Below are 266,462 nucleotides of genomic sequence, written 5' to 3'. Positions count from 1 at the left end.
ACTGTAAGAGGTAGCATTTGCTGAGATAGGGAAGATGCAGTAATTCAACTCCCTCCCTATTATCTCTTCTTTTTAATTCCCTGACATTTTACATGGGTGACAGTCCATTAGCTTTACAGAGGACTTTTCCAGACAGTTACTGAATTTACATCCACAGTTCGTTTTTGTAGCAGTCCCCTTTTTTAACAAAAAAAAGTTGGAGATGTAAGTTGAAAATGATTATTTTGGGTTCTGATCATCATTGTAACAAAGGCAGGAGGGTCACAGTAATGCAAATGCTGAGGCTAGAAGGGACAGAAGGCTGTGAAGCTGCACTCAGAGGGGCAGTGAGCAAATGATAGGACAGAGCAGTTGTTATCTTGTAACTCCAGTGAAGTCTTGGAACTTTTTTGCAACATTGCATATATACCCTGGGAGTTAAGCTCTTGGCATTAACATCTTTAATAACCTCTTACCCCAGATATTTTTAATCAACCTGTTCAGATGCATTTTGACACCTCTCTGCAGCAGGTGGGACTTGAACCCAGGCTTTCTGGCCCAGAGGTAGGGGCACTCCCACTTGTGCCACAAGAGTCCTAAGCACGGAAACACCTGATCAGTCACCTCTTCAGTGATTGATGTTCATATATGGTTTGTTCAGACATGTTATGACACACCACTGGAGAATGTGGGATTTGAACCCAGACCTTCTGGTCTAGAGGTAGGAATGCTACAGTGACGGAGGCCATGCCTGATGCCTCCCGATAAGGAGAGGTTCACCTTTCTCCTTCCAATCCCTGGATGTGAAACTTCACCTCAGCAACAAAGGGCTTGGCAGGAGACTTCTAGATCTCACAGCTATTTCTCTTCTGCTAAGCATTGCCTGATGTCTGCAGTTGGTGTGCACCTTCCCAGCTTTCAGCAGGAACACCTTATTTCCCAAACTTGTAAGCAGATATAGAGCAGATATGAATAGTGCTGGTTGTACACCTCGGACCAGGTGAACAGTCTCTGTGACACGGCACAATTACAGCAGCGTATCAAGGTGAGGAGCAGCATTCTGTTCAGTGAAATCACCTCAGTGGCATTTTACCATCTCTCCTGCCAGTTGTTACTTTGTCCCCTTGGATATTGTCAATTTAGGTACATTTCATTTTGTCATGGTCCAAGATCCTCTGGGAACTGGATTCAAGCTGCTTCTCATTTCAGGTTGAATCTGAACATTGACTCAAAATCAAACCTTAAACCTCAAATACATGGCTGCGTCCTTCCCCACCCAGTCTAAGTGCTGGACTAAACGTGTTAAATGCTGCTGAACAAACCATTAGAATTGTTACTGTTGCGAAGTTGGTGTGTGTAAAGTTGTAAGAATTGTAAACTGGGGGAAAGCATTGCACGGTCCCTTTAAAAGACAGTGTTTTCTTTTCCCCAGTGCTTTTGAGTTAAAATGTGTATCTGAACAGCAGATTAAAGTGCAGGTGTACAGAGAGCTCTTAAAAAGACAAGTCTTTTTACATTTAGCCAATCAATTTAAATCAAGCCCTCAGAATATTAAAAACCAATTAAATTTAAATCTGATGGTTTTGACTACCTCAAACCAATCTAAATGTAAAGAAATTAGTAGGTCATCAAGGTATAAAAGATGAGGGCATTTGGAAAATTGGATAGAGCCAACTACCATCCGCTGAGAGATAACAGCTCTCATGGTCATCTATGTATTAGGGAAAGAAGCATCTCAATAATAATGGTACCAATGATGAAGAAACAATGGAAAGAAAGGCACTCCTGATAGAAGAATTGGAGGAGGCGTTCCTGGAGGAGGACTCGACAGATGGAAGAAGACACAGAAAGTTCTAGAAGAAGTAACTTGGTTGTACTAAATTCTATTTTTTTTAATATATATTTGGGACTTGTATTTCATTGGAACAGCATACCATTAAAATCTTGTATTCAGAAATAGGTAGTAGTTAGAAGATTTATTCAATTTGTTATTAACATAGAACATAGAACAATACAGCACAGAACAGGCCCTTCGGCCCTCGATGTTGCACCGACCAAAGAAAAGTTTGCTGGTTTGCCTTCACTCTGATTTCACTGTCAGCTCTTGGGATTGAGCCATCCCATTAACTGGCTCGTGACCAGTCAGCACATTCTTGATTATTCAGCATCCACGTCAGGCCACCTGTCACAGCAACACTGGCTCCAGCTCCCAGTACAAACAGCAGAGCTCCACCACAATTCACAAAATTATTACTGCAAATGTCTTGCTTAAAAAAATCACCACATAAATTCTATGAAATAGTTAGTTTAGTTAATTTGTTCACAGTTAGATAAATAAATTGTTACTTGTTGATTTTAAAGTGAGTGTCACAGATTTATTTTATTTAACCACAAGACGTTGCTGAGGAGCAGTTTACACCATTTTTCACATTCCTTTTAACAGATTATAATACAAGCTGCTCCTTTTTGAGTAATTCAGCTTTAATTCTCAGAGGGAAGTCAACCACTGTTTTATAACATTACAATATTTATGTCAGGCAAGAGATTAAAGTTATGATGGTAGTACCTTCAAAAGTAACAATTCCAATCTGCCCTCATTTTACATATCTATTCCATTGATACCGAATCTCAGGCATCAGGAAATCAAACTCATAACTGCAGATAAAACCACAATAGGTAGAAACCATCAATTTGAAAAGATTTTAAAAGCTTTGAGTGTAATGGATACAGATTGTCCCATTAAATCAGCTCTAAAATGTGAAGGTCTGCATCATATTGACTGGTGACTAACCAGTATTAAACTGCATCTTTTGATGTACTTCATCACAGATCGTTTGTTCTGCTTCAACTGTAGTCCATGGTCTGAGTTAAATATCATTTGATTACAGTCATGATTCACACACATAAAATGCAATTTGCTGCCCCAGCAACTTGATTTCATCAGTAATTAAACTTAGTATTTCACGCAGATCAAGAATTGGCAAAACATAACCCCAGAAATATGGAAAAATACACTGGAAAGAGGAAACACGCATGACATTGATGGACACGAACTTTTCACTTGTTTTCTACTTGTCACATCATTCATCTTTTAGGCAGCATGAACAAGCCTTCCTGACTTTTGTACGCACACAGCATTAGGTCAATATCCTACTTTAGCAGCTACTGTGGTGTTTTTATCCTGGCCATATTTGAAGAGTCGCATCAAACCAGATGGTGGCTGGTGGAGGGCTGACAATTTCATGCTGCGGGAGAATTCCACTCAGTGGTCTTGCAGAATACCCTTGAACAGCTCTGGGTTTTGAAGGTCTGGCATTACAGTGCAGCTCCTGGGGCACGAGTGGCAGCACTCTGGGCAGCTTGGCTTTGTGGAATAGCTGAGGTGGGAATGTGACCACATCCAACCTGAGAGAAGGCAGCAGGGGCTTGCAGCACTCAGTAACCAGGAGTTTGAGGGAAGAGGTGTAGAGGAGGAAGCACAAGGACAGCTATTTTCTAGTAATTTTGGTTATCGCAATACAAGGTGTACATTGGATACGCAACACAGAACCAGGACAAAAAAGTGAAAGAACTGTGAAAGCTGGAAATCAGCTGCGTCACGGCACCAGCCAACTGGGTTTGACTCTCGCCTTGGGTGACTGTCTGTGTGGAGTTTGTACATTCTCCCCGTGTCTGCGTGGATTTCCTCCAGTGCTCCAGTTTCTTCCCACAATCCAAAGGTGCGCAGGTTAGGTGAATTGGCCATGTTAAATTGTCCATACCGTACAGGGGAGTGTAGGTGAGGTGCATTAGTCAGGGGTAAATGTAGAGTAATAGGGTAAGGGAATGGGTCTGGGTGGGATAATCTTTGGAGGATCGGTGTGGACTTGTTGAGCTGAAGGATTTGTTTCCACATTGTAGGGATTCTATGATTCTATGAAAACCAGAAATTGCTGGAAAAACTCAGCAGGTTTGGCAATCAAAGGAGAGGAATCAGAGTTAACATTTTGGATCCAGTGACCTTACTTCAGAACAGATAGTAGCTAAGAAAAGGTTGATATTAACCAGAACATTCAGCTCAACCTCGTACTCTTCTGGTGACTCCTCCCACTTTTTCCTCATCAAAATCTACTCTTTTCTCCCTCATTGCATTTCAGGGACCAGACATCAATATTATGCACATTCTCACCACTATCTGGCTAAAGCTTCTTTTGAATTTCCAATTGGATTACTTGCTGAATGTTTTTTACTGATGTCCTCTAGATTTACCCACCACCATAAGGGGAGAAGTTCTTTCTGGGCCCATTCCATTAAGTTACTCATGTTTTGATAACATTCACCCTTCAGGCTTCTGAGGGACTAAAACCTGATAAATACCATAACCTAATAATCTACATCCCAGCAGGGGGTGGCTATGAAAATTACCAGGAGGAGGGAAGGGGGTTGGGTGGCTGTGAAAATAGTGTAGATTCTGGAACAGTCCCGGCAGACTGGAGGATCACAAATTATCCTAAATATTTAAAAAGGGAAGGAGGGAGTAAACTGGGAATTATGGATAGTTAACCTCACATCAGTAGCAGAGAAAATGCTGGAGTCTATTACTAAGGTTGTGAAAACTGGATACTTAGAAAATATCAACATAAAATCAATATGAATGATTGTCAAACATAATTCCCATACTGGAGTCTTTATCAAAATGTAACTAGTAGACTAGATGAAAGAAAACCAATGAATGTGATGTATTTAGATTCTATTATGAGATTATAAGAAGCTTACTGTACAACAACAAAGCAAATGGGGTCGGTAGTAATATTTTGGCATGAATTGAGAATTAGTTAGCGGACAGGATGCAGAGACTAGGGGTAAATGGATCATTTTTGGAGTGGAAGGTAAATGTGGAACTGCATGGATCAGAACCTGGGCCACAGCTATTCACAAAATGTATACAAAGAACAAAGAACATTACAGCACAGGAACAGGCCCTTCAGCCCTCCAAGTCTGTGCTGATCCAGATCCTCTATCTAAACCTGTCACCTATTTTCTAAGGATCTGTATCCCCCTGCTCCCTGTCCATTCATGTATCGGTCTAGATACATCTTAAGTGACTCTATCCTGCCCATCTCTACCACTTCTGCTGGCAATGCATTCCAGGCACCCACCACCTTCTATGTAAAGAACTTTCCAAGCATATCACCCTTAAACCTTTCCCCTCTCACCTTGAACTTGTGACCCCTAGTAATTGAGTTCCCCACTCTGGGAAAAAGCTTCTAGCTATCCACCCTGTTGAAACCACTCATGATTTTGTAGACCTCAACCAGGTCCCCCCTCAACCTCTGTCTTTCTAATGAAAACAGTCCTAATCATAGAACATAGAGCAATACAGTGCAGAACAGGCCCTTCAGCCCTCGATGTTGTGCTGACCTGTGAACTATTCTGAGCTCGTCCCCCTACATTATCACATCATCATCCATGTGCTTATCTAAGGATTGTTTAAATCTCTCTAAAGTGGCTGAGTTGACTACATTAGCAGGGAGGGTATTCCACGCCCTTACCACTCTCTGCATAAAGAACCTGCCTCTGACATCTGTCTACAATCTATCACCCCTCAATTTGTAGTTATGCCCCCTTGTACACGCTGATGTCATCATCCTAGGAAAAAGACTTTCACTGTCTATCCTATCTAATCCTCTGATCATCTTCTATGTCTCTAATAAATCCCCTCTTAGCCTTCTTCTTGCCAATGAGAACAGGTTCAAGCCTCTCAGCCTTTCCTCATAAGACCTTCCCTCCAGACCAGGCAACATCCTGGTAAATCTCCTCAATCTACTCTTCATAGCTTTTGGTAATATGGTGGCCAGAACTGTGCACAGTATTCCAAGTGTGGCCGAATCAAAGTCCTATACAACTGTAACATGACCTGCCAACTCTTGTACTCAATATTCCATCCGATGAAGGAAAGCATGCCGTATGCCTTCTTGACCACTCTATCGACCTATGTTGCCACCTTCAGGGTATAATGAACCTGAACACCCAGATCTCTCTGTATATCAATTTTCCCCAGGGCTTTTCCATTTACTGTATTGTTTGCTCTAGCATTGGACCTTCCAAAATGCATCACCTTGCATTTGCCCCAATTGAACTCCTTCTGCCATTTCTCCACCCAACTCTCCAATTTATCTATATTCTGCTGTATTCTCTGACAGTCCCCTTCACTATCTGCTACTCCACCAGTTTTAGTGTCACCTATCACCTATACCTTCCTCCAGATCATTTATGTATATCACAAACAACAGCTCAAGTGTTGCCTCATTGCTCAAGTCCTCCATAGTGCCCTCCTTCAGCACAGCTGTGATATCCTCTCTGACCTGTAATGCAACTTCTCCACCGCTTTTACCCCCCTCTCTTTCCCACCTGAAACATCGATATCCTGGGATATTTAGTTGCCAATCATGCCCTTCCCCCAACCAAGTCTCAGTAATAGCAATAACATTATTCTCCCAGGTACTAATCCAAGCCCTAAGTTTATCTGCCCTACCTACCACACTTCTCACATTGAAACGAATGCACTTCAGACCACCTGTCCCTTTGCGTTCATCATCTTTTTCCTGTCTACTCTTCCCCTTAGTCACGCTGACTTCATTAGTTCCTTACAGGCATTAGTTATTACCTCCTAACTGTCCACTACCCTCCTCATTTGGTTCCCATTCCCTTGCCACATTAGTTTAAACCCTCCCCAACAGAGTTAGCAAAAGTGCCTCCAATGACATTGGTTGCAGTCCTGCCCAGGTGTAGACCATCCAATTTGTAATAGTCCTACCTCCACCAGAATCGGTCCCAATGTCCCAAAAATCTGAACCCCTCCCTGCTGCACCAGTTCTCAAGCCATGCGTTCATCCTGCCTATTCTTTCATTTCTACTCTGACTAGCAAGTGGCACTGGTAGCAACCCTGAGATCACTACCTCTGAGGTCCTACTTTTTAACTTGGCTCCTAACTCCCTAAATTCTGCTTGTAGGACCTCATCCTGTTTATTACCCACATCATTGGTGCCTGTATGCACTATGACAGCTGGCTGTTCACTCTCCCCCTTCAGAATGTCCTGCAGCCAATCTGAGACATCCCTGACTCGTGCACCTGGGAGACAACATACCATTCAGGAGTCTTGTTTTCGACCACAGAACAGCCTACCTACTTCCCTTACAATTGAATCCCTTATGACTATAGCCCTTCCACTCTTTTTCCCGTGTTTCTGTACAGCCATGAACTTGGCTACAGCTGCCTTCCCCTGGTGAGCCATCTTCCCCCAACAGTATCCAAAACAGTATACCTGTTTTGGAGGGAGATGACTGCAGGGGACACCTGCACTGCCTTCCTGCTCTTCCTCTGCCTTTTGGTCACCCAGTCCCTTTCTCCCTCAGCAATCCTAATCTGCGGTGTGACCAAATCACTAAATGTGCTATCCACGACCTCTTCAGCATCGTGGATGCTCCAAAGTGTGTCCATCTGCAGCTCCAGAGCCGTCATGCGGTCTAACAAGAGCTGCAGCTGGACACACTTTCTGCACGTGAGGGAGTCAGGGACATCAGCCCCGTCCCTGAGCTCCCACATTGAGCAAGAGGAGCATATCAATGATTTGGATGACTATCCCTAATCTGGCTAACTTATAACTTTAAAGCCCCTAACTGATCCTTCATGCCTCATCTTCACATAAGCCTTCCTCTTCCTTTGACAAGAGCTTCAATGTCTTTAGTAAACTATGGCTCCCTCTCTCAACAACTACCTCCCTGCCTGATAGACATATACTTATCAAGGACCTGCATATCTGTTCCTTGAATGAGCTCCACATTTCAAGTGTGTCCATCCTCTGCAGTTTCCTTCCCCATCCTATGCATTCTTAATCATACCTAATCGCATCATAACTGCCTTTCCCCCAGTTATACCTCTTTCCCTGTGATATATACCTATCCCTGCCCATTGCTATTGTAAACATAACCAAATTATGGTCACTATCGTCAAAGTGCTCAACTACCTCCAGATCTAACACTTGGTTCATTCCCTAGTACCAAATCCAATATGGCATCACCACTTGTTGACCTGTCTACATACTGTCAGGAAACCCTCCTGCACACATTAAACAAAAACTGACCCAACTGAAGTACTTGAACTATAGTATTCCCTGTCAATATTGGAGAAGCTAAAGTCCCCCATAACAACTACCCTGTTACTTTCACTCCTATTGAGAATCAGCTTTGCTATCCTTTCCTCTACATCCCTGGAACAATTCGAAGGCCTATAGAAAACTCCCAACAGGGTGACCTCTCCTTTCCTGTTTCTAACCTCAGCCCATACTACCTTAGTGGATGAGTCCTCAAATGTTCTCTCAGCTGCTGTAATACAACCCTTGATTAACAATACCATGCCATGCCACCCTCCCCACTCCCACCTTTTACCATCATCTCTGTTCTTGTTGTAACATCTAAATCCCAGAATATGCAACAACCATTACTGTCCCTGCTGCCTCTGAAATAGCCACAACATCGAAACTCCAGATACCAACCCATGCTGCAAGTTCACCCACCTTACTCCGGATGCTCCTGTCATTGAAGTACACACATTTCAAACTAGCATCCTGATTGTCGGTGCCATCTCGCTACCTTGTAAACCTATCCCCGACCTCACTACCCTCAACCTCCTGTACACTGGAACTACAATTCAGGTTCCCATCTCCCTGCTGCATTATTAGTTTAAATATTTATCAGGTGGATAAGTATGAAGCTATCATCTTTGATGGGACATGTAGAATGGCAGAGTATTTCTGAAATGGTGATAGACTGGGAAATGTGGATGTGGAAAGCAATCTGGATATACTAGTACACTGGAAGCAAGCATACAGGTGTAACTAGCAGTTAACAAGATAAATAGTATGTTAGCTTTCATTGCAAGATGGTTTGAGTATAGGAGCAAGGAAGTCTTATTGCAGCTGTACAGGGACTTCATGAGATTACACCTGGTGGATTGTGTGTAGATTTGGTCACCTTACCTAAGAAAAAGAATACTTGTCATAGAAAGAGTGCAGTGAATGTTGACCAAACTGATTACTCGGATGGGCTTGCATTCGCTGGAAATTAGAAAATTGAAAAGGGATTTTACATATAAAATTGTGACAGGGACATCGAACAGAACTAAACAGTTACACAAATCTCAATGTATTTCACTCTCCAATTGGAATTCAATGCTGAATATTTGTAAGAGTGCTGGTTCTCCTGGTGAATGCCACCAGAGACCACATTTGGCTCTGGTGTGCAGAGGGGCAGTGGGAAGATTGGAAATGAGTGATGATAGGCATTCTGGTAGTTGGAGGAACAGACAAGCATCTCTGCAACCACAGAAGGAGTAGAAGGGCGATATTCCAGTGGGACAGACTTGACTTGAACTGCACAGGGTCCAGTGTCCTTGTGAATTGTTTAAACAAGGGCTGTTTAAACTTAGATGGGGAGAAGGTTGGGGAGAAGGCTTATAAAAGAGGAGGATATGGCACCATTACACAGTAGCTATTTGGTTAATGATACCAAGAGTGAGATTGGAAGGAATAGAATATACAAATATTGAAAAACAGCAGTCAATAGGGGTCAAAGGGGGAAAGAATAGTAAAAAGACAAAATTAATGTGTCTTTACTTGAATACACCTAAGGTTTAAAAAAATGAACAGTACAAATAGAGGTCAAAGAATATGATCATATAGTCATTACAAAGAGGAGACTGCAGACGCTGGACATCAAAGTTGAGAGTGTGGTACTGGAAAAGCACAGTAGGTCAGGCAGCATCCGAGGAGCAGGAAAATTAACATTTCAGGCCTGAGCCCTTTCCTAATGAAGACCTTATGCCTGAAACGTCAATTCTCCTGCTCCTCAGATGCTGTCTGACTGGCTGTGCTTTTCCAGCACCACACTCCTCAGTTATTACAAAGGCACAGTTACAAGGAGATCAAAGCTGAGAACTAAATACTCAAGACGTGTGGCTTTTTGAAAGGACAGGCAATAAGGAGAGGATAGTGAGGTAACATTGTTAGTATGGTATGGGATAGGAAATGATCTTGAATCAGAAGATGTAGACTGCATTTGAGTTGAGGAAGAAATAACAAGGGGAAGAAAATACGAGGAGCCGTTTATAGATCTTGTAACTGTAGCTATATAGTAGGACATAGAACAAATCAGGAAACAAGGGCACGTGAAAAAGGCAATACCGTAATAATGGGAGACTTTAATTTTAATGTAGATTGGGAAATTCAAATCGGTACAGGTAACAATGAAGAGTTCATAGAGTGCGTTTGGGACAGCAGAAAGGCCATGTGGTGTCTCCCAGCCTTCTCCTCTCTCTCTGTATAGTACAGTAAAAAGACCTGAAACCTGGAGAGGGCTAGTTATTTTCTCCCATTGTTGTTCTTAACAAGCAAATAAAAGACTTCTCAGTTTGTGAACCAATTACCCTGTGCCTCTAGTGAAAAAGTGAAGAAACCTGGTCAAAAGAGATGGAAGAACAGAAAGTCTAACCGAAGAAAAGGGTCATGTCATGTTATGTTGTGGACAATTGAACCGTGCTTCCTAAGTAACGTACCCTCTAAAGTTAAGAGCACTTGCATGGACCTCCGACGTCTCAGCAATGTTCGGAAACAGAAGTCCCTGGGCTAGGGGCGTACAGACCTAGAGGGCCTAGGTTTAGGGTGAGAGGGGAAAGAGTTAAAAGGAACCTGAGGGGGCAACGTTTTTGAGGGTAGTGCGTGTATTGAATGAGCTGCCAGAGGAAGTGGTGGAGGCTGGTACAATTACAGCATTTAAAGGCATCTAGATGGGTATATGAATAGGAGGGGTTTAGAGGGAAATGGGCCAAGTGCTGACAAATGGGACCAGATTAGGTTAGGGTATCTGGTCGGCATGGATGAGTTGAACTGAAGGGTCTGTTTCCATGCTCTTCAACTGTATGATCACACCAATCAATGTTCACAAAGGAAATTACAGGAAGTTTAGAGAGTTATAATGGGTACATTAATAATTCATACATATAAACTGAGATAGCATTAGTGTAAAGGGCAGGAATGAGAAGATTTTTCAAAGAATGTTATTGAGGAGGTTCTTGATTGTTATGCTCCCAACTCAGTGACGAAAGAAGGATAACTGGATCTGTTTACCTGAGACACAAATTATCCACAGTCAGAAGGAAAACAATATCATAAGGTGCTAGAGTCTCTCACAAAGGCAAACAACCTTTCTGCATCTACCCTGTCAAGCCCCCCCCCATAAAGGTCTTACATGCTTCAAAAAGGCCTTGTCTCATTCTTTTAAATGTCAGTGAATACAGGCTCAAGGTACTCAACATCTCCTCACAAAAATAAATCCTCTATACTGAGGATTAACCCAGGGAACCTTCTCTGTGCTCCAATGCCAGTATATCTTTCTTTCAATAAGGGCTCCCAAAACTGTTCATAGTATTCCAGCTGTGGTCTGACTACTTAGACAAAACAAAACTGCAGATACTGGAATTCAAGCTAGACAAGTAGGAGGCTGAAGAATACAGCAAGCCAGGCAGCATCAGGAGGTGGAGGACTGAACTAACCCCGTCTGGTCAACGTTTCATTTGAATTCCTTATAATTTGTTGAATTTATATGCTAGCTTTTTGTGATTCACACTCAACGACCCCCAAATCCTCTTGTGCTGCAGCTTTCTGCAATCTTTCTCCATCTAAATAATTGTTTGTTTTTCTGTTCTTTCTGCTAAAGTGCATAACCTCACACAATATATTCCGTCTGCTAAGTTTTGCTCACTTGAATAACCTATCTACATGTATATCCCTCTGTAGGCCCCTTGTGTCATGCTTTCCCACCTGTTTCCAAATCATTGTAAATAACTGTGGTTTGATAATAACAATAAAAAACTGGGTCAAATATAGAACACTGAGAGGGAATTTGGAAAAGGAAATAAGAAAGGGAAAGGCAGTGTATGAGAAAAGACTGGCAGCAAACATAAATGTCTTCTGCAGATATAGAAATTGGAAAAAGGTAGAAGGCAAAGTAATGTGCCAGTTAGGGATCAGAAAAGGGGATCTACATGGAGAGGCCGCAGCCAGGATATTCAATAAGCCCTTAGCTTTTGTCTTTACCACAGAAGAAGTGGGGGCCAAAGTCAGAGTGAAAAGGAAGTCGTTGAGACAATGTATTGGTTAAAATTGATAGAGAAGTGAACAGAACAGTTTACTTAAAAATTGACAAGTTTCCAGGACTGGGGTGGGGTGTAGTCAAGGATACTAAGTGAAGGAGAAAATTGTGGCGGCATTAGTTATAATCTCACAATATTCTTCACGTATGGGGATGGTAACATGAAATTATAGAATCACCAATGCTAAATCTTTTTTCAAAAAGGGAGCAAGTATAAACTCAACATCAATAGTCCTGACAATTTAGCCTCAGGAAATCTTATAGCGATGATAATGCACAACAAATGGCAATTTAGACAAGTGTTATGATTGAAGGTTCATGATATATATTTTCACTATTTGAAAACTTGGGTTCTAAAATTGAAGAACATGCATAAACATAGTTGTCTGGTAATACAGTAGCTTGCTTGCTATAAACAGTTACATGCTGATCAAATCGATATGATAGCCTTTGTGACAAATATCGACACTGCTGTCATTACACCAGTGTTGAAGTTCATATGCCACATTGTTATGCAATATGCAGATTGTCCTTTTGACTTGACACCAGCATTCTGTTTTGGTGAACACCACTTTTGTTGTCACTGTATAATAGCAGTGTGAAAGCACTGGCTTCATCTGTTGCTCAAATGTTTGAGAGACCTTACTGCTCCAGGATAACATGAGCTTTTAAATGTGTGTTGCTGGAAAAGCGCAGCAGGTCAGGCAGCATCAAAGGAGAAGGAGAATCGACGTTTCGAAGGGCTTATGCCCGAAACATCGATTCTCCTTCTCCTTTGATGCTGCCTGACCTACTGCGCTTTTCCAGGAACACATTTTTAAGCTCTGATCTCCAGCATCTGCAGTCCTCACTTTCTCCTAAGATGAGCTTTTGTCAGGACTTCAGGGCCATTTACGAATTACGTGATACTTAGCAAGAAATGGGCTGCTAAGGTCTGCAGGATGACTTTGATAAGGCTTATTTCAGCATCTAGCCTTCACGCTGAACAAATCTCTTGGACACTATTTAGGAGTTTGACAATAAGGCCAATTTTATAGTGTCTGAAATTGTTGAAAGCACAACATGCATGCTAATGACTAACAGGATACACAGGGCTCTGTTTTTTACAGACAGGACTAATATATACAAACACTGCGATTGTTTCAACTCAACAAAACAGGTTGTAGCCATTTACTGATTCATTTTGAAGTGCAATGCCTTGACCAATAAGACTGAACTGTTTGAAATATAAACAATATCTGGCAATTAGACTTTCGGAAAGCATTTAATATGGTGCCACATAGCAGGTGACTTGGCAAATTAGAAATGTTTAATGTTGATGGATGCTTGGATTGGAAGTTGCCTAGAAGGTAGGGAAAGGAGGATAAGTATAGATGGGCATTTCTCAGACTGGCAGTTACAGACAATGAGGAATTCACAGGAACCAGGCATTATGGTAGATGGAAGTTTCCGGAAAGTAGAAAAAAACTACAGATGTAGTCAGGTAGATGGGTTACCTCTAGGAAAGGTAAGAGAGGTAGGTAGGTAGTGCAGGAGTCTCCTGTGGCCATCCCCAAGTACATACTCAAACAAGTATGTTCTATAAAACATGGACTCTTAGGGTAATGTAGCACTGACAGCCAAGTTTATGGTACTGATACTAGCTCTACTATTAATGAGGGATAGGTCACGTTCCAAGCAAACAATTGTGATAGGGAACTCTGTACTCAGGGTCATGGACAGATGCTTCTGCAGTCAACAGCGAGACATCAGAATGATGTGTTACCTCCCTGGTGCCAGAGTCAAGGACGTCTTAGAGTGGTTGCAGAATATTCTCAAAGTGGAGAGTGACCAGGAGGTCATTGTATACATTGGTAGCAATGACATAGGAAGAGACAGGGACAAGGTTATGAACATAATGTGGGAAATTAGGCAGGAGGTTAAGAAGTAGGTCCTCAAGGGTGGTAATATCTGGATTCATTAGGTGCTATGTGCAAGTGAAAATAGCAATAAGAAGATAGAGCAGATGAATGTGTGGCTGAGGAGCTGGTGCAGGGGGCAGGGATTCACATTTTTGGAGAATTGGAATCTCTTCTGCAGGAGAAGTGACCTGCACTGAAAGGGGACCAATATCCTGGTGGGAGATTTGCTCGTGTGATATGGGACTCTTGGATGGGATGGACACCAAAAGAGAGAGGTCTGAGGCTGGCATAGTTCAGAAAAGTTGTTAGGGGTATCCATTATTAGCAAAGACTTTCCATAGGTGTTCTTCTGGTTTGAGGAGCTCTGGGGTGTTGAAGTGCGTTATAGCTCATTTAAACAAAGCCTTGACAGTTCTGTTTGTGGATTTTGGGGTAATTAAGAATCTGGTCTGTATGTGTATCCTTTCTGTACACTCTGGAAAGGAATTCACCATTGTTCATTTGTTCCACCAGTATGTCTTAGAACAGGATTTAGTTGTCGTTCTTGTCTCTGGTGAACCTTATCCCAGTGAATATGCTATTAATAAGGTGATGCGTGCTTTCTAACTTAGACAATTTAATGGTAACGAAGGTATCGTCCACATATCTGATCCATAGGTTGGGCTTAGACATTCTTAGACGTACTGGCGGAACATACAGGCCAGATTCTTAGTTACAATAGTAACAACCACAATGTCCACAAACAGAGCTATGGTCAAGACTTTGTTTAAGTGAGTTACAACACACTGCAACACTCCAGAGCTCTGCAAACAAGAGGAAAACCTATACAGAGTCTTTGCTAATAATGGGTACCCTAACAGTTTCAACAGCCGATGCTGAGCATACAAACACCAAAAAGACACCATGCGCCCCAGCACACTGACCATCCTACCCTATATTAGAAATGTCTCAGAACTGACTACAAGACTTCCATGTCCTCTGGGAATAATGACAGCACACAAACGAAAGCCACACTTGACCAGCTACTGTCCAGGGCAAAAGACCCCATACCCACAACATGCAAGATGAAGGTGATATACGAAACACCATGCAGCAACTATGGGAAACATTACATAGAACAAACGGGCAGGAAACTCGACAATTGAATGCATAAGCATCAGCTTGCGATAAAGCAACATGACCAGTTCTCCCTCATGTCAATACACACTGACAATGAAGGACACAGTGGTTAGCACTGCTGTCTCGCAGCGCCAGAGACCCGGGTTCAATTCCCACCTCAGGCGACTCTCTGTGTGGAGTTTGCACATTTGCCCCGTGTCTGCGTGGGTTTCCTTTGGGTGCTCCAGTTTCCTCCCACAATCCAAAAATGTGCAGGTTAGGTGATTTGGCCATGCTAAATTGCCCGTAGTGTTAGGTGAAGGGGTAAATGTAGGAGAATGGGTCTGGGTGGGTTATGCTTCGGACTTGGGCCGAAGGGCCTGTTTCCACACTGTAAGTAATCTAATCAAATTCTCTCAGTAATCTAATCTAAACCAATTCAACTGGGACAACGCTACGATACTAGGGCAGGCTAAACAAGGACAAGGTCGGGAATTCCTGGTGGCCAGGTATTTATCCACTGGTGCCATAAACAAACATGTTGAAATAGACCCCCATCTATAGACCACTACAGTACAAAACCAGAAATAGAACCATCCACTGTGACAGATAGAACCATATAAATTCTGGGCAGATCACAACAACAGCACTTCACCCAGAGGCTACACGGCACTGAAGAGGTCACACAGTTCGGGGAACAAAATGTTTGCAAAAAAATGAATCGTCTCATTGAACCGACCAACAACCCCATTGATAGCGTTGTAATGGTAGGGGATTTTAACTTTCCAAACATAGACTGGGACAGCCATGGTCTTAAGGGTTTGGATGGAGAGGAATGTGTTAAATATGTACAATAAATTTTTCTGATTCAGTATGTCGATCTACCTACTACAGAAGGAGCAAGGAGGAGGCACGTGGTAGGTATAGACAGACGGGATGAGTGAATCCCTGGAAGAGTATAAGGGCAGTAGGAATTTAGTAAAGAGGGAAATCAAGAGGGCAAAAAGGGCTAAGGAGAATTCAAAGAGATTCTACAAATTCATGAAGGGCAAAAGAGTAACTAGGGAGAGAATAGAGCCCCTTAAACATCAACAAGGCTGTCTATCTTTGGAATCGCAGGAGATAGGTGAGATACCAAAGGAGTATTTCACATCAGTATTTACTTTGGAAAATGATATGGAAGCAGAGAACTTAGAGAAATAAAGAGTGGTATCTGGAAAAATGGTCATATTACAGAAGAGGGGCTGCTGGATGTCTTAAAAGTGCATAAAAGTGGACAAATCTCTGGGATGAGATCAGGTGTATCTGGGACTTTATGGGAAGCTAGGGAAATGATTGCTGGGCTCTTTCCTGAGTTATATGTATCATTGATAGCCGCGGGTGAGGTGCCAGAAGACTGGAGGTTGGTTAACATGGTGCCATTATTTAAGAAAGGTGGTAAGGAAAATACAGGGAACTATAGACCGGTGGACCCAACATCTGTGGTGGGCAAGATGTTCAAGGGAATCCTGAGGGATAGGATCTATGTGTACTTGGAAAGGCAAGGACTGATTAGAGATAGTCAACAATGGCTTTGTGCGTGGGAAATCATGTTTTACTAACTAGGTTGAGTTTCTTGAAGAAGGGGCAAAGAAGACTGATGAAGGCAGCATGATGAACATTGTGTATATGAAATTCAGCAAGGCATTCGACAGGGTAGCACATGATGGACTGGTTAGCAAGGTTAGATCACATTGGATCCAGGAAGAACTAGCCATTTGGATACAAAATGGGCTTGAAAGTAGGAGACAGAAGGAGGTGGTGGAGGCCTGTGGACAGTGGTGTGCCACAAGGAAAGCTGCTGGGTCTATTGCTTTTTGTAAATTATATAAACAATTTAGATAAAGGTACAGAAGGAACGGTTAGTAAGTTTGCAGAGGACACCAAAATTGGTGGTGGGAGTGGACAGTGAAAGTTATCTCAGAGTACAACAGAACCTTGATCACATGGGCCAATGGGCTGAAGAGTTGCAGATGGAGTTTAATTTAGATAAATATGAGATGTTGCATTTTGGTAAGGCAAATCAGGGCAGGACCTATATAGCTCATGGTAGGGTCCTGGGGAGTGTTACCGAGCATAGAGACCTTGGGGGTGGAGTCACAGGTAGACAGGGCAGTAAAGAAAGCTTTTGGTACACTTGTCTTTATTGGTCAGTGCATTGTACAGGACACTTTTGGAATACTGTTTTCAATCTGATCTCCCTGCTATAGGAAAGATGCTGTTTTGTTTCTGATTTCCAGCATCTGCAACTCTTTGGCTTTTTGTTTCAAGTATTGCGTTCAGTCCTGGCTACCTTATTTAAGAATGTTAAAAACTTGGAGAGAGTCCAAAGGAGATTTACTCGAATGATACCAACAATGAGGGATTTTAGATAAATTGGACTCACTTTCCTTGCAGCAGAGAAAATCAAGAGCTGATCTCATCTCATTGTATGTTTTCAGTGATTGGTATGTTCTCCCCCTGCTTATTTCTCTTACAAATTAGAGGTCACAATTTCAAGATTGTCAGCAAGAGAACTAGCAGTAGATAAGGAGAAACGTCTTTCCTCGAGAGTTGTCAGGATTTAGAATGCACTGCCTGGGAAAGGTGGAGGTGAATTCCAGAGGAGGTTTCAAATGAGAGCTGGAGATATGCAGAAAAAACTTGATTATCTGAAGGACACAGGCAGGAGTATTTTATTCGGTTAATTGAATGCTGGAGAACAGTTTGGCCAAGCATCGGGACCTTTTGATCTTGTTTGGATTATCCAAAATTCAGTTATCGCAGGCTGGATAATTGAGGTTCCTCTGTATTTGAAAGGGATGAATTTCGAGGGCTGTGGAGATGGGGCTGGAGAATGGGATTAGCTGAGTAGCTTGTTTGGGTGTTGGGTCCAGCCATGATGGGTCCAATGGCCTCCTTTTATACTGTAAAATTCTATGATTCGAAGAATTGAACTGGTTTATTTTGTGAGAGAAGTGTGACTAATGGCTATGTCAGCAACGGGTAGATTAGACAGAAAGCTGTGGTTACTGACTGTTCTTCTCAACATATTTATTAAATATCATTATTAATGAATGTCTCAGTGAGCAATTTAATCAGTACAACAAACCCAGTAAAAGGTGCTGCTTCAGGAACATGCTGAGCGTGGAGCAATGCCTTTGGCCTGAGACCTGGACTCAGGAATATAGCAGGACTCAATAACTGAGCCCTGCAACTTTAGGGCACCACTTTGCTACGGCAGGGCCTTTGTGACCGAGATAGGCACCACGGTCCTGCGCTCAGGATGTGACAGAGCCACCGTGCTTGGGACGGGATGGGGTGACTGTGCTCAGGTTTGGACAGGGCCCACCAAGCTCAGGACGGGACAGGGCCCACCGACCTCAGGACGGGACAGGGCCCACCGAGCTCAGGGCTGGACAGGGGCCACCGAGCTCAGGGCTGGACAGGGGCCACCGAGCTCAGAGCGGGACTGGGGCCACCGAGCTCAGGGCAGGACTGGGGTCACCGAGCTCAGGGCGGGACTGGGGCCACCGAGCTCAGGGCGGGACAGGGGCCACCGAGCTCAGGGCGGGACTGGGGTCACCGAGCTCAGGGCGGGACTGGGGCCACCGAGCTCAGGACGGGACAGGGGCCACCGAGCTCAGGACGGGACAGGGGCCACCGAGCTCAGGGCGGGACTGGGGCCACCGAGCTCAGGGCGGGACAGGGCCCACCGAGGTCAGGACGGGATGAGGTGACTGTATTAGGACGGGACAGGGGCCACCGAGCTCAGGGCGGGACAGGGCCCACTGAGCTCAGGGTGGGACAGCGGTCACCGAGCTGAGGACGGGACAGGGGCCACCGAGCTCAGGAAGGGACAGGGCCCACCGAGGTCAGGACGGGACAGGGGTCACCGAGGTCAGGGCGGGACAGGGGTCACCGAGGTCAGGGCGGGACAGATCTCACCGAGCTCAGGACGGGACTGGGGCCCTCGAGCTCAGGACGGGACAGCGGTCGCCGAGCTCAGGACGGGACAGTGGTCACCGAGCTCAGGATGGGACTGGGGCCCTCGAGCTCAGGGCGGGACTGGGGTCACCAAGCTCAGGGCGGGACTGGGGTCACCGAGCTCAGGGCAGGACTGGGGTCACCGAGCTCAGGGCAGGACTGGGGTCACCGAGCTCAGGGCAGGACTGGGGTCACCGAGCTCAGGGCAGGACTGGGGTCACCGAGCTCAGGGCGGGACAGGGTCCACCGAGCTCAGGACGGGACTGGGGCCCTCGAGCTCAGGACGGGACAGGGGCCCTCGAGCTCAGGACGGGACAGGGGCCCTCGAGCTCAGGGCGGGACTGGGGTCACCGAGCTCAGGGCGGGACTGGGGTCACCGAGCTCAGGGAGGGACTGGAGTCACCGAGCTCAGGGCGGGACTGGGGCCACCGAGCTCAGGGCGGGACTGGGGCCACCGAGCTCAGGGCGGGACTGGGGTCACCGAGCTCAGGACGGGACAGGGACTACTATGCTGGGTGGGGTCAGTGTGCTGTGATCAGGGTAGGAAAACTGTGCCCCAGGCAAGGACCAGCATTGTTTGCTGTGATTTCTCCTCCTGTTTATTCTTAACACCAACTAGCAGAAGATTAAACTAAGCACAGAAAAAGAAATTGAACTGCAACGAGTCCAACATGCTCCCTTCATAGCAAAACCTATTCAATTTGTAAATACTGGATACAGATTCTGATTAGAAAACTTGACCAGCTTGTTTCTGATGCCAGTTTTGTATTAAAAGAAGATCTATTGCTTCTGGAGCGGGACAACTGATAATTTGTTTCAAGAACATTTTCACCACCTTACCTTCATTCTTCCAAGTCCTGACCCTGAATTCCTTCTCAGCCTCTGTCCTTAATTAGTCATTCAATTCTATTCCAAAACTGTGATGGATTCTCCTGTCACTTTGATGGATGAGTGTTCAAACAACAATGTAAAGACCAGTTTCCAGTCGAGGTTGATGGCGTTTCGGGTGAAGGTGGATCAAGATGTGATTTGCACAACTGAATGCAAATATGCACATGAAGTTCGGGGGATGGATGGTGTTTGTTTTACTTGTTCTCAATCATTGCGGAGACACTTGACTATGTTCTCCTCAAATGCTGAAATTGTCTGATGACACAGATATATCCGTTTTGATCCATTCAAGGTTGTTTCTTCATATGTTGGGATCCAGCTTGCAGGTTCTGTGGTTGGCTTTCAGATTGCCCTTTCATTTGTGTTTTCGACATCCTGGGGTGAAGGTTTCTGCCCACGACAACAGACCATAGAGGACTGTTTCTGCATCTGAGAGCTATATAACCAAAGTTAAGCCAGAGGTGTCTGCCTAACAGTTTTACCAAGGTGAGGCCCTTCCCTAGATGAGCCAAACACTGCCATCACAAAGCAAATTTCACTCCCACTGGCACCACAGTGAAATCAGATATGATGAGAGATTTGTAAACTGTCTAAATTTGAGACAGGAGGCTACATAACCAGATTCAATGAAATAACTAGATTGAAACAGTATTGATTGCTCGTTGAAACTGATGCTGCTGTAAAAGGTTGGTTTACACCTGTCCTTAAAAGCCTTCTTATTAAGACCACAGATTAGTGTTCAGGGGGCCCACAGCAGGGGGGTTCAGAGGATTCCTCCAGAATCACACAAAGCAACTGGGAGCATTTTAACAGTGCTGTCTGGGATCACTTTGCAATACCAAATTGCAGGACAAAATTCCCTACTCTGAGCTTCACACAAAATGCTGCATACCCTGCCTTTTTGAGTTAGAATTCCTAGTGTGGAAATATGCTCTTCAGCCCAGCAAGTCCACACTGACCCTCCGAAGAGCAACCCACCAGACCCATTCCCCTATTACTCCAACATTTACCCCCGACTAATGCACCTAACCTACACATCCCTGAGCATAATGGGCAATTTAGCATGGCCAGTTCACCTAACCTGCACATCTTTGGATTGCGGGTGAAAACCAGAGCACCTGGAGGAAACCCATGCAGACACAGGGAGTAGGTGCAAACTCCACATAGATAGTTGCCCAAGGCTGGAATCAAACCCAGGTCCCTGGCGCTGAGAGGCAACAGTGCTAACCACTGAGCCACCGTGCTGCCCCAACCACTGAGCCACCGTGCTGCCCCAACCACTGAGCCACCGTGCTGCCCCAACCACTGAGCCACCGTGCTGCCCCAACCACTGAGCCACCGTGCTGCCCCAACCACTGAGCCACCGTGCTGCCCCAACCACTGAGCCACCGTGCTGCCCCAACCACTGAGCCACTGTGCCTTGAAAGCATGCTCATCAGAGCTCAGTTTTGATGTGTTTTTGCAATTCAAGACTTGATATAAAGTCATGCTTAAGATGATATAACCTAGATTTTAAATTGAGATGATACAACCTACACTTTAAACTGATCTTTTCTTCTCTTTTGTTTTAAAACCCATCAAAGTGTCAGTAGGATCTATCAACAGTTTTGGAATGAAATGAATAACTAATCAAGGGCAGAGGTTGAGAGGGCACATGCGCACAAATGAATCTGCTTCTGAAATCAACCACCAGGCTGAGAACTCAGAGTGAAGGAGGGACTACAAAAGTAGTAACTACAGAAGGTTGTGAACACAGCCCAGACCATCACACACATGCCAACCTCCCATCCATTAACTCCATCTACATTTCACATTGCCATGGAAACGTAACCAACATCATCAAAGACCCCTCCCGCCCCCATTATATTCTCTTCCAACTTCTTTCTTCAGGCAGAAGGCAGGAAAGTGTAAACACATGTACAACAGGTTCAAGAACAGCTTCTCCCCTGCCGTTATTAGACTACTGAATGAACTCTCTAATTTCAAATCTAATGTTGATCTTGCTTTTGTGCATCTCCCTTGCAGCTGTAACCTTGTATGCTTCACTCTGTCTAAACACTCCATGCTCTGTATGTCCTTGTTTGTTAGGATCTGCCTGCACTGCATGTAAAACAAAATATACATGTGACAATAACAAATCACATCAAGATGTGACGAATGAAGGGTGAGGTGCTGAAGAGATTCTTCACACCAATTGTCAGTTGTCTAACTGTAGATGTGATAGAAGTTTCTTCCTTCCATGAAAAGTTGACATCAGTAACATTACAAGAAATGCAACAAGCCAATCCATTTTGTAATCAGAATATGAATTCAGTATTTACAAATTAAATGTGTTTTCCAATGAAGAGAATTAAAAGATAGCTAACATTGTACTTCTTGCAATCCAATATTCTTTGTAGTTTCTTTTTCTGAAGCAGGCTTGTAGTTGGTGAGAGGAGCAAGAGGAATTGGGATTTTATCAAACTACCTGGATTCAATTGAAGACAAACAAAATAAGCAATGAAACTGAAGCTTTCCTCTCATCACTGCTCTGTGTCACGTGCACTTCTGAGTCCCAGCTTTACATCCTTTATTTTATAATTGATAGTAAACAACTACCTTCCCCATTGACCTTTCTAAGTACCTTGTTACCAGGAATAGTTGAGGCACTTAAGGAAACTTATATAAAGAATAAATGTACTGGAACATGTTGGTCAGATTGCAGGGCCTCAGGGCTTTCTATTGTCTGTGAATTCTGTTTGTTATACTTTATTCTGACATCTATCATTAGTGTTCACTGTAAATCATCAGTCCCCACAAACGCATCAATTCTTGCTCTGACACATCACTGCATCAGATTCAACAACAACGCTTGGCTTAGCAATACTGGCTGTTAACCGCAACAGTACAAGTTAAAACTCCATCCATATAGTCATCTCCAAATGATGTTACTTGAGAATCTACTTAGGACCTGAACAAGAACATCGCAGGGTAAATGATCCAGTTAATGTGATGGCACAGTGAATGTACTGTTAAAACTCCTCATTCACCAGTTCATAACATCCCACTTCACAATATTGGAGGAACATTGGTGTCATTATGTAACAAAACAATCCCCCTGGCTGAGACATGGAGGAAGGCGAGGTAAAAACAATAACTACAGATGCTGGAAACCAAATTCTGGATTAGTGGTGCTGGAAGAGCACAGCAGTTCAGGCAGCATCCAACAAGCAGCGAAATCGACGTTTCGGGCAAGAGCCCTTCATCAGGAAAGGCTTCTCCTCTGGCAAGTGCTGTCAAAGGTGTAACTGAGCAAGCCAGCAATCTATGATTTATGGAATGTTTATTTCCAAGAGTAGTGTTAGGGCCCTCACTAATTTTTCGTTTTCTTTATTTTATCAATTTTGGCTTGGAGCTGTGAACTGGGAACTGTGAGCTAAAGATGACTTTTAGACTATGGATAGCAACTTGTGTTAAAAGGAAAACAGACCAAACAAGCTTTTGCCTATTCATGAAGGCAGGCCTGGAGGTTAATTATAGTTTGTTTTCTTGTCAAAAGGTTCTACAGCCACTTCATCACTGGAGGAGAATATTATGCTTAAACAAATAACAGAAGTTGGTTATAAGTGAGATTGATACCTGGGAACTGGTTGCAACAGTCTGGAAAAGACCTTACACTCAAGCAGATGGCAGGCGTTAAATGGTAACTGAGTCCTCATGGAGAAGACGATCAGTCTGCCAGAAAGTGGTCAGAGTTCAAAATCGGTTTTGGACTGTGTTTTTGGTGAAATGGAATCTGAGGCGAAGATTTGAAAGCTCCCTGCCTAAACTCCCATGTGCTGCTCTTGGGAGCTCAGAGAATAAAAAAAAACTAAGTTAGAAATATTACTGCCTTTATTCGAGTGAATTATAAAGGTGACTGTGACCAACACCTTCAGAAAATTAACCAAAAAACGATCACCACTGGATGAGGTGCTGCAAGACTGCAGGGTAGCTAATGGTGCCATTATTTAAGAAAGGTGTAAGAACAAGCCAGGGAACTATAGATTAGTGAGCCCGATGTCAGTGGTGGATAAGTTGCTGGAGGCGATTCTGAGGGATAGGATCTACATGTATTTGGAAAGGCAAGGACCGATTAGGGATAGTCAACATGGTTGTGTGTGGGAAATCATCTCACTAACTTGATTGAGCTTTTTGAAGAAAAGACAAAGAAGAGTGATGTGGGCAGAGCAGTGGAGGTTGTATATATGGACTTCAACAAGGCATTTGACAAGGTTCTGCATAGCAGACTGGTTAGCAAGGTTAGATCACATGGAATTCAGGGAAGGCCAGTCATTTGGATACAAAATTGGCTTGGAGGTAAGAGACAGAGAGTGATGGTGGAAAGTTGTTTTTTTTTGGATGGGAGGCCTGTGATCCAAGGTATGCCACAAGGATGGCTGCTGGGTCCATTGCTTTTTGTCATTCACATAAATGATTTGGATGTGAACATAAGAGAAATGGTAAGTAAGTTTGCAGATGACACCAATATTGGAGGTGTAGTGGGCAGTGAAGAGGTTATCTCAAGGGTGCAATGGGACTTTGATTTGATGGACTGATGAACCCAGGATTGGCAAATCGAGTTTAATTTATACATAGAACATTACAGCACAGTACAGGCCCTTTGGCCCTCGATGTTGCGCCGACCTGTGGAACCAATCTGAAGCCCATCTATCCTACACTATTCCATTCTCATCCATATGTTTATCCAATGACCATTTAAATGCCCTTAAAGTTGGCAAGTCCACTACTGTTGTAGGCAGTGTGTACCACATATTTGCTACTCCATGAGTAGCAAAACCACTTCTGACATCTGTCCTATATCTATCAACCCTCAATTTAAAGCTAGGCTCCCTTGAGCTAGCCATCACCATCTGAAGAAAAAGGCTTTCATTGTTCACTGTATCTAACCTTCTGATTATCTTATATGTCTCAATTAACTCATCTCTGTACCTTCTTCTCTCTAACGAAAACTGCCTCAAGTCCCTCAGCCATTCCTCATAGGATCTTCCCTCCATACTATGCAACTTTCCAGTATATCTCCTCTGAAGCCTTTCCAAAGCTTCCACATCCTTCATATAATGCGGTGACCAGAATTGGACGCAATACTCCAAGTGCGACTGCACCAGTGTTTTGTACAGTTGCAATATGATCATGTGGCTCCAAAACTCAACCCCTCTGCCAATAAAAGCTAACATACCGTATGCATTCTTAACAACCCTATCAACTTTCAGGGATCTATGTACATGGACACAGAGAATCTCTCTGCTCAACTACATTGCCAAGAATTTTACCATTAGCCCAGTACTCTTTATTCCTTCCAAAGTGAATTACCTTAGACTGTTCCGCATTAAACTCCATCTGCCACCTACCAGGCCAGCTGTGCAGTTTATCTATGTCCCTCTGTAACCTGCAACATTCTTCAGCATATCCACAACTCCACCGACCTTAGTGCCATCCTCAAATTTACTAACTCATCCTTCCACGCCCTCATACAGGTCATTTATAAAAATGAGAAAAAGCAGTGACACCTTGAGGTAAACCACCAGTAACTGAACTCCAGGATGAACATTTCCCATCAACCACCACCCTCAGTCTTCTTTCAGCTCACCAATTTCTGATCCAAACTGCTAAATCATCCTCAATCCAATGGCTCTGTATTTTGTGGAGAATATTATCAAACGCCTTACTGAAATCCACATACACCATGTCAATCCTTATCCACCTGTTTGGTCACCATCTCAAAGAATTCAATAAGGTTTGTGAGGCACGACCCACCCTTCACAAAACCATGCTGACTATCCCTAATCAACTTATTCCTCTCTAGATGATTATAAATCTGATCTCTTATAACCTTTTCCAGCACTTTATCCACAACTGAAGTAAGACTCACTGGTCTATAATTACCAGGGTTGTTTCCACTCCTCTTCTTGAACAGGGGAACAACATTTGCTATCCTCCAGTCTTCTGCCAGTATTCTTGTAGACAATGATGACAAAGATCAAAGCCAAAGGTTCTGCAATCTCCTCCCTAGATTCTCAGAGAATCCTAGGACAATCCCATCCCGCCCAGAGGACTTACCTATTTTCACACTTTACAGAATTACTAACACGTCCGCATTGCGAACATCAATCCAGTCTAACCTAGTAGCCTGTATCTCAGCATTCTTCTCAACAACATTGTCTTTTTCCAGTGTGAATACTGGCAAAAGAAAATTCATTTAGCGCTTCCCCATCTCCTTGGACTCCACACACAACTTCCCACTACTATCCTTGATCAGCCCTAATCTTTCTCTAGTTGTTTTTTTTTTCCTGATTTTCCTATAGAAAGCTTTAGGGTTTTCCTTGATCCTACCTGCCAAAGACTTCTCACGTCCCCTCCTGGCTCTCCTTACCTCTCACTTTAGGTCTTTCCTGGCTAAGCTGTAACTCTCAAGCGTCCTATCTGAGCCTTCATATCTCATCCTAACATAAGCCTTCTTCTTCCTCTTGAGAAGTGATTCAACTTCTTTGGTAAACCATGGCTCCCTCACTTGACCACTTCCTCCCTGCCTGACAGGTACATACTTATCAAGAACACGCAGTAGCCATTATTTGGCCCATATCCCTCTCAACCCTTTCTATTCACTTTTTAAATATTATTGACGAGTTCAACTGAGCAGTCTGTTTCTATTTATGCCTGTGGAAAAGCACATCGTGCAAAACATTTAAGCAAAGTGACCTGTTTTGTTCCTTTATTTAACCTTTAAATGTGTTTGTCTGTCTGCTTGTTGCTAATGGGGCTGAAAACAAAGGCTTTTGAAAAGCACCACACAATTAGATAACTGTTGTTTAACTTTAATCTGCTAAAGTTCCTACGTTGTTAATAAATTGCTAATTTTTTTGCTTAAGGTGCAAACTAGTGTGTGGAATTCATTATTCACAGAGTTTGGGTTTGGTGATTCAAAAGTCTGACCATTGTGGTAAATTTTGAGAGTCTTGAAGCTTTTATTTTTACTGTGTTGTGAAGACAGAGGTAAAAAAGCTGATCTGGTTCAGTTGTCTGTCTCCAAGATGTAGCAGCAGCAATTTAATCCCAACCACGTATCAGGAAGGAGCTTATTGCAAGGTTTTTGATCACACTGTATAGTTCAGGGGTTACTAAAGAGGAGTTAGAAAGTTCCAGGTTGTGAGTGAGAATACTGGGTGAGTAACGAGTGCTGCAATTGGCTGTACTGCTAGGAGTGCGGCTGAATTACACAAATTAGGCATGGGGAGCTCAGTGAGGTATCAAGAGCAGCTGGATGTCTGTCATGTTATTAAAACTCGACAAGAAGTTCTAGAAATTAGAAGGTAGCTGAAGTGCTGGTGAGAGGATTCAGAAGTAATCCTGGAGAACTAAGGAAGTGGGAAGATCAGTGTCTGTGTTAAGGGGAACTGAGGAACATTGATGAAGCCTTTGAGCATTAAAACTTCAATACCGTTAAGAGACAAGATGGGCTAGCTTGAAGGGCAGGTTTGCAAGGCAAAGTGATGCCAAGATGGGTTCAACTCCCGCATTGGCTGAGGCTACCATGAAAACCTCTAATCAACCTCATCCTTTTCTCTGAGGTATGGTCACCTTCAGGTTAAATCATTAACAGTCACCTCTGTAATGACTCTCTGGAACCACGGCAGCTTTGAGAGAGAGTGGAGTTGGTGGTGAAAGGCTCACAGTAGTTTTTGATGCAACTGTGTAAGAGTGAAGCTTGGGGACACACCCAGCTATAGAATTGGCTTGATGAAACTTGCTGTCAGTGAAGACTTGGATATACGTTTGCAAATGTGTACTAGAATGCAAATTTGGAATCCAGGCAAGTTTAATGTCATGAAAGAAAGGGAGATTGAGCAGAATGGAAACCATCATTGAGGCAGTTTACAAGAAGATGATAAAGGCCAGACTGACAAAAATGAAGGACTGTGATCCCTTGTGAGATTTAATGACCGATCCTGTCATTAACATTTATGATGTGGAGGTGCTGGTGGTGGACTGGCGTGGACAAAGTTAAAAATCATACAACACCAGGTTATAGTGTAACAGGTTTATTTGGAAGTACTAGCTTTTGGAGCACTGCTCCTTAATCAGATAACTGTAGAGCAGGATCATAAGACACAACTTATAGCGAAAGATCTCAGCATCATGTGACTGATATTGAACAAACCTAGATTACCTTTAAAACTTCCATCTTTTGGAATGGGTTTCAGGTTTCAGTTCATTAATATGTAAACCCAAGAACTTTTTTCTAGTCACAGTTCCAAGATAACTTAAGGTTTTATATTTAAAAAGTGACATCTCAGCTCAGATAATGCATTAAAGGTGTGAGGTTGGAGTCTGTCTGTATCCCAATCTGGAGTCAGACTAGTTTTATTTCCAAAGTAAGAATTTACAAAATGTTACAAAGCTGACTGTGTAGATTGTGTGCTTTTTGAACAAAATAGAATGCATGTGCAAATGCAAATTCACTCATAGACTTATAAATGTGCGTGCTTGCATGTGAGAGTGAGTGTGTGTGTATTGGGGGTTGGGGGGAAAAGAGTGTGATTGCATGCATGCACATTTGAGAGTGTGTTTGCATGCTTGGTAGGGTGTGCGCGTGAGTGTGACAGAGTATAAGCCTGTGAGAGGGTGCCTGCGTGGTTGAGAGTGTATAGCGTAGTGGGTACTCCTACATACTCAACTCACGCAAACCTTCTCTCATACACACCCTCTCTCAGACACACACACATGCACCCGCCACACACCCTCTCACAGGCTTATACTGTCACACTCACGTACTCACACTCTCTCCTACACACACATGTACACAGATATAAGACTTTGGGATGGATTTGCATTTTCAGAATTCTAACTGCAGGTACAATAGAAATTTTGTCCAAAAAGCACAAAATCTGCATGCAGTCAACTCATGTAACATTTTATAAATTCCTACATTGGAAATAGAACCAGTCTGGCTCAAGATTAGGTACAGACTCTCAGCTTTAATGCATTGTCTGAGCTGACATGTCACTTTAAGCTATCTTGAGAATGCGACTGGAAAGAACTTCTTGGATTTATATTCTAAAAGAAATTTAACAGCAATTTAGGTTTTCTTCAATATATCGTGTCAGTTGCATGACATTGTAATCTTTTGCTATAAATCTGGTGTCTTATGATCCTGCTCCACAGCTACCTGAAGGAGCAGCACTCTGAAAGCTAGTAATTCCAAATAAATCTGGTGGACTAGCCTGGTGTTGTGTGATTTTTATGAGGAATTGTTGAGAAATTCATGGATCTGCCTTGAGCATATTTGCAATCTGACATGTATTCTAGGGGGTTGATCACAGTTTATTACCATTTTTAACACTTCTTAATTCTGAGAGCTAGATATACACGGTATGTTAACTGTAGACTGCATTACTGTTCTAACATTGTAAAGCTACTTTGTTCAAAACCATGAAATCATGTCACTTCCCTCTCTTAGTAGGTCCCTTGGATCTCATACTTTGTCTACTTTAAAAATGTTATTGATCCCTATCCAGTTTGTAATAAATTTGGCTATCTGGTCTGAGATTGTAATTAGTAATCGTGATTTGGATAACTTGCTGAGGTAGAAATAGGTTAAGATCTTCATGGTGAATTTTACTAAAGAAGTTGAAAATTAAAAATGGCGTTGTCAGTTCCTACGCCTTTTCTGGGAAAGGATGATTTATCCTGAGTGATTTGCTAGAATCAATTAAGGCTACAGCATTAGCAGAAAGGTTGGGAGGTGGAATTAAAAACAAGGGTTACGAAAGGAGAGTTAGTTGAGACAAGAGTCTAACTCAAACGGGACATAGATTGAATTGACTAGAATGCATTTGTTAATGAAGCAGCTTGAAATAGAAAAGGAAAAAAGAAAAATTGACTTTGGAGGAAGGAGATAAGGAAAGAGAAAAAGAACCTCAAAGAAAAAACAGAAAGCACAAACTGGATAAGGTGTAGGTTAAATGCTTTAAAATAAATTGTCCAGTCAATGGAAGTGATAGCATAAAGAATAAACACTATGTTAGAAAACCTGTAAGTTTTGACTATTATAAGACAGGACATGTACAAGCAAATTGTTGGAATTGCATTGCAGTTTAAAAAGGTAAAATAGTGGGAGTAATACAAACACTCAAGTAGTCTTCAGAAACAATAGAAATGGGTGCTGAGGATGAATGTGCACAAGGTACGAGCTTCTTTAAAACCTACTGAAATGAGCCCAGGATAGCCAAGAAAATTCTTCCCTGAACACTGCCACAATGAGTGATTATTGGAGATTAAAGAGGTTTTGTCTCCAAGGGAGAAATATTTACTTACTCTTCCGACATCACAAGTAAACAAATTAATATTTTCAGAGTCAGTACGTCAGATCAGTCATGGTGGTGGCTTATGGTACAATTTACGTTCCGGATCGTTTGATGAAAGAGATATTTATCACAGCTCTCAAATGGCACTTTTAAACCAAGTTAATTTCTAAAGTGATTAGTAGATAGAAGTGTTACTGTGGAAATTGTTCCTAGTTGAAATATTGAAGGGGTGCACTTTATACAGGGGTGATGATTTGACTGGTATGAAATCCATGTCTTTTCCAAGAGTTTCAAGAGACAATTGAAGTAAGAGAAACAGATTTGGTAAAAGGAATATCCTGGACAGTTCCCTGCTTGTGTTGCAGCTATAACCCAAGCTTTTAAGGCTACACTTGATAAAGTAGAAAAATGACTAGGCATCAAGAGAAATTCATATCAGAAACAGAATGTCAAAGACACCATTAGGAACTAGGCTCCATTAAAGAAAAATCTGTTCAATGTAGAGAACCAGCTTTCAGGAATAAAAAATGACTTTGCAAAGTTATAAAATAGAATAAAACTCCCACAGTGTGGAATCTGGCTGTTTTGGCCCAAGTCTACACCAAACCTCAGAAGTGTATCCCACCCAAAGCTATTCCCCTACCCCCTTGCAGTTCCCCTGACTAATGCACCTAATCTGCACATCTCTGAACACTATGGGCAATTTAGCATGAACAATTCATTTAACTTTTACATCTTTGGACTGTGGGAGGAAATCAGAGCACCCAGAGGAAATCCATGCAGACATGGGGAGAATGTACAGAATTCACAGATAGTTGCCCAAGGCTGGAGTCAAACTCAGGTCCCTAGCGCTGTAAAGCAGCAGTGCTAACCACTGAGCTTGCGTTGACAATATTTGAACATTGGTCACAAGAGGATATGAAGGTTCATATTTTATTATTTGAAAACTTGGGTTCCAAAGTGGAAAGAAATTTATTTTAGTTTTCACTACTGTGAAAATCGTCTTTTTAAAATTGTCAAAATAGCCACCTAAACGTGAGCTCATAACAATATTTACAATAAATCATGAGATTTCAGCTGCATGACCAGCAAGAAAATTACTCAGGTGTTTGTTGACTTGAGTTTGTGTCACCTTGAGGGGGAGCTAGAACCAGGCACATGCAGGGGGTGGGAGGCCCGTAACAGCAGTCCTGGGCTGTTCTTAGCAGTCTGGAATTGGAGGAGCTTAGCAGTCAGTGGGACAAAACCTCCAAAAGCAGAAGGCTGTGGGGTTGCCAGAGGATAAGCTACCCTACAAAATTGAAGATAATAGTTTAGAGAATCTATGCTAAGTAGTAAAAACAAAGTTCTGGAGAACGTAACAGTTCCAGCAGAATCTGTGGACAGAAAAATATTATTCAGTCCAACATTATTCTTATATGGAACTAAAGGAGACTGCGAAGTGGTGGGTTTTATGCTACAGAAAAAGAGGGGAGAAGTGGAACAGATGATGACAGAGTGTTAATGGTGTTAAAAAGATACAGAATGGTTGGTCACAGCAAATAACAGACAGACTTCTGGAAAGCAATTCCACAGAAACAGGACATTGGGGCTTTTTAGAGGAATGACTAAAATAGATTAGGAAGTTTAAGAACAATGTTAAATAGTGAGCCATGTCAGAAATTTGACTTTAGGATTTCAGGGAGAGACCGAAGAAAACAGCATCTCATGAATGCCCAGACATTTGCTGAAAGAAAACTGATTACACTTGCACCAGCTGAGCAAAAAACCTTTACGTGAAAATAGGCTTGTCCCTTCACTGAGGTTTGAATCTAAGTACATTGCTGAGAGAAAGGGGGTAAATCTTTCTGATATACGTAATGAGATATTTTCATTCTTTTCTTATCCAGTATAATGTGGATCACTTTTTTTTCTTTTGTTAGAAGTACATTGGCAGCCTTGAGATATTGTTCTATATAGAAAATAATATTATTTTGCCTTGCAAGAATCTTTTTGTAATTTACTCACTCTTGTCTTCCATTCAGACCTCCCTTTTGTTCTTTTCCGTTTCTCCTACCTTTCCCTACCCCTGTACTTGCTTGAAACTTGTTACATCCTGAACTTCTTACACTTCTGAACTGGAACGGGACCAATGTCCTGGGTGGAAGGTTTGCTCGAGTAGTTCGAAAAGATTTAAGCTAGTATGGCGGGGGGTGGGAACCTGAGCTGTGTATCGGAGATGAGAGTTGATGCAGATGAGGCAATAGCAAGAGGTAGACCAGCTAGTGGGAAGGAACCAAGGGATCAGTTAAAGTGTGTTTGCTTTAACGCAAGCAGTATCAGGAATAAAAGTGATGAACTTGGAGCATGGATCAGTACCTGGTGCTATGATGTTGTGGCCATAACAGAGACATGGGTTCCTCAGGGGCAGGAATGGTTGCTGGATGTTCCAGGGTTTAGAGTAGTTAAAAAGAATAGGGAGGGGGAAAAAAGAGGAGGGGGTGTAGCACTACTAATCAGAGAGGGTATCACAGCTACAGAAGCTTCCATTGTTGAGGAAGATCTACCTACTGAGTCAGTATGGGTGGAAATTAGGAACAGCAAGGGAGCAGTCACCTCGTTAGGGGTTTACTACAGGCCCCCCAATAGCAGCAGGGAGATGGAAGAAAGCATAGGTCGGCAGATTTTGGAAAAGTGTGGATGTAGTAGGGTTGTTGTAATGGGTGACTTTAACTTTCCCAATATTGATTGGAACCTCCTTCGAGCAGAAGATTTGAATGGAGCTGTTTTTATAAGGTGTATACAGGAGGGTTTCCTAACTCAGTACGTTGACAGGCCGACGAGGGGAGAGGCCATTCTAGACTTGGTGCTCGGAAACAAGCCGGGGCAGGGATCACATCTTGTGGTGGGAGAGCATTTTGGTGATAGTGACCACAACTACCTCACATTTTACATAGCTATGGAGAAGGAGAGGATTAGGCAAAATGGGAGGATATTTAATTGGGGAAGAGGAAACTATGATGCCATTAGACATGAGTTAGGAAGCATTGACTGGGAGCAATTGTTCCATGGTAAAGGCACTATAGACATGTGGAGACTGTTTAAGGAACAGTTGTTGCAAGTGACGAATAAATATGTCCCTCTGAGACAGGCAAGAAGGGGTAAGATAAAGGAACCTTGGATGACGAGAGTGGTGGAGCTTCTCATCAAAAGGAAAAAGGTAGATTACATAAGGTGGAGGTAGCTAGGGTCAAGCTCAGCTCTACAGGATTACAGACAGGCAAGGAAGGAACTCAAAAATGGCTCTCTGAGGAGAGCCAGGAGGGGGCACGAGAAAGGCTTAGCAGAACAGATTAGGGAGAACACAAAGGCATTTTACACTTATGTGAGGAATAAGAGAATGGTCAAAGAAAGAGTAGGGCCGATCAGGGATAGCATAGGGAACTTGTGTGTGGAGTCTGAGGTGGTAGGGGAAGCCCTAAATGAGTTTTTGCTTCTGTCTTTACAAAAGAAACGAACTTTGTCGTGAATGAAACCTTTGAAGAGCAGGTGTGCATGCTGGAACGGACAGAGGTAAACGAAGCTGATGAGCTGAAAACTTTGTCAAACATTAAGATTGACAAGTCGCCAGGCCTGGACCAGATTTGTCCTTGGCTGCTTCGCCACTTGCAAAGATCTTTGCATCCTCACTCTCTACTGGAGTCATACCTGAGGACTGGAGAGAGGCAAATGTAATTCCTCTCTTCAAGAGAGGAAATAGGGAAATCCCCGGCAATTCTCACGTCTGTTGTTTGCAAGGTATTAGAAAGGATTCTGAGGGATAGGATTTATGACCATCTGCAAGAGTATGGCTTGATTAATTGTAGTCAACACGGTTTTGTGAGGGGCAGGTCATACCTCACAAACCTTATCGAGGTCTTCAAGGATGTGACTAGAAAAGTTGATGAGGGTCGAGCTGTGGATGTGGTGTATATGGACTTCAGCAAGGCATTTGATAAGGTTCCCCATGGTAGGCTCATTCAGAAGGTCTGGAGGAGTGGGATACGGGGAACCTAGCTGTCTGGATACAGAATTGGCTGGCCAACAAAAGACAGCGAGTGGAAAATATTCTGCCTGGAAGTCAGTGGTGAGTGGTGTTCCACAGGGCTCTGTCCTTGGGCCTCTTCTGTTTGTAATTTTTATTAATGACTTGGATGAAGGGATTGAAGGATGGGTCAGCAAGTTTGCAGACGACACAAAAGTTGGAGGTGTCGTTGACAGTATAGAGGGCTGTTGTAGGCTGCAGCGGGACATTGACAGGCTGCAGAGATGGGCTGAGAGGTGGCAGATGGAGTTCAACCTGGATAAATGCGAGGTGATGCACTTTGGAAGGTCGAATTTGAAAGTGCAGTACAGGATTAAGGATAGGATTCGTGGCAGTGTGGAGGAACAGAGGGATCTTGGTGTGCAGGTACATAGATCCCTTAAAATGCCCACCCAAGTGGACAGGGTTGTTAAGAAAGCATATGGTGTTTTGGCTTTCATTAACAGGGGGATTGAATTTAAGAGTAGTGAGATCATGTTGCAGCTCTATAAAACTTTGGTTAGACCGCACTTGGAACATTGCGTCCAGTTCTGGTCGCCCTATTATAGGAAAGATGTGGATGCTTTGGAGCGGGTTCAGAGCAGGTTTACCAGGATGCTGCCTGGACTGGAGGGCTTATCGTATGAAGAGAGGTTGACTGAGCTCGGACTTTTTCCATTGGAGAAAAGGAGGAGGAAAGGGGACCTAATTGAGGTATACAAGATAATGAGAGGCATAGACATAGTCGATAGCCAGAGACTATTTCCCAGGGCAGAAATGGCTAACACGAGGGGTCATAGTTTTAAGCTGATTGGAGGAAAGTATAGAGGGGATGTCAGAGATAGGTTCTTTACAGAGTTGTGAGAGCATGGAATGCATTACCAGCAGTAGTTGTGGAAGCAAGGTCATTGGGGACATGCATATGGTCACAGAAATTTGAGGGCGCATACATGAGGATCAATGTTCGGGCACAACATCGTGGGCTGAAGGGCCTATTCTGTGCTGTACTGTTCTATGTTCTAAAGAAAGCAACTGACCAGAGATGTAATCCTATTTCTCGCTCTACAGATATTGCCTGAGTGTTTTGTGCACCATCTAAAATAATGGGCTAAATTTGACAAATGGCAATTATCAGTTTGCTTTTACACTCCCTTTTTCTTACCTTGCCCAGGAGCTCTATATTTCTGGTCCAGGCCTCTTGAAAAACGTGGATTGTATCTGTTTTTGGAGTCTTCCATTAAAATGAAAGATCTGTGTTGAACGCAAAGCCATGCCCCAATTTTCGACACTAACCAAGTGTTAAAGGTTTAAAGGTTCCAAAGGCATTTTCACAAGTTATAGAGGGAAGATAAGTGGGCAAAAGGGAGTAGGGCAGCAAGTAAGAGGGTTCGAGAGTCAGTATCAGTTTTACAACAATCAGGAGTTAGAACAGGTTTTAATTTCTCTTAACCTTTGCTGAAAGGCATACAGGTACAAGAGTCAGGCACTTCCAAACTGGACTTGGAGACTTTTTTTGAGAGTTGCAGATGCTGCTAATTGCCCATTAGAAGGTCCAATTGTGCTTCAGGATACTTTGCTATGACCACTATTTTCCAATGGAAAAAAAGTGAACCATTATTGTAGATGGAGTTCAAGAGTGTTATTGGACTGGTTATTAGGCAAGAGAAGGTTAATTTCAGCAGATAGGCTGAATAAGACCATTCTAAGGTCTAGTGGTGTTGAAGACAGATGAGCATTACCTTATGGAATGCACAGAAGATTGCAAAACCACCCGCTGTATCTGGATCTCTCTCCATTAGATTAATCTTGCCATTGGATCAAGATAGAACAAGATGACAGGGCAAAACGGACAATGGGCAATCCTCCTGCATTATAACCTAATTCATGTACAAGTCCCATTTACACCTTTCTAATGTTTGCCAATCTGTTACAAGTCCTGTGGCAACAGGCAAGTGGCATAACAGCAAGTGTGGATTTACTGGGAGCACAGACAGTTCAACCGTGGGACTGTATTTCACTAGAAAAAAGACGTAGATCTCAGTGGTGCTCTACATGATAGATCTGCCTTTTTGTGATCACACCAGACAACTTTCTAGTATGAGGAAGCAACTGTAAATGAGATCCAAATATTATTTGTTTCAGCTCTTTGACCAATTAACTTACTCAATTAACTAATTTATATCTCTTTGCAGCTTCCTGGGTTTTCTCACAACTACCATTTCCATCTAGGTTTGGAATGTTAGCAAACTTTGAGATATCATTCTTGGTATTTTATCTCAAGGTATTAATACAGAGGCTCCAACATTGATTCTTGCGGCACTCCCCTAGTTAACAAGCTGCCAACTTGAAAATGCCCCACTTATCCCTACTTGCTTTCCCTGCCAGTTAGCCAATCCTTCATCTTGCTAATACATGAAATTCATGAATCCTTAGCCTATGACAACATTACTGAATGCCTTTTGGAAATCTATCTACTGGTGTCCTTTACTGGCTCCATCGTCAAAACTTTCCCACAAATTTGTCAAAAAAAAAAGGCTTCCCCTTTGCCAAGTTCATATTTTATCAGATTATGTATAATTTTGTGAATTTGTTAAGGTTTCTCAAAATTATATTTCTTTTTTAAAAATTGCAACAGAATCAGGAAATGAAACAGGGAGAACTTAAAGTACTTGCTCTTATACTGAACATTTCAGAAATGTGTTATTGGTTATAAAGTGCTTTGGACATCCAAAAATCACAAATAGTATGGTCCAAATGACTTTTCTTGCACTAGTACTTGATTTGTGAGCACTTATGTTGAGAACCCAAGAGCTGCAAGAGTGCTGGGACCTCAGCACTGGTATACAAGCTGGAAAAAACTAACATCAAGGCATTTAACCTTCTTGCCCTAAGTTCCCAAATATACACTATTCAAGGCCATGAAAAGTCAGATTTAAACATATGCTATCTAGGGATAAGAATAATGCCCTCAAGCTTGCCAACCTATACCTCATTTCTTCATACCATGTATCACTGCTTTATACCTTTTCCTTTCATTCACCAAACAGCACAAGATAACAACAAGCACAACTGCAAAGCTGCAGCACATAGCTGCTCTTAGATATTGTTAGCGTGTATATCAGTTAAAAGAGTTTCTTTTAAACACTTATTTGGAACATCCTTTTAAAATTTTATTTCATAAAAGAGCCATATTCTCAAACATATGCGTAATTTGGTGACCAGGCTTCGACCAGACTCTGTTGGCCCTAACCTGGGGAAAAGAAAATAAGAAAGTTCTCTCTCTATAGCCTTCTCCTGTCAGAATAGCAATGTCAACTCAAACGATGTGGCATTTCACAATGCAAGTCAGCAGAAACCAAAAGCAGACAGGATTCAGGACAATTCCATAAACATTTGAGATGACTTTACTGTTTCAAAAAGAACAGAGCAAAGACAAAACAAGTGAAACAGAATATAGTCAAAGTAGTCGACAATATGAAAAAGTTCTTTCCATTTCAAAGACCAACACTAACATACAAGATACATAGTTTACTATTCTAAATAAAAATCCATCCTGTAGTGTCCCTTTTTGTATTGATGGTTATGCAGATGAAACTATCACTGAAGTTTCTAACAGAGATTGAAATGTAAGCATTTTTCTGCCTGCAAGAGAATGTGTGAAACACAATTGCTGGGATTTAATTGTCCCATCTGCTCCTCTTCTTTCTGGGAGGTGGTTCTGGCACAGCAAAGCCATCATTCTCAGCAGAATTGGTTCTATTGCCACTTCTGCTGTCTCCATTCCTGCTTTCATTGCCGCTCCTGTTCTCTCCACTATTCCCGGTCTCATTCATGCTCCCGCTGTCCCCACCACTTCGGTTTTGGCTGGAACTCCTGGACTCACTATGCCGACTGTCACTACTTCGACTCTCACCATGCCTGTCACCATGCCGACTGTCGCTGCGTCGGTCGCTGTGTCGGCTGTCACTGCGGTCAACATGCCGTTCACTGTTCCGATCACTATGCCTCTCACTGCCCCGGTCACTGTGCCTGCCGTCACCTCCGCGATCGTTGTACTTGCTGACAGAATGGCGGCCGCTGGAATCACCATGACGACTGCCGCTATCACTGTAACGGCTGCCACCATCGCTATGACGACCAAAGTTGTCACTATGACGACTGCTGCTTTCAAAACGGCTAGAGCTGCCATCAACAAGACGATTGCTCTTGACCTCAGCAGGACGACTGTTGCTGTCTTTATTCCGAGCGCTACTTCCACTGTTACTGCTGGGAACCTGCAGCTGGTTGGTGACTGGATTGCCCAGAGGGCAAGTAGGAATAATACTGAGGCTCCCAGCACTTGTCCAGTTGCTAGTTCCAGCAGCAGAACCTGTGATCTTAGGAGCACTACCAGTGGCTGCAACAAAGTGCGATTTGTATTGTGACTGGTGGAATAAAATAAGTATATGTTAGTATGCAGTGGTTTACATTTGTAAAACACCAGCTTTAGCATTGCAGATACTAAACGTGTATCCAAAAAAACTGGATCAATGGATTGAGCTATGATGTGTCACTATTTCATGTTGCATACAATGTAATTAACATATCAGAAAGGTCTGTTTGTGACTGAAAAAAAAATTGAGACTTTTGAGTGATCCTCCTTTGCAGAAACTGAATGTACAATGCATGTGATTCAGTCAGCCTTAGATACTTTCCATTATTGCAGAACACAATGGTTTACACTTTGTTGGGTCACTTGTCTCAAGAAACCTACAATTCGATACATTTACCTGACGCCTCATGGCGTTCACAAAAAAGGATCGATTGCTGCTTCGTTGTTGGTTTTGAGGTGAAACTAAACTGTTTGCACAGTGTGATGGAGCTACAGCACATTGCATTCACGGAGTGGAATTATGTTAGCGCTAGGCCACTGCTCATCACATGTCCAGCTAGTGTGTAGTAGCAAGCCTTAAAGACCAGGAGGACTCAGGTTACATAATTAGTCAATGCTAAACTTGGCATTGTCAGTAGTAGTACTGTCAATGATTGAGGTAAAAACAATGACTGCAGATGCTGAAAACCAAATACTGGATTAGTGGTGCTGGAAGAGTACAGCAGTTCAGGCAGCATCCAACGAGCAGCGAAATCAACGTTTCGGGCACAGCCTTTATTCCTGATGAAGGGCTTTTGCCCGAAACGTTGATTTCGCTGCTCGTTGGATGCTGCCTGAACTGCTGTACTCTTCCAGCACCACTAATCCTGTCAATGATTGAGCTTAGTAACTGCTGTACTCTTCCAGCACCACTAATCCTGTCAATGATTGAGCTTAGTAAATCAAAGTTGAAGGGAAAGTTGACAGAGCTGCTACCAGCAATTTTGTGTCACATTGGAATGCCTCAGATATCATATGATACTTTCTGCAGATGAGCCTAACACAATTGAGAACAGTTGGATGTTCTCCTCATGAACCTATTAAACTTCAATGAGGGGATTAGAGCTCATTCCTGTCCTTAGCCATTATGTTGCAGTGGGAACCTAGAGAATCTACTCCTTCTACCAGCACACTGATTCTAAACCCAGCACTGAGAACAACTAATGCAGCAGGTACCAGGAACTAAATCTGGTGCACAAAGTGAGCTGGAACAACATCTTTTTCTTGAATTGAAGTGTTGGGAAAGAGAACACATACAGCATAAAATACAGGTGAATGAGATTAAATTTGGTCTGTGTAGAATTCTCTTCCAAATACTGCTGACCTCTCAAAAAAAAATCAAAGCATAGTTGTAAGAACCACAAAGGTCACGCACAATTCTGATTATTGGAAACATTTCCTTGAAAGAGATCTAGTTTGGTGTAATGCTTAAAAGCAATCCACCGAGAAACAACTATTTGGATTGGGCTGAACATTGTACAAATGGGTATCTGTGTTGTCTCCACAGAGCCACTGGCATCTTCAGACGTTTTTACTTGGTGCAATTCTGTTCAACAAATTAATTGTAATGACTTTAGATTTAGATTACTTACAGTGTGGAAACAGGCCCTTCGGCCCAACAAGTCCACACCGACCCGCTGAAGCACAACCCACCCAGACCCATTCCCCTACATTTACCCCGTCACCTAACACTACGGGCGATTTAGCATGACCAATTCACCTGACCTGCACATTTTTGGACTGTGGGAGGAAACTGGAGCACCCGGAGGAAACCCACGCAGACACGGGGAGAATGTGCAAACTCCACACGGTCAGTCGCCTGAGGCAGGAATTGAACCCAGGCTTGTTACTGATCAGTATTTACTTTTAAAAATCACAAATCATTTCACATTATGCTGCTTCAGTTTAGTCCAGTTCATCCTGTGGCAGTCCCCAGATTAATACTTCAGTAACCTTCTACAAGATTTTGATTTCAGATGATTATTCATACCACAAGTAGATCACTAGTTATCTTCAACTGATTAACTGTAAAAGATTCCAACAATGCCTCATTGAGCAGCTAGCAGTGCTCACTAATATCTAAATGCCTCCTGTCAAAAGGCCACTTTTATGGATTCAATTTCAACTCAAAAGTGCCAACTTTCTGAGCGTTATATTGAAATGTGAAGCTGAGCAGTTATTTTACCTGCCATTTAAAGTTCTCTTCAAGTGAAAAATACGAGGATGATCATTTTATAATCACAGGAACTCAAATCAATTTTCTTCAACAGTTTACCAAACCCAATATTCAGCTCCATCAAACAATCTTTACCTGAAATGCTGCTTTCATAGCTGACATTCTATCGCCCATTGCTCCTGTAGATGGCTTGTATGCTTCATAGTTAGACAGCACACTGCTTGATGTTCTGTCCTATATAAGACAAACACACTTAACCATTTGGTCACGATGCATCAAGTAACAGGTTTAAGCTTAAAGAACAAATAAATCATCACAAAATTTACAAAAGAGTAGAAATTCATGAGCTGAACAATATACCATGTTAGAATTTGATAGAGGGTTTATATAAATGGATTGTAATGTGGTGATTAACTCGTTGTTAAGGAAGACATTATGCTCTTTACATAATTTTATAGAACTCAATTAAAGCTCCCCTCAGCTTTCTTTATTCCAAAGAAAACACTCGCCCATCCAAACTTTCCATAAAGCTAAAATTCTCTCTTGTAGGAAACAGTATCATGAATCTAATTTGTTCCCTTGCAATCATTTCTTTCCTGCAATGTTGTAACCAGAATCATACCCTACTGTGGTCTAGCTGGTGTTTTATACCTCTCTACAATTCTTACATTCTAAGTCCCAGCCAATTAAGGAAAGTGGCTAGTATGTTGGACATGACTTTCCCTTACAAAGCCTTTCTGACTCTCCTTGATGAGCCCGTGCCTTTCCTAAGGTTGATTTATGCTAATAAATACTTTATTTTCAATAGTTTTCCTGTCATTACTTATTTACTTCTCTCTTATTTTAAAAGAGAGGAAAGATTAGGTTGAATACAGATGAGCACAATATCGATCATCCTATCTTTTTATACCACATTTACAGTCAGGCCGGAAAATGGTAGTCAGAGGCTCTTTCCTCTTCAACTTCTCTTTGCAGAGTGGCATACACTGTACCTGGGCTCAGCAATTAATCCACTTTCAAAGATGCTAAACACCTTAATGTGTGCTCTATTACTACATTTATTCCATCCAATATTTCACACTGCTCCAGCTATAAAGTTTGCATTATCCTCCTCTTTGTGATGATAATTACAATGTTTCCATGAAGAACCATGCTAAAATCTTTTGCCTCTCTACACAAATCACTAATAAACATTTGACTTTCCTTAGTTAGCCTCTTAATGTATTTATGGAACATTTGTGGTTTTCCTCCATTTCACTTGCCAGTATTTTCCTATTCAGCCTTTGCTTTCCCATCTTTCTTTCTTATGGCAAGGCTATAGTTTTGAAATTCCTCAATGCTTTCCACAGTACTAAGCCCTTGGTATCTAACATAGACTTTGTTTTTGTTTTATCCCTCTCTGTATCCACTCAATTTCCAGGGTGGAGTTGTATAGATTTAGCAGACCCATCCTTTTTCTTCGTGGGAACATATATTTCCTTGGTCTCTCACTGCTCTGATATTGATTTATCTTGCAGTACCTTTTTATACTTTACTTTTGCCAAATTATATCTCAGCTTAAAAAAAAGAATGACCTTTCCCCAATTTAAAACTTATATTTTTGGTCCAATTTTGTCATCTTCCATACTGTTAAATTACGATCGCTTTTACTAAACGGTTCTTGATCAACTTCATTTTCTAAAACCAAATTCAATATTTGTTAGTCTCGCTATGTACTGATTAATAAAGATTTCCCTAATTGTTTTTGAAGAACTCGACACCTTCTTTTTCCTATATATTTCCTATAATTGAAATCTTACTATTACTGAACTACAACCAATGAAAAATATTCAAGATTGTAGGGTGCTTTCAGACATCAGGTGGTTGCGCAAAGCACTATACGAATGTCATCAGACTCAAAATGCTAACTCTTCCTCCCACAGATCCACTGAATTTCTCCAACAACTTCTGCTCATTTCAAATCTCCATCATCCACAGAGTTTAGTTTCATATTATTGTATAAATATCTTTATCGCTTCCACTTTTTCAGCATGTTGCAAACATCTGTTACTCAGATGACTTCAGGACCTATTGCACAGCTCCAAATGTACCTTTTTTATATTCCATAAGAATATATTTGATGACCCTTCTAACATTGTCACTTCTATGATAAACCACAGCTGTGAAAATTTTCTCTGTTAAATATTATAACACCTACTTCCTGTCTGAAATCCTGTGTGTAGCAATGTTGAGCTGCATTTTTGCTCTTCTCCAAGCAGTTTTCCAGTAACAGGTACAGTGCACTTCCAAGTATCTGTTTATAACCTAATTTATTTTATTCACTGGACTCTGAAATCGGGTTTAACTTCAATTGCTTGTCATGGCTCAGCATATCTGAACAATGCTTAACAGTCTTGAATATTCAAAAGGATTCCACAGCACTACATTCCAATTGTAGTCTAAACACAAAAAGTAGAACATTAATTCAGTCTGTTTTGGACGTTAGTGTGGTTGGGAAACGTAAATTAGACCAGTCCTAAGCAGAACATAAAATTAATGATAGTTTTTAACACACAAATTCTCTCATACTTGCATACAGCAGTAAAAACTAACAGTGCTTCAGTGACAGCGACTACACTATATTCAACTCATGAATATTTATTGACGTTGATAACATCAAACCCATCATTTACAGTACTTACAGAGCTATCTGAGCCCAGCCCAGGACGCTCTCTGTAGCCTAATCCTCCTCCTCCGATATTCATCCTCTTCCCTTTCCCAGCTTTGTAACGAGACTTTCGAAACCATGGGTTCTGACAATTACAAAAATTATTAAAATGCTTATTCTAAAATTTAAATAGTAGCATACAAAGTAAGAAATTAAAAGAATTTTTTTAATTAAAGATGACATTTCAGCTCAGGCAATGTATTAAAGGTGTGAGGTTAGAGTCTGTCTGTTGCCCAACCTTGAGTCAGGCTGATTCTATTTCCAAAGGAGGAATTTATAAAATGTCACATGGATTGACTGCCTACAGATTGTGCACTTTTTGAACAAAATAGAATGTATTTGCAAATACAAATTCACCCCATAGGCTAATATGTGGTTTTTGAAGAAGTAACGAAGAGGATTGATGAGTGCAGCGCGGGGGATGTGATCTATATCAACTTCAATAAGGCGTTTGATAAAGTTCCTCATGGTAGACTGGTTAGCAAGGTTAGACCACATGGAATACAGGGGCAACTAGCCATTTGGATACAGAACTGGTTTGAAGATCAAAGACAGGTGGAGGGTTTTTTTTCTGCCTGGGGGCCTGTGACCAGTGGTGTGCCACAAGGATTGGAGCAGGGTCCATTACTTTTTGTCATTTATATAAATGATTTGGATTTGAACATAGGAGATATAATTAGTAAGTTTACAGATGACACTAAAATTGGAGGTGAAGTGGATAGCAAAGAAGGTTACCTCAGAGTGCAATGGGATCTTGATGAGATGGGGCAATGAGTTAAGGAATGGCAGATGGAGTTTAATTTGGATAAATGCGAGGTTCTGCATTTTGGAAAGGCAAATCAGGGCAGGATTTATATATCCAGTCCGAGGCTGGAATCGAACCTGGGTTCCTGGCACTGAGACAATAGTGCTAACCACTGAGCCACTTTTTTTTTTTATTTCAAAAATATAACGAGACCGCCCATAGAGCGTCCTTCACCGAGTTGATGATCCTCCAGGCGCAGTTAATGTTCGTCTCGGTGTGAGTCCCAGGGAACAGGCCGTAGAGCACGGAGTCCCGCGTCACGGCGCTGCTCGGGACGAACCTCGACAAGCACCACTGCATTCCTCTCCAGACTTCCTCTGCATAGGCAGCAGTGGTTAGCACTGCTGCCTCACAGCGCCGGAGACCTGGGTTCAATTCCCGCCTCAGGCGACTGACTGTGTGGAGTTTGCACGTTCTCCCCGTGTCTGCGTGGGTTTCCTCCGGGTGCTCCGGTTTCCTCCCACAGTCCAAAGATGTGCAGGTCAGGTGAATTGGCTATGCTAAATTGCCCGTAGTGTTAGGTAAGGGGTCGATGTAGATGTAGGGGTATGGGTGGGTACGCTTCGGCGGGGCGGTGTGGACTTGTTGGGCCGAAGGGCCTGTTTCCTCACTGTAAGTAATCTAATCATACTTTATTCATAAAATGATTTGATGGTCTGTACATTGGATCATGCCATACATATGTCCACATTTACAAACACAGATTCGACTTTATCCTTGTCCTTTACAATCCTGTGCATTTTTCAATCTTGTATATATACATATATTTGGCTGAGGCATCAGCAGAGCCCAAAAAAAACATAGCATGGGCCCCCTGTTCTTCTTTAGGCAGGCCGATCTTACATGGTGGTCTTTCCCCACCGCGCCTTGGCGGCAGCTGCCCCAAGCTTCAGCGCGTCCCTCAGCACGTAGTCTTGGACCTTGGAATGTGCCAGTCTGCAACACTCGGTCGGGGTCAACTCCTTCAGCTGGAAGATCAACAGGTTTCGGACCGCCCAGAGAGCGTCCTTCACCGAGTTGATGATCCTCCAGGCGCAGTTAATGTTCGTCTCGGTGTGAGTCCCAGGGAACAGGCCGTAGAGCACGGAGTCCCGCGTCACGGCGCTGCTCGGGACGAACCTCGACAAGCACCACTGCATTCCTCTCCAGACTTCCTCTGCATAGGCACATTCCAGAAGGAGGTGTGTGACAGTCTCGTCCCCCCCGCAGCCACTTCGAGGGCAGCGTGCGGTGCGGCAGAGAGTCCGGGCGTGCATAAAGGATCTCACAGGCAGAGCCCTTCTCACCACCAGCCAAGCCATGTCTTGGTGCTTGTTGGAAAGTTCTGGCGATGAGGCATTCTGCCAAATGGCTTTGACAGTCTGCTCAGGGAACCGCTCGACAGGATCCGCCCTCTCCTTTTCCCGAAGGGTCTCAAGGACGCTACGTGCTGACCACTTCCTGATGGACTTGTGGTCAAAGGTGTTTTTCCTCATAAATTTCTCCACGAAGGCTAACCATTGAGCCACTGTGCTGCCCTTTACGCAAGTGCTCAGATTCGTAGGAACTAGCACCTAAAAAAAAGTGTTCTTAACATTTTGCAGGAAACCCCTTTAAAAGAGTTTAGGGAATTTTATTTGATCTTGGACACTGTATACTATAAAAGAATAATGAATTTGCGATGAACCATACAAAGGGCAAGCTTAGTATCATGAGTTAGGGAAAAAAATGCTAAGTGAGTTGGATCAGAAAGATTACACATTCAAATCTCATTTTGCATTTGAATTTTTAAGCACACCCTGTTTAATCAGTGACCATCTGTGGACCTGACTGATCTGGAAATACAGCTACATTGAGTGATTTTTTTTTCCCATTCTTGTCTTGATATTCATATGGTAATTTTTTGAAGGATTTGTTATTTTGTACTTGATCAATGATCCAGGTTTCATGATCAGCTTGTGCAACATGTTAATGTAAAAGCTTTACAGCAAGGGATAAATTTTGGTCTTAACTTAAGTTTGCATATTTGACAGTTAACAGTCAGCAAACGAGCATTTTGAAAAGACAGAAGCCAGAAAAAGAACGGGGTAGCTCAGCTAATTGAGGACATCATTGGTACAATGGATGAGAAATGATCTTAGCTTGAAAGAGCAAGATTACAATCAGTTTTGCTAAAAATAAAACGTAGGAGAGAAAGCTAATTAATAACAATAAGTTTCAACAAGTATTTAAATAGGAAAGGAATAACTAGAGCCAACATCAGTCTTCCAGAGAGGGGGTTCAGGGAATTGATAATAGAAAACGGGCAGTACGGTGGCACACTGGTTAGCACTGCTGCCTCACAGCATGAGGGACCTGGATTTGATTCTAGCCTTGGATGACTGTCTGTGTGGGGTTTGCACATTCTTCCTGTGTCTGTGTGGGTTTCCTCCATGTGCTCAGGTTTCCTCCCACAAACCAGACACGCAGGTTAGGTGAATTGGCAATGCTAAATTGCCCATAGAGTTCAGGGATGTGTATTTAAGTGCATTAGTCAAGGGTGAATGTGGACTTGTTGATCCTGTTTCCTCCTGATGAATATCCCACCCAAACCCATTCCCCACAGCCCGAAGGGCCTGTTTCCACACTGTAGGGATCCTATGATTCTATAAAACCAGGAAATGGTGGAAGTGATGGACAGGACTGTTCTGACACAGTAGGTCACTGGGGAAACTTTCTAAATTTGAAAGTCAAGAGGAGCAAGGAAGGGTGGCATAATCACCAGCATCAGGGAAGTGCTGTGAAAAATATTAGAACCCAGTCTCCAGAATCAGATGATATGTATCTTAAGGTCTTAGAGGAAGGATACAGGGATGGTTACAAGATTCTAGAATTCCTCAAATTCTTGAGCAGCAGATTGGAAAATTGCTCATTTAACACCATTGTTCAAGGAAGGCGAGAAAAACAAAAAGGGTGCGAGGTAGACAAATAGAAGGCCGAAGAGAGGGAGGGACACAGACAGACTGGAAAGAGGGAAACAGGAGGAAAAGGACAGAGAGAGAGAGAGGAGAATATGAAACAGGAGGGTGTGAGGTGGACAGGAGGAAAGGAGACAGGAGGGAGGGAGGGAGAAGGAAAAGAGACAGGAGGGAGGGAGGCGGAGGAAAGGAGACAGGAGGGAGAGAGGAGGAAAGAAGACATAGGGAAGTTGCTAGATTCGAATATTAAGGTAGTCATAACAGGATGCAGAGAAAATCATAATTGGATCAGGCAGAGTCAACGTGGTTCTGGAAGAAGGAAATTGTGATCACTAACTTCGAGGTTTTTTGAATAAGTTACAAGCAAGGTGAAATAAGGGGGAAGCTGTGTACTTGGTTTTCCAAAACCTAAACTTGCTGAAGTGCCTCATCAATAGTTTCTACACAAGGCAAGAGTTCATGGTATAAGAAATGGATAAAAGATGAATTAGCTAACAGGAGTAGAAAATGGGAAAAAGGGAACTTCTCAGCTACATTTCAGATTTTCTCCCTCTTGGAGAGCTGCTAAGAGAATTACAAAAAGATAACATTAGTTTTGTTCCCCTCTGTACAGATTTGCCTGGCCAGCTGAGTTTCCCCAGCTACTTTAATTTTCATTTTCAGCATCCACAGTACTTGGTTTTCATTTGAGAGAAGAAAAAGTGTTGTCTGGAATAGGAAGATTTTAAAGAGGCCTAGGAGACAAACCTAAGATAACTGAACATAGACTTTGGCTGATAGGCTTAGTGGTCTGAGTGTGCTTACATATTTATATCTTAAGCACACATTTTAAAATCTTTCAAATATAGGAAAGAAAGTTCGGTACCAGTGAAACAAATGGTTTGCAATTTGCATGTACCTGCATTGCGAGGTCCAATAATTCTTTGGAAACATACTGGTTGGCTCCTTCCAAATTGCGAACAAGATCTCCAGCGAAATTACTGTCTTTGCTTGTCATCAACGTGTATGCAACACCTTTCTCTCCTGGATAGGGAGAAACAGGAAAAAAAATGTGGCAGATTAAAATATCCTTATAATGAGGCTAGATTTAAACGATTGAGTAAGTAGGAGGTTTAGGGAGGGGAATGCATTCTCGTTCAAAACAAACTTCTATTTAAATAATGCCTTTGAAGTTCACAAAACATCTTAGGGCCTGTGAAACAAAAATAGATATTGCTGGAGAAGCTTAACACATCTGGCAGCATTTGAGGGAAGGAGAGTTAGTATTTCGAGTCCAGTGACTCTTCATCAGAACTCTAAGTGGCTAGGAGAATGCTGAAGCTGAAGTTGGGGAGTGGTGTGAGGAAAGGGGAGCAAGTGGGAGGATAGTTGGAGATGGAGGCCAGAGTGAGAGAGAGAGATATAAAACAGTATTTCTTCTTCAGTTTTTCTTCTAAGAGCCAAGATTAGGAGAAAATGAGTTGCTATGCTGAATGTAACCCATATAAGAGGCATGAGAGTATGTGGGAATGGGTGACTGTGCTAAAGCAACTCAAATCATAACAAGACTTGGTGCAGAGTGGATAAATATGGAAGGACAAAGTCAGCATCTAAAGTTATTAAACTTGGTATTGAACTCTCGAGGTTGCAGGGTCCCCAAGCGGAAAGTGAGATGTCGTTCTTTGAGCCTGCGCGGAAGCTCGCTGGAACACTGCAACAGAAATATTGCCATGGGAACAAGGTAGCGTGTTGAAGTGGCAGGCAACTGGAGGCTTAAGAGTCATGTCAGATCTCCAGCATCTGCAGTTCTTTGTTTTACTTACAGTCACCAAAATGAAGACAAGCTTTGCAGCTTATTGTGCACAACAAAGTCATACAAAAATAGAAATTACAAGTTAATCTGCTTTGCTGATGTTACATGAGTGGACAGTGGTTACATGAATTACACATCAGTGGACAGAGGACAACAGGCACTGGTTGCTTTCACTTCCTTTTCAATATTTTATTCAAAATGGGCAACTTCAATAATGCAGCACTCCCTCTGTACCGCAATGAATTGTCATCATACGTACTAGCATGGTCCAAGTGAGCCATGCCGATATAACGGTCAGGCTTTTGAGGTCAGGTACCTTCCCATCCATTACACTGGGAGTCACCTGTGGTTTGGTAGCTGGCTCATCTTTAAATCAGGACTGAAGGTTCACTCCAGAGACTGGAGAAAAATATCTAGGCTGATGCTTCAGGTGTTCTCTTTTGGATGAAAATTTAAACTATGCTTTAGTTTACCCGTACAATATTCTATGGCATGATTTGAATAGCAGCAGGGAAGTTCTTTCCAGTGTCCTGGCTGATGTTCTCTCCTCGACCAGCAAGAGATCACATCCTTTAGTTAACATGCTGTTTTGTAACTACATTTCAAAATGACAGCCACCTGTAAAGGACTAACCTTGCACCACTGACACTGGCAAGGTGGCACATTCAAATAGGGGTCAGTGAGCTGATTTCCAAAAGCACTGAAGTCACTGCAGTGCTGGTGTTTCACAGTGATCCTGTGGTGTGGAACAGCATGTAAGGTAGACAAGAAGTGGAATGCTTTCTTAAAGGACTTGCAAGGGTAAGTGCTGAGAGGATGTTTCCCCTCATGGGAGAGTCTAGGACCGGAGGGCATAATCTCAGAGTAAAGGGGTGCAAAGTTAAGACTGAGATAAGAAGGAATTCCTTCTCTCAGAGAGTTGAGTGTCTTTGGAACTCCTTGCTGCAAAGAACTGTGGGAACAGAGCCTTTGTGCATATGTGTACGTTTAAAGTGAGATAGACAGATTCTTGATTAGTAAGGGAATCAAGGGTTATGGAGAAAGAGAAGAAAAGTGGACATGATAAATGATGAATCAGCCATGATCTTACAGAATGGTGGAGAAGGTGCAAAGGGCCAAACACCTACTCCTATGCCTAGATCATATGTTCTTAAGCAGTGTACAGCGAAACATTCAATGCAGCTGTAAGCAAGGTCAACGGAAACACACAAGCAGTATTTATTTTGTATAAATGATCCACATTAGAGTTCAGGAAACAAACCCAGGAGCAGTACTGGTTTGGTGAAGCTCACTGCTTGTGAAAAATTAGAGTTGCGTCAGAGTTATTGCTTGAGTACAGTTTCTAAGAATCCGGGGAGCATAATTACTGGAAAGGAAAGTGAACCAGAGAATAAACAGTCATTGAGGCAGTCTATGGCAAAGTGGCATTTGAGGGAGTTTTGAAACCAGGTTGTTAAAAGTGAAGACAATTTTTATGAAGCTTTAATGCAATAAAGTGACCAGTGGAGGGATGAGACTGAAAAGGAATCACTGTTTCTCTATAACCTTGCTGTAACAATACAAATTAATCTTCATATATGTTCACCTACTTTACTGCTGATGTTTGAAATGAATTAGAAAAAGATCCTCTTATGAGCTTACTATGAAACAGTTACTGCTGAATTTATAGAATGATGCAATGTTTGAAAGATGTAAGGAAAAATGATTAAAAAGCTGTTGGAAGATATCTAGTACAAGATTTCTTAAGTGAAAAACCTGAAAATTGTAGAAAAACAATGAAACTGAACTGTTACACTGACCAGAATTCCATGTTACTTGGAGAATTCTGCTAAGCTAGTATTAATAGAGTCTATGAAGTGCATATTCACCCGTCATGATAATTCCTAGACAATGCAAAATAATGCAGATTTTTTGAGACTTCGGCTGGACATTATGTTACATGCACACTGCAAAAGTTAACACCTGCTTACCTGCTCTGCCAGTACGCCCAATTCGGTGTGTGTGTGTATCAATATCACGAGCCACATCATAATTAATCACTGTTTTAATGGACGGAATATCCAAACCACGTGCTATAAAAACAGAGCAAAGAGATTATTCTAACAACATCAAAATGGGCAATATCGAAAAATGTTCAGCACCCCAGAACAATTACAAACCTGGTTTTATTTTTTACATAGGGTGTGTATTTACACTGTACATAACACTTTGATCATCTATTTATACCATATGGCAGTATTTCACAAAGTACTAACTTTTATTCTCTCCCTTCTTGGAGACAATGTTTGGCATTGCTGGGTTGGCAACTTGACAAGTACTAATTCCTTATATGCATTTCAGAGTAGAGGGAGACTGCTCTTGGGACTATTACTGTTAAGGGTCTGGACTGGGAACACAAGACATATTTTCAGTTTGCAAACTAATGGAATCCTGCAAGGATTAGTGCTTGGTTTAAACTAGAGTGAATCGGAAACCTAATGAGGAAACATAAGAATGGGAAACAAAGTTAGAAATGAAAGGTAGAAAAGTAGCAAGCAAAAGTGAAGGCAGAGGACATATGGGCTAGCAACAAATATGGCAACTGTACCTAAAGTAAATGCACAAGTGTTAAAAATTGACATACCTAAAAATACTGTATCAGATTGCTTGGAACACTCACAATAAATGCTTTATTAATAATGCAATTAATTGTAATCCCATATGAGATTATTTTGATTACATAGATATGGCTGTACAGCAACTCGGGCTGGGAGCTGGCTATGCAGTGCTATTCAAAATTTAGCAAGAACAGGCAAAAGATAAAGTGAGATCGGATGGTGTTATTATTAAAGGATGAAATCAATGTGATTGTGAGAAAGTTATTGGCTTGGAAAATTTAGATGTAGAATCAGTCTGGATGGAGCTAAGAAATGCAGAAAGCATTAGTGGGTACCTTCTAAACACTTCTAAGTAGTAAGGGAGGGGACAGCATTTGGCATTAAACAGGAAATTAGAGATATGCATAACAATGGTGTTATAGTAATCATGGTGATTTCAATCTACATATAGACTGAGCAAACCACACCAATAATATGGTGGTGCAATGTGCACAAGATTTGTTTTTATGCCAGTATGTTGAGGAACCAACTAGGGAACAGGCTATCTTAGGTTTGGTTTTGCATAAAGAGAAAGGGTTAATTAACAACTTGTTGTGACAGGTGCTTCAGGGAAGAGTGACCATAATTTTAAGAATTCTTTACTTGTATAGAAAATGATGCCCAATCTGAAGCTAGGGTCCTAAAACTAAACACAGGAAACTATGTGTTTGAAGATGAGAGTTGGCTGCAACAGATTAGATAACTTCATCAAAAGGCATATTAATGGATGGGCAATGGCTAATAGTTAAGGAACAAATGCATGTATTTCAACAGTATATAGTCCTTTGGATACAAAAATACAACAAAGTGTCCAATCACAGCTAACAAAAGAAATTAAGGATTGTATTCGATCCAAAGGGCATAAAGTTGCAAAGCAGAGTAGCAAACCGGAGGATTAGGAGTGTTTCGAATTCAGTAAAGGAGGACGAAGACATTGATTAAGAGGAAAAAAAAGTACAAGAGTAATCTTGCATGGAACATAACAGTAGATCTTAAAAGATTCTGAAACAATGTGATAAGAAAATTAAGCAAAGATAAATGTAGGTCTTTCCTTCAAAGACGACAACACATCATCCCAAACTTTTAAGGAAGCCAGGGTCTATTGAGAAGTATAAACTGAAGGAAACTGGAAATAGTAAAAAGAAAGTGGAGAAATTAATGGGACAGAAAGCTAATAGATCTCCACAGCCTGATGACCTACAACCCAGGGATACTCAAGGAAGTGGCCATGGAAATAATGGATGCTTTGGTTGCAATCTTCCAAAATTTTGCAGCTTCTGGCACAGTCCCTGCAGATTGGAAGGTGGCAAATGTAAGAAAAAAGTGAGTGAGAAAACAGACCAGTCAACATTATTTCAATAGTAGGAAAAATGCTAGAATCTATGATAACGGTGGGTTACAGGACACTTCGAAAACATCAAGGGGTTTAAACAAAGTCAACATGAATTTATGAAAGGGAAATATTGTTTGACAAACATATAGGAGTTTCTTTTTGAGGATATAACTAGTATAACACATAAGGGCCAAACAGTGGATTGGTTTATTTGGATCTTCAGAAAGCTTTTGATAAAGTCTCATGTAAGAGGTCAATATACAAGATTAAAGCAGATGTGGATTGAGAGTTGGTTAGCAGACAAGAACAGAATAGGAATAAGGGGATCTTTTTCAGTCTGAAAGGTGGTTTCTCTGGGGTACCACAGGGATCACTGCTTGGACCCACCTATTCACAATATATTTCAATTTTTTGAAAATTTCTCAATTTGTTGAGGTCACAAAACTAGGGGGAATTGTAACTGGTGAAGAAACAACAAAGAGGCTTCAAAGTGATTTAGACAAATTAATGGATATACATGGTAGTATAATGAGGATAAGGTCGGAAAAACAAAACAGCCGAGTATTATTTAAATAGGGACAGATTAGGAAATTTCCTTGTAAACCAATCACTGAAAACAAGTACATATGGTGCAGGTGCAACATGCAATTTGGAAGGCAATTGGTACAATGACCATCATTGCAAAGTGTTCTGAATACAGGAGTGAAGAGGTTTTGCTGCAACTGAACAAGGCCTTGGTAAGCTCACACCTGGAATCTGTGTGTAGTTTTGCTCTTCTTACCCATGAAAAAACATACTTGCCATAGAAGGTATACTACAAAGTTCACCAAACTGATTCCCAGGATGGCAGGCATATTGTATGATGTGGAGGTGCCAGTGTTGGACTGGGGTGGACAAAGTTAAAAATCACATGACACCAGGTTATAGTTCAACAGGTTTATTTGAAAGCTTGTGGTTCCAAATAAACCTAAACTACAACCTGACATACTGTATGAAGTGTCAACCTGGCCTGCATTCACTGGACTTTAGAAGAATGAGAGAACATCTCACTGAAGTGTATAAAATTCTGACAGGACTTGACAGATTGAATGCACTGATGATGTTTCCTTAGGCTGTGGCAGGAGAAGATGCAAAGACACATCAGAGACTATTTGGGCAAGTTAAGTGAGTGGGTAAAAAATTGTCAAGGAATATGAAGTAGAGAAAGTGGAAACCTTGTAATTCTCCACTTTGGTAGGAAAAATGAAAATAAATGGATGTGTTTGGGAAATGTTGAACCTCAAACGGACTTGGGTAATTCTTGTTCATGAGTCACTGGAAGTTTACACCCAGGTACAGCAAACAATTAAAGCAAATCGTATGTTAATGTTTTATATATAATTAATTCATGGGATGAGGTAATCACTGGTTAGGCCAGCATTTATTGCCCATTCCTCATTGCCCCGTGGCAGTTAAGAATTAACCACATGGGTCTGGAGTCATGTGCAGGCGCGACCAAGGTAAAGATGGGAGATTCTTTCCCAAAAGGTCTAAGTGAACAGGTAGGTGTTCCGATAATCAACAATGGATTCATGGTTATCATTAGACTCTTAAACCCAGATTTTTATTGAATTCAAATTCCATTATCTGCCATTGGTTTAAACCAGAGTCCCCAGAACGTTATTTAGATCTCTGGATTAACAGTCCAGTGATAATATCACTAGATTGCTGCCTCCATTTTATTACTGAAGGATATATGTATAGAGGGTGAGGATATCTTTTTGCAATCATATAAAGCCTTAGTGAGAGCTCACCTGGAGTACTGAGAGGGGTTTTGGCCTCCTTCCTTAGGGAAAGGCATACTTGCCAAGAGAGGGAGTGCAACAAACGGTGACTCAATTCATTCCCGTGATGTAGAGGTTGTCCAATGAGGAAACATAAAATAGACTGGACCTTTAGTCTCTCGAGTTTAGAAGAATGAGGTGATCTCATTCAAACATGAGAAATTCTTACATGGCTCAACAGGGTAGATGAAAGATGCAAGAGCACATTTTCCCATGACTGGAGACAGTCAGTTGTGTGTGGGGGGGAGGGGTGGGGAGGGGGTGTGGAAATGGGGATCTACAGCTGTGGGCGAGGTTTCAAAATAAGAGGTAGGCCATTTAGGACTAATCAGGGTGTTCAGTTTTTGGAATGCTTCATCCAGGGGGCTGTGGAGGCTCAGTTGTTGAGCATGTTCAAGACCGAGATGGGTAGATTTCTTCGCATTCCAACCATTACAGGGTATGGCAACAGTATAGCAAAGCAGTTACAAGTCTGAACATCAGCCATAATCTCACTAAATTGAAGAGTGTGGTGCTGGAAAAGCTCAGCCGGTCAGGCAGTTTCTCAGAGGAGCAGGAGAGTTGGCAATTTGAGCATAGAATCTTCATCAGAACGAGGGGGTAGTCCAAGGGGGTTGAAAGATAAATGGGAGAGGTGTGGGATGGGGAGGTAGCTGGGAATGGGATAGGTAGATGAAGATGGGGGTGAAGGGGATAGGTTGGAGAGGAGGGTGGAGTGGGTAGGTGGGAAGGAAGATGGACAGGTAGGACAGTTCAAGAGGGCGGTACTGAGTTGGTGACCTCCAGATACAACTCATCACCCAACACCATTTCCGCCAACTACAAACAGGCCCAATCACCAGGGATATACTTCCCTCCCCAACCCTATCTATGTTCTGTAAAGACCATTCCTTCGTGACTCCCGGTTAGGTCCATGCACCCCCATCAATTCACCCTCTACTCCTGGCACCTTCCCCTCTCACCGCAAGAAGTGCAAAACCTGCGCCCACAGGGCAGCACGGTGGCACAGTGGTTAGCACTGCTGCCTCACAGCGCCAGAGACCTGGGTTCAATTCCCACCTCAGGTGACTGTCTGTGTGGAGTTTGCACGTTCTCCCCGTGTCTGCATGGGTTTCCTCTGGGTGCTCCGGTTTCCTCCCACAGACCAAAGATGTGCAGGTCAGGTGAATTGGCCATTCTAAATTGCCCGTAGTGTTAGGTTAGGGGTATGGGTGGGTTGCGCTTCGGCGGGTCGGTGTGGACTTGTTGGGCCGAAGGGCCTGTTTCCACACTGTAAGTAATCTAATCTAATCTAATCTTCCCCTTCACCTCTGTCCAAGGCCCCAAAGCATCCTTCCACATTTGACAGAGATTCACATGTACTTTCACACGTCATCTACTGTGTCCATTGCTCTCGGTATGGTCTCCTCTACATTGGGAAGACAGGACGCCAACTTGTAGAAAGTTTCAGAGAACAAAGTTAAAAATCACACAACACCAGGTTATAGTCTAACAGGTTTAGTTGGAAGCACATTAGCTTTCGGCGCTCCAAACTAAACCTGTTGGACTATAACCTGGTGTTGTGTGATTTTTAACTTTGTACACCCCAGTCCAACACCGGCATCTCTAAATTCAGAGAACAAGTCTGGGACACAGGCACTAAACAACCACACTGCCCTGTGGCCGAACACTTTAACTCCCCCCCTCACTCTGACAAGGACATGCAAGTCCTTGGCCACCTCCACTGCCAACCTCTAGCCACCTGACACCTGGAGGAAGAACTCCTCATCTTCTGCCTTGGGACCTTCCAACCACACAGGATCAACGGGGATTTCACCAGTTTTCTCATTTCCCCTCCCCCCATCTTATCCCCGATCCAACCTTCCAACCCAGCACAACCCTCTTGAACTGTCTTACCTGTCCATCTTGTTTCCCACCTATCTGCTCCACCCTCCTCTCTGACCTTCCCCCAAAATTGTCGCCCCCCCCCCCCCCCCCCCCCCCCCTTTCCCCACCACCCCCCAAACCCCTTCCATTTATATCTCAGGTCTCTTGGGAGAACCCTCATTCCTGATGAAGAGCTTGTGGCTCGAAACGTTGACTCTCCTGCTCCTCAGATGCTGCCTGACCTGCCGTGCTTTTCCAGCACTACACTCTGACTTTGATCTTCAGCACCTGCAGTCCTCACTTTCTCCTAGATGATCTCACTAAATGTCAAAGCAGGTTTAAGGGACTGATTGACATTCTACTGCTCTTATTTTTTTACATTCTTATGATACAAAACTTGGAAACTAGTAAACAGTAAGGGGAAAAGGAACAGATCTCAGGTGGACCGATTTAAACAAATATGCTGTGGTAATTATATAAGAATGCGGGGAGGCAAAATCAATAGAGCACCTAGAGTACAAAAGCAAGTAGTTTATTCTAAGCTCTAATGTGACACTGGTTAGGCTTTAGCTAGAGCAATGTGTTTAACTATAAGCACTGTACTTTTGAAGGATTTCAAGGCCTTTGAGATAGTACATCTCTGATTTACTAGAATAGCATCAGAAATGAAGCATTTGAGTGATTTTGTTTTTTTTCAAAGAAGGTTAAGAGGACATTTTATAGAGGTATTTGAAATACTTCTGTCTGACATAATTTTATGATTTTATGTGAACGAGATAATGTTTTGTAGTTTAAGATAATAGTAACTGACGTCTGACTGGAACTAGCTCAGTGCTGTGGAAAGACCAGAGCTATTTGTCACAGCAGATTCACATAATATTAACCTGAGATACTGCCGTGAATGAACATTTAACACATTTTTACAATTTAGTTCAATTAGTAGACTATAAAACTCGAGTGTCAACGAGATGGTAATCACACCTTGGAGAAAAAGATATTCAGTGAGTTGTTCTCAGCTCATTAAGCTGTCTTTCCAACTAATTCCATTACGACAATCCAGCTAAGCACTTCAAGGACAGCTAATTGAAGCATTTTTTTAAAAAACAGCAAAGTACTGTGGATGCTGAAAATGTGACACAAAAGCAGAAAATGCTGTAATATACAATGGGTATGATAAAAAACTGAAAAGTTAACTCTGCATTTTGCTCCAGGCATAGGATTGGCATCAGTTATTTGTGCTTAGTCTCTTTATAATCATTAAGACTCCTTTTGCTTTTTGTTTGATAGAACCCTTGGTCTCTAAACACTCTCATTTTACTTGACGGAGGAGCAGTGCTCCGAAAGCTTATGATTCATTGGACTAAATCTGTTGGACAATAACCTGATGTCATGTGACTTGACTTTTGTCCACCCCAGTTGAACACTGGCACCTCCACATCACACTAACTTTTATGTAACCTTTCCTTCAGTTCCACTTGTTCCTCTGCCCTTTAACAGGAGCATAATACCCATCAGTTTTCTATCTCTCTTCTGCTCTAATTGAGATATAGGAGATCATAGAATTCCTACAATGCAGAAAGAGACCATTTGGCCCATCGACCCACACTCCTATCAGTATCCAACCCAGAGCCCTACCCTATCCCCATAACCGCACATTTACCTCGTTAAGCCACTGACCTCCACATCCCTTGACAATTTAGCTTGGCCAATTCACTTAAGCTGCACATCTCTGGTCTGTGGGAAGAAACCAAAGCACCCGGTAGGAACCCACACAGACAGGGAAAACATGCAAGCTCCACAGAGACATTCATTCAAACCTGGAACTGAATCCAGGTCCCTGGTGCTGTGAGGCAGCAGTGTTAACCATGCGGCTCAAAGATGATAAAGGGGACTGAAAAAAATACACGTGGAAAGGATGTTTCCTCACATGGGGCAAAGTAGAATGAGAGGTCATCGTTTTAGGATAAGGGACAGTAGATTTAAAACAGCAATGAGTAGAAATTATTTCTCTCAAAGGGTCCTGAATCTGGGGAATTCACTACTCCAGAGTACGGTGAATGCTGGGATGTTGAGTAAATTTAAGGAGGAAATAAACAGGTTTTTAATTGGTAACGGGCTGAAAGGTTACGGAGAGCGAGCAAGGAAGTAAAGTTGAGGTCGAGATGAGATTAGTCACAATCATACCAAATGGCAGAGCAGGCTCCAGGGAGTCCTAGTTTGAAGTTGTGAAGCAGTATAAGATTGGACTCAAATCAGTAATTGTTTAGCTTTCCACATTTGCTGCCAGATGTTTCTCTAACACTTTGTTTTCATTTTATTTTTAGTTTTTTTTTATCATTAATTGTTTACCAGGGTTACCCAAGTCAAACTTCAGTGGAGTTTAAGCTGCTTTGCAGCTGCTACTACTGACACTCCTGTTCCTTTACAAACAATAATTGCAAGATGAAAAAAAATCAGTGTTCAAGGAGATCAAGTTGCACCCTTTCCATGCAAGTTAGCAATGGAACTTTAGACAGATTTCATTGAAGGAATAATAACCAAGTGCTGAAGAAACTAGCACTTATTTTCAAATGTAGGAAATTGTTTGGCTATTTTACAATTTATTTAGGGCCAGGAACTATTAGTTGAATTAACAATCCTGCTTGTACAATCAATAAATTGCATGAGACTAAAACACTGACTATAATTATAGAATATCTACAATGTGGACACAGGCCATTCGGCCCATTGAGTCCACAGTGACCCTCTGAACAGCATCCCACCTAGATTCACCCCCACTACCCTATTGCTGTAACCCTGCACTCCCATGTATGATCCACCTCGCCTGCACATTCCTGGACACTAAGGAATGCAATTTAGCACAGTCAATTTACCTAACCTGCACATTTTAGGACTATGGGATGAAACTGGAGCACCCAGATACTGGGAAAACCAACTCCACAGTGACAGTCACCTGAGGATGGAATCGAATCCAGGTACCTGATGCTGTGAGGGAGCAGTGCTAACCACTGAGCAGCCCATGAATGGTGAAAATTGCAGTGATTCATTTCCAAGTGTATGTAAAAGCCCCAACATTGCAGTATGCATTTTGTCGTTCCACTTGCAAAGCACTGGGTAGGCATGGCAGAAAACATCTGAAATGGTAATTTTGACAAAGGGCGACAATTAATCCCTCTTGGGTAGGGAAACACTCACCTGCTACATCTGTAGCCACAAGAACAGGAATTGTCTTCTTCTTGAAGTCAGAAATTACTTTGTTTCTTTCACTCTGATCCATGTCACCATGTAACAGCCCAACAGTGTATCCCTCCTGATTTAAATTGGCAGCAAGCTCTTCACTATTAGCTTTCTTGGTCACAAAAATCAAAACACTTCCTCTCGATGACAACTCTACCAGCCGCCTCGTGAGCCAGTTCCACTTGTCAGGACCAGCTACAAGAATCTCCACGATCTGAGTAATATCCTCGTTGGCCTAAATCAGAATGAATATTAGGTTGGTGAGAGACAAGCACGAATAGCCATGTGGAAATAGGTTGTATTGCCAAGTACAATTAAACATCCGAGGTTAAAGATTGATCTGACAGAGGCCAGGCATATGTTTTCCTTTCATTTGCATTTCAATTTGTACATCTCAAAACCCTAACACGCCGTTAAGAGTCATACAGATATACAGCACGAAAACAGGCCTTGGTCTAACTCGCCCATGCCAACTAGATATCGTAAATTAATCTAGTACCATATCCCTCTAAACCCTTTGTATTCATATACCCATCTAGATGTCTTTTGAATGTTGTGATTGTACCAACCTCCACCACTTCCTCTGGCAGCCCGTTCCATACGTGTACCATACTCTGCATGAAAAATTGATCCTTAGGTCCCTTTAATAATTTTTTCCCTCTTACCCTAAACATATGCCCTCTAGTTCAGAACTCTCTCTCCCCCAGGGAAAAGACTTTGTCTATTTACCCTATCCATGCCCCTCAATTATTTAATAAACTTGTATAAAGTCACCCCTCAGCCTCCAACACTCCAGGGAAAACAGGCCCATCTCAAACCCTCCAACTCGGGCATCATCCTTGGAAATCTTTTCTTAACTCTTTAAAGTTTCACAACATCCTTCAGATAGGAAGGAGACCAGAACTGCACACAATATTCCAAAAGTGACCTAAACAATGTCCAATACAGCTGCAACATGACCTCCCAACTCCTATTCTCAATACTTCCTTTTCATAGCATCACTGCAGTGTGGAAGCAGGCCATTTGGTCCAACAAATCTGACTCTCCAAATAGCATCCCACCCAGACTCAATCACAGATGTAAGTAAGAACTACAGTGGTGAAATGAGGGTACATGTTAGCCTATATCAACTGGGATAAAATTAGAATAAAATGTAAGAACTGGGAGGAATTTCTAAAATATGTCAGGGGAAGACCATTAAAAAAAAATCAGAGGGATAGGAGTAAGAGTAGGCCATTCAGCCTCTGAAGCTTGTTTGGCCATGGCTGTTTGGAATGTAGTTTCAACTCCATTTACCAGCCTGCATTCATCACCTTAACTCCCTTGCAGATCAAAAATCTGAATGTATTCAAGGCCAAATTAGACAATAGTCAAACCACCAATGATCTGAGAAACTTCTAAAGATGAATAATCTTCTGAGAAAACAAAATCCTCCTCGTCTAAGTTTTTAATAGATGGTCCCTTATTTAGAAACTGTATCCCTAGCTTTAGATTCTTCAATACACGGCAGAATTCTCAGCAACTTTCTGTTAAGGCCCTCAAAATCTTGCATGCTTCCTCATTCTTCAAACTTCAATGAGCATGACCAAACCTGCTGAAACTTTTTATATAAGCTTAATGCCTACTTCTCATGTTTCAGACTAGTGAACCTCTTTCAATTTGCTTCCAATACAATTATATCCCTTCATAGAAAAGGAGACAAAAATTGTAGGCACCACTTCAAGTCTAGTCTCATCAATGAATGTTATGAAAAATTGACTGTTCCACATTCCTGCTTAAAATAATTCTACAGAGGCTGGTATCCAGTCAGAAAGTCACACTTTACTTATACGTGCATAATAGTTGACACTGGTCTGGCGTCCTCAGAGGTAGCTCTTACAGTAAACAGAACCTCCGACATTATTGCTTATACCGATCAGCCAGGGCTCCCTTACTGGGCCAGGTTAACAGCCCCAATCAGGGAACTCATATTCTATTAGGTCCATCTGGCTGATCGCATTACATTCACTACACCTTTTGCAATAAAGGCAAACATTCCACAAACCTTCTTTATTACTTGCTGTACTTTCATGCTAACTTTTTGTGAATCATGTACAAGGACACCCTTTCTGCAGTAATTGTATATAAATATACTAAATAATGAATACAAATAATTTGAGTCTTCTTGCCAAATAGGACAACCACTCCTTTTTCCCCACATCTTTACTCCATAAATAAAATTTTATCCACTCACTTAATCTAACTATATCACTTTGTGAATTATTTGTATCATCCTCCTGAGAAACACATTGTGTACCCATCTTAAATACTAGCTTTGCTACTTTGATTAATTAAACCAATATGATCATCCAGTATTCTTCCAACAACTTTCATATAAACTCCCAATATTTCTTGATTTATACTTTGTCCAAAGGCAAAAATACTGTAAGGAGTGCTATAAAACTACTCACCATTGACTTTGTTCCTTTGTTATTTCTCATCCCCAAAAATTATTCAACTTCTTGATCTTCTGAACCAAGATTATTTCGAACACCTTTGCCAACAGATCTATCCTAGTTCCTTTCCCTCCTTACTGTCCTTCAGAAATTTCTCTTAAATCTGCAAACCACATGTAACCCTGTCTCTGAGGTTGCTATCATATTCATATTTAGTTAAAATTATGCCATCAATTATTCCATACTATTATATTTGCTCAACCACTCAGGTAAAGAGCCTTTAATTTCATACTTTTATCATGTTTTGCTACATCAGCAAATAAGGTTAGAATGTTGTTTCTTGTGTGCTGTGCCCTTCCTATCGTACCACGGTTATAATAATCATATTGCTATTGCCTTGGAAAACTCTAAGTTTGCAAATCTCTCCTCATAAGAGTGTCTTTTGCAAAGTGAAGAGTCATACAGCCTTCAGCACAGAACAGGCCTTTTGGTCTATCAAGTATGTACCAATCTATCCACACTAATCCCACTTTCCAGCCCATTACAAAAGCCTTAAATGTTATGACATTTCAAGTGCCAAACATATTTTTTTCTTGAAAGGTTGTGATGTTTCCCATCTCTATTATCTTTCCAGATCAACATCACTCTCCAGGTTAAAAATGTTGCTTCAAATCCCTTGTAAACCTCCAGTCTTTCACTTTAAAATTATGCCCCTCATTAGTGACCCTTCAACTACAAACAGCTGCTTTATATCCACCCTGCCAATGCCCCTCATAATCTTATACACCTCAATAAGATCCCAACCTAGCGCAAATGCTCCAACCCAAGCAACATCCTGGGGAATCTTCTGTGCACCCTCTCCAATACAATCACATCCTTCCTATTTTGTAGCTTCCAGAACTATACACTCTGCTCCCACTGTGACCTAACCAAAGCTTTGCACAGCTCCAATTCCCTGCTCTTATAATCTAAGACACAATTGATTTAGGCAATATGTCTTCAAAACTACGTCATTAACATGTCCTGCCTCCTTTAGATATCTGTGGACAAGCACTGCAAGATCCTTTGTTCTTCTGAATATCCGAGTGCCCTGCATTCATTGAAGACGCCCTTGTCTTGTTACTGCTTCCAAAATGCAATACCTCACAGGGTTAAGTTCCACTTGCCACTGATCTGGCCAAATGACCAACCTATCAATATCTTCCTGTGACCCAAGACCTTTTTCCTCAGTGTTAACCACATGACCAACCTTTAGGTCATCAGCAACATTTCTCCCAGCTTCCCCACCACCACTACCCCACCCCACCCCCATTCTCACTGTACTATTTACAGATGTATACCACAAACAATAAGGAACCCACTACTGCTGTCTACTTTTACCTCTCATTACCTTGTACACCTCTATCAATTCACCTCTGTTCTTTCTTCTCTCCAGTGTGAAATGCCCTAGCTCACTCAACCTCTCTTCATAAGACATTCCCTCCAATCTGGGCAGCATACTGGTAAATTTCCTCTGCACCCTCTCTAAAGCATCTACATCCTTTGTATAATGAAGCAACCAGAACTGGACACAATATTCCAAGTGTGGTCTAACTTGACACTGGACTTCAGTAACTCAAACAGCCTTCTATAACCACTGTCTGTCTCCTGTCACTAAGCCAATTTTGGATCCAAGATACCCTAGATCTCTTGCTTTATCAGTCTTTCATATGGGACCTTGCTAAAGGCTTTGCTGAAATCAATGTGAAATACATTAACTACATGACCTTTAGCTGCACATTTGACCGCTGGCTTGAAAGAAAGGCAAATTTATAAGACATGACCTTCCAGTGAGAAAGCCGTGCTGACTATCCTGAATCAAATGTTGCCGCTCCAAGTGGAGATTAATTCTCTCTTTCAGAATTTTCTCCAATAGTTTCTCTACTACTGATGTTAGACTCACTGGTTTGTAATTCCCTGATTTATCCCCGCCACCCTTTTTGAAAATACCATATTGCTGTCCTCTAGTCCTCTGGCACCTCCTGTGACTGTACAGGGTAAAATTTGGGTCAGAGCTCATGTCAGTTTGTCTCTCATCTCCCAAAGTAGCAGGACAAAATTCATCTGGATCTGAAGGTTTGTCCATTTTTAAGCTTGCCAAAAGTTGCTACCCAAGTTGATGGGTTGTTAAGAAGGTGTACAGTGCATTGGCTTTCATTAACATGGGGACTGAGATTAATAGCTGCGAGGTTTTGCTGCAGCTCTATAAAACCCTGGTTAGACCACACTTGGAATATTGTGTCCAGTTCTGGTCGCTTCATTATACAAAGGATGTAGATGCTTTAGAGAGGGTGCAGTGGAAATTTACCAGGCTGCTGCCCAGATTGGAGGGCATGTCTTATGAAGAGAGGTTGAGTGAGCTAGGGCATTTCACACTGGAGACAAGAAAGAACAGAGGTGAATTGATAGAGGTGTACAAGGTAATGAGAGGCAAAAGTAGAGTAGATAGCCAGAGACTTTTCCCCCAAAGGCATAAATGGCTGTCACGAGGGGTCATAATTTTAAGGCAATTGGAGGAAGGTATCAGGGAGATGTCAGAGGTAGTTTCTTTACGCAGAGAGTGGTGGGTGCAGGGAATGCACTGCCAGTGGTGCTAGCAGTCAAAGACGTTAGGGACATTTAAGCACATGGATGGAAGTAATGGAGGCATGTGCAGGTTAGGTTGACCTTAGATTAAAATAAATGCTCAGCACAACATCATGAGCCAAAGGGTCTACACTGTGCTGTACTGTTCTATGTTCTAAAACCTCTGGCACCACTTTATGCCTTATGTCAAGCTGATCAAGAACCTCTCAATCCCCCTCAAATTCTGACCCTGCACACTCCTCCTCCCAAATTAAGACAGAAGTGAAGTACTCATTTAACAGCCTATCAATGGCCTAGATCTCCGAATTCTTGATACAAAGCCTCATCCATTATTCTGCCTATACCATTTGCACCAACATGTACCATGACCTCTGACTTACTATTCCCTCCTTCCCTCCCCACCCACTCCCCCAACCACCACCACCTTTAGGATACCTGCAGTCATCAGTGACATCACTGACAGTGGCTCCAGGGGGCGAACACAATCTAGGACTTTGACCCAGTGACACTGAAGGCATAGTGGTATATTTCCAAGTCAGCATAGTGACTGCTTGCAGGGGAACGTGCAGATGACAGTAGTCACATGTATCTTCTGCCTTTGCCCTTTTAGATGCAATTGGCAGTAGGTGTAGAAGGAGGTGTCTAAGGAGCCTGGGTGAATTTCTGCATGTAGAGAATGCACACTGCTGCTACTGAACATCAGAGTGGGGGACTGAATGTTTTTGGATGTGGTGCAAATCAACAGGCTGCTTTGTCCTAGATAGTATCAAGCTTCTGGAGTGTTATTGGAGCTGCACTCAACCAGGCAAGAGGGGATTATTTCATTACACTCCTGACTTGTGCCTTGTAGATGAAGGACACTGCAGATGGAGTGTTGGGGGATGAGTTACACGCTGGAGAATTTCAAGCCTCTGACTTGCTTGTGTGGCCACAGTATTTGTGTTATTCCAGTTCAGATTCTTGTCAATGGTAACCACCAGGATGCTGATCATGGAGGGTACCACGCAGGGATGCCACTGAATGTCAAGGTGCGATGGTTAGATTCTCACTTGTTGGAGATGATCACTGTCTGGTAATTTGTGGCTCAAATGTTACTTGCTATTAGTCATCCCAAATTTGGATACTGTCCAGGAAATGCTGCATTCGAACAATTACTGCTTAGTATCTAAAATGGTGTTGCACAATCAGCAAATATCCACATTTCTGATCTTACAACAGAAGGAAGGTCGTTGATGAAGCAGCTAAAGTTGATTAGTTCTAGCACATTACCCTAAGAAGCTCCTGCAGTGATGTCCTGACCTGAGATAACTGATCTCCAACAAACACTACCACCTTCCTATGTGCCAGGCATGACTCCAACCTGTGCAGAATTTTCCCCTTGATTTCCATTCACTCAGGTATTGTTAGGATGCCACACTTGGTCAAATACAACCTTGATGTCAAAAGCAGTCATTCTCACCTCTGGAAATCAGCCTTTATCTATGCTTGAATGAAGGCTGCAACAAGGTTAGGAGTGACCCTTGAAATTGGCTGATGACTGGCATCTATGATGCTGGGGATCTTTGGAGGAGGCCTCTTATTGGGTATTTCTGGATTAGGATTTCTGCAAATGTTTTAGCCCCATCTTTTGTATTGATAAGCTAAGCTTCCCCATAACTAAGGAAAGGATATTTATGAAGCCTCCTCCTCAACCAATTGGTTTTACTATACACTATCATTCATGACTAGAGGTGTCAAGTTTATAGAGTTTAGATCTGAACTGTTGCTTGTGTTGTGTGTACATTATAAAGATATCCTCAATATGAAGATGGGGCTTTGTCTCCACAAAGACTGTGCACTGGTCATTTTTACCAATATTGTCATGGACAGATGCATCTGCAACAAAGAATGCGCTCAAATAGGTTTCTCCTTCTTGATGGTTCCCTCACCACCTGGCAGTGGTCCAGTTACGTTGGAGACAATTTTGATGACTTCTAAGGCAACTCCCTCCATAATTTATTGCACTGCAGCACCAGCTCTGTTGGGTTTATCAAGGCTGGTGCTGTCTGGGACAATACATGGTTTGTGAGACAACTCTGAGGCAGCAGTGGACGCAGTTCTGCATGGAGGTGGTGGTGGCAGCAGCAGCGGCAGCAGGGGCATCCTCCAGACATTCGAGGCCAGTGCTGTCAAGCTCTTTCATTGATCGGAGGCAGTGGACTTTTCAAAACTACAGAGCAGTCAAGGAGACATCGCAGAGGAGGGTGGTTGGAGGCAGACTCTTGGCGAGTTGGCATCGCTGGCCTGGTCTGGCAATTACGAGTCAGGGACTGCTAGTTGCCGCAGGCCCAGGGCGGGGGCTCTTGGTGAGGCAGCAGTTGCAGTGTGGTGTGCCTGGAGCCAGGACTCCTGGTTTGAGGGGGGGGCGGGGAGGGACGCTGAGTATGGGTTCAGCATGGGACCCAGCATCGATGACGTAGGCCCAGCGGTGAAGAGATGGCACATAAGAGTGGCAATTCCTACGTTGGAGGGGATGGCAAGGCAGTGGAGATGGGGTAGCAGCTCTTGAACTGGCTCAGGATTATCTTTCAACTATACCTTTTATTCTTTTCCTTCTTTAACTATTCAAAATGGCACCGGATTGTGGCAACTGTTGAAACTTTTCACTGCATTTTACTTTATTATTCACTGTAAAATGCAAGTCACAATAAATCATTCATGCAATTTTGGCAGGGTCTTTAACAGGTTATCAAGGAGGGCTTTGCAGGGTTTAAAAGGCTGAGTATATCATTATCATTACTGGTGTCTTAGGTGATACCAGACATTGTGTCTGATTTCATTCTCCTTTTGAGTGATTTTAGAGGCCAATATATCTAAGTGTCCTTCTAGGTTATTTCAGAGGGCAGTTAAGAGTTAACCACGCTGCTATTGATCTGGAATCACAAAGGACACTTGTGAACCAAATATGTTTTTACGACAATCGACAACGGCTTTATTGTCATCATTAGACTTTCAATCCCAGACTTTAACTGAATTCAAATTCCACTATCTGCTGTGGTAGGATTCAAACTTGAGTCTCTCTCACATTAACTGGATCTCTGAATTACCAATCCAGCAAAAATACTACAATACCATTGCCATTGTGCATCATCAAGGGGAGTTTCTCTGTAAACATATCCATGTTCCACTATCATGTCATACATGTCACTAGAATATGGGGTACCTGCAATAAATCTGCAAAGTGATCTCGACGTAACTAGTTAAGATGAAGAATTAGAACTACTCACCTCAAGCCCAATAAATACTCTGGGAGCTATTAAAATTTAAATTCAATTGATAAACTCTGGAATTACAAGTTGGGCTCAGTAATGGTGACCCTGAAACGACTTTCAATTGGTGAACCAGATGGGATTTTGTCACAATGTCCTTTAGCAAAGGGAATCTGCCACCCTTACCTAGTCTTACCGACACATGACTCTAGACCATCCGTGAAGTGGCTGACTCTGAACTGACCTTTAAAGTGGAGTCAAAGAGTCATACAGCAAAGGGTAACTCATCCACATCAACCAAGTTTCCTAAACCAAACTATTGCATTATACCTGAATTTGGCCCCTCTTAACCTTTTAAATGTTTTTTAAATGTTGTAATTGTACCGACATCAACCACTTCCTCTGGTAGTTTGTTCCTTAAATGCACCGCCCTCTATGTAAAGAAGTTTCCCTTATGTCCCTTTTAAATCTTTCCTCTCTCACTTTAAGCTTATCCCTTCCATTTGAACTTTCCTACCTTGTGGAAAAGACCTTGGCTATTCACCTTACCGATGATCCTCATGATTTCATCAACCTTTATAATGTCACCCCTCAGCCTCCTAAGTTCTAGGAAAAATAATCCTAGCTTTTCCAGCATCTCCTTATAAATCAAACCTTCTGGTCTAGGTAACATCCTGGTTAATATTTCTTGCACCATTTCCAGTTTAATAACATCCTTCCTATAGCAAACGATGGGAATTGTACACAGTACTCCAAATGTGGCCATACCAATGTCTTCTATTGCTGTAACATGATGTTCCAACTTTATGCTCAATGCTCTGGCCAGTGAAGGCAAGGGTGCCAAAAGTCTTCTTCACCGCCCTGTCTACCTGCAACACCACTTTCAAGGAACTATGTACCTGTACCCCTAAGTCTCTCTGTTCAACAACACTCCCCAGAGCCCTATCATTAACTGTCTTAAGTGCTGCTCTGGTTTGTCTCACCAAAACACAATATCTCATTTAACTGATTAAACTCCATCTGGTATTCCTCGGCCCAGTGGCCCAGTTGATCAAGATTTCATTATACTCTTAGATAACCTTCTTCACTGTTCAATTTAATCACCAATTTTGGTGTCATCCACAAACTTAGGAACTATGCCTCCTATGTTCTCATCCAAATCATGTATATAAATATAAATCATTTATAGAAATGGACTAGCAAGGCATTCAGCTGAAAGGCTGAATGTTATGATAGTTAAAATGCTGACATTGCCAGTGAAGCTCACATCTCACAAACGTTAAAAATGATGCCTCAGAAAGCAAAGGGGAGGAGGCAATACATATTTTTGTAACTGGAAGGCTTTTTTCTAGTGCGGTTCCACAATGCTATGTACCAGATTCCATTTGTTTTCAACAATAATTTAGGCTTGGATCTAAGTGGCATGAGTTTGCCATGATTGCAAATGATATTAAAAGTGATGTGTTCATATAGTTTCCTTTTGAAACAAGGTTAAACAGAAAATTATGAAGGATCTCAGTGAAGGACCATGAGTGTCACGGTACAGTTCAAACAGTTACAGGGATAAAGCTTTCTTGATTCCCCTTTTGTTTCCCCAGGAGAAACACTTAAGCCACCTTTGCTGTCTTTGTGCAGCAGATGAAAGGTTTTCCAGATGAAGGGCCTATACCTGAAATGTCGACTCTCCTGCTCCTCGGATGCTGCCTGACCGCTGTGCTTTTCCAGCGTCACACTTTTCAAATTTGTGCAGTACAGCTTGGACACTCAGTTAACAGAAGATTTTTATATATAAACTCAAATACTCTGACTCCTATTCAATACATTCCATGATTACAGCTGGGAATAGCTCATACTTTATTGGGTTTAATATTAACATGGAAGATCAAGCCAGGTTCAACAATAAAATGGCAATTACCTCTCCTATGTCTCCCTGCACAACTCGAATAGGGTCAACGAGAATGTCACGAGCCAGCCTCTCAATTTTCTTCCGGAAAGTAGCACTGAACAACAGAGCTGTAAGACAATCAAAATTTAAGAGTATGTTGGTAACATATCTGTGAAATCACACAGCCTGGCTGTGAAATCATTGAAACATTGGTTTCATATGTTTTAACCTCAAGTATGAAAGTGTTTAGCTTATGAGGAACCAGAAAAATCACACACTGGAACTCTGAAAGGAGGTGACTTTAGATGTAAACACTGCTAAACTAAATAAAAATGAATGGATTCTAAGAACTGCTTAAGCTACAACTATGACTGTAAATCCCAAACAAAAATTGGTGAAAGGTAACTTCAGGATGTGCAGAGCAGTCAGTCCATAAAGTTGTGTCATGATGGTGCAACTCACCTCCCTACTCCTAAAATCCTTCCCAGCACCAACAAAGCGTGTGATGGAATAACCTCCATTTGCCTGTTCGAGTGCAGCTTCAACAAAACTCAAGAAGCTTGATACCATCCAGGACAAAGCAGTTACCACATTCATCAGCATCTACTCCCTCTACTACTGATGTTCAGTAGCAGGAGTATACAACCTCTACAAGACGAACTGCAGAAATTCACCAACGATCCTTTTGCAGCACCTACCAAATTCATTACCACCAAAAAAAGGCAAGGTGCATCTACTGAGATGCACAAGAACACCACCCGCTTGCTAATTCCCCTCCAAATCACTCATATTGATGACTTTGGAAAGATATCGTTGCTCCTTCAGCGTCACTGGATCTAAATCCTGGAACTCCCCCCGCTAATGGTTCTTCTAGTCCAAATGAACTGCAGCCGTTAAAGGAGGGAATTCATCAGCACCTTCTCAACAGCAACTAAACATAAGCAATAAATACTGGCTCAGCTAGGTATACCCATATCCCACAAATGAAAAAAATTCTCAGCCCTGGAATCCTGCAGCATCTTTTAAACATTTATTCTCAGCAGGCAGGCAATGCTGTTAAGTCAGCACTTATTGCCTATAACTTAGGAGTCCCAAAAAGGTGTCATTGGGCCTCCTTGTTGAATCATGGTATGAAAAAAAAGAGACACAATCTGGTCAGGCCACTTCAGAAGGTAGTGAAGAGTCAACTACTTGGATATGGGACTGAAGTCATTTTTGTGACAGGTGAGTTCAGTTTGATTTTCTGCTTTTCTTAACTTATAATCAATAAGAGACTTCCCTGTCCACAATCTAACAAATAAAACTTGTAATTACTGTACTGTTTCAAGTTGGATGAGGATGGTTACCTTTCTGATTGAAATAGTGTGCCTTTTTGATTAAACAATGAGGTTTATTACATTTATGCAAACATTTTCAGGTTACATGAACATGGCCTATGTTACTCCTATCAGCTCAACTTCGGTCAACCCAGTACAACATAATGCTGCAATAATGAAATCGCTGATCAATCCAAGCAACTCAATCTATCAATGAGTTCACAATAAGCCCAGACAAGCTGCAGAAAACCGCCAGTACCGGAGAGCTCTGGGACTCATTGATATACAATCACTTGATTTTTCCCAAGCATTCTATACTTAGCACACGTCATTTCTCAAATTATACATATTCTTAAATGCTACTTTTTCTTGAAAGAAGCCTAATTAGTATCTGAATGAATCATCCTTATTGCACCATCTCCTTGTGTGTTTCATCTAGGTTCTCAGGACTAGTTTTGAGTTCACACCCCTCAATCTGAAACAATTCAAAGCATTCTGGGCCACTGAAGAAAAATAACTCAATTTTCCTCAGTATAATCACTGCTTTATAGAACAAGCTTGCTAATCTGAATGAGACAGGCAGGGAGCATCTTGTTCGGATAATGGATAACGTTGTTACGGGACCCTGAGTTCTTGTTCGGACAGTCCGAAATTCTGATAATTCATGTTCGGATAACTGAGGTTGTTCTGTAAATGGTAAATTTTAGCTAAACTCACACTGTCACACAACAAAGAATAAATAAAACATTAACACTTACTCTGTCTGTCTGGACGGACATGATTTGCTATTGAACGGACCTGATATTCTGCAAGAGATAAAGACGTTACCATGAGACAATATATCATAAAATATTCATCATGATGCTGTTATCCAGAGAGGTTACATTAAACCCTGATATTCTCGAAGAACACAGAACAGTACAGCACAGGAACAAATCCCTCAGCCCTCCATGACTGTGCCAAACATTGTGCCATTCTAATACCATCTGCCTGCACATGGTCGATTCACTGCCTGTTCACGTTTGTCTAAGTTAAACTAAAACATAGCTATCATCTCTGCTTCTACCACTTGCCCAGATACCTACTGCCCTCTGCGTAAAAAATGTGCCTCACACATCTTTAAACTTTTCCCCTCTCATCTTAAACCTATGCAACCTTGTATTTAACGTTTCCACCCTGGGAAAAAGTCTCTGACTATCTACCTAAACTACGCCCTTCATAATTTTGTATATTTCTAATAGATTGTCCTTCACCCCCAAATTCTCTCGTGAAAACAATCCAAGTTTGTCCAATATCCTCTCCTTATAGCTAGTACACTCCAATCCAGGCAACATCCTGATAAATCTATTTTGCATGCTCTCCATTCCATTAGTATAGTGACCAGAACAGATACTTCAAATTAACTCTACTAAAGTTTTATAAACCTGCACCATCATTTGCCAACTTTTGTACTCACTCTTATATTTTCATAATGCCTTAAATCATGAATGCCTTCTTTACCATCTTATCACTTGCGTTGTCCCTTTCATGGAGCTATAGACTTTTGTCCCTAGATCACTTGGTAGGAGTTCTATAATTTACTGTATACCTTCTTTTTGGATTTGACCTCCCAAGATGCATCATCTAACAGTTGTCTGGATTAAATTCCATTCCATTTAGTCACAAATGTACAGCATGGAAACACGCCCCACGGTCCAACTTGTCCATGCCGACCAGATATCTCAATCTAATCTCGTCCACCTGCCAACACCCGGCCCATATCCCTCCAAACCCCTCCTATTCATATATCCATCCAGATGCCTTTTAAAGGTTATAATTGTACCAGCCTCCACCACTTCCTCTGGCAGCTCATTCCTTACATGCACCACTCTCTTGTGTGAAAACGATGCCCCTTTCCCCTCTCACCCTAAACCTATGACCCCTGGACTCCCCGACCACAGGGAAAAGACTTTGTCTATTTAAGCTATCCAGGTCCTTCATAATTTTATAAACCTCTATTAGGTCACCCCTCAGCCTCCGACGTGCCAGGGAAAACAACCCCAGCCTATTCAACTTGCCCGTATAGCTCCAATCCTGGCAACATCCTTGCAAATCTTTCCTGAACCCTTTCAAGTTTCACAACAGCCTTCCGATAGGAAGGAGACCACAACTGCATGCAATATTTCAAAAGTGGCCTAACTAATGTCCAGTTAAACCGCAACGTGACCTCCTAACTCCTATACTCAATACTCAGACCATATCAAACACTTCTTCACTATCTTATCTACCTGCAACTCTATTTTCAAGGAGCTATGAACCTGCACTCCAAGGTCTCTTTGTTCAGCAACACTCCCTAGGACCTTACCATTAAATGTATAAGTCCTGCTAAGATTTGCTTTCCCAAAATGCAGCACCTCGCCTTTATCTGAATTAAACTCCATCTGCCACTTCTCAGCCCATTGGCCCATCTGATGAAGATCCTGTTGTAATTGTAGGTAACCTTCTTCGCTGTCCTCTACATGTCCAATTTTGGTGTCATCTACAAACTTACTAACTATACTCCTGTGCTCACATCCAAATCATTTATATAATGACAAAAAGTAGTGGAGCCAGCATTGATCCTTGTGGCACTCCATGGTTACAGGCCTCCAGTCTGAAAAACCCTCCACCACCACCCTCTGTCTTCTACCTTTGAGCCAGTTCTGCAGCGAAATGTCTAGTTCTCCCTGTACTCTATGAGATCTGACCTTTAAACTGGTCTATTGAAAACCATCCTCACAATCCACAACTTCATGAATTTTCATATCGCCTGCAAAGTTACTAATCAGACCACCTACATTTTCATTCAAATCATCTGCATATATGACAAACAACAGTGGTCCCAAGACAGATCCTTGCAGAACACCATTGGTCACGAATCTCCAATCAGAAAAACACCTCTCCAAAACTACCCTCTGTCTTCTATGACCAAGCCACTTTTGCACCCAACTTGTGAACTCACATGGATCCCACGTGGCTTAATCTTCTGGACCAGCCCACCACAAGGGACCTCGTCAAATGCTTCAGAAAAGTCCATGTAGACAACATTCACTGCCTTACCCTCTTAGATTAAAGTCTCTAAAATAATAACTTTAATATTGTAAATATACATTCACTAGAGCGAACTTGTATCTCCAAAGTACTGTGACAGTGATGGTAGGAGAAGCATCAGCAATTTGACAAGATGCATTTAAAACAGGGTTGTACAATCTGAAAGGAGCCCATTCAGGCCATCATTCCTGGCTCATTGAAGAATTCATTCAATTATGTGTAGAAGTGTCCTGGTGTAAAATTACAGAATATCCTATTCAGTAAGATGTAAGGATACAAGAGACCACCATGTTAATTTAACTAAGTCAACCAAAAATATATTTTGTTTTCACTTTTTACACATTTTAATCTCTTACCAAAGCCCATGTCAAACATTCTGTCAGCTTCATCAAACACCAAATAGGTCACTCTCTGGAGATTGGTGGCTTTCTTTTTCACGTGGTCTATTAATCGGCCCTAGGGAAAAGGATAAAGTAAGAAGAAGCAACCAAAATGTAATGTCCAATAATTTGTTTTGTGGTTCAGATGGATACCAGGTTCAAATTTTGCAGCAATTTCTACTTTCGGAATAATATGATTGGAATTTCAAGAGATATTTTATAATTAATTGTATGCTACTGTTATTCAAACATCAGATTTTTAAGTCTTATATCCATCCTGAATTACCACAGCAAGAAATATTTGACAACTACTGCAAAACTGACAGAAAATGGTAAAAATAATTCTCAATCTAACACAAAAAGGCAGAGAGGCAACTTAATCAAGTGTCAGCCATGGATCAGTTGAAAGTAGTCGGTTCTGCTATAACACGTGTTTCTTCACCGCGAATTGAAGACTTAAGGCCGTTATTTGTAGAACGCTAACTTTCCTTACCGGTGTTGGCTATAAAGCGATTGCCACCCCATCGGTTTAAATGGCACGGCTACTGTGCGATTTTCTTGAAATGCACGATCTCACAAAAACTGAACTATCGTGTTATATTAGAACCAACTGTCCTCTTTCCTTTGAGCAGAAGTCGTTAGTTCAAGTCAGATTTTGAGCACAAAAATCAAGGACAACACTTCAAAGCTATCATGAAGGGGTGTTCTCTCTTTTGATTGAGACGTTAAACTGTAGTCTCATCTTCCCTTTTAAATGGACGTAAAAGATTTCACGATACTATGACGGTACTATTCAGAACAAAAGGAATTATCCCTAGTCTCTAGCTAATGTCTATTCCTTAATCATTATCACAAAAAGTGATTGCTGTTCATAGGAGCTTATGTGCAAACTGACTCCCTTGTTCTCTATACTATAATGATTATAGTTCAATAATTAAATATCAAGTCACTTCTGCAATGTCCTATGCTTGCAAAAAGTGCCAGTACAAGCTAGGATTTATTATTCTTCTTCGTGAATTGTAAAAAATGTATAATTTTAAAATCTAGATTTTAAGGCCAACTTTACAGAGTTATTTTCACAAATATATGGTCTAGTCAACTGCTCTTCAATGTTAACATTTTGTTTCTGTTTTAATTCATTCACAGTGGGGGGCAGTAGCCAGGCCAGCATTTATTGCCCACAGTAACGTGGCGGACTCTTCACTGCCTGTGGGTTACTGTAGGTCTGGAGTCACATGGAGGCCACACTGGGTGAGGACAGATTTCCATCTCTAAAGGACATTAGTGACCCAGATGGGCTTTTATAACTGCCAAAAGTGAATTTAGAAAAAAGTTTTTAATTCCAAATTTTTGTTGAATTCAAGTATCACCCACTTGGCACGGTGGGATCCAACCCATGTCCCCAGAACATTACCTGGGATTCTAGACTACTAGCCAGTGACACCTTCACTACGTCACTGCCTGCCAAAAGCTATTGACATTCCAATTTACAAGCACTGTACTGTACAGCTTTACTAATTTTGACAGTAGCAGCAATTCTGTTATTTAGCCCTTTGATCCACTGCACTAGAAAACATTTGGTTACCAAATCTCTTCAGGTTTTCCACCTGTTATACTAACCGGTGTGCAAACGACAATCTCTGCGCCTTCTTGAAGAGCCTTTGCTTGTTCCCACATGCTGCCTCCACCATACACAGCCACTGACCTCAGGTTGTAGGCTTTTCCAAACTTCCGACATTCAGAATGGATCTGTATATTACATGAAGTGAATTAATTTAGTTTCATCATACAGGGAGACTTGTAATCACATCATGCAAAGTGTATTTTAATGCAAGACCTTAAACTGGGGGTAGCTGTGACTGTAGTTGCTAAGTTTATATTATGAAGCACTAAAGTATGAAGTCTGACCTTCTGTTGACAAGTACATGACAAGCGTAACAAACCAAAGTGGAAGACTTTAAAGTCTGGACTAATCCAAAGTCAGTACAATAAACAATGAAAGCAATAGTGAATTAAGGCACTATTTAAAATCAGTATCAATGTATTTTTTTAAACAACAATTATGATGCAGAGCAGTGCAAATTATCATTCCCACCAAGGCTTTGGTGGTTCAATCTGTCAATGTGTAGCTGTAAAAACTCCCTTTTTATTTTGCTCCATTTGTGATTGTGGGCTGAAATGAGGGAAAAATGTTTTAAAAACCAAGGGCAGTTGAAGGTATTGAAAGTAAAATATCTGACACACATTGTAAACATTGTTTACACAGGTGCTAGTCCAAGCAGTAGTAGAAGGTGCAGATGAGCTGCAGTCAATGATGTGTATGGATAGAGATACTACAGACAATAAGTAGCTGATTAATTACAGCTCAGGAGTCCATAGACTAATGCTAAAGGTCCTCTGCCTGCCAACAACTGTAAAACTGGTTATTAGTACTTGAACAGAAAGTAGCTTTGAACAAGAAAGTGAAAAGTCATCTGATCTCGACTGGTTCAGGAACTCTCTCTATTCTCTGTAGTAAAAGAAGTTAACCTGTTTATTTTTCCTTATGCATTTGCTGTAAAGCTGCTGTGCCTCCTGCAAACAGTGACAATCTCTGGAGAAGGATATCCAAGAAGCAGTCTTCTGATCATCTTAAGAACCATTTCAACAGATGCTGTGGACAGGAACTACTGAAGTGCTTTCCTAGTGAGTTTTTTGAAGTAGTAACAAAGACGATTGATGAGGGCAGAGTAGTAGATGTGATCTATATGGACTTCAGTAAGGCATTCGACAAGGCTCCCCATGGGAGACGGGTCAGCAAGGTTAGATCTCACGAAATACAGGGAGAACTAGCCATTTGGATACAGAACTGGCTCAAAGCTGGTGGTAGAGGGTTGTTTATCAGACTGGAGGCCTGTGACCAGTTGAGTGCCATGAGGATCAGTGCTGGGTCCTCTCCTTTTTTTTCATTTACATAAACGATTTGGATGCAGGCATAAGAGGTACAGTTAATAAGTTTGCAGATGACACCAAAATTGGAGTGGACAGCGAAGAAGGTTACCTCAGATTACAACAAGATCGTGATCAGATGGGCCAATGGGCTGAGAAGTGGCAGATGGAGTTTAATTCAGCTAAATGTGAGGTGCTACATTTTGGGAAAGCAAATCTTAGCAAGACTTATACACTTAATGGTAAGGTCCTAGGGAGTGTTGCTGAAGAGAGACACCTTGGAGTGCAGGTTCATAGCTGGTTCAGTGCAGTTTCAAAGTGGAGTTGCAGGTCGATAGAATAGTGAAGGCGGCGTTTGGTATGCTTTCCTTTATTGGTCTGAGTATTGAGTACAGGAGTTGAGACGTCATGTTGCGGCTGTACAGGACATTGGTTAGGCCACTGTTGGAATATTGCGTGCAATTCTGGTCTCCTTCCTATTGGAAAGATGTTGTGAAACTTGAAAAGCGTTCAGAAAAGATTTGCAAGGATTTACAAGGAGGATTTGATATACAGGGAGAGGCTGAACAGGCTGGGGCTGTTTTCCCTGGAGTGTCGGAGGCTGAGGGATGACCTTACAGAGGTTTACAAAATTATGAGGGGCATGGATAGAGTGAATAGATAAAGTCTTTTCTTTGGGGTGGGGGGAGTCCAGAACTAGAGGGCATAGGTTTAGAGTGAGAGGGGAAACATATAAAAGGGACCTAAGGGGCATCTTTTTCACGCAGAGGGTGGTACGAGTATGGAATGAGCTGCCAGAGGAAGTGGTGGAGGCTGGTACAACTGCAACATTTAAAAGGCATTTGGATGGGTATATGAATAGGAAGGGTTTGGAGGGATATGGGACGGGTGCTGGCAGGTGGGACTAGATTGGGTTGGGATGTGTGATCGGCATGGACGGGTTGGACGGAAGGGTCTGTTTCCATGTTGTACATCTCTATCACTCTATGACTAGTACTTCGCTCTGGCCAGAATGTCCGGGGATGAACTTAGAACAGTACAACCCTCTATACTGCGCCGACCTTTTATCCTACTTGAACTAACCTGCAGACCCTTCATTTTACTGTCAGCCATGTGCATATCCAAGATTCGCTTAAATGTCCCCAATATATCTGACTCTACTATCACTGCATTCCACGCACCCACCACTCTCTGAGTAAAGAATCTAACTCTGACATCTCCCCTATATTTTCCACCAATCATCTTAAAATTATGCCTCCTCATGATAGACATTTCCACCCTGGGAAAACAAGTCTCTAGCTATCCTCTTTATCTCTGCCTCTCATCTTGTACACCTCTATCAAGTCACCCCTCATCCTTCTTCCCTCCAATGAGAAAAGCCCGAGCTCCCTCAACCTTTCTTCATAAGACATGCCCTCGAGTCCAGGCAGCATCCTGGTGAATCTCCTATGCACCCTCTCTAAAGTTTTCACATTCTTCCTATAATGAGGTAACCAGAACTGAACAAAATATTCCAAGTGTGGTCTAACCAAGACTTTATAGTGCTGGAGCGTAACCTCGCACCTCTGAAACTCAATCCCCCTACTAATGAAAGCCAACGCACCATAAGCTTTCTTAACACTCTATCAACTTGGGTGGCAACTTTAAAGGATCTATGAATGTGGACCCAGGATCCCTCTGTTCCTCCACACTGCCAAGAATCCTGCCTTTAACCCTGTAATCTGTATTCAAATTCAGTCTTCCAAAATGAATCACTTCACACTTTTCCAGGTTGAACTCCATCTCTCATTTCATGTCATTGGAAAATTTACTGACCCACACTTCTACTTCCTCATCCAAGTCATTTATAAAATTCACAAAGAGCAGAGCTCCCAAAACAGATCCCTCCAGAACACCACTGGTCATCGAGCTCCAGGCTGAAATCTTTCCATCTACTACCATCTACTATGGGCTGGCCAATTCTGTACCTAGACAGACAAATTTCCCTGTATCCCATGACTCCTTACTTTCTGAATGAGCCTACCATGGGGAACCTTATCAAATGCATTGCTAAAATTCATATACACCACATCCATTGCTCAACCTTCAATGTGTTTTGTCACATCCTCAAAGAATTCAATAAGACTTGTGAGGCCTGTCCGTCACAGAAATATGCTGACTATCTCTAATCAAACTATTTTCCAAATAATCATAAATCCTGTCTCAGAATCCTCTCCAATAATTTGCCCACCACCGATGTTAGACTGACTGGTCTGTAATTTCCAGGATTATCCCTATTCCCTTTCTTGAAGGAGGGAATAACATTTGCCACCCTCCAATCATCTAGTACCACCCCAGTGGACAGGGAGAACGCAAAGATCATCAACAAAGGCGCGGCAATCTCTTCTCTCACTTCCTGTAGTAACCTTGGGTATATCCCGCCTGAGCAATGGGATTTATCTGTCCTCATGCTTTTCAAATTTTCTGCACATCCTCCTTAACATTAAGCATATTTGCCTGTTTCATTAAGGGCCTCTTCTACCTCCTCCAACTCCAGGCACAAGTTCCCTCCACTATCCCTGACTGGCACTCCCCTCACTCTGGCCATCCTCTTGTTCCTCACACAAGTGTAGGATGCCTTGAGATTTTCCTTAATCCTACCTGCCAAGGCTTTTTCATGCCCCTTTCCACCTCTCCTAAGTCCATTCTTCAGTTCCTTAGGGCTATCTTGTATCCCTCCCGAGCCTTGTCTGATCCTTGCCTCCTCAACCTTAAGTAAGCTTCCTTCTTCCTCTTGACTAGTTCCACATCTCTTTTCAAGGGTTTCTTGACACTACTATCCCTTCCTTGCTTTAGTGGGACAAACCTATCCAGCACTCGCAGCAAGTGCTTCCGAAACAACCTCCACATTTCTGCTTTGCTTTTCCCTGAGAATATCTGCTCCCAATTTATGCTCCACAGTTCCTGCCTAATAGCATTGTAATTCCCCCTCTCCCAATTAAATACTTGCCTATACTGTCTGCTCCTATCCCCCTCTATGACGAAAGTAAAGGTCAGGGAGCTGTGATCACTGTCACCAAAATGCTCTCCCACTGAGAAATCTGACACCTGACCTGGTTTGTTGCCGAGTACCAAATTCGGCCTACCTACATACTGAGTCAGGATTCCTTCCTGGACACAGCTGACGAAATGTGCTCCATCTAAACTATTTGCACAAAGGTGTTTCCAATCAATATTAGGGAAGTTGATGTCACCCATGACTACAGCCCTGTTACTTCTGCACCTTTCCAAAATCTGCCTTGGGGGAGTCTACAGAAAACTCCCAATAAAGTGACTGCTTCCTTACTGTTTCTGACTTCCACCCATACTGACTCAGGAGACAAATCATCTTTGACAACCTTCCTTTTTGCAGCTGTGATACTATCCCTGATTAGCAATGTCATTCCCCCACCTATTTTACCTCCCCCATTATTCATTTTGAAATACCTAAACCGTGGAACATCCAACAACCATTCCTGTTCCTGTGATATCCAAGTATTCCTAATAGTCTAAGTGCATTACCCTTATTTGTGACACTTCTTGTGCCAATATAGACACGCTTCTACCCATCACACTGATGGGTTTACCTATCAATTGTCTATGCTTCCTGACAGACTCTCTGCATGCTGTAGCTGCCTGTTCACCAGCTACCACATCCTCTGATGCTCCAGTTCCGGTTCCCATTCCCTTGCCAAACTAGTTTAAACACTTCTGAAGAGCTCAAGCAAACCTCCCGCCCAGGATGTTGGTACCCCTCCAGTTCAGGTCCAGGGGATTTATACGCCTTAATATGTTTTAAGGCTGCAAACACCTCTTATCTGCTACGTATACAGTCCAAAACATCCCCACTTGTTTCCTTTATTTCCTTAGCATCATTAGAGATCATTAGGGATCATCCTCAGTAAACATGGAGGAGAATTATTCATTAAAAATCTCCCCAATCTCCTGTGGCTCAACAAATAGATGGCCATGCTGATCTTTAAGGGGAACCCTTTTACTCTTAAAATAGCCATAGAACCTCTTGGTATTATCCTTAACCTTACCTGCCAATCCATTTTATATCCGCTTTTTGCTTCCTGATTTCTCACCTAAGTGTGCTGCTACACTTTTCATAGTCATCTAGGGATTTACTTGAACCTGGCAGCTTAAACTTGCACGCTTTCTTCCCATTCCTGACCAGAGCCTCAATATCTCTCGTCAGCCAGAGATCCTCAACCTGCCAGCTTTTCCCTTCATCCTAACAGGGACATACTGCTAGATCCTGCCCAATGGCCCCAAAATTGGCCCTGCTCCAGTTTAGCACATAACCTGTGGACTTATCCTACCTTTATTCATAACTAGGTTAAAACGAAGAGAGTTATGGTCACTGGACCCAAATTGCTCTCTGACTAACACTTCAGTCACTTGCCCAATTTTGTTTCCTAAGAGGAGGTCCAGTGTTGCACCCTCCCAACTAGGGCCCACTACATATTGATTTATGAAACCTCCTTGCACACATTTGCCAAATTCCATTCCATCTAGGCCTTTTATGTGCTGGGCAGCCCAGTCAATACAGGGGAAATTAAAACCTCCTACCAATACTCGTCTATTATTCCTACAGATGAAGTAAACAGGCTGGATTTTATTGTGGACTTTGTGATCCTAATGCTGGGGCCAAATGCGGTCTCAAGCTCGTACTTGCTGTAAGTGGTCCATTAACACAAGCTACCCAAAGATGCTCTTCTAACTGGTTGCCCCAGAGTTCCATGTTCTATTATAGCCCTCTATATTGGTTCATTGCATATTTAATAAAAGAAACCATAGCCACAGCTGATAGACCATCAATGTGCGACCATGGCCAATCAGCTCAGCCGATCCACACTGGTCTGCAATGCAACGTACACTCCTTGCCCTGTACGCTGCCAGCATTCTAGCAATGGGCTCCAGCTACATCAGTCATGTGCAAAGTGCTCTCAGTTGGCATCTGAACTGATCTAATTAGTTATCTGCCATTTGTGCCAAGACAGCAGCCACTTTTCCAAGAAACCTCTGTTCTGAAGTAAGGCCAGAGGCAGGAACATGCAGGAATTCATCACGCCAGCTGGTAGTTAGAAACTGCTGTCGTGCCTGCTTCCATTTCTTTGGTAAAATCCAATTTAATGTTTCAGGCTTGACCATTCATCATAATAATTAACTTGATGTCTTCTTTCGCAGATTCTGACTGACCTGTTGTTTAGGTTTGCAACACTTTCAACTTTGGCTTTAATGGAGAGTGATCCTTACCTGATTTCAGGTATTTCTGTTGCAGATTTGTACAGGAGAGTTTTTTTTTAAATTAATACCTCAGCCTTGACATTCAAGGACAAACTTTTACAGAGTAAAGAACAATTATTTCATAACTCAAAAATCTTTGAACTTTGAGAAGCCACTGCATGCAAAGCCCTGTTTCTAATTGATACTACATTAGCTACCTGCACTGCAGGGACAGAACCCAACTAGATTAGCATTGTTGATGGTACCTGTTGACAAAGTTCTCTGGTTGGACAAACAATCACACCAATAGGCCCATCCCCAAGCTCCAGCTCCCTCTGGTCCATGATGTGAATCAACATTGGCCAGATAAATGCTGCGGTTTTACCACTCCCAGTTTTGGCAATTCCGATCATGTCTCTGCCACTCAGCGCAATGGGGACGCCCTGTGTTCAAACATACATATATAGTTAGCACTGTGCAGTTCACCTTTTTCTAAGAATCCAGTAAACTAAGATTGTAAGAAATTGAAGGCTTTTGTTATCAATTTTGGTTCGTATGGATGAGGATATGTGCCAGTCAATCAAACACTCTATTTCAGACATCTAGTGTTAGTATCAAGCATTATCTAGCCTGGAGAACATAGTGAAAAACACAGCAAAGTTTCCTCTACTGTGCACCAATCTTATCACACAGCTCAATTAAAAAAAACAGCCGTTGCTCCATCATTTCCAATGACACTGCTCAATTTGTTCCAAGTAACATTACAGTAGAGACATTTTTAACCCTGAGCTCAGACCAACAAGGACAACACTGACAGATGCCCTTAATATTTCTGGCATTTTCGGTTTGTATTTCAGATTTCCAGAATTCATATCATTTTGCTTTGTCCTCAAGGTAATCAATTTGAACAAGAATAAATTACATGACTTTAACTTGGAGCAAAACAATTTTTCATAATGTAATACTGAAATGACTTGATTGCTAATGAAAATCCATTGGAAGGGGGCAAAAGAGAACCAGATGCAATGCAAAGAATCTATGGGACAACGTAGGAGGACTTAGCTTCAAGCTTAAAACAAAAGAAGAGCTTCTATTTTAGGCAGGTGGATTTTAAGGAAATAGAATCAACGTCAACACAGTACTGGATGAAGGCAAGTAGAGTGAAAAATGGAAGTGATATGGATGTTACTTACGAATTATGAAACTTTAAAAGTCTAATTTTATAGTAGAAATGGGCATGATAAAGGGAAAAAATGTTTACTTAAACCAAAAGCTAAAGTAAAAGAAATCAGATAAGAATCAGTCAAAACATTTGAAATTAATTGATATAATACATGTTGACTGTCATTTATTGGTAAAGAGCAATGTTTCATCTAGCTTGGGCTGCTGACTCATTAGTAACATTGGCGTCATCTAAGCGCCATAAGTTCCCCTTGATAGGCAATAGCATCACCCCATCACTATCAAGTGGTGGATCCGAGGGATGTCATTAATCAGAAATTGAGCTGGACTAGCTATATAAATACCATGGCTACAAAAGCAGGTAGGAGGCTTGGAATTCTGCAGCAAATAACTCCTTAAAGACTGGATGTAGGTTTGCTCGCTGAGCTGGAAGTTCATTTCCAGACATTTCGTCACCCAACAAAGTGGGCCTCCAGGCGAAGCACTGTTGATAATTCCTGCTATTTTTTATGTTTGGGTTCAACCCAAACATCTGGAAATGAACCTTCCAGCTCAGTGAGCAAACCTACATCCAGAACCTCAACCTGAGCTACAAATCTTCTCAAAACTCCCTAAAGACTGTCCACAAGGGACAAGTCAGGAGAGAGTTGGGATATTTTCCAATTGCCTGGATGAGCGTAGCTCATGTTGGATGAAGATTTTTGGGCTCCCTTTTATGCGGACTGCCATTCTATTTTCCCACTCTTTCTTTTCCCGTCTTAATTTCAGCTTCACTTCCCTTCTCAATTGATCATAGGTAGTCATTAATATAGAAATGTGATTGAGAACCTCAGGTATACAAAAAATGGATGACAAAGTTCTTACCTGACACTGTATTGGCGTTGGTTGTGTATATTCTGACTTTCGGATTTGATGCATTAATTGCTCATCAAAGCCAAAGTGAGCAAAACTACTGCAAGGTTTTGGGGGGTCAGCTCCAGAGACCTGGGAAGGAAAACATTCAATTTTGTTCAATACTGTCCAAAATACCTTATGGCAAACAAATTCCGGTCATCAACTTCAGGACAGACTTGTTTTTGATAGCTGACTTTTCTCTCTTTAATTACTGTAATCTCTTTAAAAACAGTACCTGAAATGTTGAAACAGTGATTGCAGCAAATCAACAATTCAAACATTGCAGACATGTAACTATGCAAAATTACAGAATTATCTAGAGAACCATAACAATACAAAGCTTAAAAAGACTGCACTGTGCATATGCGTGGAGTAATCACACTCACTTTACCTAAATACACTGCAGCTGACTTAAAGTACTTCACATCAACATACATTTAGTAGTAATATAGCACAGCTAATAAGGAGTGGACAGTAAGTGGTTCACATGAAATTGGGCAGTGTTGTTGGAACAGCAAAGTCAAACAACACACATTGAGTTGATTCCCTGTCTGATTGAAACATGGTGTAAAATTCAATGATGGCAACCTTCCTTTCAGTGCAGACGAACACAATGCGATCACTCATTACACGAAGCTAGTGTTATGACATGGGTAAACCCTCCTGCTTAATTTAAAACCAGCAGCAAAGAAAAGATTTATCCCGCGCAGTAATCTGTAAAAATCCAAGTGGCCAAGAACTATTTAAAGTAAAAATTAACAACTTTATTTCTTAAAGTATAACAGAAAATAATTAACTAACCACTACTTACAATTTCTTCCTCTAACCTTTTTTTTTAACCTTCCCTTCTATAAACCGATAAAATGCCCAATTAAGATTTACAAAACAACACTTATCTCAAAACCATGCAGCTTTTGTGCCTCTATTCGGATCTTCCTATGTCGCCTTTTCTTCTTAGGAATTTCTGCGTTACAGGTTGCTGTTCGAGAAAGTACTTTTAAGAGAGCTATTTTTCAAGCAGTCTGATTACAGGATAGGCTTGACAGTTCTCTTCTCAACTGTTCAATTTTCCACAGTCTTATAGCCCGAAAGCATTGGATTAGGTCAATGGCTTTTAAGAATGTCAATATACTCAATTCAAACTTGATTAGAGTTTGGTATGTTTGGGGGTATAGTTTAAACTGACTGGCCTAATTCAAACCTGCTTTTTGTCTCCAGGCAACGAGCTAATTGAGTTGTTCAACCCAAGTATCACATTGCCTTATTGAGAATAACTGGTGCTGTCTCCAGTAGTTCTGCTGCTTTTAACTCTCTTAAAATATACCCACATCTTCATAATAGCTAATCAGAGAAAACATTCAGCAGATTGATCAGCATCGATCAAATTGCTACCTGAATTCAAAGATTAGGTGCTCACTTCCTTAGGCAGATTCAACTGATATTTTGAACAACACAAAACAAACGTTTCATTTATCAACTGTTGTCAACATCATACTGCAAAGTATAAAGACATAAAATTCTAAACTTACTCTCAAATTCAGTTTCTGCCGGAGTTCAGCTAATGGTATGAGTGAAAGTTTCGCCAAGTCTTCATGTTCAATGTAGAAATTCTTCTCAAATGGCTGGTACTCGATCTAAAAGGATATAGAAGTGACTAGCACCACCTGGCTCATTCCAACATGATATTAAAAGTCACAACAACTAAAATCTGACATTTATCTTTTGTAAAAAAAACATTCTCGCATTTCCTCAACGCGATGCAGTTTTCTATCGGTGACCAACAATTCACTAAACATTCACTAATTTGGGGTTAGTTCACCCAGGGGACTGTGTGGCTAGTTTTTGATACAAAGTGATGCAACAGCACGGGTTCAATTTGCATACCAGTTTAAGTGACACGAATGGGCGGCACGGTGGCACAGTGGTTAGCACTGCGGCCTCACAGCGCCAGAGACCCGGGTTCAATTCCCGCCTCAGGCGACTGACTGTGTGGAGTTTGCACGTTCTCCCCGTGTCTGCGTGGGTTTCCTCCGGGTGCTCCGGTTTCCTCCCACACTCCAAAGATGTGCAGGTCAGGTGAATTGGCCATGCTAAATTGCCCGTAGTGTTAGGTAAGGGGTAGATGTAGATGTAGGGGTAAGGGTGGGTTACGCTTCGGCGGGGCGGTGTGGACTTGTTGGGCCGAAGGGCCTGTTTCCACACTGTAAGTAATCTAATCTAATCTAATCTAATCTAATCTAGAATGCTGTCTTCTCAAGCTCGCTCCTGCTTGAGGAATGGTGACCTTCAGGTTAAACTTGCCAACAGTTTATCTCTAATGAGAAAGCAGCTTCTTCGGTGACTATGTCCACTTGCACGTTTTCACTAAATTAAGATTAGATTACCTACAGTGCGGAAACTGGCCCAACTAGTCCACACCGACCCTCCAAAGAATAACCCATCCAGACCCGTTTCCCTCTGACTAATGCGCCTAACACTATGGGCAATTTAGCATGGCCAACCCACCTAACCTGCACATCTTTGGGCTGTGGGAGGAAACTGGAGCACCTGGAGGAAACCACGCAGACACAGGGAGAATGTGCAAACTCCACACAGACAGACAGTCGCCCGAGGCTGGAATCGAACCCGGGTCCCTGGTGCTGTGAGGCTGCAGTGCTAACCACTGAGCCACTGTGCTGCCCCCAGCTCTCTCAATTAATTTTAGCCTTACAAATGGTCCAAAGCCATTTCAGAAGACTTGTTTTTAAACTGAGCTTCACACATTTACCTTTGTCAAGAAGATGGGTCAGCCAATCAACAAATGCATTGAAATTAACTGTTAAGAAAGTAAGCAGCGTAACAGAGGGAATGTTAACTGGACTAATAATCTACAGCCCTTGGCTAATGTTCTGGGAACATTGGTTTGATTCCCACCATAACAGATGAAATTTGAATTCAATAACAAAAAAATCCAAAATAAAATGCTTGCCTAATGAAGTGAGTTAGTGTGTTCAGGAGGAACTGCATCAAACTTTCCTCACCAGTCAAGTCAACTGCTTACAGCTGATGCCCCATGTCAAACAGCATCATATAGAAAAGAATTCTAATAGAATTTGGAAGCATATCGGGACAAAGAAACACAGTTGGCGCTTCAAGTCCAATATGACTCTTCCAATCCAGTATGATTCGAAACATTACCTCTGCCTTTCTGTCCAAAGATATGGCAAAACCTGCTGAGTTTTCCAGCATTTGTTTCAAATTTCCAGCATCGCAGTACTTTGCGTTTATTTGCCAGATACTAAGCAGCTTGGAAACTTTTCATACAGCCTTACAACACAGAATGAGACCATTTAGCCCATTCTGTCATCTATCTAATCTTGCCTCATTTTCTGACACTTTGCTCACAGCAGCGTATGTTATGGCACTTCAAGTTATCATTTAAATACATATATGTTGCAATCATCTCTACCTCTGCCAGTTTTCTCCAGACATGCACCAATCTAGTTAGAAAAATATTCCCCCTTAAATCCCCTCTAGACCTCCTGTCCATCATCATAAAAAAATGAACCCTAGTGACTGATTTGTCAAAGGGGAAAAGTTTCCTATCTACCCCATCGTCTCCCCTCAATTTTATACCCCTCTCTCAGCCTTCTCTGATCTAAGGAAAACAACCCCAGTCTATTTAATCTCTATTGATAACTAAAATGCTCTAGCCATTGTAATATCTTGATAAATCTCCCTTGGCACTCTCTCATGCTTTCACATCCTTCCCATCTTGTGACGACCAAAATTGCACACAGTACCCCAGTTGTGGCCTAACTAACTTCTTGCTCAGCTCCATCATAACCCTCCCACTCTGATCAATCATATTCTCCCACTATCCCACAGAGCATATTTGTCTGCTCTGCTGCCTTCAAGGATCTGTGGATATGTACACCAAGGTGCTTGTAATTATGTGCATTTCCTAGGATCCTACTATTTGTCTTAGACTCCCCTGCCTTGATAGTCCCCCTAAAATGCATCACCTCACACTTTTCAGGATTAAATTCCATTTGCCACTGTCCTGCCCATCTACTCAGCTTGTCTAAATTTTCCTGCAGTTAAGGCTTTCCTCTCCACTATTTATTTCACAATTTTCATGAATTCTGAAAACTTATTGATCAGACAGAATCTAAAAGTTAAAGTTCTAAATTGGATAAAGGCCAACTTTGATAGTAGTGGCAAGAAATTTCAAACGTTGATTGGGGATGGATGTTCACACGTAGAGCGATGGCTGGAAAATGGGAAAACTTCAAAAGTAAGGTAACAAGAGTCCAGAGACAGTATGTTCCTATCTGGGTGAAAGACAAGGCTGGTAAGTGTTGAGAATGCTGGATGACTACAGAAGTTGAGGTTTTGATCAAGAAATCGAAGAAAGCATATGCTAGGTTTGATACCAGAGATCAAGTGAATCCTCAGAAGAGTGTAAAGGCAACAGGAGTATACTTAAGAGGTACATCAGGAGGGCAAATAGGATTAAGAAGAATCCAAAGGGATTTTATAAATGCATTAAGGACAAAATGGTAACTAGAGAGAGAAGAGGGCCCCTCAAAGATCAGCAAGGCAGCCAATCCGTGGAACCTCAGGAAGTGCAGGAGATACTAAACGAGTATTTTGCACCAGTGTTTACTGTGAAAAAGGATGTGAAAGGTACAGGATGTGGGGAAATAGATGGTGACATCTTGAAAAATGTCCATATTAGAGGAGGTGGTGCTGGATATCTTAAAACACAAAGGTGGCTAACTCTCCAGGACCTGATCTGGTGGGGAGCTAGAGAGGCGATTGCTGGGCCCCTTGCTGAAATATTTGTATCATTGATAGTCATAGGTGAGGTGCTGGAAGACTGCAAGTTGGCTAATGTGGTGCCACGATTTAAGAAAGGTGGTAAGGAAAAGCCAGGAAACTATAGACCGATAAGCCTGTCATTGGTAGTGGGCAAGTTATTGGAGGCAATCCTGAGGGACAGGATTTACATGTACTTGAAAAGGCAAATACTGTTTAGGGACAGCTTTCCTTTATTGGTCAGAGCATTGAGTATAGGAGTTGGGAGGTCATGGTGTAAATGTACAGGACATTGGTTAGGCCACTTTTGGAATATTGTGTGAAATTCTGGTCTTCCTCCTGTAGGAAGGATGTTGTGAAACATGAAAGGGTTCAGAAAAGATTTAAGGATGTGGGCGGCACGGTGGCACAGTGGTTAGCACTGCTGCCTCACAGCGCCAGAGACCCGGGTTCAATTCCCGCCTCAGGCGACTGACTGTGTGAAGTTTGCACGTTCTCCCAGTGTCTGCGTGGGTTTCCTCCGGGTGCTCCGGTTTCCTCCCACAGTCCAAAGATGTGCAGGTAAGGTGAATTGGCCATGCTAAACTGCCGCAGTGTTAGGTAAGGGGTAAATGTAGGGGTATGGGTGGGTTGCACTTCGGCGGGTCGGTGTGGACTTGTTGGGCCGAATGGCCTGTTTCCACACTGTAATGTAATCTAATCTAATGTAATCTAATCTAGTCTAAAAAAAGGATGATGCCAGGGTTGGAGGGTTTCTAAAGGAGAGGCTGAATAGGGTGGGGCTGTTTTTCCTGGAGTGGAGGCTGAGGAGTGACCTTATAGAGGATTATAAAATCATGAGGGGCATCGGTAGGATAAATAGACAATGTCTTTTCCCTGAGATGAGCGAGTCCAGAACTGGAGGGCATGGATTTAGGGTGAGAGGGAAAAATTTAAAAGGGACTTAGGCAGCACCTTTTTCATGCAGACGGTGGTATGTGTTTGGAATGAGCTGCCAGAGGAAGTTGTGGAGAATGGTACAATTGCAACATTTAAAAGGCATCTGGATGGGTACATGAATAGGAAGGGTTTCGAGGCTATGGACCAAGTGCTGGCAAATGGGACTCAATTAATTTAGGATATCTGGTCAGCGTGGATGGGTTGGATCACAGGGTCTGTTTCCGTGCTGCACACCTCTATGACTCTATACTTCTTCCATTCATGTCTGTATTATTAATACGAACAGCAAGGGACCCAGCAGTGAACCCTAAGGTATGCCAGTGGTCAAAGGTGTACAGTCACAAAAACACTCTTCAACCATCGCCTCGGTCTCCGGCCACAATGAAAATTTTGGTTCTAATTTGCCAAATTGTCTTGTAAACCATGGGCTCTCAACTTCTTGACCAGTCTCCCATGCGAGACTTTGACATAAGCCTTACTAAAGTCCAGGTACATCCAGACATTATTCACCTCCACAAAATACTCAATTAAACATGTCAGACAGGATTCCCCTCCAATTAAGGTTTGCTGACTATCCTTGATTAATCCTTGTCTGTCCAAATAGAGATTAATTCTGTCCCTCAGAAGTTTTTCCAATTGCTTTTCTACTACTGATGTTAGATTCACGGGCCTGTGATTCTGTGCTTTATCCCTATCACCTTGCCTGAATGATATTATCTCTGACACCTATTCTGTCCAGAGAGAATATGAAAATTAATGTCAGGCCCCTGCATTATTCTTGCCTCCCACAGCAACCTGGGATCCACCTTACCTTGGCCTGCAGACCTATCCAATTTCAGTCTGCTAAAACTCCTTATTTGTCTGGCCTTTCAATTGTCATTTGTTCAAGCACATCTTCTTTGATTTCTATACCTACATTAGTCTTCTCAATCTTGAATACAGATGTAAATCAGTAATTTAAAATCTCATTTATATTTTCTGGCTCCCCACACAGTTTGTTGTTTTGGTCCCCAACTTTTTTCCTGGTTACCCTCTTTCCCCTAATGCACTGAGAAAATGCCTTTGGATTTTCATTTATTTTATCCACCAACATTTTATCATGGTTTCTCTTCACATCACTAAATTCTTATTTAAGTAACCCCTGTACTCTCTGTATGTACTTCTGGTATTCTGAGCCTTCAGTATCTACCATAACCATCTCTTTCTTTTCTTGTCCAATCCAATACATTCCTTTCGATTTAGGTTTCTCCAGAAATTTTGGTCCAACTCTTCACCTTTACAGCAACACAATGGCTTTACACTCTATTTCATTTTTGAAATACTCCTGTTGCTCCCATGTAGATTTTCCAACAAGTGGCTGTCTCCAGTCCGCTTTGGTCAGATATCATTTTATCATTTGGAAATCATCCTTCCCCCAGTTCAAAACCTTTATTTCCGGCCCATCTTTGTCTTTTTCCATGACTACCTTAAACATTACTTAGTCACTATCACTGCTTTCCCACTAACACTTTTACCACTTTTCAGATTTCCACTTACCTCAGAATGGTCAATAGGAGGCAATGGATCAATGACTTTTTTTAGTGGAGGAATAGGATTACCATCACTGTCATATTCAATATCATCTTCCTCCTCCTGAATCACACCAGCACTTGGATTTTCAGCCATGTACCGAAAATAGGCTTCCTGCACATAAACGTAATCCACAAGTCAAACTGGAGAGAGAACGTAACACTAACTCAGTGTCCTGAATGCTTCCCCTACCTACATCAATCACCTGGAAAATTCAATACTTTCAAACTTTATTCATAAAGTGGACTGTACATTCAACATAAAAACGAATAGTGTAAAAATTATTTGAAAGGGCACTCACCCTGAAATGACAAGCATTGAAATCAGTAATGTAGAGCCAGTCAGCTGGCATAATATTGTAAGCTGTGGTATTGTGATTGAGGGAAGCATTTTCTCCTTGAGTTGTGTGTAATAAAATTAACAACCTGTGCTTTTGTAAGAATGTTGAAACACATACCACACACTCAAAGGCAAATTTCTCATTGGTTTATAGTAAAACCTAAAAATACTTTTATTTACATTATTACCACAACAAAATAACATGCTAATGTTCTGGAATTTCACAAAGTAACAATTTGTGATTTATACATGCATATGATAAAATAATTACTCCTGAAATGTTTTGACAGGATCAGCCATGCATGTTCAGTATTTTCTGCGTTTTCCCTCTCATTTGTTCTTCTAGCATTGTTTTGTTGTATTGCCCTCACTACTCCAATCTTGCTCCTCATTTCTTAATCAGCTAACCTTGACACCTTTACTCTTACATTTTGCCAGCTCCTCTACCCTTCCCTCAGTACATACATTTTGTTTCCTTCAATGTGTGCATCTTCCCTCTTTCAACCCAATTTGTCTCAATATTTCAGTTACTATTCATCCTCATCTCATCATTTCCTCCACTGCAGTCCAAGCATGTTATTGCTTTATATCACTTTTCTCCTCTCTATTGGTTCCTTCTTTTCATCTCAATCTCAGCCTCATCGCAAATCTCCAATTCCTGATCATTTATCCCTCAGGCGTTCCACCGTATACCCTCCAGACTTAGCTTTTCTCTCCACCTCTGTATTCCCTATATATATTCTGCATCTCTTGTTCACTTTCTCTCTTTCCTCACTTTACAAGCATCTCAGTTGCTACTTCAGCAACACTTTCAATGAGCTGTATCTCATTCAACCATTCCAGGCACTCAGGGAAGCATTTTATGGAGTTGTCGAGGGACCCAACAGCCAGCTGGAGGGTAGGTGACACACCCACTCTCTCCAAGATCATACGTGGCCCTCTTAGGCAGACAGTGTCCAATTTCCCCTCCCACGTGATCGACGATGCCCTTCAGCACATCTCCTCCACTTCTCGCACCGCCATCCTTGAACCCCACCACTACAAAAGCAACAAGGACAGAACCACCCCAGTACTCGCATTCCACCCCACCAACCTTCGGATATGTTGCATCATCCTCTGCCATTTGTGCCACCTACAAACAGACCCCACCACAAGGGATATATTTCCTTCCCCACCCCTACCTGCATTCTGGAGAGACCATTCCCTCCATGACTCACTTGTTAGGTCCATGCCCCCCACCAACCCACCCACCATTCCTAGCACCTTGCCCTGCCACCGCCAGGAGTGCAAAACCTGCAGACACACCTCCCTGCTCACCTCCATCCAAGGCCCCAAAGGATCGTTCCACATCAGGCAGAGGTTTACCTGTACTTTCATGCACATCTACTATGTCCATTGCTCTCAATGTGGTCTCTTCTACACTGGGGAGATGGGATGCCAACTTGCAGAACGTTTCAGAGACCATCTCTGGTATACACACACTAAACAACACCCATCGCCCTGTGGCTGAACACTTTAACTCCCACTTTAACAAGAACATGCAAGTCCTGGGCATCCTCCACCGCCAAACTCTAGCCACCTGTTGCCTGGAGGAAGAACACCTCATCTTCCACCTTGGGACCCTCCAGCCACACGGGAGCAATGTGAACTTCACCAGTTTCCTCATTTCCCATCCCCCAACCTTATCCCAGATTCATCCTTCCAACTCGGCACCACCCTCTTGAACTATCTTACCTGACCATTTTCTTTCCAACCTATCCGCTTCACCCTCCCCCCTGACCTATCACCTTCTCCCCCACCTTCATTTACCTATTGCATTCCTAGCTATCTTCCCCCAGCCCCAATCCCCTCCATTTATCTCTCTGCCCCCTTGGGCCACCCCTTCATCCCTGATGAAGAGCTTGTGCTCAAAATGTCAACTCTCCTGTTCCTTGGACGCTGTCTGGCCAGCTGTGCTTTTCTAGTACCACACTCTTCGATTCTGATCTCCAGCATCTGCAGTCCTCACTTTATCTGATAGTGTCCACTAGCAGGCCTTCTCCAGTATCATGGCACAGAATGAATGTGCTGCCCTCTTAGAGCCATTCAATCAGAATCTGGCAGCTCTTTTGCTCACCAGTGTCAAATGGAAGGCAGAAACTACAGCAGCCAAGATCCATGATTGAGGAGCAATCCAAGCCAGAGATGCTTCGTGGCAGGGGGCACTTTGCAAGATGGCAGGGGAGGAGGGTAGGCAGTATGAATGTGAGTAGCTCTCACCTGGCACCAAACTTTCCAATGCCAGGTCTTTTGATCAGCACCACAGGACAATGACCCCCTCAGCAGCCTGCAGTTTCAAATCCTGCTTATTACATGGTAACAGACCTGCTCACGGCTGGCTTATAACTGGCAGGAACACGAAGTTCTTTAGTGGTCATTTTTAGACATAAATTGGTAGTTAGGTGCAAGTCCACTCATTGGCCTTCCCACTGAAGAGTTAAGTTTGGCAGAGGTGGGATGCTTCTATGACTCCCTCCCACCTTCAAACATGCCATGAGAGAGGACGTAAAATTATCCCTACAACTTTGAGTCTCATTTGCACACCTTCATTTCCATGCCTTAAATGCCTCTCACCTCTGGCTTGCTCTCTCTACCTACTCATTTTACATCTCATCGCTCAATTTTATTTTTCTTAAATGTGAATTTATCCCTTTGTCTCGCTTACTCATGTCCCTGCTTATTTCAGTGATCACTGCCTAGTATGTGTGTTCAGATGCGGTTAGGTAGTAAAAACAACAATACATCCAGCTGAGGGCAAATACTCTACATGATGTCAATCAGAAAAAATTACTTTCACTACTATCCTTTGAGAATTTTTTTGATTAAAAAAAATCAAAGTTCATGACAAAACTATGGCATTGTAAAAACACAATTATTAAGGATGCTTCTTGAGCTAGTTACACCTGAAATCAGACAGATCACCAAAGGCAAATCAGACAGTGTAGCTAATAAAGGATCTATCTTTTACTTGGTACTCCAGAGAGGTAGCACAAGGGGGAAATGCAAACAACATGCATCAACACTTTCATGATACGAAAAGCATAGTTTAGCTTAGTTCACTCATCCCTTTTGCTCTTTGAAAACAGTAGGGCCTGCTAAATGGAAATAAAGCACTAACAACACTGTTTTTGAAAATAAACTAATTGAAGGATAGGAATACCAATAATAACAAAAAAAAAATCACTTTACAGACAGATTCTTACACTGCAGCCTAGAGTTAGCACCAAGTCATTGATATGAATCGGAGTTGATACGTTGAGCTTTTTTCCTTAGTCAAAAAATCCTTTCAGCGATGAGTGGAATTCTGTCAAAGCATCTGGCAGGAGCAATAGTCCATTGACAACATCTGAATCACAAGTGAATTACTAAGAATGTCAATTTAGGGCACCACTAATAACTAGATATTTGTGGTCCAGAGCAGTAGATCCAGGTGGAACAGTAAAGCAGAATTCTCTTTAACAATATGGACTGACTTATTGAAAAACCTCAAGACACAGCAAGGTGGAATTAAGCACCTCATGGGAAAGATATGGCTGCATACCATGATTTGATTCAGACCAAAGGCTACAGTGAATGAACAATAATCTGCATTATTTGTTTAAAAGGTTATTTTCAGTATATTCAAAAAAGACAACTCAATAACTCACATGGTCATCTTCCTCTTCAATGTCATCCCTTATACCCCTGCAAAAACAAAGGGAAAAACCAACTCCCTACAAGTGTTCAACAGACCCAGCGCAAAGGCAGCAAAGCATGAATGATCACAGTGTGAATACCCAGAAGTTCCTGATTTTTTGAACATCTTTATACATTTTACTCCTGTTTTAAACAGGGAAATATAAGTAATAAATTGGTTCTTCCGCTCAAAATAAAAACTGAAAGAACTGTAGATGCTGTAAATCAGAAACAAAAAGAGAAGTTGCTGGAAAAGCTCAGCAGACCTGGCAGCATCTGTAAAGAGAAATCAAAGTTAACGTTTTGGGTCCAGTGACCCTTCCTCAGAACTGACAGTAGCTAGAAAAATGTCAGTTTATATGCAGAAGATAGGTGGGCAGAGGGGGTACAGATTAAATAGATAGGGAATAGAGCCAAAAAAGAAAGATGAACAGTTGGACAGAAAATAATCTGGCTGGGAGGGTGAATAGCTGTTAGTTCCTAACAATAGTTGGTGTGTAAAGGCAGACTGTTTGATAATAAAGTCTGGTGTGTGTGGTAGGGGGCGACAACATGGGGGAGTTCAGGCCCTAAAATTATTGAACTCTACATTGAGTCCAGAGGGCTGTAGGATAATGAGATGTTTTTCCAGCTTGCTGAGCTTCACTGGAATATTGCAAGTCTGCCCCAAAGAGCCTCCATTAACAGCTACTCACCACCCCAACCGGATCGTTATAGACTCCATTGAGTGTCCAACTGTTCTTCTCTCTCTTTGGGTTCTATCCCTACCTATCAATTACTCCTTACACCCACCCTATCTTCTGCATTTAAACCAACATTTTCCTAGTTACCATCAGTTCTGAGGAAGGGTCACTGGACCTGAAACATTAACTTTGATTTCTCTTCACAGATGCTGCCAGACCTGCTGAGTTTTTCCAGCAACTTCTGATTCTTCTGTTCAGTGGATTGGCAAATAACATGGACATTTCTGTGCAGCATCTTTCATAAGGGACAAATTTTAATTACATAAAGGTAACAGTATTCTACAAAGTAATTCTGGCTGACACTTTATTGATTAATACCATGTTACATCAATCAAAAAATAATAGTCTTGAATAACATTTACTGTTGTGAACTATCAAAGGAATAATCTGGATATTATTATATTCAAATTGCAAAAATTACAACTATGAAGTGTTGCTGAAATAATGGTTTAGTCAACCACAGTTCTTAGTAGCTTCAGTGTTACTTTTGTTGAGCAAAATCAACAAGTTGATTTCGTTTCTACACCTCATCAATATTCAATATATGTGGCAATGTCTGAACATAAATCTGAACAGACTAGGTAAATATTGTCAACTACCCTTGCTGCACGGTTAAAAACCATCACAAGTAATAAAGAAAACATTTTGGGAATATTAGATATGGTTTATTGAGCACACTAATACCGAAGGCCGGATCTCAGACTCTTGTTACTCTTTCACGATATGCCTTAGCCTTGTGACTTCAGCCAAAGTGGCTACTGAAGGTATGAAATGCCTTGTAGGTGGGTGGTGTGGTGTGGGTAAAACCTTTTGAAAAGGTTTCAAAATTGAGTAAAAATTGGAGAACAGTGGGGGGAGGGCACTGTCAAAAGGAATGTGTGGGCACAGGGAAATCCTGGAATCAGGTCCTGCCCACCATTTTTAAAAGCCTGTGGTGTCTCTGTAACTAAAAATCCAGTCCCATGTGTCTATGCACATGGATTGCCATCAACCCTGTGTACCAGAGTTAATTCTTTCCATTTGAGGCAACTTGAGGCCAAGGAAAATGCAGTAATCAACTCAAGTACTCCATGCCATCGAAAATGACCCATTAGTCTGTACCTCCTACTTAAATACTGTAAACAGGCCCATTAAACAGGATGTATTAAAGTTTTCAAAGTTTGCAAAGTAAAACAGATAACACAAATTTTCATCATTATTGTTACTGTAAAATCTGATCAGGATCCTTAAATCAAGTCTTCTAGCTATCTTGGCTTTTTGAATGAGGCATGAAGGTATACTGAATCTGGATATGATATGATTATCAAAGGGATAAAGAAAAATGGCATTAACATAGAAATTCAGTCTTGATCTAGTTAAATGGCAAAACAGGCTCGAGGAACAGACTAGCTAACTAATTTTCCAATTTCCTACATTCCCACAAATTGGTTCCATCAAAATAGCAGGATTTGGCTGCAGACCCTTCTCATTCCAGCATTCAAACTGTATTCAAGTGACTGAACTCATCACACTAATTAACTTAGGTGTACCTCAAAAGATTTTTCAAGAATGATGTAACACCTGTACACCCTCCCACTGACTACTAACAATGTCATTCCTCATGCTTCACACTCTCACTGCAAGGATACCTTGGTTATTGGAGATGACATTGTGTAAAATTGTTTTAAATTTTTACTACAATTTAAATTGCCATAAAATTGCAAGAATTTGTTACTTTTTGAAATAAATGTTGAGAGAACTATTCGATGTTTCAAAGTCAACACAAGCCAGTTCATGGGTATCTCCCATCACATGATGCAGGAAAAGATTCCCCTCGGCTGTGTGTGTTTCTTTTCCAGATGTGGAGGTGCCAGTGTTTGACTGGGGTGGACAAAGTTAAAAATCACACCAGTTTATAGTCCAACACGTTTATTTGGAAGTACTAGCTTTGAGTGTTGCTCCTTCATTAGGTAACTAGTGGGGCAGGATCATATGACAGAATTTATAGCAAAAGATCATAGTGTTACGATATATTGAAGAAAAACTGATTGTTAAGTCTTTCACATTTCAGAATAGGTTGCAGGTATTGAATCATTAATATGCAAATGCAAGAACCTTTTCAAGTTACATTCCCGAGATAACTTAAGGTTTTATTAAGAAAAAGGTGACTTCTCAGCTCAGGCAATGCATTAAAGGTGTGAGGTTAAGAGTCAGTCTGTATTCCAATCTTGTGCCAGACTGGTTCTATTTCCAAACTAGATATTTATAAAGTGTCACATGGATTGACTGCCAGCAAATTGTGCACTTTTTGAACAAAATGGAATGTATTTGCGAATGCAAATTCACCCTATGGACTTACATATATGTATGTATGTGTGCACGCGCATGCGTGCACTCACACTCTCTCTCCCTCACATGCACACTCACCCACATTCTCTCTCTCCCTCACATGCACAACACATACATACAAGTCTATAGGATGAATTTGCATTTGCAGAATTGTATTTGCAGATGCATTGTATTTTGTTCAAAAAGCTCACAATCTGCAGGCAGTCAATCCGTGTGACATTTTAAAAATTTCAACTGTGGAAACAGACAGACTCTAACCCTTAATGCATTGTCTGAACTGAAATGTCACCTTTTTAAATAGAACCTTAAGTTATCTCTAGAATGTAACTTGAAAAAGTTCTTGGATTTACATATTAATGAATCAATACATGCAACCCATTCTAAAAAATTAAAGACTTAACAGCAATCTAGGTTTGTTCAACATATCCATCAGTTGCATGACACTATGACCTTTTGCTATAAATTCTGTGTTTTATGATCCTGCCCACTAATTATCTGAATGAACAGTGCTCCGAAAGCTGGTACTTCCAAATAAACCTGTTGGACTATAACCTGGCATTGTTTGATTTTTACTTTTGCTTCTTTTCAGTAAGCGACATCCTTAGGAAGCATTTTGTTTGGCTATGCTGATTTCAATTATGATTATCTTATGCAATCAAACATGAACTGGTCTGGAAAAGGATTGTCAATTTTATTTTTCTTTCATTTTTATGTCAGAAGGCTAAGACATATTTATTCGTTCTGACAGGTGAATAATAATGCACAGCTTACTGTAGCAATGCAATTACAAATGAGTTGTGAGAAATTAATGAGTGAAAATTAAACAGTAGAAATGTTCCTTACTTTGCATTTTTCTTTTCAAACTCCTTTTCATCCAACCTTTTTATATCTTTGGCAGCCTGGTCCTAGAAAAAAAGGCAGCACAATGAAAATCATAATCCTGTCAGTATGCAGCTCCAGTTAATGTGATGAATTATTTGACACATTGCATGATCAGTACATCAATTCATTTTATTCAGTTTAACTAAAATTAGCTGATCGCTGTGCTAATTTCTGCTGTTCCAATTATGCGAACCATATTTCTCCCCATCTCCAATGGTGTTAACACTTTAGTTAGATATGGTCCCACGGACAAGACCCTGCTAATTTTTCTGAGTGGATGAGTATGAGTAAATTTTAGTTGCTACTTAACCATGGGGGTATCAATGTCTTGCCCAATTTCAAAATCTCCACATGTATTTACCAGAAAATATGCTACAGCTGAAACAGAGATCATCTGACTCTGTAATGCACACATTTTGAATACAATGTGACCTCCTCATTCGTAAAGCTGTTGCAACTTTGATGAATTTCCATTCTATTTGCTCAAGTCTTGTTTGGTTACTGAGTTGCTTCATTTTTGTTCCTGTTACAGGGTATTAAATTGAAACTAATGCCCAACTTCACTAATACCTCAGAACCAGAAACATTAATTGCTTCACAAGCATGTCAGAAGACAAGGAGTTGGTGAGGACTCTTTGGAAGTATTATGAGAAGTTGCAGAAAGGGAAATCTTTACTGCGGTTTGTAGAAAAATGATACAACCCATTAACCCCATCAAATTCTTATACACCTCTTCCTGATTTATAAACCCAGATAAGAAGATATTAAAGTTATTGATGCCTGTGTCACTCTACGACAGTACTCGGGGTCAATATTTTGTAATGAGCATTCAGGGGTGTAAATGGAGACCAAGTACAGATAACTTTACTTTTTATAGTCTCCAGCACACAGTATACCAGATTCACTCAGCAGATAAAGAACTAGGATTTTGGCTTTGCAAAAGATGGCAGATAGCGTGTTTGCCTTGGCAGATTGCAAGTCAATTTCTGAGCTTCGGCAACAGAATTACGATGTGTGGACGTTCAAGCACATTGATTTTGGGGAACTTTAGTTACCCAAGTATGAATTGGGAAGATGGCAAAGTAAAGGGAAAGGAGGGGAGAATTTATGAAATCTGTTCAGAACTTCCTTGACTACAATGTTCTCAGGAAGTTCACAATCGGAATGAGATAGGCCAAGTGGACAAACTATCTATGAAAGGATTATTGTCTATTATCTATGCAAGAGTGATTGTCATTTTCTAAAGTTTGGATTAGTAGTGCAGAACTGCAAAGGTAAAGATTGGAAAGATTGGAAAGATTAATCTCAATGAGATAAGGCTCGATAGAGGATCGGTTCACTAACAGGAAGCAAATAGTGGGAATAAAAGAGTGCTTTTCTGGTTGGCAATTGGTGACTAGTGGTGTGCCTCAGGGATCAATGTTGGGACTGTAATTATTCGCAACTTACATAGAAAATTTGGAGTTGGGGACCATGTGTAGTATGTCAAAGTTTGTGGATGACACTAAGAGGAGTGGTAGGGCAAAGTGTGCAGAGGACTGTGAAACTTTGCAGAGGGACACAGATACTTTAAGTGAGTGGGCAAAGGTCTGACAGATGGAATACAATATTAATAGATGTGAAGTCATCCATTTTGGCAGGTACTTGAATGGTAAAAAATTGCAGCATGTTCTTGTGCAGAGGGACCTGGGTGTCCTTGTGCATGAATCACAGAAGGTGGGTCTGCAGGTGCAACAGGTAATTAAAAAAGCAAATGGAATTTTGTCCTTCATTGCAAAAGTGATTGAGTTTTAAAGCAGGGAGGTTATGTTGCAGCTGTACAGGGTGCTGGTGAGGCCACACCTAGAGTATTGCGTGCAGTTTTGGTCTCTTGAGAAAGGATGTACCAGCACAAAAGGAGGTGCAGAGAAGGTTCACTAGGTTGATTTCGGAGTTGAGAGGATTGGCTTATGAGGAGAGACTGAGCAGACCGTGATTATATTCATTGAAATTTAGAAGAGTGAGGGGGATGTTACAGAAACACCTAAAAATTATGAAAAGAATAGATAGGATAGAAGTAGAGGGGATGTTTCCACTGGCAGGTGAAACTAGGACAAGAGGGAGGAGGACAATTAGGAGGAGCAGATTTAGGACTGAATTGAGAAGGAACTTCTTCATCCAAAGGGTTGTGAATCTATGGAATTCCCTGCCCAGTGAGTAGTTGAGGCCTCCTCAGTAAATGCTTTTAAAGTTGAGATAGATATTCTTTTTATCAGTAAAGAAATTAAGGGTTAGAGAGAGAAGGCAGGTAAATGGAGCTGAGGCCATGAAAAGATTAACCATGATTATGTTGAATGGTGGAGGAGGTTTGAAGGGCCAGATGGCCTGCTCCAGCTCCTAGTTCTTGTGTTCTAATGAGAGGGCATCTAGGCAGGCCAAAAGGAAACCAAATACTGACAGGGAAACCACAACAGCAGAGTTGGTGATTTTAAGGATATTTTTATTTCAGGACAGGCTAAGTACATTAGGTAGGACTGATAAGTAGGTCTTAAGGACATTCTCTGAGTAACTACAAGCCATTTAACTTCAGAAGAGGGTCAGTTTATAAAACAATAAATACGGAAAGAAAGTCAACAGGCACTCAAAAAAGTTGGAGTTAAAAAAGAAGAGCAAAGTATGCTTAACTACACAGGAACTAGTAGGAGTATGCAATTCAGCTCCTTAAGCTTCTTCTGCTATTTGATACAATCATAGTTATCTCATCTTGGTCTCAAATCCACTTTCTTCATAATCCTTCAACGCATTTTTCCAGGAGCAGCAGCAATGGGGAAGCAACAGCGAAGACCAGCAGCCTGCCGGGAAGTCTCTTTGGGAATTTAGAACAGTGGGGTTGGTGGTTAGGGCAGTTGAATGCTCCTCCTGCAGGATGTGGGAGGTAAGGGTCATCACAAGTGTCCCTGCTGACTGCAACTGCAGGAAGTGTACCCAACTCCAAATCCTCGAAATCTGCGTTAGAGAACGAGAGCTGGATGAACTTTGGATCATTTGGGAGGAGGAGGAGGCTATTGAGAGGAAGTACAGGGAGGTAGTCACACCTCAGGTACAAGTAAACAGGAGATGGGTTACCATCAGGGGACGGAAAGGGAACCGGCAGAAGGTGCAGTGAACCTCTGTGGCCGTTCCCCTCAATAACACGTATACCGTTTTGGATACTGTGGGGGGCAATTTATCAGGGGTAAGCCAGGGGGGTACAGGTCTCCAGCACAGAGTCTGTTCCTGTTGCTCAGAAGAGGAGGGGATGATGAGCAGTGTATCAATCACTGGGGACTCCACAGTTAGGGGGACAGATAGGAGGTTCTGTGAGAACAAGAGAGACTCAGTTGGTGTGTTGCCTCCTAGGTGCCAGGGTTTGTGGTCTCTCGGATAGCGTTTTTGGGATCCTTGAGGAGGAGGGCGAGCGCGAGCAGCCCCAAGCCATGGTCCACATAGGCACTAACGACATAGGTAGGAAAAGGGATGGGGATTTAAGGCAGAAATTCATGAAGCTAGGGTGGAAGCTTGGAGCAGTTGTTACCTCTGATTTGTTGCCCTTGCCACGTGCTAGCAAGACAAGGAATAGGGAGAGAGAGGTGCTTTGAACATGTGGCTACAGGAATGTTGCAGGAGGATAGGTTTTTGATACCCGGATAATTTGGGCTCATTCTGGGGTTGGTGGGACCTCTGCAAACAGGATGGCCTACACCAGAGGGGTACCAATACCCTGGGGGGGGGAATTTGCTAATGCTATTTGAGAGGGTTTAAACTAATTCAGCAGGGGAATGGGAACCTGAATTGTAGTTCCAGTATACAGGAGGTTAAGAGTAGTGAGGTCAGAAATATGGTTTCAAGGTCGCAAGATTTCACTGGCAAGCAGGAAGGTGGTTTGAAGTGTGTCTACTTCAATGCAAGGGGCATCCGGAATAAGGTGGGTGAACTTGCAGCATGGGTTGGTACCTGGGACTTCAATGTTGTGGTCATTTCGGAACCATGGTTGGAGCAGGGACAGGAATGGTTGCTGCAGGTTCCGGGGTTTAGATGTTTCAGTAAGAACAGAGATGATGGCAAAGGAGAGGGAGGTGTGACATTGTTACGTCAAGGACAGTATTACGATAGCAGGAAGGAGATTTGATGGGGTCTCGTCTATTGAGGTACTATGGGCTGAGCTTAGAAACAGGGAAAGAGAGGTTACCCTGTTGGGAGTATTCCATAGGCCTCCATAGTTCCACAGATGCAGTGGAAAGATAGGAAAGATAATTCAGGATAGGAGCGAGACTAACAGGGTAGTTGTTATGGGGGACTTTGAATTTCCAAATATTGACTGGAAATGCTACAGTTCGGGTACTTTAGATGGGTCAGTTTTTGTCCAATGTGTGCAGGATGGTTTCCTGACACAGTATGCACACAAGCCAACAAGGATTTGGTACTTGGCAATGAACCTGGTTAGGTATTAGATTTGAATGTAGGTGAGCACTTCGGTAATAGTGACCACTATTCAGTTATGATTACTTTAGCGATGGAAAGGGATAGGTATATAATGCAGGGCAAGAGTTATTGTTGGGGGAAAGGCGATTACAATGAGATTAGGCAAGATTTAGGATGCATAGGATAGGATTAGATTAGATTACATACAGTGTGGAAACAGGCCCTTCGGCCCAATAAGTCCACACCAACCTGCCGAAGCACAGACCCACTCCCCTATATTTACCCCTTCACCTAACACTACGGGCAATTTAGCGTGGCAAATTCACCTAACCTGCACATCTTTTTTTGGATTGTGGGAGGAAACCGGAGCACCCGGAGGAAACCCACGCAGACATGGGGAGAATGTGCAAACTCCACACAGAGTTGCCTGAGGCGGGAATTGAACCCGGGTCACTGGCGCTGTGAGGCAGCAGTGCTAACCGCTGTGCCACCGTGCCCCCCACCATGGGGAAGGAAACTGCAGGGGATGAGCACAATTGAAATATGGAGCTTATTCAAGGAACAGCTACTGCATGTCCTTGATAACTATGTACCTGTCAGGCAGGGAGGAAGTGGTTGAGTGTAGAAGCCGTGGTTTACAAAACAAGTTAAGGGGAAGAGGAGGCTTATATTAAGATGAGACATGAAGTCTCAGTTAGGAGTCTTGAGAATTCCAAGTAAGCCAGGAAAAACCTACAAAGAGAGCTAAGAAAAGCCTGGAGGGGACTTGAGAAGTCATTGGCAAGTAGGATCAAGGAAAACACAAAATACTGCATAAGGACTGTAACAAACACTATGTTGGACAAACAGGCAGAAAACTAACCACCAGGATATATGAACACCAACTAAGCACAAAACAACATAATCCTCTCTCACTAGCATCCTTACATACAGATGAGGAAGGACACCACTTTGACTGGGACAATACATCCATCCTAGGACAAGCCAAACAAACACACGCATGAGAACTCCTAGAAGTATGGTATTCCAACCGGAACTCTACCATTAAACACACAGAGTTAAACCCGAGAAAAGGAACAGGAAATTATTTCACCACAGGAAATGACATTACCTACCCAAAGAAACCCAAACATATAAATAGAAAGCAGAAATTATCAGCAGTGCTTCGCCTGAGGCCCACTGAAGATGTTACCTCGTAGGATGATAAAATGTCTGGAACTGAACCTTCCAGCTCAGTGAGCAAACCTACATCCAAAGCTTTATATGGGTATATCAGGAATAAAAGAATGATGAGAGAAAGATTCCTGAAGAAGGGCTTTTGCCCGAAATGTCGATTTTCTTGCTCCTTGGATGCTGCCTGACCTGCTTTTCTAGCACTACACGCTTGACTCTAATCTCCAGCAACTGCAGTCCTCACTCTTGCCTAGAGAAAGATTACAGCCAATCAAGGATAGTAGTGGGAAGTTGTGCGTGGAGTCTGAGGAGATAGAGGAAGTGCTAAATGAATATTTTTACTTAATATTCACACTGGAAAAAGACAATGTTATCGAGGAGAATAGTGAGATACAGGCTACTGGACTAGACAAGATTGACGTTTGTAAGGAGGAAATGTTAGCAACTCTGGAAAGTGTGTAAATAGTTAAGTCCAATGGGCCGGATGGGACTTATCATAGGGTTCTCTGGGAGGAGATTGCAGAGTCTTTGGCTTTGATCTTTGTGCCATCATTGTCAACAGGAATAGTGCCAGAAGACTGGAGTCCTTATGTTCAAGGGGTGGAGTAGACCCATGAGCCTTATTTCAGTTGTGGGTAAAGTGGTGAAAAAGGTTATAAGAGATACAAGAATACATTGATTAGAGAAAGTCGTCATGGTTTTGTGAAGGGCAGGTCACACCTCAAAATCTTATTGAGTTCTTTGAGATGGTGACCAAACAGGTGGACGAGGGTAAAGTAGTTGTTGGGATTTCAGTCAGACGTTTGATAAGATTTCCCATGGTAGGCTATTGCACAAAATACAGAGGCATGGGATTGAGGGTGGTTTAGCCTCAATATCCATTATCCATAAACTACGACCTTTCATTCGAGATTGTCCGTCAAAGAAAAATCTATTCTTCGTCTACTTTATCAATCCCCTTTTCCATCTTAGAGACATACAGCATCGAAACAGACCCTTCAGTCCAGCCAGTCCATGCCCACCATCATTTCAAACCAAGCTAGTCGTATCTGCCTGCGTTTGACCCATATCCCTACAAACTTTTTTTAAATTCATGTAATTATCCAAATGTCTTTTAACCGTTCTAACTGCACCCACCATTTCCTCTGCAAGTTCATTTCACACATGAACCACTGCGTTAAAAAAAATGCCCCTTATGACTTTCTAAAATCTTTTCCCCCCTCACCTTCAAAATATGTCCCCTCATCTTGACATCCCTCACTCTAAGGAAAAGGCACCTGCCATTCACTTGATCTATACCCTTCATCATATATAAACCTCTATAAGTCAGCCCTCAACCTTCAACACTCCAATGAGAAAAGTTCCAGCCTATAATGCCTCTCCTTCCAACTCAAACCCTCCAATCCTGGCAACATCCTCCTAAATGTTTTCTGAACCCTCTCCAGCTTAATAATATCCTTCTTATAACAGCGCTACCTGAACTAGATACTACTCCAGAAAAGGCTTCACCAACATCCAGTATAACCTCAACATAACATCCCAATTCCTATACTCAAAAGGTCTAAGCAACGAATGAAAACGTTAAATGCCTTTTAACCACGATGCCTACATGTAATGCAAACTTCAAAGAATTATGTACCTGTACCCCGATGTCTCTGTTCTACAACAGTACTAAAGCCCCTACTTTTAATTGTGCAAGTCAAACAGATCCTGTCACATTTCCTCTAAACTTCAGAGAGTACAGGCCTAAACAGCACAATCTCCCTTCATTTAGACAAAAAAAACCTCACCTCGGGAATTAATCTAGTGAACCTCCTCTGAGCTAACCTCTGACTTTGACTAATCGAATTGAACTTTTAAAGAGTTAACACGGAAGACTGATGAAGGATACACAAAGGATGCTGCCTCTATGGATTTTAGGGTAGCGTTTGTCAAAAGCATTAAAGGTTGATTAACAAAACAGGCTCACGGAATAGGATGACGAGGTCAACTCAGACTAAAAAACAATGGCACAATGCAGAGAAACTCAACAGAGAGTCAACCCAATTTTTTTTTTTAAGAATGGAAGAAGGTGGATAGTCATACTCCCGAATAGGTGAATGCTAGGCCACTGTTCATTTGTATATATGTTTTGGATTATGCCAAATTTGGAAGTGTGGTAAACATGACCCAACTAACCAACAACAAGACTGACTAATGTAGGCTGGTAGAATGAACAGACAAATAGCATATGAAATTTAATAAGGAGAAGTACAGAGCTTGTTAAACCTTAATTTTTGCAGAATATATAATGAGACAAAATAGACAGTTAATTCACCATATGAGAGCATGTGCGGGAATAGAGAGCCTGAGAATTTATGTACATAGATCTTTTATGTACATTGACCTTTTAGCATCAAAACACATGGAGACCAATCAGCAAAGAATATGGGATCTTGATCATCATGGAGTGAGGTACTGAGTACAAAAGCCAAATATTAGCACAAAGTAAAATGAAAAACAATAAGGAGTTAAAGATCACCTCCACTTCAGCCATGTATGCATCCAAAGGATCTTCTTCACTGTCTTCAGACTCATCAGCTTTAGAAACAAACTGTTGTCTAGTTGGAGAATTTTCTGCAGGGATGTAAGGCAAGTCGACATTTGATGAACTGTCATCTTCGTCATCGTCTTCAAAGTACCTAGAAAACCCAATTCAGTAATATTAAGATTTCTGCAGAGAGATAGAAGTTGCACAACTTACAGCACCCAGGTCAAACAGATTTGGGTAAAAGCTCAATGGAACTTTGTATCATTTAAAGTGTTTTTTTTAAAAGCACCGCACATCAGATTAGGAAGACAAGATTTTTTTTATTTTTACTGTCTTCATTTTTCAGTAGATCATTGGAAGTATCTCAAACATTTCATGATAAAGGCCTTCTAAAAACTTGTGCTCAAAAATAGATTGGTTTTGTAGAATTTGCTTTGACTTTTACTGTATATAGCATAATGTAATCAAGGTGATGATTGGATCAGTTGTTTCTTCTTCTATATAGGAAAAAGTGAAATTTCACAATATTTTCAATTAAGGCACAAAGTTTAGAATTCAAAACAAATCTTGAAATTAAAGTGCCTGTCAATTATTCCTGGTAGAACTTTTAAGATCTTCCAAATCACAATGAAACAGGATAAACTGTAATAATACACGACAATATATTGAATTATTATGTTAAGCTGGGGAAAAATGAAATTAATTACAGCCTAACGTTTTCCCATAATAAATATATGAATGGTGCTGGAGTGATATGAAGGCCAGAACAGGTAAGAATGACACAGTTCATTATTTAAAGGATATTAGTGAGCAAGATGACAATAATTTCACAGTCACCATTACAGAGACTAGCTTTCAATTCCAGATTTTATTAGTTAAATTCAGATTCCATCAGCTGCATTGGACAATGAACATCAATTTTTTTAGCCAGCTGCCTCAATTCCATCATAAAAACAGAAAATGCTGGAAAACCTCAACAGGTCTGGCAGCATCTGTGAAATCCAGAACAGGTTAACATTTCAAGTCCAAAGACACTTCTCAGCATTTTCGGTTTTTACTTCAGATTTCTAGCATCTGCAGTATTTTACATTTTGAGTCCTTAACTCTCTCAATAAATTTTTTTCTTATTCTTTGATGGGATATGGCATCGGTGTCAAGGCTGTTGAGAAGATGTGATGAGCTGCCTTCTTGAATCGCTGTAGTCCACCTGGTATCTGTACCGTTTTCTACAAATTGGTACCTTGTCTGTTTTCACAGGGAACTCAGAAGCAACCATATCATTGCAGATCTCAAGTTACATATAGGATAGACCAGATAAGGGCAACAGATTTCCTTCCCTAAAAGACACTGGTGAACCAGATGGCAATTAATGACAATTAATGAAATAGTTTCATGTTCAGCTGTACTGAGACTAGCTTTCAATTCCAATTTAATTAATTAAATTTAAATTCCTATAACTGCCATTTAAACTACACCTTCAAAACATTAGCCTGGACTACTGGATTACTGGTCAAGTCACATTACCACCATCTCCCCCATGTTTCCAATCGTTCATGCTTTAAGCACCGAAAGAAGAGAGCTGAAGTTTTCATTTGCTCAATTATAATACAAAAGACATTGGGCTTGCAAACAACACAAAAGCAAACAGTGTTAACATTTTGAGTTCAAGGACTCTTTTCGGTTCTCTGTTTTTACTTCAGTTTTCCAACAACTGCAATATAGTGCATTTTTTGAGATTTAAAAACTTTTTTTTAATTCTTTCATGAGGTGTGGCATCTTTGGAAGGCTCCTTCTTGAACTACGGTAGTCCATCTGGTATCTGTACTGTTTCCGACAAATGAGTGGCTTGGTAGACTTTTTCACAAGAATTTCAATTCATGACAGATAAGAGCAAGAAAACATCCCAAAAGTCAGAGGTTGGACTTCAATTAGAAATTTTGACACAAAAATTGGTAATAAATTTGTTTTACGAAAACCTTAAGAGGCACAGAACCAATGCGAGTAAATGGAGCTAAGACATAGATTAGCCATGATCTAAATAGAAGGGAACATGCTTTCAGGCTTTGACCAGCTTCCTTATGTTTCTAGAAATGGTAAGGTTATTTTCTTTATATTTTTCCCTCTGATACTCACGCATTTTCTTCATCGAAGTTTGGCCGTTTCGAGCCCACTTTATAGAAACAGGGTGTTTGAGCTGGCTGTGTTTTTCCATATCCTCCTGATGGGCCCAGTGCACCAAATACAGAGTGTGCCGCCTTTGGCAGCTTTGGTTCTTCTTTCTTTCCAGGCGTAATGGCAAAGCCACCAAAACCAAATCCCCTCTTTGCTCCACCACCTCCTTTATTCCAATTCATTGTTTAGCTGCATAAATATAAATCAAGTGTCACTTAGTCTCCCCAAAACATCTTGAATTGAATATTTCTGTTTATGAACAAATACAGACAGAAAAAGAATTTCTGCCCCAGCACAAAAAGGAACGTTTTGAATTAAAATGGAAAATGATTAATGGAAATGTCATCTCAGAGAAAATACAGACTACACTAATAATCAGATCATAAATTATATATCCAGCAGATTGTAAATCTATGAGAAAACTATTCAACGCGGTTATGTTAACAGTCAGTGCAATATATGACCATCATCAGCTGGGCATACAGTTCTGAAGGAAGACTGCTTATTAAAAGGATAGTTGGCAAATAAATATCTTAAAAGATTATATTGACAATAGGTTTTATGAAATCACTAACAACCTGGGTACACACATTATACTACACACTAAAGACAGTGGGTTAGTGGAATAGAAATGGAATATCAAAAGAAATTTACAAAGGACATAAGAACATGAATAGGAGTAGCTATAGCCCATAAAGTCTCTCAAGCCTGTTCTGACATTCAACGTGACTGTGGTTCATCATCAGCCTTAATTTACCTATATTCCTTGATTCCCTCAGACACCAAAAAACTGCTTATCACAACCTTGAATACCTGTACATTCAAGACTGAAGCATCCACAGACCCCTGGGGTACAGAACTCAAGAAATCACGGCGCTTTCAGTGGAAAAAACATTCTTAGCTCAGTACAAAATAATTGGCCACTTATCCACAACCATGCCCAATTTTCCATATTCCTCTGCCAGAAGAAAACTCCCAGGCTAACCTGTCAAGGCCTTCAGAATCTTGTCAAACTGAGATTTTGGAGATTTGTAGTTGTAAAGTTACTCACTGAGCTGGTCGATTTGCTCTCAGATGATTCATCAACATGCGAGGTAACATCAGTGAGTCTCTGGTAAAGTGTTGGTGTTCTGCTCCACTTGCTATTTATCTGTCTCGGTTTGTTGCGGTAGATGATATCATTTCTGGTTTTGTTTCTGAGAGGGTGGTAAATGGGGTCCAAATCTATATGTTTGTTAATGGAATTCTGTTTGAATGCTAGGCCTCTAAGAGTTCCTGTGCATGCCTTTGTTTAGCCTGCCCCAGGATGGATATATTGTCTTAGTCGAACAGGTGTTCCTCTTCGCCTGTGTATATGAATACCAGTGATAGTTGGTCATGTCTTTTGGCAGCTAGTTAGTGCTCACATGTCCTGGTGGCTAGCTTCCTGCCCATTTGTCCAAAGTAATGTTTGATGTTCCAGTTGTTCCTGAATATGTTGTATAGGTTATACAAAATACACTGTACAAAACAGGCAGGAAGTTCGCCACCAGGGCACATAAGCACCAACTAGCTGCCAAAAGACATGACCAACTATCACTGGTATCCATATACACAGACGAAGAGGGACACCAGTTGAACTAGGACAATACACCCACCCTGGGACAGACTAAACAAAGTCTTGCATGGGTATTCCTAGAGGCCTGGCATTCAAATTGGAACTCCGTTAACAAACATAGATTTGGACCCCATTTACCAACCTGTCAGAAACAGGACCAGAACCACAACAAACCAAGACAATAAACAGCAAGCGGGGCAGAACACCAACACTTCACTGGAGGTTCACTGATGACATTACCTAGCATGGTGACAACATGCCTGAGAACAAATCTGCCAGCTCAGCGTGCAGATTTACAACCTGATCTTGTCAAACTGTTAAAACACAGAAGGCCATTCAACCTATCACACTTGCCCAAGTTCTATGACCTGATTTTAGTTCCCAATTCTTTCCTCATGCCCTTACATGTCATTTTTAACCAAATAATCAGCCAATGCCCTCTTGAATGCCTCAACTGAACTTCCCTTCACATTTCCAGCCAATGCATTCCACACCCTAACCAGTTAGTGTGAAAGATTTTACTGACATCATTCTTGTTTAATTTACAGTTCACTTCAAATCTATTTGCATTCACACTCATCCTTTTTTTCTTTTATGACTTGTATTTGTTCTGCATTTTTCAATGAAATGTCCTCTCATCATTCTAAACTTCACAATACCAGCCCAATTTACTCAGCCTCATCACAAGACAACCCTCTTGTCCCAAAAGCCAATCTAGTGAACCTTCTCTGTACTTGAAACGAGTATATTGTTTCATAAAAATGAAAACCATAAGTTTTATAATTCTGCACATTATATATGATTGGCTACAGTGATTAGATTAGATTAGATTAGATTAGATTAGATTAGATTACTTACAGTGTGGAAACAGGCCCTTCGGCCCAACAAGTCCACACCGCCCCGCCGAAGCGTAACCCACCCATACCCCTACATCTACATTTACATTTACCCCTTACCTAACACTATGGGCAATTTAGCATGGCCAATTCACCTGGCCTGCACATCTTTGGACTGTGGGAGGAAACCGGAGCACCCGGAGGAAACCCACGCAGACACGGGGAGAACGTGCAACCATTACTTCAACTATTTACTTTTGTCTGCATCCTCTTTGTGTATTTCTCACAGTTTACGTTCCCAACTGTTATGGTATTGGTATTTTGCATTGTCAGAACAGATCTCTTTGTCCAATTAATATAGATTGCAAAGAGCCAAGCTTCCAAACTTCGGGAACTCCACTAGTCACAACCTGCGAACTGGAAAATTAAATTTGTCTCTCTGCCTCCTGTCTAAACCCTCCTCCATGCAAATATATTACATCCATATCCATGCGTCCGTATCTTGCACCTCAATGAATGCCTCTTGGAAATCCAAACACAGTATACATTTCCTAGCACGCTTCCTGGACCCAATATACCGGCCACTGCAGTGGACAGCTGGAACTGACAACCGAAAGCGGCAGAGACAAGCCACTATAAATGCCGGAGGAAACATCACAGAAGCGCTTCACAGGAGGCTCCCAAGCACTGAGGATGTCACCTAGTCAGGAAACGAAAAGTTTGCAACACAAATTCCCAGCTCGGCGAACAGAACCACAACAACGAGCACCCGAGCTACAAATCTTCTCCCAAACGTTGAACACTATATCTATTCTTCCAGTTAACATTGCCAAAAAACTCAAACTTATCAAACATGATTTCCCTTTTGTAAAATGGGTTTGACTTGTTCTAAGCAAACAACGATTTTCTAAGTGCATTGTTAAGACTTCTGTAAGAGATTCATGCATTTTCTGGAGGTCTGGTGTCAGCCTACCTGGAACTAAGTTTCCTGTTTTGTCTGTTCTTTCTTTCCTGACCAGCAGGGAAAAATGTTGTAACCTTCAATCTACTGGGACCATTCAAGAAGCTGAGAAATTCTGGGCAAATATAATCATCACATCCAACATCCCCATAGCTACTCCTTTTCAAGGTTTTGGACCATCACACTGTTGGGAATTTTAGCCCTTTTTTTTCAGCTGATACCAATCACATTAAGTTTCTTATGCTTTTGATCACTTGCTTATTCTCTATTTCTGGTATGTAACTTGCATCTGCTACTTGAATAGAGATGAAAAATATTTGCTCAGTGTTCCTGCCACCTATGATAATTTATTCTGTCCATTTCGAAGGAACAAACTTTTTTTTTGGCCACTACTTTCTTCCACATTATAAAAGCTTCTTCTTTTCAACTAATAGTTTTACTCACTTTGGATGTTTTTTAAATCAGAGCTTTTGTTTTAAAAATAGAACACATTTTCATTTAACATTTCCCATTGTTTTCCCTTTTGTTTATGGTCCATCCCTTTTTGTCAGCTCTCTCTTCATTCCCATGTTTTGATTAAGACATTTAGTTGAGATTAGGTTAATTAATTTCAGACTTAAAATGGGATATTTTTGTGTTATGATCAGTTTTGAATTTATAGAATACTTTTACAAGTTTATGAAATAATGCAGTGAAATAGTTTTGACAGCTCCTCACTATATCAGTTAAAAGAAAATGAATAAGTTTCAATACAAGAGTATTGGGCACCAACAGAAATAACAGAGACAGCACCAAAGAAAAGAACAAGCAAAATGAATAAAACAGAACCTAGAAACCTGGAAGATTTGAATTTCCAAAAAGCATTCAACAATGGTGATGAAAAAAATAGCTAAGTGTGTAGGGTTGATAATAATAATAAAGCATAAGAGAGGACCGTTGAGCGAGGTGGAAACAGCATGAATAATTGTGCCATTTTGGGCTAAGAACATGTAATGAGTAGTGTATAAGGATCAGCACTGGAACTTCAACTACTTACAATCTTGGGTATTGTTGAAATAAGATCTTTTGATATATAAAATGTTTTATTAAAGATTCGTCAGGCTAATTCACAAGAACAGTGTGGTGCTGGAAAAGCACAGCTGCTCAGGCAGCATCCGAAGAGCAGGAGAGTCAATGTTTTGAGCATAAACTCTTTATCAGGATAAGTTGCTCATTCCTGATGAAGAGCTTATGCTCAAAACATCGACTCTCCTGCTCCTTGGATGCTGCCTGACCGGCTGTGCTTTTCCAGCACATGAGTCTTTGACTTTAGTTTAAAAGGAAAATAAAAATTGGGAAGTACTGCTAAAACTATACAAAGCACTTCAACTCCCCCTCCCACCCCACCAAGGACATGCAGCTCCTGGGACTCCTCCATTGCCACACCCTAACCACCTGATGCCTGGCTAAAGAACGCCTCATCTTCTGCCTTAGGACCCTCCAATGACACGGTATCAATGTGGACTTCACCAATTTCCTCATTTCCCCTCCTCCCACCTTATTCCAGTCCCAACCTTCCAAATCAGCATCGTCCTCATGACCTGTCCTACTTGTTCAGCTTCCTTCCCACCTATTTGCTCCACTCTCCTCTCCGAACCATCAGAGAAAGTGAGGACTGCAGATGCTGGAGATCAGAGTCGAGAATGTGGTGCTGGAAAAGCACAGCAGATTCCTGAAGAAGGGCTTATGCCCGAAACATCGATCCTCCTCCTCCTCCTCCTTGGAGGCTGCCTGACCTGCTGTGCTTTTCCAGCACCACACTCTCATCTCAGGCCTATCACCATTACCCCTACCTCCATCTATTTATCTCACTCTCAGCTACCTTCCCTAAGCCCCATCTCTCCCTCATTTATCTCTCCACCCAATTGGCTCATAAGCCTCTTGCTGCTGAAGGGCTCATGCCTGAAACATAGATTTTCCTGTTACTCGCATGCTGCTTAACCTGCTGTGCTTTTCCAACACCACACTCTTAACTCTGATTTCCAGCATCTGCAGTCCTCACTCTCTCAGAGTTGATTTATACAAGGTACTAGTCAGACCACAGCCCCTTATCTAAAGGGGATAAAAACTAGCATTGGAGGCAGTCTACAGAAGGTTCACTAGGTTGACACCAGGAATGGAGATCGATATTATGAGAAGAGGTTGAGTAGACTGGGTCGTACTCATTGGAATACAGAAGAATAAGAGGTGACCTTATTGAACTATATAAGCTTCGTAAGGTACTCGACAGGTTACATGCGGAAAGGTTGTTTCCTTTGTGAGAGCTTCGAGGATCAAAAGGCATAATCTCAAAATAAAGGAATGTACATTTAAGACTATAATGAGAAAGAACTTCTTTCAGAAGATTGTGATCTATGGAATTCTTTATCACAGTGGGCTGTAAAAGCTATGACATTAAGTATGTTCAAGGCTCAGAAAGGCAAGATTTTTAAATAGGACAGGAATCAAGGGTTATTGGGGGAAAAAGCAAGAAAGTGGAGTTGAGAATTATCAGATCAGATAGCTCACTGAGTGGTGAAGTAGATTCAATGAGCTGAATGGCCTATTACTGCTTCCAGGTTGTAAGGTCCTAAATGGTAACACTTCTACTATTTTGCTTTAAAAGGGGTTCATTAGATAGAACACAACCTACTTTATCAGTTTTAGTTCTTTGTAACTAACTACATTCCCTGGAAATCTTACAAGATGGCTTATGTTGAGAGTTCACTTCAATAGATTGATATTGACAAACATCACACATTTGTACAGGTCCTTGGCCATCATATTATTAGCAAGTCGTCCTGGACGACATTTACCATTGGGAGCAGACAGGAAAGTGGATTTGAACACACAATTAGATCACCCATAATCTTATCTAATGGTAGAGGTAGCTCAATAAACTTACTCCTAGGTTCCATATTCCTTTCACTTTACTATCCTTGGGAAAACTCCATACTGAAATTATCTCAGTGGTCATTTGCGCTGCATTTCAAAGAATCACAGAATCCCTACCACAGTGTGGTAGCATGCCATTTGGCCCAATGAGTCCACACCAGCCCTCTGAAGAGTACTTCAATCAGACCCACCCCCATTATCATGTACTTCCAATGGCTAATCCACCTAACCTGTACATCCCTGGACACGACAGGCAACATGGTCAACATCAGGAATGGAGATCTATATTATGAGAAGAGGTTTAGTAAACTGGGTCGTACTCATTGGAATACAGAAGAATAAGAGGTGACCTTATTGAACTATATAAGCTTCATAAAGTACTCGACAAGTTACATGCGGAAAGGTTGTAACAGGCAACAGACATGGTCAATCCACTTCCCTGCACATCTTTGGATTGTGGGAGGAAACCAGAGCAAATCCAAGCAGACACTGGGAGAATGTGCAAACTCCACACAGACAGGGTGGAATCAAATTGTGGTCCCTGGCGTTTGAAGCAGCAGTGCTAACCACTGAGCCATGTGCTGCCCAACTACAGGATTCTGGGCTTTTGCATGAACGCATTCAACAGCAATACTGACAAAAGGGGCAATTTTCATGACATTGTTTACTCCTGTCAAACGTTTTCAAGAGCCAAGTTAAAAAGCACATCCTTCAGTGTTCCAAAAGCCAGTGCTTCCAAATAAACCTGTTGGACTATAACCTGGCGTTGTGTGCTTTTTAATTTTGTACATCCCAGTGCAACACTGGTACCTCCAAATTATTTTTCAAGAGCAGTTGTCATCAGGAAAGATCGACTCACCCAATTCCCTTCCTATCTGCTGTTGTAATATCTGTACCCTTAAACACTCTACTTTCATAATGCAGCTGTACCAGGGAAGGCTTCAAAAAAGATAACAGCACTCTCAACACACTGTAGTTTCACAATTGTAGAATCAGCTCAAAAAGATTTCAACTTCGAGAGAGTATGGCCACATGAATTCTTTTAAGATGGCTAGTAAATGTTGCGAAGTCAAAACAACACTTCTACCAGTCTGCTAACAAGATAGCTGGCAAACAGTCAGGGAGACACAGACAACACCTGAGGAGAATCATTAATATTTTTGATCGAAGTCTTTCAGGGAAAAGAGGGAATTATAGACCAGTTGGCCTTACATTGTTTGCAGGGAAAATGCTTGAGACTTTATTACCATAAACATTTAATAGTAGAGCACTTGGAAAACTAGTGACAGGATCGGACAAAGTCAGCAAAGATTTACAAAAGAGAAATCATGCTTGACAAATTCATTGAAATTTTTCCAAGCATGTTACGAGTAGAGTTGATGAGGGACAGCAAGTGGATGAGGTTTATTTTGGATTTTCAGGCAGTGTTCGAGAAGGTCCCATAAAAGAGAATAGCATGTAAAACTAAAGAACATGGGATAGGGAGTAGTGTTGAACTGAATGGCAGACAGGAAACAACATAGGAGCAAATGGGTCATTTTATGACAGGAACCTATTGACCAATGGGGTACAACAGGGATCAGTACTTGGACCCCAGCTGTTCACAATATATTAATAATTTAGATAATGAAGTTTATAGATTGCCCAAAACTGGGTGGGAGAGTGAATTGTGAGGAGGATGCAGAGATACTTCAGGATAGTTTGGACAAGTTAAGAGAGTGAGACAATGTATGGCAGATAAATTATAATATGGATGAATGTGAGGTTATCCACTTTGGCAATAAAAACAGGAATAGGGGTGATAGACTGGGGGAGGGGAGAAGTGCAATGAGACCTAAATATCATTGCATACCAGTTCTTGAAACTATGTATGCAGATGCAGTAGGCAGTGAATGTGGCAAATAGCAGGTTGATCTTCATAGCAAGACAATTTGACTACAGCAGCAGGGATGTCTTGTTGCATTTTGAAACCACACTTGGAGAATGGTGTGCAGTTTTGGTTTTGTTATCTAAAGAAGGCTGTTCTGGCTTTGGAGAGATTACAACTATAATGGCAGATCAGATGTATCAAGGGAGGCAGTTAGGAACATATTCACCGGAGTTTAAGAGAATGTGGAGAGATCTCAAATCTATAAAATTATAACATGACCAGAGAGGGCAAATGCAGAACGTTCTTGACGACCATGAAGTCGAGGACTAGGGTCGATAGACTAAGGAAAAATTTCTTCACCGTGGTAAGCCTATGGAATTCTCTGTCACGGAAAGTAATTAAGGAAAAGCAGAATCTCTTCAGTGATCGGGGCTAAACAGGTTGAAGGTTATGGTGAGAAAGCGAGAACAGGATAGTGAGTTAATGATCGGCCACGAACATATCGAATGGCGGATCAGACTGGGAGAACTGAACGGCCTTTACTTGCTCTTATTTTCTATCCGAGCTCTGCGTCCGAAGCAGAAGTCTCCAATCCAGATCACGCTGGTTAATTATTTGTAGTATTAACTCGCTTGACCAGCTCTCGGTGCCCGGTATTTTAAGCGGTGCAGATACACTGCTTGGATTTTAACTGCTCGTGTTCGAAGTGCTATAAACACCGTCCTCACCTCCCAGCCTGGGCCTGGACCCAGGAGGAGGCGGGCCCAGGCAAAACGGAGGTCAGTCCCCAGGCCTCAGGAGCCTACCCGCAGGAAAGACGAGCACTTGGCGATTACACACCTTTTAACAGAGCCCGAACCGACTTGGCCCTTAGCCTGGCCTCCAGATACAGGCTCCACTGGCCCCAAGGAAAAAGAGAAAAGTCTGGAGCGTCGCCGCCGCCGCCAAACCGCAGCCGCCAGCGCATGCGCACTCCTCGCCCTCCACCTCGTCAACATTTCATTTTTTTTAAAAAATGGATTATTTTCGACTCACTTCCCTTAAAACTGCCGGGCAGCGAAACGACAATTCTAAAAGCTGTCCTGAAAGATCGTACACTTTCTCTAACTAAACTGCTATAAAAAACTGCATGACGTCACTGGGTCAGGGGGCAGCACTGGCCTTCAGTTACGTTCGTTTCGTGAAATGACGCTGACCACTGCGAAATGAGACCAGGAGACATGGAAGATAAAGGAAAGGTACATTTCTGACAGAAAGGGTATTTTTAAAATCAGGAAGGAATTCAGGCCTGCCACCTGGTGACGTCACGGGCCAAAGCTGCGTCCTGTGAACTCTGACCTCGTGCGCTTGCGCCAGATGGTGGTGATTGACCGGAAGGATGACCCAGTCTGAGACGGAGCCCCGCCGCACAGCTCATGTCAATCATAGAGATACAGTCAATAGGAATTGAGGGGAAAGGCGGGATTTCCGCAGGTGGTGGATTGTACTGAGGGAGAGGGATTGACGGCGGTGGCGGGCTCCTGGTTTTAGGTGAGTACAGGAAAGGCTTGGGATGGCTCGGCCCGTAGGGTTGCTCGGTGGGACTTTAAACCTGAGATAGTGAGACAGACAGGCGGGACATATTGAGCAAATATTCTGACTCTGCAGCATCAACCTGCGGCCCGGGCTGATTGTCAGAAACCGACCAAAACACTTGACACATCTCAACTCACAAATCAGCGCCGCACTGTCGGAGGGTCAGTGCTGAGGGAGAGCCGCACTGTCGGAGGGTCAGTGCTGAGGGAGTGCCGCACTGTCGGAGGGTCAGTGCTGAGGGAGTGCCGCACTGTCGGAGGGTCAGTGCTGAGGGAGAGCCGCACTGTCGGAGGGTCAGTGCTGAGGGAGTGGGCACTGTCGGAGGGTCAGTGCTGAGGGAGCGCCGCACTGTCGGAGGGTCAGTGTTGAGGGAGTGGGGCACTGTCGGAGGGTCAGTGTTGAGGGAGTGGGGCACTGTCGGAGGGTCAGTGCTGAGGGAGTGCCGCACTGTCGGAGGGTCAGTGCTGAGGGAGCGCCGCACTGTCGGAGGGTCAGTGCTGAGGGAGTGGGCACTGTCGGAGGGTCAGTGCTGAGGGAGTGGGGCACTGTCGGAGGGTCAGTGCTGAGGGAGTGCCGCACTGTCGGAGGGTCAGTGCTGAGGGAGTGGGGCACTGTCGGAGGGTCAGTGCTGAGGGAGTGGGCACTGTCGGAGGGTCAGTGCTGAGGGAGTGGGGCACTGTCGGAGGGTCAGTGCTGAGGGAGTGCCGCACTGTCGGAGGGTCAGTGCTGAGGGAGTGGGCACTGTCGGAGGGTCAGTGCTGAGGGAGTGGGGCACTGTCGGAGGGTCAGTGCTGAGGGAGTGGGGCACTGTCGGAGGGTCAGTGCTGAGGGAGTGGGGCACTGTCGGAGGGTCAGTGCTGAGGGAGTGCCGCACTGTCGGAGGGTCAGTGCTGAGGGAGTGGGGCACTGTCGGAGGGTCAGTGCTGAGGGAGTGGGGCACTGTCGGAGGGTCAGTGCTGAGGGAGTGGGCACTGTCGGAGGGTCAGTGCTGAGGGAGTGGGGCACTGTCGGAGGGTCAGTGCTGAGGGAGTGCCGCACTGTCGGAGGGTCAGTGCTGAGGGAGTGGGCACTGTCGGAGGGTCAGTGCTGAGGGAGTGGGGCACTGTCGGAGGGTCAGTGCTGAGGGAGTGGGGCACTGTCGGAGGGTCAGTGCTGAGGGAGTGGGGCACTGTCGGAGGGTCAGTGCTGAGGGAGTGGGGCACTGTCGGAGGGTCAGTGCTGAGGGAGGGCCGCACTGTCGGAGGGTCAGTGCTGAGGGAGGGCCGCACTGTCGGAGGGTCAGTGCTGAGGGAGGGCCGCACTGTCGGAGGGTCAGTGCTGAGGGAGGGCCGCACTGTCGGAGGGTCAGTGCTGAGGGAGGGCCGCACTGTCGGAGGGTCAGTGCTGAGGGAGGGCCGCACTGTCGGAGGGTCAGTGCTGAGGGAGGGCCGCACTGTCGGAGGGTCAGTGCTGAGGGAGGGCCGCACTGTCGGAGGGTCAGTGCTGAGGGAGTGGGGCACTGTCGGAGGGTCAGTGCTGAGGGAGGGCCGCACTGTCGGAGGGTCAGTGCTGAGGGAGTGGGGCACTGTCGGAGGGTCGGCGCTGAGGGAGCGCCGCGCTGTCGGAGGGTCGGCGCTGAGGGAGCGCCGCGCTGTCGGAGGGTCGGCGCTGAGGGAGCGCCGCGCTGTCGGAGGGTCGGCGCTGAGGGAGCGCCGCGCTGTCGGAGGGTCGGCGCTGAGGGAGCGCCGCGCTGTCGGAGGGTCGGCGCTGAGGGAGGTCGGCGCTGAGGGAGCGCCGCGCTGTCGGAGGCATGAGTACTAGTTACCGTGCCACCTTGGTTGGGGTGGGGGGGGGGGGGGAGCGGGCAAATCGTATGATGGCTTTTAATGTAAGAGGATTTGAGTCCCAGGGCAGTGATGGTTTACGTAGCTGTACAGGGCTTTGGTGGGGCCACATCTGGAATATTGTATGTCGTTTTGGACTCCTTACCTAATAGAGGATTTCTTGCCCAAAAGGGCGCTCATTTTATTCAATACTGCAGGTTGTATGAGGAAGCATTAGGTCTACCTGTCCTGTATTCACTGGTGTTTAGAAGAATGAGTGGTGTTCTCATTGAAAATTACAAAGTTTTGACAAAGCTCGGCAGAATGGATGGAGGCATGTTGAATTCCTTTTTCGTTGTACCCTCGGGACATAGGGTAGGCCGTTTAGTACTGTGATGCGACATTTCTTCATTGAATGGTAAATCTGTGGAATTATATACTACAAGGTTCGGGAGGCCAGGTCATTTAATATTCTTATGAAAGAGAAATATATTTATTTATTTGTATTTATGAAAGGAATAGATTTCTCAACACTAAAGGTGTCAAGGGATATGGGGAAAGCATGGGAGTATGACATTGAGAGGATCAGTCAAAATCTTTTTGAATAGCTAAGCAAACTTGGTGGACTGAGCAATCCACTTTGCTTCTACTTTGTGTTTCTAAAACACTTAATCTGTCATTTACACCTGGTATGATCAAGTGATAGGGAGACATTTTTCTTTACCTTTTCTAAGTCTGTTGTAATATTAATGCACATTTATGGGCCGCAGTCATGTGGTGGTAATGTCAGAACTGGGAAACTAGAATGTGGGAACATTCCAATTTTGAAAAAATTGGAATCAAAAGTTAGCGGAAAGACAACCATACAATCATTGTCAGTAGTGATGGGGAAAAAAAAGTCTGTTCTCGCATTCTTCAACGAAGAATATCTGCCATCCTTGTCTGGTCAGGCCTACAGGTGACTCCAGGCTCTCAATGTGGTTGACTCTTATGTCTTCTGAACAATTAAGGATGGACAATAAATGCTGACATAGCCAGTGATACCCACATTCCATGAGTAAATTTTTTTTTAAAAAAGCTGTCTGGTCATTGTTTCCCTACAGTGGAAGCAGACCATTAGGCCCATCTGATTAATAGAGCCCCTGAAAAACATCCCACCCAACCCCACTCCCCTCCCCTATGCACTTCCCATGGCTATTCCAGCTGGCTTGCACCTCCCTGGGAGCTACGGGCGATTTAGCATAGCCATTCACCTAACCTACACATCTTTAGACTGTGGCTGGAAACTGGAGCACCCAGAGGAGATCTGTGCAAACGTGGGGAAAATGTGCAAACTCCACACACAGTCGACCAAGTGTGGAATTGAACCTGGGGCCCTAGCACTGTTACCCAAGTTGAGCATGGATGATCAGGTTGTTCCTAAGAAAGTGCATTGTGGTATTCTGACAATTTTTACTTTTCCTGTGTATGAAGGCAAATTAGGAATGGTAATTGGTGTTTGCATTTTGTCTTGCTTCTTGTGGATTGATTATACCTGGAAGATGTTAACGTTGTAGTTGTACTGGAACAACCTGGCTAACCCACCGTATATACTTGTGCGCAAGATGAATTTTTTACACTACTTTTTAAAGTTAAGTTTATGGGATTGACTATGGCTGCTCCTTTTGAGGGGCTGAAAATCATGCAACAGTCCAAAATACCATATCATTAGCAGAAGCCCAATTGATCTTTGAACAAATAAAGAAAAAAAACAAATTAAAGTAATTATAGGATAAAGACAATAGAAACAAAAATGAATTAGTAAACTAGATTAGTTTAAACTAGATTCTGTGGTGGGGGGGGAGGGGGTGGGAGGAGATGGGAACTTGAGCTTCAGATCAGCAGACAGAGTATGTAATGAACACTCATGTACAGCGTACAGAGACTGAGAAGAGGGATAGGCACTTGATAGGACAAAGGTGCAGTCAGGGTGATGGGTTGAAGTGGGTCTATTTGAATTCAACAAGTATCAGGAATAAGGGTGATGAACTCAGAGTATGGATCAATATTTGGAACTATGATGTTGTGGCCATCATGCAGACTTGGATATCACATGGGCAAGGATGGTTGTTGGACGTTCCAGGGTTTAGATGTTTCAAAAGGAATAAGTGAGAGGAAGGAAATGAGGTGGAGGAGTGACATTGCTAATCAGGGATAGTGTCACAGCTGCAGGAAGAAAGATCATTGAGGAGGATTTGTGGAAGTCATAAACAGGAAAGGAGCAGTCACTTTTTTGGGAGTTTTCTACAGGGACAGACAGGGAGGACAGATTAGGCTCAGATTTTCGAAAGGTGCAGGAGTAACAGGGTTGTTGTCATGAGTGATTTTAACTTCCCTAATACTGATTGGAACCTCCTTAATTCAGATAGTTTGGACAGAGCAGAGTTTGTCAGATGATTCAGGAATCCTTTTGAGATGTAACATGTAGATTGGCCTCCCCTCTAGTCGGCCTTAGGGATTTGGTGCTTGGCAACAGGCCTCCCCTCTAGTCGGCCTTAGGGATTTGGTGCTTGGCAACAAACCAGGTCTGGTGTCAGATCTCTCGGTGGGAGAGCATTTTGGTGATAGTGATCATAACTCCCTGACCTTTACTATACTCATGGAAAAGGGGATAAGCAAAAGGCATGGGAAAGAATTTAATTGGGGGAGGGGGAGTTACAATGCTATTAGGCAGGAACTGGGGTGCCTAAATTAGGAGCAGATATTCTCAGTGAAATGCACGACAGAAATGTGGAGGTTGTTTAGAAAGCCCTTGGTGATAGTGCTGGACGGGTTTGTCCCACTGAGGCAGGGAAGGAATGGTAGGGTGAAAGAACCTTGGGAAACAAGGGATGTGCAACATCGAGTCAAGAGGAAGAAGAAAGCTTACTTAAGGTTGAGGAAGGATCAGACAGGGCTCTGGAGCATTACAAGTAGCCAGGAAGGAACTGAGGAATAGACTGAGGAGAGCTAGAAAAGGGCATGAAAAAGTTTTAGCAGGTGGAATTAAGGAAAAACCTAAGGCATTTTATATTTGCGTGAGGAATAAGATGATGGCCAGAGTGAGGGTAGGGGCAATCGGAGATAGTGGATGGAACTTGTGCCTAGAGTCGGAGGAAGTAGGGGAGGTCCTTAACAAATACTTTCTCAGTAGTGAATACTGAAGCAAGGGTGTTGACATTTCAGAGGACAGCGCAAAATAGACTGATATGCTTGAACCGGTTAATGTTAGGATGTTGTTGTGGTTCTGTTCGCCGAGCTGGGAATTTGTCTTGCAAACGTTTCGTCCCCTGTCTAGGTGACATCCTCAGTGCTTGGGAGCCTCCTGTGAAGCGCTTCTGTGCTGTTTCCTCCGGCATTTATAGTGGCCTGTCTCTGCCGCTTTCGGTTGTCAGTTCGAGCTGTCCACTGTAGTGCCCGGTATATTGGGTCCAGGTCGATGTGTTTGTTGATAGAGTCTGTGGGTGAGTGCCATGCCTCTAGGAATTCCCTGGCTGTTCTCTGTTTGGCTTGCCCTATAATGGTAGTGTTGTCCCAGTCGAATTCATGTTGCTTGTCGTCTGTGTGTGTGGCTACTAAGGATAGCTGGTCGTGTCGTTTCGTGGCTAGTTGGTGTTCGTGTATACGGATCGTTAACTGTCTTCCTGTTTGTCCGATGTAGTGTTTTGTGCAGTCCTTGCATGGGATTTTGTACACTACATTAGTTTTGCTCATGTTGGGTATCGGGTCCTTTGTTCTGGTGAGTTGTTGTCTGAGCATGGCTGTTGGTTTGTGTGCTGTTATGAGTCCTAGTGGTCGCAGTACTCTGGCTGTCAGTTCAGAAATGCTCCTGATGTATGGTAGTGTGGCTAGTCCTTTGGGTTGCGGCATGTCCTCGTTCCGTTGTCTCTCCCTTCGGCATCTGTTGTTGAAATTGCGAGGGTATCCGTTTTTGGCGAATACTTTGTATAGGTGTTCCTCTTCCTCTTTTTGTAGTTCTGGTGTGCTGCAGTGTGTTGTGGCCCTTTTGAATAGTGTCCTGATGCAACTTCGTTTGTGTGTGTTGGGGTGGTTGCTTTCATAGTTTAGGACTTGGTCTGTGTGTGTGGCTTTCCTGTAAACCTTTGTGGTGAATTCTCCGTTCAGTGTTCTCCATTTGGTACAGAGCCGTGAGATTATGTTGCAGCTCTTTAGAGCCCTGGTGAGACCACATTTGGAATATTGCATTCAGTTCAGCTTGTATTTTGCTCGCTTTGCTGGAAGGTTTGTTTTCAGACGTTTCATCATCATGTTAGGTAACATAATCAGTGAGTCTCTTGTGAAGTGCTGGTGTTCTGTCCTGCTTTTTATTTATGTTACTTGCCTGTTAAGATAGGGGTTATCATTTCTGGTTCTCTTTCTAAGAGGTTGGAAAATGGGGTCCAAATCAACATGTTTGTTGATTGGAGTTTTGGTTTCAAACTGGAACTCCATCAATAAACACATTGATTTGGACCCAATTTACTAACCTCTGAGAAAAAGAACCGGAAATGATATCCCCCATCTTAAGGGACATAATAGAAAGTGGGACAGAACACCAGTGCCTCACTGGAGGCTCACTGATGATGTTACCTAGCATTGGCGAAATGTCTGAAAACAAACCTGCCAGCTTTGCGAGCAAACTTACAACCTGAACCTCAACCTGAGCTGCAACTCTTCTCAAAAATCGTAATTGTGATCAACTCTGGCTATCTCATTACAGGAAGCTTTAGAGAGGGTGCAGAGGAGATTTACCAGGATGCTGCTTGGACTGGAGGGCATGTCTTATGAAGAAAGGTTGAGGGAGCTTGGGCTTTTCTCATTGGAGGGAAGCAGGATGAGAGATGACTTTATGAAGGTGTAGAAGATGTTGAGAAGCATAGACAGAATGAATAGCCAGAGACTACCTCCCGTGGTGGAAATGTTTATCACAAGTGAGCATAATTTTAAGGTAATTGGTGGAAGTTGTAGGGAAGATGTCAGACGGTGGTTCTTTACACAGAGAGTGGTAGGTGTGTGGAATGCACAGCCTGCAGTAGTAGTGGAGTCAGATACATTAGGGGCGTTTAAGCGACTCTTGGATAGGCACATGGATGATAGTACAATGAAGGGGATGTAGGTTAGTTTGATCTTAGAGTAAGATAAAAGGTTGGCACAACATCAAGGGCCTATACTGTGTTCTGAACATTTATTTATACATGCAAAAAGCAAAGTCGAAATATAAAACTTCTCTAAATCACAATTACATGGTACATATTAAATTAATCATTTCAAATACAAAAGTTCATTGAAATCATGCAACGTCATACTGGGCAGCACGGTGGCGCAGTGGTTAGCATTGCTGCCTCACAGCGCCAGAGACCTGGGTTCAATTCCCGCCTCAGGCAACTGTCTGTGTGGAGTTTGCACATTCCCCCTGTGTCTGTATGGGTTTCCTCCCACAGTCCAAAAATGTGCAGGTTAGGCGAATTGGCCATGCTAAATTGCCCGTAGTGTTAGGTGAAGGGGTAAATGTAGGGGAATGGGTCTTGGTGGGTTGCTCTTCGGAGGGTTGGTGTGGACTTGTTGGGCCGAAGGGCCTGTTTCCACACTGTAAGTGATCTAATCTAATCTAATCTAATCTCAATCTCAGCACTGAATAAAGCTTCATATTCATCAGAATGAATGATATCATTACATGGATCCTCTTCTTCACTGTCTGTGGTTAGCAGCAGCACATCATCTGCTTCTTCTATGTCATCCCATAGATAATCATCCTATGTACTGCCCAATATGTTCTAAATTCCCAATTTCTTAAATGATTTGAAAGTAGAGTCAGCTTTTATTTCCTCCCATGAATCAACAATCCATTCACAGATCATTTGCAGTGATGGAGCCCACATACTACTCCTTTCGTGTATGTTTTTTTTCTCCATCAGGCACCCAGTTAATCTATGTCTTTCTTATCACCTGGATATAGGTTTGCCCACTGAGCTGGAAGGTTTGTTTTTTGAAATTTCATCACCTCACTAGGTAACATCTTCATTGAACCTCTGGATGAAGCACTGGTGGTGTAGCCCGCTTTCTATTTGTGAGTTTAGGTTTCTGTGTGTTGGTGACGTCATTTCCTGTAGTGATGTCATTTCTTTTTCTCAGGGGGTGGTAAATGGGATCCAAGTCAATGCGGTTGTTCATAGAGTTCTGTTTGGAATGCCGTGCTTGTAAGAATTCTTATCTGTGTCTCTGTTTGGCTTGTCCTAGGATGGATATGTTGATCCAGTCAGTGGTGTCCTTCCTCATCCCCACTCTCGCTAGTATCCTTATATATGGATGAGGAGGGGCATCACTTCGACTGGGACAACACACCCATCCTAGGACAAGCCAAACAGGAGATGGACCTGCAGATACCAATCCTTATTTGCTCAGAAAACAGCAATGACTCTCAATGATTCATTGGCTCTGGACGACTTTGTGATATCTTGAGGACAGAAGGTGTCCTTTGTCTAAATGTAAGATAAATTTTCTCTTAAAGTGGTATAAAAGTAGGTGTATTCTCGAACATTCCTTCAGATTCAGAATTCGCCCCTTACAAACATCAATGCAATTTCTGGAAAATATGCAGCATTTAGCACATTGGCAAGAAACACTAAAGGAGTTTGGTTATTAAGTTATAGTTGAATTTCCATATTTGAGCAGGTTCATCTGATACATCTGGAGCATTAGATGTAGGAGCAGGGATTATGTCATTTGGCCCGTTATTCAAACATTGCTGATAAAATGTCCAGATTACAGAGAAGGAAGTGCTAGATGTTTTGAAACTGTTAAAGATGGATAAATCCCCAGGACCTGATCAGGTGTACCCGAGAACTCTGTGGGAAGCTAGAGAAGTGATTGCTGGGCCTCTTGCTGAGATATTTGTATCATCGATAGTCACAGGTGAGGTGCCGGAAGACTAGGGGTTGGCAAACATGGTGCCACTGTTTAAGAAGGGTTGTAAAGACAAGCCAGGGAGCTATAGACCGGTGAGCCTGACCTCAGTGGTGGGCAAGTTGTTGGAGAGAAACCTGAGGGACAGAATGTACATGTATTTGGAAAGGCAAGGACTGATTAGGGTTAGTCAACATGGCTTTGTGCGTGGGAAATCATGTCTCACAAACTTGATTGAGTTTTTTGAAGAAGTAGCAAAGAAGATTGATGAGGGCAGAGCAGTAGATGTGATCTATATGGCCTTCAGTAAGGCATTTGACAAGGTTCCCCATCGGAGACTGATTAGCGAGGTTAGATCTCCTGGAATACAAGGAGAACAGCCATTTGGGTACAGAACTGGCTCAAAGGCACAGAGAGTGGTGGTGGAGGAGGGTTGTTTTTCAGGCTGAAGACCTGTGACCAGTGGAGTGCCACAAGGATCAGTGCTGGATCCTTTACTTTGTGTCATTTACATAAATGATTTGGATGCGAGCATAAGAGGTACAGTTAGTAAGTTTGCAGATGACACCAAAATTGGAGGTGTAGTGGACAGAAAAGAGGGTTACCTCCGATTACAACAGGATCTTGACCAGATGGGCCAATGGGCTGAGAAGTGGCAGATGGAGTTTAATTCAGATAAATGCGAGGTGCTGCATTTTGGGAAAGCAAATCTTAGCAGGACTTCTACACTTAATGGGGTAAGGTCCTAGGGAGTGTTGCTGAACAAAGAGACCTTGGAGTGCAGGCTCATAGCTTGTTGAAAGTGGAGTCACAGGTAGATAGGATAGTGAAGAAGGCATTAGGTATGCTTTCCTTTATTGGTCAGAGTATTGAGTACAGGAGTTGGGAGGTCATGTTGCGACTGTACAGGACATTGGTTAGGCCACTGTTGGAATATTGCGTGCAATTCTGGTCTCCTTCCTATTGGAAAGATGTTGTGAAACCTGAAAGGGTTCAGAAAAGATTTACAAGGATGTTGCCAAGGTTGGAGGATTTGAGCTATAGGGAGAGGCTGGAGCTGTTTTCCCTGGAGTGGCTGAGGGGTGACCTTATAGAGGTTTACAAATTTGAGGGGCATGGATAGGATAACCAGACAAAGTCTTTTCCCTGGGGTTGGGGAGTCCAGAACTAGAGGGCATAGGTTTATGGTGAGAAGGGAAAGATATAAAAGAGACCTAAGGGGCCACTTTTTCACGCAGAGGGTGTTACGTGTATGGAATGAGCTGCCAGAGGAAGTGGTGGAGACTGGTACAATTGCAACATTTAAGAGGCATTTGGATGGATATATGAATAGGAAGTGTTTGGAGGGATATGGGCTGGGTGCTGGCAGGTGGGACTAGATTGGTTGGGATATCTGGTCGACATGGACGGGTTGGACCGAAGGGTCTGCTTCCATGCTGTACGTCTCTATGACTCTAAGTTTCTCAACCGCATTTTCCCGCTTTCTTCCCGTAACCTTTGATCTCCTTGCCAATGAAGAACTTAGCTATCTCTGTTTTAAATATAAACCATGACCTATCCTCCACAGCCGAGCAATTAATTCCACAGATTCGTCACACTCTTCATGAAGCAGTTCCTTCTTAGCTCCGTTCTAAACCGTCTTCTCTTTACTCGAAGGCTGTCCCCTCGGGTCCTCATCTTTCCTGCCAATGGACGCATCTTTCCAACATCTACTCTGTCCAGGCCATTCAGTATTCTGTAAGATTCAATCAGATCCCCCTCCACCAACCTCATCCTTCAAAACTGCAAGTGTAGTTCCAGAATCAGGTAGGTCTTGATCCCAGGCCTCTGGGCTCCAAGGTAGGGGCACTGCCATTGCACCACAAGAGCACCTTCATCTTCTGATCTTGACTTTTCCCAATGTTGCCACAGCCTCAATCAAGAAAATGTAATGGCTGACAGAATTCGGGATTGATGATTTCAAATTGAACACGAGACCATAGCACCACTGCTGTGAGTTAGCAGCCAATTTATTTTGGTGCTGGGAACTTTTGATTGATGTTGTGCAAGGAAGTCATGTATTCATCATGATGGGACGAGGATATGCCGATTCCCGTGGTCCATTCCCTAATGGGGTACCCTTGAAATGTGGAATGTCAGAACTTTGACAGAAGGGAGATATTTTTGAATTAAACCACATCTTTGCAACATCTTGTTTTTCTTTTCTTTTATAAGCTTTCTTCACTGTTGGTTTGATGCATGCAACAAAAATTACATTTTTGTGTTTTGGCCTATTATTTGTAAAACAAGTGGTTGGGGTGTGATGTTGGTGTGCAGTTTCTGTTTCTGTTTCTGACCTGTTTTTGGCCTTTTGTTAATAAAACATTATGGAAAGGCAGATATTTCATCCAGTTGAATGAGAAACAGAACAGACCCACTACTCATGACTGACACCAAAATCACCATTTTAAGCATTCGCTGCTTGAGCTGCTTGTGTGTTGTGGTAACAATGTGACCATCTACAAGATGCACTGCACCAATTAAGTAATGTGCAGAGAGAGTTTAGCTTTGTAGATGACGGACAGGTATTGAGGAGTCAAGATATGTTATTCACCACAAAGTGCCCAGTCTCTGACCTCCTGTTGTAGACACAGGATTTATATTTATTATTTAATTCATTTTATGGTCATTGCTATATCCAACTGTTTTGGCGTGGGGATTCAGCACTATTTTCTTTTGTTAGACTTGCTTTAGTTTCTTTGAGGAGCATATTTTGAAAGACCCCAGGGAGCAGATTAAATTGGAGTTGCTATTGGATACGGTACAGTGGCTCAGTAGTTAGCACTGCTGCCTCTCAATTCCAGGGACCTGGGTTCGAATCCACCCATGGCGACGTCTTTGTGGAGTTTGCACATTAGCCCCATGACTGCCTGAGTTTCCTCTGGGTGCTCCGGTTTCCTGCCACAGTCCAAAGATGTGCAGGTTAGGTGGATTGGCCATGCTAAATTGCTCACAGTGTTCAGGGATAGCAGGCCAGTTGGTTTAGCCCTGGGAAATGCAGGGTCACATGGGTAGGGTAGAGATGTGGCTCAAGGTGGGATGCTCTTCAGAGCATTGGTGTGGACTTGATGAGTCTCCAGAATTCCTTGACCCAAGGGCTTCCGCTTTGGGGTCATTATATATATATATATATATATATTATATATATATATATATATTCAAGGCTGAGTTAAATGTTTGATTAAAGGGAGACAAAGGAAACAGGGAAAAGATAGCAAAGTGGAGTTGAGGATTATTGGATCAACCTTGCTGTCGTTTGGAGTCATAGAGATGTACAGCACGGAAACAGACCCTTCGGTCCAACTCCATGCTGACCATTAATCTTGTTTCATATGCCAGCACTTAGCCCGTATCCCTTTAAATCCTGCCTATTCACGTACCCATCCAAATGCCTTTATGTTATAATTGTACCAGCCTCCACCACTTCCTCTGAAGGTTCATTCCATACACACACTACTCTTTGCTTGAAAAATTGCCCCTTAGGTCCCTTTTAAAACTTTCCCCCAGAACATAGAACTTTACAGCACAGTACAGGCCCTTTGGCCCTCAATGTTGTGCCGACCTGTGGAACCAATCTGAACTGAAAATGTGTTGCAGGAAAAGCACAGCAGGCAGCATCCTAGGAACAGGAGAATCGATGTTTCGGGCATAAGCCCATCTATCCTACTCTATTCCATTTTCATCCGTGTGTTTATCCAGTGACTATTTAAATGCTTTTAAAGTTGGCAAGTCTACTACTGTTGCAGGCAGTGCATTCCATATCCATAAAGAATCTCAATAAAGAAACTAACTCTGACACTGGGCGGCACGGTGGCACAGTGGTTAGCACTGCTGCCTCACAGCGCCAGAGACCCGGGTTCATTTCCCGCCTCAGGCGACTGACTGTGTGGAGTTTGCACATTCTCCCCTTGTCTGCGTGGGTTTCCTCCCACAGTCCAAAAATGTGCAGGTTAGGTGAATTGGCCATGCTAAATTGCCCGTAGTGTTAGATGTAGGGATAAATGTAGGGGAATGGGTCTGGGTTGCTCTTTGGCTGATCGGTGTGGACTTGTTGGGCCGAAAGGCCTGATTCCACATTGTAAGTACTCTAATCTGTCCGACATCACCCTTCAGTTTAAAGCTATGTCCCCTCGTGCTAACTATCACCATCTAAGGAAAACTGCTCTCAATGTCCATGTTATCTAGCCCTCTGAATATCTTGTCTCAATTAAATCACCTCTCCACCTTTCTCTCTGTAACAAAAACAGTCTCAGCCTTTCCTCCGTACCAGGCAACATCCTAGTAAATCTCATCGGAACCCTTTCCAAAGCTTCCTTTAATGCTGAACTATACACAATACTCCAATAGTGGCCACATCACAGTTTTGTACAGCTGCAACATGACCTCGTGGCTCCAAAACTCAATTCCTCCACCAATAAAAGCTAACACACCGTATGCCGCTTTAACAACCCTATCAAGCTGGGTGGCAACTTCCAGGGATCTATGTACGTGGATATAGAGATATCTCTGCTCATCTGCACGACCTAGAGTCTTACCATTAGCCCATTACTTTGCATTCCCGTTGCTCCATCCAAAGTGAATTACCTCATACTTGTCTGCATTCAACTCCATTTCCAGCCTCTCAGCCCAGCTCTGCAGCTTCTCAATGTCTCTCTGTAACCTGCAACATCCTTCATCTCTGTCCACAATGCCACGACAGATCCTTGTGGTACACCGCTAGTAACTAAACTCCAGGATGAACATTTCCCATCAACCGCCACACTTGTTGTCTTGCAGCTAGCCAATTTCTGCTCCAAACTGCTAAATCGCCCTCAATCTCATGCCTCTGTATTTTATGCAATAGCCTACCATGGGAATCCTTATCAAATGCCTTACTGAAATCCATATGCACCACACCAACCACTTTACCTTCATCCACCTGTTTGGTCACCATCTCAAAGAACTCAATTAGTGACACATGAGCTACCCTCACAAAACCATGTTGACGATCCCTAATGAACTTCTTCCTTTCCAGATGATGATAAATCCTAAATCTGATAACCTTTTCCACCACTTTATCCACAACCAAAGTAAGGCTCACTTGTCTATAATTACCAGGGTTGTCTCTACTCCCCTTCTTGAACAAAGGGACAAAATTTGCTATCCTCTCGTCTTCTGGCACTATTGCTGTGGACAATTACGACATAAAGGTCAAAGCCAAAGGCTCGGAAATCTCCTCCCTGGCTTCCCAGAGAATCCTAGGATAAATCCCATCCAGCCCAGGGGACTTATCTATTTTCACACTTTCCAGAATTACTAACATAGAACAGTACAGTACAGCACAGCACAGAACAGGCCCTTCAGCCCACGATGTTGTGCCAACCACTGATCCTCATGTATGCACCCTCAAATTTCTGTGACCATATGCATGCCCAGTAGTCTCTTAAATGTCCCCACTGACCTTGCTTCCACAACTGCTGTTGGCGACGCATTCCATGCTCTCTCAACTCTCTGTGTAAAGAACCCGCCTCTGACATCCCCTCTATACCTTCCTCCAATCAGCTTAAAACTATGACCCCTCGTGTTAGTCATTTCTGCCCTGGGAAATAGTCTCTGGCTATCGACTCTATCTATGCCCCTCATTATCTTGTATACCTCAATTAAGTCACGTCTCCTCCTCCTTTTCTCCAATGAAAAATGTCCGAGCTCAGTCACCCTCTCTTCATACGATAAGCCCTCCAGTCCAGGCAGAATCCTGGTAAACCTCCTCTGAACCCTCTCCAAAGCATCCACATCTTTCCTATAATACGGCGACCAGAACTGGACGCAGTAATCCAAGTGCGGTCGAACCAAAGTTTTATAGAGCTGCAACAAGACCTCACGGCTCTTAAACTCAATCCCCCTGTTAATGAAGGCCAAAACACCATATGCTTTCTTAACAACCCTAGCCACTGGGGTGGCCATTTTAAGGGATCTATGTACCTGCACACCAAGATCCCTCTGTTCCTCCACACTGCCAAGAATCCTATCCTTAATCCTGTACTCAGCTTTCAAATTCGACCTTCCAAAATGCATCACCTCGCATTTATCCAGGTTGAACTCCATCTGCCACCTCTCAGCCCATCTCTGCATCCTGTCAATGACCCGCTGCAGCCTACAACAGCCCTCTATACTGTCAACGACACCTCCAACCTTTGTGTCATCTGCAAACTTGCTGACCCATCCTTCAATCCCTTCATCCAAGTTATTAATAAAAATTACAAACAGTAGAGGACCAAGGACAGAGCCCTGTGGAACACCACTCACCACTGACTTCCAGGCAGAATATTTTCCATCGACTACCACTCACTGTCTTCTGTTGGCCAGCCAATTCTGTATCCAGACAGCTAAGTTCCCCTGTATCCCTTTCCTCCTGACCTTCTGAATAAGCCCACCATGGGGAACCTTATCAAATGCCTTGCTGAAGTCTATACACCACATCCACCACTCGACCCTCATCAACCTTTCTAGTCACATCCTCAAAGAACTCGATAAGGTTTGTGAGGCATGACCTGTCCCTCTCAAAGCCGTGTTGACTGCATTTAATTAAGCCATGCTCTTCCAGATGGTCATAAATCCTATCCCTCAGAATCCTTTCTAACACCTTGCAGATGACAAACATGCGACTGACTGGTCTGTAATTGCCAGGGATTTCCCTATTTCCTCTCTTGAAGAGAGGAATTACATTTGCCTCTCGCCAATGGCGAAGCAATTGCATTTCTCGTTTCCCAAAGCAGCCGAGGACAAATCTGGTCCAGGCCTGGCGACTTGTCAATCTTAATGTTTGACAAAATTTTCAGCACATTAGCTTCCTCTATCTCTATCCATTCCAGCATGCATACCAGCTCTTCAAAGGTTTCATTCACTACAAAATTCATTTCTTTCGTAAAGACAGAAGCAAAAACCTCATTTAGGGCTTCCCCTACCTCCTCAGACTCCACACACATTCCCTATGCTATCCCTGATTGGCCCTACTCTTTCTTTGACCATTCTCTTATTCCTCACATAAGTGTAAAATGCCTTTGTGTTCTCCCTAATCCGTTCTTCCAAGCCTTTCTCATACCCCCTCCTGGCTCTCCTCAGACCATTTTTGAGCTCCTTCCTCGCCTGCCTGTAATCCTCGAGAGCTGAGCTTGACCCTAGTTTCTTCCACCTTATGTAATCTACCTTTTTCCTTTTGATGAGACGCTCCACCACTCTCGTCATCCAAGGTTCCTTTATCTTACCCCTTCTTGCCTGTCTCAGAGAGACATATTTATTCATCACTTGCAACAACTGTTCCTCAACAGTCTCCACATGTCTATAGTGCCTTTACCATGGAACAATTGCTCCCAGTCAATGCTTCCTAACTCATGTCTAATGGCATCATAGTTTCCTCTTCCCCAATTAAATATTCTCCCATTTTGTCTAATCCTCTCCTTCTCCATAGCTGTGTAGAATGTGAGGTAGTTGTGGTCACTATCACCAAAATGCTCTCCCACCACAAGATGTGATCCCTGCCCCGGCTTGTTTCCGAGCACCAAGTCTAGAATGGCCTCTCCCCTCGTTGGCCTGTCAACGTACTGAGTTAGGAAACCCTCCTGAACACACCTTACAAAAACAGCTCCATTCAAATCTTCTGCTCGAAGGAGGTTCCAATCAATATTGGGAAAGTTAAAGTCACCCATTACAACAACCCTACTACGTCCACACTTTTCCAAAATCTGCCGACTTATGCTTTCTTCCATCTCCCTGCTGCTATTGGGGGGGCCTGTAGTAAACCCCTAACGAGGTGACTGCTCCCTTGCTGTTCCTAATTTCCACCCATACTGACTGGGTAGGCAGATCTTCCTCAACAATGGTAACTTCTGTAGCTATGATACCTTCTCTGATTAGTAGTGCTACACCCCTTCCTCTTTTCCCCCTCTCCCTATTTTTTTTAAATGCTCTAAACCCTGGAACATCCAGCAACCATTCCTGCCCCTGAGGAACCCATGTCTCTGTTATGGCCACAACATTATAGCACCAGGTACTGATCCATGCTCTATGTTCATCACTTTTATTCCTCATACTCCTTGCGTTAAAGCAAACACACTTTAACTGATCCCTTGGTTCCTTCCCAGGAAAATCCTTCCCACTAGCTGGTCTACCTCTTGCTACTGCCTCCTCTGCATCAACTCTCACCTCCGGTATACAGCTCAAGTTCCCACCCTCGCCTTCTCCTTTCTAACATCAATCCCGTCTGATCTAGTAGCCTGTATCTCAGTATTCTCCTCGACAACATTGTCTTTTTTCAGCGTGAATACTGACGAAAAATATTCATTTAGCACTTCCTCTATCTTCTCTGACTTCACGCACAACTTCCCACTACTATCCTTGATTGGCCCTAACCTTTCTCTAGTCATTCTTTTATTCCTGATATAATGATAGAAAACTTCAGGGTTTTCCTTGATCCTATCTGCCAACGAATTTTCATGCCCCATCCTGGCTCTCCTTACTGCTCTCTGTAGGTCACTCCTGGCTAACTTGTAACTCTCGAGCCCTAACTCAGCCTTCACGTCTCATCCTAACATATGCTGCCTTCTTCCTCTTGAAAAGAGATTCAACTTCTTTCGTAAACCACGGCTCTCTCGCTTGACCACTTCCTGCCTGCCTGACAGTTACGTAGTTATCAAGGGCACACAGTAGCTATTCCTTGAATAAGCTCCATATTTCAATTGTGCCCATCCCCTGCAGTTTCCTTCCCATTCAATGCATTTTAAATCTTGCCTAATTGCATCATAACTGCCTTTTTCCCCCAGCAATAACTCTGTATGTATGTATCCCTTTCCATCGCTAAAGTAAACATAACCAAATGTCGTCATCATTACCAAAGTGCTCACTTACCTCCAAATCTAACACCTCGCCAGTTTCATTACCCAGTACCAAATCCAAATGGCCTTACCTCTTGTTGGCTTGTCCACGTACTGTATCAGGAAACCATCTGCACATATTGGACAAAAACTGACCAACTTAAAGAATTCAAACTGTAATATTTCCAGTCAATATTTGGAAAGTTAAAGACCCCATAACAACTACCATGTTACTCTCGCTCCTATCCAGAATTATCTTTGCTATCCTTTCCTGTACATCTCTGGAACTATTTGGAGGCCTATAGAAAACTTCCAACAGGGTGACCTCTCCTTTCCTATTTCTAACCTTAGCCCGTACTACCTCAATAGATGAGACCTTATCAAATGTCCTTTCTGTAATACTGTCCTTGACTAACAATTCCACATCTCCTCCTCTGTTACCATCTTCTCTGTTTTTACTGAAACATCTAAATCCAGGAATCTGCAGCAACCATTCGTGTCCCTGCTCTGTCCATGTCTCCAAAATGGCCACAACATCGAAATCCCAGGTACCAAATCATGCTGCAAATTCACCCACCTTATTCTGGATGCCCCTGGCATTGAAATAGGTACACTTCAAACCACCTTCCTGCTTGCCAGCGATCTTGAAACCATATTTCTGATCTCATTAATCTCAATTGGACACTGGAACTACAATTTAGGTTCCCATCCCCCTACTGAATTAGTTTAAACTCCTCTGTCTCCCTATTCCTTGCCTTGCCAGTATGCCAAAGATAACAACTGTTTGTTTTAGCTCCAAGCTTCCTGAATTTCTGCCTTAAATTCCCTTCCCTTTTCCTACCTATGTCGTTAGTGCCTACGTGGGCCATGACTTGGGGCTGCTTGCCCTCCCCCTCAAGGATCCCGAAAGCACTATTCGAGAGACCGCGAACCCTGGCACCTGGGAGGTAACGCACCAACCATGGGTCTCTCTTGTTCCCACAGAACCTCCTATCTGACCCCCTAACTATGGAGTCCCCAATGAGTGAGACTCTGCTCATCTCCCCCTCCCCTTCTGAGCAACAGGGATTGACTCTGCTGGAGACCTGTACCCCTTGGCTTACCTCTGGTAAGTACCCCCCCGTCAATCCCAACAGTATCCAAAATAGTATACTTGTTATTGAGCTAGTTTACCTGTATTCCATGTGATCTAACCTTGCTAACCAGCCTACTATTAGAAACCTTATTGAATGCTTACTGAGCAGTTTTGATGGGTTGTATGGCTTCTACTTCTACACCAAATGTTCTTATGAAAGCTGAGCGAGCTGAAGTAAACAGGCATACGAGGTTGGGGTAGATCAATAGAGATGCACTGGCTTATGTTTGAGGGAACATTGCAAAATAGGTACATTCTGACTATTGAGAAAGAATCAAAATGAGGACTCACTATCTGTGGTTAACACAAACGTATTAGGGAAAGCATCAAACTTAAGGAGATAGCCAAAAACTGCTCAAAGTTGAGTTGTAGATCAGATGATTGCTCAGAATTTAAAGAATGGCGGTTAATCAGAAGGAAGAAAATTAGTGTATGAGAGGACGCTAGCTAGAAATGCAAAAATGGTAATGGTTGTTACAGGTATTTAGAAAAGAGTAGGTAAAGTGAAACAATAAAACCACAAATTGTTGGGGACACTCAGCAGCTCTGGCAGCACCTTTGGAGAGAAAGCAGAGTTAACATTTCAGATTGAGTGATCCTTCTTCAGAACTCAGATGAGATGGAGGAACTAAGACAGTGGAATAAAATCTATGCAGAAAGGAGGGTGTGAGGATGTCTAGGAGAAAGTGAGGACTGCAGATGCTGGAGATCAGAGTTGAAAAGTATGGTGCTGGAAAAGTGCAGCAGGTCAGGCAGCATCCAAGGAGCAGGAGAGTCAACATTTTGGGCATTAGCCTTTCATCGGGGTAGGCGGTGAAAGGGTGTCAAGAGATAAATGGGGGAGTTTGGGGAAGGTACCTAAGAAGGCGATAGGTAGATACAGGTCAGGGGTGATTGTGATAGGTCGGTAGGGAGGGTGGAGTGGATTGGTGGGAAGGAAGACTGAGGTCAAGAGAGCATTGCTGAGTCGGAGGGTTGGATCGGGGGGTGAGGTGGGGGGAGAGGAGATTTGGAAACTAGTGAAGTTGATGTATAGTCCAGGTAACTGCAGGAATTAGTGGGTTTGCTGTGGATATTGGTGACCAGTCTATCCCTGAAGTTGGAAACAGGTGTTGACGATGAGAGGAATCAGAAATGGGCCAGGTGAAAGTCAAGTGCGAATTGGATGTGAATTCATTAAAGTTTTCCGATTCTAGATGAGTGAGGCTAGCAGCACTAATGATGTCATCGATGTAGTGGAGAAAGAGTTCGGGAGGGGCCTAAAGTTGGATTAGAACAGGCATACCTGGGACCATGCAAGTAACCATGGCTACACCTTTTGATGTGAAGAAAGTGAGAGGAGTTCAAGGAGAAGTTGTTCAAAATGAGGATGTGCTTGGTTGGGCGAAGCAGGATTGTGGTGGATGGGAATGGGTCAGGCCTTTTTTTTAAAAAGCAGAGAGCCCTGAGACCATCCTGATGGAGGATGGAATGTATGAAAGCATTGCACATCCGTGCAGAAGGGGAGCTGGCCTGAACCCACAAACCTAAAATTCAATAGTCGAGATAGGAAGGGATGGGTTCTGTGGGGCAGGAGCAGACAGAAACAATGGGTCTGTCAGGGTACTTCTTTTTCTGGATTTTGGGAAGGAGGTTGAAACGGGCTATATGGGGTTAAGCGACTGAGCTTGGAGGCTGTGTGGGGAAGATCACCAGATTTGATGCTATTCGTGACCTTTACAGACACAATAGCCTAATGTTCGAAGGTGATGTCATGGTCTGGGGAGATAGGACGAGATGTCCAAAAGCTGTCACTCTACCTCTGCAATGTAGAGTTCAATACACCAGATGGCAACAGTACCACCCTTGTTGGCAGGCTTGATCACAAAGTTAGAGTTCTCTTTGAGAGTACAGAGTGCAGTGAGCTCAGAAAGAGGGAGGTTAGAATGGGTGAGAGGGCAGAGAACTTAAGGCGACCAATGTCACGTCAACAATTTGCAATGAACCAATTGAGTTAAGGTAGAAGGCCAGACGTCAGAGTCCAGGTGGAGGGAGAAATTTGGAAATGGGTGAAGGAGTCTGTGGGACAGAGAGAGGACTTTTTGCCTGAAGAAATGGCCATTGAGGTGAAGGCAACAGACATTTTGTATCTGAAATTCATTTGAGGCCGGGAGGGGATTGCGGGGGGTGGTGGTGGGGAGTTGGTTGCAGACTGATAAAACTGAGACCTTTGCTCAATACAGAGCATTCAGTATCAGAGTGGAAGAGCAGAAGGATAGTAAACACAGGACAAAATGTGTGATTAGAAAAGGGGATGGAGTCAGAGGGAAGGGGAGGAAGGTTCCAGAAGGATGTGAGTACCTCTGTGTTGTTGCATCCTGCATTTCTTAATGCTTGACAGGAAAAGAGGAAAAAAATCTTGTTGGAATGTCAAATGAGCCAGAGGATGAAGTGGAGCCAGGAGGCAGGGTAGCTGTACACCAGCATGAGGCAGTGCTGCTGGAGAGAGAAGAGAGGTCAAGAGTGTGCATATGATAGTGTATGGCATTGAGTGTGGATCTTCGAATGCAGCAGGAACAGCTGTCTGAGAAGCGCTGTTCACCACAGATGCCAATGATGAGTGAATTGAAGACATGAAGGATGAAACTTCAGTTCTAATTGACATGGAGTCAGTCTGAGACTGAGACAGTCACCGAGGAATGTGATGTGGCTGTGGAAGCAAGTCTTAGTAAATACATTGTCAAAAACCATGACTGAAAACAAATGTAATGATGGTGAACAAGGAAAAAAGATTAGAACAGCGATCCTATTGAAGAGAAGAGCAGAGCCTCTTCAAGGTAAGTATACTTGGAAGAGATGTGGCAATGAGTTAAACACTAAAGTAAGCCAAAGAACTGTGGATGCTGGAAATCTGAAACAATAACTGTAATTGCTGGAGAAATGCAGCAGGTCTGGAAGATCTGAAGACGAGTCACTGGACCTAAAACATTAAGCCTGCTATAGATCATAGAATCCCTACAGTGCAGAAAGAGACCATGCAGTCTTCCAAGACAACACTAACCTTCCAAAGAGCGTCCCACTCAGACCCAACCTGATAAACCTATATTTACCATGGCTAATTCACTTAGCCTGCATATTGCTGGACAATACGGGGAAATTCGAGCATGGCCAATCACCTAACCTGCACATCTTTGGACTGTCGGAAGGAAGCCCACACAGACATTGGGAGCAAAGGTCACAGTAGATAAATCTTTGTCGGATGTGGAAAGACCCTTTTGGGGCCTTGAATGGAGGGAAGGTGGGGGGTGGGGGAGATGGTGGAGAGGTGTGGGTGCAGGTTTTGCATTTCTTGCAGTGGCAAGGGAAAGTGCTGGGAATGAGAGGTGGGTTGTTTGGGTGCGTGGACCTGACTAGGAAGTTGTGGAGGGGATGATCTCTGTGGATGGGGTGGGGAGGAAATATATCTCTGGTGGTGAGGTCTGTTTGAAGATTCCAAGGTCCCCTTGTACACCAACACTCCCCCACTCACCAACTTTACCATTAACTATATAAGTTCTGCCTCTAATTTGCCTTTACAAAATGCAGCACCTCATATTTATCTAAATTAAACTCCATCTGCCACTCCTCAGCTCATTGGCCCATCTTATTAAGATCCTGTTGTCATCGGAGGTAACCTTCTTCACTGTCCACTACACCTCCAATTTTGGAATCAGCTGCAAACTTACTGACCATTCCTCCTATGTTCACATCCAAATCATTTCTATAAATGACAGAAAGCAGTAGACCCATCACCAATTCTTGCGGCACACAATTGGTCACAGGCCTCCAGTCTGAAAAGCAACCCCCAACCACCACCTTCTGTTTTCTACCCTCGAACCAGTTCTGTATCCAAATGGCTAGTTCTCCCTGTATTCCATGTGATCTAACCTTGCTAACCAGCCTACCACGAGGAACCTTGTCAAATCCCTTACTGAAGTCTATATTGATCACGTCCACCGCTCTGCCTCCTCAATCCTCTTTGATACTTCTTCAAAAAACTAAATCAAGTTAGTACGGCATGATTTCCCATGCACAAAGCCATGTTGATTATCCCTAATCAGTCCTCGCCTTTCCAAATACATGTAAACTCTGTCCCTTGGGACTCCCTCCAGAAACTTGCCCACTACCAGTATCAGGCTCTCTGGTCTATAGTTGCCTGGCTTTTCCTTACCACCTTTCTTAAATAGTGGCACCATGTTAGCCAACCTTGGGTCTTCCGGCACCTCACCTGTGGCTATAAATATAAATATCTCCGCAAGGGGCCCAGCAATCACTTCCTTAGCTTCCTGCAGAGTCCATGGGATTTTATCCATCTTTATTCACTTTAAGATGTCCAGCACCACCATCTCTCTAATATAGGCATTTTTCAAGATGTTGCTATTTGTTTACCCCTGTTCTGTAGCTTCCATATCCTTCTCCGCTGTAAACACTGCAAAATACTTGTTTAGTATACCCCACCCCTATGGTTCCACACGTAGGCAGCCTTGCTGATCTTTAAGGGGCCCTATTCTCTCCTTTGTTACTCTTTTGTCCTTAATATATTTATGGAATCCCTTAGCTTTCACAAACTGCGTTGAGAATCCAATCTCATATCCCGTTTTACCCTCCAGATTTTCCTTTACCTTCTTTATACTTTTCTCAGGGTTTGCTCAATTCCTGCTGTCTAGACCTGACCTATGTATCCTCCGCATTCTTGACCAAAACCTCAATTTCTTTCGTCATCCAGCGTTCCCTACAATTGCCAGCTTTGCCCTTCACCATGACTGCTCCTAATTCTGATGTGCCAATAAAAATGAGGCGATATTTTCCCAGATTCAAATATAAAACAGTGAATGCTATCTCCCTATAATGGGAACTTGTTCCAATGATTTCAGACTGTCAGTGCAACATTCTACACCTGTTTGATCCAGGAACCAGATTAAAGAGTGAGGTCATTGGAGATCAGGGTCACCCCCTTTAGCGCTCAGATCATGTGAGGAACTGCACTGAAGAGGTGCAGAAACATAACTAGAATCATGTTACCAGGCCTGACATCGAGCAAACCATCGCAATGTTGTAGATGTTTCCGGTGTCTGTGTCAGTCTGGAGGTGACCTTTAGTTAAGGACCTTAGAGTCCTGCAGAACACTTTAGAGCAGCAAGGAGGAGGAAGGGGAAAAAAATTCAGCACATGGGACTGCCCGGGGGCAGATAGAGTTAAGCCAGTTAAAGGGTGAGCAGTGAGAGAGTTTTGAATGGAGCTCCACTTCCACTTCCATGTCTCCATTCTTCACCATTCTCTTGGAACTACATCACATCAACACCCCATTCTGCTGCAGACCAGCAGGTATCGATCTCTGTGCACCTGTGAGGTGATAAGTTTCCAGAGCTAGATGGAATTCATCCGAGGTACGTCAAAGAGGTAGCTAATAATCTATTTGCATATTGTTTGTTTTTGGAAAGTAGCAAATATCATACTTTTATTCGAGAAGGGAGAGAGGCAGAAAATGGGAACCTGCGGTCCAGGGAGCTTACATTTGTTGAGGAGAAGGTCTTATAATCAGTCAGTATAAAGCTATAGCTGTACACTTTGAAAAGCTGAAGGTAATTGTGAAGTGACAGCACGGCTTTATTAGAAAGAAATCGTGTTTAGCCAATTTAATATAATTTGAAGGAGTCACTTGCTCTCTGGATAAAGGCAAACCTGTAGTCGTACTGTACTGCAATTTCAGGAAGACATTTGATAAGTTACTACATGGAAGATTATTTCAGAAGTAGAAGCTCAAGGCATGGGGATTGCAGGATCATGAAAACAGAGGATGCATAAATGGGTTCTTGCCAGATTAGCATGATATGACAAGTGGAGCCCTGTGCAGTCTGTGCTGGGCCTCAATTTTTTTTCATTGATCACTTCATAAAGGTGTAGCAGGTCAAAGGACAGATGTCTTCAAAATAGAAAGGAAAGTATGTTGTGAAGGAGACGTGATGGGGTTACATACTTTATAGTAAGTGGGCTGAAAGCTAGTAGATGGATTATAATGCAAGAAATGCAAAGTTCTTCATTTGGAAGAATAAAAAAAGTTTTACTTTGTTGGAGAATGACTGTCGAACTCTGAGATGCAGAGGCTTTTGTTAGTTCTAATGCATCAGTCACAAAAGTTTACTTTGAAGGTACAACATGTAACCAAGAAGGCTCATGGGATATGATGCTGTATTCTGAGAAAAAGATTGAACATAGGATTTTGATGATACCACATCTTGAATACCATTTATTTAAGGAAGAGTATACATGCATTGGAGGTTTCCTGGATTGATATCTTGACTAAGTTTTGAGGACAGGTGGAACAAACTGGCTTTGCTTCCACTGGCCTTGAGCAGACTTTAGACGGGATGTAATGAATGAAGCAGGTGAAAATGGTGGGCTTGGACATGAACATGAGGAACTCCTGCAGTCGTTTTCTTGAAGCGGAATGATTAATCTTCGAAGGTTAACCCTAACCCGACCAAGTGCTCAGCATTGCTCTAACCAGTGCAGTTTTTTCCTCTTCATTCCCATTGACACCAGTTTTGCTAGATCTTCTTCATGCCACACTTGGTGGAATGCTCCCTTAACGTCAAGGGCAGTCACTCTTACCTTAGAGTTAAGCTATTTTGCCCATGTTTGGCCTATGGTTGTAAAAAGGCATGGAGCCAAATAGGACTGACGGATTCTAAACTGGGTGTCGGTGATAAGATGATTTCTTTGCAAATGCCACTTGATAGCGCTGTCAATGACCTCTCTGATTTCATTTCATTCAGGGGTAGAAATCAGGCTGGATTTGCCTTCCTTTTGTGGACAGTGTATGCCTGGGTAATTTTCCATGGTGCTGGTTAGGTGTCAATGTTACTGACTTAACTCTGATAATCTATATCTTTCGCCATCCAGCGAATACTTAACATCAATGTTGCTTTGTTCAAGCAGTGGGCAAAGCTATAGATGGCATAGAATCGGGGTGTGTATGCAGAGTGCAATTGGCTGGCAAGAATTATGTGATTGGTTTGTGCAATTGTGACTCGTCCTGCATGCCAAAAGTCATCAGTCAGATGACAGCTGTCTGATTCCAGGGCAGCTGATGAGCTTGTGTGTGTGTGAAGCGTTCGTTGATATTTGTCCATTTCACTCCATCTGTCTCTCCCTCCCTTTCTGTCTCTATCTTTGCCTCTCCGAGCCCCCTGCAGCCCTTTACCCCTTCCCCCACCCTCATTCCCCTTTCTCTCTCTCTCTGCCCCCTCTTTCTCTTTGCCACCCCCTTTTATCCCCCCATCTCTTTCTCTCTGCTCTTGTCTCTTTCTCTCTCTCTCTCTGGCCTCTTTTCTTTCTGCTCCACCTTTTTCTCTTATTTTTTCTCTCGCTCTCTTTCTCTCTGCCCGCCATGTCTCTCTTCGTCTCTGACCCCCTCTTTCTCTCTGTGTCTCTCTGCCTCCCTTTCCCTCTGACCGTGCTCTCTCTCTCTCCTTCTCTCTGCGTCTCCTCCTCCCCCCTGTCGATAATTGGAGTTCCCCATTTTCACATTACGTTTGTTCTTGGGCTGACCTATAACTTGTTTGCAGACTTGCTCCTCCTTCTCTCACTTCCAGTTTGTGCTACAAATCAAATCGTCTAATAGGCCCTTTATAGTTTTCTGATTTTGTCTTCCACCCTTCAGTCAGAGCTGGAATAATTTATTTGATCAACATTGCTACTCGCTTCATTTATCAGTCTTTATTTTTCCTGCATACCATATAGCAATGAATATTAAGTTCCCAGTCATTACTAGCTTTGAGCCAGATCTATTTTTGTCACAATATGTGCAGCTTGTACGTGCAGCTTATCACCTTATTTACTGTGCTACCCTGCATGCACTCCAGACCAATTTTAATGTGCCTCCCCTTTCCTTGTCTGATTTATGAACTGTTTAATCTGGTGCTAGTACCAGTCCACTATGTGCCATATTTCTCACTGTTTGTTTATCCTAGAGCCCATATTCCTGTATTTACTGTGAATCTAGCCTATTTTGCATTAGGAGAGTTCTTCAGATGGTGGAAGAAATAGGACCTTGTATCAGTTTCATTCTCCAAATACAATGAAGCTACCATAACATGTAAAATCTGTCAGATAGCTCATTTGTTTGCATTCTTTGTTTGATGCTAAAACTAAGTGAAATTACATTAACTCCAAATATTTATTGATGTCAGGGTGGTCCAGTAGTATCGAGGTAGGTAATAAGCCATTGTGGAGCAGGTCTTCTATCCTGTTGCCATATTGAGGGAGGTAATGTGTGGTCCAGAGTTTGTGTATTCTCGTGCAAGATGGCTGTGATGCACTGTGAAGTCATTGAATTTATACTGTTGCTCTGTTTCATTCTAGATCTCTTAATGGCAGTGCCTATTTGGTGACACAACAGCTTTTCCATGTCATTTTTGGTAAGTTCTTTTTCTTTCCAATTTGCATGAATGCACAAGTTATGTGAGGTGCTGTTGTTTCACCAGCTTAATCAAGGCAATGCTGATTCAATCATCTCCACCAAAATGATGTCATTGTGAGCTAATTGATATGCGATTGAACAGCGGATAAGAAAGTTTGCAGATCTGGCCAGCAAGTGAATTGTCACAAAGCAGCGAATTCTTCCATTAATATTTGTGAATTATTTTACTGTGTAGTTTCAGTCTTTAAATTTGGAAATACTGATGCAAGATAAATTATTGCCTCTAAATTTCAAAGATCTGAAGCAGTACTGCTTAGTGTAACTTAAAGATCCCCACACTCTTCACTCTTATATTAGAATACCCTCCTACTACACTTGGTTATTTTATATACCAGTTGTCCAGAGTTATGCTCGCTTATTGGAAATTTGCAGCCAGAAGTCAAAAGACTTTGATCTAATCAGTATAGCCCTTGCTGAATCTGGGCCAGTGTTGAACCTGTTGGCTCCACTCTGCCAAGTGCAAAGTTTGTTATTGTGTAAAGTCCTCTATTTAAAAGAAAATCATGGGTGATACACTTTGTTTATTTCTGGATCCAACATTTCTAACTTTGGAATATCAGTGTGAACACCTCCAATATACCAGTCAGTCAGTCAGAGAGGAAGTGTGGTAGGGTCAGATGTGGATGAAGATAAGACCTGGCTTGCAACACACAGAATAGAGAGTGTGTTGATGAAAAAGCACAGCGGGTCAGGCAGCATCCGAGGAGCAGGAAAATCGACATTTCGGGCCAGAGCCCTTTGTCAGGAATGAGGCTGGGAGCCTCCGGGGTGGAGAGATAAATGGGAGGGGGGTCTGCTTGTAGTTATTTTCTTCAATAACACATTTCTAAAACTACATTTCTTACTCAAACTATCCAGTAGTTTTGAGAATAGTTAATTAGGCGTTAGTAGATCCTCCTACCCATGTTGTATATACTATCACTAAATGCATATTACAAACCTTCATTGCCATTATTTGCTGTGTTGTGGCATAACTTATGGTTACTGCACTTAGCATATTTCCTCCAGTTCCTACTTGTTAGTTATGTGAGGATGAATATAGGTTGTACAGAGCTGTTCATTATTTTGCAGTTCACATTTACTGGAAAGTGCCTGGAAATTAGATAAATGGACCAAAATTTTCAATGAATTTTAAATGCAATGACTACTTCTTGTGTCCTCAGTTATTGCTATTCCCTTTCTGGGAAGAAGTGTTTTGGGTAATAGCAAGCATTCCTTGTATTGTCAACTCAGTACAACTCTCCTGTGGACCAAGGCCCAAGTCAAGAGATAAGAACCACCAGTGTAACATTTTCCGATGGTGCAACCTTTTCCTTTCCATCCTCAGGTTCTCGAGCAGTTCTGAAACTCCAGACTCAGCTTAGAGTATTGCTTTCTCTCCGGGAGTGGTAGTTAGAATCCAGGAAACTACTTAATGAAAACACAGAAGCAATGATGAACGGGAAGTGCCTGGTATGGGTGCCATTTTCTCCACTAACTTTGTGGATTATTTTGAGAAGTGTTTGGTGTGCCAAACATGTTTCTTTAAGCTGAAACTGAGCCTTTCAGAAGCTTCACCCATATATAGATTAGTTATTATAACTTATTGCCTGAAATACAAGTATGTGGACACATTTGGAACAGAAGATTGACCAGACTTTCCTCTGTGATATCCAAAGCTATCTGTCTATTTCAAAAGCCTGTTACTGCAAGCAAATGTAACTGTTAGCGCTTAACTCCTTAAGGTGTTCTGTATACAACTGTCGAGGATGTCCAACAGTCTATCACTTGGGTTCCAATCCTGTATTGGTGCAAAGTGGCAAAGTACTGGAGGATCATTGATGTCCAGAATCAAGTTGGCAGCAAATCAGTATCTTGAGAAAAGGATTGAAGGCAGATATTTAGAGGTGGGGTGGAAAGTCGCTAATTTGTGATAAAATTTGTACCCTCAAACTAAAGATGGATACTACAGTCTTGGCAAAGTAATAAATTAGAGCAGATTGCTCGTCAATTTCTGATCTCCCTTCTAGGACTGTTTTCTCATTATTTTGGAGCAACTAAACCCTTGCAAAGGCAGCGGATGAGTGCAAAAAATACTAATTATGATTTCTCATCTTTTTTTTTTCTCCTTTCCTTATCGGATTTGCATGGTCTAGAGGTGGGTGTCTGAAAAACTGAGCGTGGAGAGCCTGCAGGATGTGGGACTGTTTGGTGGTAAGTTAGATTTGTGTCATTTTTGTACCATTGCTATTTAAGGTGAACTGAAGGCAAGTAACTGATGTGGGGATGGGTTGGTCATCCATTTGGACAATGGCAAAACTTTACAGCATCTTTTACAATTTCTGAATCTGTCTCTTTCCCTATGATCTTTGCAGTTTCTTATTCTTGGTGTGCCAAGTGCTTTTTTGAGTCAAATGGAATTGGTGATCGTTCCTATCCCTCAATCAATTGCATTCCACAAATAATCCTAAAATAACCTGCAAGGGGGTGGGGAACGGTTTGTAATCTTTATTGAAGCAAGTCATTGAAATAATCCAAAACAACCGCATGCTCATAGCGCATATTGAACTACAATCTGTAACCTGACTGCTCAGTTTATCTTTTACTTTACTGTTAAAAATAAAGGAAAATAAAGTCGCCATAGTTCCAGAGGACCATCAGGCTGTTCTCTTATTGGAGAGCGATGACTATTCATGGTTTATCCTCACACCTCAGATGTTGAGAAAGTTTGAGAAGGAGAGTCCTTATCCTCAAACAAGTTACCCAATCATAAATGGGCCATTGTCAGGTTGGCATGATGGCAATTAGCACGGCACAAGGATTAGTGTTGGAGCCCCAAGTAGTTCACAAAGAGACCTGGATGGGTTGACTTTAGTTACCAAGAGTTAGAAAGTGGAGTATGATGGGGAAAAATATGAAATCATCCATTTTGGCTGGAAGAATAGAAAAGAAGCCAATAATGTAAATGATGACAGATTGCAGAACTCTGCGATATAGAGTTTTCTCGTGAATGAATCACAAATCATTCATGTGCAGGTACAGCAACTAATTAGGGAGACTAATATAGTTTATTGTATGGGGAAATTAGTACAAAGTAGGAAGATTCTGCTTGAGTTATAAAGGTCAAAAATCACACGACACCAGATTATGGTCCAACAGGTTTATTTGAAAGCACGAGTTTTTGGACGCTGCTCCTCCTTCATGGCTATCATTGATGCCATCAACTGCCAGCTCAAAGTGGAGAGAATCTCCAAGAAGGTCACGTGTAGGATTCAGGGAGGGTCATTGGACCTGATTGTTAATTCTTATTTCTCTTCACAAATGCTGCCAGACCTGCTGAGCTTTTCCAAAAGCTTTTGTTTTTGTTTCAGAATCTTTGTCTGAAGAGCAAAGGCAGGTTCGTAACAAGCAATGGGGGAGTGATTATCTACTGGAGGCAGGAATGTGGAATAATCCGATCAGAAATAATCTTGTTGAGTATAGGCTTAAGGGGCTTCAAAATCTACTTCCAAGTATGATGTTTGTTGGATGTCATTTATCTCAATCTGGGATATCATTGCAGGAGTGCCTCAGTGAAATGTCTGAGGCTCAATCAATTTTTGCTGTTGCATCAATACACTTTCCTCTTCAACAATCAGACATGGAAATGTTCTCCAATGTCTACAGTGTTCCCTATCGTTCTTGACTCCTCAGTTACTGAAATCAGTGTCATAGAGTCTTATAACATGGAAACTGATCCTTTGGTCCAACTCTTCCATGCCTATCAGACATCCCAATTTGGTCAAGTCCCATTTGCTAGCATTTGGCCCATATCCCTCAAAACCCTAACAATTCATACTCCCATCAATGTTAAATGTTATAATTGTACTGCTTCCACCACTTCCTCTGGCACCACCCTCAGTGTGAAAAATCTTTCCCCTCTCACATAAACCTATGCCCTCCTGTTTTGGACTCCCCAACCTTAGGAGAAAAGACCTTGATTCTTGACCCTATCCGTGAACCTCATGATTTATAAACCTCTATAAGGTCAACCCTCAGCCTTTGACACTCCAGAGAAAAAAGCCATAGCCCATTCAGCCTCTCACTGTAGCTCAGACCCTCTAGTCCTGGCAACATCCTTGTCAATCTTTCAAGTTTAATAACATCTTTTCTATAGCAGGGTAACCAGAATTGTATACAGTATTCGAAACCGCTCCAATGTGTTGTAGTTTTTATGTTTCATTACCCAAGACAAATAAGGGGTACCACATCTCACCTTAGAACTGGGTGAAATCAGATATCCTGTTAATACAGCTGCTCTATTTGTTGTGTGAGCCTTGATAACTTCTCTCACTCATCTTGTTACAGGAGGAGTTTTACATTGAATCCATTCAGCAATTGCTATATTGCTCTATGTGTGTATATATAGCTAAATCTGCTCCCTCTGACGCTTAAACCCATACTGAGGAACTCTGACCTTTGCATTGTGTTTTAACTCTTGCATAGTTTATTTTCTTCTTTATCATTCCTTCCTGAGAAACCAATGCCATGTACAGCCGCAACATCATGTCCCAACTCCTATGATCAATGAAGGCAAGTGTGCCAAACGCCGCCTTCACCATTCTGTCTACCTGCAACTCCACTTTCAAGGAACTGTGCACCTGCAAATTTGGATGTCTTTGTTCAGCAACGTTCTCCAAGGCCCGAACTGTATAAGTCCTGCCCTGAGTTGCCTTATTAAAGTATAACACCTCACATTTATCTCCCAAGCACAATTTCATCTAAATAACATTTAAGTTTGGGCTGATAAGTAAGTAGCATTTGTTCCACATTAGTGCCAAATTACCAATACTTCCAAAACAAAAGCACCTAACCATCGCCCCTGGGCCTTTAACCACTACCTTTTTGGTTATATTTCTGGTTGGAGATGGTTATTGCCGAACACATCTGGCCCAAATATTACTTGCCACTCATGAACCAAAGTCTGGATGTTGTCTAGGTCTTGCTGCATTTGGACAGAGATACTACTTCAGTATCTGAGGAGTTGCAAATGCTGCTGAACATGATAGAATTGTCAGCGAACATCCCCACTTCTGAACTATGATGGAGGGTAGATCATTGATGAAGTAGCTGAAGATTCCTGAGCCTAGTATACTTGCCTGAGGAACTCCTGCACAAATGTCATGGAACTGAAAGGGCTGACCTTTAACAACCACAATCGTTCTTTGCGCTATCTATGACTTCAACCAGCAGAGTTTTTTTCTCCCTTAGTTCCTATTGATTCCAGTTTTGCTGAAGCTCCTTAATATCAGACTTGGTCAAAGACTATCTTCATGTCAAGGGCAGTAGTCTTTATCTCCCCGTGACTCTTGAATCAGCTTTTTTATCCGTTTTTGCAGGAAAATCAGCACCAGCTATCATCCAGTCCCGGATCTTGCAAACATGTCATCTTGCCTGCTTATACATGCCTCAGCAAGGTTAGATGGAAGTTTCCTAACGAGCTCCAATGTGTTATAGTTTTTCATGTTTCATTAACCAAGACAAATGAGGACGTACCCTATCTCACCTTGGGATATCTGATTTCATCAAGTTCTGTTAATACAGCTGCTCTATTTGTTATGTGAGCCTTGATAACTTCTCTCACTCGATCTTGTTACAGGAGGAACTTTACGTTGAATCCATTCAGCAGTTGCTATATTGCTCTATATGTATACATAGCTAGATTTGCTCCCTCTGACGCTTAAACCCATGCCGGGGAACTTTGACCTTTGCATTGTGTTTTGACCTTTGCATTGTGTTTTAACTCTTGCATAGTTTATTTTCTTTTTTTATCATTCCTCCCTGTGAGACACTTGCTGGAAACAAAGAATGTTTTTGAAAATCCTGTAATTCACATCTTTTGTGTCTGCAAAAAGCTGATGTTTCCAGACATTTGTAAGCCAGAATCACGCTACAAGCGGGATGACACACTGTCACAATGCAGTGGCTGAGTGCAAAAGATCTCACCTTGTTAGCTTTATGCCAATAACAATTCAGTTGTAAAACCAAAGACAGCTGGCAATATGCAGTCCGATCTATGCCTGAATGAGGAAAAAAACTTAACTAATTTGTGTGGAAGATTTTTTATATTGGTATTGAAGGGCCACAGCTCAATGATTAACATGGTGAATGTTTTCAGCGTTTACTGTTTTCATTTCTGACTTGAACCATATCCAACTTTTTACTTCAACTCCAACATAATGAACTGTGTTTAGTTTGGTGCCTGTAAATGATAAGGTGTAGGATTGCTGGTGATTTCCCGACATCCAGAGCTGCCCACGTCATCATTGGCTTAGAGATGACCAGTTGAAAATGTGTTGCTGGAAAAGCGCAGCAGGTCAGGCAGCATCCAAGGAACAGGAGAATCGACGTTTCGGGCATAAGCCCTTCTTCAGGAATGAGGAAAGTGTGTCCAGCAGGCTAAGATAAAAGGTAGGGAGGAGGGACTTAGGGGATCGGCGTTGGGAATGCGATAGGTGGAGGGAGGTCAAGGTAAGGGTGATAGGCCGGAGTGGGGTGGAGGCGGAGAGGTCAGGAAGAAGATTGCAGGTTAGGAAGGCGGTGCTGAGTTCGAGGGATTTGACTGAGACAAGGTGGGGGGGGGAGGGGAAATGAGGAAACTGGGGAAATCTGAGTTCATCCCTTGTGGTTGGAGGCGCTCTTCCTCCAACCGTCGTGTTGCTATGGCCTGGCGATGGAGGAGTCCAGGACCTGCATGTCCTTCGTGGAGTGGGAGGGGGAGTTGAAGTGTTGGGCTACGGGGTGGTTGGGTTGGTTGGTCCGGGTGTCCCAGAGGTGTTCTCTGAAACGTTCCAAAATTTCTCCAGTTTCCTCATTTCCCCTCCCCCCACCTTGTCTCAGTCAAATCCCTCAAACTCAGCACCGCCTTCCTAACCTGCAATCTTCTTCCTGACCTCTCCGCCCCCACCCCCAATCTGGCCTCTCACCCTCACCTTGACCTCCCTCCACCTATCGCATTCCCAACGCCCCTCCCCCAAGTCCCTCCTCCCTACCTTTTATTTTAGCCTGCTGGACACACTTTCCTCATTCCTGAAGAAGGGCTGATGCCCAAAACGTCGATTCTCCTGTTCCTTGGATGCTGCCTGACCTGCTGCGCTTTTCCAGCAACACATTTTCAGCTCTGAGCTCCAACATCTGCTGTCCTCACTTTCTCCTCGAAGATGACCAGTTGACTCTACTCTGGGCCTTAGTACCAGAGGCTGAGTGTTAGTGTCCAGTAGCTAGCTAGAAATCAGAAATTATTTTGAATGTATAATCTTAATGTAATGTGACTGTTTTACTTCCTTGTGTACACATCAGCGCAATCTGAAGGGGTAGAGGTTGATATCCAACTCCCCTCCTTCTGTTCAGTAGTTATCTGGGGATGAATCTTCTCTTCCTGCCCACATGAGGAATTTGTTCAAACCTTGTGCCTTCTTTGACTTGCCCAGAAGTTTGGGGAAGCTGTTTATCCCTATTGCTTGCTTCATGACAACTACTTAGCCAATCAGAGTTGACCTGCCCACCAGTTGGTACCCTTTTCTCCTGTAATATAAATTGCTTGAAATTTCATGTTTTTGTTCTTGTGTTTATCCTACTGAGTAAAAGATTGAAAGTTTGCCAGCATGCAATTCCTGTGCCTTGTGGGAATTTCAGAACAAGTCTTAGGTCTGTGGGTGTACGTAACGTCTTTAGCTGCTTGTGCTGAGGATTTAAAATCTGGAGTCACCGCAGAGTGTCGAGGAGGATGAGATTACAAGATCTAAGAAGTGGCCATGGCAAACAGTAAAAGTTCATAATAGTTGGTAAGTGGCCATCGAGTTGATTTGGAAGAGGCAGGAAATACTGGAATCTTTAGTGTAGGTAGCACTTTCAAACAGATACTCAGCTCGGATTGATGACTCCTGAAAGAGTGCAATCTACATCGTGCTTACAGTCCCTTGATCACTGGATCAGTGGGAACGCAAAAAGTAAAAATGCAGTTCTCCTATGTGATTAGTTGTGAATGAGACAGATGGACACTGAAACGGGGACCAGTTCTGGAGCAAAAGGCACCTATTCAAAAATGTCAGGCTTCAGCTCAATAGCAGTTTTTAGAGCAGTAAGATTGTAATATTTTCTGGATTTGTAGATTACTAAAGGCCATCTTTGCACCGTAGAGTGGTGTGCTCTTCCTGACAGATGTGGGAGATCAGGGCGAGTTTCCGTGTTATGGATGATGTCTGCAGGAAGTGTGTTTTGTTGCAAGTCCTATCAGATCGCATGGATCAGTTGGAGCAGCAGTTAGAGTCAATGAGAAATTTACAGCAGCTAGGGGATGTGATAGATGGCAGTTTCAGGAAGGTAGAAAAACTGTAGATATAGTCAGGTAGGAGAAATGGGCAGGTCGTGCACGAGTCTCCTGTGACTATCCCCAACTCAAACAGGTATACGTGGGGGGCAGTGGACTCTCAGGATAATGTGGCACTGACTGCCAGGTTTACAGTACCAAACCTGGCTCCAAAGTAGTGAAGGGTATGTTCCAGTTTCAGGCAATCAATTCTGATGGACCCTCCATTCAGAGGCACAGACAAACATTTCCGCAGCCAACAATGAGATCTCAGAATAGTGTGTTGCCTCCCGGTGCCAGGACCAAGGATATTTGAGAGAGGATGCAGAATATTCTCAAAAGGGGAGTGGGACCAGCAGGAGGTTGTTTTACACATTGGAATTAATGACCCAGGAACAGAAGAGGACAGGGTCATGAGGAGAGGAATTTAAGAAGCAGGTCCAGTAATATCTTGATTACTCCTGTTTAATAGGAGGTTAGAGCAGATGAATGCATGGCGGAGGACCTGGTGCAGGGGACAGCGATTCACATTTTTGGCTCATTGGAATCTCTTCTGGGGTAGAAGTTATCTGTATAAGAAGGACGGATTGCACCTGAATTGCAAGGAGTGGCAATTTGATAGACCTGTTTGGTATGATTTAAATTAGATGGGGTAGGTAGGTTGGGGGAGACCCAGCGAGGTAGTGAGAAAAGAGGTCAGTCTGAGACTGGTGCATTTGGGAAAGCAGTCAGGGCAGGCAGGGACAAAGCAGAAAATGAGGTAGGACTGATAAATTAAACTGCATTTATTTCAAGGCAAGAGGCCTGACAGGTCAGGAAGATAAATTCAGAGAATGGTTAGGAACATGAGTTTGAGATATCATAGCGATTATAGAGATGTGGTTCTGGGATGGACAGGACTGGTAGCTTAATGTTCAGGGGTACAGATGCTAAAGGAAGGATAGAAAAGTTTTGGTTAGATTCCCTACAGGCCCTCAACAAGTGCACACCGACCCTCTGAGGAGTAACCCAGACTCATTTCCATCTGACTAATGCACCTAATAGGCAATTTAGAATGGCCAATTCACCTGACCTGCACATCTTTGGACTGTGGGAGGAAACTGGAGCACCGGAGGAAGCCCACTGGGAGAATGTGCAAACTCCACACAGACAGTTGCACGATGCTGGAATCGAACGTTAGCAGCAGTGCTAACCACAGAGCCACCGTGCTGCCCTTAGATAGAAAGGTGATTTTAGTTACAGCTGTATTTAAGGAGGATATTCTTGGGATTATGTCCAAAGAAGTTACTTGGGTAGAACTGCAAATTAAGATAGGGATAGTTACTTTATTGGGATTGTACAATAGACCGCTAAAAGTCAGTGGGAAATTGATGCAAATTTCTAAGGAGATCTAAGTTATCTGTAAGAAAAGTAAGGTGGTTATGGTAGGGGATTTTAACTTCCCAGACATGGACTGAGACTGTCATAGTCTTAAGAGCATGGATGGAGAGGAATTTGATAGATGTGTACAAGAAAAGTTTCTCATTCACTATGCCTGCTACAGAAGGAGCAAACCTTGACCTACTCTTGGGAAATAAGGCAGGACAGGTGACTGAGGTGACAGTGGGGGCGCATTTTGGGGCCAGCAACCATAAGTCTATTCGTTTTAAAATAGTGATGGAAGAGGATAGACCAGATCTAACAGTTGAAGTTCTAAATTGGAGAAAGGCCAATTTTGGTAGCATTAGGCGAGAACTTTCAAAAGTTGATTGGGTGTTCATCGGTAAAGGTATGGCTGGAAAATGGGACGCCTTCACAAATAAGATAACGAGAATCCAGAGAGAGTATGTTCCTGATCGGGTAAAGGGGAAGGCTGGTGGGTGTAAGGAATGCTGGACGAATAGAGAAATTGAGGTTTTGGTCAAGAACAAGATGGAAGTAAATGTCAGGTATAGACAGCAGGGATCAAATGAATGTCTGGAAGCATATAGAGGCAGTAGGAATATACTTAGGGAAATCAGGAGGGCATAAAGGGGGCATGAAATAGCTTTGGAAAATTAAGAAGGATCAAAAGGGATTCTACAAATACATTTTAACTAGGGTAACTGGGGAGAGATTAGGGCCCTTTAAAGATCAGCAAGGCTGCCTACGTGTGGCACCTTAGGCGATGGGTGAGATACTACAATGAGTATTTTGCATCAGTGTTTACTGTGGAGAAATAAATAGCAGCGTCTTGAAAAATATCCATATTCCAGAGGAGGAAGTGCTGAATGTCTTAAAATGCACAAAGATGGATAAATCCCCCAGGACCTGATCAGATGTACTCGAGACTCTGTGGGAAGCTTGGAAAATGATAGCTGGGCCCCTTGCTGAGATATTTGTATCATTGATAGCCACAAGTGAGGTGCAGGAAGGTTGGCTAACATGGTTCCACTATTTAAGAAAGGTGGTAAGGAAATGTCATGGAACTGTAGATCAATGAGCCTGACATCAGTGGTGGGCAAGTTGTTAGGGGGAATCCTGAGGGACAGGATTTACGTACATTTGGAAAGGCAAGGACTGATTAAGGATAGTCAACATTGCTTTGTGCATGGAAAATCATGTCTCACTAACTTGATTGAGTTTTTCAAGGTGTAACAAAGAGGATTGATGAGGGCAAAGTGGTGGACATGATCTGTATGGACATCAGTAAGGTGTTCGACAAGCTTCTATGTGGTGGGCTGGTTAGCAAGGTTAGATCACAAGTTATACAGGGAGAACTAGCCATTGGGATACAGAAGTGTTTTGAAGGTAGGAGATGACAGTAGTGGTGAAGGGTTGCTTTTCAGACTTGAGGCCTGTGACCAGTGGTGTACCACAAGGATCAGTACTGGATCCACTGGTTTTTGACATTTTTATCAATGATTTGGATATGAACATAAGAGGTATGGTTAGTAAGTTTGCAGATGACACCAAAATAGTGGACAGCGAAGAAGGTTACCTCAGTTCAACAGGACCTTGATTAGATTTTCCTCGAATGGCAATGGCTAGCATGAGGGGACATAGCTTTAAATTGAGGGGTGATAAATATAGGACAGATATCAGAGGTAGTTTCTTTACTCAGATAGTAATCGGGGCATGGAATGCACTGCCTGCAACAGTAGTAGACCCGCCAACTTTAAGGGCATTTAAATGGTCATTGCATAGGCGAATGGATGAGAATGGAATAGTGAGGTTAGTTAGGCTTCAGACTGGTTTCACAGGTCAGCACAATGTTGAGAGCTGAAGGCCCTGTGTTGTGCTGTAATTTTGTGTTCTATGTTTAGAGGAAATGTGATGAAAAATGTTACCACCCATTCATTGGTGGGAATCTAGAGTTCACTGCCAGTAAAGGTAGTTGAGGCAGAAACTTTTGAACATTTTAAGAAGTATTCAGATGTGTACTTGTGATGTCAAGGCATAGACGGCTAAGGGTCAAAAAGTGTGGCATTGGAGAAATGCAGCAGGGGAGTCAACGATTTGGGCATAAACCTTTCATCTAGAATGTGGGGTGGGGGAAGGGGGCTGTGAGATAGGGGTGGGGGTAGTGGTAGCTGGGAAGGTGATAAGTAGATAGATAAATAGCCGGGGGATGATGGTAATAGGTCAGGGGGAGGGTGGAGCGGATAGGTGGGAAGGAAGATGGACAGGTCATGAGGATGGTGCTGGGCTGGAGGGTTGGATCTGACATGGGATGGGGAAAGGGGAGATGATGGAACTAATGAAGTCAATGTTGATGTCGTGTGATAGGAAGATAAGGCGTTCTTCCTCCAGGAGTTGGGTGGCTTGGATTTGGCGGTGGAGGTGGTCTAGGACTTACATGTTCTTGGTGGAGTCGGATGAGGAGTTGAGGTGGTTGGCCACAGGGCAGTGGAGTTGTTTGGTGTGCGTCCCAGAGATGTTCCCTGAAACACTCCAAGTTGGCGTCCTGTCTCCCCAATGTAGAGAAGACCACATCGAGAGCAAAGGGCACAGAACATGTGTTTGGATGTGCAGGAAAATCTCTGTCAGATATAGAAGGATGCTTTGAGGCTTTGGATGGAGGTGAGTGGGGAGGTGTGGGAACAGGTTTTACACCTCTTGCGGCAGCAAGGGAAGGCGCCAGGAGTGGAGGGTGTGTTGGTGGGGGGGTGCGTGGACCCAACAAGGGAGTCACTGAGGGAATGTTCTCTGGAATGCTGATAGGGGTGGGGTCTGACGGTAGGTGGTGGAAATGGCAGAGGATGATGCACTGTATCTGGAGATTAGTGGGATGGGAGGGTAGGACCGGGGGGTTGGGGAGGAGAAAGGATGCCATCTGGGATGTCCTGGAGTGGAATGGCTCCTCTTGGGAGTAGATATGGCAGAGGTGGAGGAATTGGGAGTGAGGGAGAGCATTTTACGGGAGGGGGTATGGGAGCATGTGTCATCCTGGTAGCTGCGGGAATTTGTGAGTTTGAAGTAAATGATCATATTGAGACGGTTGCCGGAGATGGAGACTGAGAGGTCCAGGAAGGGGGAGGGAGGTGTCTGAAATGGTCCAGGTGAACCTGAGGTCAGGGTGGAAGGTGTTCGTCAAGTTGATGAACTGTTCAACCTCCTCACTGGAGCATTAGGTGGCACAGTTACAGTAATCAATGCAGATGGGGGATAGTGCCAGTGTAACTGCGGAAGACGAACTGTTCCATGTATTTGACAAAGAAGCAGACAAAGCTGGTGCCTGTGGCTACCCCTTTGGTCTGAAGGAAGTGGGAGGATTCGAAGGAGAAGCTGTTCAGGATGAGGACAAATTCCACCAATCGCATGAATATATCCATGGACAAGCGCTGGTTGGGTTGGTGGGAGAGGAAGAAACTGAGGGTTTGGAGGCCTTCACCATGGTGGATGGGCATGTATAGGGACTAGGTATCCATGGTGAAAATGAGGGATTGGGGGCCAGGGAAAAGAACATCATGGAGGAGGTGGAGGGCGTGGGTGGTGTCTCAAATGTATTTGGTGAGTTCCTGGACCAAGGGGGATGGGACAGTGTTGAGATATAAGGAGATAAGTTCAGTGAGGCAGGAGCAAACAGAGAAGATCGGTCAACTTGGGTAGTCAGGTTTGTGAATTCTGGGTTAGAGGTAGAACTGGGTGGTGCAGGGTTCCAGGACTGAGGTTGGAGGCTATGGGTGGGAGATCCCCTGAGGTGATAAGGTTGTGGATGGTCTGGGAGATGATGCTGGTTTGGTGATGGGAGGTGGGGGCAGCAGAAGTGATGTCATTACTTCCAGCAGTAGTGGTGGCTGTCGCGGCCGCATGGATAATGACAAGAGAGCAGTAGGAGGCGGTGTCTGTGAGTTGGCTCATGGCTTCAGTAGTGTCAAGATCAGTGCGACAAAATACCACTGTGCCCCCCCCCCCCCCCACTTCCACTGGTTTAATGGTTAGGTTGGGGTTGGAACAGAGGGCGTGGAGGGCTGCACGTAGTGAAGGTGAGAGATTGGAGTGGGTGAGGGGCGGTGGACAGGTTGAGGCAGTCAGTGTCATGGCGGCATTTGGAGATAGAGGTTGAGGGCAGGTAACAGACCTTGACAGGGTGTCCAAGTGGATGGATTATGTTGGATGGGGAAGAATGGATCCTCCAGAGGGTGGATGAGAGTCCTGATTGAAAAGGTGAGCGCTGAGGTGGCATAACAGAAGTTTGATGTCACAACGCATGTGGAATTTGTTGACCCTGGAGCACTGTGGGATAAATGTGAGACTTTTGCTCAGGAATGATTGTTCATCCTCGGTGGGGGTGGGACAGGTCTGGGAGGATGGTAAAATCATGACAAGGCTGGGCGCGAGGACCTGGTGGCAAGCTGGAATTGGGAGTGGGTGTGGTCATGGGAGGGGTGGTGATGGGGAGGGAGTGGACAGGTGCAGAGGTTCTGTGTGCAGTTTTCAGAAGCGGTGGCTGCAGAGATGACATGGTCAGCAGGTCTGGGTTGAGTGGTGTCAGCGGGGCCAGAGGTGGCCACGGGAGTGGCATGTTCTGTGGTAGTGTTCCAGTAAATGATGTCAGTGGTGGTGGAAGTGGTGTAGATGGCGCCAACCACGTGGGCAGAAGTGACATGATGGGCAGTGCTCACAGATATTTTGGAGCCAGTTGTCTTAGCGGCAATCAAGGCAGTGGTATGCTCTGTGGTTGTGGTCCATGGGGCAGTGGGGTGGATGTGATGTCATCATTTGCTGCAGTGGTGGTGGCTATAGCGGCTGCATGGATAATGGCGACTGAGCGGTTCTGTGGGAAGGGTCTGGAATGATCGAGGAATCCAGAGTTTGGAGGTAAGAACATGAAAGTATGGTGTACTTACATTCCTTGATGTCTGATAAGCTGGAGAAACAGCGTTTGTTGAGTGGGTGAATCCTGTTCGGGATGAAGAACAGCAGAGGTCCTCTGCGGGTCTGGAAGAGTATGGCCCTGTGTTGCGGCAGGGCTGACTGCAGGGAGAGTAGGTGGCAAAACATGGCTGTGAGCATAGAGCGGAGAGTCCAGAGGGAGAACAGTTTCTGGAGGGTTTGGATTTGCTGTGGGGTAGTGGTTGTCCTGGTCAGGTCCAAATTATGATATCCTGCATAGATTCGAGACTATATTCAGACTAAGTCAGTTGCATAGGCAGGTGCTGAATAAGGAGATGTGGCTATCGTAGCGGGTCTGCTTCAGGACATGCCACGCCCCACCACCAATTCACCACCCCACTCCTCTCACCGTCCCTTGCCGCAGCAAGAGGTGTAAAACCTGCATCTGCACTTCCATCCTCACCTTCATCCGAGGCCCCAAAGGGTACTTCCACATCCCGCAGAGATTTTTCTGCACATCCAGACACCTCATCTACTGTGTCCATTGCTCTCAATGTAGTCTCCTCTACATTGGGGAGGCGGATTGCTAACTCATGGAATGTTACAGGGAATACCTCTGGGACACATGAACCCAACAACCTTACTGGCCTGTGGCTGACCACTTCAACTCCACTCCAAGGACACATTGCAATTGAATATTCAGCGCAGCACATTGTAACTTGGCTTAGGTAGGTTCTGCTTTGATGAATGTATATTTTACTGAGATATGGGTCTTTAGTGGGCTGGATTAACCCCTAAATACATAGATTCTATGCTGAGGTTACAATATAGCAAAGCCCTAGCCAACTTTTGTGGTGACAAGACTTCCACAAAACAACAATACCGGACAAAATTAATAGTTGCTTCGGCAAATACAGGTTAACTAAGGAAAACCAGCATGGGTTAATCATGTTTAACTAAAATAAAAGCAAAGTGCTGTGTGTGCTGGAGACCTGAAATAAAATGTTTTACTCTTCACAGATGGTGCCACTTCTCTAGGTAAGAACAATGACTGCAGATGTTGGAAACCAGATTCTGGATTAGTGGTGCTGGAAGAGCACAGCGCAGTACAGGCAGCATCCGAGGCAAAAGCCCTTCATCAGGAATAAAGGCAGAGAGCCTGAAGGGTGGAGAGATAAGCTAGAGGAGGGTCGGGGTGGGGAGAAAGTAGCATAGAGTAGAGTAGGTGAGTGGGGAAGGGAGATGAAGGTGATGGGTCAAGGAGGAGGATGGAGTGGATAGGTGAAAAAGAAGATAGGCAGGTAGGACAAGTCATGGGGATAATGCTGAGCTGGAAATTTGGAACTAGGGTGAGGTGGGGGAAGGGGAAATGAGGAAACTGTTGAAGTCCACATTGATACCCTAGGGTTGAAGTGTTCCGAGGCAGAAGATGAGGCGTTCTTCCTCCAGGCGTCTGGTGGTGAGGGAGCGGCGGTGGAGGAGGCCCAGGACCTCCATGTCCTTGGCAGAGTGGGAGGGGAAGTTGAAATGTTTGGCCACAGGGCGGTGTGGTTGATTGATGCGGGTGTCCAGGAGATGTTCCCTAAAGCGCTCTGCTAGGAGGCGTCCAGTCTCCCCAATGTAGTAGAGACTGCATCGGGAGCAATGGATACAATAAATGGTGTTCAGGTAAAACTTTGGATGTGGAAGGCTCCTTTAGGACTTTGGATGGAGGTGAGGGAGGAGGTGTGGCCACAGGTTTTGCAATTCCTGCGGTGGCAGGGAAAGATGCCAGGATGGGAGGGTGGGTTGTAGGGGGGCATGGACCTGACCAGGTAGTCACGGAGGGAACGGTCTTTGAGGAAGGCAGAAAGGGGTGGGGAGGGAAATATATCCCTGGTGGTGGGGTCTTTTTGGAGGTGGCGGAAATGTCGGCGAATGATTTGGTTTATGCGAAGGCTGGTAGGGTGGAAGGTGAGCACCAGGGGCGTTCTGTCCTTGATACGGTTGGAGGGGTGGGGTCTGAGGGCGGAGGTGCAGGATGTGGACGAGTTGCGTTGGAGGGCATCTTTAACCACGTGGCAAGGGAAATTGTGGTCTCTAAAGAAGGAGGCCATCTGGTGTGTTCTGTGGTGGAACTGGTCCTCCTGGTGGAGCAGATACGGCGGAGGAATTGGGAATACGGGATGGCATTTTTGCAAGAGGTAGGGTGGGAAGAGGTGTAATCCAGGTAGCTGTGGGAGTCTGTGGGTTTGTAAAAAATGTCAGTGTCAAGTCGGTCATCATTAATGGAGATGGAGAGGTCCAGGAAGGGGAGGGAGGTGTCAGAGATGGTCCAGGTAAGTTTAAGGTCAAGGTGGAATGTGTTGGTGAAGTTAATGAATTGCTCAACCTCCTCGCGGGAGCATGAGGTGGCGCCAATATCGTCAATTCATCAATGTAGCGGAGGAAGAGGTGGGGCGTGGTGCCAGTGTAATTACGGAAGATGGACTGTTCTACGTAGCCAACAAAGAGACAGGCATAGCTGGGGCCCATATGGGTGCCCATGGCTACCCCTTTGATCTGGAGGAAGTGGGAGGATTCGAAGGAGAAATTGTTAAGGGTGAGGACCAGTTGGCCAAACGAATGAGTGTGTTGCTGGAAGGGTACTGTTGGGGATGTCGGGAGAGGCTTGGAGGCCCTGGTCATAGCGGAAGGAGGTGTAGAGGCATTGGATATCTATGGTGAAGATGAGGCATTGGGGGCCGGGGAAACTGAAGTCTTGGAAGAGGTTGAGGGCGTGGGTAGTGTCTTGAACGTATGTGGGGAGTTCCTGGACAAGGGAGGATAGGACAGTGTCGAGGTAGGTAGAGATGAGGTCAGTGGGGCAGGAGCATGCTGAGACAATGGGTCGGCCGGGGTGGTCAGGCTTGTGGATCTTGGGAAGGAGGTAGAACCGGGAAGTGTGGGGTTCCCGGACTATGAGGTTGGAAGCTGTGGGTGGGAGATCTCCTGAGGTGATGAGGTTCTGTATGGTCTGGGAGATGATGGTTTCGTGATGGGGGGGTGGGGTCATGGTCGAGGGGTCGGTAGGAAGAGGTGTCCTCGAGTTGGCGCCTGGCTTCAGCGGTGTAGCACTTCTGTTTTAGATTTGTTTATATCTTACATGCTGGGATGTTTTGTCAAGAGAAGATCAATGAGATTAATTTGTCTGTGCACTTTATATGAACTTCCAAAAGGCATTTCATGCGTGAATATGTAACTAGAGTTCATGGAGTAAAAAGGGCAGGCACAACATTGATACAAGGTAAAAGTCAAGCGACAGGAAACACTTTCCTGATACGTGTTATGAACCTAGACTTGAGAGTACAGGGAACAGTTTCAAAATTTGGAAGTGATTCAAAAATTGGACCTATTGGAGGAGGATAGTGTAGATCTCAAAGTACAGCAGCTTGGTAGAATGGGTCAAGCATGAGAAAAATTTAATGTATTGAAGGTGAAATGATTCATCTTGGTAGGAATCACAGAGACACACAATACAACATATAAGATGCAGCTCTGGAGGGGATGTAGGAATGGTCTGTATGCATATAAATCATTGCAGGATGTAAAAGAGATTGAGGATGCAGTATGTTTCATTAATAGTGACTGAAAATATGCAAGCAAGTAGATGAAGTTGAACTTGTCAGATGCTAATTTGGCCTTAGCTGAAGTATTGTCTGACAAGAACAAAGCTGAAGAAAGGTTTGGCAGCATCTGTCGAGAGTAGATAGTGCAGAATGACTTCTTTGGAGCAGTGAGACTTGCTGAGTTTCTCCAGCACTTTGTTTCAGATTTCCAGTATTCTCACAATTTTGTTTTAATTGTACTAATGTGTACAATTTTGAGTGTTACACTTTGGGGAAAATGCGAAGGCATTGGAGGCAGTAAATGATTCACTCGAATAGTTCCAGCGATGAGGAACTTCAGTTTTCATTGAAGAATAGCAAGTTGGGAGGTGATTTTATTAAGGGACTCTTGAAGTGTCTGACCGAGTAGATGAAGAGAAGCTGTTTGCATTTTTGTAAGGATTGAAAATGTGATGACACATTCACAATGATTAACAAAAAAAGTCCATTGTAATATGAAAACCAAGTTCATGCAGCAATTAGTTAGGATCTGGAATGTACTGATCATAGAAGAGAATCCCTACAGTGTGGAAGCAGGCCATTTGGCCCATTGAGTCTACACCGACCCTCCAATGAGTAATCCACCTAAACTGCACAGCTTCTGACCCTGGGAGAAAACCAGAACACCCAGAGAAAGCCCATGTGGAGAATGTGCAACCACAGAGTTGCCTGAAGGTGGAATCAAACCCGGGTCCCCAGTGCTGTGAGGCAACAGTGCTAACCACTGAGCACCCGGGCCACCCCATACTCCCTGAGAGAGTCGTGAAGGCAGGTTAAAGAAGGAAAGTGCTCATTTTTCAGATAATAATCAATGTGCAGTCACAGGGAGAAGGCAAGGCGTTGGCAGTACGTGAATTGTTCCTTTGGAGAGCTGGTAAGGATACATTGGGCCATAGGCTTTGTGATTTGGTGAAGTTGTAGTGATTGAAATGTACTGCCAAAAAGGATGGCAACAGCAGATTCTATTGCAACATTTAAAAGAAATTGGAGGAACGCTTAAGAAGAAGAGTGTACACAGGTCTATGGGAAAAGACCATGGCAGTTGGATTGTTTGGATGTCTGTATCAAGGAGCAAACTCTGTCACAAACTCAGACTAAATGGCCTCCTCCTATTGGTCTATGTGAATACATGGGCAATAAGACATGTTTATGGAATAGCCTAACCAGAGTGGTGGTGGGCATAGAGGATATTATAAACTCTGGGGAGAGTAATTTATCGTAGAGTCATAGAGCATGGAAACAGACTCTTCGGTCCAATTCATCCATGCCAACCAGAGATCCTAAATAAATCCAGTCCCATTTGCCAGCATTTGGCCCATATTACTCCAAACCCTTCCTATTCATATACCCATCCAGGTGCCTTTTAAATGTTGTAAATAAATGTAGTAACTCCACCACTTCCTCTGGCAGTTCATTCCATACCTGCACCAAACCTTCCATGAAAAGGTTGCCCCTTTGGTGTCCCTTAAATCTTTCCCCTCTCACCTTAAATAATTTTGGACTCTACGACCCCAAGGAAAATACTTTGTCAGTTTACCCTATCCATGCACCTCGTGATTTTATAAACCTCTATAAGGTCACCCCTCAGCCTCTGACGCTCAAGGGAAATTCAGTCTCTCCCTATAGCTCAAACCCTCCAACACTCTGGTCAAATGTGTGAATCAAGAAAAATTGTAAATTGAATAAGAAATCTGTGATGGTTGAATTTTATAGAGGTGGTCTTTCTCTGACTAAAAGTGAAGTTGGAGCACTATGGGCAGAATAAAGATGTTGCATCACCAGCAACTGTTATGTCCTGGAGTTTCTGTGAGTATTTTGTTGACAAACTGGTTGTCAGACTTATTTCTCTGTGGTCTTTGTCAGAAAATGGTATTAACTGATGGTTATGGAGAATGCTGTAAGGTTAGTGAGCATTAATGAGCCGTTATTCACCTACTAGTATATTTATATCTGAAACACAGCCTTAAACTTTTCCTTACATTGAACCTTTTTTGTATCTATTTTACATGTTTTAGAATAGTCTTAGCTATCTATACTTGCCTCCGTTGTTCCTCCTATTTCTTTTCCATCGACACTAACTTTAAAGCCTCTTTTGTCTCTTGTAACCTCAGCACTTAAATTTGGCTCGGTATCTTGCTTTCCTACAGAGTCCACAGGCTTTTAAAAACTATTTTTGTACATTAATATCTCAAAGATTATCATCTGTCTTTGAGCAGTTTCTTTCTCCATTCTTTGGGATATGGATGTTACTGAGAAGACCTTCTTTAATTGCCCTTAAACTGACTGGTTTACTTGGCCATTTTAGAGCACAGATAAAAGTCAAACGTGTTGCTGTGGACCTCGAGTTGCCAGATGAATAAGTTTAGCACATTTCCTTCCCTAAAAGGAGTTGACGAGCTAGATGAGTTTTTAGAATAATCAAAGAAAGTTGTCATTGTTACCATTATTCAGTTTATTTTTACATTCCAGATGAATTAATATAATTTAAATTTCAATAGCTGCCCCAATTCCTCAGACCATTAGTCTCTGCCTCTGGATATTAGTCCATTATCCACAGCTATCTCCCTGAAGTATGATGTGAAAGATGTTTTTAATGACATTCACTTCACTTGCACATTGTAATCCACTAGATGAGCATCTGTTGCTTTCCCAAATGATCTTTCTACCCAATGGGGCGACAGTTTGATGAATTATAAGGTACACTGTATTTTTTGTTTGTTGGGATGTTAATACCTTTACTGTGCACTCGTGGATTCTAGCAATTGAATTATTTTGAATTACTGATCTCTCAATATTCTATTAATGTCCTCATGCAATCTGTAATATGTGCAAAATTAATGTAATTTGAGTATGACTGATTTTGTGCAGGTATCAGATGGCATTTAAAAACTATGGAAGTCTCATTCATCATTCAAATGCTGTTACTGCTGTAAAATATAACCTTTTCACTCACCCTGTATAATCTGTAATTCTGTCCCTGTGCCATGTGACCATGATTTGGATTGAGGTATCAGTTGTAATCATGATTACCAATCTTGTTTGCCAATTGTTCTGCCCCACAACTGAAAGTCAACTTTTAGTTTCTTTACTTCAGAGCGACCTCAGGCGGAATATCACAAAAAGGTGAGTACTGAGCACCAAAAGGTTGTAATATTGGTTGCATGTTAGCCATTGTGTAATGTAGTATATGACTTGTGTTGCAGTCAGCTTCACAATAATTGCATCCTTATGAAGTTTGCCTTCCTGTATGTCCAAGCGTTGCTGAAGAGAATTTTATTTTGTTGTCCTGTGTCTAAAAGCAAGTTCCTTTTCTCTAATGTAATAGAAAGAGGGTGATGTGTTAAATGACATTACATAGAGTTACAGCACAAAACCAGGCCATTTTGCCCAACTGGTTTATGATTCTGTTGTGCCTCACATCAACCTCCTCCTCTTCTTTGAATCCAGTTGATAAGTCCTCTTATTTCTTGTTCTCTCAGGGCTTCATCTGGCTTCACCATAAATGCATCTGTGCTTTTTTTGTCTCCACTGACCAATCTGAGTAAAGACTTTTTTGAATTCCTTATTTGATTTATTGGTGATGAACTTGGGGGCCCTAAGTTTTGTTCTTTTCGAGATCTAAATCTGACCGTCTTCATGTTTTTGAATACTTCTGTTAAATTATCCTTCCATTCTCTCTAGAAAAGAGAAGAGCACTTACACATTGCAATCCACAAGCTGAGCATCTGTTGCTTTTCCCAAATGATCGTTGTATTGAATGGGAGGACAGTAAAGGGCTTTTGCCCGAAACGCCGATTTTCCTGCTCCTCGGATGCTGCCTGGCCAACTGTGCTTTTCCAGCACCATTCTAATTTAAACTCTGGTTTCCAGCATCTGCAGTCCTCACTTTTGCCTATTTAATTTAGTACTCCTTCCAAGTCTAACCACTTAGTTTTAGTATAATCCAAGTCTACATTTTCCTACAACTTCCATTACACATTAATGTTAAAACCAAGCTTAATCTCTGAGGAATTTGATTCACCTGGAATCATTTCTAAAAACATTTTCAAGTATGTAAATTCTCACTTGTTGAATGGTAAGGTTTGGAAAGAGAGCATGCTGATGCCAATAGTGCTCAAACCTGCATAGGAGCCTTCAATTCACTCTAGAATTCTCCATTTGATGAGTTGTACCTACACATCACTCTTACGGATCCCATCTGTCTCTGAGTATCACAAAATAAATCTTGATAAAAGCACTATGGAGAGCCCCTTCTACCACACCACTAGTAAGGCAGCCATGAGTTGAAAGCATAATGTTTGCATTCATTATGAGCTGCTGAGGTTTGACTTGGGACATGGAGCTGGGCAACAGAGGCTCATCATTTGCTTCTGGGAAAAATATAGAAATGACATCGAAACATAAAAAAATAGGAGCAGGAGTAGACCTTAGCCTTTCAAGCCTGCTCAGCCATTCACTCTAAAATGCCCTGTTCCCATACATTTTGACCCCGTTAGTCCTAAGAACTGTATCTAACTCCTTCTTTAAAACATTGTGTTTTGTCCTCAATGTCCCATTCTTTTTCCCTCAGTACTACTTCTAGCTCACCTTAAATTCATAGATCACTGAATCCCTGCAGTGTGGAAACAGGCCATTAGAGATGCTATTACACCTGTCAGGTTGGAAATTTTTAACCCCCACAAAATCATCCTTGTGCAGAGTTCTTTCAGATTTTGTTATTTACCCTGTTCAGAGCTACTCTGTGCTTTTTGTTTCATTTCTTTTTCCTAACCAGAGATGCTGTTACACACTTCTAGACGTTTCTTTTTGGCCACCACCAAATGTTACGTGTCTCTAACTGAATCCGGGTTTTTAAGAGTCCAAAGAGTCCTACTCTTAATCAGCTTTGAGGGACCTGCACTTCTAACAGCATCTCCCAATGCCCAGTTTATTTGGAAAGAGTGCCGTCAACTAAGGAATTATGGCAAGCCAGTGATGCCCACATCCCACAAATTGAGGAGTTGGGGAAGGTGACATATCAGTATCCTGGTATAACAGTAAAATTGATTAATATTGAAAATCTTCAAAATCGATGAAATCACAATCTGACCTTTGCTGTAAAATGTTGACTTAACTATAGGGAAACATGACATTTTCTCTTTATGGTTGCACTTCAAGTTGCAGGTTAACATTTAATATTTTACACCACAATTTGGGAGATACATCTGCAATCCATCTGCAGAAACCCTCACTGCTGCGCCATGGCTAAGCTGCTTTGGAACTGGGTTATCCTTATTCTCATGGCCATTTGAGATCCGGAAGATCATTTACAAACTAGATTCAAGCTCCAGTTAATGAGTGAAACCATTTATGAATATCAATGCAACATGCTCCTCACTGTTTTCTCTTCCCCCACCCCTTCAATCATCCATTTTACACCATCCATATTTTGCCTCATCTTCTCCTCCGAGCTCTAACATGCTGGGATGTGCATACACAACCCTGTGGAGCCTTGCTCAAGTTTAAGTGGAAACAGGATCGGCTAAAATTGCAACTACAGGGGCAACACCAGTCTTGGCTTAATCTGGCATTGACCAAATAAGGGGAGGTCGCTGGATGATGCTTGGAAATATGTGCATTGTGTGTGGGCAGTGTGTCTGCTGCATGGCTTTTAATTATGTAGTGCTATCATTCATGAGTTCCATGATTTTCGAGTATTATTTCTGATTTGTCTGTCTTTCCTTCAGAAATCACTGCATTTTAGAATAGAGATGATTTGTAATCAGGTACATGGAGAAACTGATAGAAATTTTGGAAATCTGCTAAACTCTCAGGAGTTAAGAGAGAATAAAACTCTGCTGTCTGAAAGAAACTCCTGTTGGTAAGCAATGTCACAAAGGAATGGAGGTCTGCAAATTTTGTCATTATTTTAAAAAGGTACAAAGAACAGACAAAATAATTCTCTGCCTTTCGATCTGACCTTGTGGATGGTTGGCAAATACAGAAGGATGGGATTAACTGTTACATAAAAAGGCACAGATCAGTCCTGGATAGTCAACATGCTTTTGTTAAGGGAAGGTTGTGCCTTACGAACTAACTTGAACTTTTTGAGGAAGTAACAAGGAGGATTGATGAGGGTAATATAGTAGATGTTGCTTATATAGATTTTAGGAAGGTATTTGACAAGGTCCCACTTGAGACTGGATAGAAAATGTAAAGCCCATTCGGAAATGTAGTAAGTTGGATCCAGAATTGGTTCAAGACAGGAAACAAAGGGTAAAGGTTGATGAATGTTTTTGTGAATAGAAAGCAGTTTCCAGTGGTCCACAGGACTTGATGTTGCTGTTCATACTATACATTAATGAGTCACATTTAAATTTAGAACATAGAACATTACAGTGTAGTACAGGCCCTTCGGCTCTCAATGTTGTGCCGACCTGTGGAACCAATCTGAAGCCCATCTATCCTATGCTATTCCATTTTCATCCATATGTTTATCCAATGACCATTTAAATGTCTTGAAAGTTGGCAAGTCTACTGCTGTTGTAGGCAGTACATTCCATGACACCTATTACTGAGTAAAGAAACTACCTCTGACATCTGTCCTGTATCCATCACCCTCTCAATTTAAAGCTACGTCCCCTTGTGCTAGCCATCACCATTCGAGGAAAAAGGCTCACACTGTTCACCCTATCTAACCCTCTGATTATCTTCTGTCTCAATTAACTCACCTCTCTACCTTCTTCTCTCTAACGGAAACAGCCTCAAGTCCCTCAGCTTTTCCTCATAGGATCATGCCTCCATACCATGCAACTTTCCTGTATATCTCCTCTGAAGCCTTTCCAAAGCTTCCATGTCCCTCCTATAATGCGGTGACCAGAATTGGAAGCAATACTCCAAGTGTGGCTGCACCGGAGTTTCGTACAGCTGCAATATGACCACGTGGCTCCAAAACTCCACCCCTCTACCAATAAAACCTAATACACTGTATACCTTCTTAACAGCCCTATCAACCTGGGTGGCGACTTGCAGGGACCTATGTACATGGACACAGAGATCTCTCTGCTCATCTACACGACAAAGAATCTTACCATTAGCCCAGTACTCTGTATTCCTGTTGCTCTTTCCAAAGTGAGCCACCTCACGCTTTTCTGCATTAAACTCCATTTGCCATTTCTTAGTCCAGCTCTGCAGCTTATCTACATTCCTCTGTAACTTAGAACATCCTTCAGCACTGTCCACAACTCAATCGACCTTAGTGTCATCCACAATTTTACTAGCCCATCCTTTTATGCCCTCATCCAGGTCATTTAGGAAAATGACAACTGCAGTGGCCCCAGAACAGATCCTTGTGGTACACCATTAGTAATTGAACTCCAGAATGAACATTTCCCATCAACCACCATCCTCTGTCTTTTTTCAGCTAGCCAACTTCTGATCCAAACCACTAAATCCTCAATCTCACATCTCTGTATTTTGTGCAATAGCTTACTGTGGGGAACCCTAACAAACACTTTACTGAAGTCCCTGTACACCACATCAACCACTTTACCCTCATCCACCTGTTTGGTCACCATCTCAAAGAACTCAATAAGGTTCGTGAGGCATGATCTATCCTTTACAAAACTGTGTTGACTATCCCTAATCAATTTATTCCATTCTATATGATTGTAAATCCTATCTCTTAAAACCTTTCCAACATTTTACCCACAACCAAAGTAAGGTTCACTGGTCTATATTACCAGGGTCTCTACTCCCCTTCTTGAACAGTGGAATGACATTTGCTATCTTCCAGTCACATGGCACCATTCCTGTAGATGATGATGTCACAAAGATCAAAGCCAAAGCCTCAGCAGTCTCCTCCCTGGTTTCCCAGAGAATCCTAGGATAAATCCCAACTGGCCCAGGTGGATTATCTTTTGTCTCACTTTCCAGAATTTCTAACACCACCTCCTTGTGAATGTCAATCCCATCTAGTCTCGTATCTCACTGTTGTTCTTGACAACATTGTCTTTTTCCAGTGTGAATACTGAAGAAAACTATTCATTTAGCGCTTACCCTAGCTCCTCTGATTCCACGCACAACTTCCCACGACTATCTTTGAGCCGAATCTTTCTCTAGTCATTCTATTATTCCTGAAATACCTATAGAAGGCTTTAGGTTTTTCCTTGATCCTATCTGTTAACGAGTTCTCATGTCCCCTCCTGGCTATTCTTAGTTCTGTCTTTAGGTCTTTCCTGGCTAATTTGTAACTCTCAAGCCCTAACTGAGCTTTCACGTCTCATCCTAACATAAGTCGCCTTCTTAATCTTGAAGAAGCGGACGAAGGTGGCTTATGGGAGGCACGTTTGGACAATTTGCAGCTGACTCAATGGCTGTGTAGTTGATAATGAAGAGGATTATAGAACATAGAACAATACAGCACGGAACCGGCCCTTCGGCCCACAATGTTGTGCCGAGCATTTGTCCTAGCTTAAGCACCTATCCAATTGCCGCTTAAAGGTCACCAATGATTCTGACTCTGCCACTCTCACAGGCAGCGCATTCCATGCCCCCACCACACTCTGGGTAAAGAGTGGCATCCCCCCTATACCTTCCACCCTTCACCTTAAATTTATGTCCCCTTGTAACACTCTGTTGTACCTGGGGAAAAAGTCTCTGACTGTCTACTCTATCTATTCCCCTGATCATCTTATAAGCCTCTATCAAGTCACCCCTCATCCTTCGCCATTCCAATGAGAAAAGGCCTAGCACACTCAACCTATCCTCGTACGACCTATTCTCCATTCCAGGCAACATCCTGGTAAATCTCCTCTGCACCCTCTCCAAAGCTTCCACATCTTTCCTAAAATGAGGTGACCAGAACTGCACACAGAACTCCAAATGTGGCCTTACCAAGGTCCTATACAGCTGCAACATCACCTCACGACTCTTGAATTCAATCCCTCTGCTAATGAACGCTAATACACCATAGGCCTTCTTACAAGCTCTATCCACCTGAGCGGCAACTTTCAAAGATCTATGAACATAGACCCCAAGATCCCTCTGCTCCTCCACCTTACTAAGGACCCTACCGTTAACCCGGTATTCCACATTCTTATTTGTCCTTCCAAAATGGACAACCTCGCACTTGATTGGGTTGAATTCCATCTGCCACTTCTCAGCCCAGCTCTGCATCATATCTAAGTCCCTTTGCAGCCGAAAACAGCCCTCCTCACTATCCACAACTCCACCAATCTTCGTATCGTTTGCAAATTTACTGACCCACCCTTCGACTCCCTCTTCCAATAAAAATTACAAACAGCAGAGGACCCAGAACTGATCCCTGCAGAACTCCACTTGTAACTGGGCTCCAGGCTGAATATTTACCATCTACCACCACTCTCTGACTTCAACCTGTTAGCCAGTTCTCTGTCCGACTGGCCAAACTTCCCACTATCCTATGCCTTCTGACTTTTCGCATAAGCCTACCATGGGGAACCTTATCAAATGCCTTACTAAAATCCATGTACACTACATCCACTGCTCTCCCCTCATCCACATGCTTGGTCACCTCCTCGAAGAATTCAATAAGACTTATAAGGCAAGACCTACCCCTCATAAATCCGTGCTGGCTGTCCCTAATCAAGCAGTGTCTTTCCAGATACTCATAAATCCTATCCCTCAGTACCCTTTCCATTACTTTGCCTACCACCGAAGTAAGACTAACTGGCCTATAATTCCCGGGTATATCCCTATTCCCTTTTTTGAACAGGAGCACAACATTCGCCACTCTCCAGTCCCCTGGCACCACCCACATTGACAGTGAAGATGAAAAGATCATTGCCAACGGTTCTGCAATTTCCTCTCTTGCTTCCCACATATTCCTAGGATCTATCCCGTCAGGCCTGGGGGACTTGTCTATCCAAGTTTTTCAAAATGCTCCAACACCTCTTCCTTCCTAACAAGTATCTCCTCTAGCTTACCAGTCCGTTTCATACTCTCCTCTTCAACAATACGGTCCCTCTCATTTGTAAATACAAATTGCCGTGGATTGCAGGATGATACCAGTAATTTGTTTGACTTCACCTGACGAAGGGGCTGTGCTCTGAAAGCTTGTGATTTCAAATAAACCTGTTGGATTATACTCTGGTGTCGTCTGACATCTGGATGTAGATAGGTTAAGCAGATGTGCAAAAACTTGTCAAATGGAATATATTGTGGAGAACAGAAGAGCTGAATGTTAACTAAATGGAGTAAGAGTGCAGAAAGTTACCAATAGATATAGAAGTCCTTGTGCATAAATCATAAAAAAGCTTGCATACAATATCTATGGGTAACCGAGTAGGAAAACGAAATGATGCTTGTTTTGTTTCAAGGGGAGTTGTGTAAAAATAGGGAAGTCTCACTTAACTATACAAGGCATAGTTCAACTCCTGTTGGAATACTGCAAACAATTTTGGTCCCCATATTTAAACAAAGATATACATGCATTATACTCGGTCCACAGAACACTCACAGGTTGGTCTCGGGTTTGAGGCAATTGTCTTGGGAGGAGAGGTTGATCCTGAAATTTGGGAATTTCAAAAAATGCGGGTCAACCTTCCAGAAACATACAGGAATCTTGCAGGACCTGTGGAGAAGTTGTCTCCATCCTTTCAGGAGGGCCCAGGACCAGAGGACATATTCTCAGAATAAGGGATCACCTGCGTAAGACAAAGATGAAAAAAATTTCCTTTGAAATCTCTGTTAGCACAGAGTTTTGTCGAGACTGGTTTTTAAGGATTTCTTTTTAGATTACTTAGTGTGGAAACAGGCCCTTCGGCCCAACAAGCGAAACCCACCCATACCCCTACATCTACCCCTTACCTAACACTACGGGCAATTTAGCATGGCCAATTCACCTGACCTGCACATCTTTGGACTGTGGGAGGAAACCGGAGCACCCGGAGGAAACCCACGCAGACACGAGGAGAATGTGCAAACTCCACACAGTTAGTCACCTGAGGCGGGAATTGAACCCGGGTCTCTGGTGCTGTGAGGCAGCAGTGCTAACCACTGTGCCACCGTGCCGCCCACAAGGCTGAGATAAAATTTTAATCTGGAAGGAAATCGAGAGTTATGAGGAAAAGGCAGGAAAATGGAGTTGGGTATTATCAATCAGCCATGATCTCATTGAATGGCAGAGCAGGAGTTGATAGGATGTATAATGTATAATGCATTTCTGCTCAAAGTTATCGATTTTCAAGAAAGTTGCAGGGCTTGAAACTTGCATCAGTGAGGAAAGATCAGATAAGCTTAGGTTGTTTTCTTTAAAGCAGAGGAAGTTGACTTAGCTGAAGAGTACAGAATGTTCGAGGAGCTTGCATCGACTGGACAAGGAAATCTGTTTTCCATTTTCAGAGAAATTAATTACTAAGGGTCACAGATTTAAGGTGATTAGAGTGGACATGAGGAGACATTTTTTTCACCCACTGTATGATAGATTTTTGAATATTTCTACTAGTTTGGGGGTTTACACCGAAACCGGATCTATCCCTAAAGTGCTGTAACCTGCAAGGTGGAAAATAGGAATAGAAAAGGTGGCCAGTTTATATTAACGTATGCAGTCATGAGGAGCTGAATGGCCTCTTCTGTGTCAAACTGTGGTTTTCTGGAAAATGGTTAATATCAGGTGTTTATTTATACACGCTAGGGAGGATGAATGCCACAAACATTAGGTATGTTTTGCTCCCATATTTGAACAAGATTTTCAAGTCCCAAAGTATGGTGTTAACTGCAAGGCCCATATATTCAGGTGTCTGTGTGTGCTATTTTGTCCCAGTGAGAAATGTCTCATGCTCATTTTTATTTTTAAACTGATTTATTCCTTGAACAAAAGCTGCTCTATTATTGACTGCCAGATTGAAATTGTGTGTGTCTGTTTAATTTGGGGCTGAAATGGTAACTGAAAGGCACATCAACCCCCTTGAAAAGCAAGATTCCAATCCATTGTGCAGAAACAGATTTGCTATATTAAGAACTAAGCATACTTTAAAACTTTTAGACCCCTTTTAATGTGTTGTTACCTTTAACAGGGCATTAATCTTATCAAGATATGGGGTATTAATGTTGGATAAGGAACAACCAAGACCCTGACAGTTCCAAATGGGACCAAGTAACTACAGGTGGTTGCTGTACCTGAACAAGATTGAGGATCATAGATCTCTCTGACTTGTGGTAAAGGAGTTAAAATTAAAGCAGATGTGCACTGTGAAGTCATGGAGAAAAACATTAATGTTTGTAAGATCTGTTTTGTAAACCAGAGATTCCAATTTTAGTAACCCATTCCTTTGTAATTAACAACTGGGAATTTCATTCCATCTTCCTTTCCTATAGTCCATCTGGACTTGGAGGTTTGTCAACCCACAGCTCCATCAAAATGTGTTTCGTACCATTTCCCTTGTGATTATAATTTCGCAAAGTACTCTCTGCCTTCCACTTCCTGACTTACAGCTGCTACTTGTGTTTTGCCTCTCTGGGGCAGTGCACTGGAAACATCAAGCCTGATTATTCCTGCAGTCATCCGATAAGTTTCAGGCAAGGTAAAAATATGCAAAATTCCCAAATTTGTGTCTCTCTTAAATCCAGGTTGACAGAGGGCACAGACCAGGAATTACTTTTTATTACAAATAAATAGATTCTAACTACAGATAAACAGTTGTGAATCATCAACCTATAACCAATAGGTGAAACTCCAACCTTTAATCCTGTCTACCCACATGTACAGCCAGGCACGTAGGAAAAGAAACATTGATCACTTGGAACCTAGTTCAGTGATCCCTGTTCAGAGTTTGCTGAAAGCGTCAGTGGTTTTCCTTCCTAGATACTTTCACTTGTTTACAGAAGATACAGGATGACTAGTATATCTTTTTGAAGATCTCTGACATATTAATCGAAAGTCTTGGTTTATAGCGAGGGGTAAAAAAACCACCTATCTTCAGGTCGGTGATGCTTTTTACTGCAGAACAGAAACGCAGCACTTTGCAGTCCAGGGGTCCAATTGCTTCAGCCTCAATTATTCACAGTGCCAAGCTATTCTCCTGCCTGTTGGCCAATCACATTGTTATTCGCAGGCAAGGGCTCCTTTGTCATCGATAGCTCCCGCTCAAAAAAAACTATAGCAGAGAGGTATCAGAAGGTATTCTAACTCATACTTGTACTAAGTAAGTAATTAACTAACTAAGCAGAGATGGCTGGGCAGGTGATGTGCTGTTGCTGTATGATGTGGGAGCTGGCTGATCCCATTGTGAACGGCAGTGACCACATCTGCAGCAAGTGTTGGTTGCTGGAAGAACTCCGGATCAGAGTTGATGATCTGGAATCTGAGCTTCAAACACTGCGGCATATCCGGGAGGGGGAGAGTTACCTGGACGCTTTGTTTCAGGAGGCAGTCACACCTGGGAGATTAATTAATTCCCACTCAGCTAGTGATCAGGCACAAAAGAGTGTGACTGTAAGTGAGGCAGGTAGGGGGACCCAGAGTTCAGGAGTGGAGGAGCCTCAGCCCTTGACCTTGTCCAACAGGTACGAGATTCTTGCTCCCTGTTCGGATGAGGAAAAGGGCTCTGGACAGGATGAGCCAACTGACCAAGGCACCATGGTGCAGAAGGCCATTCAAGAGGGGGGAGCTAATAGACAGGTAGTGGTTATAGGGGATTCTATTATTAGGGGGACAGATAGTATCCTTTGCAAGCCGGATCGGGAGTCTCGCATGGTGTGTTGCCTGCCCGGTGCCAGGGTGCGAGACATCTCTGACCGGCTTGAAAGGATATTGGAGCGGGAGGGGGAGGATCCAGTTGTTGTGGTCCACGTTGGTACCAACAACATAGGCAAGACTAGGGTGGAGGACCTGTTTGGGCATTACGAAGCACTAGGCAGGAAATTGAAGCACAGGTCCTCAAGGGTCATAATCTCCGGATTACTGCCCGAGCCACGTGCCAATTGGCATAGGGACAAGAAAATTAGGCAAGTAAACACGTGGCTAAGGGATTGGTGTGGGAAAGAGGGATTCCACTTCATGGGGCACTGGCATCAGTTTTGGAACAGGGGGGATCTGTACCGTTGGGACGGTCTCCACCTGAACCGATCAGGTACCAATGTTCTGGCTAAGAGGATAAATAGGGTGGTCAGTAGGACTTTAAACTTCTGAGTTGGGGGAAAGGGAAAGTGAAAGCAACAGGGAGTATGGAGGTAAATGGAAAGATAAGCAGCAGGATAGCATGTTTCCAGGCGGATTTAAAATTGAGGCAGACTGAGAATGCAGAAAAAAGCAAGGATAACTTAGGACGTATGACTTACAACATCTCTAATAAGGAAGTTAGCATTAAGGCACTTTACCTGAATGCTCGTAGCATTCATAACAAAGCCGATGAATTAATGGCACAGATAATAGTGAATGATTATGATGTAGTAGGCATCACAGAGACTTGGTTACAGGGGGGTCAGGACTGGCAGTTAAACCTCCATGGTTTTTCGACTTATCGAAAAGACAGAGAGGTGGGCAGAGGGGGTGGAGTTGCCTTGTTAGTTAAGAACAAAATTAAATCTATGGTATTGAATGACATAGCGTCGGATGATGTGGAGTCTGTGTGGGTGGAATTGAGGAACCACAAAGGCAAAAAAACCATAATTGGAGTTGTGTACAGACCTCCTAACAGTGGTCAGGACCAGGGACGCAACATGTACCGGGAAATAGAGAAGGCATGTCAGAAAGGCAAGGTTACATTGATCATGGGTGACTTCAATATGCAGGTGGACTGGGTAAATAATGTTGCTAGTGGATCTAAAGAAAGGGAATTCATGGAATGCTTACAGGATGGCTTTTTGGAACAGCTAGTCATGGAGCCCACAAGAGAGCAGGCTATTCTGGACCTAGTGCTTTGCAATGAACCAGACTCTATAAAAGATCTTAAAGTAAGGGAACCCTTAGGAAGTAGCGACCATAATATGGTAGAGTTCAGTCTGGAGTTTGAAAGGGAGAAGGCGAAATCTGATGTAATGGTGTTACAGTTGAATAAAGGTAATTATGAGGGCATGAGAGAGGAACTGACTAAAATAGACTGGAAGCAGAGGCTAACCGGGAAGACACTAGAGCAAAAATGGCAGGAGTTTGTAGGTATAATTGAGGACACTGTACAGAGGTTCATTCCCAAGAAAAGAAAGATTAACCGGGGAGGGATTAGACAACCTTGGCTGACAAAGGAAGTCAGGAAATGTATTAAAGAAAAAGAGAGATCCTATAAAGTGGCTAAGAACAGTGGGAAATCAGAAGATTGGGAAGGATACAAAAGCAAACAGAGGATAACAAAGAGTGTAATAAGAAATGAGAGGATCAAATATGAAGGTAGGCTAGCCAGTAATATTAGAAATAATAGTAAAAGTTTCTTTCAGTACATAAGAAACAAACGACAGGCAAAAGTAGACATTGGGCCACTTCAAACTGATGCAGGGAGCCTAGTGATGGGAGATAAGGAAATAGCAGGAGAACTTAACAAGTACTTTGCGTCAGTTTTCACAGTGGAAGACAGGAGTAATATCCCAAAAATTAAAGGGTGTCACCGGGCTGAGTTGAGTATGGTTGCCATTACGAAAGAGATAGTGCTAGAAAAGTTAAAAAGTCTTAAAATTGATAAATCTCCTGGCCCCGATGGGATACACCCTAGAGTTCTGAGAGAGGTTGCTGAGGAAATAGCAGAGGCATTGGTTGAGATCTTTCAAGAGTCACTGGAGTCAGGAAAGGTCCCGGACGATTGGAAGATGGCTGTAGTAACCCCCTTGTTCAAGAAAGGATCAAGGCAAAAGATGGAAAATTATAGGCCAATCAGCTTAACCTCGGTTGTTGGTAAAATTCTAGAATCCATCATTAAGGATGAGGTTTCTAAATTCTTGGAAGAGCAGAGTCTGATTAGAACAAGTCAACATGGATTTAGTAAAGGGAGGTCATGCCTGACAAACCTGTTGGAATTTTTTGAAGAGGTAACAAGTAGGTTAGACCAGGGGAACCCAGTGGATGTGGTCTATCTGGACTTTCAAAAGGCCTTTGATAAGGTGCCACACGGGAGACTGCTGAGCAAGGTGAGGGCCCATGGTGTTCGAGGTGAGCTGCTGGGATGGATTGAGGATTGGCTATCTAACAGAAGGCAGAGAGTTGGGATAAAAGGTTCTTTTTCAGAATGGCAGCCGGTGACGAGCGGTGTCCCGCAGGGTTCGGTGCTGGGGCCACAGCTGTTCGCATTATATATTAATGATTTGGATGAGGGAACCGGGGGCATTCTAGCGAAGTTTGCCGATGATACAAAGTTAGGTAGACAGGCAGGTAGTACTGAGGAAGTGGGGAGGCTACAGAAGGATCTAGACAGGTTGGGAGAGTGGTCCAGGAAATGGCTGATGGAATTTAACGTGAGCAAGTGCGAGGTCTTGCACTTTGGCAAAAAGAATATAGGAATGGACTACTTTCTAAATGGTGAGAAACTTAATAAAGCCAAAGCACAAAGGGATCTGGGAGTGCTAGTCGAGGATTCTCTAAAGGTAAACATGCAGGTTGAGTCTGTGATTAAGAAAGCGAATGCAATGTTGTCTCTTATCTCAAGAGGGTTGGAATATAAAAGCAGAGATGTACTACTAAGACTTTATAAAGCTCTGGTTAGGCCCCATTTGGAGTACTGTGTCCAGTTTTGGTCCCCACACCTCAGGAAGGACATACTGGCACTGGAACGTGTCCAGCGGAGATTCACACGGATGATCCCTGGAATGACAGGTCTAGCATATGAGGAACGGCTGAGGATACTGGGGTTGTATTCGTTGGAGTTTAGAAGATTAAGGGGAGATCTAATAGAGACGTACAAAATAATACATGGCTTTGAAAAGGTGGATGCTAGAAAATTGTTTCTGTTAGGCGAGGAGACTAGGACCCGTGGACACAGCCTTAGAATTAGAGGGGGTCATTTCAGAACGGAAATGCGGAGACATTTCTTCAGCCAGAGAGTGGTGGGCCTGTGGAATTCATTGCCACGGAGTGCAGTGGAAGCCGGGACGCTAAATGTCTTCAAGGCCGAGATTGATAGGTTCTTGTTGTCTAGAGGAATTAAGGGCTACGGGGAGAACGCTGGCAAGTGGAGCTGAAATGCGCATCAGCCATGATTGAATGGCGGAGTGGACTCGATGGGCCGAATGGCCTTACTTCCACTCCTATGTCTTATGGTCTTATGGTCTTATGGACTTTAGTGCGCAGACCAACTAGCCAAATCTTCATTAATGCGCAGACCTAATTCCAGCTTGTTTGTAATCGGACTTCCACTGCTGCTTGAATGCTCTTACCTCCTTTCCTGTCTGTCCTGAAGACTCTAAACTGGAATATTGAGTTGCCAATCATGACCCCTTTTTAACCATGTCCCAGTGACAGCAATTCCATCATACTCCTGTGTTTTCACTTATGCCCTCAACCCATGTATCTTGTTTGTCGGACTCTTCTGTTTTTGTGATCACTAACATGTACCAGGATCTGACTCGGCAAAAGTGAGGACTGCAGATGCTGGAGATCAGAGTCAAGATTAGAGTGGTGCTGGAAAAGCACAGCAGGTCAGGCAGCATCCGAGGAGCAGCAAAGTAGACATCAGGCCTCATTCCTGATGAATGGCTTTTGCCCAAAACATCTACTTTCCTGCTCCTTGAATGCTGCCTGACCTGCTGTGCTTTGCCAGCACAATTCTAATCTTGACCAGGATCTGTCTGTTTGCCTATCCCCTTCAGAATTTGCTGAGGCCATTCAGTAAATTTCCTGACCCTGGCATAAGGGAGACAATGTACCACCCTGGAACCTCTTTTGCACCACAGAAATATCTGTCTATTCCCCTTACAATTGAATTCCTACGACTTTCGCCTTGGCATTTTTCATCTTCCTGTCTTTTGCAGGAGACCCATCCATGATGCCATGCAGTTGGCTGCCACTGCATTACTCTGCAAGTCATCTCCCCCAGAAGTATCTAAAATGGTAAATCTGTTTTGTGAAAAAGAGAGGGATGGTGATAGGGACCTCTTGTACTACCTACCTTCCTCTCCTCTGACAGGTGGACACCCATGCCCTTTCTACCTGTTCAATCTGCAACCACAGTGTGATCACCTTACTGAATATGGGATCCATGACTTGCTCAGCTTCCTGGATGCTCCACAGTGAATTCAGCTCCAGCTCCAAAATGTGGTTTGTCAGTAGTTGTAGCTAAATATACTTCCTGCACATGTGTTCAGTAGGGACAACTGAAGCTTCAATGATTTACCACATAGTTCAGGAGGAGCATATCACGGGGGTGAGTTCTGCTGTCATGATTTCTCTTCAGTGTGTGTAAACCTCTTCTCAAAAAATACATAATTATCTTCATGTAAGAACACTGCTAACTTGCTTCCCCAATGTTAACTTACCCTACATTTATTTTCATTTATGAGTTTGTGGAATGTGGGTGTCGCTGCTGGTCAGCATTTATTGTGCATCCCTTCCTGCCCTTGAGAAGGTGGTAGTGAGCTGCTGCCTTGAAACACGATGTGAAAGAGCTAGTGTTGGACTGGGATGGACGAAGTTTAAAAATCTCACAACACCAGGTTATAATCCAGTGGGTTTATTTGGAAGCACTAGCTTTTGGAGTGCTGCTCATTCATCAGGAGCAGCACTCTGAAAGCTAGTGTTTCCAAATAAACCTGTTGGACTATAACCTGGTGTTGTGTGATTTTCAACTTCTTGAACTGCTGCAGTTCACCTACTGTGGGTTGACTTAAAATACCATTAGGGAGATAATTCCAGGATTTTGATCCAGTGATAATGAAGGAACGGGCAGTATATTTCCAAGTGAGTAGCTTGGAGGGGACCTTGAAGGTGATGGTGTTCCCATGTATCTGCTGCCCTTGTCCTTCTAAATGGAAGTGTTTGCAAGGTGTTGTCTGAGGATCTTGCATGAATTTCTTCAGTACATCTTGTAGATAGTACAAAATCAAAGCAAATTACTGCGGATGCTGGAAAATCTCAGCATCTGTAGGGAGAAAAAAGAGCTGACATTTCAAATCTAACTGACCCTTTGTCAAAGCTAAAAAAAGGCAGAAATGGGGAGGTATTTATATTAGGCTGAGAAGGTGAGAAGCAAAGGTAGCAATAAAGAGGTGATAATGACAATGCATAGAGAGATGATAGGGAGATTAGGAACTGTGAATGACCAAGACTGACAAAATATGTGGGGGATGGGTAAAGCAGAGGCAAAATGGAAAACAGGGGAGAAGAGTAGCAAAGGGGGAAGAGGAGAGGAAAAAGGTGATGAGAGAGTGGGGAGCGAGAAAAAGAGGGACAATCAAGAAATAAGAGGTACAGAACAGTGAAAAAAAATTTAAAATAATAAAATAAAAGAAATAAAATTACGGAGCCGAATGAAAACAGAGGGGTCGAGATGGGATAATCATCTGAAGTTGTTGAATTCAATGTTGAGACCGGCAGGCTGTAATGTGCCTAATCGGAAGATGAGATGCTGTTCCTCCAGTTTGCGTTGAGCTTCACTGGAACATTGCAGCAGGTCAAGGACAGACATGTGGGTATGGGAGCAGGATTGTGTGTTGAAGTTGCAAGCCACGGGAAGGACGAGATGGACTGCATGCTGTCGAGAGCCTTGTCAACAACTGTAGGTGGGAAGCCACGGTTGGAGGAGAAGGAGCACATATTAAGAGCACCACTTTGGAAAATGGCCTCATCAGAACAAATGCGGCGGAGGCGAAGGAGTTGAGAGTGGCTTGCCACTTCAACACGCAATCCTGCTCCCATGCCTGTGACAATGTTCCAGTGAAGCTCAATGCAAACTGGAGGAACAGCATCTCATCTGCGCCATGACCCTCACCTCCTCCCTCCTCCCTCCCCTCCCAGAACAAGGATAGGGTCCCTCTTGTTGTCCCCTTTCACCCCACCAACCTTCACATGCAAAGAATAATCCTCTGCCATTTTCGCCAACTCCAACATGACGCCACCACTAAACACATCTTCTCTTCCCCTCCCTCCCCCTGTCTGCATTCCGCAGAGGTCGTTCCCTCCGGGACAACCTAATCCACGCCTTCATCACACCTAACACCTCTCCCATCACACACGGAACCTTCCCATCACACCTAACACCTCTTCCATCACCCATGCAATCGCAGAAGGTGCAATACCTTCCCCTTTACCTCTTCCATGCTCACCATCCAAGGCCCCAAACACTCATTTCAGATTAAATAGCGTTTCACTTGTACCTCTTTCAATTTGGTCTATTGCATTTGTTGCTCCCAATGTGGTCTCCTCTATATCAGAGATACAAAACACCGACTTGCTTTGCTGAGCACCTTCAGTCTATACGCAATCATGTCCTGGACCTTCCTGTGGCTTGCCACTTCAACACCCAATCCTGCTCCCATACCCACATGTCTGTCCTTGGCATGTTGCAATGTTCCAGTGAAGCTCAATGCAAACTGGAGGAGCAGCATCTCATCTTCCGATTAGGCACGTTACAGCCTGCCGGTCTCAACATTGAATTCAACAACTTCAGATGATTGTCCCATCTCAACCCCTCTTTTCATTCTGCTCCATAATTTTATTTCATTGATTTTATTTAATATATTTTTTTTCACTGTTCTGTACCTCTTATTTCTTGATTGTCCCTCTTTTTCTCGCTCCCCACTCTCTCATCACCTTTTTCCTCTCCTCTTCTCCCTTTGCTACTCTTCTCCCTGTTTTCCACTTTGCCTCTGCTTCACCCATCCCCCACACATTTGTCATATTGCACTGGCTTTAGCCTTGGTCATTCACAGCTCCTAATCTCCCTATCATCTCTCTATGCACTGTCATTATCACCTCTTTATTGCTACCTTTTGCTTCTGGAGACATGACTCACCTTCTCTCAACCTAGTATAAATACCTCCCTATTTTTCCTTTTTTTTTTAGCTTTGACAAAGGGTCAGTTAGACTTGAAACGTCAGCTCTTTTCTTTGCTTACAGATGCTGCCAGACTTGCTGAGATTTTCCAGCATTTTCTCTTTTGGTTGTAGATAGTACACCTGGGGGGAGTGGATGCTTGAGGATATAGTGCTTATTGAACAGGCTGCTTTGTCCTGGATGGTGTCAAGTTTTCTGAGTGTTGTTGGAGCTGTACCCATTCAGGCAAGTGGTGAGTATGACATCACGCTCCTGACTTAGATTAGATTAGACTTCCTACAGTATGGAAACAGGCCATTCAGCCCAACAAGCCCACACCGACCCTTCAAAGAGTAACCCACCCAGACCCATTTCCCGACATTTACCCCTGAATAATGCGCCTAACATGATGGGCAATTTAACATGGCCAATTTATCTCATCTGCACATCTTTGGATTGTGGGAGGAAACCCATGCAGACACGGGGAGAATGGGCAAATTGCACAGATAGTCACCCGAGGCGGGAATCAAGTCCGGGTCCCTGGCGCTGAGAGGCAGCAGTGCTCACCACTGAGTCACCGTGCAACCCCTTGTGCTTGTGCTTTGTAGATGGTGGACACGTTTTGGGGAGTCAACAGATGAGTTACTCACTGCAGTACTCCTAGCCTCTGACTTGCTCTTGTCGCTACTGTGTTTGTATGATGAGTCCAGTTGAGTTTCTGGTCAATGATAACCCTCAGATGTTGGTAGTAGGGGAATTCAGTGATGGTAGCAACATTGAATATCAAGGGTTAAGTTTTCTCTTAATGGTGATGGTCCCCTGCAGCTGTTAGACTGGAACTCCATTTTCTCCAGTTGAAGCTGAAGAATGTAGCCTCACAAGCTATTAGACCCTGAAAAACAACCTTATTACAAAAAAGAAATGCAGAAAACACCACTTCCCCTGTGCAGTGAACTCCCACGATGCTCTACTTTTCTAGTGTCTCTCACTCACTTGTGCTGCACCTCACTGTCTAAGTATTTTCTCTCAACTGCTCATGCAAAGCATACTGATGGTCTGCTTTTAACAGACCCATACCTAGATAGAGCTGGGGTCAACTGAAATAACTCACTTGTTAAACTTTCGTAGTAATCACCACCCTTGAGGTTTTATTCAGACTTCAGATGATTGACTGACAACTGTCCCTCAGTCAACTGGTTTAGCTGTCTTATTGCCTTTTAACCAGACAACTGAACTTAAAAATATATAATCTATATTATATATATATATATATATAAAAGTTGGTGAAGTCTCCTTTTATTTCTGACGGTGCACTAAATTTCCAGTATCTCTTTCTCACTTGGGTTCTACTGGGTATGCTTTCTCCCAGCTACACATGTACTGATCTCAACAAACCATTTAAGAATCCTGAATGGAATAGGATGATGGGTGAAGAAAAACCTTTGACAAGTGGAAATATGTATGCTGCCCTGCTTGATGTGGTTTTCGTCATCAAATTGTGGAGTGCGATTGTTACACCAACAATCATCAAATTGTCCAAAAATGGAGGAAAATTCAATTTAATGCTGGAGAGGATAACTTTGAAAGCAAAAACACCACACCTAATCCAGAGATAGATCTTTACAATGATGTCATAACCAAATAGATGCAATGAAATTTTATCTTTGGATGTTGTCGACAAGACAACTGTTTTAAAATGCTTTTATTATAATTAAAGGTATCTTTGTACCATTAATTTATTCCATGAACGATGCCATTTTAATCTAATGCAAATTTATTTCCATGTGATAAAATTGTTTCAAAGGTTAGTTTGTATGTTGATATGTATGGTAATGATCTGAATCAAATAAAGATATTAGACTACTGAGGAAGGCTGGGGGAAAGGGGCTGCTTGAGTCTCTCTTGCAGAGTCTCCTTTTTGAGCTGTATAAATTTCTATGAAATCATTATTGGGCCCAGACAGTGTGACTCTTTAGCCAGTCAACGTATCTAGCTTCTTGCCCTAACTGTGCAGTCCTTTTTTTCCCTCCAAAACATGAGTAATTATATTTCCAATCTCAATTATCCTTTCCCCATACTGCTGAGTTGTTTCAAAAGCCACTGTTAGCAAAATTGAAACTCATGGAATAAAAGTGGCAGTAGTAACATGGGTACTAATGTTGACAAAGACATGGGGCACACAAAGTCATGGTGCCTGGCTTTTTTATCTGTCAGAGTAAAAGATTGTGGATTTCAGTGACATTGCCTAATGTTCAGCATGAGGACTGCTGCTATTTTTGATGCACATTTGGATGCAGAGCACAACATTGGAAATGTAGTAAACAGGAAGAGAAATATGATTTGGCGATGCCGGTGTTGGACTGGGGTGTACAAAGTTAAAAATCACAAACACCAGGTTATAGGAAGAAAGATAGTAATGGACTTCAAGGGGGTGTAGACAGACTGAAGCATGGCAGATGACATTCAACACCATGAAGTGAGACATTTTTGAAGGAAGAATGAAGAAAGAAAAAATGCATGTTTAATTATATTTTAAAGGAGTTGCAAAAAGGGATGTTTTAGGGCTGTTTGTTCACCACTCTTGAAGATGACAGAAAAGAATTGTGAAACAGTTCATAGAACATAAGCCATCCTGAGCATTATAAATGAGGTATAGATTTGAAAAACCTACATAATACTGTGGTTCAGTTGTAATAGCCTTTTGAGTACAATTCTGGGCACCATACATCAGAAAGAACTTGAAGGTTGGACAGAATATAGAAGAGACTAGTATGGTGAGGTAAGATGTTATTAGATACATGGATAAATTGGAGAGGATGAGGCTGGTTTCCTTTCTACCAGTGAAAGCTAAGAGCAGATGTAATTTAAATTCATAAAAGACTGACACACTAAGTAAAAAGAAACTCTTACCAAGGGCTGAAGAGTTGCTAACCAGAAGCACAGATTTCAGGTGATTAAAAATTAATATCAAGGAGGTATGAGGAAGAACTGTTTTATACAATGAGTGGTTAAGATTTGCAGTGTGCTTCCTGTTAGAATGGTAGAAACCGATTTAGTAGTAGCTTTCAAAACTGGTTGGATAAATGCTAGGAGAAAATGTAATGAAGGAGAAAGAACAGGGGAATAGGACTAACTGGATTATGCTTCAAGACAGGCTGATTGACTATCTCCTGTACTATGTTACTCTGTTTCTGTGATTACTTATCACATTGAAATTGTTGCTTTTGTGTTATCTGTGTTTGCAGATGCTTTTCTTATCAGCTCACCTTTCCCATTTCTGCTTGCTGTTGACAGCTAAATGGAGTTTTATCCTCCTAATCTCAATCCCAACTGCTGCTGTTGATTTTTTTTAAGTTTCTGCTTGTTGTATGTACCCTGCTCTGATATTTAATATTTACATATGCACTGCCAGCTGATGGAACCATCTAACGGGTGATGGAGAAAATGTGGCTGGTTTCTGAGATGCTCATTGTGGTATTGATTTTGTTGTTTTGAACACAATTGTTATCTGTATGATCTTAGAGGGAACATGAATTGGACAGGCTGAACTTCATCACAAATAAAAGCTCAATTTAATTAACAATTTATAGAGTTGTGCAGATGTACCAATTGAGTTGAATGGCTCGCTGAATCTCTGGCTGGCAGCTTGTCTTATTATTGATCACACTGAAAATGTTGATTCATTATCTGCTACAATATCCATGTTCTGTTTCTTTCCTCCCTCAGCCAGATGAACACCCATCAGAAAATATTACATCTCCCCAGAGCTGGGATACAGTGAACCACTTTCCAGCAGACAGTAATTCCTATGAGCTGCTGACTGCAATAGGTAATAATTGTGTGTACCCACATGTGTTTGTATGCATTTGTAAAACTTCCCTTTATTTTTGTTTGCAGGTCATGTGTTCTGTTTTAATTTTCATTCCAGCCAAGTGACGTGATTGGCTTTGACTTATTTACTGTCGGCATACAAGGGCTCAATGAGAGGTTTAGGTTTGTGGTCTCCAAGCATTTAAAGCTGCTTGGTGCATTCTTCCAGCCAGATCAACACTCTAACTGAAGCTTGTCCATAACGTGTCAATTCCAGACAATTAAGAACGTATGTACCATCCAGCGCATTGAAACTGGTCGAGGCAAGAATGAAGTGGACCCCATTGATCCAAAAATGGGCTTGAAATTGGAAAGCACAATAGTCCCTTTCTTATCACCTCCTCCCCACTACGGATAATCGCGCTGATAAAGTGACTGAGACATCTGAATTAATGAAGCACTATATTTACCATAGCTAATTTAGAAACCGGGCACAATGTTACAAAACATAATGTCCATGAACAAAATTGCTTGAACACTAGGCAATAGACTTAATTCCTGCACCAAGATAAGAAGATAAGCATGACATTTACTGTCCATCTGATTAATGTGAGTGGATCATGGTGTCCCTATTCCAACAGCCAATGTAGTTCATATGGAAAGGTGAAAGACAAAGACTGAACAAGGTCTTTGTTAGTACTTGAAGCCTTTGCAAAATGTTATGAATGTGTTTGATGCAATGGACCTAGAGATGGTTCTGTTTGTAAAGGAGTCCTAAATTATGGCCATAGTATGTACACGTAGTCACTAATAAGGTCTATCTCATCACCACTAGTTCTGTTAACTCCTGCAGCTGTCTCGAAACTGCTTGTCTGTCATTGAGAATTGGCTAAGCGAATATTTTCTCCCTTCTCTTTGGATCCAGTCATAACTTTATTCCTGAGCCATGCTTCCAATCTTCTGCTTGGAAATTATCTCAGGATGTCAGTCTGTACACAACCGTTGATGTTTAACTCTAAAATGAGTTTCCAACCGCATACAGTATTTGCATATGTTAATATAATGTATTTCCGATCCCACTATTGAACAAAAAAGACCACAGAAAATTACAGCACAGGAACAGGCCCTTCGACCCTCCAAGCCTGCGCCGATCCAGATCCTCTGTCTAAACCTGTCGCCTATTTTCTAAGGATCTGTATCCCTCTGCTCCCTGCACATTCATGTATCTGTCTAGATGCATCTTAAATGACACTCTCGTGTCTGCCTCTACCAGCTCTACTGGCAATGCATTCCAGGCACCCACTACCCTCTGCCTAAAGAAGCTTTCAAACATATCTCCCTCTCACCTTGAACTCGTGACCCCTAAACTGAGTCCTCCACTTAGGGTGGATTGCAAGAAGCTTTTTCCCCCAATCTAAACCTGTCATTATTTTGTAGACCTCAATCAGGTCACCCCTCCATCTTTCGAATGAAAATAATCCTAATCTACTCAATCCATCTTCGTAGCTAGCACCCTCCATACTAGTTAACATTCTGGTGAACCTCCTCTGCACCCTCGCCAAAGCACCCACATCCAGAACTATACATAATATTCCAAATGTGACCGAGCCAAAACATTCCATATGCCTTTTTGACCACTCTATCGACCTGCATTGCCACCTTCAGGGTACGATGAACCTGAACACCCAGATCTCTCTGTACATCAGTTTTTCCTAGGGCTTTTCCATTTACTGTATAGTTCTGTCTTGAGTTGGATCTTCCAAAGTGCATCACCTCGTGTTTGCCCAGATTGAACTCCATCTGCCATTTCTCCATCCAACTCTCCGATCTATCTATATTCTTCTGCATTCTCTAATAGTCCCCTTAACTATCTGCTACTCCATCAACCTTAACGTCATCTGCAAACTTGCTAATTAGACCACCTATACCTTCCTCCAGATCATTTATGTATATTACAAACAACAGTGGTCCCAACACTGATCCCTATGGAATACCACTGGTCACACTTCTCCGTTTTTGAAAAACTCCCTTCCACCGCTACTGTCTCCTGTTGCCCAGTCAGTTCTTTATCTAACTAATACACCCTGGACACCATGCAACTTCACCTTCTCCATCAGCCTGCCATGGGGAGCCTTATCAAATGCCTTACTGAAATCCACGTGTGAGATCTACAGCCCTTCCCTCATCAATCAACTTAGTCACTTCTTCAAAGAATTTTATTAAGTTGGTAAGACATTACCTTCCCTGCACAAAACCATGCTGCCTATCACTGAAAAGCCCATTTTCTTCCAAATGTAAATAGATCCTATCCCTCAGTAACTTCTCCAGCAGCTTCCCTATCACTGACGTCCGGCTTACCGGTCTATAATTACCTGGGTTATCCCTGCTACTCTGCTTAAACACTGGGACAACATTGGCAATTCTCCAGTCCTTTGGGACATCACCTGTGTTCAAGAATGCTGCAAAGATATCTGTTAAGGCTTGCGGCTATTTCCTCTCTCATTTTCCCAGTAATCTGGGATAGATCCCATCCAGACCTGGGGACTTGTCCAACTTAATGCCTTTTAGAATACCCAACACTTCCTCCCTCCTTATGGCGACTTGACCTAGAGTAATCAACATCTATCCCTAAACTCAACATCCATCATGTCCCTCTCCTTGGTGAATACTGACTCAAAGTACTCATTAAGAATCTCACCCATTTTCTCTGACTCCATGCATAACTTTCCTCCTTTGTCCTTGAGTGGGCCAACCTTTTCTCTACTTACCCTCTTGCTCCTTTTATATATGAATAAAAGGCTTTGGGATTTTCCTTGAACCTGTTTGCCAAAGATATTTCATGACTCCTTTTAACCCTCTTAATTCCTCGTTTCAGATCGGTCCTACATTCCAGATATTATTCCAATGCTTTATCTGTTTCCAGTCACCTAGATCTTATGTATACTTCTTTTTTCCACTTAACTAGTCTCTCAATTTCACCTGTCATCCAGGGTTCCCTCATGTTTCCATTTCCATCCCTCATTTTCACAGGGTCATGTCTGACATGTACTCTAATCAACCTCTCTTAAAAGCCTCGTACATATCAAATGTGGATTTACCCTTGAACAGCTGCTCCCAATCTACATTACCCTGTTCCTGCTGTATTTTGCTATAATTAACCTTACCCCAATTTCCTAATGCCCGAAACGTCGATTCTCCTGTTCCTTGGATGCTGCCTGACCTGCTGCGCTTTTCCAGCAACACATTTTCAGCTCTTACCCCAATTTAGCATTCTTCCTTGAGGAGCACTCTCATCTTTGTCAGTATTATAAACTTAGGTAATTATGATCACTATTCCTAAAGGTAATCTCCTACTGAAACTTCAAGCACCTGGCCGGGCTCATTCCCAACACCAGATCCCGTATGGCCCTTTCCTGAATTGGACTATTTACATACTGCTCTAGAAAATCCTCTTGGATGCTCCTTAAAAATTCTGCTCCATCTCAACCTCTGACACCAAATGAATCCCAGTCAATGTTGGGAAAATTAAAATTGCCCATCACCACCACCCTTTTGCTCCGACATATTTCCATAATCTGTTTACATATTTGTATCTCTATCTCGCACTCACTGTGGGGAGGCCTGTGGTACAGCCCCAACATTGGTACTGCACTCTTTCTATTTTCTGAGCTCAACTATTCCTTCAACTCATCTGTTGAAAGCCTCATTTATGTCTTGACATGAGCTTTCCCATGTGCTCCTGGCTAACATCATATATTTTATTCTCTGTAAAACGCTCTTCACATGTCCTAATTCACCAATATCTCATTCGCATATTCAGTGTGGAAAAGGCCTTCGGGATCATCAAGTCTGCATCAACATAGCTACCACTGAAAGTGCACTAACCCCAATTTCCCTCACTTCTCCCATATCCTTGAATGTTAAAAGATTTGAAGTGCTCATCTGAATATTTTTAAATGTTGTAAGATTTCTGGGCTCGACTACCTTCTCAGGCAGATTCCCATCACCCGTGGAATCTCCTACCCCTTACCCGAAAACTCTGCCCTCTTGTAATTGACTGCTGAACCAAAGGGAGCAGCTGCTCTCAATTCACCCTGTGCATACCCCTCATAATTTTATACACCTGCATCATGTTCCCCCTCAGTCTTCTATGCTTTAAAACAAACAATCCAAGCCTATTTAGTTTCTCAAACCTACTCCAGTGCCAACACATTCTTCTTGTAGTGAGGTGACCAGAATTGCACACTGTACTGCAGCTGTGGCCTAACCAAGGTTTTGCATAACTCCAATGTTACGTCCTTGCTCTTAAACACTCTGCCATGATTGTTGAAAACAAGTGACCCACATTTTATCTTAACTATCCTATTTTATTGCAATTATGCGGTGAATAATTACCGCAATATCCCTCTGTTCCTCTCAGCTGCTCAGTGTGCTGCCATTCATTAAATGTTCCCTCATGTTTCTTCTTCCAAATTGTCACCTCACCCTTATTAGGGTTAAATACTGTCTGTGTCGAGTGTGGGGTGCTGGAAAATGAGGCCTCATTCCTGATGAAGGGCTTATGCCCGAAACGTCGATTCTCCTGCTCCTCTGATGCTGTTGTGCTTTTCCAGCACCACACTCTTGACACTGACCTCCGTTATCTGCAATCCCCACTTTCTCTCAATACTGTCTGTGACTGTTCTGCCCATCAGACCAACCCATCTATATTTTCCTGTCACTTATAACTGTCTTATTTGCTATTAACCACTCTACCAATCTTTGTGTCATTTGCACAAAACGTTCCCCCGCATTTTCATCTGTGTCATTCATGTTTATAACAAACAATAAGGGTGTTAGTATTCATAGAATTGTAGAATCCCTACAGTGTGGAAACAGGTGCTTTGGCCCAACAAGTCCACACCAACTCTCCAAAGACTATTCCACCCAGACCCATACCTTACCCCTGACTAATGCACCTAACCTCCACATCACTGAGCATTATGGGAAATTTAGCATGGCCAATTCATTTAATCTGCACATTTTTGGATTATGGGAGGAAACCAGAGCACCCAGAGGAAACCCACGCAGACACTGGGAGACGGTGCAAACTCCACACAGACGGTCGCCTGAGGCTGGAATTGAACCCAGGTCCCTGGCGTTGTGAGGCAGCAGTGCTAACCACTGAGCTGATCCTTGACCCTTTGTGGTGTTGATCTTTTGTGGTACATAGCTGGACACCGGGCTCTCGTCACTCAAACAGCCTTCCTTTGTTCCCTATTACTTAGCCAGTTTCTGATCTATCTCGCCATTATCCCTCAATTCCATGCCCTTGATTTTTCTCAATCAGTCTCCAGTGTGGGACCTTGTCAAAAGCTTTACTAAAATCCACATAAACTAAATCAACTGATCTTACATCATCCATAAAATGGTCACATTTTCAAAAAATTCTAACATTTATTAGGCATATCCTCTTGCTGACAAAGCCATGCTGACTATCTTTAATTAACTGATGATTTTCTAAGTGGGTAATAATTCACTCCTTCAGAATTTTCTTCAGTAGTTTCCCTACCACTGACGTGAGACTCACTGGTCTGTAATCTGCTGGTTCATCTCTACCACCCTTCTTAAAAAGTGGAACCATTTTTGCTGTCCTCCAGTTCTTTGGCATTTCACTGGTAGCCAGAGAGGTATGAAAAATTTGTCAGAGCCCCTGCAATTTCCTGCTTTGTCTCCCACAGCAGACTGGAATACAATTCCTCTGGGCCAGAGGATTTGTCTGTTTTTAATTCGTTGTTGTTTCCTATGTCAAACTATACATGTTCCTCTTGGTCCCTTTTCCTGAATTCCGTACCTACCTTCTCCTTTTCCAGAGTGAAGACTAGAAGAAGTATTCGTTCAACAGCATTCCGATATCCTCCGGCTTCACACACAAGTTTCCCCCTTCGTCCCTAATGGCCACTATGCTTTCCCTGGTTAACTTCTTACCTTCAATGTATTTATAAAATTTCATGCTGACCCACATTGACAACTTGTTCAGCAATACCTCATTTTAAAATTCTCCCCTTGCCCCTCCATTGTTCTCCAGTCTTCTGGCACTATTCCTGTTGACAATGACGACATAATGATCCAAGCCAAAGGCTCAACAATCTCCTCCCTGGCTTCCCAGAGACCCAAGAATAAATCCCATCTGGCCCAGGAGACTTATCTATTTTCACACTTTGCAGAGTTGCTAACATCTCCTCCTTGTGAACCTCAATTCTGTTTAGTGTAGTAGCTTGTATCAAAGTATTCTCCTCGACAACATTGTCTTTTTCCAGTGTGAATACTGATGGAAAAAATATTCATTTTGTGCTTCTCTATCTCCTCGGACTCCAAGCACAACTTCCCACTACTGTCCTTGATTGGCCCTAATCTTTCTGTAGTTATTCTTTTATTCCTGATAAACCTGTAGAAAGCTTTAGAATTTTCCTTGATCCTATCTGCCAAAGAATTCTCATGTCCCCTCCTGGATCTTCTTAGCTCCCTGTTTAGGTCTTTCCTGGCTAACTTGTAACTCTCAAGGGCCCTAACTGAGCCTTCACATCCTAACATAAGCCGCCTCCTTTGTCTTGACAAGAGATTTAACTTCTTCAATAAGGTATGGCTCCGTTGCTCAGCCACTTCCTCCCTATCTGACAGGTACATACTTATCAAGGACACACAGTAGCTGTTCCCTGAATAAGCTCCATATTTCAATTGTGCCCATCCCCTGCAGTTTCTTTCCGCAGCCTATGCATCCTAAATCTTGCCTAATTGCGTCTTAATTGCCTTTCCCCCAGCTATAACTCTTGCCCTGCAGTATATACCTACCCTTTCCATCACTAAAATAAACATAACCGAATTGTGGTCACTATCACCAAAGTGCTCACCTACCTCCAAATCTAACACCTGGCCAGCTTCATTCCCCAGTACCAAATCCAATATGGCATCACCCCTTGTTGTCCTTGAAACTATCCTTTACAAAAACTGATCCATCTAAAGTACTCAAGCTGTAGTATTCCCAATCAATATTTGGAAAGTTAAAGTCCCCCATAACAATTACCCTCTTACTCTCACTCCCATCCAGAATTATTGTTTCCTGTACATCTCTGGAACTATTTGGAGGCCTATAGAATACTCCGAACAGGGTGACTTCTCCTTACCTATTTCTAACCTCAGCCTATACTACCTCAGTAGACGAGTCCTCAAAAGTCTTTTCTGCCACCGTAATTCTGTCCTTGACTAACAATGCCACACCTCCCCCTTTTTACCATCTTCTCTGTATTTACTGAAACATCTAAATCTTGGAAACTTCAACAACTTTTCCTGTTCCTGCCCTATCCATGTCTCCAAATTGGCCACAACATTGAAGTCCCAAATACCAACCCATGCTTCAAGTTCATCCACCTTGTTCCAGATGCTCCTGGCATTGAAGTAGACACATTTCAAGCCACCTTCCTGCTTGCTGGTGAACTCTTGCAACCTTGGAACCTCATTTCTGACCTCACTATTCTCAACCTCCTGGACACTAGAACTACCATTTAGGATCCCATTCCCGTGCTGAGTTAGTTTAAACCTCCCAAAGAGCATTAGCAAATTTCCTCCTCAGGATATTGGTACCTTTCTAATTCAGGTGTAGACTACCTTGTTTGTAGAGGTCTCACCTAGCCCAGAATGAGCCCCAATTATCCAGGTATCTGACACCCACCCTCCCCTGCACCATCCCAGTAGCCACATGTTCAACTTCTCTCTCTCCCTATTCCTTACCTCGCTAGCATGTGGCACAGGCAATGAACCAGAGATAACAACTCTGTCTGTTCTTGCACTAAACTTATACCCTAGCTCCCTAAATTTCTGCCTTAAATCCCCATCCCTTTTCCTACTTATGTTGTTACTGCCGATGTGGACTATGACTTGGGGCTGCTCCCCCTCCCTCTCTAGGATCTGAAAACCCAATCTGAGACATCATGAACCCTGCACCTGGGAGGCAACACCCCAACAAGAAGTCTCTCTCGTTCCCACAGAGCCTCCTCTCTGACCCCCTAACTATGGAGTCCCTAGTGACCAATGCTCTGCTCATCTCCCCACTTCCATCCATATCTTTCATGTGTGTATTTAGTGACTTGGCTTCTACAGCCTTCTGTGTTGGAAAATTTCTTAGGTTCATCACTGTCCGAGTGATGAGTCCATGTTCTGGATCCCTTAGCCAGGAGAAACATATCCTTGCATCCAGTCTGTCCAACCATGACAGAATTTTATTTGCAATGAGAACTACTCATTCTTCTCAACTCTAGTGAATACCGCCCATTTGACCCAAGCTCCCCTCTTAAATCAAGCTTGTTATCCCAGGAATTGGTTTGGTAAACTTTTGTGGAATAATTCTGGGACTTATTGATTGGATTCTGGAAAATCTAACTTCAGCCTGAGATGATCAAGCATGTGCCAGTGTTGATTAAACTAGTCAGGAATTTGTCTCCACATTAAAACTGAAATAATTAACTTGACAAAATTCCTCAGTGAATGTGGTGGTCTTTCGTGGGTCTTATCATTCGCAAAGACTACAAATGTCTCAGCTGAGGAGTTTGATTCTGGAATTCTTAGTCACCGTAAAGACCTGTAGCTCCATGGGAAATGGAGGGACACGAGTACTGCTCCCATTCTGAGACTACTTGAAGAAGAAGATCCAACTGTAGAGAATCAAATTAATCGCCACACAATCAACAAGACACTGCTTAGAAAAAAAATTAAATGATTCAGCAACTGTAAGGGTCCTGTGCCTTCTTCAAGAAACCAGGGTGCCTGAGAGGGTGAAAGAACAGGAATTTCTGGAAGTACTGCAGGTAACATGAGACTCTTGGAAAGCAGGAAAGCTTGGTCATTGTGATAAATATCTGAAGCTCCTCAATGTTTCAGTGAATGAACTGATTGTTTTTAGACATGCAAGTGTGACAGCTGTCCTTAAAGTTGACAAGAGCCTGACCCACTTGGCAAATTCATGTCAGTGAGCCCAGTGTGAACTTTTCCCATGTTATAGTTTGGAGTGTGGAGTCACAGCAACTGGGTGCTCACTCAAATAGGGAAATGTACTTTCAATTGATGTGAGCAGATCCCCCTTTGACTTCTGGGTGGTAAAAGGCTATGCCCAACTAAATATGATTTTAAGAAAAACATGTCATACCCAATCTCATAGGCACAGCTAATGGGCTAAGAAATGCAAAACAACTGAGAACCAGTTTCTGCAACACACATGCAAGAAACTAAGAGCAACTGGGAAGCTAAACCCAGTTGCAATAGCAAACTAAATGAAACAAAATACCGAGAAAGGACTCAAGAATAAATTTCCAAAATGGACCAGTAAAATCAATAATCTAACCAACATAATTGTGGCAGAAACTCAAATACAGACAAAAGTAACAAATGGTCCACAAAATAAATTGTGCTGCCAGCAGGAACAGTTTTCAAAGAATAAAAAACATTTCATCTTTTTAAGTGCTTGATTGTTTTGGTGCGCAGTGCCTCTGTGTATATCATGTATAGTGAATTACTTTGAGGTGAGTTAGAGGCATTTTCTTGGTAGCTATTTGTCTGCAGCAAGTTCTCTTTTTAACAATTTTGGGTCAGGTAAATTAACCAAATTTCCATATTTGAAGAAGGAATCTTGGTTTGGACACTATGAAAGCTGCTTCCTCCTCAAATCGTGACATACAGTTGTTAAGATTGGCTGGAACATGTAAATAAAGCCATATTTTAATTATCTTAGCTTGAGGGTAGCAACAGTGGCTCACTGGTTAGTATCGTTGCCTCCCAGCGCCAGGGACCCAGGTTCACTCCCAACTTCGGGCGACTGCCTGTGTGGATTTTGCACGTTCTCCCCGTGTCTGCATGGGTTTCCACTGGGTGCTCCAGTTTCCTCCCACAGTCCAAAAGTGTGTATGTTTAAGTAGATTAGCGATGCAACATGACCCATAGTGTTCATGGACATGTAGGTTAGATGCATTAGCCATAGGAAATGCAGGTACAGGGATTGGGTATGGGATGTGTCTGGGTGGGATTCTCTTTGAAGGGTTGCTGTGGACTAGTTGGGCTGAATGGCCTATTTCCACACTATAGGAATTATATTCTATCTATAACTTTGGCAGTGCAGCATTTCATCATTGTACTGGAATGATTATTCATTCAAGTCCTGAAAGAATCATCTTGACTCATTTGGTGAGATAACTCTTAACTTGACATCAAGCAACAAATACAGAACAATAAAAAAGAAAATTGGAGACCTCAGCTGAAGTGCTATCAGCCTATTGACAATCTACTAAAGAAGTGTAAAGCCATAACGTCTTTATGCAAGTGAATGCAAAATGAATGAAACGCGGTGTTGAAATTAGCAGACTATTGAGCTGATGTTCTAGTGGTTTTGCATTTTGGTCTCTTGCACAGGTAAAGGATTTAATGACATTATGACTGTGACCTTGGGGAGGTACAAGCGGACTGGTGAGCAGGTGGCTGTTCGAAGAATTAATTTGGACAACTGCACCAATGAGATGTTTGCTTTATTACAGGTAAGACTTTATATTAGTTAATTTTGGGAGTCAGTGAAGGAAATGGTGTTCCTTATATTTTTGGATTTGAAAGAGCCCTAAGTAATGTTTTAAATGAGAGTTCCAGGTAAGTATTTGAAACCAGTTAAAATAATGTTAAAAGATTCCATCTTGGTTCTAGTTCATGTGATTGATAACATAAGGCTTGTAATATTTTGGTATTCTGAATGAAAAGTAGTGATTGCAATGAATGCAGATTAAATGATCAGATTTACCCTGCTATCCTGAGGCTCTTGTGGTGCATTGGTAGTGTCCCTGCCTCTGGGTTCAAGTCATATCTGGTCCACAAGTGTGCCATAACAACAGGTTGATTAGAACATATCTAACGGCTGTCCTGGAGTTAAATTTACTGTCTGATTCATAGGTTAGGTGCTTCATTCTGGGGCAGATAATTTAACTACCGAGGAACCTCCAATTATTCAAAGGACACGGGCTGGCAGTATTTCGTTCAGTTAATCGAATACCGGATAACATAGTTCAGCTGAGCATCCGGGACCTTGCGGTCTTGCTGGATAATCCGATATTCAGATAATTGAGGTTCCTCTATATTGCTAGATGGCTTGTAAGAAAAGCCTGAGTATATTCGTGAAATACATAAGATGAAGTCACGTGGTAGGTGTGAGCTGGCAAGATGGATACAGAACTAGCTTAGTCATAGGAGACCGAGGGTAATGGTCGAAGTATGCTTTTAGGAATGGAGGGTTGTGACCCCCTACTGTTTGTGACCTACATAAATGATTTGGAAGAAAATGTAGCTTGTCTAATTAAGTTTGCAAACGCTACAGACATTGATGGTGTTGTGGATAGTGAGAAGGATTGTCAGAGGGTACAGCAAGATATAGATCAGATGGAGTTTAATCTGGATAAATATGAAGTGATGCATATTGGAAGGTCAAGTAAAGGTGGAAATTATACAGTGAATGGCAAAACCCTTAGGGGTATTGATATGCAGAGGGTTCTGGGTGTGCAGGTCCACAGATCACTGGTGGCAGTGCAGGAAGGTAAGGTTGTAAAAAAGGCATACACCATGCTTTCCTTCATTGGAAGGGCATTAAGTACAAGGATAGACAAGTTGTGCTGCAGCTTTATAGAACTTCAGTTAGGTTACACTTGGAATAATATGTACAGTTCTAGTCACCACACTACCAGAAGGATGTGGATGTTTGCGGAGGGTACAGAAAAGGTTTACCAGGATGTTGCCTCGTATGGGAGTTTTAGCTAAGAAGAAAGGTCAGATAGACTAGGTTTTTTTCCCCCACCGGAACGCAAGAGGTTAACAGGTGATCTGATAGCAGTTTATAAGATTGTGGATAGAGTGAAAAGTATGAGGCTTTTTCCCAGGATGGAGGGGTCAGTTACGAGGGGATACAGGTTCAAGATGAGAGGGGAAATATTTAAGAGACATGCTTTTCACACGAAGGGTGGTGAGTGTCTGGAACATGCTGCCAGAGGAGGAAGCAGACATAATAGCAGCATTCAAGAAGTACCCGGATGAATACATGAATAAGAAGGGGATAGAGGGATATGGATCCTGTAAGGGAAGACAGTTTTAGTATGGAAGGGCAAAGTGTGTCAGCGCAGGCTTGGAGGGCCGAAGGGCCTGTTCCTGTGCTGTATTCTTCTTTTTCTTTGCAATATGTTAAATATTTAAATCCATGCTCTGGTTAGGGAGTGGAGGATGAATACAAAAGGTGTATCTCTGTATCAGGGTTTTAAATTTTAAGTGATGACTAAGGCTTGTTTTAGAAGAAAGGTGACTTTGTGAAGATTGAATTGAAGATTTGAGATTATGAAAAGGGACTTGACAATTGACCCACAGAAATTGTACTCTGTGATAAAGGATTCAAATCCCATTAGATACAAGTTAAATTGAAGATGCTAAGAGTAATCAATGCAGAAGGGGCCCTTAAGTCTGTGCCACTAAAGCTGCACCGAATCCACATTCATCTCGCCTTCCAGCATTGGGCCTGCGATCTTGAATATTGTGACACTTCCAGTGCTTGTCCAAGTACTTGTTCTAATGTTACCCACCTCAATTACCCTCCCCAACTGCCAATACCATCTGAGTGAAAAGAGTTTTCCTTGGATCCCTTATAAATATCCTGCCTTTCACTTTTAAAATTAGTAGCAACTTTTCAAACAGTGCAAAGAGCTATGATGTGAATTTGAATTCGATTTAGTGTCACATGTACTCACGTATGTACAGTGAAAAGTGTACAAGTCACCACTTGTGGCACATCTTAGATACAAAGGTACCTAGTGTGTATATAAGCTGGAGAATGTGAATGGGATCAATATTCAATTGAAGTGTATTTCTGGGGAAAGAATGATTTAAAAGATCTGACAGCATTTGGTACTTAGAATGATAGAAAAGTTACAGGACGTAGAGGCTATTTGGCCCATTGAGTTGGTTGTCCATAAAATGAACTCAGCCAGTCCTAATCCCATGTCCTTCCTCCATAACGTTGAAATGCTTCTCTTCAGATATTATGCAATTTCCTATCGAAAGCCATAATTCAATTTCACAACGTACCCAGACAGTGCATTCAAGATTTGAAATTTTCAGTTCATTTAAAAAAAACTTTCTTCGTGTCATTTTTAGTTTAGATTGAACAATGATAGTTGTTCAATCTCCCATGGGATTACAGATGAAAAATAACAAGCAGATCTTCAGATTAATAGTGTTAAGCACTCAAATGGATCAGGACAGATTTAATTCAAGAGTTTAGATCAGAGTGGTGCTGGAAAATTCAACCCCATTTTAGAGTAATGCTGTTTAAAATCACTCTTAGAAAATTCATCAAAGCAAATATCTTTAAATTTGTCCTTCCAATTTTTTTTCCCTCAAGTTTTGAAAACCTCTAAATAGAAAATGCTGCAACTTAATAACTGACCAAATGGGCTAATGAATGTTGAGGAATTAGATGCGCTGCACTGCACATGCTCAGAGTGCAACCTAACTTTTCCTCTTGACATCGATCTGGGCAAAGTATGTAGCTTCCAGATATGATGATACTTTCAGCTAAAGCCTTTGTGATGGTATTAAAAGAAACAAAACAGTGAGCAAACAAAGAATGTTCTGTGAAATAATGTTATTTTTCAATTTTTAAAAAATTTTAATTGCAGCTTTATTTTGAGCATAACATTTAATTACTGAAGAAAAGAAGCAGCATTGAAAATAAATTGCAAAAAACATTTTGGGGAATTATGATAGTTCATAAATAGGACTTTGCAATCTTGTATCTAGATTAAGTCACAGAATTCTTGCAGCTTAGAAGCATCTCACTTCATGTCCATCTTCTAGCTTCTCCCTGTAAACCTGCATATTATAGAACATGGAACAATACAGCAACGTACAGGACCTCAGGTCCTCGATGTTGTGTCGGTCTTTTATCTTACTCTAAGATCAGGCTAACCTACTTAGCACTGCTGCCTCACAGCGCCAGAGAACCAGGTTCAATTCCCGACTCAGGCGACTGACTGTGTGGAGTTTGCACATTCTCCCCGTGTCTGCGTGGGTTTCCTCCGGGTGCTCCAGTTTCCTCCCACAGTCCAAAGATGTGCACGTCAGGTGAATTGGCCATGCTAAATTGCCCATAGTGCTAGGTAAAGGGGTAAATGTACGGGAATGGGTGGGTTACGCTTCAGCGGGTCGGTGTGGACTTGTTGGGCCGAAGGGCCTGTTTCCACACTGTAAGTAATCTAATTTCAAAAAAAAAATCTAATCTAATTTCTACTTACCCTTCATTGTACTAGCTTCCATGTGCCTATTCAAGAGTCGCTTAAATGTCCTTCATGACTCTACTATCACTACTGGCAGTGCATTCCACAGACCTACCACACTCTGAGTAAAGGACATACCTCTGACATCTCCCCTAAACCTTCCTCCAATTACCTTAAAATTATGCCCCCTTGTGATAGACATTTCTGCCATGGGAAAAGCTCTCTTGCTATCCACCCTATCTATGCCTCATCATCTTGCACACCTCTATCAAGTTGCCTCTCATCCTTCTTCCCTCCAATGAGAAAAGCCTGAGCTCCCTCAACCTTTCTTCATAAGACATGCCCTCCAGTCCAGGCAGCATCCTGGTGAATCTCCTCAGCAGCCCCTGTAAAGCTTCCACATCCTTCCTATAATGAGGTGACCAGAACTGAACGCAATATTCCAAGTGTGGTCTAACTAGTGTTCTATAGAGCTGCAGCTTAAACTCTCAGCTCTTAACTTCAATCCCTTTGCTCAAGAAAGCCAACACACCATAGACCTCCTTAACGACCCTATTAACTTGGGTGTCAACTTTGAGGAATCTATGGACATGGACCCCCAAGATCCCTCTGTTCCTCCATACTGCCAAGAATCCTGCCTTTAACCCTGTATTCTGCATTCAAATTTGACATTCCAAAGTCAATGACTTCACACGTTTTCAAGTTGAACTCCACCTGCCACTTATCACCCCACCTCTGCATCCTGTCAATGTCCTGTTGCAACCTACAACAGCTCTCCACACCATCCACTACTCCATAAACCTTTGTGTCATCGGCAAACTTACAAACCCACCTGTCTGCTTCCTCATCCAAGTCATTTATAAAAATCTCAAACAGCAGAGGTCCCAGAACAGATCTCTGTGGAACACTACTGGTCACCAAGCTCCAGGCTGAATACTTTCCATCTTTTATCAACCTCGGTCTTCTCTGGGTCAGCCAATTTTGTATCCAGGCAGTCAGATTCCCCTGTATCCCATACATCCTCCATTCTTTCTGAATGAGCCTACCATGGGGAACCTTATCAAATGCCTTGCTGAAATCCATGTACATCACATCCACTGCGTTACCTTCATCAATGTGATTTGTCACATCCTCAAAGAATTCAGAATGGTTTTTGAGGCATGACCTGCCCCTCTCAAAGTCATGCTGACTATCTCTAATCAATCTATGGTTTCTAAGTAATCATAAATCCTGTCTCTTGTTACTTTTCAAATAGCCATCCAATTCACTTTTGAATGGCCCTAGATTCAACCTGCCTCCATTGTATTCCTGATCCTAACTAAAGTTGCTGTACTGTTAACAGACCATAGAACTGCTCTCTCGTGAGAGAGTGACTATAACTACTCGCTGCATGAAAATGCATTTCTTTGTATCACTTTTGCATGATTTGGTAATAACTTTTCTTTAAATTTGTGTTCTTTTGTTCTCAATCCTTTCATGAGTGGGACTATTTTCTCCCTATTTACTCAGTGGAGACCCTTTATGATTTTCAAAACTTCATATAATCATAGAACCCCCTACATTGTGGAATCAGGCCCTTCAGCCCAACAAGTCCACACCGACCCTCTGAAGAGTGTCCCACCCAGACCCATTCCTCTCCCCTATTAATCTACATTTACCCCTGACTAATGCATCTAATCTACACAATCCTGACCACTATGGGCAATTTAGCATGGCCGATTCATCTAACCTTCCTATCTTTGGATTGTGGGAGGAAACTGGAGCACCTGGAGGAAACCCACACAGACACAGGAGAATATGCAAACTCCACACGAACAGTCACCCAAGGTTGGAATCGAACCCGGGTCCCTGGACCTGTGAGGTAGCAGTGCTAACCACTGAGCCACCGTGCTGCCCCTTTAAAAAAGATAAAAACTTCAATCAGATCTCCTCTCAATGGTCTCCAAAGAGAGCAATCCCAGTTTCACCAGTCTTTCTCCATTATAGAAATTCCTCCTCCAACATGTGTTTATTGATGTTTTGCACTGTCCTGTTCGCATTTTCTCCCCATAACCCTTGATCCCCTTGCTGCTCAAGAGCCTATCTATCTCCGACTTAAATGCACTCAATGACCTGGCCTCCACAGCCTTCTGTGGCAATGAATTCCATAGATTCACTGCTGAAGAAATTTCTTTTTATCTCCGTTCTAAATGGTCTTCCCTTTACTCGAAAGCATTACTCTACCCTTGCATCCCTGTCTCTCCTGTCAATGGAAACATCTTGCCAACATCCACTCTGTCCATTCGTCATTACTTTGTTTCGTATTGTTCAGTCAATTTTGCCTTCACATTGATATTGTGCCTTTTATTCCATAAGCCCTTACTTGCTCACAGGTCTGAATGGCATTGTATCAAATACTTGACAGTACATGTACATCTTATCAACAGCATAGCCATAATCAACCTTCACTATTACTACTTGAAAGAATTCCATTAGATTAGATACCCTACAGTATGGAAACATGCCCTTTGGACCCTCTGAAGAGCAACCTACCCCGAGCCATTCTCCCACCCTTTCTTTGCCCCTGACGAATGCACCTAACACTATGGGCAATTTAGCACGGCCAATTCACCTGGCCTGTGCATCTTTGGATTGTGGGAGGAAACTGGAGCACCCGGATGAAACTGGGTCTCTGGAGCTGTGAGGCAGCAGTGCTAACCACTGAGCCACCGTTAGAAATGATTCCTCTTGGCCCTGCCATGCTGGCTTTCCTCAATTAATACGCATTTGTCCATGTGACTATTGATTTTGTCTCATTGTTTGTAAAAATTCACCCACCACTGAAGTTAAATTGATTTGCCGTTAGTTGTTTTTTGAACAAAGGTGTGTAATGTTAGCAAATTTCTAAACCTCATACTCACACTTCAAAGGGAGACAGAAAACTTGCTTCTCCGTTCTCATTTCCTTCAGTACCCTTGATTGCATCTCGTCCAATTTCGATGCCTTGTCAACTTTCAATAATGACAGCCTATCTGATACCACCTCCTTAACAATTTTAAACTGTTCTAACAACTGAATTTCCTCCTCTTTCTCCATAGGTAAGATTTTCCTCATTGGTTAAAAACAGATGCAGTGTATTAATTTCTAATTTCGTTTAGTACCCCAACCATGTTCTGTACCTGCATGCGTAAATCTTAGTTTTTGGTCTCTAGATGACCCAGCTGTTCCATTCCCTCCCTTTTAATCTTTATATGTGCATTTCCAGTTTGAATGTGGCTCAGGAATAAATGATGTGAAAAGTTGATGTACAAAATATAACGATAGAAAACGAAATGTTGAACACAGGTAATAAACCCATCTGTAAGACATTCATATAGGTATGGATGTTATATAACTGAACAGTAACAGACCAATCCAAATGGTCCGCTTCTTGTGAAAAATATGTCGATGGAAAAATGAGTTGACTGACTTGGTTAAATCTCATTTTGAATCTCATTTGGGTCTTTATTTGCTGAATAGTGTAAGGCTTTTATTTTGCATTTATGGAGTCATAGAATAATGAAGATGTACAGCACAGAAGCACACCCTTTGGTCCAACTCATTCATGCTAGCCATTCACCTAAATTAATTTTGGCCCATATCTCTCTAAACCTTTACTATTCAAGTTCCCGTCCAGATGTCTTTTAAATGTTCTAACTGTACCAGCCTCCACCTTTTAAATCTTTCCCCTCTCACCTTAAATGCATGCCCTCTAGTTTTGGACTCCATGACCCTGAGGAAAAGACCTTGATTATTCTCTCTCATGTCCATCGTGATTTTAAGGTCACCCCTCAGCCTCCGACACTCTACGGAAAATAGCCCCAGCCTATTCAGCCTCTCCCAATAGCTCAAACCCTGGCAACATCCTTGCATATCTTTTATGAACTCTTTCACGTTTCATAGCAGGGAGACCAGAATTGAAAGTTGTATTGCAAACATAAGATGTGGTGAGAAGCTCTTGGAGACCATGGAATTATTACTTTTTAAATCTTCCTTGTTAATACTAGGACATTTCCAGTCTCAGCTTTTGTTTTGATAGGGTTTTTTTTTTGAAGAAGTAACAAAGAGGATTGATGAGGGCAGAGCAGTAAATGTAACCTATATGGACTTCAGTTAGGCATACAACAAGGTTCCCCATGGGAGACTGGTTAGCAATATTAGATCAATAGACAATAGGTGCAGGAGTAGGCCATTCTGCCCTTCGAGCCTGCACCACCATTCAGTATGATCATGGCTGATCATCCTTAATCAGTATTCTGTTCCTGCCTTCTCTCTATAACCCTTGATTCCACTATTCTTGACAGCTCTATCCAACTCTTTCTTAAATGAATCCAGAGATTGGGCCTCCACTGCCCTCTGAGGCAGACCATTCCACACAGCCACCACTCTCTGAGTGAAGAAGTTTCTCCTCCTCTGTCCTAAGTGATCTACACCGTATTTTTAAGCTGTGTCCTCTGGTTCGGCACTCGCCCATCAGCAGAAACATGTTTCCTGCCTCCAGAGTGTCCAATCCTTTAATAATCTTATATGTCTCAATCAGATCCCCTCTCAGTCTTCTGAACTCAAGGGTATACAAGCCCAGTCGTTCCAGTCTTTCAGCGTAAGGTAGTCCCGCCATTCCAGGAATTGACCTTGTGAACCTATGCTGCACTCCCTCAATAGCCAGAATGTCTTTCCTCAAATTTGGAGACTGGAACTGCACACAGTATTCCAGGTGTGGTCTCACCAGGGCACTGTACAGCTGCAGAAGAACTTGTTGCTTCTATACTCAATCCCTCTTGTTATGAAGGCCAGCGTGCTATTAGCCGCCTTCACTACCTGCTGTACCTGCATGCTTACCTTCATTGACTGGTGTACAAGAACACCCAGATCTCTCTGTACCGCCCCTTTACCTAAACTGATTCCATTGAGGTAGTAATCTGCCTTCCTGTTCTTGCTGCCAAAGTGGATAACCATACATTTATCCACCTTAAACTGCATCTGCCATGCATCTGACTACTCACCTAACCTGTCCAGGTCACCCTGTAATCTCCTAACATCCTCATCACATTTCACCCTGCCACCCAGCTTAGTATCATTGCAAATTTGCTAACGTTATTGCTAATACCATCTTCTATATCATTAACATATATTATAAAAAGCTGCGGTCCCAGTATTGGTCACTGCCTGCCATTCCGAAATGGAGCCGTTTATCACTACTCTTTGTTTCCTATCAGCCAACCAACTTTCAATCCAAGTTAGTACTTTGCCCCCAATACCATGCGCCCTAATTTTGCTGACTAACTTCCTATGTGGGACTTTATCAAAAGCTTTCTGAAAGTCCAGGTACACTACATCTACTGGATCTCCCTCGTTCATCTTCCAAGTTACATCCTCAAAAAATTTCAGAAGATTAGCCAAGCATGATTTCCCCTTCATAAATCCATACTGACTCTGACCTATCCTGTTACTACTATCCAGATGTGCCGTCATTTCATCCTTTATAATAGACTCCAGCATCTTTCCCACCACTGAGGTCAGACTAACTGGTCTATAATTTCCTGTTTTCTCTCTCCCACCTTTCTTAAAAAGTGGTACAACATTAGCCACCCTCCAATCCACAGGAACTGATCCCGAATCTATCGAACTCGGGAAAATAATCACCAACGCATCCACGATTTCTCGAGCCACCTCCTTCAGTACCCTGGGATGTAGACCATCAGGCCCCAGGGACTTATCAACCTTCAGACCTAACAGTCTCTCCAACACCAATTCCTGGCAAATATAAATTCCCTTAAGTTCAGGTCCTTCAGCCACTGTTTCCTCAAGGAGATTGCTTGTGTCTTCCCCAGTGAACACAGATCTGAAGTACCGATTAATTTTTCTGCCATTTCTTTGTTCCCCGTAATATATTCCCCTGTTTCTGTCTTCAAGGGCCCAATTTTAGTCTTAACAATTTTTTTGCCTTTCACATACCTAAAAAAGCTTTTACTATCCTCCTTTATATTTTTGGCCAGTTTACCTTCATATCTCATTTTTTCTCTGCGTATTTCCTTCTTAGTAATCCTCTGTTGTTCTTTAAAAGCTTCCCAGTCCTCCATTTTCCCACTTATCTTTGCTATGTTATACTTTTTCTCTTTTAACCTTATATGTTTCTTAACTTCCCTCGTCAGCCACGGCCACCCATGCCTCCTCCTAGGATCTTTCTTTCTTTTTGGAATGAACTGATCCTGCAACTTCTTCATTATACACAGAAATATCCGCCATTGTTCCTCCACTGTCATCCCTGCGAAGGTATTGCACCATTGAACGTTGGCCAGCTCCTCCCTCATAGCTCCATAGTTCCCTTTATTCAACAGAAATATTGTCACTTCAAATTGAATTCAGGGAGAACTCTCCATTTGGATACAGAACTGGCTCGAAGGTAGAAGACAGAGGATGGTGGTGGTGGAGGGTTGTTTTTCAGACTGGAGGACTGTGACCAGTGGAGTGCCACAAGGATTGGGTGCTGGATCCACTACTTTTCATCATTTATATAAATGATTTGGATGTGACCATAAGAGGTACAGTTAGTAAGTTTGCAGATGACACCAAAATTGGAGGTGTAGTGGACAGCGAAGAAGGTTACCTCAGATTACAATGGGATCTTGATCAGATGCGCCAGTGAACTAAGAAATGGCAGTTGGAGTTTAATTTAGATAAATGTGAAGTGCTGCATTTTGAAAAGGCAAATCTTAGCAGGACTTACACAGGTAATGGTAAGGTCCTTGGGAGTGTTGCTGAACAGACACCTTGGAGTGTAGATTTACAGCTCCTTGAAAGTGGAGTCGCAGGTAGATAGTATAGTGAAGAAGGCGTTTGGTATGCTTTCCTTTATTGGTCAGAGTATTGAGTACAGGAGTTGGGCGGTCATGTTGCGGCTGTACGGGACATTGGTTAGGCCACTTTTGGAATATTGTGTGCAATTCTGGTCTCATTCCTATCGGAAAGATGTGAAACTTGAAAGGATTAAGAAAAGATTTACAAGGATATTGCCAGGGTTGGAGGATTTAAGCTATAGGGAGAAGTTGAATAGGCTGGGGCTATTTTCCATGGAGTGTCGGAGGCTGAGGGATGACCTTATAGAGGTTTATAAAATCATGAGGGGCATGGATAGGATAAATATACAAAATATTTTCCCTGGGGTGGGGGAGTCCAGAACTAGAGGGCATAGGTTTAGGGTGAAAGGGGAAAGATATAAAAGAGACCTAAGGAGCAGCTTTTTCACTCAGAGGATGGTGTGTGTATGGAATGAGCTGCGAGAGGAAGTGATGGAGGCTGGTACAATTGTAACATTTAAAAGGCATCTGGATGGGTATGTGAACAGGAAGGGTTTGGAGGGATATGGGCCAGGTGCTGGCAGGTGGGACTAGATTGGGTTGGGGTATCTGGTCTGTGTGGACGAGTTGGACCTGAAGGTCTGTTTCTGTGCTGTACATCCCTATGACTATGACTATGACCTCATGAATATTTTTTCAAGTGTGACCATGTCTGACTCTTCAACAGAGTTGGACATCTGAGTCCTCATAGCCACAGATGGTTGTGTGGGAGGAGGACCCAGAATACTGATTGCTTTAATTTCTCTCTCAGGCCATGGATTTTAGCAGTAACCTATGTAAGATTGTTCACTCTGTACAGCAGACCTCAATCTTGGAGGGTCTGTGAGGCTTTGACACCCTCGTCCAATATAGGGTAGTTATAGAAACAATTTATGGACAGCTTTGATGGGAATCTGATAGTCAGTGTGACATTTATTGTGTCTAATTCTGAAGACAGGTCCCTGGACTCAAAATTTTAACTCTGTTTTCTCTCCAGAGACACTACCAGACCTACTGCGTTTCTCCACAAATTTCTGTTTTTGGTTGTTTCAGATTTTCAGCATCTCTAGTTCTTTGTTTATTCTGTTACAATACTTATGGCATTAGAATGAGTTTTTCACCAACATCGAGGGCCAAAGGGCCTGTACTGTGCTGTATTTTTTTCTATGTTCTAGATCGTTCTGATACAGAGCCGAGACATGCTCACCAGGGGAGCACCCCTAGATGGCAAATAGATGCTAACCATATGTGAAGCATCAGTGTAACTGTGCATTGAAAAGTCAATCTTGATTTGTTTCAGGACAGGCAGCTGGAAACACCACAGATCCATCCACTATAGTTTCATAGATACACACAATAGAATATTTGCTAATGTGGTAAAGCTCAAGAATTTGGTCAGACCTTCAAACCTCAATATTTTTAACTGAGATGTAACAGGAAAGCAGACAGTAAATATGAACAGCCCACTGAGGAATGTTGCATTAGATTATTCTTGGCTCTTCATACAAAGAGTCTGTTGCAAAGTACATGACGCCGATTGAGAGATTATTTGAAAAAGTTTGTATTAAGAAACCACATTCAATCCACCTTGAAATGGAGGATTAGTATATAATTTGCCAATTACCTCTGTCTCTGTTAACTTATTAACAGGTGAAGCATGCGTGGTTTTGATGTGTAACCTAACAATATGTTTACTTCACTAGGGTGAACTCCACGTATCAAAGCTATTTCATCACCCTAATATATTACCATATAGAGCCACATTAATAGCCAACAATGAGATGTGGGTTGTGACTCCATTCATGGCCTATGGTAAGTTTGGTCTATCTAATACTGTAGCTATTTTTCTCACTTCCAAAAGACAACTTTGAAAAATGTTCTAGTTTTTCATGTTACTAACTGCTGTTGCTCCAGCACAGTATTTTGAGTAAGAAACAAGACTGGGCAGCACGGTGCCTCAGTGGTTAGCACTGCTGCTTCACCGCGCCAGGGATCCAAGTTCGATTCCAGCCTTTGGTAACAGTCTGTGTGGAGTTTGCACGTTCTCCCTGTGTCTGCGCGGGTTTCCTCTGGGTGCTCTGGTTTCCTCCTACAGTCCAAAGATGTGCAAGTTAGGTGAATTGACTACTCTAATTGCCCGTAGTGTTAGGTGCTTTAGGTGGGATACTCTGAGGGTCGGTGTGGACTTGTTGGGCTGAAGGGCCTGTTTCCACACTGTAGGTACAGGATTGTTACATAGATTGGATGGGACCTAATAGTGGCCTTGATACTGGAGCTTTGATCACTAAATTCTGGAACCTGGTGACAACTGTGACTCCTAGTTAGGCAGTTTCAATCCTGTTCCTGATGTATGTGAACTTACAGTACAAAACTGCCTTTCATTCACAATGAAATTAAATGTGTTGTACTTGTCTGGACAATGTAGAGGAAGCTTTACTCTATCTAACCCCATGTTGTACCTTTCCTCAGAGTGTTTGATGAGGACAGTGTGGAGGGTACTTTACTCTGTACCTAATACCATGTTCCACCTGCCTTGGAAGAGTTTGATGCAGACAGCGTAGAGCGAACTTTATTTTGTATCTAGCCCTGTGCTATGTATGTCCTGATTCCTTGAATATCATGCTAGCATTTTTCAATTCTTTTTAATGTGATTGGCATGTTTTAAATTAAACTTGGCAGAAAAAAGCTTTACTGAATTTCACTGAATCTAAAAGTTATAAATGACGGTGATTGTATAACGTTGAAATGATTGAATCCTGAATATTGAATGAATCAGGGCACTAGTTTGGTATGAGGGGTTATGACAGATTTTCATCCCTGTCTCAAACAGGTCAATTTACTAATTTTAATTATTTATTCCATCTAATTGCCAGGTTCTGCTAAAGATCTGATGAACACCCATTTCACAGATGGTCTGAATGAGCCCACAATTGCATACATCCTGCAGGGGGTGCTAAAGGCCTTGGTTTATATTCATAGAATGGGATATGTGCACAGGTAATATTACTGATAGCTCAGATTACAAAGCATGAAATAGAAATGCTGACGTTGGAAACACTTTCTAACAGCTGTATCCCATCCCTTAATGATTTTTAATATCTCTATCAAACAGCTCTTTCCTCTTCGTTATTCCAATAATACACTTTCCCCAGCCCTACCCCTCCCCACCTTCATTTCTGAAGTCTTTTTTCATATTTGTACTTCTGCCTGCCAAGCAACCTCTCTGTTGGAAACTATGGTGTACAAAACTATGAACCCTGTCCAACTGAATGCGTTGATTCTCTTTTACATCCCTACTTTTATGTTCTATACCTGTCTCTCAACCCTGTGTTTAACAGCATTTCGGGTTTTTTCACTTGAGGTTTTTTTTTAATGTCTTGTGAGCCTAAATTCACAGATCCCTCTGCTATCCCATTATCCCGCTGGTATTTCTCATTCTTCCGAGCATCAAACATTTCATATGCCTTCCATCATCCTTAGCTGAGAAGCCAGCCATTGTGATTTCCTTTCAAAATATCTGCCTTCATTACATTGGCATTTGCAGCACAGAAGTAGGCAACTGTGTCTATATTGTTCAGCAAAGATCTGACTACATCACTCCTGTTTTCCTATTCTTGGCCCATAGCCCTGGTGGCTATGGCAATATAGGCGAATATCTAAGAACAGCTTAAATGTTATGAGAGTTTCTGACTCAGCCACCTTTTCAGGCAGCATCCCAGATACCTACCACCCATTGGGTAAAAATCTTTCTCCTCAACTCTCTTACCTTCTATGTCTTACCTTAAATCCATAACCCTTGGTGTTGACCCCTTTGCTAATGAAAAAAAGTGCCTTCCTATACACCTTGTCCATGCCCCTCATAATCTTATACACCTCTATCAGATTCCCTGTCAATACAGGGAATCTGATAGGGAAGACAACCCCAGTTTATCCAATCTCTCCCCTACCTCAGATTCTCCAGACCAGGCTGCATTCTGCACCATCTCGACTGCAATCTATCCTTCATGCAGTGTGGTGACCAGAAGCACATGCTGTACTCCAGTTGCAGCCTAACCAGCTTTTTGTACAGTTCCAACATAATCACCTTGTTTTTTCGTTTTTATGCATTGGCTAATAAAGGCAAGTACTGGATAAGCTAGAGGAGGCTAGCTTATATCTCTCCATGCTTCAGGCTCACTGCCTTTATTCCTGATGAAGGGCTTTTGCCCGAAACGTCGATTTCGCTGCTCGTTGGATGCTGCCTGAACTGCTGTGCTCTTCCAGCAACACTAATCCAGTATTTGCTTTCCAGCATCTGCAGTCATTGTTTTTACCTAATAAAGGCAAGTATCCTATTGCCTTCATAGCCATCTTATCTACCTGCCTTCCTTCAGGGATCTTTGATTATGTACAGTCATGCTCCTCTGTTCTTCATTACTTTTCTAGGTTTAAGTCTATTTGCCACCCTGCCCACTTGACCAGTGTATTGATACCCTCTTGCCATTTACAGCTATGCTCCTCACTATTTATCAGCCTACTAATTTTCATGTCATTCACTAATGTCTTGATTACACCACCTACATTTAAATCTAAATCATTAATGTACATCACAAATAGCCACGGCCCTTGCGCAGGGTCCTGTGAAACACAGCTGGAAACAAATAGATGCAGATATAGTCTGGCCCTCTGAATTCCTTCTCATAACTTGCTGACTATTGAGATTTTTACACTCTATCATCATCAAAAGCTTACGTGAATCTCAGTGTCAACTTTTCTTTTGCTCATCACTCTCGATTTTGCTTTCTCATTCACATTCTGTTCCCAATTGCTTTTGTTGTAAAGCACCTCAGGACTGACTTATCAAAACTGTGGATAAATGCAAGTTCTTATTTTGTTGTCTGACATGGGCAGTGAGATTTGTCAGCTTGGGTGAATTAAAAGAATGGCAAAGCACACAATGTGAATTATTTAATTCCCATGATATTAATTTAGCAAATATAGTCTTCTCCCTTGCAGGGAGATGGTGAAATGCTAACCCACTACTAGCCATGGGACCTTCCCAAGTTTATCATAAACCAAAACAAAAAGTTATCATGGGCTTTCACATGTTCACTTCCCTGGAGGCTAGCATCACAGGGAATCTGGCTGATATATAGATTATCACGATGTTTCACAGCTACACCAAGCCTCAAGCTGTCAGTTAGTACAATATGCATATAATATCACACCCAATGTCTCAATGATCAACATCGCCAGTTTTTTTGGGGGGACGCTTTATCCTTCTCCCCTCTTGTTAGGGCTCTTAACTGTAACCATTTGGTCAACACATTTATTAAAAGGACCTTATGCTAAAAAGCTCATTTATGGAGACTTTTTAAGAAATCTATATTGTTGCAGGCAGTGTATTTATAATCCTTTTCTTCTCTGGCTGTAGATGACTTTAGTCAGGTTGAATTTATTGCTAGTCTGAATTTGCTTCTGCACAGTTGTTCAACGTAGTGATTATTTGTGTAACTCATGCAGTTTATTGCTAGGCTACTTCAGAGGAGACTGACTCAATGATGTAATGTGGGCCTGGAGATGTGTGAAGGATGAAAGCTTTTTGAATGGTGGGTTTCTTCCTCTGTGGAGAATTAAGAAACCAGTTACAGTAATCCCCTAAATTCTCGGTATTTGTTCATGTGCCAAAACACAGCTGTCTAGATTTATACAACTCATTCTGCTGAATTGGAATGGTTCCTCCATGTAGATGATTCATGTTAATTGTATCAGTTGAAGTTAGGTGAAGGATGTTAACTGAATGATCACTTGAGCATGTATGCTGTCTATTTACCCAGAGAGACAGAAGGGGACAATGAATTTGAATACCTCCCTGAGAATCTGCATCTGTGTCATTAGGCTCATCTGCCTGCCTCTGCTTTGTGGTTATGTTCGCAGTTAGGTGTTTCAGGCGAGAGAACACGTTTTCCGCCAGTAAACTTGAAGCCTTCCCAACCAGTTGGCACTACAGAGTTGCAGTGTAGCATCACCCCTCAAAATAAAATTTTAACTTTTAACTTTAATTTCCCCATGAGAATCTTTGTTATAGTCCCCCTTTAAGGGGCTGTTAACTATTTTGGGCAATTTTTTTTTAAATTTGAGTTTCAAAAGACTGTGGGCCACACAGTTATACCCAATTTAGGGGAGGCAATGGCCTTATTGCTGGACTGTTAATCCAGAGATCCAGGTAACGTTCTGTGGACCCAGGTTTGAATCCTGTCACGGCAGATGGTGGAATTTGAATTCAATAAATATCTGGAATTAAAGAATCCAATGATGACCATGTCAATTGTCAGAAAAATCCATTTGGTTCACTAGTGTCCTTTCGGGAATGAAACTGCCCTGATGAAGGGCTTTCGCCCGAAACGTCGATTTCGAAGCTACTTGGATGCTGCCTGAACTGCTGTGCTCTTCCAGCACCACTAATCCAGAATCTGGTTTCCAGCATCTGCAGTCATTGTTTTTACCTTGCCATCCATACCTGGTCTGACCTACATGTGACTCCAGATCCATGGCAATGTAGTTGACTCTAAACTGCCCTCTGGGCAATTAGGGATGGGCAAGCGACACCCTCCTCCCATGAGCAAGTAAATAATTTTGTAAAAATTGCTTGTAGGGCTTTTGTGGCACAGTGATAGTGTCCCTACCTCCGAGCTAGTAGGTCTGGGTTCAAGTGCCACCAACTCCAGAGGTGTGCCATAACATCTCTGAACAGTTTGGTTCAAAAATCTATATTCAACTGCCTGCTTGTGTTGTATGGTTATGTCGATACTTGCTGTATGTGCGTTCACAAGCATGCTTCAAACCTTCCACGATTGTTGGACACCACAGGGGCTGGAATGCAATATCTTTACTCAATGTTACATTTTAATTTAAACTGGGTAAGTCTAATTTGAACATCTTGTGTTGCCTCATTTCAGAGCTTTCATCTTTTAATTTGATTTTATTTTACTTTAAATTGGTTTCCAAGAGTACAAAGAAACGCTTCTGCCAGCTGGGTGGAGGCAGGAGATGAATACCTGGAAAGTTCACTGTAAATAAACCTGTCCTGAGTAAAGACTGGCTTTGGATTCTTCTTTCAATTGACTAACAGGAATATAACAAACAAGCTTTGTAATTACTGCATTACTAATCAAGTTGTTGAAGTAGATCATAATCCCCTTTGCTGATGACCATGTGCAGTTCTCGAAGGCTGCTATAGGAGGCAACGTCATTACTTTGGAGAGAATCCATGACGTTTGATATTCAGCTGCTCTTTCCCTCATTCCTCATCATAGTTTTAGCAACAACTATTGCTTCTAGTCTTTCACCAACATTTTCAGCTAACCTATTTTTAGCTGCAGGTGTGGGAATTGCTAGAAGTTATTGAGAATCTTTGAACTGTGTTGAAGATAGTTGCAGAAAGCAAGATTGCTTTTAAGTGCTCTGCTTGACTTGAGGCAGCTGCCCAGTAAAAAGCACCTAGCCTAATTACTTCAAACAAAAATGTTGTTTTATCTGACTATCTAATTGGAAGTAGTATACTCTGGAGTTTAAAGAGGTGGCAGGTTATTACACAACTTCATAAGTTTACTCTTCTGGGGTACATAATTGAGGCATCAGGATCAAATGACTCAGAGCTAAAAAGATTGTTAGATACATTCTGCACCATTGCAGTCCTGCAGGGAAGAACCCTGGTAGTGAAAAATCATTCCCCAAATCCACTTCCATAGCATCCTTCAGTCCAGTTCCACTTTATTCACTGTATTCATGAAGCTGTCATAGAGATGCACAGCATGGAAACAGAACCTTCAATCCAACTTGTCCATGCCAACCAGCTATCCCAATCTATTCTAGTCCCACCTGCCAGCACTTGGCCCATATCCCTCCAAACCCTTCCTATTCATATACCCATCCAGATGCCTTTTAAATGTTGCAGTTATACTAACCTGCACCACTTCCTCTGGCAGCTCATTCCATACATGTACCACCCTCAGCATGAAAAAGTTGCCCCTTAGGTCTCATATATATCTTTCCCCTCTCACCCTAAACCTATGCCCTCTAGTTCTGGACTCCCCGACCCCAGGGAAAAGATTTTGTCTATTTATCCTATCCATGCCCCTCATGATCTTATAAACCTCTATAAGGTCACTCCTCAGCCTCAGGAAAATAGCCCCAGCATGTTCAACCTCTCCCTATAGCTCAAATCATCCAACCCTGACAACATCCTTGTAAATGTTTTCTGAACCCTTTCAAGTTTCACAACATCTTTCCGATAAGGAGGCCAGAACTGCACTCAATATTTCAACAGTGGCCTAACCAATGTTCTGTACAGCCGCAACATGACCTCTCAACTCCTATACTCAATACTTTGACCAATAAAGGAAAGCATACCAAACACCGCCTTCACTATACTATCTTCCTGCGACTCCACTTTCAAGGAGCTATGAACCTGCACTCCAAGGTCTCTTTGTTCAGCAACACTTCCCAGGACCTTACCATTAAGTGTATAAGTCCTGCTAAGATTTGCTTTCCCAAAATGCAGCACCTCACATTTATCTGAATTAAACTCCATCTGCCACTTCTCAGCCCATTGGCCCATCTGGTCAAGATCCCGTTGTAATCTCTGGGAACCTTCTTCGCTGTCCGCTAAACCTCCAATTTTGGTGTCATCTGCAAACGTACTAACTGTACCTCTTATGCTCTCATCCAAATCATTTATATAAATGATGAAAAGTAGTGGACCCAGCACCGATTCTTGTGGCGCTCCCCTGGTCACAGGCCTCCAGTCTGAAAAACAACCCTCCACCACCACCCTCTGTCTTCTACCTTTGAGCTAGTTCTGTATCCAAATGGCTAGTTCTCCCTGTATTCCCTGAGATCTAACCTTGCTAATCAGTCTCCCATGGGGAAACTTGTCAAATGCCTTACTGAAGTCCATGTAGATCACATCTACCACTCTGTCCTCATCAATCCTCTTTGTTACTTCTTCAAAAAACTCAATCAAGTTTGTGAGACATGATTTCCCATGCACAAGCCATGTTGACTATCCCTAATCAGTCCTTGCCTTTCCAAGTACATGTACATCCTGTCCCTCAGGATTCCCTGCAACAACTTGCCCACCACCGAGGTCAGGCTTTAGTTCCCTGGCTTGTCCTTACCACCCTTCTTAAATAGTGGCACCATGTTAGCCAACCTCCAGTCTTCCAGCACCTCCCCTGTGACTATCGATGATACAAATATCTCAGCAAGAGGCCCAGCAATCACATCCCTAACTTCCCACAGAGTTCTCGGGTACACCTGATCAGGTTCTGGGGATTTATCCATTTTTATGCGTTTCAAGACGTCCAGCACTTCCTCCTCTGTAATATGGACATTTTTCAAGATGTCACCATCTATTTCCCTACATTCTATATCTTACATATCCTTTTCCACAGTAAACACAGATGCAAAGTACGAGTTTAATATCCCCCCCATTTCCTGCGGCTCCACACAAAGGTCACCTTGCTGATCTTTGAGGGCCCCTATTCGCTCCCTAGTTATCCTTAATGTATTTGTAAAAACCCTTTGGATTTTCCTTATCTCTATTTGCCAAAGCTATCTTGTGTCCCCTTTTTTGCCCTCCTAATTTCCCTCGTAAGTATACTCCTACTGCCTTTATTACTTTTCTAAGGATTCACTCGATATATTCTGTGTATACCTGACATATGCTTCCTTCTTTTTCTTTACCAAACCTTCAATTTCTTTAGTCATCCAGCATTCCCTATACTTACCAGCTTTTCCTTTCACCCTGACAGGAATATACTTTCTATGGACTATCATTATCTCATTTCTGAAGGCTTCCCATTTTCCAGCTGTCCACCTGCGAACATCTGCCTCCAATCAGCTTTTGAAAGTTCTTGCCTAATACCGTCAAAATTGGCCTTTCTCCAATTTAGAACTTCAACTTTTAGATCTGGTCTATCCTTTTCCATCATTGTTCCCCCACTGACACCTCAGTCACCTGCCCTGCCTTATTTCCGAATAGAAGGTCAAGTTTTGCACCTTCTCTAGTAGGTACATTCACATACTGAATCAGAAAATTTTCTTGTACACACTTAACAAATTCCTCTTCATCTAAACCCTTAACACTATGGCAGTCCCAGTCTCTGTTTGGAAAGTTAAAATCCCCTATCATAACCACCCTATTATTCTTACAGATAGCGGAGACCTCCTTACAAATTTGTTTCTCAATTTCCCTCTGACTAATAACGGCTGAATAATACAATCCCAATAAGGTGATCGTCCCTTTTGCTATTTCTCAGTTCCACCCAAATAACTTCCCTGGGTGTATTTTCGGGAATATCCTCCCTCAGCACAGCTGTAATGCTATCTCTTATCAAAACGCCACTCTCTTGTCTCCCTTTCTATCCTTCCTGTAACATTTGTATCCTGGAACATTAAGCTGCCAGTTCTGTCCATCCCTGAGTCATGTTTCTGTAATTGCTATGATATCCCAGTCACATGTTCCTAACCATGCCCTGTTAGGCCCCTTGCATTGAAATAAATGCAGTTTAATTTATCAGTCCTACCTTGTTGTCTGCTTTGTCCCTGGCTGTTTGACTCACTTCTGTTCTCAACTGTACCAGTCTCAGATTGATCTCTTTCCTCACTATCTCCCTGGGTTCTACCACCCCACCTTACTAGTTTAAATCCTCCCAAGCAGCTCTAGATTAGATTCCCTACAGTGTGGAAACAGGCTCTTCGCCCCAACCAGTCCACACCGACCCTCCGAAGAGTAACCCATCCAGACCCATTTCCCTCTGACTAATGCACCTCACACTATGGGCATTTTAGCATGGCCCATTCACCTAACCTGCACGTCTTTGGACTGTGGGAGGAAGCCAGAGCGCACAGACATGGGGAAAACGTGCAAACTCCACACAGTCTGAGGCTGGAATCAAACCTGGGACCCTGATGCTGTGAAGTAGCAGTGCTAACCTGTGAGCCACTGTGCTGCCATTCCACTGTGCCTAGCAAATCTCCCTGCAAGTATATTAGTCCCCTTCCAATTTAGGTGTAATCCATCCTTCTTGTACAGGTCACTTCTACCCCAAAAGAGCTTCCAATGATCCAAAAATGTGAATCCTTTTCCCATCCACCAGCTCCTCAGTCATGCATTCATCTGTGTCGAGACTGTGTTGCTGGAAAAGCACAACAGGTCAGGCAGCATCCGAGGATCCAACAACATAGGCAGCATCCGAGGATCAGGAGAATCGACGTTTCGGGCCAGAGCCCTTCATCAGGAATGAATTCCTGATGAAGAGCTCTGGCCTGAAATGTCGATTTTCCTGCTGCTCGCATGCTGCCTGACCTGCTGTGTTTTTCCAGTAACACACTCACGACTCTGATCTCCAGTATCTGCAGACCTCACTTTCTCCATGCATGCATCTGCTCTATCGTCCTGTTCCTGCCCTCACTAGCTCATAGCACCAGGAATAATCCAGATATTACTACTTTGGAGAACCTCCTTTTTAAATTCCTGCCTAACTCTCTGTAATCTCCCTTCAGAATCTCGAACCTTTTCCTATGTTGTTGGTTCCAATGTGGACTCTTGCTGGCCTCTCCCCCTTGAGAACATTCTGCACCCTCCACGTGGAGTGTGACCTGATGTTTTCTGGTAATCTGGATTTGATGTTACACCTTCCTCTTTATGATGAGTAGAATGACCATGACCCCATTTCCCCCATTAATTGGTTTGCTGACACAGGTTTTACATGTCCTAACTGATGATTATTCCTCAACAAACATCTGCTTGTTATCACATTGCTGTGCATAACTTGACTGCCATACTTCCTGAAATACAACTTAGCTAAAATTATTGATGTATATTGGGACATCTGAAGGTCATGAATGGTACTATAAAAATGCAAAGTCTTTTTTTCCTTACTATCCTTGTTCAAATGTTATGCAACCCTATTTGTACCACAATCCTATCCAAACATCCCCTCAAACCTTGCAAGGAATGTGATTTTGTAACTTAAGTTTCAGTTTTCTATTAGATCAAATTGCACTTTCTTAATACCCCAAGTGTAATGCCATGGAAAGAGATGAGGAGCACCTCCAACATTGACATTGTGAGCTGACTTTATTTAAAGTCAATCAGAATAGATATGTTACTTGATACACAAATATCTTCAAATGCAATTGTACCCCTGTAAAGATTTCAGAGGTCAACGCTTCTGGTCTGTACAACATCAAAAACAACAGGAACTTGTGCTTAAATAGCACATTTAACATTCTGAACTTCACTGCACTGTGCAGAAGGTAACAAGGTTAGGTTTAAGAGGCAGGATTTGGAAAGTTATTTTTTGGTTAAGCTTTATGATGGCATGGTGGCTCAGTGGTTAGCACTACTGCCTTAAAACGCCAGGGACCTGGGTTCGATCCCAGCCTCTGGCAACTGTCTGTGTGAAATTTGCACATTCTCCCCATGTCTGCCTGGGTTTCCTCTGGATGCTCAGGTTTCCTCCCACAATCCAAAAGATGTGCAGGTCAGATGATTTGGCCATGCTAAATTGCCCATCGTGTTAGTCACCGGTAAATATAGGGCAGGGTAATGGGTCTGGGTGGGTTACTCTTTGGAGGGTCGGTATGGACTTGTTAGGCCGAAGGGCCTGTTTCCATACTGTAGGGAATCTAATCTAATCTAAAAAGCTAACTCAACCTTTTAAAATCATGGATGGAATTTGCGATGCAGTAGATCTTTGAATCTAACCACTACTACTCCATGGCTCTGTGACTTTCTCCCCTTTAAATATTTATCTAATTCCCTTTTGAGATTAATCATTGAATTTGCTACCATCACCTTTACAGGCAGCACATTGTAGTTAAAATAACTTGATATCAAAAAATTGCTTCTCATCTCATATCTGGCTCCTTTGCTAATCGTTTTAGTTCTAATCTGTAGCCATCTCTTCTTTTGCCAGGGAAAAACACTTTTTGTTTTGTTAATTCAAATCTTACATCATTTTGAATACCTTGTTAAATATCCCTTTAATCTTCTCTGCTCAAGGGAGAACCAAGCCATGAATAGTTATTGGGTAATTGCAGCACAGAGAAGGCCTTTTGACCCCATTTGATTTGTGCTAACTATCTATGATGCAATCCAATAAGTCAATTTCCCAACCGTCTCCCTGTAGCCACTAAGTTAATTTTACTTGAGTTCCCATTTCAAATTACTATAGAAATTATTGATGCTGACCATTTCTGCCACTTCTGATTTGATACTTGCTGTGTTTGGGGAAAAAAATGTTATTTGCATCTTCCCTGAATCACAAGGCAAATATTTTAAGTATTTCTCCCCTGGTTCTTGTGTAAACTGTTTTCCCTTGTCTGTCTTATTTATACTTAACCATAATCTTGTACATCTCTATGAAATCTCCCCATAATTTCCTTTACTCCAAGGAGAAAGCCCCCAGCTTCTCCAACTTCCTTGTCAATAGAATCCCTCATCTCTGGAAGCATTCCAGTGAATCATCTCTGCACTGTCTCAGGTTTTTCACATACTCCCTTAGTGTGGCAGTTGGATCTGGACTCAATGTCTAGTTGTGGTCTCATGGAGATTTCTCAACATTGTGTATTTGTCCAAGGTCCCATGTGCTTTGCTCATTCACTTCCTACTCCTTTTGACATATCCTGCCACCTCCAAATATTTATGTAAATGCAGCAGGCCCCTTTCTTAAAACTGTCCTACTTACTCTTTATTAGCTCTTTATTCCTTGTGCCAAAATGCCTGATCTCAAACATCTGTATTGAACTCAATCTGCACTTTCATCTGTTCTGTTAGCCCCTCTGTGACTCACTGTGCCCTTCTTTTAAATTAGTATCATATTTGTCACTCCCAATCCATTGGCATTTTCACGCATCTCCACCCCCAACTTCCTGTCACAACCTGGGATGCAATTCGTTTGGACCAGGCAATTTATCCACTAAACACTTCACCCTATCTGTTACCACCTCCCAATTCTGTGTCAACTGATATTATGTCAGATTTCTTTCCCTTATTAAAGACTGATAGTGCTCAAGTCTTCTAACTTTGCCCTGTGTCTCTAAGCAGGTATCACCATCTTTGTCCCTTAAAAGTCTCAGTCTGCTTCTTTCTATCTGCTTTCTACTCACGTGCTCGTAGAAGATATGTGAGCTTCGTTTTATTTTAACGACCATTTTAACTTCATTATCTTTCTTTCTGTTTTCCTAATTTCCCCATTCCACAATTGTAAATGGCCTGATTCTTTCTTGAAAAATTCTGCTTAGGTGCAGCACATCCATTATATTCTCCAGTCCTTTTGTCCTTTATAGACCTCTCTTTATTTCTGTACCTTTTGCCATTTTTGGCATTCCTGCATCTAAAATAGTTTCCTCCTTGAAAACTGTCCATTATTGTATTGCAACTTTTCCTGTTAATACTTTGAATAATTTTACCCTGCCCTAGATTCCCCATTGGAGTTGACTCTTCCAGCTTTGACATGCTGCTTTAGATTGTTCTTTGCTTTTCTCCAGTGCTAATCAAAGATTTATTATAAAACATTTACCCCAGTGCTTTCCCCACATACTTTTGGTCTAATGCATTTCCCAGCTCCAGTTGTGTTTGTTTATTTTATTTTATTTTATTTATTTATTTATGCTTAGTTGGACCTATTTAAGAAGGGAGGCAGAGAGAAAAACCAGGAAATCTGGACCAGTCAGCCTGATGTCAATAGTGGGGAAAATGCTGGAATGCATTACCATGTATCTTAAGAAGAAGCTGCACATTTGGAAAATAGTGGCAGGATCAGACAGAGTCAGCATGGATTTATGAAAGGAAAATAATGCTGGACAAGTCTGCTTGATTTTTTTTTAAGTCCATGAGTTGGAGGCAGTGGATGTGGTTTATTTGGACTTTCGGAAGGCTTTTGACAAAGTCCCACAGAATAGATTAATGTGTAAAATTGGTATATGGTTCTGGGGGTAGTGTATTGACTTGGATAGAAAACTGGTCAGTCAGGAAACAGTATGAATAAATAGGTCTTTTTCTAAATGGTACACAGTAACTGGTGGGTTCCACAGAGATCAGTGGTATGACCCAGCTATTCACAATTCAATAATTTTTGGATGCAGGAGCTAAACGTACTATCTCCAAATTTACAGACAACACAAAGCTCGAAGGGAGAATGAGCTGTGAGAAGAATTCTTAAATGCTTCAGTATGATTTGGATGAATTGAGTGAGTGGGTAAATGCATAGCAGATGAAATATAGTGTGGGTAAATGTGAGGTTATACACTTCAGTAGTAAAAACAAGTAGGCAGATTATTATCTGAATGGTGATAGATTGGGAGAGGGGAATGTGCAATGAGACCTGGGTATCCCACATACACCACTCTGTGGAGGTAAGCATGCTGGTGCAGCAGGGAGAAATGTAGTCATATCGTATGTTGGCTTTCAAAATGAGTGGGTTCAATACAGGAGCAAGGATATCTTGCTGCAGCTATGTAGGGCTTGGTGAGACCACTCTGGGGATATTGCGCAGTTTTGGCCTACTTACTTGAGGAACACGGTTCCTGCTACAGAGGGAATGCAGCAAAGGTTCCTGGGTTGGTGGGACTGACATATGAGATGTTAAATCACTTCAGATTGTATTTGCTGGAGTTGAGAAGATTGAGGGGGATCTCATAGAAACCTATTAAATTATAACAAGACTAAACTGGGAGAGTCCAGAACCTGGGGTCACAGTCCTAAATGGTTTATCCCGTATCCTTCGACTGAGGTGAAATTTCTTTACCCAGAGCAGGGGGAACCAGTGAAATCCACTACGACCGTAAGCTGTTGAGGCCAAACCATTGTATGATTTCACGAAGGTTTTGAATATAGCACTTTGGATCTAAAGGAATCAAAGGATATTGGATAAAAGCAGGAACACATTACTGAGTAGGATGATCAACCATGATCGTAATGAATGACAGAACAAAACTGATGGGCCAAATGACTAACTGTTTCCTGTTTTCTATGTTGAAAGTCTAAATTATCTTGAACATATTTTGGCTTGCCACCTCTTGCGTATCCTCCTCTGCACATCTACCCCACCTCCAATCTCTTATTCTCACATTAAATTGATCTATGTATACATAAAGTCCTTTCACATATCTGTGTATTTCTATCACAAAATATTTGAAGATCCATCGGCATATTCCCAGTAACATGTTCATCCCATTTTTTCTGCTAAGCACAAGTTAAGAGTTGTGTCTTTGCCCCTCCCAGCCATTATCATCTCCTTCCAACACAACAGTGATGGAATTGAAGCTGAGCTGTAATCAACCATGATTGGCAAACAGGTGAAGGCAGCTTGAATTGCATACTCCTCCTCCTTGTTCTTCTATCTTTCCAATGTGCTTGCTCAGCTTCCCAACTACTGCTGTACACTCTGGGTCTCGGAAATTGTTGCCTCTTGAAATTAAACACTTTAGTTACTGTTTATTTCACCATGCTGTAAATAGATTAAAGTAACAACCTAATTTCCTTCCTTTCAGGAGTGTTCAAGCAAGTCACATTCTGATATCATCAGATGGACAAGTTTATCTATCAGGACTCCGCAGCATTTTCAGTATGATCAGCCATGGGCAACGACTACGGGTGATCCATGACTTCCCGAAATACAGTGTTAAAATATTACCATGGCTAAGTCCTGAGCTGCTGCAACAGGTAGGTCCACGTATCCTAGAGCCAAACTCTCTATAACAGATTGACACTGACCGGGAGCTCTGATACATCATGGTATAGCATGATGATCCCGGATATGTGCATTATAATGGAGATCTATGACTGGTATAGAGGAGGTGCAGCTTGCCTGGTTCTCAAAAATTTGCTGTCATTGGTCTCTTTTCCCACTCCATCAAAATGCCCATCCAAAATACCTTCTTTAACCAAAGATTGGGAATCATAATGCACGTCCCCCTCCATCCTCCTCACAATATGAAGGCTCTCACAAGCAACTGCTGACCTTTGAATTATTTTTGGCTGTGAGATTCTCCACCCAACAGAAAGTCATACCTATTAGTCAGGCTGAATAACAGGAGCACCACTTCTAGAAAAGATTGCATGTTTTGGAATCAAAATTGGAAATGCATTCTGTCCACAGCTATCTGCCAACCCCCTCCTTGCCTCCAATCCTGTTCAACAAAGGTATCCTTGGGATTCCTGTCCAGATTCCAGGATAGATGGTGTTTACCACCCTGTTGCTTTAATAGACAGATCCATTGCTATTGGCAATCGATGTCCCTTTGTGGTCACCGTGCAGCAGTAGGATCACTTTCCATTTGATAAGGGCCTGGAGGCTGGGGTGGGCTCAAAATGTAGGGATGAGGAGGTCACATTTTTGTGTGGATGAAATGGCTGCTTATATACTGTTGGCTTGGTAATCTCAATTTAGCCTTCTGGTAGACTCAACCAGAATCCAGAGGCTTCCTGCCTCTATTCCTGATGAAGGGCTTTTACCCAGAACGTAGATTTTCCTGCTCCTTGGATGCTGCCTGACCTGCTGTGCTTTTCCAGCAGCACTCTGATCTCAACTCAACCAGAATCTATATTTTCCTTGCAACTAATTTTGAGATAGCTAGGAATCAAGCTCTATTTATGTGGCAAATTTTCATTTGAAAGCTTAATACCGTGTTATAATATTTACAGCTGACAACTAACATAACCTTTTGTTCCTTCCTGTAGAATCTGCAGGGTTATGATGCCAAATCCGATATTTACAGTCTGGGAATAACTGCTTGCGAGTTAGCTAATGGACATGTTCCCTTCAAAAATATGCCTGCAACTCAGGTATGAGTGTTGCAACTTTTATTTTTGGAAACTGGAAGCAGGAATGGGCTATTTGGCTTTTTGAGCCTGCTTCTTCATTCAGTATGGTAAAAACAAGGACTGCAGATGCTGGAAACCAGAGTCTAGATTAGAGTGGTGCTGGAAAGGCACAGCAGGTCAGGCAGCATCCGAGGAGCAGAAAAATCGATGTTCCGGGCAAAAGCCCTTCATCAGAAATAGAGGCAGAATGCCTGCAGGCTTTTGCCCAAAACATCGATTTTCCTGCTCCTCGGACGCTGCCTGAACTGCTGTGCTTTTCCAGCACCACTCTAATCTTCATTCAGTATGACCATGGCTGCTCCTCTGTCTCATTGCCATTTTCCTGCTTTCTCCCCTTACACCTTGATGCCTTTAAGATCTAAACATAGGTCCATGTCTTGAATATATTCAGTGACTTGGCCTCCATAGTCTTATGTGGTAGAGACTTCCACAGGTTCACTACTCTTTGTGTAAAGAAATGTTTTCTCATCTCAGTTTTAAATGACCTATCCAGTATCCTGAGACTGTCCCTGCTGTTTCTGTCTCCCCAAACAGGGAAGACATCACCTTTGTATTTAGTCTGTTCAACCCTGTTAGAATTCGTGCTTAATTGTACCATTGTCAGCACAGACTACAGCATGAAGTTAGTGTGTCACAGAGATTTGGTAATGTAGTGTTTAACAGATTATGGACAAAGAAAAAGGGGGATTTAATTGACAGCTTGAGAATTGTTGGGTGTTTGTCTCACATTTAGTTTCATTCAATCACAGAGTACTCGTATCTTTCCTTTAAAGTTTATAAAATAAAACTTAACCTGCACAACCAAAACATTCTTCATGTGGTTAAAGGACTTTTGTTTTAACTCCGCTTTTGATGTGGAAACTAATCTAAAATTTGAAGTAACTGTAATTGTTAAAAATTCAATTCTAAATGATACTTTAAGTGAGCTGACTGCCCTAAAGTGAGCTACTGGATAAACCTGTCACTCTCCTTTTGAGTGAGTCCAGTCAATGGTGTTATTGCTGTTACTCTTCTGAATGCCACTGGACATCAGATATTATTATCTGGTTAAGAGAGCACATCTGTGCTGTGAGGCCACGAGTGGTCTGTGCAGCTAACTGCAAAAGGATGGCAGGAAGTTAAAGCTCCTTCATTCAACTTTGTAAGGGGTAGAGGAGAAGTAGGATAAAAAGAATGTCAGGCACAAATGAAGTGAAAGGAACTTCACTACATGAATTTAATTCTGAAAGAAAGTGACAGAACAGTCCCCTTTCCGCCTTCCGCAAAGACCGTTCCCTCCGTGACTACCTGGTCAGGTCCACGCCCCCCCACAACCCACCCTCCCATTCTGGCACTTTCCCCTGCCACCGCAGGAACTGTAAAACCTGTGCCCACACCTCCTCCCTCACCTCTATCCAAGGCCCTAAAGGAGCCTTCCACATCCATCAAAGTTTCACCTGCACATCCACCAATATCATTTATTGTATCCGTTGCTCCCGATGCGGTCTCCTCTACATTGGGGAGACTGGGCGCCTCCTAGCAGAGCGCTTTAGGGAACATCTCCGAGACACCCGCACCAATCAACCAAACCGCCCCGTGGCCCAACATTTCAACTCCCCCTCCCACTCTGCCGAGGACATGGAGGTCCTGGGCCTCCTTCACCGCCGCTCCCTCACCACCAGACGCCTGGAGGAAGAACGCCTCATCTTCCGCCTCGGAACACTTCAACCCCAGGGCATCAATGTGGACTTCAACAGCTTCCTCATCTCCCCTTCCCCCACCTCATCCTAGTTTCAAGCTTCCAGCTCAGTTACTGTCTCCTTGACTTGTCCTACCTGCCTATCTTCTTTTCCACCTATCCACTCCACCCTTTCCTCCTTGACCTATCACCTTCATCTCCTTCCCCACTCACCCATTGTACTCTATGCTACTCTCTCCCCACCCCCACCCTCCTCTAGCTTATCTCTCCATGCTTCAGGCTCACTGCCTTTATTCCTGATAAAGGGCTTTTGCCCGAAACGTTGATTTCGCTGCTCGTTGGATGCTGCCTGAACTGCTGTGCTCTTCCAGCACCACTAATCCAGTCCCTGTCAAATGGCAACTGATAGAGAAGTATTGCAAGAGGTGATTTTGTGCGAAAGCAGATTCCAGTCAGATCTATTCTTGTTGTTAGCTCCTGTGTCCATGCAGCTGATAAACCTGATTACACTTTCAATCAAAACCAACTAATGGGTGAGAGCAAATTTGAGTTGAGAAGATATTCAGGCAGGTAGGCAGAAGAAATATTTGCTAGTTGATAGTTTTTAATTAGCAGCTGGACCAATAGCAATGATAGGATCCAGAACAAGGCACATGTATAAAAGCTAAACACTGTGGATGCTGGACATCTGAAACAAACACACAATGCTGAATAAACACAGCAGTTCAGGCAGCATCTATGAAGAAATAAATAAAGGTAACATTGTAAGTCCAGTATCTGTATAGTTTGCAGGATGCAGAAAATCTTGGATCACGAAAGGAGTACTTGTGTTGCTGATGCAGGGCAATGCTAAGGCCATTGTTACAGTGGCCTGTTACAGTACCCTGTAACATACAAGGAAGAAAACTGTTCTGGAGGACACAGACCAGGACTTACAAAGGGAAATGGAGAACCATTTCATGAAAATCATAGTGTCTGCATTTTTTTCAACCATTTGTATTTCACAACATCGATTATGAGGACAAAAGCAATTGGAGTTGAATTATAATCACTAATTTACGAAGCTGTGGACAAAAGATTGATTCAATTGGGAGTACTGTTGATCAAAAGATCATATAAGAAGAAAGTTGTATGAGCGAAACTGTCTCGGGGCAGGTAAACGGTACTAAAAGCATTGGCAAATCAATGATTATTTGCCAACTGGAAACTGAGATATTGTAATGAGCTGAGGGACATAGATGGTGACGTGCATCGGAAGGGTTTAGCATGCTGAGGCAGAGAAAGAGGAAACAGCTCTGAAATTACAGATAGAGCGAGATAATATGTAAATACACAGAGCAGAGGCAGCTACAGGTTAATCCAGTGGGAAAGATGATGAACATGTAGCCTAACTTGGAGGTGGATACTCAGTTGATTGTAAGCATTCGGCACCAGAAAGAGGTCATTCAGTCTTGGAAGTAGGGTACTGTTTTTTTTGGGGGGGGGGGGGGAGCTATGGTTTAGGATAGATATGTGTTCTGAGACTTAGATCTGCATACTGATATGAATTCAGGGGCTACAGCAGATGAAATGTGGGATAGAATAGAATCCTAGAATGGAATAGAATCCCTACAGTGCAGAAACAGGCCCTTCGGCCCATCAATTCCACACTGACAGTGTCCACCCAGACTCAGCCCTTTTTCCTCTCCCATTAGCATTTCCCATGGCTAATCCACCTTGCCTGCACATCTTTGGACTGTCGGGGGGAAGCCAGAGCACCCAGAGCAAGCCCACTCAAGCATGGAGAATGTGCAAATTCCACACACTCACCGAGGCTGGAATCGAACCCAGGTTCCGGTGCTTGAAAAGTTATGAAAATTTATAAGGAGAGGGATGAGATTTTTCTAGACTTCAGACAGATTCCCAAACTATTCTCCATTTAATTCTTCCAGTTATCTTTTGCTTTGCTTCGCATGGCCAGAATTTGGTGTAACTTTTATTCAACCTGATCCAGTTCACTTCTCCTGCTGACTGGCTGCTGTGAACACTACCAGACCAGCCTCAGTCATTGGCTGATCAGTGCATGCTGGATTCAGAGTCCCTCCTATCCCAATATCTTCAGATTAATAGCGGTGTATTGATGAGAGTTGCATATTTTAATTGTTGATAAGGCAGAGCAGTTAGATATTTTCTTCAGCTAGAACAAGGGAAGGCAAAGTAAGAATAAGCACCTACTGGAAATGACAATGCAAAACATGATGCTTACATGTCTATTGTTGAGACAGCTTCTCTGATCTGTTGTGAAAGAACCACTGTAAATGTCATTTTAAGCATAGATAAGTCATGGAATTTTAGTTCGTTAAAAATGCAGGAAATCTGAATACGACACCAAGCAACACAATCATAGATGTACAGCACTGAAACAGACCCTTCGGTCCAACTTGTCCATGCCGACCAGATATCCGAAACTAATAGAGTCCCATTTGACAGCACCCGGCCCATATCCCTCTAAACCTTTTCTATTCATATACCCATCCAGATGCCTTTTAAATGATGTAATGTACCAGCCTCCACCACTTCCTCTGGCAGCTCATTCCATACTCTCACCACCCTCTGCGTGAAAATGTTGCCCCTTAGGTCCCTTTAAATTTTTCCTCTTACCCTAAGCCCTCTAGTTTTGGATTCTCCCATCCCAGGGGAAAAAACATAGAGATATTACATCAGATGGCCAAAAGATTCATTAAAGGAGCTTCTACAATTCATCTTTTTTTTAGATTAGATTAGATTAGATTACTTAGTGTGGAAACAGGCCCTTCGGCCCAACAAGTCCACACCGCCCCGCCGAAGCGCAACCCACCCATACCCCTTACCTAACACTACGGGTAATTTAGTATGGCCAATTCACCTGACCTGCACATCTTTGGACTGTGGGAGGAAACCGGAGCACCCGGAGGAAACCCACGCAGACACGGGGAGAATGTGCAAACTCCACACAGTCAGTCGCCTGAGGTGGGAATTGAACCCAGGTCTCTGGCGCTGTGAGGCAGCAGTGCTAACCACTGTGCCACCGTGCCGCCCATCTTAAAGGAGGAAAGTGATGTGAGGATGGAATTCCAAAATATGGGGCCTGGACAGCTGAAGACACAGCTATCAATTTTGGAGAGATTGCAATTGAGAATGAATAAGAGGCCAATATTAAAGAAATAGAGTAGTCTTAGTGATGCCATGAATATGAGGTCAGAAACGTATCTGCTAATTAAATGTGACACTAAAGTTGTGAAAGTACTGCTTTACTCTCAGAATGTTGCCAAAACTACATATTTTTGACTAGGAACTTGAGTGTCAGTCTTTTGGTTAAATAATCTGATAATTTTGCAACAGTGGAGCAATCCAGCCAGGTAGTGCTGCAGTAGAGTAGCTCATCACCATGCACTTAAATTATAACCTATGCCTTCAAATGATGGTCTCAAGGTGCAACGTGTAGAAGAAAAATAGAATGGGACCAAGGATTAATCCTTGGGGAGCACTAAAGGTAATGAAGCAAAAGCATAGAAACCTTTGCATGTGATTCTCTGGCTACAGTTAGATAAGAATGGAAGTAGGTGAGAACAGTCACTCCCAGCTGGAAGACCCTGAAGAGAGGAATGGTATAGTCAACTCTGTCAAAGGCTGCAGACAGTTCAAGAAGAATCACCCCCTGGAAAGTTTACCATTGTCACAGTCACACAGGATGTCATTTGTGACTGTTGCCATTGTTTATTGAACATCCTTTTTTCAGCCAGTTAGAAAGCAGGCCTACTCGACCTGGTATTGTGCAACAATGAAGACTATTTAATGATCTGAGACAAGATGCCAGTAAGTAGCAGTGACTATAATATGATTGAATTTTACATTCAGTTTGAGAAAGGGAGCAGTGGGTCCAAGACATTGTGGAAATGTTTAAGTAAGAGCAAGGGCAAGAAAGCAGAATTTGCTGAAGTGAATTGGCAAATTATGTTAATACAGTTGCAGTGCCAGAGATTTAAGAGGATATTTCAGATTTCACAGAATTGTAAGGGATGAACCCTCTGACTGTGATTAACCAAAATGGTCAAAGAAATAATCAAACTTAATAAATATGCAAAGATTAGTGGCAGGTCAGAAGGTTGAATAAAATATTTTTAAAAAACAAGGAATGACCAGTAACTTTGCAATCCAGACAACATTCTGGTAAATCTCCTCTGCACCCTCTCCGTGCTACCACATCCTTCCTATACTGTAGACAATACTATAGCTGTAACCTTTTGTATAGTTCCCACATAACCTCCCTGCTCTTAAACTCTATTCCTCACCTAATAAAGGCAAGTGTACCATAATCTTCCACAACCACTTTATCTGCCTGTCCTGCTATCTTAAGTGACATGCACATCATGATCCCTCTTATCCTCAGTGCTTCTCATGGTCCTTACATTCATTATAAGATATGCAAACAGAATGAGGCCATTTGGCTCATAGTCTGCTCCCCCATTCAAACCTGGGTGACATGTTTCTCAACTCCATTCTTCTGCCTTCTCCCTGTAACCCTTGATCCCCTTACTAATCAAGAACCTATCTATCTTTGTCTTGGCCTTCATTCTGCTGCAATGAATTCCACAGATTAATCACCCAGTGGCTGAAGAAATTCCTCCTCATCTCAGTTCTAAAGGGTCACCCTTCACTCGGAGGCTGTGCCCTCTGGTTTCCTAGTCCCTCCTACTATTGGAAACACCTTTTCCATATCCAATCTGCCTGGACATCTCGGTATTCTGTAAGTTTCAATAAGATCCCCCCGATCCTTCTAAACTTCAATGAGTACAGATTCAGAGTCCTCAACTGCTCCTAATTTGACAAGCCCATCATCCCTGGGATCATTCTTGTAAACCAGCTCTGATCCCCTCCAAAGCCAGCAAATCCTTTCTTAGATACAAGGCCTAAAACTGTTTACAACATTCCAATTGCAGTCTGACCAGAACTTCGAACAGTCTCAACAGTATAACTCTGCTCTTATATTCTAGCCCTCTTGAAATTAATGCTAAAATTGAATTTGCCTTCCTTACTGCCAACTAAACCTGCTTGTTAACCTTAGGAGAATCATGAACTAAGATTCCTAAATCTCTTTCTGCTTCAGATTTCCAAAGCCTTTCCCCATTTAGAAAATGTCTATTCTTCCTACCAAAGTGCATAACCACATACTTTCTCACATTGTGTTCCATCTGCCACTTTGTCCACTCTTAAAGCCTGTCCAAACCCTTCTGCAGCATCATCGCTTCCTTAATGTCACCTGACCCTCCATCTATTTTTGTGTCATCTGCAAATTGAGCAACAATGCCTTCAGTTCCTTCATCCATATCATTAATGTATAATGTGAATAGTTGTCACAACACTGACCCCTGCGTAACTCCATTAATCACCGCCTGCCATTCCGAAAGAGATCCTTTTATTTCTCCTCTCTGCTTTCTGTCAGCCAGCCAATCCTCTATACTTGCCAGTATCTTTCCCTCAAAACCATTGACTTTTGTCCTATTTAGCAGCCTCTGTTCAGCGCCTTGTCAATGGCCTTCTGGAAAACCAAATAAGTTACACCCACTGGCTCTCCTTTATCTAACTTGCTCATTACCTCCTCAAAGAAGTCGAACAGATTTGTCAGGTGTGTCATGCCCTTGATGAAAGCATACTGACTCCACCTTATTTTACCATGCACTTCCAAGTACACCACTATCTTATCCTTAAAAATGGATTCTAGAATTTACCTATGACCAAAATCAGGCTAATGAGCCTGTACTATTTTTCTGTCTCCCTCCCTTCTCAAACAGAAACTGGCCAGAGTTGATTGGAAGAGAAGCATATTAGGAACGACAGCAGAGTAGCAACAGCCAGAGTTTCTGGGGTAATTTGGGAGACACCGCAGAAATTCATCCCAAGGATGAAGAAATATACTAAGGGGAGGATGAGGCAACCATGGCTGACCAGGGAAGTCAGGTATAGGTAAAAGAAAAAGCATATGATGTGGAGAAAATTAGTGGGAAGCCAAAGGATTGGGAAGGATTTAAAGGCCAGCAGAGAATAACTAAAAAAGTAAAAAGTGGGGAGAAGCTGTAGTGTGTAACTAAATTAGCTAGTAACATAAAAGAAGATTGCAAGAGTTTTTGTTAGGTATTGGTTAGGAAGAGAGAGCAGAAGTGGACACTAGACATTGGGTGTTACATTAACCATCTTCCAGTTCTCTTGAACCCTCCCTCACTCCACTAATTGCAGAAAGATCACTATCAATGCCTCTACAATCTCTTCAGCTGTCTCCTTCAGAACCCAGAAGTTCTGGTATGTTGCTGATGCCTTCCACTGTGAAAACTGATGCAAGGTACCTATTCAGTTTCTCCGCCATTTCTTTGTTCCCCATTGCTATTTCTCCAGCCACATTTTCCAGTGGTCCAATGTCCACTTTTGCCTCTCTCTTACCTCTTCAATATTTTAAAAAAAGCTCTTGCAACCTTTTATATTACCAGCTAGCTTAATCATACATTTCATTTTCTCCCCACTTATTACTTTTATCAGCTATCCTCTGCCAAATTTCCTTGGGGATCCCATGGATTCTTAACTTTATCAGTTCCAGTAGGTGAAACCTTATCAAAAGCCTTGCTGAAGTCCAAATAGACCACATCAAAAGCGTAGGTAACTGGTTGCCTCTTAAAAAAAATTCAATCAAGTCGGTCAGATATGACATCCCCTTAACAAAACCATGCTGACTGTTCTTGATTAACCCCCGCCTCTCCAAATGCAGATTAACTCTGGCCCTTAGAATTACTTTCCCACCACTGAGGTTAGACTGATCAACCTGTAGTTTCCTAGTTTATCCCTTGCTCCCTTCTTGAATAACACCACCGCATTGGCTGTCCTCTGGCACCTTTCTTGTGGCCAGAGAGGTACATTTTAGCAAGTGCCCTTCTATTTCCTCCTTGTCTCACTCAACATCCTGGAATGCGTTTCATTTGGCCATGAAGATTTATCTACCTTTAAGGCTGCCAGACCACTCCATCTCCACTCTGTTTCTGCTAATTTCTTTAAATGTATCACAGACCTACTTCTCAATTTCTATATCTATATTCCTCTCACTAGTGAGCACTGACCCAAAATATTCATTGAAAATCCTTTAGCTCTGCACATGAATGACCATTCTGATACTTAATGGGCCCTACTCTTTCCCTCATTCTCCTTTTACTCTAAATATATTTGTAAAACAACATAGGATTTCCTTTATTTTATCTGCCAGTATCCTTTCATATCCCCTTTTAGTTCTTCTAAAAGTTCCCTCTTGCACATTCTATACACCTCTTGGGATTCTGCTGTTTCAAGCTTGATATCCGCTGCAAGCTTATCTCTTTTTTTTTTCTCTTCATCCAGTGTATATGTCCCTTGATATCCAGGTTTCATAAGATTTGATAGGCCCAACCTTTCTCCTTATTGGAAAGTATTGATCTTGTACTATCCGTATTTCTCATAAGCTACTCTCCAGCCTTCTGGGACTTATGTTGATCATTTGTTTAAGAAGGATAATGAAGGCTATTACAGGCTGTTAAGCCTTACATCAGTATTAGAGAAATTATTGAAGAAGATTCTTAGGGACAGGGTTTATTCATATTTGGAGAAGAAAGATCTTACTAGGGATAATCAGCATGGCTTTGTGCCTGGGGAAGTTTGTGTCTTAAATGTGAGTTTTTTGAGGAAGTAATGAAAATGAAGTAATGAAGTAAAGTCCATGTAAACACTACTGGTCTACCTTCAACAAAGTATTTGACATGCTCCCTCATGATAGGCTGAGCCAGAAGATTAAGTCACATGGAATCATGAGATAGCAAATTGGATACAAAATTGGCTTTTGGTATTATGGAGAGGTGTTTTTCTGACTGGAAGTCTGTGATCAGTGGTAAGAGTATAGGATATAGGAGCCGAATTCAGTCATTAGGCCCATTGAGCCTGCTCCACCATTCGATCATAGCTGATGCGTTTCACAATCCCAATCTCCTGTCTTCTCCCAGTAACTCTTGATCCCTTTACTAATCAATAACCTATCTCTGTCTTAAATACACTCAAGACTTTGGCATCTACAGCCTCTGTGGCAATAAGTTCTATAGATTCATCACCCTCTGGCTGCAGAAATTCCATCTCATCTCAGTTCTAAAGGGTCATCCCTTCACTCAGAGGCTGTGACTTTGGGTCCTAGTCTGTCCTACCAGAGGAAATGCCATTTCCACATCCATTCTATCCAGGCAGTTCAATATTCTGTAAGTTTCAAGGAGGTTGCCTGTTCATTCTTCTAAATTCCATTGAGTACATACCCAGAATCCTTTAACCGCTCCTTATATGAGGAGAACGTGTGGACTGCAGGTGCCGGAGGTTAGAGTCAAGTGTATGGTGCTGGAAAAGCACAGCCAGTCAGGCAGCATCAGAGGAGCAGGAGAATCAATGTTTCAGACATAAGCCCTTCATCAGGAATCTTATATGACAATGCCCTTCATCCCGGATCATTTTTGACAACTTCTAGACCCCTTCTGAGGCCAGCAAACCTGTCCTTAGATACGGAACCCAAATCTGTTCACAATATTCCAAATGTGGTCTATACAGGCTACACAGCCTCAGCAGTACATCCCTGCTCTTGTATTCTAGCTCTCTTGAACTGAAAGCTAACAGTATATTTACTTTCCTAATTACCAACTGAAACTGCATCTTAACCTCGAGAATTCTGAACTCTGAAGTCTTTCCCAATTGTTGTTTGTAATATATGTCAATCATTTGGATGAAGAAAAGGTAGTCACATGAGTAAATTTGCGAATAGATTGAATGTTGATGGACTTGTGGATAGTGAGGAAGTATGCAGCAGGATATGGAGCAATTGGAAAGTTGGGTGGAGAAATGGTAGATGGAGTTTTATCTGGATATGTGTGAAGTGATGCATTTTGGGAGGTCAAATGTAAAAGGAAAGTATTCAGTTTATGGCGAGACCCTTAGGAACATTGACACACAGGGATTTTTGGATGCACTCTGAAAAGGGGTAACACCAGTAGATAATGTGGTAAAGAAGGTATACGGCATGCTTCCCTACTTCAGTAGAGGTAGTGAATATAAATGTTGGCAAGTCATGCTGCATTTGTATATGACTTTAGATTGGCCACATTTTGAGTATTGTGTGCAGTTCTGGTCGCCACACTCTAAGGATGGATGTCAAGATTTTGGAGAGGTTGCAAAAGAGATTTACCAGGACGTTGCCTAGATTGGAGTGTATTAGCTATAAGGGCAAACTTGGATTTTTTTTTGGTAGAGTGTCAGAGGCTGCAGGGCGACTTGATAAAAGTATATAAAAGTATATTTTTCCCAGGGTGGAAATGTCGAATACTCGAGTATCAGTTGGCACAGAAATAGTGGGTCAAAGGGCCTGTCTCTGTGCTGTACTATTCTATGATCACTCCCTACTGATACTTCAATCGTGTGCCCAGCTTCATTACCTAAAATTTAAGTGCAGGATTTCCCTTGTATGGGCTTAAAAAGCTCCCCTGGATGCATTTTAAGAATTCTGTTCTCTCTAAGAGCTTTCACACAATGATTTCCCCAGTTAATGTTGGGGAAGTTGAAATCCCCTCCTATAACTAGCCTATTACTTTAGTACTTCCTGAGAAATTTGCTGACATAGCTGGTCTTCTATTTCTCTCTGACTGTTAGGGGCCTGTGATAGTATACTCAAGCTCCTTGGTGGGTTTTTTTAAAGTTCTAACCATATGGCTTCATTTGAGGGACCTATTAAGATGTTATCCTCTCTTCCTGCCCCTCTCTCAACCATATCTCAGTGACAGCAATGGCATCATACACCCATGCTTTAATTTCTGCCCTCAGCTCATCTACCTGCTTTGTTAAACTCCTAGCATTAAAATAAATACTACCCAATCTTGCCAAACTCCCTTGTGCCTTAATTGGCCATAATGTCTGTGCCTTCCTGACTCGCTGGCTATTTCTTCCAATTTTGGCCACTCATCTCCCCCTGCTGAATATTCTCTCTGCAAACCACACCACCTGCCAAATTAGTTAAAACTCAAGCAGTAACAAACCTAACCACAAGGATGCTGATCCCATTCCAATTCAGAAAAAATCTGTCCGCCTTATACAGATCCCACCATCCCCCCAAAAACCTATAAATCTAGAAATCTAAAGTTCTTCCTCCTGTGCCGTCTCTCCAGCCACACATTTATCCGAACTAACCTGTGGATTTGTTTGCCCTCCCTTTTCCCTTTTGTGGGAATGTGCTTAATTTATTTCCTCTGAAGGTAGTCCATTGCTCAACTACTTTTATTTTCCCTGCCAAGCTTGGGTTCTAATCTATCTCGCCCAGCTCCAATTGTTCATGGCCATTTTTCACCATCATCCTAAGTGTTACGATGCAATGATCACTGTCTGCTAAATATTCCCCTATTGATCTACTTGACCCCACCTCCCAAACATTCCCAAGAACCAGGTCGAGCAGTGCTTCCTTTCTCCAATGTAATTGCACTGTTCTTGTTCCTTAACTCTAGCTAAATCAACACAGTCCTGCAGTGTTCTCCTCAATCAAAACACCACCTTTTTTTATCCTTTTGCAACTTTTCCGAATACCTTATTACACCATAATCCCACATGGCAATCTGTGCCTGTAACTTCACAATCTATACTTGATGTATTCCTATACATTCAGCATATCTCTGATTTAGACTTTAGTGCTTTCTCCTTTACTCTGACTCCATCTATTAACCTTCCATTCTCTACTCTAGTGTTATCTGGTTCTCCCAGTAACTTGTGCACCCTGTTATGCTCTGATATTCTCCCGTGATTTACACACAGCTGCTGAGTTAACTTAAGTCCTCCTAAATAGTGCTAGCAAATTACAGTACAAAGAAGTTGGTTCTGGCTCTGTTCACGTAGTACAGCTTGTAGAGTTGCCATTTCCACTTGAGCCACTCCAGTATTAAAGGAATCTAATGTCCTGTCTCCTGCACCATTTTTCAGCAACACATTCATCTATCGGACCTTCCTATTCCAAAGCTTATTTGCACGTGGTACTGAGAATAATCTAGTGATTACTACTTTAGCGGTTCCTAATTTCCTAGGTCCCTAAATTAAAATTGCAAGACCATATCCTCTTCCTACCTATGTCATTGGTTCCAGTATGGATCACAATCTCTGACAGTTCAGTGTCCCTCACAGGAAGATCCTTCAACTGTTTACTGATGGTCATGACTGGCACCAGAGAAAAGCAACATGCTATCCAATAGTCAGGAGTCTCACAAAAGCCTGTCAGCTCCGCTAACTAAAGAATCCTTTCTCACTAATGCTCTCCTACTCATCCTTTTTCCATTTTGTACAGGTTTAGCTACCTGTGGTGCCCTGAGTTTGGCTCTGACTGCATTTCTTTAAAAACCGCACAACACCAGGTTATAGTCCAACTGGTTTAATTGAAACCTGTTGGACTATAACCTGGTGTTGTGTGATTTTTAACTTTGTACACCCCAGTCCAACACCGGCATCTCCAAATCATGCATTTCTTTAAGCAGCTTTTGCCAGTCTCCAGAATGGAAAACCAATTAGCGAACAAGACCGCTGGACACTTGTGCACTGCTTATCTATTTATCTTGGACTACATTGTGGTCATCTGCTTGTTTGTCCCTAAACTGCTACTCCAGCTGCCACTTGAAACTTGTGTAGCCTGAAATACATAAAACAATACATGTGATTTGTCTGAGTCATGTGAAGTGTCCACGATTCCTCATGTGCCACGGATGGGCATTCTGCTGACTGAGCTGTCCAGCCATACCTAGCATGTTTTGGGCGGCACGGTGGCACAGTGGTTAGCACTGCTGCCTCACAGTGCCAGAGACCTGGGTTCAGTTCCTGCCTCAGGCGACCTGGGTTCAGTTCCTGCACATTCTCCCCGTGTCTGCGTGGGTTTCCTCCGGGTGCTCCGGTTTCCTCCCACAGTCCAAAAGATGTGCAGGTCAGGTGAATTGGCCATGCTAAATTGCCCGTAGTGTTAGGTAAGGGGTAGATGTAGGGGTATGGGTGGGTTGCGCTTCGGCGGGGCAGTGTGGTCTTGTTGGACTTGTTTCCACACTGTAAGTAATCTAAAAAAAAATGTTTTTATAACTTAGTTTAACTTTACTGACTTTTCCATACTTTAGTGTTACTTTTGTACTGTGGTACAAACTGGAGATTGGTGGAAAGTTGAACTTCCTCACTCTTAGAACATAGAACATAGAACAATACAGAACAGAACAGGCCCTTCGGCCCTCGATGTTGCGGCCGACCTATGAACTATTCTCAGCTCATCCCCTACACTATCCCAAAATCATCCATGTGCTTATCTAAGGATTGTTTAAATTTCTCTAATGTGGCTGAATTGACTATATTAGCAGTTAGAGCATTCCACACCCTTACCACTCTGAGTAAAGAACCTCTGACATCTGTCTTAAATCTATCACCCCTCAATTTGTAGTTATGCCCTCTGGTACATGCTGAAGTAATCATCCGAGGAAAAAGACTTTCACTGTCTGCCCTATCTAATCCTCTGATCATCTTCTATGTCTCTATCAAATCCCCTTTTAGCCTTCTTCTTGCCAATGAGAACAGACCCAAGTCCCTCAGCCTTTCCTCATTAGACCTTCCCTCCAGACCAGGCAACATCCTGGTAAATCTCCTCTGCACCTTTTCCAATGCCTCAACATCCTTCCCGAAATATGGTGACCAGTACTCTACACAATATTCCATGTGTGGCCACACCAACGTTTTGTATAGTTGCAGCACGATATTGCAGCTCTGGAACTCAATCCCTCTACGAATGAAACCTAACACAGCGTATGCCTTCTTAACAGCACTGTCCACCTGGGTGGCAACTTTTAGGGATCTATGTACATGGACTCTAAGATCCCTCTGCACATCCACACTACCAAGAATCTTTCCATTGACCCAGTACTCTGCCTTCCTATTATTCTTCCCAAAGTGCATCACCTCACATTTAGCTGCATTAAACTTCATTTGCCACCTCTCAGCCCAATTCTGCAGTTTATCCAAGTCCCCCTGCAACCTGTAACGTTCTTCCAAACTGTCCACTACTCCACCAACTTTAGTGTTGTCTGCAAATTTACTCGTCCATCCACCTATGCCTGCGTCTAAGTCATTTATAAAAATGACAAACAGTACTGGTCCCAAATCAGATCCTTGTGGCACACCACTAGTAACCGGACTCCAGGCTGAATATTTTCCATCAAGCACCACTCGCTGCCGCCTTTCAGAAAGCCAGTTTCTAATCCAAACTGCTAACTCACTCTCAATCCCATGCCTCTGCATTTTCTCCAATAGCCTACCATGTGGAACCTTATCAAAGGCTTTACTGAAGTCCATGTACACCACGTCAACTGCCCTACTCTCATCTACATGCTTGGTCACCTTCTCAAAAAACTCAATGAGGTTTGTGAGACACGACCTGCCCTTGACGAAACCATGTTGACTATCTGAAATCAAATTATTGCTTGCTAGATGATTATAAATCCTAAAACCCTTTCCAAAACCTTTCCTACAACAGAAGTAAGGCTCACTGGTCTATGATTACCTGGGTCATCTCTACTGCCCTCCTTGAACAAGAGCACAACATTTGCAATCTTCCAGTCCTCTGGTACCAAACCAGTAGACAATGACGACTCAAATATCAAAGCCAAAGGCTCTGCTATCTCTTCCCTAGCTTCCCAGAGAATCCTCAGATAAATCCCATCTGGCCCAGGGGACTTGTCTACTTTCACTCCTTCCAGAATTGATAACACCTGGTCGTAACTAACCTTGATCCTTTCTAGTCTAATATCTCATTCTTCTCCTCTACAATATTCTCCTTTTCCTGAGTGAAAACCAATGAGAAATGTTCGTTTAGCACCTCTCCGATCTCCACAGGGTCCACACTCAACTTCCCACTTCTGTCTTTGGCCCTATTCCGACCCTAATCGTCCTTTTATTCCTCACATACCTATAGAAAGCTTTAGGGTTCTCCTTTATTCTGTTTACTAAAGACTGCTTGTGTCCTCTCTTTGCTCTTCCTAACTCTCTCTTTAAATCCTTCCTAGTTGAGCTTTAACTCTCCATCGCCTCATCTGAAGCACCTTGCCTCATCAACACATACGCCTCCTTCTTCTTCTTAACAAGAGATGCAATTTTCTGTTGTAAACCACAGTTCCCTTACCTTATCACTTCCTCCCTGCCTGACAGGGACATACCTATCAAGGATACGCAATATCTGTTCCTTAAACCAGCTCCACATTTCCATTGTCCCCATCCCCTGCATTTTGTTACCCCATTCTATGCATCCTAATTCCTGCCTAATCGCATTATAATTGCCCTTGCCCCATCGATAACTCTTGACCTGTGGCATGTACCTAACCCTTTCCATCGTTAAACTAAATGCAACTGAATTATGGTCACTCTCTCCAAAGTGCTCACCTACAACTAAATCAAACACCTGGCCTGGTTCATTACCAAGCACCAGATCCAGTGTGGCTTCCCCTCTTGTCGGCTCTTCGACATACTGTGTCAGGAAACCCTCCTGTACACATTGGACAAAAATTGATCCATCCGACATACTCGAGTTATAGCATTTCCAGTCAATGTTAGGGAAGTTAAAGTCCCCCATAAAGACCACCTTATTCCTGTCACTCCTACCCAGAATAATTTTGCCAATCCTCTCTTCCACCTCCCTGGAACTCTGCGGAGGCCTATAAAAAACTCCAAGAAGTGTGACCTCTCCTCTCCTGTTTCTAACCTCAGCCCATACTACCTCACTAGATGAGTCCTCATCAAAAGTTCTCTCAGCCACCATTATACTATCCTTGACTAACAAGGCCACACCTCCCCCTCTTTTACTGCCTTGCCTGTTCTTAATGAAAGATCTAAACCCTGGAACCTGCAACATTCATTCCTCACCCTGCTCTATCCATGTCTCTGAAATGGCCACAACATCGAAGTCCCAGGTACCTATCCATGCTGCAAGCTCACCTACCTTATTTCGGATACTTCTGGCATTGAAGTAGACACACTTCAAACCACTTCGCTCTCTGCCAGCACGTTCCTGAGACCCTGAAATCCTGTCCTTGTCCTCCCTACTCTCATCCTCCTGTGCACTGCAACCATACCTCCGGTTCCCATCCCCTTGCTGAGCTAGTTTAAACCCACCCGAATAGCACCAGCAAATTTCCCACCCAAGGTATTAGTACCCCTCTGGTTCAAGTGAAGACCGTCCTATCTGTACAGGTCCCACCTTCCCCAGAATGAGCCCCAATTATCCAAGAACCTGAAACCCTCCCTCCTGCACCATCCTTGCAGCCACGTGTTCAGCTGATATCTCTCTCTCTTCCTTGCCTCGCTATCATGTGGCACTGGCAACAAACCTGAGATAACAACTCTGTTTGTTCTAGCTCTCAGCTTCCACCCTAGTTCCCTGAAATTCTGCCTTACATCTCTATCCCTCTTTCTACCTATGTCGTTAGTACCTACATGGACAACGACTTGAGGCTGGTCACCCTCTCCTTTCAGGGCCCCAAAGATACGATCCAAGACACCACGGACCCTGGCACCTGGGAGGCAACACACCAACCGTGGGTCTCGTTCGTTCCCAACAAACCTTCTATCTGAGCCTCTAACTACTGAGTCCCCAATGGCTAACACTCTCCTCCTTTCCCTCCTTCCCTTCTGTGCAACAGGGACAGGCTCTGTGCAAAAGACCTGGGCCCCACTGGTCCCCCTCAACAGTATCCAAAACGGTATACATGTTTTTCAAGGGAACGACCACAGGAGATCCCTCCACTGACTGTTTTTCCCCCTTCAAGCAGTCACCCAGCTTTCTTCGTGCCTAGGAGTAACTACTTCCCTGTAACTCCTATCTATCACAGCCTCTGCCTCCTGAATGATCCGAAGTTCATCCAGCTCCCACTCCAGTTCCCTAACACGGTCTTGGAGGAGCGAGAGTTGGGTGCACTTCCTGCAGATGTACTTGGATGGGACATTAATGGCGTCCCTCACCTCAAACATCATCCAGGAGGAACATTGCTCTCCCTGCACTGCCACCCCTGCTAGTCCCCTTATCACAAAGTATAAAAGGAAGAGAAGTGTCCCTGGTCTTTAAGGTTAGAGGAAGTGGTTGGATGGGAGGACCTACAAAGGTAGGGTCTCGGGTTGAGAAAACACTGACTTATATAGGTGGATGGAAATAAAAATAAGAAGTCCCTCCTTTCCCAGAAACCTCTGCTCTCTGACTTCAAACTTAAAAGCTCAAATCAGTGACTCTCTGCTCCCGGCAGGCCCCTGGTGCAAGCTTCCGCCCTTCGAGTTGCTGCTGCCGCTGAAAAACAGAAATGGAGGACTCTTACCATGAACCATCTTCCTCTCCTGTGCTTTTAAATTCTTCCCAGAATAGAATAGAAAGTTATTGTCACATGTACTCTTACATTAAAAATGCAGTGAGAAGTTTTATGACTTGTCCCACACATTGCCACCTGTGCTGGTTCAGAAATTTGTTTTACTAAAATCACTAGTATCTAACAGCAGCACAAGAAGTGACTGCCTTGTGATATTATTGCTGGACTGTTAATCCAGAGGCCTATGTTCTGAGCAATGTGGTTGCAAATCCAGCCACAGTAAATGGTGGAATTTGAATTCATTAAACAATCTGGAATTGAGTCTAATGATCACCCTCTGGTTTACAAATATCCTTTTGGGAACAAAACTGCCTTCCTTACCTGGTCTGCCTCCATGAGGCTGCAGACCCACAGTAATGTGGTTTTCTCTTCTGGGCAATAAACTATCAGCAATGCCCTCAACCCAAAATGACTTCTTTTTAAAAAAAAAAAGCTGTCCAACAATCAATCAACTCACGACCTCCTTCTAATGTCGCTGTGGATATGATCCAAAAGTATGGAGCCTGTTGTTAAGTCTCTACCTCTTCCCAAAGGCAAGTTCTGCGCACAGTCACTTTGTAGGGCCTCCACTGGATAATGACCTTAAGGTCTGTAAGGCACAATAGCCTCCAGCACCATAATTATTCTGAGAGTTCTGTGATAGAAATTTATTACTTTTCCTCATTTTCTTTCTTTCTTGTTTGCTTATATATAGTGCGTTGGAAATTATCCTCCAGGTTGAAAGCTTGGATAGACCACTCTTTTAGTTTACCCCTAAAGAGAGTTTGTTGTGAATTATTTAAAATTTTACTTGCGCAAATCATGTTGAGAGTGCAGTCGAGGAAACCAATAGTGCAGAAAAGTTGTGGCAAACAGACAACCAAAGGTGAGAATGGAGAAATGACAGAGAAGGAGCCCATTAAGTCCTTGTATTTCTTTGCATTTTCTTCCGCAGGGAACCAAGTTCATTATTTTGTTCATATTCAATATTTAGATTTGCACATCTCTCTTACTCCATTGATCATTTGCTCTTCTCAGATGTTGCTTGAGAAGCTGAATGGTACAGTGCCCTGCCTCCTGGACACTACTACTATTCCTGCGGAGGAGCTGCTGATGACAAACTCTCAGTCAGCAGTGGATTCTGGTATCGTGGAGAGCTCTGCCGCTTGTGGGACGCGCGCAACAAATGGAGAGCAGGTGCAGCATCCATACAACAGGACCTTCTCTGGGCTCTTCCACAACTTTGTGGAGTTGTGTTTACAGCGAGAGCCTGAGCAGAGGTATGATCGCTGTGAGCACAAACTTGCCGTTAGCTGTTTCCAGGCTGGGTTTCGTTCTCAAAATTAGTCTTTGCATGAAAATAAATTTTTAATAAATAAATTATAAATTTTATTATAATGTACAAATAAATATGAATACATTTTATAAAATTGTAAATGCTAGAATTTGAAGCCCTTTCCATTTTAGCTTACTGACATTTTGAGGTCAGATAGAATGCATGGATGTAAAGTGCCCAAACACTGTTGTTCTTACTTTGATGCTTCAGCTAACCGATCAATCTCGATATATGAAAGTAAAGGAAAGAACTGTGGATGTTAGGAATCTGACACAACATCAGAAATTGCTGGAGAAACTCAGCAAGAGTGGGAACATCTGTGAGGAGACTGCAGGTAAAGGTTTGGATCCAGTGACCTTCAGAACATAGAAGAACGGCCACTGGACCTGAAACGTTAACTTTGCTTTCTCCTCAAATACTGCCAAACCTGAGTTGTTCCAGCAATTTCTGTTTTTGTTTCAACTCCATGCATGATTTGAGACATTTGTTATTGCAGGACGGTCATCCAAGTCAGTTCTGAAACAACTTGTTCAGATCCCAGTGTGGGTCATTGATTATTTGCTACCCTCTCCAGGCCAATTGTAGCATGTAGCTAAGATGAATTAGTGCAGCGTGGGTAGGGATTGGACCTAGATCTACCTGGTCAATGCGGCGCAGTTATTCACTGCCACTTTTACTAACTGCAGCATTGAGGAGGCATTTTATCAAACTGTGATTTATCTGCATCACCCTCACTGGAATATTGCTGTAACTAATGCTGTTTGTTTCAACATTTTAATTGATTCTTGTCCTTGTGTGTTCATTATAGACCCTCAGCCAGTGCATTGCTCAATCATTCATTTGTGAAGCAGGTACGTCCATGATATGCAGTAATTTATCCTTCATGTATTCAGTTGTCCCATCGGTCCGTATCCTCCCTTTTTATTAGGGGCATGGAGTAGATGTTGTCAAGGAAGGGAGTTTTCTCTGAAGCTCCTAGCAATCTGTAATTTTGATGAACTGCACTAACTGCGGTGCATCTTGAGGTGAGAGGTGGAAGGGAGAAGTGGGAAGGTTGAAGTGAGATGATGGGAGATAAAAGGTTGGGAGAAGGAAGAGCAAGGAGGGAGGTTCTTCATACTGTTTTAATGGCTAGTGAGATGAAGCAAGTGTCCAGTGTAATTCTGTTCAAGCTTGGTAGGGACTCCAGGTACTGGGTGCTGAGTTGTAAAAACACTGCAAAAGTGAATATAATTTTTGCCATAAATTCCTCGGTGTCACAATACTGTAATTTGTAACCATTTAGGATTTTTTTACTGTCAATTTCATAAACTAACATTCTCAAGGGCAATTAGGGATGGCTCAATCAGAGATGGCCACATCCCAAGAGTGAATTGGAAAAAAAGGTTGTTACAGATCTCAGCCTTGCCAGCATGCAAGAATTGTAAAAGTTTCTATGTGAAGGGTTCATGCGGGGAGCAGTTGTTACTCTGTTCGCTAGCTTGTCCGCTCACCTGTGCTGTCATTTCCACTCTTCTCTGACTTGTGACACGAACTGACTTTGTTTTCTTCTTTTCAAGCTGAAGCGTCGGGTGGTAGAGGTGCTTCCTGACCTGCTTCGACCTGTCACCCCAATGACAGACCTGGAAGGGACTCACCCACATGAGTTGCGGGGTGTGGCCGGACTGACATCCAGCCTGGAGCACCTGGATGTGGAGGATTGGGACTTCTGAAAGTGGAGACCACACACAGTGGCTGCATGATGCTGCTGGTCTATGTTTGTATTTTTTTTACATAAAAGCCAACTCCATTACCTTGCAAATGTTAGCTGGAATCCGGCAACCCGTCATACCTGATTGAAGCTGAATAATGTGCGTACCCATTGAACCAGCTCAGGTGGATCAGGGACCACCATCTGAACATTGTTGCTCAACTTGAATTTGAGAGATGTCAGATCGAAACCTTTGCCCTTTTACTATCAGTGTACCAGCAGTCAGTGAATCACGGATGCAGATCTGTTGCCTTTGCATCCCTCATCACAGTGGAGGGGGTGCAACGTCCTCTGATGTTTCATTGTTATCTTACATGAAACCCCTTTATACCTGAATTGTTATTTATTCAGATTCAGTCAATATTAAAAGAACATTTGGATATACCTGTGTGGAACCATTGTATATTGAATGAGTCCCAGATGGATTATTATTGTTTGTCTCTTGCAAAGGAGAGAATTCAGATTCTGAAATTTCCAATTCTTGAAGATGGTTGATTGGCTTTATTTCATTGCACAGCTTTAGGACCCTGGATGATTCTCCAGTCAGTTGTTGGAATTTTGCCTCAATTGCTGAGTCAAATCCAAATAAATAACAGGAGTCTGCAAAACATGGCCTCAGCTCAGCTGTGGGACACATAGCTTCAAACCTTAAGGTTTGGTTCAGGACTATTTCCAACAGAGCTAGAGCAGGAGTGGTGGCAGTTATAGTTTTGATGAGTCAAGATTTCTTCTCAACTGTCTAGCTCAGTCACCGTACAGAGAATTGGGTGTCATTTTGAGGCATTACGCATTGTTTTGATGTCCCAGCCAGGGTCCTACCTGGGCCTGAGATGTCTCTGAGCCTGGCATAAGCAACTTAGCCAGATTTTCACAATCCCTTGAAATCCACACAAAGCTGCCTTACATTCCCAGTGGGGACAAATATGACCCTCCACCCCTGCAGGATTGCAATGGACTCTCTGGGAATTACAGTTTAATCTCCTGAACACTTGAGAGAAACCCAGAGGAAAGAAAGTTGGGTAACAAACATGAAAGGTGTCAGAAGAAGTGTAAGTTTTCTTTTTATTTTAGCTGCTTGAACTAAAATGAAGGATCAAAAATTTCGCAAGATTCTCACTGGAAATATAGCACATTGTGAGGCAGAGTTTCAATCTCTACCAAACATGAAACTATATCTGGGCGCATGGTATAGAAAACCCCAGGTTTGCATTTTCGCAAACAATTGAGTTATTTCAGTCAGTGTTGATCACAACCAGTTTACTTCCCAAAAGATTCTAAGTCATCCCCTTTCACCACCTCAACCCTAGATCCTGTGTCCATCAACTAAAGCAATTTAAATGCTAATAGTCCCAATTTTTACAGATTAAAAAGCAAGATATAACTGAAAAGCAATCTCAAACAAAAAGGAAGACTTGCAATAAATGACATCTTTCACAACCTTGACACATCCCAAAGTACTTTACAACCAATTAATTATTTCTGAAGAGTGATGGCTGTTTTCATAGAGGAAGAACAGCAAACCGCTGTATACAGTAGACCTCCCAGTCAGTGTTAATAATGTTAATATTGCTGTTGCCTACAAAGATTTCTTTGTGACTTTTCCATTCCCAACTGAAGCATCAATGGGTCAGTGCAGAAATCCACAGAAAACACGACTGAGCATAAACAAAGACTGTCAAGAGTAGGATCTGTTCCTTTTCATGACAGTATTAAAGGCCTCAAGAATTTCTATTAATGGGTGAATGGATGGTTGTAACATAGATATCACAGCATCAATGTACACTGCCAGATTCCATAGTTGACAATGTAGCAATGACATCTGTTCTAATGTTGGTTGTTGGATAAAATTGCCAAGATGCACTTTGATTATTTAGTTATATTGAGACTGCATGCTGTAAGTTTCATCTGAATTTTGAGCTCAGACCTGGTCAGCTCGGTTTCCAGGATGTCAGGAAATCCGATGGTTAAAGGGCGATGAAGACTGCTGCATAGAAGAGGTAAGCACTGTTTAACCCTTTTGAACCAGAAGGAATTAGGGTTCTTCACCGTCCGTATCTCTGAAACTAACCTGCTTGTATTAATATTTTTGGACTACTTTGTAGAATCCTTCCTGTAATTAGTAACATCTGCCTCTCAGCATAATGGACTACCCCAAGATTCAGAACCCTCCCAGAATTGCTGAGCATTCTTCTTCTTCCCCCCAACTTTATCCCAGGATCATTGACCTTATTAGCCAACTTACAAGCTCCTGGGTTGTTGCTGGTCAAGTAGTCTACTTCAAGCCATTCCCACTTGACAGGAAGTGTAACCTGGCAATTGGGTAAGTCTGTAATTGCCCAAATATTGGCAAAGGAAAACATCACAAACCTTCAATTAAGATTCCAGCCTTCAGCCCACTCATAGGTGTCTGTTTTGTGAGAGTACCCAGATCTTGCAGTCTGGTCCCTCTAGGAGGTGTACTAGTTATTTGTAAATTTGATGTGTTTTGCTGCTTAAATGCTTTAGGCTAAATTGACAAGAAAGTGGCAGGCTTTGGGTGAGGCAGGAGTCGTGGTCATAGATTGAAGGGAAGCAGTAAATCCATGCAATAATCTCCACTGACTAGTAACCTGAACAATGTTGTGCCTGTTCATCACTGTATACTGAGACTGGGTGTGTTCCTGGAGAGTCTTTTGGTAACCAAACACCTAGATTTAAAATAATTGGTAAAATAGAACAGATATAGAATGTTACAAGTCCTTTGGCCCTTGATGTTGCGCCAACCTGTGAAATTAATCTGATGCCATCTAACCTACACTGTTCCATTATTATCCATATGTTTATCCAATGTCAATTTAAATGCCCTTAATGTTGGCGAATCTACTATTGCAGGCAGGTTGTTCCATGCCTGTACTACTCTGAGTAAAGAAACTATCCCTGTCCTAAATCTATCACCCCTCAATTTAAAGCTATGTCCCCTCATGGTTAGCCTTCACCAGCCGAAGAAAAAGGCTGTTACTGTCCACCCTATCTAACCCTCTGATTATCTTATATGTCTCGATTAAGTCACCTCTCAACCTTATTCTCTCCAACGAAAACAGCCTCAGTTCCCTCAGCCTTTCCTCATAAGACTTTCCCTTCCATACCAGGAAACATCCTAGTAAAACCCTTTCCAAAGCTTCCACATCCTTCCTGTAATGCGGTGACCAGAACTGCGCACAATACTCCAGGTACGGCCTTACCAGTGTCTCGTACAGCTGTGGCATGACCTCATGGCTCTGAAATTCAATCCTCCTGCCAATAAACACCAACACACCGTATGCCTTCTTAACAACCCTATGAACCTGATGGCACCTTTCAGGGATTTATGCACCTGGGCACACAGATCTCTCTGTTCATCTGCACTGCCAAGAATTTTACCATTAGCCCAGTACTCTGCATTCCTGTTGTTTCTTCCAAAATGGACCACCTCACACTTTTCCACATTAAACTCCATTTGCCACTTCTCAGCCCAGGCTCTGCATCTTCTCTATATCCCTCTGAAACCCACAATATCCTTCAGCACTATCCATAATTCTGCCTACCTTAGTGTCATCTGCAAATTTACTAACCCATCCTTCTACACCCACCTCCAGGTCATTTATAAAAATGATAAACAGCAGCAAAACAGATCCTTGCGGCACACCGCTGGTAACCGAGCTCCAGGATGAACATTTCCCATCAACCTCCACCCTTTGTCGTCTTTCGGCTAGCCAATTTCTGATCCAAACCAATAAATCACCTTCAATCCTGAAACTCCTTATTTTGTGCAATAGTGGAACCTTATCAAATGCCTTACTGAAGTCCGTGTACACTACACCAACTGCCTTCCCTTCATCCACCTGTTTTGTCACCACCTCGATGAACTCAGTTAGGTTAATGAGACACAACCTACCCTTTGATTAGGAGAGCTAAGAGAGGGCATGAAAAATCCCTGGCGGATAGGATCAAGGATAACCCCAAGGCATTCTATGCATATGTGAGAAACCTGAGAATGACGAGAACGAGGGTAGGTCCGATCAAGGACAGTGGTGGGAGACTGTGTATTGAGTCGGAAGAGATAGGAGAGGTCTTGAACAAGTACTTCTCTTCAGTATTTACGAACGAGAGGGACCGTATTGTTGAAGAGGAGAGTGTGAAACGGACTGATAAGCTAGAAGAGATACCTGTTAGGAAGGAAGATGTGTTGGACATTTTGAACAACTTGAGGATAGACAAGTCCCCCGGGCCTGACGGGATATATCCTAGGATTATGTGGGAAGCAAGAGAGGAAATTGCAGTACCGTTGGCAATGATCTTCTCGTCTTCACTGGCAACTGGGGTGGTACCAGGGGACTGGAGAGTAGCGAATGTTGTGCCCCTGTTCAAAAAAGGGAATAGGGATAACCCCGGGAATTACAGGCCAGTTAGTCTTACTTCTGTGGCAGGCAAAGTAATGGAAAGGGTACTGAGGGATAGGATTTACGAGTATCTGGAAAGACACTGCTTGATTAGGGACAGCCAGCACGGATTTGTGAAGGGTAGGTCTTGCCTTACAAGTCTTATTGAATTCTTCGAGGAGGTGACCAAGCATGTGGATGAGGGTAGAGCAGTGGATGTAGTGTACATGGATTTTAGTAAGGTATTTGATAAGGTTCCCCATGGTAGGCTTATGCAGAAAGTCAGGAGGCATGGGATAGAGGGAAATTTGGCCAATTGGATAGAAAACTGGCTAACCGGTAGAAGTCAGAGAGTGGTGGTAGATGGTAAATATTCAGCATGGAGTCCAGTTACAAGTGGAGTTCCGCAGGGATCAGTTCTGGGTCCTCTGCTGTTTGTAATTTTTATTAATGACTTAGAGGAGGGAGTCGAAGGGTGGGTCAGTAAATTTGCAGATGATACAAAGATAGGTGGAGTTGTGGACAGTGAGGAGGGCTGTTGTCGGCTGCAGAGGGACTTAGATAGGATGCAGAGCTGGGCTGAGGAGTGGCAGATGGAGTTCAACCCTGCCAAGTGTGAGGTTGTCCATTTTGGAAGAACAAATAAGAATGCGGAATACAGGGTTAATGGTAGGGTTCTTGGTCAGGTGGAGGAACAGAGGGATCTTGGGGTCTATGTACATAGATCTTTGAAGGTTGCCACTCAGGTGGATAGAGTTTGTAAGAAGGCCTATGGAGTATTATCGTTCATTAGCAGAGGGATTGAATTCAAGAGTCGTGAGGTGATGTTGCAGCTGTACAGGACTTTGGTTAGGCCACATTTGGAGTACTGTGTGCAGTTCTGGTCGCCTCACTTTAGGAAAGATGTGGAAGCTTTGGAGAGGGTGCAGAGAAGATTTACCAGGATGTTGCCTGGAATGGAGAGTAGGTCGTACGAGGATAGGTTGAGAGTTCTCGGCCTTTTCTCGTTGGAACGGCGAAGGATGAGGGGTGACTTGATAGAGGTTTATAAGATGATCAGCGGAATAGATAGAGTAGACAGTCAGAAACTTTTTCCCCGGGTACAACAGAGTGTTACAAGGGGACATAAATTTAAGGTGAAGGGTGGAAGGTATAGGGGAGATGTCAGGGGTGGGTTCTTTACCCAGAGAGTGGTGGGGGCATGGAATGCGCTGCCCGAGGGAGTGGTAGAGTCAGATTCATTGGCGACCTTTAAGCGGCATTTGGATAGGTACATGGATGGGTGCTTAATCTAGGATAGAAGTTCGGCACAACATCGTGGGCCGAAGGGCCTGTTCTGTGCTGTATTGTTCTATGTTCTATGTTCACAAATCCGTGCTGACTATCTCTAATCAAATTATTCCTTTCTAGATGATTATAAATCCTATCTCTTATAACCTTTTCCAACACCTCACACACAACTGAAGGCTCACTGGCTTATAATTACCACAGTTGTCCTGACTCCCCTTCTTAAACAAGGGAACAACATTTGCTATCCAGTCTTCTGGCCAAAGGCTCTGAAATCTTCTCCCTGGCTTCCCAGAGAATCGGAGGATAAATTCCATCTGGCCCTTGGGTCTTATCTATTTTCAAATCTTCCAAAATCGCTAAAACTTCCTCTTTGTAAACCTCAATCCCTTCTAATCTTGTAGCCTCACTATTTCTGTATGCTCACTAACATTGCCCTTTTCGATTGTGAATACTTACGAAAAGTGTTCATTAGGCGTTTCCTCAATGTCCTCCGATTCCAAGCAGAACTTTCCACTCCTATCTTTGATTGGCCCTAATCTTACTCTAGTCATTCTTTTATTCCTGATATACATGGAGAAGGCCTGATGGTTTTCCATGATCCGATCCACCAAAAACTTCTCATGTCCCCTCCTGGCTCTTCTTAGTCCTCTCTTTAGATCTTTTCTGGCTAACTTATAACTTTCAAGCCCCCTAACTGAGCCTTCACCTCATCCTCACATAAGCCTTCCTCTTCCTCTTGACAAGAGCTTTAACTTCTTTGGTAAACCATGGCTCCCTCTCTCATCAACTACCTCCCTGCCTGATAAGTATATGTCTATCAAGGACCTGCATATCTGTTCCTTGAATGAGCTCCACATTTCAAGTGTGTCCATCCCCTGCAGTTTCCTTCCCCATCCTATGCATTCTTAATCTTGCCCAATTGCATCATAATTGCCTTTCTCCCAGATATACTTCTTTCCCTACGGTATATACCTATCCCTGCCCATTGCTGTTGTAAACATATGGTCACTATTGCTAAAGTGCTCACCTACCTCCAAATCTAACACCTGGCCAGGTTCAGTCCCCAGTATCAAATCCAATATGGCCTTGCCCCTTGTTGGCCTGTCTACATACTGTGTCAGAAAACCCTCCTGCACACATTGAACAAAAATTGACCTATCTAAAGTACTTGAACTATAGTATTCCCTGTCAATATTGGGGAAGTTAAAGTCCCCATAACAACTACCCTGTTACTCTCACTCCTATAGAGAATCATCTTTGATATCCTTTCCCCTACATCCCTGGAACAATTCGGAGGCCTATAGAAAACTCCCAACAGGGTGATATCCCCTTTCCTGTTTGTAACCTCAGCCCAAAGGACCTCAGTGGATGAGACCTCAGACGTTCTCTCAGCTGCTGTAATACAGCCCTCGATTAACAATTGCCACCCCCGCCTCTTTTACCATCATTTCTGTTCTTGCTGAAACATCTAAATCCTGGCATCTGCCACAACCATTCCTGTCTTTCCTCTAGCCATGTCTCTGAAATGGACACAACATCGAAAACCCAGATACCAACCCATGCAGCAAGTTCACCAACCTTATTCCAGATGCTCCTGGCATTGAAGTACACACATTTCAAGCCAACATCCCGATTGTCGGTGCCCCCTCGCGACCTTGTAAACCGATCCCTGAACTCAGTACCCTCAACCTCCTGTGCACTGGAACTACAATTCAGGTTCCCAACCCCCTGCTGCATTAGTTTAAACCCTGCCTCCTCCTCTTCCCCCACCCCCACCCAACGGAAGAGTTTAGCAAATTTCATCTCCAGAATATTGGTACCCCTCAGGTTCAGGTGAAGACCATCCTGTTTGTAGAGGTCCCACCTTCCCCAGAAAGAGCTCCAATTATCCAGGAATCCAAAACCCTCCCTCCTGCACTATCCTGCAGCCAAATGTTCAGTTCCACGCTCTCCCTGTTCCTCACTTCATTGACACGGGTACCAAACCAGAAACAGCATAGAGGAGTGGAGAATTTTATTTACAAAGGGTTGTTATGGTTCAGTGGGCGGCACGGTGGCACAGTGGTTAGCACTGCTGCCTCACAGCGCCAGAGACTCAATTCCCACCTCAGGCGACTGACTGTGTGGAGTTTGCACATTCTCCCCGTGTCTGCGTGGGTTTCCTCCGGGTGCTCCGGTTTCCTCCCACAGTCCAAAGATGTGCAGGTCAGGTGAATTGGCCATGCTAAATTGCCCGTAGTGTTAGGTAAGCGGTAAATGTAGGGGTATGGGTGGGTTACGCTTCGGCAGGTCGGTGTGAACTTGTTGGGCCGAAGGGCCTGTAAGTAATCTAATCTAATCTACCTGGGAGGGTGCTGAAATTCGATTCCATCTGACCAGTGAGCAGTATTGTCATAGAATTCCCATGGTGTGGTGGCAGGCCATTCAGCCCATTAAATTCATGCTGATCCTCCGAAGACCACCCCCGTATCCAATCCCTGTAACATTGCATTATCCATGGCCAATCCACTTAACCTGCACATCTTTGAACTGTGGAAGAAAACCACAGTACCTAGAGGAAACCCAAGCAGATACTGGGAGAGCGTGCAAACTTCACATACAGTTGCTCAAGCCCAAGTCCCTGATGCAGAGAGGCATCAGTGCTAAATGTTGAGCCACTATGGAACATGTATTATGAGGGAAGCCAGTATGAAGCTGAAGTAGAGCCATTTTTGCTTTCAACAAGCTGTCAGAGGAGCCTGCTGAAAGAGCTCTGACTGCTGTAAGATTCTAGGATTCCTTGACCCGTCTGTGGTGTAATTAGTGTTGCTGCTCAGCAGATTCCAGGAGTTTGCCGAAACCCTCGAGAGATGAATTTTGTTACTGTCAGCATTAGCAGCCTAGCCGACCTTTTTTAAAAATAACATTCTCAGTATCCGGCACGGTGGCTCGGTTGTTAGCACTGCTGCCTCACCGTGCCAGGGACCTGGGTTCGATTCCACCCTCAGGCAACTGTCTGTGTGGACATTGCACGTTCTCCCCGTGTCTGTGTGGGTTTCCTCCCACAATCCAAAGATGTGCAGCTTAGGTGAATTGGCAATGCTAAGTTGCCTATAGTGTTCAGGGATGTGTAACTTAGGTGAAATTAGTTGCAGGTAAATATAGGATAATAGGGTAGGGGGATCTGGGTGGGATACTCTTTGGAGGGTCGGTGTGGACTTCTTGAGCCGAAGGGCCTGTTTCCGCACTGTAGGGATTCTATGGATAGCCAAATAGTGCATTAGGGGTCAGAACAACAATGGTTCAATACATTCAATAACTTTAAAGAGACAGTCCATATCATAAAACAATCCCTTCAAACCCGGAGTTATCTAAGTAAACCTTCTCTGAACTGTCTCCAATTTAGAACATAGAACATAGAACATAGAAGAATACAGCGCAGTACAGGCCCTTCGGCCCTCGATGTTGCGCCGATCAAAGCCCACCTAACCTACACTAACCCACTATCCTCCATATACCTATCCAATGCCCGCTTAAATACCCATAAAGAGGGAGAGTCTACTGGCAGGGCATTCCATGAACTTACGACTCGCTGAGTGAAGAACCTACCCCTAACATCAGTCCTATATCTACCCCCCCCTTAATTTAAAGCTATGCCCCCTTGTAATAGCTGACTCCATACGTGGAAAAAGGTTCTCACTGTCAACCCTATCTAACCCCCTAATCATTTTGTACACCTCTATCAAATCACCCCTAAACCTTCTTTTCTCCAAAGAAAACAACCCCAAGTGCCTCAGCCTTTCCTCATAGGATCTTCCTACCATACCAGGCAACATCCTGGTAAACTTCCTCTGCACCCGTTCCAGTACCTCCACATCCTTCCTATAGTATGGCGACCAAAACTGCACACAATATTCCAGATGCGGCCACACCAGAGTCTTATACAACTGCAGCATGACGTCAGGACTCCGGAACTCAATTCCTCTACCAATAAAAGCCAGTACGCCATATGCCTTCTTCACTGCACTATTTACCTGGGTGGCAACTTTCAGAGATCTGTGTACATGGACACCAAGATCCCTCTGCTCTTCCACACTACCAAGTAGTCTACCATTAGCCCAGTAATCCATCTTTTTATTACTCTTACCAAAGTGAATCACTTCACACTTAGCTACATTGAACTCCATTTGCCACCTTTCTGCCCAGCTCTGCAGCTTCTCTATATCCCGCTGTAACCTGCCACATCCTTCCTCACTGTCTACAACTCCTCCGACTTTCGTATCATCCGCAAACTTGCTCACCCAACCTTCTAACCCTTCCTCCAGGTCATTTATAAAAATGACAAACAGCAATGGTCCCAAAACAGATCCTTGCGGAACACCGCTAGTGACGGCACTCCAAGATGAACCTTTGCCATCAACTACTACCCTCTGTCTTCTTCCAGAGAGCCAATTCCTAATCCAAACCTCCAACTCACCCTCAATGCCATATGTCTGTATTTTCTGCAGTAGCCTACCATGGGGGACCTTATCAAACGCCTTACTAAAATCCATATATACCACATCTACCGCTTTCCCCTCATCTACCTCCTTAGTCACCTTCTCAAAGAATTCAATAAGGTTTGTGAGGCACGACCTGCCCTTCACAAAACCATGCTGACTATCCTTGATCACATCATTCTTATCCAGATGTGCATAAATCCTATCCCTTACAATTCTCTCTAAGACTTTGCCCACAACAGAAGTGAGACTCACTGGCCTATAGTTACTAGGATTATCCCTACTCCCCTTCTTGAACAAGGGAACCACGTTTGCTAGCCTCCAGTCCTCTGGCACTACTCCTGACGACAAAGAGGACACAAAAATCAAGGCCAATGGCTCTGCAATCTCCTCCCTTGCTTCCCAGAGAATCCTAGGATAAATGCCATCAGGCCCAGGGGACTTATCTATTTTCACCCTTGCCAGAATTTCCGACACCTCTTCTCTACATATCTCAAAGCCATCCATTCTACTTATTCGTGCCTCAGTATTCATATCGACAACAATGTCCTGTTCCTGAGTGAATACTGACGAAAAGTATTCATTCAGCGCCTCCCCAATCTCTTCAGCCTCCACACGCAACTTCCCATTACTATCCTTGATTGGACCTATTCCTTCCCTAGTCATTCTTTTATTCCTAACATACCTATAGAAAGCCTTAGGGTTTTCCCTAATCCTACCAACTAAGGACCTTTCATGTCCCCTCCTTGCTGCTCTTAGCTCTCTCTTCAGGTCCTTCCGGGCTACCTTATAACTCTCAATCGCCCCTATTGAACCTTCACGCCTCATCTTTACAAAGGCCGCCCTCTTCCATTTAACAAGGGATTCCAACTCCTTATTAAACCACGGCTCCCTCACACGACCCTTTCCTCCCTGCCTGATAGGTACGTACTTATCAAGGACACTCAATAGTTGCTCCTTGAACAAGTTCCACATATCAATTACGCTCTTGCCTTGGAATCTACTTTTCCAATCCACACATCCTAAGTCATGCCTCAACGCATCATAATTTCCCTGCCCCCAGCTATAACTCTTGCCCTGTAGTACACACTTATCCCTCTCCATCACTAGACTAAAAATCACCGAATTGTGGTCACTGTCCCCAAAGTGCTCACCTACCTCTAGTTCTAATACCTGGCCTGGTTCGTTACCCAGAACCAAATCCAGTATGGCCTCACCTCTTGTTGGCTTATCTACATATTGTGTCAGGAAACTCTCCTGCACACATTGCACAAACACTGACCCATCTAACGAACTTGAGCTATAGCTTTCCCAATCAATATCAGGAAAGTTAAAGTCTCCCATAACAATCACCCTATTACTGTCACTCTTCTCCTGAATCATCTTCGCAATCCTTTCTTCAACAATTCTAGGACTATTAGGAGGCCTGTAAAAGACTCCTAACAGGGTGACCTCACCTCTCCTATTCCTAACCTCAACCCAAACTACCTCAGATGGCAAATCTTCGTCCATCTTCCTTTCCACCGCTGTAATACTATCTTTGACAAGCAAAGCCACACCCCCCCCTCTTTTACCCCCACCTCTGATCCTACTAAAACATTTAAACCCTGGAACCTGCAACAGCCAATCCTGTCCCTGATCTAGCCATGTCTCCGTAATAGCCACAACATCGAAGTCCCAGGTACCAACCCACGCTGCGAGTTCACCTACCTTATTTCGTATACTTCTGGCATTAAAGTATACACACTTCAAGCCACTCTTCTGTTTACAGGCACCCTCCTTTAAGATTGATGCCATATTCCTAACCTCCCTACACTCCAGGTCCTGCACCCTAAAGCTACAGTCTGGGTTCCCATGCCCCTGCAGAGTTAGTTTAAACCCCCCCCAAGAGCACTAGCAAACCTCCCCCCAAGGATACTGGTGCCCCTCAGGTTCAGGTGCAGACCATCCTGTTTATAGAGGTCCCACCTTCCCCAGAAAGAACCCCAGTTATCCAAGTACCGAAATCCCTCCCTCCTGCACCATCCCTGTAGCCACGCATTTAACTCTTCTCTCTCCCTATTCCTCGACTCTCTATCACGTGGCACGGGTAACAAACCAGAGACAACAACTCTGTTCGTTCTAACTCTGAGCTTCCAACCTAGCTCCCTAAAAGCCTGTCTAACATCCTCAGCACTCCTCCTACCTATGTCATTGGTGCCAATATGGACCACGACTTCAGGCTGCTCCCCCTCCCCCTTAAGGACCCGGAAAACACGATCAGAGACATCACGTACCCTTGCACCTGGGAGGCAACATACCAAACGTGAGTCTCTCTCGTTCCCACAAAACCGCCTATCTGTGCCCCGAACTATCGAGTCCCCAATTATTATTGCTCTGCTCTTCTCCACCCTTCCCTTCTGAGTAGCGGGGACAGGCTCCGTGCCAGAGGCCTGAGCCCCGTTACTTACCCGTGGTAAGTCGTCCCCCCCACAAGTATCCAAAACGGTACTAATAATGTCTTTCTTTAAATAAGGTGACCAAAACTGCTGTCAGTCCTCCAGTTGTGATCTCCCCAGCACCTTGTACATTCACTGTTAATAGTCCAATCCCCTTGAAATAAGGGCCAATGATCCATTAGCCTTCCTGATTATCTGCTGTACCCCAGTGAGCTAGCTTTCTGTATTTCATGCAAATTCTCCCCAAGACCCTTTATATTGCAGCTTTCTACAGTTTTTCTCCATTTAAAAAAATATGCTGTTCTTTTGTTCTCCTTTCCAAAATGAGCAACTTCATGTTTTTCCACATCATACTCTCATTTGCCAATTTCTTGCCCAATCACACATATTTATAGTCTTGCCCTTGTAACTTGCCCTTTCACCTATTTTGTCATTTGCACATTTGGTTACAGTACATTCACTTGCTTCCTCCTAGCCATGAATATATATTGTAAACAGTTGTAGTCCCAGCACTGATCCCTATGGAACCCCCCACCCTCCCCTCCCTGGTTACAGACTGCCAATCTGAAAAACTGTTTTTTTTCCCCATTCACTGCTCATTAGCCTATTCTCTACTGATGTCAGTATACTACTTCCAATACCATGGGTTCTTATGATGTAATTTTTTGGAAGGTATCTTGTCAAACACCTGGATCCAAATACAGCAAATCTACTGGCTTCCTTGAGACTCTAGTGACTTCCTTGAAAACCTCTTAAAAAAAATTAATCAGACATAATTTCCCTTTCATGAAGCTTGATTTGATTATGATTTTCCAAATGTGCTGCTTTTACTTCCTTAATGGTTGATTCTAATGCTTTTCCTATAATAGATGTTTGTCTAATCTGTTTGCTTTTTGCCTCCCTTTCTAAATAAGGGTGGTGCATTAGCTTTCCAATCCTCTGGTACTTCTTCAGAATCCAAGGATTTTTGAAAACTTACAACCAATGCTTCCACTATCTCTGTAGCTACTTTTAGGATCAAGGATTCAGGCCATCAGGGCCAGGATGTGTTTTTACCTTCAGTACCATTAGTTTGTCTAATATTACTACTGTGGTGATGGTATTTAATTCTTCCCCCTGTAATCTTTAGCATTAATGGGATATTTGAAGTATCTTCCATTGTGAAGATCGATGCAAAATATCTGTTCAACTCCTCTACCATTTCCTTGTTTCCCATAAGGAAGAGATTTACCAGGATGCTGTCTGGACTGGAGGGCATGCCTTATGAAGAAAGGTTGAAGGAGCTAGGTATGTAGGTTAGTTTGAGCTTAGAGCAGGATTAAAGGTGAGCACAACATCGAGGGCCGAAGGGCCTATATTGTTCTATTAATATCTCCCGTCATTCATTTTCGAAGGGAACTGTGTTCACTTTGACTTCTTTTTCTGTTTTATATCTTTAAAGATGAACTTATTGTCAGTTTTTCTTTTCCTTGCTAGTTTGCCTTCGTAGTTTATTTTAGAACATAGAACATAGAACAATACAGCACAGAACAGGCCCTTCGGCCCACGATGTTGTGCCGAACTTCTATCCTAGATTAAGCACCCATCCATGTACCTATCCAAATGCCGCTTAAAGGTCGCCAATGATTCTGACTCTACCCCTCCCACGGGCAGCGCATTCCATGCCCCCACCACTCTCTGGGTAAAGAACCCACCCCTGACATCTCCCCTATACCTTCCACCCTTCACCTTAAATTTATGTCCCCTTGTAACACTCTGTTGTACCTGGGGAAAAAGTTTCTGACTGTCTACTCTATCTATTCCTCTGATCATCTTATAAACCTCTATCAAGTCACCCCTCATCCTTCGCCGTTCCAACGAGAAAAGGCCGAGAACTCTCAACCTATCCTCGTACGACCTACTCTCCATTCCAGGCAACATCCTGGTAAATCTTCTCTGCACCCTCTCCAAAGCTTCCACATCTTTCCTAAAGTGAGGCAGCCAGAACTGCACACAGTACTCCATCTGTGGCCTAACCAAAGTCCTGTACAGCTGCAACATCACTTCACGACTCTTGAATTCAATCCCTCTGCTAATGAACGATAATACTCCATAGGCCTTCTTACAAACTCTATCCACCTGAGTGGCAACCTTCAAAGATCTATGTACATAGACCCCAAGATCCCTCTGTTCCTCCACCTGACTAAGAACCCTACCATTAACCCTGTATTCCGCATTCTTATTTGTTCTTCCAAAATGGACAACCTAACACTTGGCAGGGTTGAACTCCATCTGCCACTCCTCAGCCCAGCTCTGCATCATATCTAAGTCCCTCTGCAGCCGACAACAGCCCTCCTCACTGTCCACAACTCCACCTATCTTCGTATCATCTGCAAATTTACTGACCCACCCTTCGACTCCCTCATCTAAGTCATTAATAAAAATTACAAACAGCAGAGGACCCAGAACTGATCCCTGCGGAACTCCACTTGTAACTGGGCTCCAGGCTGAATATTTACCATCTACCACCACTCTCTGCCTTCGACCGGTTAGCCAGTTTTCTATCCAATTGACCAAATTTCCCTCTATCCCATGCCTCCTGACTTTCCGCATAAGCCTACCATGGGGAACCTTATCAAATGCCTTACTAAAA

General features: G+C 42.8%; 2 protein-coding genes across 7 annotated transcripts; one reads left to right on the top strand and one right to left on the bottom strand.

Moving 5' to 3' along the window:
- Positions 1-37,603: 37,603 nt before the first annotated feature.
- On the bottom strand, positions 37,604-120,170 carry ddx42 (DEAD (Asp-Glu-Ala-Asp) box helicase 42). 3 transcript variants are annotated; one of them, XM_072561904.1, is made up of 19 exons: positions 120,027-120,170; positions 110,971-111,198; positions 108,829-108,988; positions 100,656-100,717; positions 96,714-96,750; positions 92,656-92,802; positions 86,910-87,014; positions 85,351-85,470; positions 83,571-83,747; positions 76,747-76,875; positions 75,103-75,202; positions 72,436-72,483; positions 70,392-70,489; positions 60,127-60,403; positions 51,244-51,345; positions 48,380-48,504; positions 43,715-43,825; positions 41,169-41,267; positions 37,604-38,870 (listed from the first exon to the last, which is right to left on the bottom strand). In XM_072561904.1, exons 2-19 carry the CDS (start codon positions 111,189-111,191, stop codon positions 38,124-38,126), a joined length of 2,865 nt encoding a protein of 954 aa, XP_072418005.1. In that variant the 5' UTR covers positions 111,192-111,198; positions 120,027-120,170; the 3' UTR covers positions 37,604-38,123. The 3 variants fall into 3 exon arrangements, with proteins under 3 accessions (XP_072418005.1, XP_072418006.1, XP_072418007.1); XM_072561905.1 differs by lacking the exon at positions 120,027-120,170 and adding an exon at positions 119,915-119,935; XM_072561906.1 differs by lacking the exons at positions 96,714-96,750; positions 108,829-108,988; positions 110,971-111,198; positions 120,027-120,170.
- Positions 120,171-120,316: 146 nt separating this feature from the next.
- Positions 120,317-251,609, top strand: strada (STE20 related adaptor alpha). Of its 4 annotated transcripts, XM_072561910.1 has the most exons (14): positions 120,522-120,716; positions 131,141-131,290; positions 147,890-147,945; positions 150,143-150,200; positions 169,351-169,379; positions 190,891-190,993; positions 201,409-201,530; positions 213,850-213,958; positions 215,020-215,143; positions 228,689-228,860; positions 229,878-229,982; positions 249,180-249,421; positions 250,286-250,328; positions 251,037-251,609. In XM_072561910.1, exons 3-14 carry the CDS (start codon positions 147,934-147,936, stop codon positions 251,187-251,189), a joined length of 1,272 nt encoding a protein of 423 aa, XP_072418011.1. In that variant the 5' UTR covers positions 120,522-120,716; positions 131,141-131,290; positions 147,890-147,933; the 3' UTR covers positions 251,190-251,609. The 4 variants fall into 4 exon arrangements, with proteins under 4 accessions (XP_072418009.1, XP_072418011.1, XP_072418008.1 ...); XM_072561908.1 differs by lacking the exons at positions 120,522-120,716; positions 131,141-131,290 and adding an exon at positions 120,317-120,424; XM_072561907.1 differs by lacking the exon at positions 131,141-131,290 and having other exon boundaries at positions 120,523-120,716.
- Positions 251,610-266,462: the final 14,853 nt, after the last annotated feature.

Source organism: Chiloscyllium punctatum, chromosome 42 (genome assembly GCF_047496795.1).
Source record: "Chiloscyllium punctatum isolate Juve2018m chromosome 42, sChiPun1.3, whole genome shotgun sequence".
Lineage (NCBI taxonomy): Eukaryota > Metazoa > Chordata > Chondrichthyes > Orectolobiformes > Hemiscylliidae > Chiloscyllium > Chiloscyllium punctatum.
Note: the sequence above shows the minus strand (reverse complement) of the source record. Positions and strands in the feature narration are given on the sequence as shown.

What these genes read in the sequence shown, in the direction of transcription:
- ddx42 (XM_072561904.1), bottom strand. Translation starts at nt 111,191, where the DNA reads ATGAATTGGAATAAAGGAGGTGGTGGAGCAAAGAGGGGATTTGGTTTT. An exon ending in CCAGAGAACTTTGTCAACAG is followed by an intron (nt 76,876 to 83,570) that starts GTACCATCAACA and finishes TGTAATATACAG; the next exon opens with ATCCATTCTGAATGTCGGAA. An exon ending in AGATTGTCGTTTGCACACCG is followed by an intron (nt 75,203 to 76,746) that starts GTTAGTATAACA and finishes CCTTTTCCCTAG; the next exon opens with GGCCGATTAATAGACCACGT.
- strada (XM_072561908.1), top strand. An exon ending in GTCCTGAGCTGCTGCAACAG is followed by an intron (nt 228,861 to 229,877) that starts GTAGGTCCACGT and finishes TCCTTCCTGTAG; the next exon opens with AATCTGCAGGGTTATGATGC. An exon ending in ATCATTCATTTGTGAAGCAG is followed by an intron (nt 250,329 to 251,036) that starts GTACGTCCATGA and finishes CTTCTTTTCAAG; the next exon opens with CTGAAGCGTCGGGTGGTAGA.